At 41.4% G+C, this 202244-nt stretch overlaps 2 protein-coding genes across 6 annotated transcripts; both read right to left on the bottom strand.

The window, feature by feature from the left end:
• Window positions 1-2097: 2097 nt before the first annotated feature.
• On the bottom strand, window positions 2098-152079 carry LOC140479079 (diacylglycerol kinase delta-like). Of its 5 annotated transcripts, XM_072572931.1 has the most exons (31): window positions 151865-152079; window positions 105774-105884; window positions 101788-101868; window positions 68143-68247; window positions 64936-65068; window positions 62247-62353; window positions 58255-58380; window positions 56636-56738; window positions 55666-55828; window positions 54330-54438; window positions 53791-53930; window positions 52652-52736; window positions 52037-52131; window positions 51307-51406; window positions 47871-48135; window positions 47307-47459; window positions 45972-46100; window positions 42392-42491; window positions 39888-39998; window positions 37688-37784; window positions 32897-33004; window positions 32190-32303; window positions 27481-27615; window positions 26552-26706; window positions 24791-24902; window positions 20858-20950; window positions 17828-17947; window positions 13337-13454; window positions 10930-11087; window positions 9639-9688; window positions 7623-7756 (listed from the first exon to the last, which is right to left on the bottom strand). In XM_072572931.1, the coding sequence occupies exons 1-30, from the start codon at window positions 152036-152038 to the stop codon at window positions 9644-9646; spliced, it is 3645 nt and encodes a 1214-aa protein (XP_072429032.1). In that variant the 5' UTR covers window positions 152039-152079; the 3' UTR covers window positions 7623-7756; window positions 9639-9643. The 5 variants fall into 5 exon arrangements, with proteins under 5 accessions (XP_072429030.1, XP_072429031.1, XP_072429033.1 ...); XM_072572929.1 differs by lacking the exon at window positions 9639-9688 and having other exon boundaries at window positions 2098-7756; window positions 151865-152078; XM_072572930.1 differs by lacking the exon at window positions 9639-9688 and having other exon boundaries at window positions 2098-7756; window positions 10930-11060; window positions 151865-152077.
• Window positions 152080-156162: 4083 nt separating this feature from the next.
• On the bottom strand, window positions 156163-172735 carry srprb (SRP receptor subunit beta). Its single transcript, XM_072572927.1, has 7 exons — window positions 172602-172735; window positions 168283-168377; window positions 163911-163988; window positions 161582-161664; window positions 160818-160954; window positions 160123-160177; window positions 156163-156667 (listed from the first exon to the last, which is right to left on the bottom strand). The coding sequence occupies exons 1-7, from the start codon at window positions 172714-172716 to the stop codon at window positions 156451-156453; spliced, it is 780 nt and encodes a 259-aa protein (XP_072429028.1). The 5' UTR covers window positions 172717-172735; the 3' UTR covers window positions 156163-156450.
• Between the last annotated feature and the right edge of the window lie 29509 nt (window positions 172736-202244).

Below are 202244 nucleotides of genomic sequence, written 5' to 3'. Positions count from 1 at the left end.
GGACCTTTCGAAAGGTTAAGATTGATTGAGCTAATATATCAATCTCATTTATTGATCATGTCCAATTTAGTTAAGACAGATCTGAAACACAAGTACATTCAATTCTGTGGCATTGCAATCCTTTGCAGTGTTGTTCACAAAACCTAATATCAAACTCACCAACGAATGATACCACTGGTAACAGTGATGCACTGCATGATAGTCTGATTTAAAGTGACAGGTCAATTAAAGGGAATGTCACAATGGAAGAAGGAAAAAAAAGTTCAAAGCCTTTCCAGTGAGAGAATCTGTAAAGACAGCCGATAGCTCTTGGCTGGAAAATAGCTTCAGGTTTTGTTGCTGTAACTGGTACCACTAGATGGTGTCTCTCTGATTACCTAGATCCATGAAAAGAAACAGGCCCGTGTGGTCATTCCCAGGCTGGCTAGCTGGGACCTGCAGAAGTCATAGAGTCATACAGCACAGAAACACAACCTTCAGTCCAACCAGCCTATGCTAACCACAATCCAAAACTAGTCTCATACGCCTACTCTAGGCCCAAATCCGTGCAAATATTTATTAGTCATGCATTTTTCCAAACATCTTTTAAACGTTGTAACTGTAGCTGCTTTCACCACATCCTCAGGAAGTTCATTCCACACATGAACCACTCCATATGCAAAAAGGTTGCCCCCATGACTTTTTAAAATCTTTAAATTTTAAAATCTATCCACAGATTATTATTTAAAATATCAGGTTTTGCTTTATCTCAAAAGCAAGTATTGCATGATATGCTGTGAGTGGGTTGCACTGAGTAAAATGGGCGAAAGTGGATCCTGCAGATGCTGGAGATTAGAGTAGTGCTGGAAAAGCACAGTAGGTCAGGCAGCATCCGAGCAGCAGGAAAATTGACGTTGCGGGCAAAAGCCCTTCATCAGGAATCCCGAGAGTCTAAATGTCATCAGGCCAGTCAGCCCGTCGATCCTGCTACACCATTAGATATGGTTATCTCATTATGGCTTTTACTCCAATTTCCTGCCTTGTTTCTAATAACTCCCTTGTTGATCAAAGGTCAGTCTAACTAAGTTTGAATATATTCAATGACAACTGCTCTCTGTGGAGTAGCAGTCCAAAGAGTAATAACCCTTTGTGAGAAGATATTCCTCGTCTCTGCCTTAAATTCAGACCCCTTACTTTTAAGCTGTGCCCCTAGATCTAGATTCCCCCAAGTGTAAACATCCTCCATATAATGAGCCTGTCAGGCACCTTCAGAATCAGATGCAAAAAGTTGACTCCACTAAGCACAGACACAACCTGCTCAACTGTTCCTCATATGACAATTTCTTCATCTCAGGAATCAGTCCACTGGACCTTTTTGGCATTGGTTCCAATGCAAGTGTATCCCTAATTAAGTAAGGAAACGAAAACTGCACCTGAAGCATTCTGTACACTCAGTAATGACCTGCAGCAAGGCTTCCTTACAATTATATTCCACCCCCCTTGTAATAAAGACCTTTCATTTGCCTTTCCAACCACTTGCTGTACATGCTGATATTTTGTGATTCACGTACAAGAATGCATACACCCCTCTGTAGTGTCTCTCTATTTAAATATTAACCTTCTCTATTCTTCCTACCAAAGGGGATAATCTAACATTTTCTCATAATTCATCGACCAAAATTTTGCCCACTCACTTAACCTACCTATATCCCTTGGCACATACTGTACTTTTCACACTTGCTTGCCTGCTTGTCTCTGTGTCTTCAGCAAGTTTGGTTACCAATCGTCTTCCCCATCACCAAGTCATAAATATAAACTATCAACAGATAAGGCCCCAGATATGATCCCTGTTGTAATCCACTAGTTACAGCTTTGTAGCCCAAAAATTACCCACTTACGCTCACCACTGTAGCTAATCCTCTATGCGAATAAATCACCCTCAAAACCATACGCTCTTACCCCGTGCAGTACACTCTTAGGTGGCACCTCAGTGAATGCCTGTTGGAAGTTCAAATGTATGACACCAACCTTATTATATTCTTATAGAATTCTAATAAATTTGTTAAATATCAAAAACCAGCACTGAGAGAGAAATAAACATTTCAAAGAGCCACAGAAAACTGAGAAAAAACATTTTACTGGAAGCTTGGATTCAATCCCATTGTATTTACAGGAAATATATACATCAAATGACAATTAATATGTACAAAAATACAGTCACAACCATATTTATATATAAATTAAGAATAAATACAACATGCAGACCTCATGGAGAGGCAGAAGATAGACAGAACCCAGAGAACCTGATCCAATGGGTACTCTCTAAATAAAACAGTGTTCCCGAGAGTGAGGTAAATAACAAGGAATTCTGTCACTTGGCGAGTTAAGGCAGAAGTGCAGTGATACCTGCTATCATCTGTCAAGCCTGGAGTCTCAGGCCAGATCCTTTATTGGTTAACAAAGACACAAAAACATCAACAGTACTGAGCAGCTACCTTCAAACAGGGCAGTGAGCTGCAATCTCCCTTTAAGTAGAACTGTAATCTTCCTTTAAACAGAACTAAAAGCAGAGACACAGTCTCATATTTAAGAGAGTTATGGACTCCTTTCAACAGAAACCCAGTTTCCCTCTGAACGCAAGTGCAGTCTCGATAAATATCAAAGTTATTGTTGATTGAAGTATCAAAAGCTATAAAAGTACTTGAAATCCAAACAGTCCTACTAGAAGAAAGTGTAACCACCCAGACTTCACTGCATCACAACGTAATCTCTCTTAAAACAAAAAGAGCTGTTAATGCAGCATTTCTTGCTGTATGTTAAAGTACCATGTTTCTTCATCAACCCACTTGTTTCTCACTGCTAATGCACTGCTGCTGTATTTAGTTATTTACTGTCTTCTCTCTGGGGTATGGTTTAGGTTGGGCAGGAATCCTGCCTGCCCCTCCAATTTTGGCCTAAATCTAAACCATTTCCTGGTCGACTATCTGATATGTATGGTAGGTTTTTGTTTGAATTCATGTTGCAAGGAAGATAAATGGCAACTGGAACAAATGTAGGGGAGGTTGCTAGAAAGCCTCCTCTTTACTTTGATGGTCTGCAAGGCTATTACCTATGCTTCTTGGGCTTATTATCACCTTTTATATAGCTGAGGTGAGAGAGGCAGACGCCAGGAAAATCATGTGGAATCCTGGTTCCTGTCCTCCCATCCTCATCTGCATAACATTGACAAAATAAAATTGATTAACAGTGGTGCAATGTAAAGGAAATCTAGGCAAAGGCAGTGGGATGATTGTAGGCCAAATTCTTTCCCATTGTGCACTGAGATCCCATCTCATTTCAGCAGGGATAACAGATATTTGATTTGGGATCATGAATGAAAAATCAGCCTCAGTGTCTCCCTTAATACACCATTACCCTCCATTATGATTTTGCCTCTCCATTCATGTACCACGTCACTTTCTCTATTAAGAAACTGCTTCCCCATTAATATAACTTTTCCCTGCTAACACTATATTAATCCCTCAATTTAGGCTTTCTTTCCCCAACACCTACTTTATTCCTGATTCGTGTGATGTTTTCATATTTGCACCAACAATTTTGAGAAGTCTTTTTTTTTGTTAAAAATGATTCCTCAAATGCAAGAAATAATTAATCCTTACATAGCTGTAACATGGCACTTGTTTTTAAACAAGAGGGGAGTCAGGTCATAAAACCATGATATTTGCTTTAAACAGTAATCTGCATTGCCACATAAAGGTTACCTATCTCATGAGAAAAGTGATGAATTTACAATGTGTAGCTGTAATGAGAGTGAAAGCTGACATCTTAACCTTGTCATCCTTACCCCATGTATGTTTTGCTTTCAATTATGGCACCTTCATTTACAGCAGTAGAGATCACTAACTTGGCAGTTCAGTCAAAAACATTTCCAAACAACAGAATGAACAATTTAGATAAATTTGTGGTGAGAAGTTGAATATATATGCATTCCATCCTTACCAGGATGTAGTAAATTTTAGAAAAGTATATGTTAGCAGTAGGAGTTTTGGCCAAATTATGGGCCTGGAACTGAAAAGTACAAATAGTCAACAAAGGTACGTGCCCTAAAGAGAAGTGAATAAGTTACATTGGTAGGAAGGTGAGTAAGGAAGACAGAGTGATATGGCGGTGGTGTTAAGATGAGTGAGATAAAGCATGAAAAGTGGGTCATAAGGGCAGAAACATGGTGAGAAACTGGGAATGTAGTATTGTTGAAAAGGTGGCAACATGGTGCTGTGATAAGGCCGAATGAAAATATGTGGGATTGTGTGTGTAAAACATCTCACACCATTGGGTCTTTGTTCTGATTTTCAATTGTCAGGTACTTTCTGAAACTGGGATTATAACATTAAGATATCTCTCGTTCAGTTTCATTTTTGCAGCTATGATGGCAATTGCAGAACGACTGGACTCATCACTGTAACAAATTTTTCAAAGATCCTTCTTATTCTTATTTCGTGACTAATTTGGAATTATGTTATTATTTAATTTGCTAGTTTATACTTCCCTCTGAATAATCTAATTTTCCTAGTATGATGTCCTCTGCTAGCCGCTGAGATGTGAAACATACATTGTGTGGGTTGTAATCATGGCAGCTAAAACTACAAAAATAATAGGATTCATTGGCCATTGTGTAGAAAAGCTATTCCAGCATTTTCATATGGATGTCATATGCCAGGTTCCCAATAGTGGCTAATTTTTGCTAATTAATGATAGGCCACACTGGGCTAAGCAAAGATTGGATTCAGCTATTCAGCCCCATAGGTTGGAGAGTTTACCCACATTAACGATTCTGGTCATGATTGTGTGGGAAACAGTTGTGGGTTATACTGTGAAAGGCTGACTGGCGATGAAGCTGATAATGTTTCTGCTGTGAGCTAAGTGCATTGCTTGACCTGCAAAGGAATTCAGCACCAAGGCAAACTGCATCAAAACTAGCAAGATCAAGCAGATTAGTGAGAATTAGTTCAACCTGAATAAGTTAAATGGAGTGAAAAACGTGTTTAAGGACAGCTTCTGGGCCAAGGCTGGTGATATGCATGGGGTGTAACAACGTGGGTATGAGAAGTATCTAGGAACAGTATGTAACAATCCAGGGTTGGGGAGTTCCATTGTTTAAATAAAGGGATGCTGAACTTGAGAGCACCAGCCTACAGCTGTATTTAAATCACAGCTCCATGACAGAAAGTACACCAAAAGGTGCTGGAAGAGATGCATGGAAATGAAAAAAAAAATAATTTAAAGGAAAAGTTAATCAAGTAGGGATCAAAAGTTTTATTAGAGAGATAGATGTTAAACAAGCTCTTACAGGAGACAAAGAGACTCCACAGACCTAGAGGCTGAAGGCATGCACATCACAGTGCATGAATGGGGTTGGGGTGAAATAGAAAATAGGAGGACAGGATAATTGGAATGGGGATTATGGTGAAGACTGATATAGGAATAGAGATAGAAAAGCTGATGGAAGAACTTAGATACAAAGATTAGAACAATTGGTTTGGAGATGCCACAACAATATTTAAATTAAGTGACAATATATAGAGATTTTGAGAGGAATTCTCAGCCAGCTCTATTTTTCTCAGCTGAGGGTTGTGCAAAACTGCAGGAAAATTAAACATTAAAAAAGAAATTGGCAAACAAATCTTGAAGGAAGTGCATTGTGCCACAAAATCCTGTGGTCAACGTGTTTCCTCACAAATCCCAATAAGTTCCAGCACTGATATGACAAAAGTATTGCAACCACTGGGTAAAATCAAGGACAACAATCAGCTCATGATGATGGGTACGATGGTGTGCTATGTGCAACAAGATCAGAATACCTGAAAATGTTGGTTACATTTATTTATATTATTCTTCAGACATCCCAAACATTGCAGCACTCATTCTCAAACATCCCAGATTGACAGGGATTCACTCTCACACATTCCAGTTAAACATGAATTCTTGCTCTCTCTGTCACACAGACACACACATCCCAGACACTCTGGGATTCACTCTCATACCTCCCAGTTATACCTGAATTCTCTCACACAGACATCCCAGCTTGAAAGAATTCACTCTCACACATGCCAGTTCAAAGAGGTTGTATCCCAGATATTCTGGCATTCATTCAAACATCTCAGATATGCCAGGATTTACTGTTACACATCCCAAGTACACTGGGACGCCCACTTTCACATCTCAAATACTTCAGGAGTGCTGCATAGTTGTAAGTACCAAATTTTAAATGAGATTTTAAACAAGTCTGCCATATTGGATGGATACAAAAGTTCCCAAAACACTATCTGAGGCAGGGAGCTCCCTTGTCTAGGGCAACACTCATTTGTCAACCAATATTGCTATGAACAGACTGCCTACTCAGTATCACATTACTCTTTGTGGTAATTTGCTGTTTGCATTTCTTAAATTACAACAGTGACTACACTTCAACAGAAAACCTCATTGATTGTAAGGTAAATGTCATGAGGTCATAAAAAGATGATGTAAATATAAAGCTTTCTTAAGACCTGACAGAGACAGACAGACAGACACACACACACACATATTCCAAAACACTACAGAATGGCTGTCATTTATCCCAATTACTTCAGGATTAACTTTCAGACATCACAGACATTCAGACTGACTTCCAGATACCATATATACCCCTGGACTGATTTCCAAATATCCTGAAAACGTCCAAACTTACTCTCATCCAGTCCAAACACTTTAGGACTTATTCTCACATTTCTTTGATTCTCCAAGACTGCATCATATAAGAATACACGAGTACTGCATTACTGTTGAAGAGTGTGACTGAGTTTAGAATATATTAGGAGGCTGTGTGCTGTTCTAAGTGCTGTTATACCTAAGACACATGCATAAGCTTGAGACTGCTTCTTGTCATTCTGGAATACATTGATGTCTCTAAGTTAGTGAGGCAATGAGATACAACACGTTAACACCAAGGATTTTGAGGACAATCAATGCAGGAAGACATTGTAATAGCACTTCCATGTTTTTAAAGTTGGTATTCTGCAAAAGGTGTGTGGATAGCCCTTATGATGAGAGAGGAATGGAGGGCTCCACAATCAAACTCCAACTGTCACTGATCACAATATGAAAGAATTCAGTTAATATCCGTGGATGTGAATTACTACAGGCTCCATCCAAATTACAGTTTCATTAAATCACTGGGTATACATAATAAAGAGATGCTTTATCCCTTTTGCAAAGAGTTTCTGAGATTAAGTCACTGGTGTGCAGTACATTCCTTTGTCGAAGGATCATGCTTCCTCTTCATTGCGATTACTGTTAAATTTTGGGCAGATCGCATTCAGCCTTAGTCCTAGCTGAACTTCAGCATTAAATCCAATCTAACTGGTTGCCAGGGATATTTGCTTGAGGTAACTTGAATTCTGATTTGACAGATTTTTTTACCTTGAATGCAGCATCAGTTTGATTGGTTAAGCCTTGTTCTCACTTTCTACTGGGTGAGAGATTAAGTATCAGATCTCTTATTGTTTTATTAACCGTTGGCTGTTCCAAGGCCAACACTCTCCGATTAGCTGAAGGTGATACGTACAGCCCAAGGTTAGCCTCTCTGGTCCTCTATGCATTGGGCTGGAAGTTTAGGTAGCTCTGTATATGCAGGAGTTGAACACATACATCACACTTCGCTGACAGGAGTATTCCGGCTCAACTCCTTGATCCCATGTAGGATTCGCTTCATGTGGCCCACTCTCGCTATCCCCAAGTCCTGCCAAACACAGGTTAGAGGACAGGTGTTTATTGCCAGTGTGTTAGTTTAGTAAATAATAGAACAATCTGAAACAAAATGTAGGCCAAAGAAATGGAGTAACCTGAAAAGGAAACTGGGTTAAATGGATAAAACAACATCCCAAAAAGGTCGCTGGGAACCGACTATGCATTCCTCCTCGTCCCTGTAACAACAGTTTTGCCACACAGCTCAATAACCAGCTTAAATGTTGTCTTCTCCTAAAATGAAATAAGTCCCTGAATGGGATAGGAATTGGATAAATTAAAGAGAGCAAAAGGGCAGAGCTTTATTCACATCATTGCACAAATACTTATTAGTCATGGCTAAGTTACCCACTTCTGGCCCCATCAAAATCCATTCAGAAAATATTTAAGTACAGATGTAATATTTGAACACAATAAATTCTATTGGTATACAATACACATCATGGTGTTTAAAAAGCCAAATTCTACAGCGCTTACTACTCTAGTACACACTGGATATCCCATTGGGTGCAGTGCCTAACCTACTGGTGCCTAATACAGGTCCTCATTCCACCAACCCCAAGGTCGTCTCATTCTTGTGATTTTATTTGGAGATCTAGATACAGGGCATGGGTTCCAATATAACGTCCCATCAAGCATTCTCAGGTCAGGTACAGAGTAGCCGACAAAGCTCTTTAAACAGCTCTGTCAAGGAGCACAAGAAAAGTGCCAAACTTTAAGTTTAGTTGCCTGACGGGGTTACGTAAAAGAATTTTCCATTTCTCCTGTTAGCCCTCGCCTAAGTGAGATTTCCAATTTGTGCAGAATTAGTTTCCCTTTTGTGCAGTGAGCTGATGCTCTCTAACAATGTCCTCGATTCATTTCACTCAGAAGCATTATAGTACTGTTTGGGCAGTAAGAGAGGCCAGGTCTGAAGGCTCAGATCAATGTGCGTTTCAAGTGTTTGTTGAGGATTTGTGCATATGTGGAGGGTTCATTATGAGAGTGAAATTTTGAGTTGATGTTGAGTTTGAGCATTGACTCCTCACTTTAAACTGTTCTGATGTCTGAAGCAGTGGTTTGCAATTCCTGAGGTGAGAATGTAGGCCTGGCAATGAGGAATAATGTTACAAGCACCTTGGGACTGGGGAGCCAAGGGGGCACACAGAAGTAGAATAAGTCAAAGTACTGTGGATGCTGGAAATCTGAAACAAAGACAGAAACTGCTGGAGAAACTCAGCAGGTCTAGCAGCATCTGCAGGAAGAAAGCAGAGTTAACATGTCAAGTCCTGTGAGTCTCCTCATCAAAACTGACGATGAAGAGTTCTGATGAAGTGTCACCAGATTCGACAAGTTAACTCTGCTTTCTCCCATGGATGCTGCCAGACCTGCTGAGTTTCACCAGCAATTTCTGTTTTTGCACCCAAACATAGATCAGGATGACCCTGAACACTTATCCTGAATCCAGTTCACTTATTCAGGAACAGTATGACTGCAATCTAAACTTCAAATTATTCCTGAGTGATGGTCAACTGGTTGCCAGGATAATGGTTAAAGGATGCCTGCCTTGCCTAGCATTTCGCAGGCACCTGGGAGAGACTCAAAAATTAGATGTTGGAAAGTCGTGAAATCTGAACTATCAAGTTTATAAGCAAAAGGTAAAAACTAAAATCGAAGTTAGTTCTGAGAGACATGATTGAGATACACAATATCATCACTTTGTATTTTGGGACCTGTAATACTCTATATTTTGAGTGCTAGAAGAAGATAGGTTAATAACATTGAAAAATGTTGACACGTCTATATCCAAAATATTGCTCGAAAATCTTCACATAGGATGTAAGGTTAGTTTGAATAGGTAAAGCATGCAATATGCAAGACTCCTAATAAATACATACACACGTCACAGGGTTGTACTTGTATAATGCCATCTGCGAGGATAAAATATCTGAAATGAAAGGGAGCGTTCTTACACGACATTTTGTTCATAAATGTCCAAATATTTGAGATTAAACAATAGCTACCCTGATATGAGTACTAATGGTATAAGCGGTTGAAGGAAAGAAGCAGAATGCAAGATAGTCAGAAAGTCAAGGCAGCAGCTGGCACCACATCAGGTTGCTGGTACAAATCTCAACTTTTAAACTTTTTGTTTCTTCCCCATCCACCCCACTATCCAAAACAATTAAAAAGCCGGTGAGTCCTTGTCCAGGTAATTAGCTTGGCACTGTGTTACAGCTAGTTAGACCACTAATCTCAACACCAACCTACAACAGGCACAGTCAGAGTCAATAGGGGAAATCTCAATTTTAAGGAATAAATGAGCAGTTCATGTCAAAGACAAAGTTGCAATGAATAAGAAACAGGAATGCACCTTGATCCTGCTCACCCCTGGTTTTAGGGTCAGATGTCCAATAGGCTTGTAGAAGACAGCTTGTTATCAATAAGAGTGCTTGCTTTTCTTGTCAAAGTTATTCACTCTTACCCCTGTCTTCCACTACTCATTCCATTTTCCTCAGCCATCATAGTCTCACTGTCTCTTTGAACATATCTGCCTTTGTTGACTTTGGCCTTGTGCAGTCGACTTACCATTGAAAAGGCCTCTAGCTTGTCAATCATGTTGTCTGTGGGCAGAAACATTCCCAAAGCAATTCCGTAGTTAAATTCTGCACGGTACTGGGGAAACCCATTATTTCAGACTTTTCAGCCCTCCAACAGAGAAGATGCCTTCAGATTAAAATCCATGCCAGTGAATCCTCCCCAGTTTGGCACCCAAATACAGATTATGCTTCAATTTACTATTATCTTGGTGTCAGAACTATCTTTATGTCAGCAACAAAAGAGTGAAGTTGCTCTCCAAAGTCATGATATAATGTCCCCAAACAGAACCTACTCTTTACCAGAAATTCTCCTTTCCTTACCCAAATAAATTTTCAATAGCATTTGACATTTTGTCTTGAAAGCTTTTTGGGTGTGTAGCTGCCAGCACACTGGTGATTCGCCTAATCAAGATTATCCTGCCATTGTATAATGCTTCTTTACAAACTCCCTTGGAGCTCAGGGTTCCACTGTACCTTCCAACTGATGTGATCTCAACAAACAGCAAGTTACAGCAGAAAAGACAATACTGATAAGGGCAGGCTGTATTAGTTTGGTATTCATGCATAAGTGAAAATGTCACTCATATACCTTCAGGTCTCGTCTCTCCAGATGCAAGAGCTCTGAACCACGGATGTCATGCCGGATGAAGATGTCTCTGTACTCGAACAGGCTAAGATGCTCTAACCAGGCTGCCACCTCCTCAGTACCCCACTGATGCACTGTGAGAAAGCGAAGAGCAGCGCCACCTTCAGTACCCACAATCCCAAAGGCAAAGAGAAATGCACAACCATCACCCGCTAGCAAAAAAAAGCCCACAGAAATTTCAGAGAATGCAAAGTATACTATCAGCTAATCTTGCAAGTGATATTTCAGGGAGACACTCTAAATCAGTAAGTACACAATCCAATGTGGAGTCCAGTTCAGCTGCTGAAATGAAATATCTGTTTTTGAGTGGAGAGCTCCAGGCTATATGATCAAACATCCACTGGCCTCATCCAATCTCTCTGTCAAACTGTAGTTCATAAACAGCCCTGCTAGTCAATGAAAGGTGAGCTTTCTGACATAGCATTAGTAAATGTTTCCCTGGTCTCGTGCTGAGGCAGCATTTCAAATACCACCTCTAATCTGTTCTCAGTTAGCTAAGTCAACCCTATAAGTAATTTCTGCACCAGAGTGAGATGGAATCAGTGGAAGGAGTTGTTCATAAGTCCTGCTTCATTTACCCTTGTTGCAAATGGATTTTGCGTGAGGAAAGAATTGGGAGTCAGGGTCAAACAGTGCTGATATTCGTTGGCTAAAATCATACGAAGATTGGTCACTTCACATCAATCCCCAATACAGAAAAAATGAACATTATCAACAGAACAAAAACAATGGAATTTAAAACAAAGTTGAGTAAATGCTGAATGAGCTAATATGCCGTCCACCATCTTCTACCTCTGTATTCCACTCATTATGTGTTACTCCCCTTCATTAAATTGTCCCCTGAATTTACTACTTTAAGTTAACTTAAACTTGGTTTGTATTTTTCTGACCAGTAGGAATCAAGATTAAAACTGACAGTTCAAGTATAACATGAGTTAGGAAATATGGAATTATCTGAGTTATCCAGTGCTGGTGCAAACTACAGTTCTGGTATTAAATTAGATTTTGTGCCCAAATGTGCAGCGTCTCCTAATGCAGGTTCTATTTTAAACAGCAGCCTGGAGCCCACCCTCAAATGCCTCTGTAATACATTAATATCACCAAACAGATACAATTTGCTATTTAAAATAATAAACATAGAATGTATTTTGATTTTCTACAATTTATTACTGGTTAAAATAATCAGAGTAAGCATTTTTATACTGGAGGGGAAAATTCTGCAGAAAGATCAGGTGGAAGACAGATTCCATGCAAGGTTCTGGTTTACGAGATTCTGCACAGAGTTCAATTGTTAGAGATTCTGCAAAGGCCTAAGGTATAGTATCAAAGATCTGGCTTAGGAAATTCTACACAGGTTTGGACTGAGGAGAAATTCCCTTTTATCTAAGCTACTATTTATTCTAAAGTCAGAAGTCACACAACACCAGGTTGTAGTCCAACAGCTTTATTTGAAATCACAAGTTTTCAGAGAGCTGCTCATTTGTCATTATTTATTCCAAGCAAGGGTTAACAGGGAGGACTCTACAAATTACTCTGGTTCTACTGTGTCAGCAGTAGTTTTGCTGCAGTATCCAGTCTCTCTCTATTCTCAGTTCTGCACAGTAAATGTTAGCATGGTATTTCACTGTCAGAAGGCTCAGAGTCAGGCTTGATTCTGTTCTTACCACCAAATATTCACCTTCCAGTAGAAATGATGACCTTAGCTAACATCTCATTTGGTTTCTCGGAGATCATTTATTGTACATTTATCAAGATTAGAAAGAATGCAGGAATCTATTGGTATATATGGCTTATACTACAATTCTCAGCATGTCATGCCAAAGAATCATTGGGAAAGTAATGCTTTATCTTCTGGTATGGAAATAACTTCTACCCGCATCCTGCAAACAAATGTCAAAGACCAGCTTTGGAATATCTATCTCCATTGTGCACCCTTCTGAAGCATGTGCCTTCTACAACTTCAGTGGACGATGAATTCAGGGTTAAGATATATGGACCAGTGCATGATTTTATCTGTGTCACAACAGAGGAGCCTGCAGTACCACGATCAGATATGAAATTGTAAAAACAGAGGTGACAATGGGGCTTGCTGATTTCTCTTAGTACAACAATACAAATGCCTCAGCCAAGGAGTTATATTTGCAGTGTAAAAATTCAAAATTCCATCAACATAATGGAACTGGTATAATTGGTAAGATGTAGATGTACATGCGATCATGATTTATGCAATTCTCTCCAAACATGAACAGAATGTACAGCAGCAAATCTAGATGATGACGATGACAATGCAAGTTACAGATACAGGACACATAACACAGAAGTGAAGGAGGGTCAGAGCTCACACACGTACCTGGTAGTCCCATATTCCCCCTGGTTTCCTTGTTCTTGTTGTTCTTTTCTTTTTTTAACTTTGACACAAGACGAAATTTGGCACTGCGAGTGCGCTTAGAATATTCTAATAACTGGCCCTGAGCAATACACAAAGACATTAGAATAGTAAAGAAGTAATAGCAGTGACAGCCATTGACAGAAGTTTTCAAGGCCTCTATGAATACAGTCCTGGGGGACTGGAGGATTGCAAACATGATGTTGTTGTTTAAGAAAGGGGCAAAGGTTAAGCCTGGAAACTACAGGCATGTCAGCTTGATATTAATAGTGGGAAAGCTGATGCAGGCCATAATACTGTATAAGACAAATATATATTTGAAGAAAAAATAGTTTGATCCTCGACAATCACTTCGGTGTTTTCAACAACAGGCCATGTCTAACAAATTTAATTGATGTTTTGACAAGGTGACACAGGCAAGAGATGAGAGTAGTACTGTGAATGTTACGTTTTTGAACTTTCAGAAAGCATCTGATACAATGCCCCATGGCAGGTTGGTTAGCAAATTAGAAATGTTTGGAATTGATGGGTGTTTGGTAGCATGAATGAATAAAACATATGTTGCATACACATGCACATGTAAATTACTAAGACAGATAAATAACTGCCTGGACCCGTCATATACATACAATACTCTTCAGGTATACACAATCACCATATATGCACAATATTGATGCAAGGACTGGGTGGGAGGCAAACCTATTTTTGAGCGATGAGACCCAAGAATTAAAAGAGCTTGTCTCATGCAGAATTGTGCCAACTCCACATCTGGGCACTCTCCTTAGTTGAAATCAGGGGCATCAAGTCCAAGGCTTAGTTATTTTAGAAGAAATCTTTGTGAGAGCTGTAACAAAGCTAATACTTGCATTTATGGAGCACCCTTTACATTCTTAAGGTGTACCAAAATGTTTAATGGTCACCAGATAATATTAGAATTGTTATCCTTGTTGTGGGTAAGTGAGGAACACTATTTGGACCACTACTTATAAATGAATGAGGATAAGATCTATTTTGTGTGGTATTAGCTGAGGGTTAAATGTTAGCCAGGATATAAAAAGAACTTCCCTGTGAAATGTTAAAAGATTAAATTGTACTATCTCTCTGGACATTAATGTTATGTTAAAAGGTTAAACTGTTCTGTCTTTGGGTGGGGGTGACATTCATGCAGGAATATGGATGACTCACTCTTCATTTGGCCAGCCATTTACTACTACTCTCCTGCTATTATCAAATTGAACTCTCATTCAGAAGTGCTTTCATAGCCATCCCCCTAAAGCTAGAACATATCACACCGACATTATTTTGGGGAATCACACAGTCAGGAAGTCGTTTGCATAACGATTCCCCAGGATTAGGGCATTTACATTATCTCTGAGGATGACCTCATCCTCTCATTGTACCTCGGTTAGCATGTGGTTATTGGGGTGGAGGTGGCGGTGGGGAGTGGGCAGAGTACCTGTATGCATTACCAACTGACCTGTGTAAAGGGGATGTGTTTCCTTTGTTTGGGGCCTCTTTTGACTCAACTTTGCTTGCCTGTGAGGACGGTCAAAGGGGGTCAGCTAGCTTGTACAGGCTTTAATAAATTTTACCTGTTGCACAAGTTAGTGTGTGTGAATTGCATCTCGTGTGTGAAACCTTGGAAAAGAACCTAACACCTGTTTCTTGCAAATAGTGTTATTTAATTATTACACCTCATGGAAAGAACAGATATCACCTGCTCAGGAGGCCATTAAAAGACATCTTCTTACGATTATTATGTTTGATGGTCTCCTGACATGCTGAGTGGTGAAAGTGAGGTTTTCTCTGTGAAAAACATTAGTGGGCAGTTGATTATTCCATGGGTCTGGGGCCGATGGTCACAATCTTCCACTTATGGAGTGAACGGCTGCAAAGACAATGTCCTGTCCAGATTAGTTTGAAGGCTGGTCATTGTCTTTGAGGGAGATTGAAGCCTGAGACTCATTGTTGGTACAGCAATGAGAGATTTTAAATAAAGTTTCACGTGGCCCATAATTCCATCCATCTTGACATTGGGTTGCTAGCAGCTACATAAATATTAGCTTTTGTCCCCAGAGTGCAAGTACCTTTTTGACAATGGAGAGTTTAATGTTAGCTCACTAATTCCCATGTCATGCAGCATGATTGCATCAAGGTGAATGACAGGCTGGGTGAGTTAGGAGAGCACCAGTAGACACTTAGTTGAACCAGGACACTGAATACATTTCAGGAGATTATCATCGGATGTTTAATCAGGAACAGGTTAGAACATAGAACATAGAACAATACAGCACAGAACAGGCCCTTCGGCCCACGATGTTGTGCCGAACTTCTAACCTAGATTAAGCACCCATCCAAGTACCTATCCAAATGCTGCTTAAAGGTCGCCAATGATTCTGACTCTACCACTCCCACGGGCAGCGCATTCCATGCCCCCACTACTCTCTGGGTAAAGAACCCACCCCTGACATCTCCCCTATACCTTCCACCCTTCACCTTAAATTTATGTCCCCTTGTAACACTCTGTTGTACCCAGGGAAAAAGTTTCTGACTGTCTACTCTATCTATTCCTCTGATCATCTTATAAACCTCTATCAAGTCACCCCTCATACTTCGCCGTTCCAACGAGAAAAGGCCGAGAACTCTCAACCTATACTTGTACGACCTACTCTCCATTCCAGGCAACATCCTGGTAAATCTTCTCTGCACCCTCTCCAACGCTTCCACATCTTTCCTAAAGTGAGGCGACCAGAACTGCACACAGTACTCCAACTGTGGCCTAACCAAAGTCCTGTACAGCTGCAACATCACTTCACGACTCTTGAATTCAATCCCTCTGCTAATGAACGATAATACTCCATAGGCCTTCTTACAAACTCTATCCACCTGAGTGGCAACCTTCAAAGATCTATGTACATAGACCCCAAGATCCCTCTGTTCCTCCACCTGACTAAGAACCCTACCATTAACCCTGTATTCCGCATTCTTATTTGTCCTTCCAAAATGGACAACCTCACACTTGGCAGGGTTGAACTCCATCTGCCACTCCTCAGCCCAGCTCTGCATCATATCTAAGTCCCTCTGCAGCCGACAACAGCCCTCCTCACTGTCCACAACTCCACCTATCTTCGTATCATCTGCAAATTTACTGACCCATCCTTCGACTCCCTCATCTAAGTCATTAATAAAAATTACAAACAGCAGAGGACCCAGAACTGATCCCTGCGGAACTCCACTTGTAACTGGGCTCCAGGCTGAATATTTACCATCTACCACCACTCTCTGCCTTCGACCGGTTAGCCAGTTTTCTATCCAACTGGCCAAATTTCCCTCTATCCCATGCCTCCTGACTTTCCGCATAAGCCTACCATAGGGAACCTTATCAAATGCCTTACTAAAATCCATGTACACTACATCCACTGCTCTACCCTCATCCACATGCTTGGTCACCTCCTCGAAGAATTCAATAAGACTTGTAAGGCAAGACCTACCCTTCACAAATCCGTGCTGGCTGTCCCTAATCAAGCAGTGTCTTTCCAGATACTCGTAAATCCTATCCCTCAGTACCCTTTCCATTACTTTGCCTACCACAGAAGTAAGACTAACTGGCCTGTAATTCCCAGGGTTATCCCTATTCCCTTTTTTGAACAGGGGCACAACATTCGCTACTCTCCAGTCCCCTGGTACCACCCCCGTTGCCAGTGAAGACGAGAAGATCATTGCCAACGGTACTGCAATTTCCTCTCTTGCTTCCCACATAATCCTAGGATATATCCCGTCAGGCCCAGGGGACTTGTCTATCCTCAAGTTGTTCAAACTGTCCAACACATCTTCCTTCCTAACAGGTATCTCTTCTAGCTTAACAGTCCGTTTCACACTCTCCTCTTCAACAATAAGGCTTATTAGGAAAAAGCAGGAAAGTAGAATTGCAGCCAAGGTGAGACCAGCCCTGATTGTATTAAATGGTGAAATAGACTTAAGGAACTAAATTGCCTACTCCTGCTTCAAATTCTTATGGACTGAAGCATCTGGTCACCATCCATTTGGAGTCAATTTGATTAGATTAGATTAGATTACCTACAGTGCGGAAACAGGCCCTTTGGCCCAACAAGTCCACACCGACCCTCCGAAGAGTAACTCACCCAGACCCATTACCCTACATTCACCCCTGACTAATGTACTACGGGCGGAAACCGGAGCACCTGGAGGAAACCCACGCAGACACGGAGAGAATGTGCAAACTTCACACAGCAAAATCTCAATTAGCAATTTGATAAACTCATTTATTAATGAGTTTTAGATCATTCTGACCAAGGAAGACAAAACTGTATTTCTGGAAAATCAGCACCTTCAAGAGGGAAAGGAAAGAAATGGCAAAAAAGCAGATACCATCTAACATGTGCCAATCTACAAATTGTTCATTTAGTAAAGTCCTTTGTAAGTTTGCAAACTTACCTCGTCATCACTTGGTTCAATGAGCTGACACAGCCAAGGAATCTCTGCTAGTTTCCGAAGTTGCAAGTCCACATTAGCCAGAGCCCCAGTGAGTTCATCCTTCTGAGGGGGATCCAACTGCTGCAGCCAGAAAGGAAAGCATATAGCAGCATGCTTAGCAGTAGTCACATAAAAACAAACTCTAGCATAATACATGCATGTGCAATTTGATGTACTTTCTCTCTTGTGTTTTATGATGTTTAAAGATCAGAAGTGAACGACTCAGCAGTTATGGTCTCTGGGTTTCAGACAGCTAGCGTCTGGGAGTAGTACAGGATACCTAATCTGATGCATGTGAAATTGCCACAAAACCGGGTTTGATTTCACATTCAGTAAGGATTCCAATTTGCTCTGAATCAAAAACGCTTTTCAACCCATCGACATTAGATATTAGTGTTGTATTTTTGTAAGATGAACAAGGGCAAGTCTTACATAGTAAGTGGGAGGACCCTGGGAAGTATTGTAGAATAGAGAGATCTAGAGGTTCAGGTATACATTTCATTGAAAGTCTCATCACAGGTAGACAGAGTGGTAAAAAAGGCATTTTGAATGCTTGCCTTCCTTGCTCAGACCATTGATTTAGGAGTTGGGATGTAATGTTATGGTTGTACTGGATGCTGTTGAGGCCACTTTTGGAGTACTGTGGACAGTTCTGGTTGCCCTGCTATAGGAAGGATATTACTAAATTGGTGAGGGTGCAGAAAAGATTTACAAGGATGTTGCCAGGATTGGAGAGTTTGAGTGAAAGAAGAGGCTGGATAAGCTCGGAACTTTTTTTTACTGGAGCGTAGGAGGCTGAAGGGTGACGTTATCGATGTTTATAAAGTCATGAGCGGCATAGATAAGGTGAATAGCAAAGGTCCTTTCCCTAGGCTGTGGGAGTTCAAAACTAGGGAACATATTTTTAAGGTGAGAGGAGAAAGATTCAAAAGGGACCTAAGGGGCAACGTTTGCATACAGAGGGTGGTTCATATGCGTAATGAACTGCCAGAGGAAGTGGTAGACAGAGGTTTAGTTACAACATTTAAGAGACATTTGGATAGGTACATGAATAGGAAAGATTTAGAAGAATTTGGCCCAAGTGCAAATGAGACTAATTTAGTTTGGGAAACTTGGTCAGCATGAACAGGTTGGACTGAACGGTCTGCTTCTGTGCTGTATGATTTACCTTCTTGAATTGCTGAAAACTATGCGGCACAGGGACACCCACAACTCTGTTTAGAAAAGAATTCTGGATTTTTACCCAGGGACACTGAAGGAAAAGCTATGTAGTTCCATGTCAGGATCGTATTTGGCTTGGAGGGAAATGTGCAAGTAGTGATATACCCCTGTATCTGCAGCCTTGTCTTCCTAGGTGGTAGAGGTTCGAACTTGCAAAGTACTATCTGAGGAGCACTGGGCATTTGCTGCAGTGCATCTTGTAAATGTTGTACACTACTGCCACCAGTCTCTGCATTGGTGGACAAGAAATAGTGGACGGTGTGCCAATCAGGCAAGCTTTGTCCTGAGCTCCTTGAGTGTTGTTGAAGTTGCACTCACCCCAGCAAGCAGAGATTATTGCATCACACTCCTGATTTGTACCTTGTGCTTTGCAGACAGTAAGGGGAATATCAGAAAGTGAGTTATTCATCACTGAATTCACAGTTCTTATCATGCTCTTGTGGCTACAGTATTTATATGGCTCGTCCAGCTCAATTTGGTCAATGGTAATCCTTAGGATTTTGATACTGGGGTGATAGTAATGGCATTGAATGAGAAAGGGAGACTGCTAGACTCTCTCTTATTAGCGATGGTTATTGCCTGGCACACGTGCCATGAACATGACTTGTCACTTATCAGTCCAAGTCTAGTTGTTGTCCAGGTTTTGAGGCTTTTGGACATGCGCTGCTTCTACACTGGAGGAATTACACAAGGTGCTGAAATCCAACAGCGATTTTCCTGGGATTGCGATGATTGAGCTACTTACAACTACAATCATCTTCCTTTCTTCTAGGTGTGATTCTAATTCCCAGTGTGCGCTCAGCCACACAGTCTCATTCAAGGCAGAGGGGAAAGTGATAGATATGGCCTCAGTTCTTTGAAAAAGGGAATGGGGAAATCATGCAGGTTTCCTGCTTCTAACTGCTGTCCAGTTATCACCATTGAAAGATGAAAGCACAGGCATTGTGCATGCAGCTGTGTTCAGTCTTGTTTGAGAGTTTCTGCATGGTCAAATTCCCTGCTGATATCTGAGATTAGCATCACATGTTTAAGGGTGAATAAACCATTTGGGTGAAGCATTGTAAGATTGGCAAGACATTTAGAACTGTTACCCCAGCAAATATTACTGCCTTCAGGAGAGATGCAAACAGCAAATAAAGAAATCATATCACAGAAAGGCATTCACTGGTCAGACGTACAAATCTTCTGTAAAAATCTTCTTTAAGTTTGTATCAGCTAAATAACAAAATCATGTGGTGATTTACTGCTTTATTCCAAAGATTTAGTTCTACCTCTAAATCACAGAATTCACCTGACACTTCAAACCTTAGAATGTTGTAACTGCGTAATGACAAATCTGTTAAATTCCCATTAATGCAGAGTCTAAAACAAATATATAAATCAAATTCTCCAAACCATTCTGGATTTAATTACTCCTAGAATCAACGATTCTACATTTAATCTACCCAAATCCCTCAACTGAATTCTAGCCTGCATCTTATTCCCAGGTATCTGATATGCTGCACGCTGATGATTGGAATACTTTGACTAGATTCCAACCTATAACCCATTTGAATATTTGCTATTCTACATGTAAATTTTTCAGATTGCTCAGTTACTTTCCAGCCTATAATGCACTGTACCTTTGGAACTCTTCAATTTGCCATTAGTAAGCAACTTATTCCATTACAGTACATATAAACTACTGAGACACTTCAAATAGCTGTTAACCTGTGTTATTCTGCATAGCAAATGAGGCTCAGTTTTTTTTTTATTTAGCTCTTTTCTTACCAGAGACATTTTGCCTGCCAGAAGAAGCTCTGTCTCGTTGTGTAAAGCTTTCCCATTGTTGACCATTTCCATCACTAGGCTGCAACTCAGGCCCTTCGGAGAAAATCATAAGATGGGAGTCACTTTAAATCTGCAGCAGGTCTTGGAAGGTTGCTGGACAGTGATGTCATTAATGCCACACATCACTTCACATCAGCTCACAGTGAAACCAAGAAATCACTCAAAAACATACAACAATATCTTGTGCTGATGAACTACCTTCTGCACACTAAACATTTCTAAGGTCCATCACAGAGAAAAAACCAAACATCCATTTGTAATAAAAGTCAGGGGAGGTGATTACTTAGTCAAAGAGAGATTTTGAGGAGACTTTTCAAAAAGAGTAATGCGATAGTAAGACAAAGAGCTTTCAAACAAACCTAAAGGAGCAATGGCTGAAAAAGGTGAAGGCGTTTTTTCTGAGTGGAGAATGCAAAAGAAGCTAAATTTGAAGGCTGGGATTTCAGAGCCAGGACATGAGGCTGGAGAAGGTTCTAACGGTCAGTTTCAATGAGCTGGGGTGTAGGACTCAGGAAGGTTGCAGCGATTAGGTAGGAGAGATGATATAGCATTTTGCAAACATGGGTGAAAACGCTGAATTTAATGCATTAGGTGTGTGGTTCCAATGGAGATTTGTAGGGATGGGCATGATGGATGAGCTAAACTTGATCCAAAGCAGGCCATAATCAGAGCAGCCATGATCCTACTGAATGATGTAACATTTGGTTTGGTGGGCCAAGAGGACTATTTCTGCTCCTATTACTTACATTCTTATACTTTTAATTTTTTTGCAATTGATGTTACATGGAACTTGGGAGACTGGCAACAAGGACAGTGGAGAATTAGGACCTGCCTTTGATATCGAGTCACTCTCTGTATCCCTTGATCCATGCAGAAAGACATATTTTGCGCAGCCTCACTTCCTACTTTTCCCTCAGTTGTTAGGGGACTCACCCCGTTTATTTGACAGAGGTAAGTGCAGCTTTCACATTGAAACGCTTGCAAAACATCAAAGCAGGAACAAGGTAACCAATGTTTGCGATATTCAATTCTTGTTAGCTGGCAGTTTCGGGCATAAGGTTTCTTTGTGCAAATTTGAAAGCAGCAGGGTATTATTATTTTAGACCAGACCTTTGAGATCTGATCAAGTATTTTTTCTGCATTCCTACTGATTTCCTCTGAAAGATCAAGCTCTGGTGCCTCAGTCAACGGGTCATAATGCATTTGTCCATCTAGATACTGCTTGGTTCAAGGATGATCAGCAAGATAGAATACTAAAACTAAATTGGATGCTGTCTTTACTCATCATATCATACAAATATTACCAGCAACATTCATGAGAAAAAAACAATTGATCCCATCAAGAGTCCACTCATTTCTAAATCCAGCCTTCTGTTACCATAATTCACTGAAGCCTATTCCATTCATATTTTAGCTGCCCCGTCAGCAGTCATTTCATTTCTTCATGGCATCATTGAGGTACAATGTCTCTACCTCTATTCTCAATGGGGAGATTATTTTAAGCATTTCCTACTCTTGTGGGCTTTGCTGCTGACATTTATTGCCAAACTCAAATTACCCTGCAGAAAGTGGAGTTGCACTGCTTCCTTGAATTGCTGTAGTCCTTGGGGAGTAAGTGCAATACTGTGTAATCGCAGTGCTGTCAGAAAGGACAGGATGTCCAGGACATCAACCCAGCAACAATAACAAAACAGTGATGTGATTCCAAGTCAGGATGGTGTGCGGCTTAAAGGGCAACATGCAAGCGGTGGTGTTTCTAAGCATCTGCATCTCCTTCCAAGTGGTAAAGATCATGGGCTTCAATCGTGCTGTTGGAGGGGACTTCATGAGGTACTACAGTGTATCATATAGATGATATGATGCATTGTTGTAGATGAATATCGAATGTGGGAGATGGAGTCCCACACAAGTAAGCTACTGAGTCCTGAAATGTGTTGAATATCGTCAGTGTTGTTGGAGTTGCACTCATCCAGGCAAGTGGAGAGTATTCCAATACACGCCTAACTTGTGCCTTGTAGATGGAAAACAGGCATTGCAATAGTAGGACGTGAATTACTCACTGCAGAATTCCAAACCTCTGATTTGCCACTGTGTTTTTATGGTTGGTTCAGATCAGTTTCAGTTTAATGGCAACTATCCAGGACATTGACAGTGATGGGTTCAACAATGGCGAGGGCACTGAATATCAAGGGGCAATTCTTAGATTCAATTTTGGTGGAGATGGTCATTGTCTGTAACCTTGTGGTACAAAAGCTATTTGCCACTTGTCAGCTCAAGCTTGGATTTTGTCCAGATCATGTTACATATGGATACCAACTGCTATAATATCAGAGATATTGTGAATGGTGTTAAATATTCTGCAATTATCAGTGAGCCTTCCCACTTCTGACATAATGATGCAGGGAAGGTGATTGATGAAGCAACTCAAGAGGTCTGTTCAGTTTTCAGTGTACAGATGAGAATTCTGTGAGATTAGCAGCTTCAGTCCAGATTGCGCACCATTCCTGGCTCTGTGATTACGTGGAATGTAAAATCTAGTGGTATCTTCAAATCCATCCTGGACTTGATGTCACCGTGTCTCTGCAATTTCCTCCATTCACTTTTGCCAAGCAGCCCTACTTTCCCTTTAGCAGCATTCACTTCAGTTGCCTCAGGTTTCTGCTTCAATCCCTCTGCTTCTCTCCCTCTTTTGTAAATTATAAAAGGACGCATTAGGAGGTTACTGGATTAGTGGTGCTGGAAGAGCACAGCAGTTCAGGCAGCATCCAACGAGCAGCTCGTTGGATGCTGCCTGAACTGCTGTGCTCTTCCAGCACCACTAATCCAGTATTTGATTTTCAGCATCTGCAGTCATTGTTTTTACCTTTTTGCATTAGGAGGTTAGTTTAAGATAGAGCTTCGTCGTTGGTTAGGCAGCAGAAAACACAGAGTAAGGGTAAAGGGGCGGGGGGGGGGGGGGGCGGGGGGGTGTCTGCTGATTGAAGGAGTCAAGAATTATAGCACACAGACCAGAAAATGAACATAAGACCACAGCCAGTTCAACCATTATCTTGTTGAATGGTGCAGCATATTGAAAGGCCTAAATGACATACTCCCAAGTCCTATTTTCCTGTGATATGAGGAAGTGAGAATCCACCTAGTTTAGATTCAAGTAAAACAAGAGTCTTCATAAGATCTTGTCCGTTTTATTGCAATGAGTTTTGGATACCCCCTTGGAAAATAATATATTGCCTTAATGCAAATTAGAATGGCAGTGCAAATTGTGTCTTGGCTTGATCTGGCTGCGGCTAAGAATACCCATACAGAGTCTAGACCAGTTATAGATGAATTCCTTAAAAACTGAAAGAACTGCAGATGCTGTAAATCAGAGACAAAAATATAAATTGCTGGAAAAGCTCAGCGGATCTGGCAGCATCTATGGAGAGAAATCAGAGTTAATGTTTTGGGTCGAGTGCTGAGGAAGGGTAATTTCTGTCATTCTGATTTCTCTCCTCAGATGCTGCCAGACCTGCTGAGCTTTTCCAGCAATTTCGACTTTTGTCCTTGGAAACGGAGTCTGGCTCAGCTACTGATCTGTATAGGTTAGCACAGTTGGCTGGATTGTGATGCAGAGTAATGCCAACAATATGTGTTCAACTCCTTCCATTGATCATCATGAAAGACTGTACTTCTCAACCTCTCTGCTCATCTGAGCTGTGTTAACACTCAGCTTAAACCCCCAGCAGTCATCAATTTCTAATGTAAGAGCAGCTCTATGGTCTGGGAAGGCTACAGTGACTTGATCTTTCACCTTTCAATCTGTATGGACTATCCAATCTGTCTGTTTGGAGAGTCACATCCCCACTGATCACAGATTTCACCACCATTTCTTACCTCAGTTGTTTTTGACTTTGCGTAAACTTTGTCCATGGATTTGGCACTGGCATTTACTGCATGTGCAAGCTCCTGCTCCATGGTATGATGCAGTTGTGCTGTCTCCCGAATCCTGGATCAAGGGAAGAGGAAAAATTGAAGGAACAAAAAAAAGGGAGAATGTCAGCTAACGGATTAGCAGAATGGAAGTCAGAGATTTTGAGAAGATATTTGGTGTGATGACGCTGCTCCTTTAACAAGGTTATGTTGTCCTTGTTTTTTTTCCAATGCGATTGTAAAGACACAGGTTCTGAGGTGTCTAGGTTTGAAGGGTTTTCGGGCCAATTTGATTATAGTTAACATATGTTGCCTCAGGCAAAACGCCTTCAAGTTTTAAGAACACTTGAACAATGAAAGGGAGTGATCAGTTCTCCCAGCTCAGCTTTTCTCTGGTTTGGTTTGGTTTGGTTTGAGCAAGCAATCAGTTGTGAAAATGCTGGTTCCAAAGAAGCAGGTCCATGCTGATCCTTTTCCCCTGACATTTCTCCTGTAAGAACTTGTATTGGATTTTTCCTTTTTTTTCAAACAGGCGTGTACGGGGATTGTTGCAAGTGTTTGGAATAACATCATTAAGTTGGGATAATCTGTTGGGTTTTCATGTAGGTTAAGTTATTCTACATTCTGTTCTCTTTAGTTTGCGTTTCATTCAGTAATCTTGCAAATAAATGCTGTTTTGTTTAAAATGAAGCGGTTGGGCCAGCTGCATCACTCCTGGAATATTAACTTACACCCGCTTAAAACACCTGGAAAAGTTAGTGTCTGGGCTACTTTCTTGAAATGTTTTAAGGGGGTCTGGCTCAGTCCATAACTTTGGGAAATGTAAAGCAGAGTAATGAATGCAAGGTCGGCCAAAATGGGGTTGCTCCATGGTGAAGACAGTAAAGGGGATAAGCATTTTTCTGGACTGAGAGTTTGCTGCCAAGTCAGCCAAATCCAAAAACTTACCAGAAAATAACAACAAAGCACAAGGTCAGGATCAAAGGAAGAAACCTGGTGCTGATTGACCTATATGACCAGGGGCTTAAATGGGTGCACGCTGGATGGGAGCCACCATTTCCCCATCAACCATACAGCCGTTACCTCTTACCCTGACCTCTATAACTACAGTATTAAAAAAACAGCTTATAACTCTGACTTTATCCGAAGTAACATGATGCCCTTTACAACATTAAATAGACAACTTATAATTCTTAATTGGTTCTCCACAATATATCATGTAACTGACAGGCAGTTCTTCAACTCCCCTTTGTAATGTAAACATTGGCATTGAGTGTCACAGGTATGATTACAGAGTTTTAAAAAATTTATTTGACTGTGGAATGAAAAGTTTATGGCTCTCGTATCCCCAGCTCTATTTCAATTAGCCTATCGTACTGCCCAATGTGGCATAATAAGTCGTGTTTAACTTTAGTTGGAGATTCGTCCCCCACTTTAGTATGTCGATGGTTCAAAATAAACCAACTCTTTCATCATCAGGCAGTGGTCAGTATACGATGTTACACAAGGTCTAGAATTTGAGGCCTTCCCAGACTCTTGCCCCTAAAGCAGAGTCTCAGCGTGAAATGCCAACCCTTGGCTCTCCAGCTTGAAGAAAGACACATGGACTCAATGGATCAAATGACCATCTTCTGTGTCTCTATGATTGTATGATGTTAAAAGTTTTGCCAGATAACAAATCAGATAGATCAGTGTCGGGGATTGGTCTTCTGCTGACTCTCGTACCTGTGGATGAGTGTTCCAGCCGCTCGGCCAAATTGATTGATCTCAGCAGCTTCCTCTTCTGAAACTATCTCAGGTTGCAAGGCATGTTGAGAGGATGGGCGAGGTAGTTCACATTTCTGCTTGTCTTCCCAAGACTTGAGGGTACTCTCAAAAGCCTGTGGCATGAGAATACCCAATCACAATATGTGATTAACATTAAAAGCCATCCTCCCACAAAATCATTTAACCAAATCCAAACTACAATTGCATAAGCATGGTTGGACAATAAGAAATTGCAGCAATCCTTGTAATATTGGTGTGCCTGCAGTTTCTGTCTCCCAATTCATCATGATATTGCAAGTTTTGCATTTTCACCTGGTGTCACAGTTCAAAGTTTAATAAGTGTTTCAGAAAAAAACACCAAGCACCATACCACAAAATAAACTTCAGGAGATAATTGATTGAAAACATCAGATTAAGGCAGATGTTAAAATCTGATTCCATACATAAGATACTTTTCTATGTATCGATGTATTTATTAGATGTTTCTATGCGGTCAGGCAAAAGCTTTGAAGCTAGGATTTTCAATCAACAAACAAAGATATGTGTAATTTTAGTGTGTCATTTCAAATGTGGACTGGAGTGTGCTATGATCACTGATGGGGATCATCTACTCAATACCAATACAGTGATACTTTGGGTCCATGGGCCCTTACTGAACGATTTCCTTTACACCTAAGGAATGGAACATTTTTGATGTACTGGTTAGTTTCTCATTTAAACCTGTTGTAAGTATTAGTCACGCTCCATATTTCGTACTTAAACCCATTGGTTCACCAATGTTCTTTAGGGAAGGAAATTTGTTGTCCTTATCTGGTCTGGTCTACACGTGATTCCAGCATCCACACCCCACGAACTGATAAAAAAAACACATTCGAGCTGATACGTACCCTATCCCTGGTTAGCATCTGTGCACGGTTCTTGTGAATGATTTTGATGTAGCCAGGGGACTGGATCCAGGCTTCTCCATCCACTTGCACCGGTACTCCTTCATCACCGAGGATTGTGATCTTTACGGCACGACACTAGAGGCAGAAGTGGGACAAAAAAAAGTCCTTAGGTAAAGCAGGAGCCTAAATTGCACCAAAGGCTGATTTACAATTTGCCAAGTCTTGCATTCACACTTACATGTGCTCTGTTAAAGAGCACATTAAGCCATTTTACATATTGCTATTACCTAGCAAACAGACGGCTTCACAGCACTTGAGATAAAAAAGCAAAAGTACTGAGGAGATTAATCTGCTTCTGCTGTCGAAATCTATGAATAAACAATCACATTCTCAGCTTTAGCAGCTGCATTCTTTCTTATCTTAGCTTATTTGCTGTCAGGATGTGAGTAACAGTGGGAAAATTAATTATTTCTAACCTCTAGTTACCTTGAGAATTTCCACCCCAATTCAGAGTGCACTGAGTTAACAATGCAATATGGGTCTTAATTTACATGTAGGTAAAAACAATGACTGCAGATGCTGAAAACCAAATACTGGATTAGTGGTGCTGGAAGAGCACAGCAGTTCAGGCAGCATCCAACGAGCAGCGAAATCGACGTTTCGGGCAAAAGCCCTTCATCAGGAATAACTTAATTTACACGTAGGCCACCGGTGAATCAACTGGATTTTACAACTATTCTACAGGTTTAATGTTCACTTTATTTTTTGGGTTCTACTCCACAATTCCAATTCCGATTCCATTTCCTATACCATTGCTCTAACTATACAAGCAGTGGCTTGTGTTTCACAGTTATAGTACAGGTGGCTTTTTACTTAAGCTTTACCCTTCAGTCTGGAGCCTGCTTGCATTGCCAGCTCTGTAACTTGGGGTTTTATTGACAGTATTCTATGTTTTCTTGACAGGTTGTTTGGAATCAGTAACTACTTACATAAGGAACAATCTCTGACTGACTTTTCTTTCTTTAGAAGTTGGCTAGTGTATAAATATAACAGTGAATTTATTGGTGAAAAATGAGTCATGAGAATGGAATGTGAGGTGTAGAGTTTACCCCGATATATAGTGGAGTTTTGAGGTTGTATTGCCCCAACTTATGTTTGTGGGGTTACATAAATAAGATTTTGCAGAATTGCTACAGTACAGGAGGCGGCTATTTGGCCCATTGTGTCAACACCATCTCTCTGAATGAGCATTATAACTTAGTGCCAAATTCTTGCCTTTCCAACTGAACCTGAATAGTGTTTTTATTTAAATAATCATCCAGTGCCCTCTTGAAAGCCTCAAATGAACCTGCCTCCACCACGCATCCAGGTAGCATTTCAGACCCTAAGTACTTGTTGTGTGAAAAAAGATGTTCCTCAATCACATTTGCTTCTTTCGCAAATTACCTTATATTTGAATCCTCTTGTTCATAATCATGCTATAAGATGGAAAAAATTGCTCCCGATTGTGGGCGGCACGGTGGCACAGTGGTTAGCACTGCTGCCTCACAGCGCCAGAGACCCGGGTTCAATTCCCGCCTCAGGCGACTCTCTGTGTGGAGTTTGCACATTCTCCCCGTGTCTGCGTGGGTTTCCTCTGGGTGCTCCGGTTTCCTCCCACAGTCCAAAGATGTGCAAGTCAGGTGAATTGGCCATGCTAAATTGCCCGTAGTGTTAGGTAAGGGGTAGATGTAGATGTAGGGGTATGGGTGGGTTGCGCTTCAGCGGGGCGGTGTGGACTTGTTGGGCCGAAGGGCCTGTTTCCACACTGTAAGTAATCTAATCTAATCCACTTTACCCAGTCTCCTGATGATTTTGAAAACTTCTTTCAAATCTCTTCTCAGCCTTTTTCTCTCCAAGGAAAACAGTCAATTTCTCTAATCTATCTTCATAACTTAAGTTTCTCTGCCTGGAAACATTCTCTTAAATCTATTCTGCATACTCTTCAATGTTTTCACATCCTTCCCAAATATGGTGCCTCCAACTTCATACAATATTCCAGCTGAGCTCTGACTTAGACAAATTCAGCTTAACCTCCTTGGTCTTGCACACTATAGGCTTATTAACACCACAAATATTTTAAGAAAATTCACTCATGGGATGTGCCTGTCACTCGCTGACTATGACTCATCCCTACTTACCCTTGAAAAAGTGATGGTGAGCAGTCTGTGGAATGCTGTTATCATTTGGTGTAGATAGAGCCACAATGTCAAGGCTAACGGTATGCGAGGTGAAGGAATGGTGATATATTACCAAGTTAGCATGATGTAGAGGTGTAGGAGCAGTGCTCCAAAAGCTGGTGTTTTCAGATAAACCTGTTGGACTATAACCTGATATTGTGTGACTTTTGACTACTTCAGCACTGTGAGTAGCTTGAATAGAAAACCGCAAGTAGCAATGTTCCTACATGTCTGCTGCTCTTGTCCTTTTAAATGATAGGAAGGAGTTGTCTAAGGAGCTTTGCTGAATTTTTGCATTGCACGTTATAAACAGAACACACTGCTGCAACTGTGCATCAGTGATGGAGGCAGTGAATGCTTATTCATGTACTGCCAATCAAGCAGCTGCCTTGTCCTGGATTATTGCGAGCTTCTTGAGTATTTTTGGTGTTGCACTCATCCAGACTGGTAGATTCATCCTGTAAGGAGTATTCTATCACATTTCTGACTTGTGACATGTAGATGGTGGACAGGCTTTGGGGAGTCAGGAAATGAGTTATTTGTTGTCGCATTCTTAACTTCTGACCATTGACCTCTTGTATTCACAGTATTTACATGGCTAGTTTGTTCAGTTTCTAGTCAATAGTAACCCCCAGACTGCTGGGGGATTCAGTGATGGTAATGTCATTGACTGTCAAAGGCTGATGATTAAATTCTTGCTGGAGATTGTCATTGCCTGGCATTTGCGTGGCACAAATGTTACTGCCTCTTGTCAGCCCAAGCCTGAACAATGTCCAGATCTTGAGGCAGTTGGGCATGCAGTATCTGAGCAGAACAAATGGGGATGAACATTATGAAATCATCACTGAACATTCCCACTCCTGACCTTGTGATGGAAGGAAAGTTACTGATGAAGCTGCTGAAAATGGTTAGGCCAGATTTGTTCCGGAATTGAGGTGATTGACCTCCAAAAACCACAATCTTCTGCCTTTGTGCCCGGTTTATCTCCAACTAGCAGAGAGATGTCCCCCCAAATTGTCACTGATCCCAGTTCTGCTAAGGCTCCTGGATGCCACACTCAGACCTTGATGTTAAGGGCAGTCACTTTCACCTGACCTCTGGAATTCAGCTCTTCACCCCATGTTTGAATCAAGGCTATCATAAACTAAGGAGCTGAGGCCCTTGCAGAACCCAAACTGAGTCAGTGAGCAGGTTATTGTGAAGCAAGTGTTGCCTGATAGCATTGCTGATGATACCTCCCATCACTTCAGTGATGGAAAGTAGATTGATAAATGGAGTGGTAAATAGAGTGGTAAATGGCCAGGCTGAATTTGCTCTGCTTTGTTTGTACAGAATATTCCCTACCAATTTTTCACATGGTCAGGGAGATGCCAGTGCTTTAGGTGCACTGGACCAGCTTAGATGTGTGACAATTTCCAGAGCACATCTCTTCAGTACCATTGTCCGACCACTGCCATTGTCAATGATCTTTTGCAGTTAATCAGTGTCCTCCTCACCGTTTACAATGCATCTAACTTCTGCATCAACCACAAACTTGGAAATTGCCCCCAGTATACCAAGATTGAAAACATTAACATATATCAGCAAAAGCAGAGGTCCCAGAACTGAACTCTGTGGAACTTCACTACAAACCTTTCTCCAGCCTGAAAAATAAACATAAATCATTACTGGTTGTTTCTCATCCATCAGTCAGTTTTGTATCCATGGTGCTGCTATCTTGATTATTATTTGTTATTCATTGTGTCTAAGAATTGTGTTTCACTTGGGGACCATTAAAGCTATGATCTGTGGTACTTGCAAAATGTGGGATATGGAGGTTTCTGGAATAGTTTTGTGAAGAAAGAATCACAAAATGCTTGGAGAGTAAGTGCCAAACCATAGAACAGGACAGGATTCCATAGTCAAGGCAGTCGCATGAACCTTTGGAGCTACAACCGAGATTCTGAATAATTTACTACTTTCCAAATACAGAGTAGTTGCAAAAGATTTTGTTGAGTAAAAGAATACTGCCAAAAGTCACATTTAATGTTAGAATAAATGATTTTGAAATAAGTGAGATTCTTCAGAGGAAGGTTTGCGCATCAACAGATAGATTGAAGAACAGAACTAACAGGGTATTGATTTTGGGGTTGCCTTCAGTGTTTCAAGTTTCAATGTAGTGAGACTTGAAAGTTAAATTTGTAACTAGAAAGTGGCGCAGAGGAACCTACTGGAATTCACAGAACATTGGGACCAGTTACAAATCCTGACACTTGGGGGTTCAGTACTGAGGTGTACCTACTCTCCACAGAGTGCAATAATTCAAAAAGGAGGCTCACCTTTTCAAACACAGTTAGGGATTGGCATTAAACACTGACTTAGCCAGTGGTAGCCTTCTTGATGGCACAATAAAGTTGTGAGCAAAGGAGTCAAAATATTTGTCAGGATATAAGAGGAAGAAAACATAAGGGAAAGAAAGGAAGCAAATGGGTAAGGGATGTGCTCTCTTACTTGAGCAATTCGATGGTGTTGAAGGTTGATAACTCGTGAGACCGCCATCTGCATACTGCCAAACACAGCAACTACCTCGAGGATCTTATCATCAAAAGAAGGGGCAGTAAAAATCTGCAGAATAAAGAATCAACAAAAGTTAACAATGATGTCAGCATATAAGAAAGAGTGTGCTTCATTACTTTCTGAATACAAATATTCAGCTCTGTAATTTCTATTTCACCCCGCAGCAAAAGGAACACTGTGCCTGTAATCTCATCAAGCTGGGAAGATTGTGGCATAGTTGCAGTGTCACTGGTCTAGTAACCCAGAAGGCCAGGTAAATATTTGGAGGTACTATTTCAAATCTCACCAGGGCAACTGGGGGAATTCAAATTCTATTAATAAAATCTGGATTCGAAAGTTTGTCATCTATAATGATGATCATGAAACTATTATTGATTTTTGCAAAAACACATTGGTTCACTAATGCCCTTTAGGAAATCTGCTATCCCTACATGGACTGGCCTACATGACTCAGGACTCACAGTGATGTGGCTGACTCTTAGCTGCTTTCTGAGATCACCTAACAAACCACTTTGTTCAAGGACAATTAGGAATGGACAATAAATGCTGGTTTTGTCAACGATACCTAAATTCGATTTCAGACGAAAGGAAGCCATTGCACTCATTTTTATTTAATACAAACTCTTTTAAGTTGCACTTACATCATCTTCCTTGGTTCCACCCCAGAAGTTGGTGCCACCTGCATAGCTGGGGATATTTAGTACTGCAATGCCCTGCAGGCTTGGCAAAGGGATGCGCTGTCCATCACACTGCACAACAGGATGAAAGAAACATTAGCACAAGGCAAACAGCAATATGAACACAAAATACTGTCAATAACCCATTATGAAATTATCTGTGTCAGTACGAATAGAACTCCAGCAAAAAGATACAGGAAAGTTGGTGGTATGTCTACCTGCCTGAGCCCAATGCATATAATCACTCAGTGATGGTAATAAGGAAAGACACAGATTAGTGGGCAAACAAACAATGAACAAGTACTAATGGTGAAATATACTGCCAGATGTTTAGAAACAAAAGATGACAGTCCAGTGGGTCAGGCAGGGTACTTTCACACTGGGGATCTGCTCAAGATATTCCTATCATTCAAACAGGCTAATTCTGATTTATATCATTACTCCATTTACCTCCTTTGTTCCATACCCATTGATCCCAAGAAAAAGCTATCAATATCAATGTTGAAAATTTCAGTTGACTCGTATCCAGCTTTTTGGAGAGAGAGTTTTATCACCTCTCACATGGAAAATTTGTTTCCTGATTTCACTTAAATGGCCTAGATCAGATTTTAAGGATAGATTCTCTTAGAGTCATGCAGCAAGCAATCATCGCCCACACCGATCAGACATCCCAATTTTACCTAGCGCCATTTTCTAGCATTTGGCCCTTATCCCCCTAAACCCTTCCTATTCATATACCCATCCAGATACTTTTCAAATATTGTAACTATACCAGCTTTCAACACTTTCTTTGGCAGCTCATTCTACACATACACCGCCCTCTCCATGAGGTGCAGGTCCTTTTTAAGTCTTTCCCCTCTCACCTTAAACCTATGCCCTCTAGTTTTGGACTTCCCAACCGTGGGAAAAAGACCTTGGCTGGTCGGTCCCATCCAAGCCCCTTAAGATTTTATAAACTTCAATAAGATTACCCCTCAGTCTGCAATGCTTCAGGGAAAAAGACTCCAGCCTATTCAGCCTCTCCCTATCTCTCAAACCTTCTAGTCCCAACAACATCCACCAAAGATCTTTTCTGCACCCTCTCAAGTTTAACAATATCCTTCCTATAGAAGTGTGACTAGAATTGTACACAATATTCTAAAAGTGGCCTAACCAATGTCCTGTTTAGTCACAATCTGACCTCCTACTTCCTATACATAATGTTCTGACCAAATAAGGCAAGCATGCCAAATGCCTTTATCATCACCCAATCTACTGCGACTCCACTTTCAAGGAACTATGAACCTGCACTCCAAGGTCTCTTTATTCAGCAACACTCCCCAGGGACCTACCATTAATTATAAAAGTCCTGCCCTGGTTTGCCTTACAAAATACAATACCTCACATTTATCTCAATTAAACTCCATCTACCACTGCAATCATAATTAACAATCTTCCTCATTCTGCAAAACAAGCTACAAGGCAGTCAAAAGCACATAAATTTACATAATCCGATCTTAAAAGTTAAGACATAGTTCCATTCAAATCTATTTTAGATGGAATACACAGCAGAAATAAGTTATTCTGTCCAATCAGTCTACACTGGCCTTTATTCCACTGAAGCTGACTTTAATAACAATGCAATGTCTTTCGTAAGTAAAGTGCACATCATGAATAAACACTGTACTGAGTCAAGCATGTAGAAGTTCATGAAACAACAGCCTCCATTTTGAACGGTACATTACAGGCTCAAAATATCTGTTTCAGAATATCTGCATCTTCAACAGTGACCCAAACCTGCCTGCAATTCCTGTGGCTACCAGTATTTGTTTTGACTCTCTTTCTGCAATCTTTGTATTGAGTTTGGGAGCAATGATCAGTATATCATGCTGAGGGTTGATTAGATTAGACAGTATGGAAACAGGCCCTTCGGTCCAACAAGTCCACACCGACTCTCCGCAGAGTAACCCACCCATTTCCCTCTGCATCTAATGCAGATTAGATTCTGCATTAATGCATCTAACACTATGGGCAATTTAACATGGCCAATTCACCTGACCTGTACATTTTTGGACTGTGGGAGGAAACCCACGCAGACACAGGGAGAACGTGCAAACTCCACACAGACTGTCATCCGAGGTTAGAATCGAACCTGGGACCCTGGTGCTGCAAGGCAGCAGTGTTAACCACTGAGCCACCGTGCCGCAGTATTTTGTTCCAGGTTTGATTCTTAGAGTTAGCTAGTTTCAAAGAACTATCAGTAAGCTCGTATTAGAATCAGCCACGGAGGCCTTGGGTTAGGGAAGGGAACAGTGGTCAGGGTTCCCACTTCGGAGCACTGCACAATGACTCCTGTGGAAAGGTATTGTAATACCAAATGAAGAACAGTTTGAACTCAGGTGTGACTCGTTTGACTTTTAAAGGATTTTAACTGTATTTGTAACAGACACAGCAACTAAAATAATACAGTCCACACAGCCAACCATTAATAATTACAGCAGTGTATTTTAAAACACATGACATAATCTCAAAATGATGATGATGTTGTACACTGTAGTAACTGGATACATGTCAAAGTCCAATTTTCTCTTCTCCTCTTCCAAAGCTGTTTACATTTAAGGCAATTTTGCGTGCATGTTGTTTGCCTCAACTAAATAATAATTCTTCAGGAGCACATGGTTCAGCTATTCAATGCTTTATTCAGCTCAGTCACGAGGCTTTAATAGAAATAAATTAGACTTACTGAAACACTATAAATTCTCAATTATTGCACATTAATGTGTTGTACTTGTGAGTTACAGTGGCAATTCACGTTGCCTTATTTATCATAAATCATGAATGCAGTATCAAAATAATTTGCATACATAACAAATTTATCATTCGCAAAATCCAACTCGAAGTTGTGAAATGGAGCTCGCACTTGAAACATTTTTCTTTATGAGTAACACAAAAATTTTAGTTTGGATATTTAACGGAACTAGTGGAACTAATCTGACCTTTACAAAATCCATCTTACAGCAGTTCAGATATGTGGTTTCATTATCTGAATACAGTCAAGTTAATGTCAATGTACTGTGCCTTACAATGATATTAAATGCAAATTTGAATTGGTTTCTTTTCAAGAAAATGATAGCATATTGTGAAGATGAATGAGATAACCAGGAAACAATCTTAAGATTCAGCCATCAACAATACCGGTGAATCAAGAAAAGTATATGTGAAGAGACATTTGAACAGTCAGCAGAATCATCAATATCCTTCAGGTAGTGAGATGCAAACCGTTCACTACATGTTTGTTTTTGCACCTGACCTAGGAGTCAGGTCCTCCCACTAAAGTAGTTTCCCTGCATTAATGGATTAATTTCTGATTTTTAGCATCCCATTTAGACCACTCCTCATCCATTTAAACTGTGTATGTATCAACCAAATTTATACAACTTGTCCACATAACATAATTTTCTTTTAGCCCTAGTACTGTTTTTATGAATCTTTCCCCCCAACACTGCAGAGCCAAAATATCTTTCCTGAGGTTCAGCACCAAAAGTTGAATGCATTAATCCAAATGGGGTGAGACAGTCAGACTAGGTAACACAAAGTTAGAAAGTGCCTTTTCACACAATGGCACTTTGTAATACAGCAGGCTACATATCAGACTGTCACCACTGGAACTTGAATTCAAATCTAGCCCTGGATTGCTGGTATATCACTCTACATCACAGTACTGTGCTGGAATCCTAGATTTAAAAATCTTTGTGTAATCCACGTTCAGTTAGCGCAAATGTGAGACCGTAGGATAAAGCGTCCCTCAATCCCGCCACAAAGACTCTTCCTCAGCAAGGTAACAAGTAAAGGACAATCACTATAGGCAGTGAAATTCATATGTGTATCATACATACACAGGTGAGATCTGACAAGTATAGATGGACCCTCTCGTTGTGTCTAACTCATGCTCTAACTAATTAGAAGTACATGATAGAACAATGGATAGCGAGTTTTGCTCTCTAATGGTATATCAGATGGCACAGATACCTGACAGTGTTGAAACAGGCCCTTTAGCCCAACAAGTCCACACAGACCCTTCGAAGAGTATCCCACCCAGACTCATTCCCCTATCCTATTACCCCACATTTCTCCTGACTAATGCACCTAATCTACACATCCCTGATCACAATGGACAATTTAGCATGGCCAATTCACCTAACCTGCACATCTTTGAGCTGTGGGAGTAAACCGGAGCACCCGGAGGAAACCCACGCAGACACGGAGAGAATGTGCAAACTCCAGACAGCAAAATCTCAATTAGCAATTTGATAAACTGATTTGTGAATGAGTTTTAGATCATTCTGACCAAGGAAGAAATAGTGCCCAGGCCACAAGAGAACTTCTTCAAATAATGTCAAGAAATCTTTTAGATCCATTTAAGCTGTCAGAAAGGACCTGCATTTAATGTCTCATCTGAAAGATAGCAGCCCTCAGGACTGCACCAAAAACAGCCCAGATTGCGTACTCTAAACCCCAACTCAAACATCAAATCTCTGAATTAGAACTGAGTGTTGTGGCTGGGCAAAACTCATTTAGAGATCCAAAATGGGAAAATGCAGAGTGGGAGCTGGATGATATCTGACTCATGCTGTCCACTAGGCAGAAGTCCTCAGCACAATGTTTAGTCCACCAGCTCTAACATCCCTTATATGAAGATTAATTTGAAATACATTATTCAAGAAGGTCACCAAGGTCAGATGTTCAAGAGTTGGTGAAAGTAAATGAAATGCCCACCTCCAATAGTACTTTCTGCTCGAGGTTTTTGTAGGTTCTATGCAGCAACTCCTTAGTTCCGAGAACCCCATACCACATCATGTTTTTTGTACGACTCCTGAGGAAATACTATAAAAAGTTAAATACAGTTCAAGGAGACACCAAGCATCAAAACCAAATTCCATCACTTCTCACTTGTATAGCCAGTTCATATTGAACCAGTGGTCAATAAAACAAGTTATATTGCTGGGTATGAGCTATCTAGTATGCAGCTATGCCACCCATCAATAATGACCGACTGGTTACTGCTGAAACCCAACATATTGACAGTCAACCCCAAATCCCAGGCATTCTAACAGTCAACCCCAAATCCCAGGCATACTGACAGTTAACACTGAAACCTGGGCATACTGACAGTCAAAGCACATCCCAGACATATTGACAGTCAACACTACATCCCAGGTATACTGACAGTTGACCTGAATCTGTGGCATACTGCTCATCAACACTGCATCTGAAATAACCTGTCTGTCAACATCTGTTCCCCATGCAGACTGCCAGTCAATGCCGGGTGCAAGTAATGCTGCAGTAAATACTGAATATAGAGCTGATCTGTTAGGACAGAAACTGGTGAAGTCTTGGGCAGAATAATTAGCTATAGTATCAAGAATATGGAAATTTGTTGGGGTTTGGTGGATAGATGGAGGCTTGAAGTAGGAGAGGAATTGTGAAGCATAATGAAAGGATAATCTGTTACAGAGTCTGGGTGGAGTTGGACAGAAAAAAAAAAATTGATAAAGGAAGATTTAGAGATGCAGCATAAGTAAGGTGTTCGACAAGGTTCCCCATTGGATACTGATTAGCAAGGTTAGATCTCATGGAATACAGGGAGAACTAGCCATTTGGATACAGAACTGGCTCAAAGGTAGAAGACAGAGGGTGGTGGTGGAGGACTGCTTTTCAGAAGGGAGGCCTGTGACTAGTGGAGTGCCACAGGGATCATTGCTAGGTCCACTACTTTTTGTCATATATATAATGATTTGGATGTAAGCATAAGAGGTACAGTTAGTAAATTTGCAGATGACACCAACATTGGAGGTATAGTGTACACCGAAGAAGGTTATCTCAGATTACAACGGGACTGTATCAGCTGGGCAAATGGACTGAGGAGTGACAGATGGAGTTTAATTTCGATAAACGCAAGGTGCTGCATTTTGGGAAAGCAAATCTTAGCGGGACTTATACACTTATTGGCAAAGTCCTAGGGAGTGTTGCTGAACAAAGAGACCTTGGAGTGCAGGTTCATAGCTCCTTGAAAGTGGAGTTGCAGTTAGATAGGATAGTGAAGAAGGCGTTTGGTATGCTTTCTTTTATTGGTCAGAGTATTGAGTACAGGAGTTGGAAGGTCATGTTGTGGCTGTACAGGACATTGTTGCTGCCACTTTTGGAATACTGCCTGCAATTCTGGTCTCCTTCGTATCGGAAAGATGTTGTGAAACTTGAAAGGATTCAGAAAAAATTTACAAGGAGGTTGCCAGGGTTGAAGGATTTGAGCTGTAGGGAGATGTTGAATAGTCTGGGGCTGTTTTCCCTGGAGCGTCGGAGGCTGAGGAGTGACCTTATAAAGGTTTACAAAATCATGAGGGGCATGGATAGGATAAATAGACCAAGTCTTTTCTCCGGGGTGGGGGAGTCCAAATCGAGAGGCCATATTTTTAGGGTGAGAGCAGAAAGATATAAAAGAGATCTAAGGGGCAACTTTTTCATGCAGAGGGTGGTACATGTATGGAAGGAGCTGCCAGAGGAAGTGGTGGAGGCTGGTACAATTACAACATTTAAAAGGCATCTGGATGGGTATATGAATAGGAAGGGTTTGGAGGGATATGGACAAGGTGGGACTAGATTTGGTTGGGATATCTGGTTGGGATGGACGGGTTGGATGGAAGGGTCTATTCCATGCTGTACATCTCTATGACTCTAAGTGGAACTGGAAATTCTTGGATTTAATCTGATGAGCAATGTAGGAATTTGAAGCACACTTAGCTCGAATGTGTCTGCCAAATTCAGACTTTGGGCTTCTTTTCTGATGTCAATGACCCTCTCTTTGTGCATTTTGAAAGGTGAACTTTGGTGGGAAAGGGTTAAACCAGCAGCTTTTGGAGTAGTGACAAAATGGCCATTTCTTTCAGGACAGCACTCTATTGATTACTGGTTTTCTCACCTGCATTTTTCTGGATGTTCATCCCGTTTGTTGTTGAAATCAAGAGAAATTTTTGCATCCAGTCCAATACCAAAGTAATTGTTCATTACACATTTTTCCGTATACCCATTTCTGAAGAACAAAATAAATTAAACTTAGCCTCTTGCATCGCAGATTCAAACAGAGAAAAGAACCACCATTTCAATTAATTTTACCTTGGAAAGGTATATTCATCAAATCATCACCAGATAATGGCACTATTTACCAGCAAAGTGCACAACAAAGTGACATTTCCAACTAGAAGATGCTATTAGAGAGTTGGATGCACAATACGATAACTTTGAACTGCAAATTGCCTACAACCAGAGATTTGCACTACAACCAGAAGACTCTTCAAGACAGGAAGGCACCTGATCAGGAATCTACTTCAAATAGTCGTCCTCTGACCAGCTGAGTTGTGGTCTCCAAAAATACATCCAGTGTAGAGAAGGATTTCCAATGAGGAAACTGGGTAGTGTTACAGAACAGAGGCCAAGGGGGTTGGGTACATAATTCTTTGAAACTTACATTACAGGTGGACAGGGTGTTTAAGAAGGTGTTTAACAAGCTTGCCTTCATTGCTCAGACCTTCGGAGTACAGGTGTTGAGACGTTCTATGATGAGCTTCTATAGGACATTGGTGAGGCCTCTTCTGGTGTACTTTGTGCAGTTCTGGTCGCCTGCTATAGCAAGGATATTATTAAACTGGAGAGGGTTCAGAAAAGATTTACTATGATGTTTCTGGGAATGGACGGTTTGAGTCAAAAAAGTAGGTTGGGACTTGTTGTACACTGGAGCATAGGAGGTTTATACAATCATGAGGGGCATGGATAAGGTGAATAGCAAGAGTCTTTACACTATGTGGGGAAGTTCAAAACTAGGGGGCATTTTTTTAAGCTGAGAGGCAAAAGATTTAAAAAGGAAATGAGAGGCAACATTTTTACACAGAAAGTGGTTTGTGTGTGGAATGAATTGCCAGAGGAAGTGGTGGATGCAGGTACAGTTACAACATCTAAGAGGTATTTGGATAAGCATGTGATTAGGAAAGGTTTGGAGGGATATGGGCCAAGTGCGGGCAAGTGGACTAGTTAGGCCGAAGAGTCTGTTTCATGTTACATTATTCTATTACCAGAGACTGAGGGCTGCTTTTACAGACTCCAGTTAAGCTGGGTTACAAATGCAATCACAGTAAACAATCTTTGTACTCCAGATCTCTTGATGGATAATGCTCTTTTATAAGGTTTCAAGAAATAGAACTGATACTCTGAGAAATGAGGAGTGATATTGGGAGGGATGCATTGGAACGTAGTTTAGGAATGAGCTTAAAATGAAACATAATAATAAAAACAATCTTACATGGATCAATATCTCAGTTTAACATATTTTGATGGGTTATACAAGTCAAGATACCTGGGGTTTGTTACTTAAGCAGTAGTGACATCTGAAAAGGCTTTGATACATGTTTAACAAATGGATTTTAAAAAGAAAATCTATTTCAACACTTGCCAATGTTTTTGTTGCTTTAAAACGTTTTTCAGAATTTTTTTTTACTTGCATTCCAACAACTGACCTAAAGGGGGAGCTAGTTGCTTACTGACAGTTGCCATTCAACACTCTTGCCACCAAGACCAGTGGGAACCACTCTGGTGAGATTGCCTAGTCCAGCTCCCTCACTGCCCTGATGGTAGATACTCAGCCTATGTCTGCTGCCTGCTTCATGCAGCTCAGATGGAGTACGACCTAAAAAGTGTGATGGCCACATCTCTGGCCTTTCTAATTTAATGAACTGGGAATTAGAAAGGAATTTTGTTCCAGCAAATTTACCTTGCCTTCTTGAAAGTTTTAACTCATCCGAAGTACAGATCCAGTAGCAATAATAGCCCTCGAGTACCCATCTTGCTTGACTATCATTTTCACCTCAAACTTTCAACAACTGGAAGCAAGAACAACTGAGAGGGACATGTGAGTGAGCTTTAGTCTGAATCTAACTAGTACTGATCTGCAGGTGTCTGAATGGACAGGTATAGATGGAGGGTTCTGAAGCGAGGTCCTTGACCTGAAACACGGAATCTGTTTCTTTCTCCACGGAAGCTGCCAGATTTCAGCATTCCTAGCACTTCACTTTTCTCTAATGTCAAGTATCTACAGTATTTTGCTTTTGCTGACGACAAGTAACTTTAATCTGTAATGAACATGTACTATATATGATCCTGAAATATCAGATGGGACAATGTCAAGACAACCTAAATCTTAAGCTAATTAGAGCTTTACTTATCCTGGAACAGCCTGTTCTCGTACACTATAAAGATCACATTTTCTTCGCACTTATTATTTACTTTGATCAGCATTAACAGAAATCACAACAAATAAGATCTAAAATAAACCAAAGGAATGATTTAGAACCAGATTGAAACACCTTGAATAAATGCACAGCAGAAGGATACATTAAGAGGTAAACAAAAACAGTGATTGCTCATGGTACATACAGAATATCAGGTTCCGGGTTCACAGTATCAGCATGGACAAATAACATTTTGCTGATGACAGATCCGCCAGCCAAGGAAGCAGCCAATCCAGCTCTTAAACCTGATGGGAGGTGCAGAGGACAGGGAGTAAGTGGTGAAATCAATATTGTAAGCGCTAGCCAGCGCAAAACAGAATCAACTACACCCCCACCTGAATAAAAGGAAAGTTCCCAAGTTAACATTGCTGAGTCCAGTATGAAAACAGTGTTCAGATCCTCAGCCCCTTTTCCCCACATTTTCTGACACACAGTGTCTCAGATGATGATGTCAGGTGTTGAACTGTGAAAGGCAAGAGTTAAAATAGAAACAGTTTGCAGACTACCACATGAGAAGGAAGGTATCCAAAAAATATGTTCAAGCTTCTCAATAAGTAAATGTTACAACTTTCAAAACATCAGTGTTTCCTACTTTTGCATTATACTTGGGACAGGCCTTGCAGGAATTCTGGCTCATTACTGAAGTGATAATCTCATTCCTGGCTATCTCACTACTCGTTCTACAACTCTGAAACAGTCAATAACCTGTTTCGCTGTTCAACAGTTGCCACCATAAACCATAAAGTGCAATCAATAACTGTAAGGTAAAATTAGTGATTGTAAAGTTCAGTCATTGGCCTAGAAGTTGGGAGTCAGGAGCCCAGAAGATGCAGCCACAAATCATAAGTACAGTCAGTAATGATAAAGGGGCAGTCAATAACTTTAAAGGATAGTCAGTTACAGCATAAGTCTAGACTGTGAATGACAACTGAACATGTGTTTGCTTTTCCTACACCAAAAATACAACCAGACCACTATAGTTCGCAGTAAAGGTTACCAGATTGTTATCAGCTGGAATGTTGTCTTTTTTATTCTGTGAATTTGGTGTTCTCAAATCTCTGGCTAGGATAGGCTAGTCACCTTGAGAAGATGGTGATGAGCTGTATCTTGAACTGCAGCAACCCTGAGTTGTAGGTAGATACACAGTGCTGTTAGGGAGAGTTCCAGGATTTTTGACTCAGTGACAATGAAGGAATGGTTATATAGTACCAAGTCAGGATTGTATGTCATCAGGCCGAACTTCAGTTTTCTGCCTAATTCCCATAACCCTATAACCCGTTACAAACTAAAAATGTCCAAAAAATCCTCCCCAAATTTATTCAGTGTCCCAGTGTATACCACATCCCTGGGTAGTGAATTCCACAGATTCAACACCTTTTGAGAGAAGAAATTCATCCTTATCTGTTTTAAATCTGACACCTGTCAGTTAAAATTATGACCTCTCGACGTGGTTAGATGTGTGATTCTTCTGGGACACTTTGTCTAGGTCCACAGCATTGAGTGCCTTCAGCTACTTCTTGATGTCACATGGAGTGTATGGAGTTGGTTGAAGAACAGCATCTCTGATAATGGGGACATTAGGTGGAGCCTGAGATGGATCATTTCATTCGACAAGCCTGGCTGAAGATGGATGCAAATACTTCAGTTTTATTTTTTGTTCCGATGTGCTGGGCTTCCCCATAATTGAATATGTGAATATCTGTGAAGCCTCCACCTCCTGTTGGTTGTTTAATTGTTCTTACATAACTAGATGTGGCAGTACTGCTGACCTTAGGTCCCATCTGTTTGTTGTGGGAAACTTTAGCTCTGTCACTTGCTGCTTCTATTGTTCAGCATTTGAGTATTCCTGTATTGTGGCATCACCAGATTGACACCTAATTTTGAGGTGTGCCTGGGGCTGCTCTCTACTGGTCATTGAACTAGGGGTTTTCCAAGAGTGGGGGATATGCTGGACAATGAGGTTTTAGATTCTGCTGCTGCTGGATGAACAGCTTTGAGTTCTTCAATGTGTCTGAAAGCTGTTCCATTTAGCACAGCGGCAGGGCCATCATACAATGGAAGATAATGTCAACAGGAAAACAGAACTCTGTTTCTACAGGTACTGTGTGGTGGTTGCTCATACCAGTACTGTCATGGCAGATGCAACTCGACTAGTGAGCATGATGTCAAGTACATTTTTTCCCTTGTTAGTTCCCTCACCACATGCCACATATCCAGCTGATTATCACATTCCATCCCTAATCAGCTGATGAACCAGTACTGATTCATGTTTAGTGTCACATGGAGGAATCACTAAGGGTGGCACGGGCACAGAATTTACTCTGGGTCATGGATTTCAATATCTGTTGGCACAAGTAGCTCAACTGTACCACCACTACTGCCAGAGCTGGTTGAGTCTTAAGGTAGTTAGCAACTGCTACTTTAAGACTCAGCCAACTCTGTCAGCAGCAGTGTTGCTGAGCCACTCGTACTGATAGATATTGAAGTGTGTCACCCAGAGTAAAAACTGCACCCTTGCCACCCTCAGTGATTCCTCCAAGTGACATTAAACATGAACTAGTACTTGCTGATCAGGAGCAGAATGTAATATTCAGCAGGATATTTCCTTGCCTATGTCTAACTTGGTAACATAAAATTTCATGGGATTAAGTAGTAATATTAAGGATTCCCAGGGCAACTCCTCTTGACTGCATACTATTGTGCCACCATCTCTGGTGGATGTATCCAGGCGGAACCGTAGGATGTAACCAGGAATATTAATGATGGTGGCATCTGGGACATTGATTCCAAGGGCATGATTATACCAGGCTGCTGTTTGACTAATCGCTGAGACAGCTATTCTAGTGTTGCAACAAGCACCTAGATGTTGATGAGGAGAATTTTGCAGGGTCGACAGAGTTGTTTTTGCTACTGTTGTTTTGGTCAATTCCATGTGAATTGTTCGATTTCATTCATTTCTAATTTGCCCTCTGTAGCTCAGGGTAAGTCTTGCTCCAGTTGTATTTGAAGTGAGAAGTACAGTGAACAGTAGGGGCTGTGTCACTGCTGATATTGTTTAAGTGCATATGAACAAGGAGCAGGAGTAGGTTATTCAGCCCCTTGAGCCTGCTCCGCCATTCAGTAAGATCCTGGTTGATCTGATTGTTACCATAAGTCTGTATTCGAGCCCACTGCTGATAAACTTCCACCCCCTTCTTTACCAAGAATCTATCCATCTCTGCACTAAAGATATTCAAAGAAACTATTTTCATGGCCTTTCCAGAAAGAGTTGCACAGACACATGACACTCTCAGAAAAACATTGCGGCTTATTTCTTTCAAATAGGCACCCCTTATTTTTGACCAGTGACCCTAAGTTCTAGGTTTTCCCTCCAAAGGAAACATCCTCTCCACATTGTCCCTGTCAAGATCCTTCAGGATTTTATATGTATCAATCAAGTCACCTCTTAATCTTCGAAGTTCCTGTGCACATGTAAGCCTAGCTGTCCAACCTTTCCTCATAAGACAAACTGCTCTTTCTAGTAATTAGACTCGTAAACCTCCTTGAATTGCCTCCAGCACATCTACATCTCTGCTTAAATAAAGTGTCCATGGTCCACTATGCATGGTACTCCACATGTGGTCTCACCAGAGCCCTAAAGAACTGAAGCAGAATCCCTAGTCTTGTATTCAAGTCCTCCTCACAATAAATGATAACATTCTATTAGCTTTCTTAGCATCACTTACTTGGGTAAAGAATCTTGGAGTTAAGCATTGGCAAGTTGTCTCGATTTGCTGTTGGAGTAGGAAGTGAAGATGAGCTGCCGATCGATAAGCTTCCTTTACTGATCCTCCTCTCACAGGGAGACTTTGGCACTGCAATAACAACAGGACAACAGTCTCCAGTTACATTCTGTTGGTTACTATAAACTGAGTTCCTTGTAACCACACTGTAAGACTTATCCACACAACCTAACAATCCTTCACGTGAACAGAAGTGCACTGCAGAAATGTAAAAATTCAGGTGAATCACAATGACTGGAACCATGAAATGATCCAAATAAGAAAGCCTGACTGTTCAGCACAAATAATTGCCACATAAGCCTTAAATGTAAATGCTCCCAGTTTCAACTTGTTGGCAAATTATGTATTTTATCTTTTTGTCAGGTCTTCTAAAAACATTGTCTAAACTAGGGTAGACCAAAAGCCATGAAGAACCAAAGCCAAATACTAGAAGTTGTACTTCCACTTTCTGAGTTAGTCATTTGCTGAATTGACAAATTGTTTCTTTGCCACTATGTATTTTCCTATTCTCTCCCTGAATGGTCCAACATTCTTCAGGTGAAAGGCAGATACATCAAACAAAAATCAATGACATTTCCGCTTGCAGACCCCATTCAGTTCTGCTCCCAAAAAGTTCAATTTTTACCTGCAGATTTTAAGTCAATGCCATTTCAACCTTCAGACATTTATAAATTTAAGTATTACCCTCAGACTTTATTCAGTGTCATTCTCACTCTCAGACCTTGCTCTGCACCACTTCTGTTCTTAGGCCTTGTTCAGTACATTCTCATCCTCAGACCATGTCAGTGCTATTCCTACCTTCAGGAATTGGACAGTGCCATTCCTATCCTAAGACTCATTAAATGCCAATTCTGACTCAGAATTTGCTTGGTGATGTTCCTGCCATATTTCCAATCCCCACATCGCTTTAACGGCATTGTTGCATACAGTTCTCATTTAATGTTGACCAATATCCTACTTCTAAGACACTACTATTAGGTTCTAAGTTTCCTCTCACTAATCTCATGATGTTTCATCTCTTGGTTTCTTTCCATACTCCTCTTTTTTCCCTAATGTTACATTCTCTTCCTTTCCTCCTGTTTCCCCAGTTGTGCTTTTTCACCAAATCTCTTGGAAGTGCTCCATGTTTTCCATGAAAATCTAGAATTCTATCTCTGCAAACTTGTGTGTCTTAGTCCATGTAAGAGCTTTTTTCAAAGATGAAAATCTATAATAACTGTATCACAAATGGTCTTATGCATGTACAGTTCTGTATCAGAGAACTTCAAGGTTCAGTACCTTTCCGGTAGACCCTTCCTTTAATATTGGCACTATACGAGGAATGCAGTGAGATCTTGTCTTCAGTTTGGGATTCTCTCTTTTCTTCCTCTGAACAGAGACCAAAGGTGTAACCTTCCTGATCCTGTGTCTGTGCATTTTGCTCATCCACAGCTAGACAGAACAGTGAGAACAAAGATTATCAATCGTAAGCTATTCAACACGACTAAAGCTGTTTATGACTTTTTTTCCACAATTACTTAATGTGCTGATTACTTGTTAACCATGTCTGTTACTGGTCAAATACACATTGATGCATTTTTAATTTGCCCTTATATGTTTAAAATGTTGAGTTATTTCTGTGAAAAATTCAAACTGGTAAAACCCAGACACCTAAAATGTTTTAGCAGTGAAAAGAGATGTGGACATTGCATTGAACCATCTTTTATCTTGGTTACTGTTAACCTTTAATTCATATAATTAGGGGTCAGGAAGTTTTGTACAGACTGGTTAGGTGCCTGATGCTTGCCTATATCAACATAATAAAGCCACTAACAGTGCAGTGAGCTGCTCGTGATCTCTTACCTTTCTCTGCATGTTCTATAATCTGTCGTATTGCCTTCTTCAAGCTATTTGCTCGCAACATGAGTTGCTCTCTTGGGCGGAATATCTGTGGCCTGGGGGAGCAGGCCGGCCTGTCCTCAGCCAGGTCACACGTGATATTGGTTGTCTCACAATCTTCTTGCTCTTCAGCAATTGTTGGCGGTGGGTTTGGTAAGGATGATGCCGCCTGGGATTCATCACTGAGCGTTTTAAGCAATGAGTCCAGTTTTTCTTTGAGGACAGAACACTATGATAAAATGAAGAATATATCAGAATGGTTAATGAAAATATTGTGGCAATAAAGAGTGCAGAGATAGTAAAGTTATAATATCTTAAGGAATAAAGCAAGTGTTAGTCAATAATTATCAAGGGTAATGGTACAATGAGGTGCATAAGGAATTTGGATAAGGAGATACTTTGTTGATTCTTGGTGGAAAAGCTGTATTATCAATGGCATTACAGAAATCTTGTTCAACAATGGTACTGATTTGCTACATATACAGGAACAAAGATGATTTTGGTAGAAAAGAAAAAGTGGAAGGGATATAATAGAAAAGAACATCTTTGGAACATGTATAAACCTGCCTCGACAAGCTGTGCAAAAGGTGGAAATTGCATGATGGGAAACCTGAAAGGACAGGTACAATCTGTGGATATCGGTTGACAGAGAAACATTGAAAGCAGGAATAGACCATTTGGCCCTTTGAGCAGATGGCTGATCACCTAAGTGAATAGCTAGTTCCTGCTTTACTCCCATATCCTCTTGTCCCTTTAGCCCCAAGTGCCACATCCAACTCCTTCTTGAAATCAATCAATGTCTTGGCCTTGACTGCCTTCTGGTTTCCCACTGTCTGGCTGAAGAGATTTCTCATTATCTAAGTCCTAAATGGTTTACCCTAAACTTCTGGATTGTGACCCTTGGTTCTGGACCTGCGGGGGCATCCTTCCTACACTTACTCTGTCCAGACTGTTCAACTTTTATAGGTTTCTATGAAATTACTCCTCATTCTTCTGAGCTCCCAACCTCGCCTCATTTGTCAGTCGTCATCCAGGAATCAGTTGTTGCACTCTCTGTACCAAGAACATCCTTTGTCAGATAAGGAGACCTGTTGGACACTATCCAGCTAGGAAAACAGAGGATCAGTCATATATTATAGAATCCTTACAGTGTGGAAGAAGGCCGTTTGGCCCATCTAGTTCAAACCAACTTCCACAGAGTATCTCTGCCAGACCCTCCTCCCCACAGCCTATTCCTCCAATTCTGCACTTTCTATGGCTAACTTTCCTAGCCTGCCCATCTCTGGACACTATGGGCAATTTATCATGGCCAGTCCACCTGACCTGCACACCTTTGGACAGTGGGAGGGAACTAGAGCATCCAGAGAAAACCCACGCAGACACAGGGAGAATGTAGAATGTATCCACACAAATTATATTAGAGATTCACTAAGTAAATTCTTGAACTCACGGGGTTACATACTGTATCAATTGCCAGGGATAGACTGAAAAGTATTTGAAGGTGCAAACAGGAGTGAGGCCATGGACCTTGACCTAATAATGCAAGGAACAATTGGTAAATGAACCTGTGACCAGGATGCTATCAGATCTGATCTTAAATATGAGATGCTAGAGCAGATCACAGACAGGAAATACAATAAGATTGTAAAGCAAACCACAGTGTGAGATTACAATATGTTGCCATTTAAATTTAAGCTTATAATAGAAATAGCAATACATACTATAGGGATTTCAAATTTCAGAAGATAAATTGCAAAGATAAACTGGCTAGCATCATTAGAATGGCAAAATAGCTCCTGTTTAGGTATATTCTACAGAACACAAAACAAATGCATGTTACTAAAGAAAGGAGGAAATAATAGAGCAAAAATATGGAAAGTTCAAGAAAAGATTGCTCATAATATAATGTGAGCATGCAATGGTTTACACAAATAAGTATGATTGCAAGGAATGGATGTTATTCGACAATAGCTAAAATGGAAAATGAGGGAAGAATAACCAAATACTAAGACTGAGTCAGAATTTCTAGAATAATAGACAGTGTAAAAAGGGAACACTGGAACCACTAAACGACCTCAAGGATAAAAAGTAAATTAAATGATCAAGGGGCACTGACTATAAGAGAGATCTCTTGTGGATACAGAAGGAATCCTATAAGAGGGGAGAGTGAATTATTGAGGTATGGTACACTAAGAGAAAATCTGTACAAAATAATAAGCCATCTTAGTTAGCAAATTTATAGGGGTTCTTTGCAAAATGACAGAACTCGTTGGTAGTGGAAATACAATGGATGTGATACATTTAGATTTCAGCAAGGGTTTCTATATTGTGTCTCATGGTAAGACTGCAAGGTCGAACTTTAGGCTAGCCAAAGAAACAGGTTGAAAATGAGCTACATGAGTGAAAGCAAATGGGGTATGTGTGTGCGTGTATGTGTGTGCATGCGCGTGTGTGCAGGGGTCAAACAGGAAGTTAGAAACCAGTCAAATATAAAGAGATATTGATTTTAGAATTAGTTCATGAGTGTGGGCTGGCTGGACCAGCATTTATTGCCTGTGCCTAGCTGCTGTTGAGAAGGTGATGGTGAGTTGTCTTCTTGAACTGTTGCAGTCTAAGTATTGTAGAAAGACCAATGTCATTTGTGAGGGAGATCCAGGATTTTGAACCACTCACACTGAAGTAACGGCAATGTTAGGATGGCGAGTGGCTTGGAGAGGATCTTGGAGGTGGCAGAGTTCCAATGTATCTGCTGCCCTTATCCTTCCAGATGGAAGCAATTGTGAGCTTGGATGGTGTCTTGATGAATTTCTGCAGTATCTTGTAGATAGTACACAGTACTGGTACTGAGCTTGGTGGAGGAGAGATTGAATGTCTGTGGATGTGATGTCAAGCAAGTGGGTCACTTTTGTCTGGATAGTGTCAAGGTTCTTGACTGCTGGGTTGAAGTTGCATCATCAAGTGGAGAGTATTCCATCACACTCCTCATTTGTGCTTGTAGATGGTAGACGGCTTTGGGGAGTTTTGATTAGTGGAAAAATCAGTCGGAGCAGTAAACAATACTCTTGCTTTGCTGCATGTGTGGAGCTGCGCAGCTGACTTGAAACAAAGTCATATTGCACTTGAAATACTATCCAGTGGACAAACTGATTACATTTGAAAACAAAATTTTAAAGCGAATACAGGTATCAAGTGACACTGAATACGGCCAAATGCAGACCACTAAGTCTAGAAAAAGAATAAGCCGCCCAGGTAATTAGCACACAGACACTTATTGTCTGATCTCAGTTACTTAGGTGATCTAACAGTACGGATGCCAGTGCCTGTGGAACTTTGAGTCAGTGTCACTAGCAGAGAAAACTGATGGGAAAACGTGGTTGATGGTAAAGCTTGCCCTGCATACCTTTCTCGCCATAGTCTCTGATTCTTCCCAGTTCTCTGCTGTTCTTTCATAAGCCTTCCCGACCCGGGCAACAAAATCTTTCACTGTTTCACAAAGGACTCTGCAACGGGAAAGCAGGTGAACAATGCAAATATCAGCACCTGATATTATTCAGACTGGCTTGTGCCAAATGTAGCCATCCTCTCAATAGCTCTGCTGGTTTTCATCATGAAAAATTTACTTTGACCTAGCTGCCTTTTCTGTCTCTTGATGTGTGAGTGATCAATACTAACCATGTGGCCATCACTGAATTCGAGCAATGGAGGGTTGCATGAGACAACCAGATGCCACACTTCTGACTGCTCCAAGTTAAAACATTCATCAGACTTATTCAAAATCAAATTTTGTATTGTCATTGACGAATCTGAGCTTTTTGTTTTGCTTTTATTGCATTTCATCTGACTTTGCATCGATCAAAAAAATATGGTTGGTCCTGATAACAAAATAACTGCTCACTGTCCATCTACAGATTTCTGCAGTTGTTAATTCAGTACACAGAATGCCTGCTGCTCTAACTGTGGAAAAAAAAACACACAAATTGCACACTTGGTTTATTTTTTAAGTGGCAGATTGGAGGGAAAGGAGCTACAAATGCATGGAATATGGAGAAAAGCAGGAAGGAACAGCTGAAACCACTCAGACTTGTGACGATTTGACTTAGTCCAGATACATTTTGTGGTACAATACTCACTTGGCTGATGATATTACCACTGAATGCTGATCTGATGTCAGGATTTTTGAGAGGTGTGCAGCAACTGAATCCTCATAGAATGAAATCTGCTGTACCTGGCAAATTGAACACAAGTTACATTAGCCACTCTCACAGCCCAGCCCATATAACTGTGCACAAACTAAAAAAGCTACTCTGGAACAAAGAATAGAAGTTAGGAATAACAGTAAGCCACCCAGCTCTTCACGTGATAATACTGATATGTATCTTTTATAACTTTAATCATCGATCAAATCTTCCCTTAACCTTCACAGATTTTCAGAGAACTCCCTTCATCTAATGACATATAAAATATTCTTCAAAGCATTATTATCTATGAGAAAAATGGAACATAAGCTCTACAGTCGAACAAAGACAAAGGTTGGGGCTGAGGAGTAGTGAAGAATTTGCTTGTATCAAAAACGGAATACAGAAATACATTTGCATCCTCACCCCTAGCATTTCATTAAATGATTGATCAACAATGAGAGTTGATTACATTACTACTGAACGTCACGGCCATGCTGTAAGCTTGTATTACTTGACAACTATTTTTGATGCACCGATCGTTGTACCCATATTGTGCAGACTCCTTACCTCCAAATCATCACTGAAATCCTCTATCCCCAGTGAAGATGAGGAATGTCGTGGCACTTTTGTTTCATAAACCATTATACCCCATCTATAAAAATCAACATTATGATTAAACTACTAGCTGTGGGTTTTCCATTTTCTCAGCCACTGCACATGATTCCAGGCCATTATGTTTCTCCCAATTATGTATTGTTACACTAATTCCTTATATCATGCACTATTCTTCTTCTCCCTGCACCATGCACTATTCCTTTTCCATCCACATCATGCATCATTACCATCCCCCATATCATGCACTATCATTCACCCAGTACCATACTGCTTTGATTCCCACTATGCACGATTACTCACCCATCCTTTACAACACAGCATTATTCTATCCCTACTACAATGCAGCCTTACCAAGCTTATAGGAAGGCAACCGTCAACCTTTTCCAACAATGGAAATTAATCTGCGAAGCACTCAGTAAATAGCCTCTCACCTATGCAAGAGAAATGGCCATTACTTGGCCCTTTGCTGCTTCCAGACTGCTGCACCATTGTGTTCTGCCCTATTCCCTGAGCCGATTGGTCCAAGATTATGAACTCAAGGTGCTGGACGGTGTGTCCCAAGGATCCACAATGCTTGCTGTTGTCTTAGCCACATCCACAGTGTGTTACGATGCTTGTTACTGTGCAGTAAACTTTCTTGCATCTTTTCTCAGTTACTGAACATCACTGCTTCTATCACACATGTCTATAAGCTTGGTGCTGAATATCTTATCGTCTCACCTCCTTGTCAGCATTTACCTATCCTCGGATAAAACTTCCGCAAGCATCAACAAATGTGTGAGCCTATAGAGAGTCAGCAGGTTACTTGACAGTGAGAAAACATCACAGTTATGCTCAATTCCGTCCTCACTCAGCATCCTATACACACTTTCCAGCAGAACTGTGATCAGGAGCAGGAACCCTGACTACTTTGCCCCTCTCAGAAACAAAGATAGTGAAAACTTTGTATATCTAAGTGTCAAAGGAAAAACATGGTATTGCACTAAATTGTGCATTAAAGTTAAATGAACTGAATGCAGTGAAACAGGCTTCTCCTCGCACTGACTTAACTAATATAAGAAAACGAGCAAATTTGTTAACAATGTTCTCACCTGTCCAGCATTTTTGTACTTGCTCTTTCCAGTTTCTCCAGGATCTGAGGAAGCTGAGTGTCATCATCACAGGCTGATCCCCATCCAAGCACACGTGCCAGATCATTTCCTGTACCCAAAGGTAAAACTCCCATCTGGCACTGAGAAAGTTTGGCAGTTACTAAAAATCAAGAATCACCAATTTCCTAGAACACCCCACCCTCACCTGCTGGGCTCTGTACCAAACCCATAATCTCAATCTCCCATACGATAGCATTCTCAAAGACGGGAAGTGAAATGATGGATCTGGTGTTCAGAGTAATCAAAAATAAAATGGAGCTGGACTAATTAAAACAATGAAAGAATGAGCAGACTGGCTCTGCAAGGAATAGACTGATGGGCCCAAATATCAAACTTGACTTGGACTGATTTGTAACTTTTCTCTGGATTACTTTGCTGGAGAATTGTGAACACCAACCATTATTTGTTGTTATTGTGTCTCTGGCTCAAATCAAAAAGAGCAAGTATTTGTCTTGTCTACACAAGATTCCACACTATACCTGCTTGTGAAGATTGAGACTATCGATTTCAGACAGCACCCATCCAACGCTGCCATCTCCACCACATACTAGGATTCGAAATGTGTCAAACTTTTGGAATAACCGCAAACTGTAAACAAAAAGACAGTGTGTACAATGACACTGTTGTTTGGTCTGTGCTGCTTGAAAACAAACACAACAAATGGAACAAACCCTAAATAACATTCCCAAAGCTGTTTGACTTCACATCTCAACAGAATATGAATATTACTATAATTCCACTTCTTTGTTATACAATTATTTCCACACTTATATGTTTGCCTTTCCACCCAAAATAGCTAAGTCTCAGAGTACTAGAGTCAAAACAAAACGATTTGTGCCATCGGTTTTCCAGATGCCATTTCATACAAATTCAATTTCCTGCTCAATCATTACCCTGAACAGCCCTCAGCTCATCTTCTGTTTAAATATCTAAGCTTGTAGTGTTGCTAATTCTTGAATTTAAGAAGTCTTTTATTTCTCACTATTATTTGATGTTCTACTCAAGTATTTCTGCTATCAACTTGAAGCAAAATATACTGTGATCACAGTTTTCAAGGGTTTACCTAATTTTATGTCATCTACTTGCCCTGCATAATTTAACCAGATATATGTCAAATACCATGCCCTCTTTGAAGAAGTCACAAAATTACTCCTAAAATCATTGGAAGAAACAGATCTCTGCTCACACATGTAGTTTACCTATTCACATTTGTTTATTTCTTCAAGCACAACATTCTGTGCCATTAACAATTATAATTCATGTAGAAAATACAATTTCTGCAATTATACATTATAAATCTGTAATGAGACCTCAAACGATAATGCCTAAAATTAGACCTCAAATAATAACTCCCATGATCAAACTTCAAACCAAACACTTGCATAAATTCCAAAACTAGAACTCTATCAGTTCACAATGACAACTATGGTGACCCACTCAACTAGAACTCCCACAATTTAAAATCCTTCTAGTTGGTTTGTACAAGCACCTCTGGATGCTCAACGTGGTCGTACATTATTCACAGGATTGGATGGTAAGGACCAGCAAGGTCTTAAGCATGTGGAATGAATCATAGCTAGGCCCATGCTGTTGCTAACTATTCTTGAAAACTTTCCAGCAGTGGCCACTAGCTAGTCACTTGGAGCGGGAACTCTCAAGTCTTTTCCTAACTTTGTGACTGAGGCGATTGCTACACCTGCAATTACTTGCCAACTCCACAAGAGCAGTTTCGATTTTGTCTTAATAAAACCTATAATCTGATAACTCTGAACTGCAAAGTGTGTGTGCTTGAAGGAAATGTGAAGCACCTCCTACCCAAGATGTGGGCCTCCGTTCATCAAGTCAAACACCTGAGCCGGGTTCAGCAACTGCTTGAATCTCCTCAAGAACTTCACCCCCTGGTTATCGCCACTTTTAGAGTTCACAAACACAAGAAGTGGACTGGTACATGATGGTGGGCACGTTGCTTTCCAAAATCCTGAAGAACAGCAGGAATGAGATTAAACATTTTAATTAGTCAGTCTGAATTAGTCAGTCATTGAGAAAAAGCAGTGAGTTCAGTAGTTGACAGTACCTGTCAACCTGAGCGCTGTACCTCTAACAATGCTGATTTATAAGTTTGGGTCATTGTGACTTTTATTGGATATGTCATTTCGGATCTTACCACGGATTAGAGGGCAGCACTACGACTGAGTACGCAACTGGTATTATAGCAGAGCCCTGTGTCTTACTCATTCACAGCATATAGCTGGGCTGCTGTCAGGCTGAAGTTACCATGGGTGATTATAGCACGTTTCAACAAAGTTGTGGACGCATATACAGTCAGCCACTCCATCATATCTTCATTAACTCACTCACAATTGTTGTCTCTTCAAAACTACTCATATTTGTTCAAACTCCCAGACATCAACCCATAGCTGCACCCAAACTGGCATGGGTACTTTCTGACACTCATTCATTCACAAATTATCTTCCACCCATTCACAGTCACTGACATTTTATCACAGGCTGACATCCACTGATACCCTCTCACTGTCACTGTCAACAGTCCTTCACACACACTCTCAAAATCTCCCTGTGACATCTTCTCTTGGTCTGTTTGTGCCATTCTCTCTGGTCCTCAGATCACATACAAACCACTCATTCCTAGACTTGGGACAAATATCTCACCCACTCCTAGCCTTGGGTTAATTCTAATGTCCTTGTTCCCCTCGGTTCAAAAGAGTTTGTGATAAATGCAGGCAAATTGCTCTTAGAACAGGTGAAACAAAGGCACTGAACTCACCATCAGAGTCAATGCTGTTGAGTGCAGTCGGAGGAATAACAGAAACCTTACACTGTCCCAGAGGACATTTAATGGGAAGCATGTCTTTACAGGCTGTGTGCACCTGGAGGAAATAATTATGACACACAAATTAGCATGAAGTGATCCAAACTGGAGGTTAAAATTGATCAAGAGAAGAGCAGAAGATGTGATTAGCAGTGAGGGAGAAAATACGAATTAAGATTTATCTGTTCAAGTTTACAACAGATTGACAGACTCTCATATATTTGGTTGCACGAGTGATGATGTGACTTTTCTAATGGATGCATACAATTTCCTTGCATAAAATTCCAAATTTTGTATGGTATTGATTGAACTCAGTTACTTGGTATGCCTACACAAGCAAAACATGAACTTGGCTTCATCCAGCTAACAATTGCTGTAGCTTCAAACACAACTGCCTGGTTAAATTGTGGCAAATGGTAAAACCTCTTAACCAGCATATGTAATTTCTGTACTTCTAAATATGACCTCCAACGCATAATAATCAAATCAATGTTTTCCTTAAAGGGCACAAAGAGTTTCAGCCTATTTGAACTATGATCTAGTCTCCTGCTGTGACTTGGCACTGTTCCTTCTCTACAGGAGTGGACTCTGTGCAGGGATCTGGCCCACTAAAATATGCAGTCAGATAAAGACTGTTCATAGCACTGGTCTGCAGTGCATTCCATGGAAAGAACTCCATGGGATGACTGGTATTGCTGGAAATGTCTACAACAATTGTGGATAGACAGGACACTGAGATGGGGAATGGGATAAAGTTAGGAAGGGAGAGAAAGGCAGTAATGGGAGAGAGTTTGAAGTTGGGGAAGCAGAATTGAGGGAAGCAATGAGGGAAATGTGAAACAAGAAAAACTGAAAGAACTGCGGATGCTGTAAATCAGAAATAAAAACAGAAGCTACTGAAAAAAGGTTAGCAGGTCAGGCAGCATCAGTGGAGAGAAATCAAAGTTAACATTTCGGGCCCGGTGACTCTTCCTCAGAACTGATATCCTAGTGCAGCAAAAAGGACAATTAGGAAACAAGTGTGGATAAGAAGCAAATAAACAGAAAGTCATGGGCAGGGATGGATGACAGTGAGAAGATTCAGCAGTGAGTAGAGAGAATGAATTGGCAGAGATGTGAAGAGGAGAAGAGATAATAGCATAGTTTGGTAAGAGAAGGGTGGGAAGGGCGAGGTACAGGAGTGTTGCGATGAACTAAGGGAAATAAGGAAAATGAAAGATAAGGATACAGGTAGTCAGGTAAGAGAGGGAGAAAGGGGAATAAGAGAGGTACGGAGTAATGAGGTCAAAAATCATAGTTGATATTTTAACAATCAGCTAACGTTATAGGATCACAAGATCATTAATTTTGCAAAACATATATGCAAAAAGCTTGCAAACTGATTGCTGTAAAGTTGAACAGTCAGCAGCTGAAATTTTTCCCTGATTTAAAATCACATCCATTTGTCAGGCTTAAGGTACTAGTTTATGCCCTGCAGACTGACAAGTCAACAAAAAAAACATTTATTGTCATGATGTGAGGACCATGTCTTGATTAACTAAACAGTCAAAATGCTCTGAACAGCCATGACTTACCATCGCCTTGCACCACAGGCAGCGCCAATCCTGCAGTCTTAGAACACTGCCGCATGTTTTGTCACAGACAGTACATTTTGCACTGACAGGCAGGTTGCCTTCCAACCATTGATGTGGCATTGAGACCTGAATAAGAGAAGTAGAAGAGAAGCACAGTATAACACAGTCATCAGTACTGATAATGAGATGATGTGCATTAGGGAAGAATTAATGTAAATCAAAGTCAACCAGTGAAACTGACACAAAGACAAATGAGAGATTCCATCAAAAGGGGAACCAATTACAGAAAAGTGACCTGCACAAACCCAAGTAAAGATACCAGCACAGGCCCTAGTGTAAGGGTAAGAATGTGTATAGGGTATAAGCAGATTCAGCTGAGTGCAGGCAGGAAAGAGTTACGTTCTGAGTTTTTTGAAACAAGGGCTTCAGCTGAGCATGACTCAGATCAGATAAGAACTTACAGTTAACAATGGGGTGATGGAGGCAAGGGTAATGGGTTAACAAGGTGGAAAAGCAGTCATAATGTAGAGCCATTTAACAAGATGAGGTAGCATTGAGTATATGAGGTCAGTTTAACAAGGTGAAAAGTATTTATTATGTGAAACCAGTTATTCATTGTGTAACAGTAGATGACTTAATTTGTATTATTGGTACCTGTTGATTTAATTGGTCACTCAATTAATATGCATGTTGCCTTATCTGGATGCTCCCTCCCTGTAAAATGACTATATAGGTTCATTGAAAAACTGCTGTCCCAGAGAAGACCGTGGATTCATGTCTCTGTGCACAGGGGTGATTGTTCTCTCTCCCTCCAAGACCCAGAACAGAGAAGGAGGTAAAACTACTGTGTCTCAGTGTTTTGCTTCAACTGAGGGGGGAGAAATGGGATGACAAGGGGACAGCATAAACCCAATGTAAGTGGACATCACAAATTGCAGAACTGATTTATCTGTCTCAAGGCTTCATAACTGATATCCTAATACAGTAAAAAGGACATTATGAAAAGATGTGCAAGGTGAACTGTATATTAGTAAGTCACTGCTATAGCAATGGATGAAACAAGTGACATTCTACAGTTGTCAATATTGGCACACTATATCTGCAAACAAAGGGAGCTGGAAGACATTATTTTAAACATAATGTAGGTTTTCAGTAGTAACTCAGTACTTGCAGGAAAACATCAGTCCTAATAATTGTCAGCCTTGGTTCACATAAGTACCAATGACATAGGCAGGACTGGAAAAACAAAAGAGGTTCTTTTTAGTGAATAGCAGCTGCTAAGGGCTGAATTTAAAAGCAGAACCTTGAGGCTGATAAACTCGAGAATATTATCTTAACCACCAATAAATTGGAATATGTGGACAAATGTAACATTATTCATTTTGTTAGGAAAAACAGAAATACAGAGAATTTCTTAAAACAGTGAGAAATTGCAAAGGGTTGATGCCCAAAGCGGACGAGGAGAAGAAGGGCTGATGCCCGAAACATCGATTCTCCTGTTCCTTTGAAGCTGCCTGACCTGCTGCAATTTTCCAGCAACACATTTTTAAGCATTGATGCCCAAAGCGACTTGGGCCCTTTTGTTTCTAGGTTACTGAAAGCTAACATGCAGGTGCAGCAAGCAATTAGGATGGCAGATGGAAAGTTGGAACATACATATTAATTAGGTGACCAATACAATCAACGGGTACCAATAATAAAGGACTTGAGTACAAGAGTAAGGAGGTCTTGTTGCAGTTGTACAGAGCTTTGTGATGAGACTGCACTTGAAGAATTGTGTGCAAATTTGATATCCTTACCATAGAAGGAAAACAACAAAGATTTGCCAGACTGATTCCTGGATTAGTGGGATTGTTCTACAAGGAGATTGAGAAAACTTGATATATTGTCTGGAGTTTAGAAGAATGAGTCGTGATCTCACTGAAGCATATAAATTGTTTCAGAACCTCACAGGGTAATTGCAGGAAGGATGATTCCTTGGCTGAGGAATGGAATGGGGAGGGATCGAGAATCAAGAGACATAGCCTCAGAATGAGTAAGTCATTTAGGACTGAAATGAGGAAGAACTTCTTCACTTGAGAATTGTAGTAAATCTTTAGAATTCTCTACTCCAGAAGACCATGAGGCTCAGTTGTTGAATTTATTCAAGACAGTGATTGATAAGTTTCTAGATATTAAAGACATCAAGGAATTCAGGGATAATATAGAAAAATGGCGCTGAGTTATAAGATCAGTCACATTCTAGATGATTGAGGAAGCAGGGTCAAGGGGGCAAATGGTCTACTTCAGCCCCCATTTCTTACTTTCTCATGTTCCTGATATCATTCTCAGACTTGAATCAGACTTGTTGGTACAAAGCCAATTTCTTGGATTTGAGGATAATATTTTGGTGATAATACTGAGGGAATTCTGAAACTGATAGACATACCAACCTTTAAATACCAAGCTGAACAGGGAGTACCTCTCTGTTCAGGTGAACATAAAAAAGTCCAAAAACACTATTCACAGAAGTGAATCATATTCCTATCTATTTCTTGTTCATATTTATTTCTCAACCTCTTAAATTGTTAAAAATTTTAATTGCATTTTTGCTTGCGGATATTGTGACTCAAAAATTAGCCACGTTTTTTCTCTTCTATAAAAGTGACTCCACTTCAAACCTCTTTCTTTAGCTGTTAAGTGCCTTGAGGTGTCCTGAAATTATGACAAGCGCTGGTTCTTTCTTTGAAATCAGACGCCAATAAATTGAAATTAAAAACTGCTGCTTTACCACAATCTACCAATAAGGGGAGCTCCGATATTTAAAATACAAAGAGGATTTTCAAAAGGTGCTCAGGTTCCGCAATACGATCCCTTCCATTTATTTGTGCAAATCTTTTTAATCTAAAAATGTCAATTTAAAATGCTTTTATGGTAAAATTTTATGGTAAATAACCAATCCCACTGGCAATTACTTGCTGGTCAGTTCTCTAACCTTCCTGACATCTACTTAGTGGGCGGCACGGTGGCACAGTGGTTAGCACTGCTGCCTCACAGCGCCAGAGACCTGGGTTCAATTCCCGCCTCAGGCGACTGACTGTGTGGAGTTTGCACGTTCTCCCCGTGTCTGCGTGGGTTTCCTCCGGGTGCTCCGGTTTCCTCCCACAATCCAAAGATGTGCAGGTCAGGTGAACTGACCATGCTAAATTGCCCGTAGTGTTAGGTTAGGGGTATGGGTGGGTTGCTCTTCGGCGGGTCGGTGTGGACTTGTTGGACCGAAGGGCCTGTTTCCACACTGTAATGTAATGTAATGTAATCTAATCTAATCAATGCTCAGTACTATATTCATCCTGGTCATTACCCAATGCTATATTTCTTATTGCAATCTCTCACAGCCCAGTTCTATATTCCACCTAGTAAATACTCAATGCTCAGTGTTATACTCCCTCTGTTATGTACTTAATGCCCAGTGCTATATTCTCTGCGATGTCTACTCACTGCCTGGTGCTATATTCCCTCGGGCATTTACTCTTTACCAAGTGCTACATATCCCTGGGATCTACTTATTGCCCAGTGCCATATTCCTTTTATTTATCATTCACTGTCCAGTGCCATGTTTCCTCTAATACGCATTCACTGCCCCATGTCATATTATACCCCTCCAATGCCAAACCAGTGGAGACCACTAGGTGCTCAGTGCCACATCTGACTGGTAAATGATAACTTCTCAGTGCCATCTTCTCCTAGGTTAATATTCATTGCCAAGAGTCATATTCTCGTGATAATTACTTATTTTGCAGTGATAGATGTTCCTGATGGAATGATTTTAGAGTGTTTTGAATTCAACTCTCACTAGCTCCAACTCCAGCTACAAACTAAGGGTAACTCATGCACCAACATACAAGTTGTGATAAATTACACTTTAAAAGCAGTGCCTGGTTAACAGGCTGTAACCAGCACTTGCACTGCTTTCAATTTTTCAACATTCGCTTGTCTCTCCACGTACAGCTTACCCCATCTTCATCTTCAATTATATCTTTAGCAATTGAGGCCAATGTTGTCCACTTGCAGTTGTTGGTTGCTCTCACAGCACAGCGCTTGTGAGCTTTGAACTTGCACACTGTGGATCAGAAAGGAGAAGATACACAAGAGTTTTCAGTAGCTATTGTATACAAAAATATTTCATTTGAGAGGCAGTGGGGTAAGGATAGTTAGACAATCTGGTGCTCAGCTTTGATGAGGACTCCCAAGGTGGACCCTCTTACATGTCTCTCCCCTATGAGGATGTTGTCAGGACGCTCCGTTTCTTCCTGGTCAAAAGGCCTGAACCATCCTTGTCCACCCCTGGTCTCATTTAGAACACCAGAAACATCCACATCTACAGGATTATTAGCCATCATTTCCACCATCTTTTAACAGAATGCTATCACCAGACATATATTCCCCTCCATTCCCTTGTCAGCCTTCTGCAGGAACTGTCCCTTTTGGGATACCTTGGTCCATTCCTCCTCCACTCCCAAAGCATCCCCACACCTCCACCTACCCATGCAATCATAGAATATGCAACTCTGCTCGTATACTTTCTCCCTCCTCACTATCCAAAGCCCCAGACACACCTTCCAGGTGAAGTAGTAATTTAGCTGCACTTCACTCAATCTAGTCTACTGTATTTGTTGCTCACAATGTGGTCTTCTCTACACTGGGGAAATGAAGTACAGACTGGGGAATTACTTTGCAGAACATCTACGGCCTGTCTGCAAAAATGACTGAGTTTTCTGCTGCCAACCACTGCAACACACTACCACATTCCTTGGGCAACATCGCTGTCTCAAGCTTACTCCATTGTTCCAGAAAAGCTCAGTGCAAGCTTGAAGAACAGCACCCCATTTTTTGTTTGGGGATGTTGCAGTCTTTAGGACTCAATATTGAGTTCAATAATTTTAGAGCAAGAGCACCTTCTCTCATGTCCTTACTCAAACCCCCACACACTAGGCCTTGTCATTACTTAGGCTGCTACCACAAACAATCTATTGTCAGTCACCAATGGTCCCAATTCACAGCTACTGATTCTCCCAGACTGACCTCTACCTATTCTTTTGTCTACCCAGTCACTATTTTTTTCTCTCTCTCTCTCTCTCTCTGGGCTCCATCTCCATCTATCATTAATTCCTTCTCCATCCCTCCACCCCATCTGCAGCAACCTTTTCATAGCTGCAATCAATTTTGAAGAAGGGTCATTGGATCTGAAGTGTTAACTCTGCTTTGTGTTCACAGATGCTGACAGACCTGCTGAGTTTTTCTTACAATTTATGTTTTTGTTTGGACCCCATAACTGCCAGCTTATCGATCACCTTTCTTGGTAGATAGTGTACACCCTCCTGAGCATTATTGAATGAGTGGCTGTCATTGGAGTGAAGGCTATCAGAAACTCCAGTGGTGATTGGGAGCCCCTCAGTTTTCAGACTTTGTGCCACTGGGACCTATGCTCTCTTTAATAGGGAACTTATAGGGAAGTTATACTGTATAGCAATTAGGATTCCTTATAAAGTTCTTTATCATGGCTCCCAAACGATCAAAATCCTTTACAGAAACAGAAACATTCTTATCTGTATCTTTTACATACACAGAATTACACTACTGAGGTTTGACCACTTAGATTCTTTGTCAAAGAAGTGAAATCTTAAGATCTCTTATTGTGGAAGACTCATTTTCAGGAAACTTACAGAAGGAACCTCACAAGTCAAAAAATATTCTTTGAATATTCTCTAAAAATGCATTTTTAAGTTCTGTTGATTCTGTTTTCCTCATAATTATTCCTTGTTTACTTGTCAAAGTTGATTACACAATCCAATAAGTTATACTTAGTCAGTGTGGGCAGTACTTAAACAGCTAAACACGAATTCAAATCTAATGTAAGATTTTTTTTTTTTTTAAATTAGATTAGATTACTTACAGTGTGGAAACAGGCCCTTCGGCCCAACAAGTCCACACCGCCCCGCCGAAGCGCAACGCACCCATACCCCTACATCTACCTCTTACCTAAGACTACGGGCAATTTAGCATGGCCAATTCAACTGACCTGCACATCTTTGGACTGTGGGAGGAAACCGGAGCACCCGGAGGAAACCCACGCAGACACGGGGAGAATGTGCAAACTCCACACAGTCAGTCGCCTGAGGCTGGAATTGAACCCAGGTCCCTGGCGCTGTGAGGCAGCAGTGCTAACCACTGTGCCACCGTGATTTTATCTAAAATGTCTCATACCACACTGCCAACGCACTGTCTGATTTGGCAATAAAAAAAAGAATATAAATAGATCAAAATATTCAACACAAAAAGTCAAACTCAACAGGAGTAAACAAAGGAAGAATGTGAAAATGAAGACATTTTTTAAAGTTTATTTTAAAAGGCTCCTGATTCCAGAGAAACAGAAAGAATCCATCCTGCTCTCTGAGGAAAGAACTATCCAGTTTCTGCATCACTCTTTGTGAAGAACAATCCTGTGGGCTATGCATTAATATTATCCCACAGAAACTGATACTTTGTTTATGATGGAAATTACAATTAAAACATCTGTGATAGTCAGACAGGGCAGGGAAAGGACAGGGCCTGGTCAGCTGTTAATCATAAATTCAAGACAAAGGATAAATTCTCAGCTTAAAGGTTTCATGACTGGCTAAGTGAGAGAGCTTTGATTCTTACCTTCACAGGACAATCCATGAGATGTAACCCCTGACAGGGCCTCTCGACACACATTGCAGTATGTTGGCCGTGCGTGTGAGCAGGCATACCAGTTGTGCATCCCTGAGAAATGGTCCATGCTGTACTGGGTTGACTGCATAGGGAAAAGCACGAGGAGAAAGCATAAGAAGTGCTTACCATATACTGTCAGAAAATATATACTACTTGCCAGTTACTCTATTGGATCCAAATCACGGCAACTAGCTTCCAGGATTGCATGATTTTTGTGGGAGTAGCAGGCAAAATAGCGAAGATATGCTCATCTATACAACAACGTGCTTGGAAAAGTTGCAACACATCAGATTGGATTTTTAGAATTCCTACGCCTGGTTGGGCTCCACTCTTTGTGGCTTTACCTGTTGGATGCTGTATTTGTAATGTGAGCATGAAAGCAGACAAATATTCTTAGTTACCATGTTGTTCTTTACTCTAATGCTGTGTATAAGGTCACAAAGGAGAACAAATCCAATATTAGTTCTGAAACAAACTGTTTTAAACAAACATTCACTGCTCAATGTGCATGATCATAGTGCAAAGTGCGTAACTCAATGAGGACAACACTCCTTCCCTTTGTATATCTGTCAGTCACTTGCTCAATTAGTGTGTTGTGATGGATTATAAGATAGGCCAAATTCCACCTTGACTATACTATTACACGGAAGCAATAACAATACATGCTTTATAAGCAAGCTTTTTAAAAATGTTGATTCATCCTCCTTTGAAGGATAAAACAATTTTAAACTATACTGAGGAGGCAGGAAGTAAAAGTAGTCTCCCTTGAGCATACAGGGCATGATGTTTTGTGTCACACATTAGGCCAGTGAGCCAAAAGGTGGTAACCACGAGCACTAACATGGCACAGTGAAGCAAGTGGTTACCGTGAAAATTAATAGTTCTTAGTTCAAGCAAGAAGCACTGCTGCCTCACAGCGCCAGAGACCCAGGTTCAATTCCCGCCTCAGGCGACTGACTGTGTGGAGTTTGCACGTTCTCCCCGTGTCTGCATGGGTTTCCTCCGGGTGCTCCGGTTTCCTCCCACAGTCCAAAGATGTGCAGGTCAGGTGAATTGGCCATGCTAAATTGCCCGTAGTGTTAGGGTAGATGTAGGGGTATGGGTGGGTTACGCTTTGGCGGGGCGGTGTGGACTTGTTGGGCCGAAGGGCCTGTTTCCACACTGTAAGTAATCTAATCTAATCTAATCTAATTGATTATGGGTGACTATTGTTACCGGAATAAACAGACCTTTTATCCCAGTTGTGCTCCGAAGTTTTGAAATGCCACTGTTAGAATATCGCGTGCAATTCTGGTCTGCTTCGATCAGAAAGATGCTGCGAAACTTGAAAGGGTTCAGAAAAGATTTACAACAAAGTTGTCAGGATTAGAGGATTTGAGCTACAGGGAGAGGCTGAACAGGCTGGGGCTGTTTTCCCTGGAGTGTCGGAGACTGAGCGGTGACCTTATAGAAGTTTACAAAATCATGAGGGGCATCGATAGGATAAATAAACAATGTCTTTTCCCTGGGGTCGGGGAGTCCAGAACTAGAGGGCATAGGTTTAGGGTGAGAGGGGAAAGATATAAAAGAAACCTAACGGGCAACTTTTTCATGCAGAGGATGGTACGTGTATAGAATAAGCTGCCAGAGGAAGTGGTGGAGGCTAGTACAATTGCAATGTTTAACAGGCCTTTGGATGGGTATATGAATAGGAAGAATATGGAGGGATATGGTCTGGGTGTTGGGAGGTGGGACTAAATTGGGTTGGGATATCTGGTCGGCATGGATGGGTTGGACCGAAGGGTCTGTTTCCGTGCTATCCATCTCTATGACTCTAAATGTTGTGTCATCTGCAGGAATAAAGAACCTAACAGAATAGGTGAGAAATTCTGAGAAAGATGGAGTGAAAGCTAGAATTCCTGACTTCTATACAAATCAACGATGCATGGAAAAGCAGGCGGGAGTCTTAAAATAGGAGTTTGAGGAATTAGGTGCCAGTAGCAGCCAGGGGACTAGCAGATAAGAAAGCAAAGGTGGAAAAACTAGCCAACTGAGTTATCTTCACACCAATATCAGAAGTGGAACTGGAAGCACAAGAGCAGTGAGAATTAGGAAGAATAAAAGAGAGCTGGCTGTACCCTGGACGCCAGTGGGATCTAAACACAAGAGATTATACAATATTGGATATTGGAAGGCAACAAAAATGGTGGTGATCAAGATGGAAGGGAAGAGTGATTAAACTATTAATAAAATACATAATGACAGTATTACAAAGGGTCTAAATTACTAAGCAGAAACACAATGGGTAGAATTAAAGAGAAAAGTATTGAAAATGCTGGTTTGAGTTTTCATAGATCTGTTTGAGAGGAATGGATGGAACGAAGATTCAGAAAGATTCAGAAGAGTTCTAGGTGGAAGACAGTAGCAATAAATGGAACCCTAAGCTGTGCATCAACAGAAAAAAAAACTAATATTCTGAGAAGGAACTCAGTTGAATTTTCTTTAGCCATCTATATGGTACTTCTTTACCATGTGGAATATGGTTGGATTTAGCTTGATTTAGATGGTCCCTACAATTGAACTTCTGCCAGAACTCTCTTTCCAGCTCCAGATATGGAGGGCGGCTAGCTGGTCAGTAAGGTCGGTGATGGCCTAGTGGTATTATCGCAAGACTGTTAAACCAGAAACCCAGGTGATGTTCTGGGGACCCAAGGATCAAATCCCACTGTAGAATTTGAATTCAATAATAATTGGGAAATAAGAGTTTAAGTATGACCATAAAACCACTGTCATTTCTCAGGAAAAACCCATCTACTTCACTAGTGTTCTTTAGGGAAGGGAATCTGCTGTCCTTACCTGGCCTGGCCTACATGTGACTGTAGACCCACAGCAATGTGGTTGACTCTCAACTGCCCTCTGGGCAATCAGGGATGGACAATAAATTATGGCCTAGCCAGTGACACACTCATTCCATGAATGAATAAAAAACAAATCTGTCACCCTGAAATGCTTCAAAGCCTAGATCCTGATCTTTGCTTCTATCACACTGAATCTGTAAAACCTCACCAGTTTTCCCACCTGCCACAAGTGTCCTTAATGTCATTGCGTAATTTGCAGTCATCAGTTCACATTCACATTCCTGAAGGTGCAGCAATTGCTGCCTTTCAGGCACCTCACCTCAAAGTGATCCCTGTTCTGGATAGTTTTCATTGCTGCAATCCAATCTTCCATCTCCTTGCGGTTTTCAGCACACAAGATCAGCTTTCGAAAAGGGGTAATTATCTGTAAAATCAAGTATATACCGGGCTATGTAAAAACAATTTCTCCACTGACACCGTATCAGTAAAGATCAATAGATCAAACCTAGAAGAACATTCAACATTTTCAAGTTAAATTTGCATTGCAATTGACATTTCACAACTAGCCTCTAAATGCCATCAACAGATTATCTTCATAGAAGGGTTTTCTGTTTGGAAGGCAGTAGGGACTAAGCAATTGAACTTAGTAGTACTGGATCAGCTGGTAAAGATTAGGCAGGATACCTGTTCCAGATGACTAGTGAATCCCACTGAACCTTGAAGTGTGAAGGCATGTGGACAGTCAAGTGACAATGCAAATGGAGTCAGTTATAGTGCTGCTCAAGGCAGAAGTGCCCTTTGATATGTATTGTTGGGTACGTTCATGATGAAATGATCCTTGAGAGATTGGCACGTGAGGAGTTGTTCTCAGGTATCAGCCAAAATGTTCAGGATTGGAGGCAGAGAATCACTGCCAAAGGATTTTTGACATAATTAAAATATATAATAAGAGTAAGGTGCAAAAATGTATCACTCTGAAAATTCCCCCGGGACATTTCACATTAAAAATAAATGGTTTTTGTAAAATAATCTGACAACACTTTCAGACGAATAAGTTGGATTTCTGGTAGACAAAATAGCAGGCAGAGAATTCCATCACCAACAGATCCAACCCTGAAATGAACAAAGTAGATGGGCCCGTTGACTCTCCATTCCCAAAGAGACTGCATGTTGGTTCCTTGTCTCACAATAATGGCACATGCGGGCTATATCCCTTAAACTGTCCATGCCTGTTGGCTCTCTTGCTCAGACTGACGTCTGTTGGCTCTCTTTCACACTGACAGTGTCTGTCGGCTGCCTCTCCTCATAGTGACAATGCCTGTTGGCTATGTCTCTGACATTGACAGTGCATCTTGGCTAACTTCCTGTGACTATCTCCTGCATACTGACAGTGCCTGTTGGCTCTCTCTCCCTGACACTGACAGTGCCCGTTGGCTCTCTCTCCCTGACGCTGACAGTGCATGTTAACACTCTCTCCCTGACGCTGACAGTGCCTGTTAACACTCTCTCCCTGACGCTGACAGTGCATGTTGACTCTCTCTCCCTGATGACGACAGTGCATGTTGACTCTCTCTCCCTGATGATGACAGTGCCTGTTGACTCTCTCTCCCTGCCACTGGCAGTGCCTATTGACTCTCTCTTCCTGAGCTGAGTGACCGTTAACACTCTCTCCCTGACACTGACAGTGTATGTTGACTCTCTCTTCCTGACACTGACAGTGCCTGTTGACTCTCTCTCCCTGACGCTGAGTGCCCGTTAACACTCTCTCCCTGACGCTGATGACAGTGCCCGTTGACTCTCTCTCCCTGACGCAGACAGTGCCTGTTGACTCTCTCTCCCTGATGCTGACAGTGCCTGTTGACTCTCTCTTTCTGATGCTGACAGTGCCTGTTGCCTGTCTCCTCAACATTCTCTCCTTCACACTGACAGTGCCTACTGGCTCTCACTCTGACACTGATAGTGCTTGTTGGCTGCCTCCCTGAAACTGTCTCCCTCTCTCTATCGCTTAGATTGACACTCTACATCGCTTGGATTGGCAGTGTCTACTCTCTCTGTCCCTTAGACAGACAACATCTTTTGCTCTTCTCCTCACATGTACAGTGTTCATTGGTTCATTTCATCACACTGACAGTGCTTGTGGGAGCTTTCCCTCGCACAGAGCCTGCTGGCTTTTTCCATCGTACTAGCAATGCCTGTTGGCCATGGCAATACGAAGGGAGAAATAACTGAACTGCACTAGCTGTGGCTTGGAAAGAAGTCACCTACTATCATCTCATTAAACACCTTGTCCCGTTCCTTTCTGATCTACATCGGCAACTCTTCCAATAACTTTCATGACTGGCTTCATGGCCTCAACGTCTTCTTCCCACGAAGGATTTCCATCCCCTGTACAACTCAATCTAAAATCACAAAGAACTGAGAGCTCTTTAACACTTTTTTGAACACAGGCTCAACCAGACTCCATGCACACATCCTCTGCCTCATGTTGATAAACTTCCCATCTGACTATACTCATTCCTTCAAATAAAAGGCACAGATCCTCCAGCAATGCCAATCTCTTTGTGTGATACAAAGTATCTTCTTTGTTCCTGTCCTACTCATGTCCACTTCCTCACTTCATTTCCGTGCTGGTCTAGTTTGGATCAACAATTTCAGAAACTTCACTTCATATTTAAGCCCTCTTCTTGCTTTCACCTGGTTCATTTCCAAATTCTTCCTTCATTTAATTCTCAGTCATCATTTCTGGGGACAGTCTGATAACCAACATCCCTTAAAGCCCACTAGCTCTGACAGCTACATTGGCTACTTCCTCATAACCTACTTTCTAAAGCAACTCTTGTTGCCTTCTTCAGTTTTCTCAATTCTCTTCTGACATTGTTGCCTCTGTTTTGCCTTCCTTTTCTCTCAACTGAAAATTTCCTTCCACCATGATTGACACACTCCTGTCCATTTCTTACAGTTTTGCCAAACTACAGTAGGGTTCCCAATGTGCTCACCTTCTAGCACTCATATCTTCACATTCACCCACCAGTGTGCTAAACACCTTCCCCTACACTTTAAGGTCATTCCCTCTCGGACACCTGGTTACATTCTTCAATCAGCCCCAGGATTCAATCCCCTACCTATGGCATATCCCTAAACAACACAACAAATACAGCATCTGTCCTATCACAGCATTTATTCCCCTCACTGTCCAGGTAAAACAGTGTTGCACATCTTACTCTTGTAATTTAGTGTACTGTACTGTATCCACTGTTGATAGAAACATAAGCTTTGAGCATCTCCTTCCATCATAAGCGCCCAGGTACTTACCATTGTATTTTTCCATCCCAATTCCACTTTGACTTCTCAATTTCTAAATTTGTTGTAATGAAACAAACAGAAACTTAAAAACTATCACTTCACCTTTTGATGAGGTGCTGTACAGCTTTCTGGACTCAATACTTAAAAGTTTCAAAGATTTCTCACATCCATTCAGACAGGCAATTTACCAAAATTGGCTCTGCTGCTGCTGCTATTTAGAACAACTCTGTATCCTGGCGGTTTCTTTACCATCTGCTTTTGTCCTGCAATATTTTTAATCTCTCCTGTATTCCATCCAATCAGAGATCTTTCATTCTGTCCTTTTCTCTTGCCATTCTTGCTTAAACCTTGTCGTAACATCTTCAGTTCTGATGAAATGTTATCAAACTGAAATGGTAACTCAGTTTCTTTCTCCTGGGAAACTGTCGGACTCACTGAGTGTTTCCAGCAATTTGTTTTTATTTCAGATTTCCAGGATCATCAATAATTTGCTTTTATTATAGATGTAAATTATTCTCCTAGTTCACTGTCATTTACCCACCCCCATTAGATTGAGGAAGTTCTTCAAACCCTGAGTTGTCAGAGTCAAGATAGCATTTCACCCCGCAGTTAATGATAATTTCTTAAGATTGATTACTTTTCTTTTTACGTGGTTGGTGGTTTGTAACACCTTATAACTCATACCATGAAACACAAGTAAGACCTATTCTGCTCAACCAAATGGAAAGGATCATTCTTCACATCGGAACTGAGTCTGATCGCTGACCTAAAGATGATATCAGCACCAACGTTATATTTAGCATGGTGGTGATGAGAGTACGTGTGATTGGCAGCCTTATTTTTGCACCTTCCTTTGCTCATATCCTATAATAAACCACATCAGAAATTAAACCACTCTAACATTTTCCATTCAGATGTTTTTCAAAGAAATCTTTAAAGCTCGATGTGGCCTGACTATCGCTGCAAAACCCAAACTCACAATGACTGGGTGTCCAAATCCGGACAATTACAATACTAACGGTTGGGCTGTTACAGTGTAAATGCTGCAGTGTCCTGTTCCTAATCTAGAACATGACAAAAACCATGCTATAGATGACAGAAAGCAGGAATCTCACGTGAAAATGAAAGTTGTATGAAATGCTTCGAACAGCGGCAGGTTTTCTCAGTCACCTAAATTCAGACATCAGATCAGCTTGAAACGCAAATCTCAAGTTGGCATTTAACCAGGCCTAAATCTGAGCCAGAAGTTAGAACTGAGAACAGCTCAAAAAACTGAATTCCTCAACTAGCTACCTACCATCCAGATACACGTAATGTGAATGTTATGTGACTCGTCTTTCAGAATGTTGCAGCAAAAATAAAAGAAAATCTTAGCATTGATAAGCCTGACATTATGTCTTAGTTTAAATGTTATTGTAAAAGTACCTATTTATTGAAGCCAATTCCTGAGCGTGTGAGGGCAGTAATACAAAACCCCATTTACACGAGCAGCATTTTATTTGCTTGCACCTGTGCTGGTCAAAAGCAGCAGGACAGACGAGAATGCATGGTGGACCTAAACAAAATACACAATTCATAACCACATACTGAAGTAATTTGTTTACCACCCTTTGCTTATTACCACCTCACATGTCATTCTGCACAACAGAGATTGCATACTTCTCATTCCCTTAATTTACAAATAGTCACACTGTCCAGCTTATTATGCGATAGTTTCACTGACAATGCCCAAACAAAATGAGGAGAATGCTGCCTCTTTACTCAATGTTGTGGTTTTATCCATAATTGAGATCTGCATATCCATTCTCACTCTGTTAATCTGTCAGTGACCTCATATAAAGTTCCTACAAAGCTTGTCACAAAATTACTGAACAGCTTTTCATCTTTCTTCTCATTGACAAACCTTTGAGAAGTCAGCATTGTCCAACCCTGAACTCTTAGGCACTCCCCATTTTCTTCACGCCACCATTAACAATGGATTTGCTTCCCACTAAAATCAAAGTGAATCAAGCACAAGAGATGGCATTGCGCCTCACCAGCCTCACTGTGAGGTTTAGCATTCTGACTGAGAAACACATAGTCTATCTATTTCCTTTCTGATTCTGGATTTGTTTGGTGGATTAGTCAAAGCACAATTTTCCAATATAAGGATCAGAAGTAGGTCATTCAGTCCTTTATGCATCCTTTGAACATTTCTGAATCTGTTTCCACTTCCACAGTGAATTCCAGATCACAACAACTCACTGTGAAAAAGAAAAGTATCCACTATTTCTGCTCCATATTCTTTCATACTCTAATCTAATAAAAATCTATCAATCTCAATCTTGACAGCTCCAACAATTCGAGACTCGTGGCACAAGTTAGTTCAAAAGTTCTCATAGTTGAAAAATGTGGTGCTGGAAAATCACAGCAGAACAAGCAGTATCCGAGGAGCAGGAGAATCAACACTTCGGGCATAAGCCCTTCTTCAGGAATGAGGCTGGTGTGCCAAGCAGGCAGAGATAAAAGGTAGGGGGGAGGGAATTTGGGGAAGGGGCACTGGGAATACGATAGGTGGAAGGAGGTGAGGGTGAGGGCTGGAGAGGGGGTGGGGGCGAAGATGTCGGGAAGAAGATTGCAGGTCAAGAGGGCGGTGCTGAATCCGGGGGTTGGGACTGAGATAAGGTGGGGGGGAGGGGAAATGAGGAAGCTGGAGAAATCAACATTCATCCCATGTGGTTGGAGGGTTCCTAGGCGGAAGATGAGGCGCTCTTCCTCCAGGCGTCGTGTGGTCAGGGTCTGGCGATGGAGGAGGCCAAGGACCTGCATGTCCTTGGCAGACTGGGAAGGGGAGTTCAAGCGTTCAGCCACGGGGTGTTGGGTTGGCTGGTGCGGGTGTCCCAGAGGTGTTCCCTGAAACGTTCCGCAAGTAGGCGGCCTGTCTCCCCAATGTAGAGGGGACATCATTGGGTGCAGCGGATGCAGTAAATGATGTGTGGAGGTGCAGGTGAATTTGTGACGGATATGGAAGGATCCATTGGGGCTTTGGAGGGAAGTGAGGGGGGAGGTGTGGGCGCAAGTTATGCACTGCTTGCGGTTGCAGGGGAAGGTGCCGGCACACCAGCCTCATTCCTGAAGAAGGGCTTATGTCCGAAACGTTGATTCTCCTGCTCCTCGGATGCTGCCTGTCCTACTGTACTTTTCCAGCACCACATTTTTCAACTCTGGTCTCCAGCATCTGCAGTCCTCATTTTCTCAAAAGTTCTCATAACCCTTTTTGGTGAAACTGTGCTTCCTAATCTCCCTCCACAACAGCTGAGCTCTAGGTTTAATATTACCGCCCCCTTGTTAGTGATTCCCCACATCCACCACCACCACGTTGTCAATGGAAACAATATCTATCTATCCTATCACATCTCTTTAACATTTTAAATACCTCATAAATACTATCCTTCCATTTGTACTAAATGGATTGCAATTCAAGTTTATAAAACTAGTCCTCACAATTTAATCCTCTAAGTTTGAAAACAGTCTGCATCATATCAACCAAACTGTGATTGTGCTGCAGGCTGCTGCTGCAACAATGCTGAAGTGTGCCTCGAAGAGCCATGTTTCTCCATGCACACGGCTCTGCTGGTAAAGAGAAGCATTTGAATCTGACAATGAAACTGCTACAATATGTTCCGGGTAAAGGCAGTCAAGCAACTCTTTGACATTATTTCCTCCTGTATCCAAAGTCAGTAATTGTTAATTTCTGTGTGGTTCTATAGTGCTGCAAACCCCACCATTTTCATAGCACTTTATGTGTCTGTCTTTTCTAAACTGTTTTGCACGATGTAGTAAGTTATTCAAATGTGGAAATCATTTCAACATCAAACTGGATTCTACACATTCAACTAACGCATGTTCACATTGTCCAGTTATTTATAGTGCTATTTACTCAGATTTGCAAAACAAAATGAGAGTTGAAACACTTTGTCAAACCTTTTGGATCAATCAGGATCGGTGCTGGGTCCACTCCTTTTTGTGATTTATATAAATGATTTGATGTGAACATAGTTAGTAAGTTTGCAGATGACACTAAAATTAGAGGTGAAGCACACAGCAAAGAAAGTTACCTCAAAGTACAATGGGATCTCGATCAAAAGGGCCAATGGGCTGAGGAGTGGCAGATTGAGTTTAATTTAAATAAATTTGCTGCATTTTGCAAAGGCAAATCAGGGCAGCACTTATACAGTTAATGGTAACTCCTGCAGAGCTTTGCTAAACAAAGAGACTCCAGAGTGCAAGTTCATAGTTCCCTGAAAGTGGAATCGCAGGTAGATAGAATAATGAAGGCGGCGTTTGGTATGCCTGCCGTTATTGGTCAGTGTGTTGAGTATAGGAGTTGGGAGGTCATATTGTGGCTGATAGGGACATTGGTTAGGCCACTTTTGGAGTATTCTATGCAATTCTGGTCACTCTGCTACAGCAAAGACTTTGTGAAACTTGAAAGGACTCAGAAAAGATTTACAATGATGGTGCCCCGGGTTGCAGGTTTTGAGCTATAAGAAGAGGCTGAATAGGCTGGGGCTGTTTTCCCTGGAGCATTAGAGGCTGAGGGATGACCTTATAGAGGTTTATAAAATCGTGAGGGGCATGGATAGGGTAAATAGGCAAGGTGTTTGCCCTGAGGTGGGGGAGGCCAAAACTAGATGGCATAGATTTAAGGTAAGAGGTGCAAGATATAAAAGGGACCTAAGGTGCAATTTTTTCACACAGACAATGATACGTGTATGGAATGAGTTGCCAGAGGAAGTGGTGAAGGTTAGTATGATTACAACTTTTCACAGGCATTTGGATGGCTATATGAATGGGAAGGATTTAGAGAGATATGGGCTAAATGTTGGCAAATGGGACTAGATTTATATATGACATTTGGTCGGCATGGACGAGTTGGACCAAAGGGTCTGTTTCCATGTAACTCTATCAACAAGTGTGACCCAACTGTGCAGAATCTACTTTCTTCACCTCATCACTTATACCTTTAATTACCTTGATGACAAAACTGTAATTCTTGCAAAAAGCCTTTTAGTCTCTTCACCTCACCTTCTTTCAGGCACTCCTGCAATGTTTCCCACATTAAAACTGAAGTTCAAAGGGGTGAAATATTTTGTGACATCCTGAGGACACAAACAGCACTATGTAAATGCAAGTCCACCTTCCTTTCCTAAAACCTACCTTATTGACCAAGCTAATAATGACCTTCTGTGGCTGAACACCAAATTTTGTCTGATTACACTTTTGTGAATTGTTTTGGGATATTTTAAATCACTTAAAAGCAATCTGTAAATGTAAGCTGCTTTTGTAGGTAAAATGCAATCATCTTGTCTGAAAAAGGACTTCAATCAGGCTTTAGTTACATTTTCATTTTTAAATCCCAGAAAAACTTCTAGATTAATGCCATAAGGAAGACTGCTTATTCCACCTCTGCCAGATGGATTGATTCTGCCCTTGCCTCAGTTCATTTGTTGCTGATATCTTCATCCGTGTATTTGTCATCTCTCGACTTAACTATTTCAATATCCAGGTTAGCCTCGGACATTCTCTAGATGAATAAATGTTTTCTCCCATTACCTCTCAACCTTCTACCCCTTACCTAAAATCTCTTGTTGTTGAGGCTCTACTGTTTTCCAGAGATTTTTTTTTAGTTCATATTTAGAAATAGCCCTCAGTATGTTCAAATAAAATCCAAAGTCTCTGCGGCCAAATTGTATTTCATATCTTTTAAAATCCAAGCCGTTCTCTTGCAACAGATCACTGACAATAAATGTTCCAAACCAGCGCAGTGACTACATATACAAAACCAGAACGTTAATAATGAAGATATGGACATGTCAATTTTCACAAAGTCTTTATTCAACACCCTTACTGTTGGCTTGTCCCAATAATACATACACCAATACTTTAATTTTATAGCTGCTCATTGACACAATTTAAAGAAGTGGCCATAAATCTCAAGAATCATCAACAGAAAACAGATAATGCTTTCATTAAGCTTTTTCAATGAATCACAAAACAATTTCAGGATCTAGTTGACTGAATTGACCGAAATAAACTATTTTAGAAAAGTGGCAGCAGCTATTGCTAACTTACAACTTAAACCTACAATATCCTGAAAGACTCGGGCAGCATGGTGGCTCAGTGGTTAGCACTGCTGCCTCACAGCACCAGGGTCCCAGGTTCGATTCCAGTCTCGGGTGACTGTCTGCGTGGAGTTTGCACATTCTCCCCGTGTCTGCGTGGGTTTCCTCTGGGTGCTCTGGTTTCCTCCCACAGTCCAAAGATGTGCAGGTCAGGTGAACTGCCCATGCTAAATTGCCCGTAGTGTTAGGTGCATTAGTCAGACGGAAATGTGTCTAGGTGGGTTACTCTTGAGAGAATCAGTATGGACTGTAGGGAATCTAATCTGATCTAGTGAAACTGTAATTGCTAGTAGAATGATAAGTAGCTGAATGATGCTTAGAGATAGAAAAGGCAGTTCTGGCTTGAGAGGCAGAAATGCAAACATCCTGCTACTTTGTCTTTCAAATCAAGAGACAAACCCATACGAATTATGATATTTAGTCTCAAAAGTATGAGTTATTTTTACTCAAACTTAAAACAATACAGACTGGCAATTGGTTTATAAATACTATGACTGGCTTATTTAGTTTCTAACAAGTTACATGAAGCTGGGGTTTACCTGTGATGGTTCACCACCTGTCGGCTCTGTTTAATGAGATGGCAGTCTTATGATCATCTGAACTACAGTGAGTTTATCTTATCTTGTCTGTGATGATAAAAGCAAGCCCATAAGATGGTACTCAATGGTACTCGATCTCCACACACCACTGTCCCAAAGTAAGTGTCATCCTGCTTACATTTCAAACTAAGGCTTATTAATATTCTCATAAGGAAGGAAATTGAGTTTCATGCTTCCATATTTGTTCTTTCTGCACTTTTGATTATTGGAGTGTGAACTTCTTGCTTTTGGTCTTGTGGCTAATATTGCTAAAACTATTTCCCTATCTTGTCAGTTGATTTTGGATAGTTGCTTTTGTGTATTTATAATTCTATTACAGGAACACAATAATAGATCTTACAATTTAAATATAGGAAGCCACGATACAGATGTCACCCTAGAGTAATGAGAACCATAAATGCACCAAATACAAAGGAAGGGTTAGGTATAAATGGAGACCTGATAACGGAGTCAAGAGTCAAGTTAATCTAAAGTTCAGTCGTTACTGAATCTCCTGACTTTGGGTCACATATATGAAAAATGCTAAAATGCTCTTTTCTAGGAACATGCTTTATCCCTACCTCTTTGCTTTATACTGCTATAACAGACCATGCTGCTCAATTACTATGAGTGCATGTGTTCTCCACCTTCCAATAAAGGCAGAACACGCCAAAAATCTTCAAATATCCTGCAATCAGTATCTTTAATGTGACTGAATATTGAATATTTAATATAAAATAAAATGACCAGAGTTAAGTAAACATTTTCTGAGAAGTACCTGAAAACAACTTTTACATATTTGTTCAAGGGCAGATGGTGCTGTCATGGTAATATCACTAGACTATGAATCCAGAGGCCCCAAAGTAATATTCTGGGAAGATGGATTTGAATCCCACCATGGCAGAAAAATGAATTCAATAAAAAATTGAGAATTAACAATCTAACCTAATGGCAATCATGTAATCCTTGTTGATTGCCGTAAAGCCCATCTGGTTCAATTCCATTAGAGGAGGAAATGTGTCATGTTTACTTGGTGTGGACTACATGTTACTCTAAAGTAGAAATGTGGTTGGTTATTAACTGCCCTTGGAAATGATCTAGTCTGTCACTCAGTTCCAGGCATTCAGATTTGAAAACAAATACTGGCCTTGTTAGCTATGCCCACATCCCATGCAAGTATATAAAAAATGTAGGACATGCATTCCGAGGAAGTTGTGAATTTGCAAGAGAGTCTAGATCTTACTGACAAATCAAAAGCTATTTGAGGAAGGGATAGGCACTGAATAGGTGGAAAAACTATATTAGCAGAACACGATCCAATATGATAAAAGACAGTACATGCAGGAATCAACCTAGAATTGCCTTTTTAACTTTTCCTGCTAGATTGGAAGCTAAGGCTTCCTAATCCCACAGGTTTGTGTGTCCTCGTGAACCACTTCCCTCAAAGGGATGTGAATTTGCATATTTTCTAAGTACAGATTTGGCAAGGTCAGTGTTGGTGTACAATTATTACATGCACAGCTAGGCAAATGAACAGTCATTGTAATGAACATCAAAATTTAAGCCAGTGTTCCAAATTTCTATCGTATTTCTGACTAATATGTGGGCGGCACGGTGGCACAGTGGTTAGCACTGCTGCCTCACAGCGCCAGAGACCCGGGTTCAATTCCCGCCTCAGGCGACTGACTGTGTGGAGTTTGCACGTTCTCCCTGTGTCTGCTTGGGTTTCCTCCGGGTGCTCCGGTTTCCTCCCACAGTCCAAAGATGTGCAGGTCAGGTGAATTGGCCATCCTAAATTGCCCGTAGTGTAGGTAAGGGGTAGATGTAGGGGTATGGGTGGGTTGCGCTTCGGCGGGGCGGTGTGGACTTGTTGGGCCGAAGGGCCTGTTTCCACACTGTAAGTAATCTAAAAAAAATACTTTGTTTAAAATAGCTGATTTTGATGAGTACTATAAGTGCTGATTTTAAGAGTGTACAAACACCATTATTTTTGTAGACGATTCCAATAAGGAAAACATTGATATCCAGGTTGCTTTGAGATCCATTACCTGGCACCGAACTGAATCTGAATCCAGGTCAGAGTGATGGCATAGTGTGACTGTTTGCCTAAGGCACATAGGCTAGTAATCAGCAGGATGATGTCTATACATTCCAAGCAGAAAGCGAAACAAATATGGATATGTGAAGCACACCAGTAAATTCAAACATATATATGTCATTATCTTTTAACCTGACTTCAGTTGATTCAGCTCCACATCAGAAATTGTGGGTTTAATAATAGAGAACCTAGACTTTAAATGGAAAATCAAATTAGTGCTGGAGTTACATACATTTAAGTGGTAAAGGTTCATGCCTGATAGTAACTGTGAGGTTTTCATGATTGTATGAACCGCATAATGTTTCCACCATCAATTAAGCCCTCAGTTTCACACTTAAAGTACACAGGACACTGAATGAAGCCCAATTTATATATCTATTAAATAATAATAAAATTACATATGTTACATACCCATACAAATGCTTCACATGCAAATCCCATGTTAAGATATACACATTACATTTCCATGACAGCAGTAGCTGTTACTGGCATGGCACCTTTCAACATTAAATCCTGACTTACCGGTTATACTTGTATCAAGAGTGCCGATTCTGCCTCTAATCGCATTCCAAGCCTCGCTGTTGGCTAGTTTTTAAAATATTTCCGATAAAAGTAACTAATTTTATGTTGTATTCTTGATCATCGCTGTTCACAATACTGAGCTCTGATCTTAGTCTTTTTCCCTTGCTTGATGCTTTTTTTAAAGCATTGGTTTCCTTCTCTATTTTTGATTTGCATTTTCCTGCTCTCGGTACTTTCAGCTTCCTGGTTTATTCAGTGAATTCTGAATGTTCATTATTGTGCCTTCCATATCTATTTGAAGCCCCATTTCCTGGTTCTTATTAAAAATCCTTCCAGTATCACTAAAGTCACAATTTTGTCCCATTTTTTCAGGCCCGATCCTCACTTCTTTTGTGAAGTACCACATTTTACGCCTTTACTTTTTTTCTGGATTTTTCATTAAGCACTGGTTTCAGCCCCCTTTGATGTGGTTTTCTACATCATTTTGAACTTGGTTGCAATGCCCTGTGTTTTTCTTCACCCAATTTTTTTATGACACCCAAACTTCTATTTGAATCCAGTTGCCTGCTATAATTGGTTTTGATCTTGTTCTTTTTTTCTTAAATTGAAATTCCCATTGCTACAGACCTTTAAATTTTAATTCTCCATCCTCATCACATTTTTACATTTTCATGGCTGTTTCTCATTCCTTGCTGGCCTGTTCTCTGCATGGTGGCTAAGTTGACTAAGGTGTTGCGGGGTTTTTTGTGGACCTCAGGGGACTAGTAGTTGTAGGCGCTACTAAAGCATTCCTGTCTTTGCTTGGAGCTACTGCTCTTTCTTTCATGCAACTGCTTCCCAGCATGGGGGAGAATATCTCCACTCATACAGACTCAGAGTTCAACGCAAAGCAGGAGGAGATAGAAGCATCAACGGTAGTGGAGGATTGAGCAAAGTGAAGTTTATCGACATAAGCATGATACAAATAACATATATTTGGTCTTGAGGTGAACACTGTTACCAGTATTAATGCTGGAGCTTTGACTTTAATAGAGGGAGAGCAGAACTTAACTCTCACCATTTTAGGGAAAGCCATCAAGACAAGCCATTAAAGTTGAGTGGGTAAATTTCCTGCGAGATCAATGCTATTTTCTTTTGGGTGGCTAAGGCACCTGCCCAAATTGGTTGAGTGCCTTAAACATCATGCAACTCCACATTCAAAGAATCCAATGACTGTCAATCACTAATTGAAAAAGACATCAGCCCGGTGAAACCCTGTTTGCAGGAAGAGATTTGTTAAAATCATGATTTTAGTACCTGGAGAAGCACCCATGAGAGACTGTCAAAACTACATCCTGCACTTACTTGAGTGTCACTGGATATCTTCAACGAAAACAGATTTTCTACTGCTGGTGACTGCCGCTTTCCGCATGCAACAACAGGCAGCTGGCCAGTGGGGTGTAGAGGAGGTTTAAAAGTTAAAATCAGCTAGGGCTCCTCATCACCCAACCAGTTTCCCTTTGCTTGCCACATACAGGATGTCACATTTTGTAAAAATGCGACACGAACAAGTCATAGTTAAATAATTTTAAGAAACGCATATCAAATTAGAAAGAAAGTTAGTCATTTCCTGCTGGCACTTATGGCCTGAGGTAATTAGGAGGAGCACTAAATAGGTGTCAATCCAAATTGTAAACTTTAAACAGCTATAATTAGCCTCAAACAATTCAGGTGGCTTCCCAATAGGAAATGATCGGGAGCAACTAAATAATTAGCAACTAAACAAAATAGAACTACTTGAATCCCAGGAATACCTGTTAGCAGTACCACAGCAGATTAGCAAAGTTAATTTAAAAAATCCTTTCTTCACCATAGCGGGTTATTATCTGTCAGCTGTTATCTTAACCAGCCAAGTAAAAGGAGTGAGAGGAACTATCAACTTTAACCAAAACATTTGTTTAAAAATTGCAAACGTTAAAAGGTAGCTTTTGATTCAATTTTCAAATAATTCTTACTCTGTGGCAGAGTCTTATTTCTGAAACTTATTGCTAAACAACTATCAATTACTCGCCTTACGGTGCCTGATTGCCTAAATTTAACTTCTCACAACTATTTAATCACTGGCAATGAATGTCCATATTTATCCATTTACTTCACATACAATGTAGCAACTACATTACCCACACTGACAATTAAGGAGCACAAACACCATAACAGTTTGGTGTTGTTGCTTGGCACTAAAACCAGTTCAGATGTCGCCTTGACTTTAACACACTGAATAGACTGAAACAACAAGTCTTGTTTTCAAGTCTGTTTCTCAGCACAATGCAGTTGTGACTTCTTGCTCTCATCCTGACCATCATCAATAGATCAAATGATAGAATACTTCTTTCAGGTGCTCGTGCATACATCTTATGTTAGCATAATCCCATGAGAAAGTGAGGACTGCAGATGCTGGAGATCAGAGCTGAAAAATGTGTTGCTGGACAAAGTTTTCACAAAGGGTCAGTCAGACTCGAAACGTCAGCTCTTTTCTCTCCTTACATATGCTGCCAGACCTGCTGAGATTTTCCAGCATTTTTTCTTTTGGTATAATCCTATGGCTAGTGATGTAATATTCAAATCACAACACACTTATGCAAAACCAATTATTAACTGCAATTGTGACAAACAAACCCACGTTCCTTCCTCTTCAATTTCTAAGACACCTACATGCTTCCTGTGAATTCCTGGTTAGCATTATCAGAGATAACAACCATGTTTTAAACTATGCCACCATGTAATTTGTAGAACAGAAGGTTCATAGAGATAAGAAATTGATGAGGACTATCATTCTATGGAGTATTCAGTAAATGATTCTTTGGGATGTGGCACTGCTGGCAAGTCTGGCGTATATTGTACATCCCTAACTGTCCTTGAGAAAGTGTTTGTGGGCTGGCTTCTTGAACTGACGCAGTTTATATGTTGAAAGCAGTTTATGTAGCTTATGTACTGAAGGTGAAGTTGTTTAGAATTTTGTTATAACGAAGGAATGCCCAAGTCAGGACATGGGCCTTGGAGAGGAACTTGGATGTAATAGAGTTCCCAAATATCTGATACCCTTGGCTTTCTTTATTAAGTTTCGAGGTACTTCTGAAAACAATGCGACAACATACCCTGTAGATAGTACCATGGTAAGTCGATGTGGCTCATTTAACTATGCTAGAAACTACACACAGTTGTACACAGAGATCTATCCTCTGCAGAAAAAAGGAACAGGTAATGCATCACTGAATTAAACAAAATCACAGTGGACAATAATTTGCTGCTGCATTCTCAATAGGAAAATTTCAACCAATCAGAGCAAACTTTACCAATTAGCACCTTATTCTGGTGCAGGATAAATTGTGATTTTTTGAAATTTGACATTCTTGCATTTGACTTGATGAGTGCAAGACAAAGAGAGTTTTGAGAGCATATCTCTCTTTTTCAGCAGTTCTCAAAAATGTAAACACATAGTTCAGTGGTAGAATTCTCAGTTCAGAAGTTAATCAGGTGTGAATTCAAGTTCCATTCCAGAAATTTAATCACAGAGTCAAGATTGATACTCCAGTTCATTACTAAGGGCATACTGCACTGTTCAAAGAATGGTCTTTAAAATGAGCTGTTAAATTGAGTCCCTATCTACCCTCTGAAGTGGACATAAAGGATTCCTTGACACTATTTTGAATAAGCACAGGTAAGTTCCACAGAGTGTCTCGGGAAACATTTATCCATCAATCAAAATCTTTGAAAAAGATTTCCGGTCATTATCACATGCTATTTCTGAACGTTGTATCCCACATTACGACAGTGACTATATTTCAAAAGTACTTCACTGGCTTTGAATTGTTGTGAGATGTCCTCAGGTTATGAAAGACCCTAAAAATACAAACCTTTACTTTTATTAAAACGAAGCTGTGTTTAATACTGTATGGTGTTCTAACTAACAGTCCAGGTTTAAATAAGTGTTGTTGGTTACACTTGCAATAAATATCTATCAATGTTGGCTATTGCATATACTGTAATAAATGATCAATACTATGTGTTACTTTGGGTAACAGTATGTTTAACATTGTGATACTCTGGATTCTTATACATATTTTCATGTCGTCCAACATGTTGGGTGGCATTATGCACTTACTACACTTCAATACTCTAGGTGCTAACAGCCATTTAATTTTTACACTACTGTGTAATTTACAATTTAATTTAGAATTAATGTTGTGCAACAATATGCAGACTAATACATGTTTAATATGGTGTGATACTCCATGTGTGAGAAATTTGATTGAAATATGTATTTTAAGCTGTTCAATACCCTGGGCACTAATACATGTTTAGGCTATGAAATATTTTGATTGACAATCTGTCTGCTCATCCATGTTTATTGTGCGGAAAAGCTTGATGCACCAAAAGAAATATTTAATGTTAAATGATTTGTTGAGTACTGAAATTCAACTGATATTATGTAATACTATGGGTTCTAACACTCACTTTATGCTGTTGAATACTCTGGGCACCAACAACACAATATCTTTAAAGAAAGATAATTTGAACAACTTTACAGAGGAGTAAAAATACAAAAATACACATGCCAAGATAATTAAACAGACATTAGGAGAAGCCTGATCAAAGATTGCAAAGAGGCTTTAATGGAGGAGGAGAGAAGGCATAGGGAATTTGGACAAGATTCCACAGCAGGGGTCCAGAGAACTGAAGACACGGACATCGTTGGTTGGTGAAGTGAGATCAGATTCTGAGATACAGAAATCAAAAACAGTTTCAGGACTCGACGAGATTACAATTGGAAATGGGAAAGACCATAAAGGGATGTGAATACAAGGATAAGAATTTTAAGTTTGAGACATTGAGGAATTGAGAGACACTGTATGATCAACAAGATCATAGATGATAGATGAGCAGCGTAGGAAAGCAGTAGTTTGAATGAGCTGAAATCTATGTAGATAGGAGATAGAAGACATGTGTAGGAGAGGCAAAGTTACAGTGATCATGGGGGATTTCAATATGCGTGTGAACTGGGAAAATTAGGTTGGCAGTGGATTGCAAGAAGAGGAATTTGTGGAATGCCCACGAGATGACTTTCTGGAGCAGCTTCCCAGAAGGGAATAAGCAATACTGGATTTAGTGTTGTACAATGACGCAGACTTGATAAGGGAGCTTAAGATGAAGGAACCCTTAGGAGGCAGTTATCATAATGTTTGAATTTACTCTGCAATTTGAGAAGGAGAAGATAGAAACAGAAGTAATGGTATTACAGCTGAATATAAAACAAGAGAGGCATAAGGGAGGAGCTGGATAGAATTGACTAGGAGTGGAGTCTTGCAGGAAAGGCAGTGGAACAGCAATGGCAGGAGTTTCTGGGAGTAATTCAGGAGACACAGCAGAGATTCATCCCGAGGACAAAGAAGCATGGTACAAGGAGGATGAGGCGACCATGGCTGACTATGGAAGTCAGGGATAGCATAAAAGCAAAACAGAAAGCATATAATGTGGCTAAGGACAGTGGGAAACTAGAGGATTGGGAAGCTTACAAAGACCAACAGCAGGCAATAAATTAAGAAATAAGGAAGAAGACTGTAAGAGTTTGTTCAGTTTCTTTGTGGGCGGCATGGTGGCACAGTGGTTAGCACTGCTGCCTCACAGCGCCAGAGACCCGGGTTCAATTCCCGCCTCAGGCAACTGTCTGTGTGAAGTTTGCACATTCTCCCCGTGTCTATGCCGGTTTTCTCCGGGTGCTCCGGTTTCCTCCCACAGTCCAAAACTGTGCGGGTCAGGTGAATTGGCCAGGCTAAATTGCCTGTAGTGTTACGTGAAGGGATAAATGTAAGTAATCTAATAAAAAGGGCAAAACAGAGGCACAAGCAGACATTGGGCCACTGGAAAATGACGCTGGAGATAGTAGTGGTGAGCTAAGGAAGTGGCTGAGGAACTGAATAATTACTTTGTGTCAATCTCCACAGTGGAAGACAAGAGTAATATCCCAAAAAATCAAGAGTGAGGGGACAGAGTGAAGGATGGTGGCCATCACCAAGGAGAAGGCGCCAGAAGAACTGAATGGCCTGAAGGTGGATAAATCACCTGGACTGTATGGACTACAACCCAGAGTTCTAAGGGGTTCTAGCTGAAGAGGTAGTGGAGGGGTTAGTGGTGATCTTTCAGGAACTTATAGAATCAGGGAGGGTCCCAGAGGACTGGAAAATTGCTAACGTTACACCCGTTTAAAAAAGGAGTAAGGCAAAAGACAGAAAATTACAGACAGATTAGCTTAATGTTGGTCATGGGTAAGATCTTGGAATTCATTGTGGAGGATGAGATTTTTGAATACTTGGAAGTGTATGGTAAAATAGGGCAAAGTCAGTATTGTTTCATCAAAGGGAGGTCATGCCTGATAAATCTGCTAGAATGCTTTGAGGAAATAACGAACAGATTAGACCAAAAAGAACCAATGGATGTTATCGACCTGGACTACAAGAAGGCCTTTGACAAGATGCAGCACAGGATGCTACTGAGTGTCAGATAAGAGCCCATGGTGTTAGAGGCAAGGTGCTAGTACAGATAGAAGCTTGATACAGATACAGAAAACAGAAAGTGGGGATAAAAGGGTTCTTCTAAGGCTGGCAGCTGGTGACAAGTGGTGTTCCACAAGGCTCAGTGTTGGGACCATAACTTTTCATGTTATATATTAATGATCTAGGTGAAGGAACTGAGGCCATTCTGGCTACGTTTGCAGACAATACAAGATAGTTAAAATGACAGGAAGCATTGAGGTGGCGGGGAGGCTGCAGAAGGATTTGGACAGGTTAGGAGAGTGGGCAAAGAAGTGGCAGATGGAGTACAACCTGGGAAAGTGTGGGGTCATGCACTTTGGTAGGAAGAATAGATGCATGGACTATTTTCGAAATGAGGAAAAAAATTCAGAAATCTGAAGTGCAAAGAGATGTGTGTGTTCTTGTCCAGGATTCTCTCGAGGTAAACTTGCAGGTTGAATCTGAAGTTAGGAAGACAAATGCATTGTTGGCATTTATTTTGAGAGGACTTCAATATAAAAGCAAGGATGTACTTCTGAGGCTCAATAAGGCTCTGCTCAGACCACATTTGGAGTATTGTGTGCAGTTTTGGGCCCCATATCTCAGGAAGGATGCACTAGTCCTGGAGCGTGTTCAGAGGAGGTTCACAAGAATATGAGCTGAAAATGTTTTGCTGGAAAAGCGCAGCAGGTCAGGCAGCATCCAAGGAGCAGGAGAATCGACGTTTTGGGCATGAGCCCTTCTTCAGGAATGAGGAGGGTGTGCCAAGCAGGCTAATAGGTAGGGAAGAAGGACGTTGGAAATGTGATAGGTGGAAGGAGGTTAAGGTGAGGGTGATAGGCCGGAGTGGGGGTGGGAGCGGAGAGGTCAGGAAAAAGATTGCAGGTTAGGAAGGTCGTGCTAAGTTCGAGGGTTGGGACTGAGACAAAGTGGGGGGAGGGGAAATGAGGAAACTGGAGAAATCTGAGTTCATCCCTTGTGGTTGGAGGGTTCCTAGGCGGAAGATGAGGCGCTCTTCCTCCAGCTGTCGTGTTGCTATGGTCTGGCGATGGAGGAGTCCAAGGACCTGCATGTCCTTGGTGGAGTGGGAGGGGGAGTTGAAGTGTTGAGCCACGGGGTGGTTGGGTTGGTGGGTCTGGGTGTCCCAGAGGTGTTCTCTGAAACATTCTGCAAGTAGGCGGCCTGATGGAGGAAGAGCGCCTCATCTTCTGCCTAGGAACATGACGGTTGGAGGAAGAGCGCCTCATCTTTCGCCTAGGAACCCTCCAACCACAAGGCCTGTCTCCCCAATATAGAGGAGGCCACATCAGGTGCAGCGGATGCAGTAAATGATGTGTGTGAAGGTGCAGGTGAACTTGTGGTGGATATGGAAGGATCCCTTGGGGCCTTGGAGGGAAGTAAGGGGGGAGGTGTGGGCGCAAGTTTTGCATTTCTTGCAGTTGCAGGGAAAGGTGCCAGGAGTGGAGGTTGGGTTGGTGGGGGGTGTGGAGGGAGTCACGGAGGGAGTGGTCTTTTATGAATGCTGATAGGGGAGGGGAGGGAAACATATCCCTGGTTGTGGGGTCCGTTTCGAGGTGGCGGAAATGACGACGGATGATACGATATATATGGAGGTTGGTGGGGCGGTAGGTGAGGACCAGTGGGGTTCTGTCCTGGTCGCGATTGGAGGGGCAGGGCTCAAGGGAGGAGGAGCGGGAAGTGGAGGAGATGCGGTGGAGAGCATCGTTGATCACATCTGGGGGGAAATTGTGGTCTTTGAAGAAGGAGGTCATCTCGGCTGTTCGGCATTGGAACTGGTCCTCCTGGGAGCAGATGTGGCGGAGATGAAGGAATTGGGAATATGGGATGGCGTTTTTACAGGGGGCAGGGTGGGAGGAGGTGTAGTCTAGGTAGCTGTGGGAGTTGGTCGGTTTATAGTAAATGTCCGTGTTGATTCGGTCGCCCGAGATAGAAATGGAGAGGTCTAGGAAGGGGAGGGAGGAGTCTGAGACGGTCCAGGTAAATTTGAGGTTGGGATGGAAGGTGTTGGTAAAGTGGATGAACTGTTCAACTCCTCGTGGGAGCACGAGGCAGCGCCGATACAGCCATCGATGTAGCGGAGGAAAAGGTGGGGGGTAGTGCCAGTATAGCTGCGGAAGATGGACTGTTCCACATATCCTACGAAGAGGCAGGCATAGCTGGGACCCATGCGGGTGCCCATGGCTACTCCTTTGGTTTGGAGGAAGTGGGAGGATTGAAAAAAGAAGTTGTTCAGAGTGAGGACCAGTTCAGTCAGTCGAAGGAGGGTGTCAGTGGAAGGGTATTGGTTGGTATGGCGGGAAAGGAAGAAGTGGAGGGCTTTGAGTCCTTCGTGATGGGGGATGGAGGTGTACAGGGACTGGATGTCCATGGTGAAGATAAGGCGTTTGTACAGGGACTGGATGTCCATGGTGAACACCTTCCACCCTGACCTCAAATTTACCTGGACCGTCTCAGACTCCTCCTTCCCCTTCCTAGACCTTTCCATTTCTATCTCAGGCGACCGAATCAACACGGACATTTACTATAAACCGACTGACTCCCACAGCTACCTAGACTACACCTCCTCCCACCCTGCCCCCTGTAAAAACGCCATCCCATATTCCCAATTCCTCTGTCTCTGCCGCATTTGCTCCCAGGAGGACCAGTTCCAATACCGAACAACCCAGATGGCCTCCTTCTTCAAAGACTGCAATTTCCCCCCAGACATGATCGATGATGCTCTTCACCGCACCTCCTCCACTTCCCGCTCCTCCTCCCTTGAGCCCCACCCCTCCAATCGCCACCAGGACAGAAGCCCTCTGGTCCTCACCTACCACCCCACCAACCTCCATATACATCGTATCATCCGCCGTCATTTCCGCCACCTCCAAACAGACCCCACCACCAGGGATATATTTCCCTCCCCCCCCCAGCAGCGTTCCAAAAAGACCACTTCCTCCGTTACTCTCTCGTAAGGTCCACACCCCCCACCAACCCAACCTCCACTCCCGGCACCTTCCCCTGCAACTGCAAGAAATGCAAAACTTGCGCCCAAACCTCCCCCCCTTACTTCCCTCCAAGGCCCCAAGGGACCCTTCCATATCCACCATAAATTCACCTGCACCTCCACATACATCACTTACTGCATCCGCTGCACCTGATGTGGCCTCCTCTATACTGGGGAGACAGGCCGCCTACTTGCGGAATGTTTCAGAGAACACCTCTGGGACACCCAGACCCACCAACCCAACCACCCCGTGGCTCAACACTTCAACTCCCCCTCCCACTCCACCAAGGACTCCTCCATCGCCAGACCATAGCAACACGACGGCTGGAGGAAGAGCGCCTCATCTTCCGCCTAGGAACCCTCCAACCACAAGGGATGAACTCAGATTTCTCCAGTTTCCTCATTTCCCCTCCCCCCACTTTGTCTCAGTCCCAACCCTCGAATTTAGCATCACCTTCCTAACCTGCAATCTTCTTCCTGACCTCTCCGCCCCCACCCCCACTCCGGCCCATCACCCTCACCTTAACCTCCTTCCACCTATCGCATTTCCAACGCCCCTCACCCAAGTCCCTCTTCCCTATCTTTTATCTTAGCCTGCTGGGCACATGTTCCTCATTCCTGAAGAAGGGCTCATGCCCAAAACGTTAATTCTCCTGCTCCTTGGATGCTGCCTGACCTGCTGCACTTTTCCAGCAACACATTTTCAGCTGTGATCTCCAGCATCTACAGTCCTCAGTTTCCCCTACAAGATGTTCACAAGAATATCCCAGGAATGAAAACCTTAACAAAAGAGGAACGTTTGAACAATCTAGGCCTATACTCGATGGGAGTTTAGCAAGGATGAGGGGGGATCTAATTGAAACATACAGAACACTGAATGATCTGGATAGAGTAGTGTTGGGAAGATGTTTCCATTGGTAGGAGAGACTACGACCAGAGGGCACAGCCTTAGAGTAAAGGGAAGACCTTACAGAATGGAAATAAGGAGAAACTTCTTCAGCCAGACAGTGGTGAATCTATGGAATTCTTTTTAACAGAAGGGTATGGAGGCCAGGTCATTGAGTACATTTAAGACTAAAGTAGACTGGTTCTTGAGTATCAAGGGGATCAAAGCTTACAGGGAGAAAGCAGGAGAATTGGGTTCAGAAACTTATCAGCCATGGCGGAGCAGTCTTGATGGGCTGAATGGCTTAATTTCTGCTCCTATGTCTTATGGTCTATGATCTTATATAGGGTGATGAATGGGAGACTAATCAGGTGAGGATAAGAATAGTCAAATACCGAGGTGATGTAGGCGTGGATGAGAGTTTCAGCAGATGATTGTCGAAGAAAGTGGTGGAAGTAGACAAGGTTGCAGAAGTGGAATTGGGCAGTCTTTACGATGAAGACGACATACATGGAATCAGAATATCAGGTAAGAGTTGGTTGAATCTAAAACAATGAGCAGAGTAGAATCAATAAAGCAGGTATAGGGTCCATGGTCCTGAAGAAGAGTAATTGGACTCGAAATGTGAACTTGTTCTCATGCCACAGACGCTGCAAGAGTTGCTGAGTTTCTCAAGCACTTTCTTTTCAGTTTAGGGTTCCTGGTGATGTCCTGATGATTTCTGTCTTCCTAAATTCGACTGGAGGAAACTTTGATTCATCCAAAACTACATATTGGTCAAGCAGTCTGACAACACAAAGGCAGTACAAGGATCAAGTGACGTTAGAGAGGTAAAGTTAGGTTTCATCAGCATGCACATGGAAAAGGACTTCACATTCAGCAAAAGCATACAGAACAAGAAAGGCCAAGGAATAATTTCTGGGGCATTAGTGGATAGCGTCCATGAAGAAAATTTATTGCTTGAGAAGCTCTGATCAGATTACTGAGTGAGGACAATCCCAATGAGTTAAAGGCAGTAAGGGCTGTGGAGGGGAATGATGTAGTTTATTATGTCAAAGGTTATAGAGAAATCAAGGACAATCGTATGAGATCAATGTATTCGGATCATAGCCTACATTCTACCAAGTACAAAAGATTCTGTCTCAAGGGATAATGCTGAACCTAAAATATCATGATTTCCTGGCAATGCAAGAAATCTGCTTGGCGTTTTACTGAGTCATGACATTAGGATGTGATATATTAACACAACAATGAAGTTATGTCTACATTCTAATGACTGATCCCAGGATTCTCAAAAATGCCCTCAGACGTCACTGAGATTGAATCTTTTGTTTTTAACGGCAGCATGGAAGTTGTACAATTATAGATGATCAATCTTCTAACACAAAAACACCTTTAACGTTTACCCAATCTTCTACATGACAAAACTCTACACATCAATACTTAACTTGCTGCCTATATATTAGTATCTTCACCCAATAACATAGCATGACAAACAAGTACCTATCAACATTATATCAAGCACTATACTAACAGAATTGCAGTCAGCATTCAGCAGCTCTGTACACAGTATTATACAGCAACAGACTAGTATCTATTAGCACAGAACTTCAGTCTTTGGGTATAAAATACTAATTAGTTTGTAATAGATCTGTACCCATTAGCACTGTGCTTATAGTGTTATAGTGAGTGACCTATACCCATCAAAACTCAACCCCAGTTTATACAGTAATTAATCTAAATCCACCTGCATATTGACAGGCCCAAATGCACCAGCTATTTAGTCAAGTATTATACAGGACTTCATGAGGTGTTATGCAGCTCCACTGGGCTCTTATGACACAGTTCAAATGTGCATGGACAGTATTCTAGAATTGTGCTTCTCAGTGTTTCCACTTTCCTTTTAGAGGACATGAAGCTAAGGTTTTATCGAAAAGAAATAAATTCTTGCAACCGATTGCAAATCCCACATCACGAAAAATTTCCCAACTTTAACTCAAATATCCACCCTCAGAAAAATCTCTTCAGCACATGAACTCTTCAATACAAGATCCAAAATATGAGCTCATTTTAAAATTTTTAAGGGAACTCTCAGCCCATAAAGAACCAGTCTACAGTGAGAGAAAGAGGGAAAGCCGTAACTTACGACTGATGTCTTGCAGGGTGCTCCATCATGGACCGGGTTCACATTGCTTTCTACAATCTGAAAAGTCTTGGCACTCAGGCCTCCTCTCTCTTTTTTTGGACTTCTTCCAAAACTCCCACACCACGTGAAGAAACTCTTTCATGAAATTTTAGGAGTAACCCTTTAACTCTCTAGATAGAGCAGCAGCCCTACTGTGGCACTCCTACAACTGGAACAGTAAGACAGCACAAGGTCCTGGATGACTCTAGGGACACATGTTTTCGACACCCTTCTTAACTGACTGTTGCCCTGGCTGAGTGACTAATGTACACGTCCTGCTGTGGAAAAGTCAAGCCTGGTGCAAGACTATTGCTGTAGAGTTCCAAGATGAGGCACCAAAAGAACTGAGGTACTTCACATTCTTCACTATCTTTAAACCACACCCTTTAAAAGAAACAGAAAGGCTTGTCAGAGACAAACACACCAAAATAGCATCTGAGTCCACAGGGAATGCCTTGCAGCGGAACTGACCCATTCAGAATACCAAGGACAAACTGCTGCTCCAACCTTTTAACACTGTCATTGCTGGAACTGCTGGGAAATTTGCAAATCAGTTTAAACCAACACTGTTGCAAGAAAATGGGATGATTAAATGGCATTCCATTTATTTATTCACTCTAGTTACAGTCTTGCTGATTTTTTTTCTATCTTGCCAACTAATACATTGCTCTAAATTAAACATTTTATCAATTAACAGTCATTAAACCAATGGATCCAGCTACTTATCCTGCAGAGAAAAGAAAATCAACTCTCAATTGCCATAGCTCAAATGTTTGGAAGATGAGAACTCCCAAACATTGAGTTACTTCTACGTTGCACAAAAGCATAGATCAGTGGTGTTGTATTGTCCTCTCTACTTCCTCAATTACAACAACAGCATCGACAGGCAAGACACTTGACTTTGCACTCTACAATATACATCACATAATGGGGTGGCATGCTGGCACAGTGGTTAGCACTGCTGCCTCACAGCGCCAGAGACCTGGGTTCATTTTCCCACCTCAAGCAACTGTGTGGAGTTTGCACATTTTCCCAGTGTCTGCATGGGTTTCCTCCGGGTGTTCCGGTTTCCTCCCACAGTCCAAAAATGTGCAGGTTAGGTGAATTGGCCATGCTAAATTGCCCGTAGTGTTAGGTGAAGGGGTAAATGTAGGGGAATTGGTCTGGGTGGGTTGCTCTTCGCAGGGTCAGTGTGGACTTGTTGGGCCGAAGGGCCTGTTTCCACACTGTAAGTAATCTAATCTAATCTAATTTACTGCCAGTGGTTTAGAATGAATGGAACTATCCTGGCATAGATGCTTTCCAATTATATTCAGGTACCTTCTGAAAAGCATGTCCTGACAAATCTGGGGACCAGTCAATTCAGTTGCAAGTTGCTACAGTGAGATACAGAATGATACCAATGACATGGGTTTGATCTTTGCACGGGACTTTCTCCTCATTTTGCCGTATCCTTGTACATTGATGCCCCTTGAACTACCAGAACTAATTTGCTTTCTCTCTGATGCCTTTGGTCTTGTGTGAAAGTGATTATTGCTATATTTGCTTCTTGAGTACATCCTTTGTCATTGGCACCCCAAGGCAATTTTCATCTAGTTGACATCCTACGCATTACATATTTAGCTTATTTCAATGTCAAGTTGTTATTTTTTAAGTTAGTTATCAAAATGATCAAATAAAACATACATGAGCTGAAGATTTCTTTTGCACAGAATACTGCCCCACTTCACCTAAATAATGGACCCATTTTGCATTGGATTCATACTTCCCTTGGAGGGAAGTTGAAAAATTGCAAAAAGAATTGATAAATAGGATTTGGAACCACGGATCTGTTGAGACTTACATAAGGATACCATATAGTCCGTGATTGCTTGTACTGGCTCTTTCTTACATCAATCCAAAATTTCTACCCAGGTCTCCCTTCCCTCGACAGCTTGTAATCTTCTTCTGTTTCAAATGTTTCTTTGGTTTTTCCATAAATAATGCAATGACCTCTCTCTTAGGTATATACTGCGAGAAATCTCTCCAACTCATTCTGTCAATCTCTTAGTTAAAATTTTTCATTTGTTACTGACTGTGTTGGTCCAGCCTTTTGCTGAGATCATGCAGTAGGTGTTTAAGGAATTTAGGGGACTGACTGAAGAAGAGAACTTCAAGGCTAACAATCTAAGAGCTATTCCTGGTCAGCATAGGGAGAGCAGATATGCAAAGTAAATGTGTAACTGGTGTGAGCATGATATTAGGGATCAGCAGCAATTAGGTTAAACTTTTCATTAAATCTGTTGCCCTCATAAAATGCTCACTCCACTACAGAATACTAATAAACGTGTGTAGTTGGATAAGGATCCTGAGACATACTGCCCCCATTTCTCCGAGTTGTAATTTCTGTATTATGAGATTTGGTCCAAATGTTTTTGTAGTTTATATTTGAGTTAACCTTGCTGATTTAACGTTGATGATACTGTACCTCATGAGTTGCTCAAGTGCGAGACGGAAGTGGTTTGATGACCTTAACAGGGTATCACAGATCTGCATGACCAGGAAAAACAAATGTACATCTCCTTAAAGAAGGATAGTGCAAAAAACAGCTCAAAGACCGAACAAAGTGGATGAATTCAATTTCAAATGAGCTTTAGGGTGATAAATAAAGGAAAAATGGAATAAGATAAAAGAAAAAGAAAAAAAAAATCAGTAAAAAGATACTGAAATTGATTAGACATAACTGGCAATTTTATCTTCTATCTACAGTATAAGTACATGAACTTTATAATATCCAATGCATTTGAACAGAAGCTACATAACAAGATGGCATTTTCATAAACCAATGATGGATCTCAAACAGGAACCTTTGAATTTTCATATCTAATCATGCATCTTTTCTTGCCTGAAATTGCGAGTGATTTTTGCAACACCTAGTGCTTGATATATTAGAAATTTAAACTACAGAATCGGCATACCATGATTAAACAAACTTGCAAAGGAATAATTCCTCCCTACTTGTCCCTACTGAGTTTTAACAATCTCTGTCTGAAGTTGTCAGCCTCTTGTCAGAATCTGCATCCTGATAAAAACTCACAGGATGAAATGAGGAAGTGAGTTTAAGTCCAGTAGGCTGGAACATAAACAGCAGGAAATCCTACTGCTGGAACACTGAAGCTTAACCCTTAAGAGTATGGTTGAGCTAATTTTATACTTACATTCAAACTCTGTTGCAAGTTATCACAGATTTTTATTAAGTTCATTATTGTCCAAAACTCTCCCTAGCTTTGACACAATACCCTTTCTTTTCTAACTACTTTGAGAAGCTACACAAACATGACCTGGGATTTCCCCTGACATTTGCTACCTAACTAATCATATAAATGAGACTAGAAACTTAAATTTGTGCAGAACTTTAGGCGTGAATGAGTATCTAATCATCTTTCAATACCAGAGCAACCATCCTGAGTCAAAGTATGGGCTGATATAAACTAAAGGTCCCTTTACATCGTTCCAAACGAAAGATCAGGAAGACCACAGCATACATACAATGATATTTCCTCTGTATGATTTTATCTGTAAACATACTGCCTCAACTGCAAGAACACAATCAGTTTGCACATAACTGCCACAGACACTCATGCTCTAAGGTTGATTTCACCATTACCAATCTTTGTTTTTGACAGCCTGTCTGTTATTAGTCAGGGAAGAGTTGGAATTTCAGTGCAAAGAATAAAAGACACGCCTTTTGAATTGACCAGGTCTAGCAATCTTAAGCAAAATAGAGAAAAGAATGGAGGATTTTGAATATGATGCTCAAATGTACAAGCAGAAATAGGAGAATTGAGGAACAGGAAAAATTGAGAAAGTGGAAAGTTTCGATTGGTAGGGCTGTCTCACTGGTAGCGAAAGACTTATTGTCAGTCAGATTGATAATGTGCTCCTCCAAAATGCATTCATAGAGGGGTAAAACATCCTACAAAGAAATGTGAAGAAACGAACGTGCTAAAATGAGTCAGAGGAAAGAACAAATCGAGATATCATTGAGTTAATAAAAGATCGATTAGATATATCAGTGGGAGTCCATAAGATGGACAAGAGAAAAAGAAACAGAATGGAAAACTTAACCACTGGGGAGTGCTTTGGATGGAATAACCAACTTGATGGGGCATAAGGTTCGATAGACTGTCAAATGGACAGAATCACTGGAATCTGTCACAGTATGAGAGATGGAAAATATAAAGGGAAATTGTAGACATGTGCAGAAGAGAAAAGAGTGGAGGAACTCAGCAAGAATGGTGTAGAACATCCACTCAAGTATGTTGCAGTTTGGCGGGGGGGGGGGGGGGAGCGGTGTAAGGATTCAGTTGACTGAGCATATAATGGGCAGCTGTGGGAATGCAAGATATTACTATGTGTGCATGCTGCCAGTCTGTCTGTATTTCAAAGAATGAAAGAAATCAAAGCAATATAAGTGCTGGTAGAAAGTGAAAAGTCTTATTGACACTACACAGTACAATGGATAAACAAGTCTTTTTATGACAGTACAACAAGTGTTAGCCTGACTCCTATATCACCTTCATTGGTTCTCCTATTTTAATTTAAACTGTGGATTTACATTTGGCAACTGCCACAACTGGCAAGAGAAGCAATCTCTATGGCATACAATAGTGAACAGGAAAGGAAATCAAGGTGGGCCTCGAGCACACTTGACCAAAAAGAAATAATTTTAGTAAGACAACTAGTCAAATTTATTGAATGAAACAAAAACTATGGATGCTGAAAATCTGAAATTAAAGCAGGAAATGCTGGAGAAACTCGGGAGATCTGGCAGCTTCTGTACAGTGAAAAACAGTTAATCTTTTGAATGCAATGATCCTTTGTCAGAAATTCATTTTTCTTTCTACAGATGCATTTCTCTAGTACTTTCCGTTTTGGTCATATTTATTACTTATCTTTGGATGTTCTAGATGTAGATGTGGACCCTTTTCTTGAACAGCTGCAGTTAGCATTGCTGGCCCCACTATGACAACAGGTCTATGCTTTGGAAAGAATTAGGGAGCGAGTGTTGCTGCTTTTCACTATGATGAAAATTTCATATAAAGTCATTGTGTCATACAGCATGGAAACAGACCCTTCAGTCCAACTCATCCATGTCGACTAAGTTTCCCAAACTAAAGTAATCCCATTTGCCTGCGTTTGGCCCTATCCCTCACTGCTTTCTTATTCATGCACCTGTCCGAATGTCTTTTAAATGTTGTGACTGTACCTATATCTACCACTTCCTCTAGCAGTTCATTCCACACACAAACCACCCTCTGCGTGAAAAGGTTGCCCCTCAGGTCCTTTTGAATTTTTCTACCTTCACCTTAAAAATATGCCCTCTAGTGTTGAACTCCTAGGGAAAAGTATTCTAGGAGATTTTTGCTAGTCATCTTATCCATACCCCTCATGATTTTATAAACTTCTATAAAGTCACACAACTTTCTGCATTCCATGACAAAACTCCCAACTTATCCTGCTTCTTCTTACAACTCAAAACCTCCAATCCTGTATGGGATCTTTTCCACATTTTAGAATGTCAATGGGTTTTGCCATTTACTACACCTTCAGGGGTGAGTTTCAGCTGATGATTCTTGCATAGATTTGAGTCTATTAAATCTTTTCTGCACCCTCCCCAAATTAACTGGCCAATGTACTCTGAAAGTAGTCTCACCTACGTCTGATACAATCACAACATGATGCTCCAACTCCTTGATCTGAGAAATGAAGGCAAGCCTTCTTTACCACCCTGTCTACCTGTCATACAACTTTCAATGAAGTATGCACCTGGACCCCTACGTCTCTATGTTTGACAGCACTACCCAGGGCTCTACTATTACTTGCAAACATTCTGCCCTTGTTTGTCTTACCATAATTCAATACCTCACATTTATCCAAATTAAACTCCCCCACCACACCTCTACCAACTGGCCCTATTGTTCAAGGTCACTTTGTAATCTTAGATAACCATCTTCACTGTACACAAAACCATTAATTTTGGAGCCATCCACAAACGTACTAACCATGCTTCCTAAATTCACATCCAAATCATTTATCCAAATGACAAACAACAGTGGACACAGCACTGATCTCTGTAGAACACTGCTGGTCACTGTTCTGGGTCCACAGTTGCTTGTCATTTATATAAGTGATTTGGAATGAGAATTTAGGAAGCATTGAAAGGACCAATAGGCAGGCTAAAGAAGGATGTTGAGAAAAAATAAATTGCACCAAATGTGTGAAAGCTTCAGGTAGTAAAATCAACTCAATTGGCAGAGTTAATAGACTTGATTCTATACAAGAATCATCAGCCTCAAACCCATCCCTGAAGGTGTAGTGTATGGCAAAACTCATTGACATTCCAAAATGTGGAAAAGATCCCATACACTCAGCCAGCTGTTGACAGACTTCAATACTGTTCTGTACATTTTAATACATTTGAGCATCTTATCCTGCAATGCTTATCTCTGGAAGCAGAGACGACCATTAATATGGATGGAGAGTGGTTCTTACTAAACAGGGTCAGGACAAGCCAGAGTGTACATGCAGTCAAATTCTACCTTTGCAGCCTCAGTATAAACTCCTTATGCACTTGTGGGGAGACACAGACAATATTGTTTGGTCCTGAGGAGTGCCCTCGCTAAAGACTAAGCGGTGGTTTAATCAACTTAAACTGAATTGCTTCACTCCAGCATTGTGTTTCAGATTACTGCTCATGAAATCGTCCTAATAAAGTCAACTAAAGAAATTTTAGAAGTATTTTCTGTGGGAATTAAACATAGTCTATGACGAAGGATGAGTCACATAACCCAGAATAGTCTTTTTTGCAGATTAGAATGTGTTGGCATCTGAATGTCACTTCTCCTTAGTCCAACTTCGACATACAAGAAAATGTATCAACAGAATGTGTGAACTGTAGGTCAGAAACATTTATGCCAGTTTATAGCACAGCTGCAACAAAGCAGGCCATGACCCCAATTAAACTACTTCAGTTATTTCATTAGTCTATTCTCCATCGCTGTAAAGAATTCTTTATTTTGGATAATTTCTGACTCAATTTGCTCTGTGCCCTGAGAATGTAAGTTACCCAGCTTTGCAATTTGGTTCCACTTTGTTTTGTGCCAAATAGTTTCATCAGTTCCTCTGCTTGACTTGCATGACAAGAAAACAAAATAATGTTAATATTATCTTTTAGAAAACCAGTAGTGCGGTATCGGAGCCACTCCTTATTCAATCTTTTAAATATTTGCAAAGTTCAACATTACAAACGTACACATCCTCATTGCATAGTTTTAGTAAGTGTGTTTTAATATGTGCCCAAGGGAATCCCACATTGACACTGCCAGTGCAGAATTAAACTAATTTAATATACAATTAAGAGGATCAATATCAAAGGCTCAGGCTTCCAACACTTTCCTCGTGAAAACCCACATTGGAAAAGATGAAAACCAGGAAATGCCTGAATAGTAAATAATTCCACTACATTTGTGATGAAATTCCAAATAAAATGGGTTTCCTGGAAATTACTGTAGGAACTGGGAGACTTCCTAGGAATTAAAATTAGAGCGGAAATTATGGCTAGATCTGGGTGTAAGAAATACCGAGGAACAGTTTGTCCTTCCTGTTGTTGGTCTATTGTCATATGAAGTTGAAGACACAGTATAACTGCAGAGGGGTATTTAGTAATAACAGAAAGAAGAAACCGGTGTTCAATACTTATATTCAGACCTATTCAAACATTTCTCACACCAGAAAGACTGATGTTAAATTACAATGTTTCCTGTTAAATGTCAGCACTTATGCCTGGTATTGTATTTTCATCTTTTTCTGTTTGAGCAAGCAGATTTAGTGTAAACCTACTCAAACCTGAACTTCAAACCAATGTTCAATCCATCACCAACATCCTAAGGTGAAAACTAGGAATCTTACAAACAGGACCTGAATTTATCTGCCTAAATGTCACTAAAAACATTATAAAAATTTTTGTTACCTGTAGAACCAGTTCTTTCAAATTTACTGGTGTTATTTATTTACAGGTGCAATTCAAAATCTGCAAATTCCTCCAGGATGCCTCTCAACTGGAACTCTGTAATCCCTCTACCCTATGTCTTAGTTTTCTACACATGTCCACTGCAATGCCTCCAACCTTACATTCCAGCTCACTGCTTTCAATTTCTACAATAGGAAAGGGATCTGAGATTTTAAATGATACTCTAAATGAAGAAAAGCTTCAGCTCAATCAGTAGCTGTTCTTGCCAAAGATTATGTCTCAGCTAATATTAATAAAATAGATTACACGATCATTCATCTTTTTAGACGACATAAACAGAATCCACCTTGGCCTATATTATAATTGTGGATGTACTTCAAAAGCTTTTACTTGGCTGTGAAGTGCTTTGGGGTACCCTGGGTTTTGACAGGCACTATACAACGCAAGTTTCCTGTTTAGCATAGAATTCAATTAGGCGATGCAATTTATATATGTTAAACAAAATGCAATGTGTAATTTGCATAACTACTTTACTAATTATCCAACAAACGATCAATTGTCTATGCTACCTGTGTTCATGATTAACATACAATCGTCTCTCAGTGGCATTAATGGGTAGAACAAAATTCTTGTTTAATAGGATTCATGCCAGAGTTACTCACTGTAAAACTGTTGTTAACATTTTTCGTGCTGGATTCTGCAACACTGGCATCTGTTAAATCCACTTCATCAAAGATGATGGACTACAAGAAAAAAGACAACAAAAGACACTCATTGTAAGCACATTATTGTTGATGATACGTTGAGCCAGCAGGGGGAGAACAAAGTTAGTTAAACTATAAAAGTAGCCCCACACCCCAATCCAATGATTTAGGATGATCCTACGCTTCCACTAGGAAAATAAATAGGGTTACTATACCATAGTAACCTTAGTTATTTATCTTAGAGAGATAAGTGGTGGAAGGAGAACAGGGTAAGACCCTAATCCTCCTACAAAGAGAACAGAGGGTTTAATTAAAAAGATTTTAGAGACCTCAATGAAACTTATAAAGTCATAGTAATGTACAGCACGGAAACAGACCCTTCAGTCCAACTAGTCCATGCCGACCAGATATCCCAACCTAATTTAGTCCCATTTGCGAGCACTTAGCCCAAATCCCTCTAAACCCTTCCTATTCACATACCCATCCAGATGCCTTGTAAATGGTGTAATTGTACCAGTCTCCACCACCTCCTCTGGCAGCTCATTCCATACACACACCAACCTCTGCATGAAAAGGTTGCCCTTTAGGTCCCTTTTATGACTTCTCCATCTCACCCTAAACCTATGCCCTCTAGTTCAGGACTTGCCCACCCCAGAGAAAACACTTTGTCTGGAAACTTATTCACATAAAACAAAGATTGTAGCCTTATACTGCAAAGCTCCAAAGATATGGAGATAAAATGCTCTAAGAGCTTATAGACTATCTGACTGTAGAAGAATCCTGCTGCACTAGGTATATTAAAGGGTTGTCATGATAAATAAGGATTGTCTACCATAATAAGGTTATCCTCCTACATCCTCCTGTGCAGGGTATCAGAATAAGAGGGTTTCAGCTGGAACACTCTTCCTCTCAAGCACTTCCTGATTGAGTACACGCATTCTTGTTTGTTTTTAGACAGCTGCCAAGTGACTGAGGTCTTTGGCCCTAGGAGCTAGAAAGTTAAATTTATACCGTGTGAATCTGTGGATGGCACGAAACAGTCAGAAGGGAATTTTCCAGTAAATGTCAGCCTTAAGCATTTCTCATAACTGTAGATTCTACCAATGTGAACAACAGATTCAACAACAGTAGTTCAGAGCAGATGTGTCAAAAAAGGATTTTGAAATGTTGGATTATTTCAATCCATTCAAGATACCAATAAGAATGTATGGGTAAGTACTATAAACAGCTTTATGTTAGAGATTTTAAAAATACTGCACATTGCGCCATATTCGGTTGAGGCGTGACAAATATGCAATACCAATTGAATGTGCTCATTACTTTGGAGCCATGAACCCCATAACGTTGTCAGTTGCTCCATCTCTTCAGCCAAGACATCTAATTGCAACGAGTTTTCACAAAATCAGATTATGATGCACGTCTGTTGGTGAACTTGAAAATAGCACAGCAAAATTTTAACCAAAATGGGCCAAACAAAGGACAGCTAACATAAGATAGAAGACAACAAGGAGTTTTAAGAGATGTGGCCATGAGAAATAAAATGGAACTAAATTTTATCTTCTCAATAAGTCCAAATTCAGCATAAGTAATCCGCTGTATCAAAATAAATGGAATTCAGAACTCTTTAACTCTGGGCAGTCAGCCATTTAACTAAGCTATCCAATCCAGCATGATCCCAGGTTTGCTGAGTTACCTGGTGTCCCTTGGGTCCAGACTTGGGAATATCACTATTGTCCTTTATACTGTTCAGCTCTCTATCCTGCTTTTAGTTATTACCAGTGACCCCTGCTGGAAAATGCCATCTGCTAAAGTCAGGTGAGGACAGGATTAAGCTTGGCTATGATCCATTTCTCAAATCCCACCCTAGAGCGAACAGTTGCCTGCTTACACCCTAGGCTCACATGCAAAATATGGCCAGCTGGCTAAGCAATTGGAGGACAGCAGCCAGCAATGAGTCAGTGCTTTCAGCTTCAGGGAAGAGGGCATCAGGAAAAATACAAATGCACTCAAAACCCAGTCAAGGTGTGATAAACAGAAGGTATGGACGACAGCTGCAGAACAGGGTAAGGAGACAGAACTTTCTTCTCCACATAGTCAGTTGGCATAAGATAGAAATGGAGTCAATCTTTACACAATTTTATATTTACTTACTGAGGTACACATTGCAAATATACACCTCCAAATGCAACAACCGCAGTTCCAGACTATGTCTATTTACTGTGACTCACTGAATTGCCAGTCAACACCCACCACCTGCATATAATTAAACACAATTGGCACAGCGGGTGGAGACAGGGATATAGATTTCAATATTAACTCTCTCATTACTGGATTAGTGGTGCTGGAAGAGCACAGCAGTTCAGGCAGCATCCAACGAGCAGCGAAATCGACGTTTCGGGCAAAAGCCGGACTGTGCAGCATGTCCTCAACCCATCACGTGTATGTCAGTAACATGTGCTCTTTTGGGCTGAACACTGCACAAAAATATTTCAAACAAGTTCCTAAGTGGAACTTTGTGTTAGATTTCAAGGTAATTGCTGCTGGCCAGGTTTCCCAGTGTCTGGACAACACCTGGGGAGCATCACCCCATAGCCTCTTACTTCCTTCTGATTGTTGTTGTTACCTTCCCCTTGGCTGCACCAAGGTTTGACCTCTGGCTTCCTCACAATTGTTCTCCTCTCTCCTAATAAGCCCCAACCTCTTTGTCATTCCCAAATGTCAAATTGATCTTCATCCATCAAGCACTGATCTCTTGCTTTTGGCTAACAGCAAATTTTACAGTGAATCACTGCCCCTCAGCAGCTCAAATTTAGAATTCTAATCCTTGTACTTAAATATCTTCAAGGCCTCTTCACATCTCTCCATTCCTCTGACTCTCATTTCCCGTGCACCCTCTCTTTTCACTTCACTATCAATGGCCATACGTGAAGGCAACACACAGTTAATATCTTCCTATATACATTTCTACCTTCCCAGATCTTATGTTTCCATTAAGACATTCTTTAAAGTGACTACTGATAAAGATGGTGTTCATTTGTACAGCATCTTTTGTTTTTGAGTTTATCTGCACCAAGTACTTATATTCTCTGCATTAAAGAGTGCAAGCTGAACTGGGCCTATTATGTTATCAAAAGCTGCATTAAAGTTAGTCAAAGGTGAACTAATTACTATAATTCCATGATCATGGGCCTGATAAAGTATTTGTTTATATTGTCTCTAATTATTATCTGAGGTCATCTCCTTACTGACAATATGAAACCAACTAATTGATAGCTGCCTGACAAATTTATTCTCTCTCCCTCCCTCCTTTCTCTACCCACCCAGAGCTTTATTTTTAACAAATCTAAATTTGCCACCTCCTACTTGTTTGGTACACTCTACTCTCTCACAAAAAAATGAATGTACATCCCTCTCCACCACTACTTCATTAACAATTTTTAACATTCTGGGCTACAGAACATTTGGGCTTAGAAACCTAATCATTTAATAGCATGATCAACATTTTAAGAACGCATTTTGTTTACGTTGACAGGTATTTACGTGGAGGAAAAAAATGATAGAATGGAACGATAGTTATCAGATATATTTTTTAGATGAGCTGAGTGGATTGCAACAGTTTTTCCCATCCTGTACATTTTTGCATAACCAGTTTTGAACCGTGAAAGACCAGTAGAATGAAAAAGGCCCAATGAGTGGGAGTTTAGCTGGAATCAATAAGGTTAGAAAACAGAAAAAGAACCCAAACTTTCACTGGTCTATTACTGAATTCTAATATAGATGTCATGTGGTTGCACTAGTTGTGCTGACAAAACTGTATTACAGCACTAATGACAGACAGTTTAAAAAAACTGTTAACACAGCTTTGTTATCAGACAAGACCATCTTGTCAACCACACCTCTGAATGCTGTAGCCAATATATTGCATTGAATTTAAAAAAAATCACCTTTGCATTCTTTGCATAATACAATGTCCGTCCCCGGAGCTTAAAGTATCTTTTCTTCCAGCGCTGAAATGAACTTGTCTGCTTCATCAGAAGACCTTCTTTTATAATAGCCTGTAAGGAATGAAACTGTGTTTAGAACTGAAGGCAGAGAAGGAAAGCCACACCTTTTAGATACAGAAACACATGGCATGAAATTGTAATACCAAATATTTGCTCAATTCCCCACCTCCTCCTCCTCCAACCACCACTTAAAAAGTAAGAATATGTGAGCTGGAGTAAGTGCCAAGTAGATTGTAGGCTAAAGTCAGCATTTTTCACCAAACCTTAATCATCTATCTTATCTATCTTAATCATCTATCTTATCACCTTATGTGACAAGGTGTCAAATTTTATCTAACACTCATGTAAAGCACTTTGGGATATTGTTGCATTATAAGAGTGAGAATTTTCCTTTGATTACTTTACAATTGTATAGTATCTTAAGCACAGAAACAAACTATTTACTCAAATGGGTCAAAGACTGCACTTATGCTCCACATGGTTTCTTTTCACCTGTTCTCATGTAACCCCACCAACACTTTCTTCTCTTCTGTGTTTTTCCCACTAAATGCATCCACATTGGAATAATTGAAATAAACAATGTGTTAGCATTTTACACATACTGTACTAACCACTGCTTGGATAAAGAGCTTTGGCCAGAATTTCCTTTGAATTTGTTAGTAACTACCCCTGTGTCTTAATGTCCTCTAGTTTTAGATTCCAGACCATTAAAAACATTTTCTTTACAAGTACTCTATTAAATCCAATGACAAACCTAACCTCTACTGAATTAGAGAATTGCTTTTGGAGCCCAGAACTCAAGATTGTTCAGCCTTTTCCGACAGGTATTTCTCTCTTATTTCAGTATAAACCTTATGAAACTACTGTGAATTCTCTTCAGTGCATCTACACCAGAGATTTGCACAGAAAACCCATGTGGACTAACCAAGGGTCTTAAAAGTGTCACATTAACTTAGGTCTCTTTTATTTCTCTCTCACAAGAAATGAATTTGAGTAATGAAGGCATCATTAAACTTGATTTGAGTTAAGCATTTGAAAAGGAAGCACACAGAAGTTACAATAACAGGTACAGGAAAATAGGATTTGAGTGATGGATACAGTTCAACAGTTTGCATAAAAAAGTGCAATGGGTTCCATATACAGAGGAACCTTGACTATCCAAAGGACACAAGTGGGGAGTATTTCATTCGGTTCACTGGATGCTGGATAACATAGTTTAGCCGAACATTGGACTTGCGACCTTGCCAGATAATCTGATATTGAAATAATCGAATGCCGGATAATCGAGGTTCCTCTGTACTGCTTCTTTCTATGCTTTAAGTTATAATGATGCTGAGAGAAGTTTGCAGTACGAGAGACCTTCGAGCATATGTAATGCAGAAAAGGCCTATGGATTAAAAGCTAATTGATTTCTCAACATGCTATTACACTCCAATGATCATAGAGAACATGATAGGTAAATAAATAACAGTGACTGATAATAACAGTCCGTTGATACAATTGGCCTCAATATTCTAGGACGTGAAGTTTGGGTCACGCAGGGGTGCAATCAGCCAGGATTTATACTCCTCACCATATTTTTGGAAAGAATAAATATGGATCATGGATTGAACAGAAACGGATGCAGTAATTATGCCCCCTGCATGGTCAAGCTCATGGAAGCCACTTGAATGAGATAGTGGAGAGTGGATGGCGATCAGGAAGCAGGAAGCCAGTGAAAGTCTTTGCACTGAAGAGGGAAAGAAAGGCACAAACCTTTACAGGTATGGTCCAAAAGAACATTTAACTTCTCAGCCTTGAGTCACAAATATCCTGAACATCTGTTAACTCTCTTCTTTCAAAGGCTGGAGCGGTTCCTTTGAACCATTATATGCTTCTCTGTCCTATATCTTATGGTCCCTTATTCACTCCTATTTACAATCCTATCTATTCAGTCAAGATTTGAATCCATCTAAGACTGTTAACTCATTTTTTAGATTTGACTCAGTCTAAACATTATGGCACAGACAACAGAACACGGGCTAACACCTTCAACATTTTGTCTGGCCTGACATCAATTGTTACAGTTAACTTGAGAATGTAACTTCAAAAAAAGTTTGTGATTCACACATGAAAGAAGTGAAACTAACACGGTCATTCTAACAGATGAGAGACTTAACAAACAATCAAGATATTTTTCAATTTATAATTTCAGTTACATCACACTGTAAACATTTGCTATAAATTCTGCATCTTACAATTATGTCCTCCACAACCACCTGATGAAGTTGCGGCGCTCCAAAAGCTTGTGCTTCCAATTAAACCTGTTGGACTATAACCTGGTGTTGTGTGATTTTTAAACTTTGTACACTCCAGTCCAACACTGGCATCTCCAAATCACAATTGCCGGCAGCATAACTACAGCTCAATCCTTCAATTATTTAACATTCACACTGGAATTAGATAAATAATTGGAAGGCAAAACATTTGCAGGGTAGTGGGGATGCAACAGTATGCTGGGATCAATTCGATAACTTTAACAAAGATTTTTCTGTGTTAGGTTATTTTACACTTTCACGTGATAATCTTAGGAAGAGATAATCTGCAACATACAATGTTGCTTTTACACATGCAATGAAATCTCTTCTCCACAAAGTTAGACAGCACTCCAATTCTGATGTTGCATTTTAATTTTCTTCAGCTCCATATAAGCAACACCATTGTGCTCCATTCCCAAAGCTCTGCCACGTTGAGATTCATCTTAGCTCTATAGGACTACAGAATTTTATGATTTATCACTTTTGCTCTGCCACTTTGCCAGAGAAATTACAAAGTAAACCCAATCTTAAGATCACTCCACCGATTGCCCTGTGCCTCCCTAGGCTACAAACGTTATTTATCTATTTTTCTGTAGAAGTTGTAGCTGTCTTTGGTTCAGCCACTTTGAATCCATAGTTACAATTGCAAAAGTGAAAAAAAAATTCTCTTCAACCTCTTTCTATGCCCTTTGTAACAGTTTTAAACTAATGACTTTTGTCATTGACAACACCAGCAGAGGAAATATTATTTTCCAATGTATTTTTTATAAAAAGTATTCCATAATCTGAAACAGGTCAATTAAATCTCCTCTTTGACTCTTTATTCTAGCTCAGATAAAGCAATTTTTTTCAACAGCTAACCATCTCCGTTAATGTGCTGGTCAGAAGTGTCTAATGCTCCATGTACAAATTAACCAATGCCCTTTATAAATTTAGCATCACAGCCTCTGATTTAAGCTTTGTTTCTTGCACTATATATCTCAACATTTCATTTGCCTTATTTACAGTTGACATACACTGTTGAGATGGTTCCAAAATCAAATCCACTAATGCCAAAAAATATTTTCCGGCATTATTTTCTATAGATTGCTATTATATGGTGCAGAATTTCAATAACTAGTTCTCCAGCTCATCCACTGAAGCTTTGCAGAACATCTGGAATCTGGAGAAATTGCATTGGATATATAAGGCACTGAATGAAGGAGAAAATGGAAATGGAACATATATTCCATCCTCAATAATGGAACAGCCCAACACATCAGTGCAAAAGATAATGCAATCACAACAATCTTCAGCCAGAACTGCTCATGCTGATCCATCTCTGCTTCCTCCAGTAGTCCCCATCATTACAGATGCCATTCCCAGCCAATTCAGTCCACATGATATCACAGACCAGTTGGAGGCACTGGACACGGCAAAGGCTATGGGCCCTGACAACATTCCGGCAATAGTACTGAAGACGACATGTACTCCAGAACTTGCCACTCCCCTAGCAGTACAGCTACAACACGGGCATCTACCTAAAACATGGGAAAATTCCCAAGGTATGCAGGACAAATCCAAACTGGCCAATTACCACCCCATTAGTCTACTCTCAATCATCAGCAAAATGATAAAAGGTGTCATCAACAGTGCTCTCAGCATCTGTTTAGCAACAATCTACTCACCAGCATCGAGTTTGGGCCTGACTCTCCAATGGTTCAAGTCATACCTGCCACATCGGAAGATGGTTTTGGTTGTGGAGGTCAATCATCTCAACTCTAGGATATTTCTGCAGAAGATACTCAGGGTGGTGTCCTGGGCCCAAATCATCTACAGGTATTTCATGAATGGCTTTCCCTTCATTATAGGGTCAGAAGTGTGGATGTTTGCCAATGATTGCACAACGTTCAGCACCATTTGAAATTCCTGAAGCAGTCCATGGCCAAATGCAACAAGACCTGGAAAATACTCAGGCTTGTGCTGAAAATTGACAAGGAGCATTCAGGAGAAATTGAGGATTGCAGATGCTGGAGATCAGAGTTGAAGAGTGTGGTGTTGGAAAATTACAGCCAGTCAGGCAGCATTCGAGGAGGAGAGTCAAGATGAAGAGTTTATGCCCGAAACATCGACTCTCCTGCTCCTTGAGTAACATTCAGAACACACAAATGCCAGGCAATGACCACCTCAACTAAAAAAACCACCTAACCACCACCCCTTGATATTCAAAGGTGTTATCACCGATGAATTCCTTTCTCTCAACATCATGGGATGACCAAAGACCAGAAACTTAACAGATACAGAAACTTAAACACACATATCAATAAGTTCAAAAACAGCTGCTGCCCTGCAGTTAATAGACTGCTGAATGGATCTCTCTAATTTCAAATCTACTGCTGATCTTGTTTTGTACACCTTCAGCCGTAATCCTGTATGCCTCACTCTACTTTAACACTCTATGATCTGCACGTCCTCCTATGTTATGATCTGCCTGCACTGTACATGAAACACATTTCACTGTGTTAAGATACATGTGATAACAGTAAATCAAATCAAAACTTAACTGATTCGCCATATAAATACAGTGCCCAGGAATTCTGCACAGAGTAACTAACCTTCTGCCTCCCCAAAGCCCATCCACGATCTACATGACTCAAGTCAGGTGTGTGATGGAATACTTCCTACTTGCATGAATTAGCGCAGCCCAACAACACTTAAGAAGCTTGACACCACCAAAAATAATACTGGATTAGTGGTGCTGGAAGAGCACAGCAGTTCAGGCAGCATCCAACGAGCAGCGAAATCGACGTTTCAGGCAAAAGCCCTTCATCAGGAATAAAGGCAGTGAGCCTGAAGCGTGGAGAGATAAGCTAGAGGAGGGTGGGGGTGGGGAGAGAGTAGCATACAGTACAATGGGTGAGTGGGGGAGGAGATGAAGGTGATAGGTCAGGGAGGGGAGGGTGGAGTGGATAGGTGGAAAAGGAGATAGGCAGGTAGGACAAGTCAAGGAGACAGTGCTGAACTGGAAGTTTGAAACTAGGATGAGGTGGGGGAAGGGGAAATGAGGAAGCTGTTGAAGTCCACATTGATGCCCTGGGGTTGAAGTTTCCGAGGCGGAAGATGAGGCGTTCTTCCTCCAGGCGTCTGGTGGAGAGGGAGCGGCGGTGAAGAAGGCCCAGGACCTCCATGTCCTCGGCAGAGTGGGAGGGGGAGTTGAAATGCTGGGCCATGGGGCGGTTTGGTTGATTGGTGTGGGTGTCCCGGAGATGTTCCCTAAAGCGCTCTGCTAGGAGGCGCCCAGTCTCCCCAATGTAGAGGAGACCACATTGGGAGCAACGGATACAATAAATGATATTAGTGGATGAGCAGGTAAAACTTTGATGGATGTGGAAGGCTCCTTTAGGGCCTTGGATAGAGGTGAGGGAGGAGGTGTGGGCACAGGTTTTACAGTTCCTGTGGTGGCAGGGGAAAGTGCCAGAATGGGAGGGTGGGTCGTAGGGGGGTGTGGACCTGACCAGGTAGTCACGGAGGGAACGGTCTTTGCGGAAGGCGGAAAGGGGTGGGGAGGGAAATATATCCCTGGTGGTGGGGTCTTTTTGGAGGTGGCGGAAATGTCGGTGGATGATTTGGTTTATGCGAAGGTTTGTAGGGTGGAAGGTGAGCACCAGGGGTGTTCACCACCAAACATAAAGCAGCCGACTTGACTGGCACCAGCTCGTCAACCTGACGCTCAGCAGCAACAATGTGTACTATCCACAAGATAAACTGCAGAAATTTTACCCAAGAGCATCTAACAGCACCTTCCACAGCCACTTCCATCTTGAAGGACAAGAGCAGCAGAGACATGGGAACACTACCAATGCAAGATTGCCTTCAAGCCACTCACCATTATGACTTGGAAATATATTGCTGTTCCTTCACTGTCGGTGGGTCAAAATCCTGGAATTCCCTCCCTAATAACATTGTGGATATTCCAACAGCAAGTGGACTGCAATGCTTCAAATAAGGCAGCTCAACACCCCTCTCTCAAGCATAACCAGGAATGAGGAGTCAATGCTAGCCACTCAGCGACATCCACGTCTCATGAGTGAATAAAAAAAGTGACTAAGCTTGACACTGTGAGGGAGCTGGGTTAATGTTGGGACATTCAATAATTTGCTGAAAATGTGTTGCTGGAAAAGCGCAGCAGGTCAGGCAGCATCCAAGGAACAGGAGAATCGACGTTTCGGGCATCAGCCCTTCTTCAGGAATGAGGAAAGTGTGTCCAGCAGGCTAAGGTAAAAGGTAGGGAGGAGGGACTTGGGGGAGGGGCGTTGGGAATGCGATAGGTGGAGGGAGGTCAAGGTGAGGGTGATAGGCTGGAGTGGGGTGGTCGCGGAGAGGTCAGGAAGAAGATTGCAGGTTAGGAAGGCGGTGCTGAGTTCGAGGGATTTGACTGAGACAAGGTGGGGGGAGGGGAAATGAGGAAACTGGAGAAATCTGAGTTCATCCCTTGTGGTTGGAGGGTTCCCAGGCGGAAGATGAGGCGCTCTTCCTCCAACTGTCGTGTTGCCATGGTCTGGAGATGGAGGAGTCCAAGGACCTGCATGTCCTTGGTGGAGTGGGAGGGGGAGTTGAAGTGTTGGGCTACGGGGTGGTTGGGTTGGTTGGTCCGGGTGTCCCAGAGGTGTTCTCTGAAACGTTCCGCAAGTAGGTGGCCTGTCTCCCCAATATAGAGGAGGCCACATCGGGTGCAGCGGATGCAATAGATGATGTGTGTGGAGGTGCAGGTGAATTTGTGGCGGATATGGAAGTGTCCCTTGGGGCCTTGGAGGGAGGTAAGGGGGGAGGTGTGGGCGCAAGTTTTGCATTTCTTGCAGTTGCAGGGAAAGGTGCCGGGAGTGGAGGTTGGGTTGGTGGGGGGTGTGGACCTGACGAGGGAGTCACGGAGGGAGTGGTCTTTTCGGAACGCTGATAGGGAAGGGGAGGGAAATATGTCCCTGGTGGTGGGGTCCGTTTGGAGGCGGCGGAAATGACGGCGGATGATACGCTGGACATGGAGGTTGGTGGGGTAGTAGGTGAGGACCAGTGGGGTTCTATCCTGATGGCGGTTGGAGGGGCGGGGCTCAAGGGCAGAGGAGTGGGAAGTGGAAGAGATGCGGTGGAGGGCATCGTCGACTACGTCTGGGGGGAAATTGCAGTCCTTGAAGAAGGAGGCCATCTGGGTGGTACGGTTTTGGAACTGGTCCTCCTGAGAGCAGATGCGGCGGAGACGAAGGAATTGGGAATATGGGATGGCGTTTTTACAGGGGGCAGGGTGGGAGGAGGTGTAGTCTAGGTAGCTGTCGGTCGGTTTATAGTAAATGCCCGTGTCGATACAGTCACCCGAGATGGAAATGGAAAGGTCTCGGAAGGGGAGGGAGGAGTCTGAGACGGTCCAGGTGAATTTGAGGTCGGGGTGGAAAGTGTTGGTAAAGTGGATGAACTGCTCAACCTCCTCATTGGGAGCACGAGGCAGCGCCGATACAGTCATCGATGTAGCGGAGGAAAAGGTGGGAGGTGGGGCCAGTGTAGCTGCGGAAGATGGACTGTTCCACATATCCTACGAAGAGGCAGGCTTAGCTGCTGCTCCTTGGATGCTGCCTGACCTGCTGCGCTTTTCCAGCAACACATTTTCAGCTCTGATCTCCAGCATCTGCAGTCCTCACTTTCTCCTCGAACATTCAATAATTTGGCTACATGGAGATTTGTTTTACCTTAAATCTCAGTGAAATTATCAGGATTTGCTGGCAAGGACTCACAGAACACATGTCCAGTAACACAGAATTTCATAGGTAACAATGATACTTGTTTGCGAGTGATTGCCAATGATGCCAATAACGATAATAAATTATTCACAACGGTTTTACAGATTTAGTATGATCCTCTCCTACATTCCGGAACAGGAGTCCGCATGATACTGTAAAAACTTATGTGGCTAATTATGGATTTGACATAAGATAAGACACCTGACAGTTAAGCAGAGAGCTGAATGCTGACATGCTAGACTAAGTTCGCTTTACGTATAAAGCGCAAGATGACTACAATTAAATTGCCGAGTGAATGTTTCATCAGTTTTGGCAAATAGTCTTATGCTTGCCTGTAATTCACTCCCTGATTCCCAAGTTTCATACTCTTAATGAGATCATTCAGAGATGACTATATAAAGAACTTAAAAAGAAAGAAAAATACCAAATACCTTAATGGTACGCAGACATAACCGTAACAGACGGTTTTAAGGAGAGCTAAGAGGCAGCATTTCTTTAATATTTTCCAAATAACCCATTCAGAGATGTTATGACGCACTTCTGGAACAAGTGGGACTTGAATCCCAGCATCCTGGCTCAGAGGTAGGGACACTACCACTGCACCAGAGATCTCTGACAGTACTCCTTTAAACAGGTTGTTGCAATGAATTCATTGTCTGAGTGATCCTGCTAATTAACAGGTTTATGAATTAGCTGAGCTTTGGACACCAGTTTCCACCAAATTTCCCACTTTTAGTTGTAGGTGGTGGTTGTGGATTGGCCTCTATGAGATTCAGAAACAAGTACTGAACACCTCACATTATTAACTAGTAGCTCACCTTGTAACCCCAAAGATTCATTGCCGTTAGCATTCTTGCTGTCCACCATCCGTTAGAAAATGGTCCTTACTGGATTTTTGCATGTGCAATGAAATGGCTTATCCATCCTCCTAGAAAATTTGACTTTTCAGCTAGGAACTGGTTCTGCCGTTTCCACTCATTCAGAACGTTTTTGCAGCTGAGTTACTGTTGAAGCCCACTTTTTCTAAATTAAGTAAAATACTTAAACTCTTCGGGTCGATGTTTTAATCTATATATAGAGCGCTGATGGGAATATAGAGCTTTAGATGGTAGGAGGGGATTTTTGGTATGTAGTTTTCGCTTGGCTAAGATGGTATCTGATTTGAAGGACACTGAAATATGTATGCAACTGTAATGTGTCAACATCTGTGTGGCCAAATGTGCTTAAATGGAACTATCACAAGAGTAAAACAAGGTGACTCCACCCAATTCATATGCAGGGTCAGTTTAAAGATGAATATGGAAGACTGAGGAAGGGGCTTAGTATTCCTCATTTCTCCTTTACTTTTAACCCATAGTGACTTGGGAGGAGAGCTTGCAGTCAGTACGCAGACATGACTTTTGATCATATCCAGGCCCAGAATGCAATTTTTTTTGGTCTGGTACAACAGTGCATCAGGTATATTCTTTTTAAAAATTACCCATCGTGTTCTTTGAATGATACTGCAGATATAAAAAGAAGCAGGATTCTGCCTTATCTGTGCTCAGCTGGGCTCCATTTGTGCAGATCTGCCAAAATGTTAATTGTAATCTGTCATCCTTTTATTTTATGACAGGTTGAAACTGTACATGCTATTCAACAGAGAGAAACAGAGGGAATTTTAACAGCAGGAAGATTGTTAAGCCCCAAACACTTTATAACAGACCAGGTCCACCTGTCCACTTTCTCAGTGTATTCTATACACAATTTTTATTTCAAAACTAAGTCAAAATTAAACCAATCCATTAGCAGTAATCCGAATGGCTTGAAGCAATTGATCAAAGTTGGGTTTCTTGGCATACTGTCTTTATGTTGGTCTGAGTAACACAAGAAAAACAATGTAAGTGCTCCTTGCATGTACATGTCATGAACCCAAAGCAAAGGTAACAACTCATGGTTTCTTGCATAGGCAACAACTGTGAGAATCAATGACTGTAAGTTTCACACAGTTTTAAATGCACAGTTTGAAGTTGATGCTGACATATTGATCTGACTAAACGAGGATGAGATTTTAGTTGGAAACTGAATCTTACAGATGCTGGAAGTCTGAAATAAAAGTACAAAATGTTGGAAATACTATCTTCTCTTCCATCACAAACCTTTCTTATGTCCTTGTCATACACATTCCTTGGTCAAAACCTATGACATTGCTAAATTTTCTCCGTTCTGATGAAAGGTCGTCAAGATGAAACAGCAACTTTGTCTCTGCACATGTTGCCTGACCTGACGAATAGTTCTAGCAGTTTCTATTTGACCATTAGCTTTTAGTGTTTGGAAAAGAAAATGTTGTCAGCGCAAAATTAGTGCTGGGGAATCTGCCTTTTTCCCTAGTTCGACAGAAGGAAGGCCAGCAAGTTGTAGAGCCAGAGTAAAGTTCCTTTGTCTCTACATTACTATCACTCAGTCCCAAGATTCAGAAGATCACCATCTACTTGTACCAAGTTAAATATCGTATAACAACAGGTTATTGTCCAACAGGTTTCCTGGAAGCACTAGCTTTCAAAGCATCGCTTCTTCATCAGCTGTTGGGGGAGCAGAATCATAAGACACAGAATTTATAACAACAGGATTGCAGTACCTTGGAATGGAATATTAAACAAATTGAGCTTAAGTCTTTCATCTTTTAGAATGATCACATTGGTTTCATATGTAAATCCCAGAACTTTTTTGAAGTTACATTCTCAAGATAGCTTTAACAATAGGTGTCATCTCAGCTCAGATAATGCGTTGAAGGTGTGAGGTTAATGTCGGTCTGTGTCCCAATGACTGTATTTCTAAAATGGGATTTACAGAATCCTGCGAATCCTCTTGCAAGGATGCCTGCCTTGATGAAATAGAATCAGTCAGACCTAACATTAGGACAGAGAAAGACTTTAATCCATTATCAATGCACACCTTCAATGCATTACCTGACCTGAGATGGCACCTATTCTGAAAGCTATCTTGAGAATGTAAGTTTAAAAAAGTTCTGTGATTTACGTATGAATGAACCCAAACTAACATGATCATTCTAAAATATTTGGAGATGCCGGTGTTGGACTGGGGTGTACAAAGTTAAAAATCACACACCAGGTTATAGTCCAACAGGTTTAATTGGAAGCACTAGCTTTCGGAGCGCCGCTCCTTCATCAGGTGGTTGTGGAGGACACAGTTGTAAGACACAGAATTTATAGCACAAGTTTACAGTGTGATGTAACTGAAATTATTGCTATAAATTGTGTGGTCTTATAATTGTATACTCCACAACCACCTGAAGAAGGAGTGGTGATTCGAAAACTAGTGCTTCTAATTAAATCTATTCGACTATATCCTGGTGTTGTGTGATTTTTAACATTCTAAGTGATGAAAGCCCTAAACTAAATTTGTTTAATATTACATTCTATGACACTGCAATCCTGTTGCTACAAATTCTGTGTCTTATGATTCTGCTCCACAACCACCTGAAGAGCAGCACTTCGAAAGCTAGTGCTTCCAAATAAGCCTGTTGGACTTAACAACACCAGCACCTCCAAATCATACTTGCACCAGGGATTTACTTGTTAACTCAGGACTACTTTCTGCTGCATTGTGAAACAAGACTCTCAAGCTTTTTTAAAGCAGACTCTTCAAGCCAGCTGACAAAGATGTTTCAGTCCTAACTTTATGGGTTTATTAAAATCCAGGCTCCAGAAATAAAAGGCTAGTCTCTAATCCACTACACCTCCCAGTACCTTAGGAGAACTGAATTTATTTTGCTTCAGACAATGATTTGCATGGGTCAGTGATGAAGGTTGTACTATAGGACTACCCACCTGTTGGATTACTGTCTGTGCTCACTTTAAAATGTGCATTTTGATGCATTTGTGCCAGTGCTTTTTTTGGAATGCACGTTAAACTGTGCGCCTTCCCCTCTCTATTGAGGTCCCAATGAACAATCTGCACTGCCACTGATTTCTTACGATCAGATACCTATTCATCTTTATCTTTTCTCCTTATGAAGCCCAGCCCTTTCTTGAACCTGCTCTATCCCAATTAGTGTTTGGTACCTAAACTTTGTCATCCCTGCATGTGAATCTCATGCCACGTTTTGCAAAAATCCAAAAAGATGACAGTATCTATAACATTTTATTACCGACACAGGGATTTTCTTGAAAAGTTGATGCACTGATGAAAAATGACCTCTTCTTTCCAAATCTATGCTGCCTCTGTTCAGGCTATGCTTTTGAAATGTTCACTAATTCTGTCCTGTATTTTGAACTTAGTGTTTACATGAAATTGAGATAAGACCTACCAGCCTATAATTTCCTGGTTCATCCTGTTCCCAGTTCTTGGACACACCCTACCTTCCACACTTTCTACTTCCAACAATTTTATGAAAATTACAGCTGGTGCCATCTCTTTGAGCTCTTTCAGTATCTATCCCAATGAGAAGATGGTGAGTGAGCGTGGGAGTGGCAGTGAGTGGATAGGCAGTGGGTGGAGAGTTTGAACGCAGTAAACAGGAGACAGTCAGTGAGCAGGGAGGTTAGCCAGAGATAGGGTCTCGAACAGGAGACAGGATTGATTTGAAGTGGGATCTTCCTGCAACAAAGTACTGGCTTGGGAAGGTGCAAGACCCAAGTGTGGGTCTGCCTAAAAGCTGCAAACAGTAGGGGTTTCATTGGCACTGCCTGTCACATTCTGAACTTGGGGAAGAGGTACTTCTCTCAAACAAGCTGGAAAGCTGTGTCCTATGAACATATAACAGTACAGCACAGGAACAGGAACAGGCCCTTCGGTCCTCTCTGTCTACCATGTTTGGCCAGTTGGGACTGCCTTCAGGTTTTAAATGGCTGGGAGAGTCTTCGCAGATTAATCATTAGCCATCTGCTTTCTGGCCTGGCTTTAGCAATGAATAAGGGACTATCTAGTGTCATAATGAGTGGTTATTACTTTGTTGATATGAGGAGTTACTTTTATGATTTGCTTCCAGAGTGAATCTCATTTTTTTGTGGGGTTAGAACTGGTTAATCACAAGGTGAAGGGTTTATTTGGTGGGTTATGATGCCGTGGTTGGCTTTATTATGGTGGGGGATTAGTCCTGAGGAGAGTAGGGGTCTTCTTGGTGGTTTTACAGCTGTGCTAAGAGGTTGCTGGGGAGAAGCTGCTAATATGGTGGAGGTCCTTAAGAGGGTTTTAGTGTCATGATGTGGTCTTCCTACAGTGGTTTAGTACGGAGGAGTGGGTTTTACCAATAGGGTTAAATCGCTGAGGTGGTGGCCTCATGAGAAAGTTTAATTTTAACTTAACTTGCCCAGATGGAGGCTCTGCTGAATGGGGTTTAGCAGCTCGGTTTGTTTTCACCCAGAAGTGGGAAGTTGGCAGCCATGAGAGTGGTGAGGTCATGTCTACACCTGCAATCTGGGTCCTGCTGGTCGATACCTTTCAACATTACGAAGAGTAAACAGCTAAAGGGGTAAATTCAATACAAAATTTGGAGTATAGTCCCATTAAGTCAGCACCTTCTGGCAACTCTTGCACCCAAAATAAGCAACTTATGCCTTTCCTCTGGATTTAGCCTATGAAGTTGGTAGGCGTGGGGAGGAGGGAGGTTGTACCTCCCAAAATCATCCCTCAACTATAAGATCTAAACAAAAATGTTGACATTTTGGATTTGAAGCACTATGTGTTCGCAACAATGACTTACATTCCATAGCTAATGTATGACATTAGCTTAATGCTGATATTGCACCTCTGAAACAAACACATTAATGAAAAAAAGACTCTATCTGTGAGGATAATTACACCTTCCATTGTCATGGACAGAGTGCTGCAGTGCATTGAGTCACAAGTAGCAACCTCAGAATGCCTCATGTTTCTATTGCTATCATCTGATGGAGGTGGTCAACTTCATGCATACCCGTGCACCAACTCTGTACGCCACAGCCTCAGACAAGCAATATTTTTATAATTCCCTAGGTAGTGTTATGAAGTATTTTCCATATGGTGAGAAGCTCTTCTCTTGGGTAACTTCATAGCATAGATAGGGGCTGACTGTGATTCACAGTCAATATCTGTCAGAGGGTGAGACACAATCAACGATAACGGATAAAACCTTGAGCTTGCCCTGAATGAACTCTGTATCACCAACATTTTCTTTCAGGGCAGACACTGCCACAAGAATCAAGGCATCCTACAAGGTCTGGAGGTTGGCAACAACTAGACCTGGTCAACACAATAAGTCAATTTTCCCAGTGTTCTTGATTAGATTAGATTTACTCCAGTGCAGAAACAGGCCCTTCGGCCCAACAGGTCACACCGACCCTCCGAAGAGTAACCCACCCAGACCCATTCATCCACTCCCTACTAACGCACCTATCACTATAGGCAATTTAGCATGGTCAATTCACCTGACCCACACATCTTTGGATTGTGGGAGGAAACCCATGCAGATACGGGGAGAATGTGCAAACTCCACACAGACAGTCACTCGAGGCTGGAATCGAACCTGGGTCCCTGGTGCTGTGAGGCAGCAGTGCTAACCACTGAGCCACTGTGCCATTCTTCATACCTGCACCTACCACAGCACAGACTGTAACACTCTTTTCAGCAACAGAATAAAGATGCACCCCTCAAATGCTTCACTGTTTCAAATAAAGCAGCCTGCTGTGCAGCAACATCTCGGACACAAGTAATGATGCCAAATAGCAGCACTTAACATAATTGCTAGAACAATTTCTACCCAATTAAGGTCTACCTGGAAGCATTGATGCTACTATTGATAAAGTTTATAAATGACTGAACCCAATCATCGATAAAGCAACAGAAGCATTAACTGGAAAAGGTAAACTTGCAACAAGAGGAGGAGATCATAGACCCTCTTAGCTGGGTGACATTTGGCATTGATGCAAAACACAAAAGCTACAAAATAAACTCAAGAATGAAGGATCTTGTAGCACTGTGGTAAATGTTCCTACCTCTAGGCCAGAAAGCCTAGGTTCAAGTCCCGCTTGGTCCAGAGTTACATCACAACATCCCTGAGCAAGTGATCAGAATTACCTAACAAATGAGGTAAAGCACTGTAAGACCACCTTGCAAAGGATTGGGAGATATTGTGCAAACAGACACTGGATCAACTTACGTGAAGAAATCCAAATAGAACACGACAATTGGAATCCAGTAGCTATATATATTTTATTCATATTTACATATAATCAGAGAGTCATAGAGATGTACAGCATGGGAACAGACCCTTTGGTCCAACTCGTCCATGCCAACCAGATATCCCAACTCAATCTAGTCCCACCTGCCAGCACCTGGCCCATATCCCTCCAAACCCCTCCAGATTCATATACCCATCCAGAAGCCTTTTAAATGTTGCAATTGTACTAGTCTCCACCACTTCCTTTGGCAGCTCATTCCATACACGTACCACCGTCTGCATGAAAAAGTTGCCCTTTAGGTCTCTTTTACATCTTTCCCCTCTCACCATAAACCTATGCCCTCTAGTTCTGGACTCCCCACCTCAAGGTTAACACTTTCGCTATTTATCCTATCCATGCCCCTCAGGATTTTGTAAACCTCTATAAGGTCACCCCTGAGCCTCCAATGCTTCAGGGAAAACAGCCCCAATCTATTCAGCCTCTCCCTATAGCTCAAATCCTCCAACCCTGGCAACATCCTTGTAAATCTTTTCTGAACCCTTTCAAGTTTCACAACATCTTTCCGAGAGGAAGGAAACCAGAATTACACGCAATTGGCCTAACCAATGTCCTGTACAGCCACAACATGACCTCCCAACTCCTGTACTCAATACTCTGACCAATAAAGGAAAGCATACCAAACACCTTCTTCACTAGCTATCTACCCGCAACTCCACCTTCAAGGAGCAATGACCCTGCACTCCAAGGTCTCTTTGTTCAGCAACACTCCTGAGGACCTTACCATTAAGTGCATCAGTCCTAAGATTTCCTTTCCAAAAATGCAGCACCTCACATTTATCTAAATTAAAATCCATCTGCCACCTCTCAGCCCATTGGCCCATCTGATCAAGATCCTGTTGTAATCTGAGGTAACTTTCTTTGCTGTCCACTACACCTCCAATTTTGGTGTCATCTGCAAACTTACCAACTATATCTCTTATGCTCACATCCAAATCATTTATATAAATGATGAAAAGTAGTGGATCCAGCACCCGATGCTTGTGGTACTCCACTAGTCACAGGCCTCCAGTTGAAAAACAACCTTTATCACCACCTTCTGTCTTCTACCTTTGAGCCAGTTCTGTATCCAAATGGCTAGTTCTCCTGTATTCCGTGAGATCTAACCTTGCTCACTAGTCTCCCATGGGGAACCTTGTTGAATGCCTTACTGAAGTCCAAAGAGGTCATGTCCACCGCTCTGCCCTCATCAATCCTCTCTGGCTCACTGGTCTATAGTTCCCTGGCTTGTCCTTACCATCTTTCTTAAACAGCGGAACCATATCAGCCAACCTCCAGTCTTCTGGCACCTCACCTGTGACTATTGATGATACAAATATCTCAGTAATACGCCCAGCAATTACTTCCCTAGCTTCCCACAAAGTTCTAGTGTACACTTGAGCAGGTCCTGGGGATTTATCCACTTTTATGCGTTTCAAGATATCCAGCACCTCCTCTTCTGTAATTTGGACATGTTTCAAGATGGCACAATCTATTTCCCTACATTCTATATCTTCCATGTCCTTTTCCACAGTAAACACTGACGCAAAATACTCATTTAGTATCTCCTCCATCTCCTGCGGCTCCACACAAAGGCTGCCTTGCTGATCTTTGAGGGGCCCTACTCTCCCCAAGTTACGCTTTTGTCCTTAATGCATTTGTAAAAACCCTTTGGATTCTCCTTAACTCTCCCTATTTACCCTTTTGTCTTTAATAATTTATAAAATGCCTTTGAATTCTCCTTAACCCTATTTTCCAAAGTTATACTCATGTCCGCTTTTGGCCTTCCTGATTTCCCTCTTAAGTATACTCCTACTGCCTTTATACTCTTCTAAGGATTCATTTGATCTATCCTGTCTATACCTGATATATGCTTCCTTATTTTTCTTAACCAAAACCTCGATTTCATTGGTCATCCAGCATTCCCTATACCTACCAGCCTTTCTTTTCATGCTAGCAGGGATATACTTTCTCTGGACTTTCATTATCACATTTCTGAAGGCTTCCCATTTTCCAGCCGTCTCTTTACCTGCGAACATCTGCCTCCACTCAGCTTTCAAAAGTTCTTGCCTAATACCGTCAAAATTGGCCTTTCTCCAATTTAGAACTTCAACTTTTAGATCTGGTCTATCCTTTTCCATCACTATTTTAAAAAAAATAGAATTATGGTCACTAGTCCCAAAGTGCTCCCCCACTGACACCCCAGTCACGTGCCCTGCCTCATTTCCCAATAGTAGGTCACGTTTTGCACCTTCTCTAGTAGATACATCCACATACTGAATCAGAAAATTGTCTTGTAAACACTTAATAAATTCCTATCCATCTAAAGCCTTAACATTCTGGCAATCCCAGTCTATGTTTGGAAAGTTTAAATCCTCTACCATAACCACCCTATTATTCTTACAGATAGCTGAGATCTCCTTACAAGTTTGTTTCTCAATTTTCCCCTGACTATTAGGGGGTCTATAATACAATCCCAATAAGGTGATCATCCCTTTCTTATTTCTCAGTTCCACCCAAATAACTTGGGTGAAATTATACACCCTGGATGTATTTCCGGGAATATCCTGTCTCAGTACAGCTGTAATGTTATCCCATATTAAAAATGCCACTCCCCCTCCTCTCTTGCCTCCCTTTCTATCCTTCCTGTAGCATTTGTATCCTGGAACATTAAGCTGCCAGTCCTGTCCATCCCTGAGCCATGTTTTTATAATTGCTCTGATATCTCAGTCCCATGTTTCTAACCATGTCGAGTTCATCTGCCTCCCCTCTTAGGCCTCGTTTATTGAAATAAATGCAGCTTAATTTATCAGTTCTACCTTGTTCTCTGCTTTGTCCCTGCCTGCCCCAACTGTTTGACTCACCTTTGTTCTCAACTGTGCCAGTCACAGATTGAAATCTTTCCTCACTACCTCCCTGGGTCCCATGCCTCCACCTTACTTGTTTAATTCTTCTAATCAGCTCTAGCAAATCTCTCTGCCAGTATATTAGCCCCCTTCCAATTAGGTGCAATCGTTCCTCTTGTACAGGTCACTTCTACCCAAAACAGCTTCCAATTATCCAAAAACGTGAATTCTTCTCCCATACACCAGCTCCTCAGCCATGCATTCATCTGCTCTATCCTCCTATCCCTGCCCTCACTAGCTCGTAGTACCTGGAGTAATCCAGATTAACTACTCTTGATGACCTCCTTTTTAAATTCCTGCCTAACTCTCGGTAATCTCCCTTCAGAATCTCAACCTTTTCCCTTCCTATGTCGTTGGCTCCAATGACCTCCTGCTGGCCCCTCTCCCCCTTGAGGACATTCTGCACTTAGTCTGAGAAATCCTTGATCCTGGCACCAAGGAAGCAACACACCGTTCTGATTTTTTGCTGCTGGACATAGAAACGTCTGTCTGTACTTCAGACTAGACAGTGCCCTAAGCCAATCAATTGCTTCGAACCCAACGTACCTCTCATTACATTAGAGCCTGTCTCAATACCAGAAACTTGACTGTTCGTGCTACGTTCCCCTGAGAATCCATCACCCCCTACATTTTCCAAAACAGCATACTTGTTTGAAATGGGGATAGAAGACTTTCTGCCTACCTCTCTTACCTTTCTTGGAGTTAACACATCTATGTGACTGTATCTGAGACTTCCCCCCTTCCTATAACTGCCATCCAACACATTCCCTTGTTCTTATAAATTCTTCATTGCTTCTAACTGCTTCTCCAAACGATCCATTCAATCTGACAGGATTCGCAATCAATGGCATTTATTGCAGATATAATCCTCAGTAACCCATAAACTCTCGCTAAACTCCCACATCTGACAAGAAGGAAGCCTTCAGAAATGAGATAACGAGAATCCAGTGAAAGTATATTCCTGTGAGGGTGAAAGGAAAGGCTGATAGGTATAGGGAATGCTGGATGACTAAAGAAATTGAGGGTTTGGTTAAGAAAAAGAAGGAAGCATGTGTAAGGTATAGATAGGATAGATCAAGTGAATCGTGAGAAGAGTATAAAGGCAGTAGGAGTATACTTAAGAGGGAAATCAGGAGGGCAAAAAGAGGACATGAGATAGCTTTGGCAAATAGAATTAAGGAGAATCCAAAGGGTTTTAACAAATACATTAAGGACAAAAGCGTAACTAGGGAGAGAATAGGGCCCCTCAAAGATCATGGATTAGTGATGCTGGAAGAGCACAGCAGTTCAGGCAGCATCCAAGTAGCTTCAAAATTGTACCCCTTAAAGATCAGCAAGGCAGCCTTTGTATGGAGCCATAGAAAACGGGGGACATACTAAATAAGTATTTTGCATCAGTATTTACTGTGGAAAGGATATGGAAGATATAGACTGTAGGGAAATAGATGGTGACACCTTGGAAAATGTCCATATTACAAAGGAGGAACTGCTGGGTGTCTTGGAACGCATAAAGGTGGATACATCCCCAGGACCTGATCAGATGTACCCCACAACTCTGTGGGAAGCTAGAGAAGTCATTGCTGGGCCTCTTGCTGAGATATTTGTATCATCGATAGTCATAGGTGATGTGCCAGAAGACTGGAGGTGGTGCCACTGTTTAAGGGCGGTGGTAAGGACAAGCCAGGGAACTAGACCAGTGAGCCTGACGTCGGTGGTAGGCAAGTTGTTGGGAGGGAATCCTGAGGGACAGGATGTACATGTATTTGGAAAAGCAAGGACTGATTAGGGATAGTCAACATGGCTTTGTGCGTGGGAAATCATGTTGCACAAACTTGATTGAGTTTTTTGAAGAAGTAACAAAGAGGATTAATGAGGGCAGAGCGGTAGATGTGATCTATACGGACTTCAAGAAGGCGTTCAACAAGGTTCCCCATGGGAAGATGGTGAGTAAGGTTAGATCTCATGGAATACAGGGAGAACTAGCCATTTGGATACAGAACTGGCTCAAAGGTAGAAGATAGAGAAAGCAAATCTTAGCAGGATTTATACACTTAATGGTAAGGTCCTAGGGAGTGTTGCTATACAAAGAGACCTTGGAGTGCAGGTTCATAGTTCCTTGAAAGTGGAGTCGCAGGTAGATAGAATAGTGAAGAAGGCATTTGGTATGCTTTCCTTTATTGGTCAGAGTATTGAGCACAGGAGTTGGGAGGTCATGTTGCGGCTGTACAGGACATTGGTTTGGCCACTGTTGGAATATTGCGTGCAATTCTGGTCTCCTTCCTATGGGAAAGATGTTGTGAAACTTGAAAGGGTTCAGAAAAGATTTACAAGGATGTTGCCAAGGTTAGAGGATTTGAGCTATAGGGAGAGGCTGAACAAGCTGGGACTGTTTTCCCTGGAGCGTCGAAGGCTGGGGGGTGACCTTATAGAGGTTTACAAAATTATGAGGGGCATGGATAGGGTAAATAGACAAAGTCTTTTCCCTGGGGTTGGGGAGTCCAGAACTAGAGGGCATAGGTTTAGGGTGAAAGGGGAAAGATATAAAAGAGATGTAAGAGGCAACGTTTTCACACAGAGAGTGGTATGTGTATGGAATGAGCTGCCAGAGGAAGTAGTGAAGGCTGGTACAATTGCAACATTTAAGAGGCATTTTGATGGGTATATGAATAGGAAAGGTTTGGAGGGATATTGGCTGGGCGCTGGCAGGTGGGACTAGATTGTGTTGGGATATCTGGTCGGCATGGACAGGTTGGACCGAAGGGTCTGTTTCCATACTGTATATCTCTATGACTCTACGACTCTAAGAGCATATCACTCTACTAAGCCTCTTTCAGTCTACAGACCCAGAAAATATTCCTTTACAACACTGCTCCAGGCTAACTTAATACTTATGGCTTATATTTTTAAGCTTACTCAGGAGACATAGCTCAATAAAACATATAATCAAGAAAGAACCCACTCTACTTACTACTGCATACTTATTTTAAAGTCACACTTAAAACATCCACTTATTTGTTTCTTTGCTGTGACCTCTCCCAACAGGTTTCTTGAAGATCAGTTGTGAATTTCACTGTTTTTTAAAATTTTCCCAGATGCACTCTGATGTCCAGCGATACACGAATTCAACAGCAAAGGCAGTAACTGCTAACTCCGTCAGTTAGCAATGTGGGTTTCTTTCTCTCTCGCTCTCTCCTGCACTGACCTCACTATGTGCTTCATATACATATATATATTAAACATACATCCCAGAAGTCAGCAGATGATGAGGTACTCACTGGCAAGTGTAAACAGATGTCTTGCTAGTTTCAACTCTAGTATAAGCTATAGTCCTGTTTGACGGACATCTTCCAAGTGTGTTTCAATGCTCTCCAAGAATTTTTGTCACAGAGAAGTTAAATGAGGTACACTCATTGTTGGGAATGGCTGTAAAATGCTCAGCAAATGGAAAAACAACCAGCAAGGATAGAATCCTTGAGCCAAACTGAAGTATGGAAAGTGCCATCTTATGGCCGCCTTCTCTGCTGGAAAGCAGGCTCCATTCCACAGGACATATTATGTAAAATGTATCACATTATACAAACTTAAAGGTGACAGGGGTGTCTGCAAAAATTACAGGAGCATCTCATGTCACAGGGAAGGCTTTTGCTTGAGTCATACTTTAAAAACATTTCCATGTACTTGCAACTATATGTACCTGAAAGCACAGTGTAATTTTCATGCAATAGATCGACAGTGAAAATTAACTTCTCCATATACCAGCGAAGAGAAGTCTATGGATAAAGAATATACCCCTTTACTTTACTTCCAAAGATCTCAGAAAACATTCAAAACAATCAACAGAGCAGGACTCTGCAAGATATGGGAGAAAACTAGCTGTCCACCAAAGCTCCTCAGTCTCATCCACTCTTTCCATGACAACATACACTGTATCGTGCAGCTCAATATGCATGTCCGGCAGGTTCAGAGAAAGACTGGAGTGAAACAGGGCTGTATAATATCTCTGATGCATACCTATACCTATCTCTCTAACCTATAACTTGTTCTCATGAGAACTGTCAAGAAAACACTAATCACAGAACAAGGTTTTGCAGGTTCATTCTGATCTCACTAAATAATATCCATGATAAATGGTTAACAATCTGCCCTTTGATGAAAAACTTGACACACAAAGGAAAAGCAGCAGTTACTTTTGACCAACTCTCAAAATGTGCTTGGAAGAACATCATCTGACCCTTAGAGCCAAGCTGATGCTTTATAAGGCTTGATGGTTTATAAGCATTGATGACTTCCAACTGCTAAGAAGGTCATCAATTTCTATCTTTACTGTCGACAGAACATTGAGGTTATATCCTGACTGACAAAATAATCAATACAGCAGAGGAAAAGCTCCTATGTTTGTCTGCAATCGAGGTAGCTTCATTGGCTTGAGCAGCTCCACAAGATGAAACATGGTCATATACTCAAGGACTTTGTGTATGACTTCAGCCAGATGACCAGTGGAATGCCCAAGACTATACTTTATGGCCGCCTATCAATGTGATCTAAACATCAATTATTACACTCTGGAATCAGTAACAGAGGGAAATAGCAATATCCGCCTACAACATAAAAAATCATGACAGCAGCTTAAAAAATGTCATACTGAACTTGAAACATTAACACTGCTTCTCTCTCCACAGATGCGCCCTGACCTGCTGTGATTATCCAGTACTTTCTTGCTTTAGATTTACAGCATCAGTATTATTTTGATTTTAAATACAGTTCATCAGCTGCCTAGATCTTAAGCTCTGAAACATAAGTGTTAAACCTGTCTGCCTCTCTGTCCTCTTTTTAGGATGCGCTTTAAAACCTAACTTCATAAAGAAGCTTTTGCTCAGCTACCCTAAAATCTCCTTGTGTGACTCAGTGGTCAATTCATCTTTTAATAGTGATAAATAGCCTTAGAATAATGCTTTTATTACATTAATGGTAGTAAGCAAATGGCATATTGTTCTTAACAAAAGCTTAGTTTGATTAAAACAAATGAGGTAGAAGGGGACTGTACGAAGCTCCTCTTCTTGTTTCAGGAGCAGCATGCTTCCCTGGATGCCAAATTGAACAATGGAGGTTCTCCAAACAGGATTGCTGGGCGTTGCCAACTACTCCAAGGAATAAGTCAAGAGTGTGATGCTGGAAACGCATAGCAGGTCAGGCAGCATCGGAAGAGCAGGAGAATCGACATCCCTTCATCAGGAATGAGACTTGTGGGACGGGAGGCTTAGACATAAATAGAAGTGGGGGGTGGGGCTGGGGGGGGAGGTAGCTGGGAATGCAATAGGTAGATCAAGGTGGGGGAGAAAGTTATAGGTCGGATAGGAAGGTGGAACAGATAGATGGGAAAGATAATGGACAGGTCAATAGGGCGGTGCCAAGTTGGATGGCTGGGACTGGAATAAGGTGGGGGGAAAGGAAATGAGGAAACTGGTGAAATCCCCATTCATCCTGTGTGGCTGCAATGTCCCAAGATGGAAGATGAGGCGTTCTTCCTCCAGGCGTCGAGTGGTTAGGGTTTGGCAATGGAGGAGGCCCAGGACGTGCATGCTCTTGGCGGAGTGGGAGGGGGGGTTGAAGTGTTCAGCCACAGAGCGGTGGGGTGGTTGGTGCAGGTGTTCCAGAGATGTTCTTTGAAATGTGGGAGGGGAAATTGCGGTCTTTGAAGAAGGAGGCCATCTGGGATTTTCCATTGTAGAACTGGTCATCCTGGGAACAAATACGACAGAGGCGGAGAAATTGGGAATAAGGCATGGTGTTTTTACAGAAGGGGTGAGATGAGGTGTAGTCCAGGTAGCTGTGGGAGTTGGTGGGATTGTAGTAGATGTCCATGGTTAGTCGGTTGCCGGAGATGGAGGTGGAGAGGTCCAGGGAGGGAGGTGTCCGAGATGGTCCAGATGAATTTGAGGTTGGGTTGATAGGTATTAGTAAAGTTGATAAACTGTTCAACCTCCTCGTGGGAGCATGAGGTGGTGCCAATGCAGTCATCAATGTAGCGGGGGGGAAAAGATGAGGGATGATGCCGGTGTAGCTGCAGAAGATGGACTGTTCCACATACCCAATCAAGAGGCAGGCATAGCTGGGTCCTGTGTGGGTGCCAATGACTACCCCTTTGGTTTAGAGGAAGTGGAAGGATTGAACGGAGAAGCTGTTAAGGGGAAGGACCAGTTCAGTCAGGCGAATGAGGATGTCGGTGGAAGGGTACTGGTTGGGACGATGTGAGAGGAAGAAATGGAGCGCTTGGAGGCCTTCATTGTGGCTGACAGATATGTACAGGGACTGTACGTCCATTGTGAAGATGAGGTGTAGCGGGCAAGGGAAACAAAAGTCTTGGAGCAGGTGGTATCCTGAACATAGATAGGGAGTTCCTGGTCTAAGGGGGACAGGACGGTGTCAAGGTATGCAGAGGTGAGTTCAGTGGGAGAGGAGTAAGTTAAGACAACTGGTTAACCAGGGAAGTCAGGTTTGTGAATCTTCAGTAGGAGGGAGAATTGGGCGGTGCGGGGTTCTTGACTATGAAGTTGGAGGCTGTGGATGGGAGATCCCCCGAGGTGATGGGGTTATGGATGGTCTGGGAGATGATGGTTTGGTGATGGGAAGTGAGGTTGTGGTCAAGCGGGCAATACGGGTAGGTGTCTGAGAGTTGGCCCCAGCTTCAACAGTGTAGAGGTCGGTGTGCCAAACTACCACAGTGCCTCCCTTGTCTGCTGGCTTGATATGTGGTGCTGGAAAAGCACAGCAGGTCAGGCAGCATCCGAGGAGTAGGAGAATCGATGTTTTGGGCATAAGCCCTTCAGCAGGAATGAGGAATGCTCCAAGGAGTGGCCAAGAATGTTAAAATGAAAAGATCACCATGTGGGTGGCACATTATCCAGTTACTTTGAACCATAAAGTGAGTACAAGAAAAGACAGGATATTTTTTTGAAAAAAATGTTTTAAAATGCAGAAAACTGCTTTTCACTGAGCCAGGTTAGACAAGGACATTTCAGGAAATGGCTACAGCATGGGAGTACATGCAACTGGAATGATTTGCCTACTGTAGCTTCCTGTGGGCTTGTGATTGACTGTCAAAGAATTATACCACTTCCCACTCCAGTTTGCATTTAACAATCTATACTGATCTATATTTCTGCTGGCATGACCACCTCAACAGATCAAGGAGGGGTTATTTTAAAGCCTTAAACTTTAATACTCAAACAGGCAACTCACACATACCATAGCCACATGTTCATTGCAGTGCTGAAAATCTAGCTGAATCTAGCACAATAGTAAAACAACATGTGCTAGACCCGAGTGGCTGGAGTGGGTGTGCCAAATCTGTATCTGTTAACATTCTGCCCTAATACAGCAGCAGATCTGCACCTATCACTGCACCTATGGGGTGGCACAGTGGCTCAGTGGTTAGCACTATTGCCTCACATTGCCAGGGACCCGGGTTCCATCTTGGGCGACTATCTGTGTGGAGTTTGCACATTCTCCTAGTGTCTGTATGGGTTTCCTCCAGGTGCTCCGGTTTCCTCCCACAATCCAAAGATGTGCAGGTCAGGTGAATTGGCCATGCTAAAATGCCCATAGTGTTAGATGTGTTAGTCTGGGGTAAACATAGGGCAGGGGAATGGGTCTAGGTGTGTTGCTCTTCAGATGGTCGGTATGGATTTGTTGGGCCAAAGGGCCTGTTTCCATACTGTAAGGAATGTAATCTAATCTAAGTATTGCACTGTAGTGTTATACATTGATCAACCTATGTACGAATTCGGAATCATCACATACAGTGATAGACCTGTATTCACAAGTACAGCACTGCAGTGACATGTACAGAGACAGACGGGTATCTACTAGCAAAGCAGAGTATCATACAGTAACAGATTTGTACCTAGTAGTATTGCAGTTATATAGTGAGAGCTCTGTATTTACCAGTACAGCTGCAAATTATTTAGTGACAGATCCATACTGACAAGTACTGCATGATAGTGCGAAATAGAGGTAGACCTGTACCTCCCAATAGGACAACTCAGAATTATAATGACATACTCATGTCTACCAGTACTACACTCATATTACACAGTGACAGGCCTGAATCCACCATTACAGCATTGTACTGTTACATAGTGAAAGACACATTCCCACCAGTATAGCATTGCAGTATTTTACAGTGGCTAACCTGTATCCACCAACACTACTGTTAGACAGTGCCTGATGTGTCCAACAGAACAGGTGTCACAGAGTGATAGACCCATACTGACCAGTACTGCACTGCAGTGTTATATAAAGTAACAAATCTGTACCCACCGCAACACAATGTACTGCAACACAATCCTATATAGTTTAATCCTACAGCTAACAGTACTGCACGTCAGTGTTATACTCACCATAGTGTTATACAGTGAAAAACCTGTATCCATCAACACTGTGATTTACTAATACAAGAGCAACAGACCAATATTCAACTGGTGCTACTTTGTAATTTTAAATGTAAAGTGACCAGCATAGCATTGCAGTGTTATTCAGACAGAGATCTGTACCAGAACTTGATACATTGACTCAGTTATACCATCAGTACTGCACTGTCATCCTAAAACAGAGAAGAACCTAGCCCAACACTGTTCCCAAGGTATATACAGTGACTACCTACGTCCAAAGTTCTCCTTAGTGCTATACAGTGACAGAAAACTTTATCCAGGTAAAAACAAGGACTGCAGATGCTGGAAACCAGAGTCTAGATTAGAGTGGTGCTGGAAAAGCACAGCACGTCAGGCAGCATCCGAGGAGCAGGATGTCTGACCTCCTTTGCTTTTCCAGCACCACTCTAATCCAGAACTTTATCCAGACTATCCTCCAATATTGTGCAGTTACGAATCTAAACCCATACTGTCCCCACAGTATACAGTGACAGATTTGTGCTCATAAGGTCATACAGCAAAACTTGCACCCATTAATATTTCACCCCAGTTCAGAATGCTGCCTTCAGATACCTCAATAATACTGCAGCTTTACTGAAAACCTCACTGTTGTCTTCAATGAAATACTTGCTTGGTATGAATCATTGTTCACCATCTAAATTCCTACTTGAAGTGCACTTTGCTCACAGTATTAACCAAGCTGGAGAAATTCAAGAAAATGGTTCTCTTTCAAAGCCAGTTTGAAAGATGATCAAGGTTGGAACCTGGAAGTTGAAAGGTATTCGGCATATCACAATAACCAAAAGTTAGGAAAGGTGGAGGAGGTGAGGGCAACTCCATTAATTAGGGAGACATTACTTCAGTACAAAAGAGAAATGATTTTAACTGGAAAGACCGAGATGTAGAATCAGCTTGGGTAGAGTAAGAAATAGTGAAGGTAAGAGGTCATTGATAAAAGTTATTTACAGGCCTAATAGCATTTGTATAGTTAGACAGCACATACAGGGAGAAATCAATAGTTATGGGTGACTTTAACTTGCATTACACTTGGGGAATCAGATTTGCAAAAGCAACCTGGAATACTAGTTCATGGAATATTTTTCTTAGATCAGTATGCTCTAGAACCAACCAGGGTACAGGTTATCCTAAAACTGGCAATGTGCAATCTGACAGGATCAATATCCTAAATGGCAAGGCAGACTCGAAGTGATAGAAATCATAACATGATAGAATTTTGTGTTTAGTTTGAAGAGAAGTGTTGGTCCATGGCCAGTGTTTTAAATTTAAGTAAGGGCAGTAAGAGTGTATGCATGAAGACAATTGGCTGAGGTGAACTGAGAAACCATGTTAAAAGCTAAGTCAATAAATTAAGCAACAGGTTATAGGAGATTGGTTATTGCACAACATAACAGGATTAATTATCTCAGAGTTTAGCACCCAAAGTGGTGATCACAATATGATTGAATTTTTACATCCAGTTTGAATGGAAGAAGAATGGATCTAATATTGTTTTTTAAACTTGAATAAGGACAACTATGTGGACATGAGAGTTGAACTAAATTGAAATGAACTGGCATATTAGGGCCCAGGATTGTGGCACATTTAAGGAGATATTTCAGAATGTGTATATTCAGCTAAGTATATTATTGTTATAAAGAAAAATTCTTAAGGGACAACTGATTATTCATGGTTAACTAAAGAATTTAAGGAAATATTAAACTTAGGAAAGAAGCACATAGCTGCACAAAAAGGTGTAGCTGTACAAAGATGATTGATCAGAATATTAAAAAGGCATGGAATGAGTAAAGATTAATCAAGAGGAAGAAATTAAGAATATGAGAGGAAGCTAGTTACAAATGTAAAAAATGGGATAGCGAGCACTTCTGCAGATATCTAAAAAGAAAAAAGGAAAATGAGTATTAGCTCCCTAAAATGAACAAATGTTCTACTTCGCTCTTCACTATATGAGATACAAAATACATTCCAATAAATAGCTGTAGATCAGCAGGTGAAAGGGAGAGAAGAACTTGGTAAAATTAGAATCAAGCATCGACTCCTTCAAGAACCAATGCCCAGGAGCATCAGTGTGTACTATCTACAGGATGCCCTGAAAAATTTCACCCAAGGTTCTTTGACAGTACAACTGAAACCCACAAACACTTCCATCTAGAAGGACAAGGGCAGCAAATACATAGGAACACCACCACCTGCAAGCTACTCACCTTCCTGACTTGGAAATAAATTGCTGTTCCTTTACTGTTGCTAGGTCAAATTAGAACATAGAACATTACAGCGCAGTATAGGCCCTTTGGGCCTCGACGTTGCACCGACCTGAGAAACCAATCTGAAGCCTGTCTAACCTACACTATTTCATTTTAATCATATGTCTATCCAATGACCATTTCAATGCCCTTAAAGTTGGCAAGTCCACTAGTGTTGCAGGCAGGCCATTCCATGCCCCTACATCTGTCCAATATCTATAATCCCTCAGTTTAAAGCTATGTCATCTCGTGCTAGCCATCACCATCTGAGGTAAAAAGCTCTCACTGTCTATCCTATCTAACCCTCTGATTATCTGACATGTCTCAATTAAATCACCTCTCAACCTACTTCTCTCTAACAAAAACAGCCTCAAGTGCTTCAGCCTTTCCTTATAAGATTTTCCCTTCATACCAGGCAACATCCTAATAAATCTCCTCTGAATCCTTTCCAAAGCTTCCACATCCTTCCTATAATGTGGTGATCAGAACTGTACGCAATACTTCAAGTGTGGCTGCACCAGAGTTTTGTACCGCTGCAGCATGACTTCCTGGTTCCAAAACTCAATCCCTCTACCAGTAAAAGCTAACACACCATATGCGTTCTTAACAATCCTATCAACCTGGGTGGCAGCTTTCAGAGATCTATGTACACGGACACCAAGATCTCTCTGCTCATCCACACTACCAAGAAACTTACCATTAGCCCAGTACTCTGTATTCCTATTGCTCCTTCTGAAGTAAATTACCTCATACTTTTCTGCATTAAACTCCATTTGCCACCTCTCAGCCCAACTCTGCAGCTTATCTAAGTCCCTCTCTAGCCCACAACATCCTTTGGCACTATCCACAACTCTACCGACCTTAGTATCATCCACAAATGAACTAACCCATCGTCCTTGGAATTCCTGCCATAAAGGCATTGTGGATCTACTTACAGCACATGGATTATAGCCCAATTAAAATCATAAAAGCAGCCCAGCATCTTCTTAAAGGCAACTAAGGACAGACAATAAATGCTGGCCAAATAGCAATGCCCACATCTCATGATGATAAGTGGATAGGAAGGGGACTTGCAGGTGGTGGTGCACTTTATTACAAGGAGAATTGAACATAAAAGCAAGGATGTTATGCTTCAGTTATACAAAGCATTTGTGAGACCACATCTAGAATTTGAGCTGAAAATGTGTTGCTGGAAAAGCGCAGCAGGTCAGGCAGCATCCAAGGAACAGGAGAATCGACGTTTCGGGCATGAGTTGAACTCAGCACCACCTTCCTAACCTGCAATCTTCTTCCTGACCTCTCCGCCCCCGCCCCCACTCCGGCCTATCACCCTCACCTTAACCTCCTTCCACCTATTGCATTTCCAACGCCCCTCCCCCAAGTCTCTCCTTCCTACCTTTTATCTTAGCCTGGTGGGCACACTTTCCTCATTCCTGAAGAAGGGCTCATGCCCGAAATGTCGATTCTCCTGTTCCTTGGATGCTGCCTGACCTGCTGCGCTTTTCCAGCAACACATTTTCAGCTCTGATCTTCAGCATCTGCAGTCCTCACTTTCTCCCACATCTAGAATTTACCATGTTCAGTTTGGTCTCCTTATTTAAGGAAGGTTTTAAGTATGTTGGAGGTAATTCAGTGGAAGTTTATTAGATTGGCACCATGAATTAGTGGATTGACAAAGGAAAGGTTTGACAGATGGAGTTTGTTTCCACTGGAGTTTAGAAGAGCAATGGGTAACTTGATTGATGTGTCTAACATCCTAAATGGTCTTGAAAAGGTGGACATTGAAATGTCGTTTCCTTTGGTGGTTGAGTCCATAACTGGGGTGCACTGTTCTAAAACTTAACAGTCACCCTTTTAGAGATTGGGATTTTTTTTCTCTCTGTGGGTTGAGAGACTTTGGAAACATAGAATCCAAAATATAAACAGATCATCCATTATATTACTGAATGGCAGAACAGGATCTTGGGCCAAATAGCCTACTTTTGCTCCTATTTCATACTTCTATAATAACTTTAGAATCCCTATATGGAAACAGGCCCTTCGGCCCAACATGTCCACACCGACCCTCCGAACAGTAACCCACTCAGACCCATTCTCCTACCCTATATTTACCCCTGACTAATGAACCTGACACTATGGGCAATTTAGCATGGCCAATTCACTGACCTGCACATCTTTGTGATGTGGGAGGAAACTGGAGCACCCGGAGGAAATCCATGCAGACATGGGGAGAATGTGCAAACTCCACACAGACAGTCGCCTGAGGCAGGAAATGAACCCGGATCCCTGGTGCTGTGAGGCAGCAGTACTAACCACTGAGCTGCTTAGACTCTTAGCAAAAATTTAACCCAGTGAGTAAGAAAGAGTATTTGAGGAGGATTTGTGGCTAAATAAGGAAGATAAGGATAGTATTAAATTGAAAAAAAAAGTTTACAATTCTACAAAGAATAATGGTCAGTCAGGAGAGTGGACAGAATTTAATGAACAGCAAGAAATGATTCAACTTATAATGAGGAGGGAAGTAGAGAATGTGGAACAGCTAGCTATCAATATAAAAACAGATTAGAACAGTTTCTACAAGCATCTACAGTGGCACTGGCATTGGTTCCTGAAGAAATACTTTTGCCTGAAACGTCGATTCTCCTGCACCTTAGAAGCTGCCTGACTGGCTGTGCTTTTCCAGCACCACACTCTCAATTCTAATCTCCAGCACCTGCAGTCCGCACTTACACCTCTAAATAGAAAGTCTGGAAAATTGAAAATGGAAAACAATGAAATGGCAGAGGCTTGGAAGAGTTATTTTGTATCTTAAGATTTAAAGATGATTGAAAATCAAGAGGTGATAGTGAGGGATGAACTTAAAACAGTCACTATTATTTGGAAAAAGGTGCTCAGAAAAATATTGGACCTAAAGGCTGACAAGTCCCCAAGAGGGGCTTACATCCAAGTGCCTTAATAATGTGGCTGCAGAAATAGTAGGGACTTCCAAAAATCCTTCGATATTAGAAACATCCTAGCAGATTGGAAAATAGCAAATATAACTATTCAAGTAAGTAGGGAAACCAATTGCAGGGAAGTACAAGACTGTCAACCTAACATGTCACAGGGAAAGTGCTGGTATCTATTATTAAGGAGGTTATAGCAGGATATTTACAAAACTGTGATATGGTTAGGCATAGCCATAATGGATTTGTGAAAGGGAAACAATAGTTAACTAACCAATTAGTGGGTTTTTTTGACAATGTAATACTATGGACAGAGAGAAACCGGTGGTTGTGGTGCATTTGAATTTCCAAAAGACATTTGATAAGGTGCCACATCAAAGGTTGCTGTATAAGGAGCACACAAGGCCTGGGGTGCCATACTAACCTAGATACTGGATTGGTTAGCTAACTGGAAGCAGAAGGTGAGGATAAATATGCCTTTTTCAGATTGGAATGCTGTAACTAACAAAGCCGCATGGATGCTGGGGCCTCAACAATTTACTGTCTGTATCAATAACTTGAATGGGGAGACTGAATGCATGGTTGCTGAATATGCTGATAATGTCAGTAGAGATTCTGCAAAGGGATACAGACATGATAACTAAATGAGTGAATAAATGAGCGGGCAAAAATTTGGCAGATAGAGTATAACATTGGTAAACATGAACATGTCAATTTTAGCAAGAAGAAATGAAAAGGAGTATATTATTTAAATGGAGAGAGTTTGCAGAACAGTTTTACAGAGGAAACTGGTCACGTCCTAGTACATGAAATAACAAGGCTTGTATGCAGGTACAGCAACTTACTAGGAAGGCAAAAGAAATGTTATCATTTATTGCATGGGAAATGGCATACAGCAGTAAGGAAGTTCTACTGCAGCTGTTCAGGGCATTGGTGAGACTACATCTGCAGCACAGTGTTGTGTTTTAGTTGCATTATTTTTGGGGAAAAAAAGAAGTGTTTTTTGAAACAATTAAGTGAATGTTCACATGATTTATTCCAAGGATACAGCACTTATGAAAAGAGGTTGAACAGGCGGGCCTATACCACTGGAATTTAAGCAATGAAAGGTGATCATATTGAACCATGAAGGGACTCATTAGATGGGTACCTGGACAATGTTTCCTTGTGAAGTAGACTAAACCATGGGACTTAATGTTAGAATAAGAAATGAGAATTTTTTTTCCTCAGAAGGTTATTCAAGGTTAGATCTCTCTTACCCAGAACATTGAAGATGCTGGATCTTTAAATTTATTCAAACTGACTTAGATAGGTATTGTAGGAGGAATTTGAGGCTTATGGGAAACAGACAAGAAAGTGTAGTTGAGAGAATAGCCATATTAGCTACAATGTTATTTGCGAAGCAAGCATGAACAGCAGATTGGTCTATACCTGCTTCAAATACTATATTCCTAGAAACGTTTTCACAAACTGATAACATGAATTAAGGTTTGCAACAACGTGGAGAACTCGGTCTTAGGCAATTAACAGAAATTACCTTAAGGACTAGAAATTGCAACATAGTGAAACACTTGGAGCTTTACCTAGCTCCTTGCTGATTTATAAATACTTGGGAGGAACCAGTTAGTACCTTCCTGTGTCCTGTTGCCAGTTCAGCAGCTCTAATGGCTGCGCAAATACAATGCCACCTCGTGCTTACTGAAAGTGACGAGCCTGAATCTTAGAACCACACAGCATCAAGACCAAGTCATTGTGCGCTTGTGCCTCCATGAAAGTCTCTGACAATTTGTGCCAGTCAGTTCCCTCCCCCATGGCTCTGCGAGGGAATCAGCAGTAGACAAAGCAATAATCCAATGTTTGACCTCAAGGAAGAGAACCTAAATGAAAATAAATACTTTATTATTTTATAAAAAGCTTTTAAGTCAGTGAACTGAACTTTCTGCTGTTAAATATACTGCTGGTTCGTCACTTTGACACTATCTCAAGGAGCATAACCAAAAGAAAGCCATCCAAAAAAGAAATTCCTGTGACATGAGCACTGTACCATCTAATTGGAAACTAAAATCAGCGCAATGTCAAATAATCCTATGGAAGAACCCCCAAATGCCAACAAAAGTGAGACACAAACAAGAGGACTAGACTTGTCCCATTCATTTAGCTCTTCTTTATTGCTCAGCTTAACCAACTTCATCTCCATCCAGTCTTTAGAATAATACCAAGCAATCTGGTATTAACAGAGCATTCAATCGAGTCATTTTCTTTAGTACAGCACCCAGTCAGCATTCCTGACACTAATTAGCTGCTCTTAAATTATACCTAGTATGTTTGTTCTACTGTAAAGTTGCTGGTTGAGTACAAACTCACATATCACCCCTTTAAAACATAAACAATCAAACATATTTCTTGTTTCTCTAAATGACAGGGTTCATCTAAATTCTTCTTACTTGTATGTAGAATAGTAGGGGAATGGATCTGGGTGGGATATTCTTGAGAGGGTCGGAGTGGACTTGTTGGGTTAAATGGCCTGTCACCACACTGTAGGCATTCTATGATATGTTAAACAACTGTCATTCACTTTTCTCAATTAATTTGAGCACCTCCGCTAAGTGCAGTGGATTGCAGTGTACTGATGTTACTGTATTGCACTCAGCCTCAACCCCAAACAAGTGGCCCTCAATATACTGTTCAGGAAGTGGTTCTTTTATTAAAAAAAGTTATTTATTCCATCCCTGGAGACAAAGGTAGAAACAGCATAATTTCCTCACGAGTCATTTGCATCTGTTTGCTATTAGATTTTTAAAAAATTAAATAAAAAACCACACTTTTTAAAATTCAGATTTTGTTGTCTAGATGGTGATGCAATGTCTGGATGATGATGCAGTGCCTTGACATTGCCTGGGGTGACCAGGAGTTGCTCTGGATGGTGATGCAGTGGCTGACACTGACACTGGCCTGAGTAAACAGGAATTGTTCTGCATGGTGAAGCAATGCCCGATACTGACAGGATGTGGAAGTATTCAGCCTGCGTTCATATTTGTCCCATTTCAGTGAACAAGAAATAAATTAGAAACAGAATGGAATAAAACTACAAACAGAAATGTGACTTTACATCAGAAATGCTTTTGAACATTTCCCATTCTTTTTACTGACTGGCAAAGTGATTGAATCGAGTTAGTCCGAATTACAAGTAGAAAGATATTAGAGGCTGCAACTATCTGTCCAGTCCAAGTGTTTATTCAGTACAGGGTATTTTGTACACAGTGAACTCTACAGTCACAGGATTAAGAATGGAGTCCCTCTACAGGCATATTATTTGGAGTAGCTGTACATTCACAAGCTGGGAAGTTGATTTTCAGACATTTTGTCCCCTGTCTAGGTGAGATCTTCTGTGCTTTGGAGCCTCCTGTGAAGCACTTTTGTACTATCTCTTCTAGAAACTTCTTTGGTTCTGTTCCTGCTGTTTCTAGTTGCCAATTCCAGTTGTTAGTTGCAGTGGCCTGTGTATTGGGTCCAAGTCTATTTGCTCATTGATGGAATCCATGGATAAGTGCCATGCTTTGAGAAATTTTCTGGCTGTCCTCTGTTTAACTTGTCCTATTATTGTTGCATTGTCCCAGTCAAGTCTGTGATCCTTGTCATCGGTGTGTATGGATACTAGGGACAGCTGGTCATGGTAGTTCGAGGCTAGCTGGTGTTCGTGGATGCAGATTGCTAGTTGTGTCTGTTTATCCTTTACTGTGTTTCGTAAATCTTCGCATGGAAACTTGTAAATTACTTTTGTCTTACACATGATGGATATAGGGTCTTTTGCCCTGGTGAGTTGTTGTCTGTGCATGGCTGTCGGTTTATGGGCTGTCATGGATCCCAGTGGTCAGAGCAGTCTGGCTGTTAGTTCTGAGACTTTTTTATATATGGTAGCGTGGCTAGTGAGTCAGGTCGTGGTATGTCCTTGTCACATTGTTTGTCTGTTTGGCATCTGCAGATGTAATTGCGGGGATATCCGTTCTTGGCAAAGACTTTGTAGAGGTGTTCTTCTCTTTGCAGGTTGGGAGTGTTGCACTGTGTTGTAGCCCTATCGCAGCTTTTCCCGTGTGTGTTTGGGTGGCTGCTGTTGTAGTTCAGGATCTGGTCCGTGTGTGGCTTTACTGTACACTTCGGTGGTGCATTCACCGTTTTGTGTTCTTTTGACCATCACATCCAGGAATGGGAGCTGATTGTTGGTTGACAAATGACAAAGACCACAAATTCGACTGGGACAACACAATGACAATAGGACAAGCTAAACAGAGGATAGTCAGAGGATTTCTCAAAGCATGGCAATCATCCATGGATTCCATCAACAAACACATTGATCTAGATTCAATATACTGACCACTGAAACAAACGACCGGAACCTGCAGCAGGAAGTAGGAGGAATGGAACCAAATAAATTCCAGAAGACACAGTACGGCAGCACTTAACAGGAGGATCCTAAGCACGGAAGATATCACTGGACAGGGAACGAAATGTCTGCAAAGCAACTTCCCAGCTCTACGAGCATACCCACACCACGGCAACTGGCACCCGAGCTACAAATCTTTACTCAAACTTTGAGTACCATCACAATGTTAAGTGTTATGTCTGTATTCACTCAATGTACCTGAATAATTATAAATTTTAGCACAGAGCCCCAGTCTTTAGAGTCATTGTACCTATATAAGGTAGTTAGCAGAGCATTTTATGTCACAATATTCAGTACAGATTACCTGTACTGTCACAATATTCAGCATAGAACACTTGCACAGGAACGGTATTCAAAGTATCTGTACATTGTATTTAGTACAGGGTAGCTGCGCAATCACAGAATCCTGGACAAGGCAGCTATATTGTCACCATATTCAGCAGTGTACCTGCGTTATCCAAGTATTTCGTTGTGCTATCAGAGGATTCAGTACAGAATACCTGTACAATTATAGTATCCATTGCAGCATTTTGGATATGGAGTACAGGATTTTATGCAGTTTGTACTGTTAATTTGTGAAAATTACTATCTGTACAGTCACAGGATTCAGACTAAAGTTTCTATATTGAGCACAGAATACCTGTATTGGCACAATATCCAGAGTATTTATGTTGTCACAGCATTCATCATGATGTACCATAGTGTACATGCATTTACACTGTATTGAAACAGGGTACTTAGTCATTCACAGTATTCAGCACAGCCCGACCTGTGCAGCCACAGTATTTAGCACAGGATATCTGTACAATCATAGCATTCAGGATGGAGTACTTGCACAGGCATAGCCTAGTCATTGTATATAACACACAGTTACTGTATTCATCATCATGTATGTGTACTATCACAGTATTCATATGGTGTATTTGTACTTTCACAGTATTCAGCATAGGGTACCTGTACACAGAGAACTTGTACAGACACTTTATGCACGACACCTACACAATCAGAGTACCTAGAACAGGGTAATGGTAGTCACATTATTCAGTACAAGTACCTATACTATCACAGTATTCAGCACAGCACACCTGTACAATTATAGTATTCAGGATAGAGTGTTTGCCCAGGCATAATATTCAAAGTACCTGTACATAGCATTTAACCCAGTGTACATGTATTGCCATAGTATTCAGCAGAAAGCATCTGCACTGTCCACAGCGTTCAATACAGAGCACCTGTACTATCACAGCCTTCAGCACAGGCCATCTGTACAGACATACAGTTTTACCACAGGATACCTGCACTGTCAGTGTCCAGACCACTAGTACTATTCAGAGTATCTGGATCTCCACAGTATTCAGAGTATCCAGGTGCACTGTCGTTGTATTCAGAGTATCAACTAGCACTGTCACAGTACTCCATGTTTGTCACTTGTACCGTCACATTATTCAAAAAGTACCTATTCAACTTTACACTGAGACAATAAAGAGCATCCATTTGACCATTTTGCACAGCACTTGTGCTGTCACAGTATACAGCACAGAGAACATGTGCTTCTTAGTATTCCATTGCGAGTACCTGTATAGCCCGGGTTCCACGTTGAGTACCTTTGCCATCATAGTAGTCAACACATCTCATTTGTACCACCACACTAATATACAGGTCAATTATATACAGTGACAATTCTTGTACAGAGCCATTGTACAATGAGCAGTATTTTGCATTGGAACAGCATGTTGGCAAGCATCGATATTTTCTTCAGCACCCGAGTCTTTTGTACAGTCCAAGTGGTATACATATATACACTCAGATCACCATGTTAATATGCGAATAGTATGTTACATGTAAATATATGGATAATAAACCAAAGGTAAATTACAGATAATATCACTAATTTAACAGTAGACACCACATGTCCAAAACAAAAATCCCGCACTCCATATGCAAGATACTGTATATCAGATGCAAATACAGATAAACACATACGTAGAAGATTATGGCATATCTTATGTTAGCAGAGATAGAAAATAACACACTAATGTGCAGATAGCACATTATGCCTGAATATTTTATAGCATGTGTAAAAAGATTAAAAATTATGTGCAAACCTGTGGCTAACACATCATGAGATGGTCAGGAGAACAAGTAACACATAACTGCATCATACATACTATAAAGTTACAGAGAGCATGTCACATCCAAATTAAGACAGTGATGTAGGAACAAATTACTGCAGATGCTGGAATCTATACTGAAAACAAAACATGCTGGAAATCACAGCTGGTCAGGCAGTGTCCATGGAGAGAGAAGAACAAACGCCTCCAGTCTAGGTCTAAACTTGAAACGATAGCTTGCTCTGTCTTCACAGATGCTGCATGACAACTGTGATTTCCAACATTTTTTGTTTTCAGTTATGATAGAGATGCTTGATGCATTTGTTGATGAGGAGAAATTTCTTCACCCAAAGAACAGTGAACCTACAGAATTCTCTGCCACAGAAAGTATATGGAATGTTTTCAGGGAATTAAACGTAGCTCTTTGGACTAAATGGATCAAAGGGTGTGGAGAGAAAGCAGGAACAGGACACTGTGTTGGATGATCAGCCGTGATCATACTGAATGGCACAGCAGGCTTGAAGGCCTGTTCTAATTTTACATATTTCAATACTTCTATTTAATATGTTACGTTGTGTCCAGCACAAAAGCAGCACATCACGTAGAAACAGCAAAATGACAGGTCATGTGGAAAGAGAGATTGCAACATGTAACAAACAGATGGGCACATTGTATGCAATTATACAAGGTAATTCACATGTTAATACACAGGTGGAACATTGGTTAACAAACTGGTGTGCCATATGCAATATAAAGCTAGCTGTCATAGCTACCACACATATCTAAATATTCACTGTTAGCACATCCTGTGTAAATATATTGACAGCTAGCTGAGTATAAACACATTTATAGTACATCTGTGTAAAATACTGAGCTAAGACATCAATGTAAATATATTGATAATAAGTATTGTGTAAATAAAGGGATAGAACATCACACAGACAGCATATCATGTGTAAAGAAAACCATCAGACGCTTAGATACAAGGTGTGAATAAAGACAGCACAATGTGATAATATCAAGCAGAACAACATCTGAATCTATGCAGTTAACACAAGTGATAATGTACAGGCTTCTGCTACATATCACAATGCAGATAGTGGTTTAAAAAAAATTAATATGTTAGGTGAAAATGCAGAGTCAGTATGTGTAATAGCACATCACTTTAACATGGCAAGTCAAGTGCAAATATACAGCTGGGAAATTTAGCACTAATACACAAAAGCACATCCTGTATTAATATAAAGATGGTGGATTCATATTTAAATGGCTGGGACATTATATACAAATATAAAACTGGTATATCACAGCTAACTGTCATGTTTTACTGAGACATCAAGTAAATATATGGATGGCACACCAGTGTTGATATGCAAACAAATTACATAAATATAGAAGTAGAAAATACAATAAGTACATCATATGAAATTGTAGATATACAGCCAGCATGTTGAGTGTGATACAGAGATAATACATTATCATGCAAGCAAACTTTCATATCACATGTTAATATTAAGCTTGTAACTCGTAAATTAATACAAAAACAGGCAATTAGAACTAGTTATTACAGGATGCACGTCTGGGAGAGAATGCACCAATTTGCAATCATAAAACTGGTCTTCAATGAGAATTAAACATAAAAGTTGGAGGTTTTGCTAAAACCATGCAAGACACTAGTCAGATCACAGCTGAATACTGTGAACAGTTTGGGCCTCTTAGTTAAAGAAGGACATATTGGCATTGGAGGCAGTCCAGACAAAGCTCACCAGGCTGATACCAGGTATGGAAGGTATGTCTTATGAGAGGTTGAATATAGAAGAATGAGAGGCAACCTTATAGAAACATACAGGATTCTTGGGGGAATTGACAGGGCACAAAACAGAAAGGTTGCTTTTGTTTGTGGGAGAGTCTAGGACCAGAGGGCAATAATCCATGAATACGGAGATGCACATTTAAGACAAAGATAAGGAGGAATGTCTTTTCTCAGATAGCAGTGAGTCTGTGGAAACCTTTACCACTTAGGGGTGTTGAGTCTGGGTCATTATTACATTCAAAGCTGAGACAGACAGATTTTTAATCAGTAAGGGAATCAAAGGTCATTGAGAAGAGGCAGAAAAGTGGAGTTGAGGATTGTCAGATCAGCCATGATCTCATTGACTGGCAGAGCAGACTTGATGAACTGAATGGCCTACTTAGGGTCCTTTAAGTATATTTAACATAAGGGGAGCAAATTCCTAAAATGAATTGAACACAAGTGAGTATAAAGGGGAAGGTTACCTGGACTTAGCATGGGATGGGCTACGTTCAGCAGAGTTGTGGATGAGTTCAACATTTTTGGAGGGTGTAGAAATTTATGATCAGCCAGAAGAGAATTTGAATTGTCAAGTCTGGAGGTGACAAAGGTAGGAGTGAGAGTTTCAGCAGCAGGTAGGTTAATTCAGGGATTGTTAGGAAAGTAGACATGGTCATTGCATTACAAGATATAAAATTGGAAGCTCAGTTCATTGTCAGTCAGCACACTGAGATTACAAAGGCAAGTTCAGCATCAGACATATCCAGAGAGTGCTAAGTCTGATATAGGGGTTGAAGTCATGGCTTTTCAACTTGCTGGACACCCTGACAAAGATTAAGCTCATTACACTGACCAGCTAAGATCAGATCAGTTTGCTGACTAAATGTCCCCTCCTCAAATTCTAACTTTTGACAAAAAAAGATTAATTGCATTCAGGAACCATATAACATGACCTTACTTAACATATTGATCAGAACAATCATGCTGAAGTATCACATTTTCTATTTCCCTTTGCACAATCTCTCTGTACACGTAGAAATGGCCCCCAACTCCACAACGTTCCCATGAAGTGATCTTCTACAAGTTCCTGTGTCAGCCACATGAAACGCTGCTCTGCGTTTAATGATTTTGTCTACCAGCCTCCTCTAAACCCCTACTCCCACCACCAATGTCCCATTTATCATTTAGCCATCACATTCATACTCCCTGGAATTAGCTCAAAAGCTGTTTTGTCTCGCAATTGCCTCCCCTGACTTCAAAAGCAATCTAAATACTTTTGACCACAACAGCCAGTGCTCAGGTCTCCATTCTCTTTCTCTGGTGCCCTTCAATCATATTAAAACAAGGCACATTTCTGTTTCAGGGGTGATGCAAGGTCGAGGTGCGGTAGTTCCCGTCTCAGGTCCAAACTGTACGGAATCTTTGGAACATGACACACAAGTTAGATTTTTTAAACTGCCAAACAGCCTCCGGGAAAAAAAACAGCAAATTGAGTGTTTTGCTGTTTGTCTGCAAGTCCTGGTGGGCAAATTCCATCTGGTCAGCATCAGTCTGTGAGCTTAGTGAGAACAGACGACTGGAGCTATTTATAGCTGAGTAGCTTCCCTCAAGAGACTAAATATTTTCAGAGAAATACCAGGAAGTAGGGCTCATTTAGATTAAACCACATTGCTCTATATTTCACATAGTCAGTTGAAGCAGAAAGCCAAAATCTTAAATGAACGTAATGAAAAATTATTTTAGTTAAGCTCTATGTTGATAATATTAACCCTTGTGGAGACTAACCTTAATCTTTCACTGTCAAGATGGGAAAAAATACAGAAAGATTTTGCAGTTTTATTATTTTAAACGGTACCAGGATATTAACTCAAAATCAGATCACTGCTGGAGATGCACTGAAGCAGTAACTAACCCAAGTCTCACAGGATGTCCGAAGCTAAATAAAACTGCCATGCAGGCAATTGCTGACACAACTCTTGCACAACAGATCACTTTCTTGTGTAATATAACCAGCTAACTGTGGCAAATCTATAATATACCAACATTACATTCGAGGCATCTAATTTTAGTGTCACCACTCTCTTGGATCTCTCAGTAGTATTTCCGTGCGACACTCCCTGCTTATGGCACACTTTCTCCTGCCAAATATCTCAGCTTTTCCCAGCACCAGATCTGCACACCCACACCTACAGCATCACAAACACATCCCGATGCAAGTTTGCTTCTTGCTAAACCTTCACGAGAAAAGCAAACAGCATACAGATTAAAACAAACTAACAAAATTCTCCATTTCTTCAATGTGTCGAGAAACTTTAGGCAAAATTTCTTAATCTGAATGTTTTGCTCTTTTGAAGTTGAGTTGAAAATCAGAGATTTCTGAGGTTTGGTAAGGACTGAACTGCCTCCATGTCACCTCACAAATATATCTGAAAAATACCTTCCCCAAGAAGGAGAGAAATGGAAGGCTACAAGAGCAGAGGCAGATTTAAGGAAGGTGACTCAAAGCAACATTTTGACCTTTCTTCCTAGCACTTCATGAATAAAAGGTTCCAATACTATTTTTCTTCCTTTCTACTTTGTCAACATTGTTATTAAAGTAAATTTCATGAATTCTGTTAAACATCACACAACACCAGGTTATAGTCCAACAGGTTTAATTGAAAGCACACTAGCTTTCAGAGTGATGCTCCTTCATCAGGTGATCATCATGAATTCTTTGAGAATTCTCCGAGAATAGGTATGATCTCATTTGGTGACCTCTTGGTCTGTGTTAAGGTCATTTTACAACAGCTTTCAAAGACTTTTATAAAACATAAGTTGGTCATTTGACCTATCATGTTGGTGACATCGCTTTGACAGCAATATCCAATTAGACCCATTCCTCTGCTTGTTCCTAGAACTCTGTAATGCTCCCTTTAGTGCCATTCTCATATCTTCATTGGCACTTTCTTTTGCTGTCCTTTTTATGTGTCCTATTGTCTGAATCACGGTTCTTAAACCCAGGACCTGAGTTTGGAAGGTCCAGCCTTTAACTGAAAGTTTCCTTGACATTGTTTTTTGGTGAGTACGTTGCTTGCCTCTCTGATATGAGTAGGGATGTATTATTGGTGCCCTGCCACCATCGCACTATGGAAAATTTGGACTTTTTCCTCACAGTAATGTGAAGGAGAAGCTGTTAAGAGTTTGTGCAGAGTTAATTTTACATGTGTTTAGGACATCCAGCCTAAGCATTTGTAATGTCCTTGTCAGCTTAGAATCGAGGATAAGATTAGATTAGATTCCCTACAGTGTGGAAACTAACCTTTCGAAGAGTAACCCTCCCCAGACCCATTTCCCTCTGACTAATGCACCTAACACTTTGGGCAATTTAGCATGGCCAATTCACCTGACCTGCACATCTTTGGACTGTGAGGAAACCGGAGCACGTGGAGGAAACCCACGCAGACACGGGGAGAATGTGCAACCTCCACACAGAGAGTCACCCGAGGCTGGAATTGAACCCAGGTCCCTGGTGCTGTGAGGCAGTAGTGCTAACCACTGAGCCACCATGATGCCCTAAAGGGCACATCAACTGAGAGGTCCAGTGATTGAAAGAGAAAAGGCAAGTGGTGGGCATATAGTTGGGTTCAGGGGACAGAATTGTTGAATCAGAGGTCCCAATACCTGATAAGCTAAATTCAAGGACTTGGAAACCAAACAGATGGGAACTGACTCGGCGTCAGCCCAAGCTCAGTATCAGGATTAAGCAGCCACCAGCAGGGCAGTCAGCTGCTTGGCTGAGGGTAACCTAAACATCAAAACAAGGGAGCAGGTAACCTCCAAAACTGGGTGCTTTTGAATGGCTGAAAAAACAAAACAGCTTTCAAACCTGAGAGATCCAACTATAGAGTACAGTAGCATCAACTGGGAGTGTTCAGAAGGCTGGAAATGTTTTAAACTGCTGCGATTTGGACTTGCTCTACCATTATCAGGGATGTGATTTATGAGCTGTTCACAACTCTTTCACAGATCTGCTTTTTAAAAAATAAGACATCTCCGCAGGTTTAGCATGAGCATCCACTTCTTTAAGTGGACATTATGACCCCGAGTGGGTAGGCTAAAACCTAATGGAATAACAATGACCAAGGAAACAAGGCTGTAGAATGACCCTCAAACTACACCATCACTATGACAGGTGCAACTGAATAGCAAGGCAAAAACAAAACTGTGGCAATCAAGGGCTAACTTTAATTTATTTCATACCATACATTCCTCTTTGAAAGATTAACTGAGTATATCTTGTATATTGTAACTGAGTTCAGAAACAGCTCTTGACAAGTTAAAGACTAACTCTACTCGTCTGCTCACTATCATGAAGCTTAAAATACAAAGTTCCTTGTTAGCAAGTTACAGTAGTCAAAGAGTCATTCAGCACGGAAACAGACACTTCGGTCCAACTCGTCCATGCTGACCAGACATACCAACCTGACCCAGTCCTATTGGCCAGCATTTTGCCCATCTCCCTCTAAACCCTTCCCATTCATATACCAATCAAGATGCGTTTAAAATATTGTAATTTTACTAGCCTCCATCAATTCCTCTGGCAGCTCATCCCATACACACCATTCTCTGCACGTAAAAGTTACCCCTCAGGTCCTTTTTTAACCTTTCCCCTCTCAGTTTAAATCTAGCTCTCTAGTTATGGACTCCCAACCTCAGAAAAATACCTTGTCTATTCACACCATCCAGGCCTCTCATGGTTTTATAAACCTCTTTTAGGTCACCCCCTCAGCCTCTGACACTCCAGGGAAAATAAAAAATTCCCTATAGCTGAAACCCTCCAGTCCTGGCAACATCTTTGTTGCACCCTTTTAAATTTAACAATGTCTTTCCACAACAGAAGGGCGACCAGAATTATAGGATGCCTTTTTCAGGCAACCTTACCGACTCTACACCCTTGAGATCATACCAACATATAAAGGGACAAGACAGCAAGAGCAGATGCCACTGTGAAATACTATTCGGAACCAATTTGAACTAATTTGGGCCTATATTCCCCCATGCACCTCCCAACATCACTCAATAGCACCTGTCATTCAATTTCCTGTGACAGGAGAGAAAAAAAGTCAGCCAAGGACAAGCAGCTAATTTCAAGGCATAATCTGGAAAAAATAGTCTCCCTCCACCCAAGTAAGCGATCCAGGGGATCACAATATCTGGGAGAAACAACTGTCCACAACCTTTGAGATGCTGTAATAGATGCTGTTATGAAGATGATGAACGATTTGATTTCCCACAATTATATTACCTCAACAACCACTGACTGATACCTGTTGTGTGATCTTTATCTTTGATATTAAGTACATAGCACAGTGCCATTTCCAGAGATTATCCACGTGATGAAACCAGCTCCATAAACAGTTAACTTTGTAACCCCCTCAATACTCATTTCCATTGAGGCTTCGTGTCTTAATAAATTGTGCCGAATTAAACCAGGGGAAAGCCTGTCAGGACTTCCAAAAGAACACTGCGCTGGATAATAAACGGGGATATATTTTCAGATGCATCATCTGGGGACGGGATCCAATGACAGATTATGTTCAGGAGTTGCAGGTTATTCCTGGGAATTAGACATGGGTTCGCAGGTTATTCCCAGGAATCGGACCCGGGGGTTGCACATTATTCTCTGGAATTGGACTCAGGGATTGCAGGGTATTCCCGGGAATTGGAGCCCCCGGGGGGGGGGGGGGGTGCGGGATATTGTCTGGGCTCGGCTGGTTTGTCTCAGCCTGATGCCCGGGCTCCCTGCTCCCTCCTGGCGGTGACAATTCACTGGGATCCCCAGGCTCCCCCTGCGGCCTGCCCCCTCCCCCCAGCCCCCAGCCCCCTCACTCCCCCCCGGGCCTCACCTTGCTGCGGATCTGGCCGGAGGTGGACACTTTGCGGATCAGTTTCTGCGCGGACTCGTGCTCGGCCTCGCTGTCTGACGACTCGTCTCCCGCTGTGCTCCCGCTGGCCAGCCGCTCCCGGGCCCCCAGCTCACAGGCCGAGCCGGCAGCCTGCGCTTCCCGAGCCGCCATCATCACCGCAGCAACCGGGGCCTCGTCTCCCCCCCCCCCGCGCCGCCACAACCAACCGTCTCCCCGCGATACTGCAACCCGCCGCCAGGGGGAGGCCGCGGGACCGCGATACTGTCACCTGCCGCTAGGGGGAGGCCACGGGCCCGCGATACCGCCACCCGCCACCAGGGGGAGGCCACGGGCCCGCGATACCGCCACCCGCCGCCAGGGGGAGGCCACGGGCTCGCGATACCGCCACCAGGGGGAGGCCACGGGCCGCGATACAGATCCTGGCCGCCAGGGGGAGGCCGAGGGCCCGCGATACCGACACTGGACGCCAGGGGGAGGTATAGAGGCCGAGAGCCAGCGATACCGCCCCCCGCCGTCAGAGGGAGGTCGAGGACCCGCACTCCCGCCGCTCGGGGGAGGAAGCGGCCCCGTGGTACCGCTATTCGCCGTAAGGGGGCACTTCTGACACCCAGGACAGAAGTCCCACGTGGCAGTCGGTGAAAAGGTTACAGCAAATACAAAGTGTGAGCTTTAATTGGACTCCAGCGCCACAAGTCTAAAACAAACTGTCTTTCCAAGTTGCTGTGTCGGGACAGAATTACAAAAAAAGAGCGGGAAGCGTAATCTCGCTTTAAAAAAACTAAAGGTGTATTCCATTCAACTTGACCACTTTGGGTTAATTATTTAACAACATGATTTTAATCAGGATGAGCTCTGGCTGTAGTAACCTTGGGGCTGTTTGGAAATATTCCTCATGTGGAGGTGCTGCTGTTGTACTGGGACGGACAGTTAAAAATCACACAACTCAGTAAAAACAATGACTGAAGGTGCTGGAAACCAGATTCTGGATCAGAGTGGTGCTGGTAAAGCACAGCAGGTCAGGCAGCATCTGAGGAGCAGGAAAATCGACGTTTCGGGCAAAAGCCCTTCATCAGGAATTTGGAAGCTTGTGCTAGTGCTTCCAAAAAAGTCTGTTGGATTATAGCCTGGTGTTGGGTGATTTTTAACTTAGAATATTCCCTCAGTGAGGTAAAAACAATAACTGCAGATGCTGGAAAGCAAATACTGGATTAGTGGTGCTGGAAGAGCGCAGCAGTTCAGGCAGCATCCAACGAGCAGCGAAATCGACGTTTCGGGCAAAAGCCCTTCATCAGGAATAGAAGGGCTTTTGCCCAAAATGTCGATTTAGCTGCTCGTTGGATGCTGCCTGAACTGCTGTGCTCTTCCAGCACCACTAATCCAGTATTCCCTCCATGAGTTCATTTCTACCTCCAAATTAACATGAAATTATAATCAGGGTCCTGATCGATTTTCAGTGCAGAATCACAGGCATACACAGGGCAAGGTGTGAAAATTGAAAAATTATTTCTGCAGAACTTCTCATTTATACGGGCTCGTAACAGTCAAAACATATGCTTCCCAGCACCTGTGCCCCCACCCCAGTACAGGTTTCCTGCTTGTCACCAGAGGTTATAACTTAGAGGCACTACTTGGAATCAAGCACAGCTGACCAAGAGCGTCTCCTCCTCTTACTGCCTGCCATTGTGGGAGGATTTACAAGTTTATCAGACTGCTATGAGCTCACCTCCCTTGACCAAGCAAATCCTAAAGAGGGAGTTGAGCATTGCACATCTGATTCAGAGGTAGAGATGCCACCTACTACACTGTAAGGCTTGCTGTATAGGGAGGAAGGCAAGAGAGGTAATTCCCAGCCCCCACCCCACCCCACCCCACAGAAGGGAGGACTTACTGTCATAACTCAGAGTGAAGCTTATCAGCACGTCAACTGAAACCTATTAGAAACAGCATGCATCTTCTTATGCTGAGCAGAATATCCCATCCAAATATCTATTGTCCGGTTAAAAAAAAAAGTGGTGAGCAGACCATTACACCAAAATACTCAGCAGATCCATTACTTTATTTGACGAGCTCACACAGTTGTTCATGTCTAGGTAAAGGTTCAGAATAGATTCTTGAAAACAAAAGTCTTGTGGACATCTCTGGAGGCTAATTTAGAAAATTAGGATCTCTTGTGCCATATCAATGTTACTTAATAAATTCTTTTCTTAGCGGGTTTTGAAAAGATTTGTAGCTCAGGTTGAGGTTCTGGGTGTAAGTTTGCTCGCTAAGCTGGAAGGTTCTTTTTCAGATGTTTCATCACCAAACTAGGTAACATCACCAGTGAGCCTCCAGATGAAGCGCTGGTGGAATGGCCCACTTTCTATTTGTGTGTTTAGGTCTCCTTGGGTTGGTGACATCATTTCCTGTTTGCTTTCTCAGGGGTGGTAAATGGGATCCAAGTCAATGTGTTTTGCTGATAGAGTTCTGGTTGGAATGCCATGCTTCTAGGAATTCTCATGCGTGTCTCAGTTCGGCTTGTCCTAAGATGGATGTATTGTCCCAGTTGAAGTGGTGTCCTTCCTCATCTATATGTAAGGATACTAGTGAGAGTAGGTCATGTCAACACCTGCAAGCGAAACTGCATTAGAACATTATTTTAACGAGCTACCACACACTGCAGCAAAGAGGAGAGGAAAATCACCTATACAGTGTATTCAAAAAGAATGGGCACCCAAGGAACACAATCCACCGATTTCTCAGCAACAAACCCCAACAAACAAACAAAATACATCGAGAAACACTAGTCACTGTACCCTACAAAGACATCTCAGAAATGACTGCCAAGCTACTCAGACCTCTTGGCATCATGGTAGCCCACAAACCCACCAACACACTAAAACAGCAGCTAATGAACTTGAAAGACCCTATACTGACAACAAGCAAAACTAATGTTATTTACAAATTACCTTGCAAGAACTGTAACTACATTGGACAAACAGGCAGACAACTAGCCACCAGGATACATGAACATCAACCAGCCACAAAGACATGACCCACTATCACTAGTATCCTTACATACAGATGAGGAAGGACACCACTTTGACTGGGACAACACATCCATCCTAGGATGAGAATTACTAGAAGCATGATCTTCCAACAGGAATTCTATCTACAAACATGTTGACTTGGATCCCATCCCTGAGAAAAAGAACAGGAAATGATGTCACCACAGGAAATGACATCACCAACCCAGGGAAACCTAAACACATAAATAGAAAGCTGCTTCATCCGGAGGCTCAGTGATGAAGTTACCTAGTATGGTAACGCAATGTCTGAATACAAACCCTCCAGCTCAGCGAGCAAACCTACATCCATATTCTTTTCTGATCAGTTTACTGCACAATACAACATATCTGTACGTGAAATGTATTTTACCGTAAAATTCCATCATCTACACAATCTACAAACATATTATGGTGCAATGCTAATTACTACAAATTATTTGCATCCACAGGATGAGCATCATTCCATCCACAGGATGAGAGTGGGCCAGCACCAAGTTTCCATCTCGAGTTGATTTGAGAAGATGGTGGTGATGTTTTCTTGAACTGCTGCAATCCATATGGTGTAGGTAGACTGACAATCTTGTTAGGGTGAGAATTCCAGGACTTTGACTGTGACACTGAAAGAATGGTGATGTATTTCCAAGTCAGGATGGAGTGGTTTGGAATAAAATTGCAGGTGGTGGTGTTCCCACGTACTTCCTTGGAGGGGACGCTGAGACAAGCTATTGATACTTTGTCTAATTAGAGATGGACACGTATATGGCACCAGCTTGTAATGTTATCCAGATTCATCATCAGAGGGGTTGCGAATGGAACTGAACAATTGTGGAATCATTAGCAACAAATTCAATAATGCCAATGAGTAGATCACTGGTGAAGTAGCATGAAGATGGCTGGACTGAGGAAGCAGTCTAGAAGATCTCCTGCAATGTTGATCTGATGGAGGTGCCTCAAACTGCCACTAGCATCTCTTCTGCGTCAGGCATGGCTGAGACTGCACTAATCAGGTGACGATCAGAGACAAGTTTAAATTATTTTGTTTTGAAATTAAACAAAATATCCACAATTCCTACCTCAAGAATTAGTTTTGGATATACAATACAGCAGCACACTGAACGGAAAGTCTGGGGTGTATTTTAAATAAATGCCTGCCACTCTACTTACGTTCTAGAAATTTAAATGAATTACCACAAAAATGTACAACTCCAAAGAATGACAGCACAGCAGTAAAGGTTGGGTTAGATCCATTATTTTATTTGCAGATTAACAGACAAGAATGTGCTGCCATTTCAGCAACACAAATGACATGGAAAACACTGACATCACTGTCCTACCAGACACTTAAATATAGGAAGTATCAAGCTGGCTCAGTTCAACATAGTTACAGCAAACATTATTCAGCTGGAGTTCTGCATTAAAAACATGACTATTGGATCTTTGGTCACAGTCTCACTATTGTTGCACACGTCAGAATCGTAATGGCAGCATGCCACAATGTCTGTTTTTAGACTGTCTCATTGTTCATGCCACTTTGGAAAGCCATGCCTCTACACTTCCAAGGTCAGCCTCACCTCTGTCCCCTTTGTTCCCTTGTGCACTGCACTCCACAAACTCAACCTTCATCGGAGCCTGGAAAAAATCAAACTCCTTTCCCTTCTTTCCTAAAGGCAGCGCACCCCCAGTGCTGGATCCATCCAGAGATTTCGGTGCACCAGAACGAATCATCCTCAGGGTGTTGCTGAAGACAAGAGAAAATAAAATATGGGTTAAATCCAAAGTGGCAAGTGGAAAATGCCAAACACAAACAAAGCGAACAGTTCACTTGGAGGGTACTGGCATTCTTAAACAGACATGTTCAAGTGGCATCACGGCCAGATATTTTATAAACACTGGAAAAGTTCAGACAAACTACATGTATATAGTTTTAAAAATACAAAGCAATAAGGCTTTAATGATGGTGACGGATGGTTCAGTGGTTAGCACTACTGCCTCACAGCACCAGGGACCCGTGTTCGATTCCACCCTCAGGCAACTGTCTGTGTGGAGTTTGCACATTCTTCCCGTGTCTGTGTGGGTTTCCTCTGGGTGCTCCAGTTTCTTCCCACAGTCTAAAGCTGTGCAGGTTAGGTCCCTAGGATGTGCAAGCTGGGTGGGTTAGTCATGGGAAATGCAGGGTTACAGGGAGCAGACTTGGGAGTAGGATACTCTTTGCAGGGTCAGTGTGGACTTGATGGGCCAAATGGCCAGCTTCCCCACTGAAGGGATTTTATGATTCTAGGTGAAGATGATGTACGTTGATGTAGGCAAGTTCTAAAATTGCACTTTATCATCCAATAGTGAGGGAATCAATTTTTTCAGAAGCTGCCCATACTCCACTTTGAATATTGTACAGTGTTAAGATTTTATAAATTTAACCATAGTCAGCAACTTATACATTATTGCAAATGAGAAAGCTTAGAGATTAAAGAGAGATTAATATGTTTGTGCGGAATCTCTCTGCTGTTGCAGAGATGCATGATGTTCAAACAGGACAATACCATTACTGACACACACACGCACTTTTATGAATCCCAACCACTTATAAAAAGTTGCAAGGGGCAGCACAGTAGTTAACACTGCTGCCTCACAGCACCAGGGACTTCGGTTCAATTCCAGCCTTGGGTGATTGTCTGTGTGGAGTTTGCACGTTCTCCCTGTGTCTGTGTGGGTTTCCTCCAGGTGCTCAGTTTTCCTCCCACACTCCAAAGATGTGCAGTTCGGGTGAATTGGCCATGCTAAATTGTCTGTAGTGTTCAGGGACGTGTAGGCTCAGTGATTAGCCATGGGAAATTCAGGGTTATGAGCATAGTGCATGGGTTGGGTCTGGGTGGGATGCTCTTCGGAGGGTCAGTGTGGACTCGATGGGCTGAATAGTCTGCTTCCACACTGTAGGGATTCTGTGAAATCTTCTGCGGAAAGCCAGGATTCATTGGAAAAAACTGGGATTTATCCTTTCCAAAAAAAATGTTGTGGTAAAGGCCAACACTTTTTATATATAATTAAGCTTGCACTGTTAAAATTGACAGTGGATACAATTTGTGATGCACAAATTGTGAAGCAAGCTACAAATTAGGAACAGGAATAGGCCATTCAACCCCCTGAGCCTAGTCTGCTATTCAAAAGATCGTGGCTTTATGTTCCAACCTACCCACTGTAACCTTTCACCCCTTTGCCAAGCAAGGAACTACCTCTGCCCTAACTGTGTTCAAAAACTCTGCTTCCACTACACTTTCAGGACAAAGGTTCCAAAGATTCATGACCCCCCCCCCACCCAGAGAAAAAAATTCTGTCTTAAATGGACAAACTCTTATTCTTTTTTTAAAAAAACAGCACCCCCTAGTTCGAGATTCTCCCACAGAAGGTGGCACCCTTTCTATAGCCATCGTGTGAAAGTCCCACTGATTCCTACAAGTTACAATCAAGACACTTCTTACTCTTCAACATGGCGTGAATACCCACCTGAAATTGTTTAACTTTCTCTCATAAGTAAACTACCCTTTCCATCTAACAATCTGGTAAACTTTCTCTTGATTGCATCTAATACAGCCTTCCTTAAATAAAGTGACCAACACTTTGCACGGCACTCTGGGTGCGGTCTCACCATGCTCTGTATAACTGAGGTTTAACCTCTCAAGCCTTGTATTCAATTCCCTTCTCGATAAACAATATTCTATTCACTTTCCTAATTACTTGTTTCCAGCATTTAATTCTGGGAAACTCAATTATATTGAATATTCAACAGATATTTACAAGGATGTAAAGACAATTGGCCTTTGAGATGATGAATAAATGTTCATTGCAATTTGTGCAATGATATACAGTTGTTCTCTTTGCAGGTTGAGGCAATATTATTAAGATATTTCTTCATTTGAAAAGGGAGAAGGTAGAACTTGATTCGAAACAGTTTTGAATTACGGAAGAACATCATTTTTCTTCATCAACTACCACTGAGGATTTCTTTCGCAAACATCAGATTGTTCTTTCCGTACAATTATGTTAATTACCACTGATGCAAAGGGTTGCATTTTGGACTGACACTGCAGTTCCATAGCAGACTTGCTTGAAGTGGTGGTGGCTCGCACGATTAGATTTACCACGTTGCTGCAGAAATATTAACCAAGAACACACAGGATATAGGCTGCATGTGAAGAATGAGGGGCACGTTCACGAACACATACAAGATTCTGAAGGGATAGGGGTTGTTTTCACTGGTTGGAATATTGAAAACAGATTGCAGAATCCCAGGACAAGGGGCCAATCATTTAGCACTGAGAAGACAAAAAACTTCAGGGTTGTGATATTTTGGAATTCTCTGCCCTACAGACTTATGGATGGTGTGTCATTGAATATACTTAAGGCTAGAATAGAGCTGTTGATTCCTGAGGGAATCAAATGATACGAAGAATAGGCAGGATAACTGCAATTGAAGCCCATCATCATTGTGTTTGTACTGAATGGAGCAGCAGGCTCAATGAGCCATTTGGTGTACTCCTGAACCTATTTGAAATCAGATGGAAATCCCTTTACCATTCCGGCTGGATCTTCTATGGAGTTACGTTAAGACCCACCCTGTAGATTTGCAATCACACAGTCACCACTTCAAAGGTTGAATGACTTGCAGTTCTGTGAAGCTGTAAAGGACTTACAAAGGGCATTAATGATTCTTGACTATTAATTCTCTTATTAATATCAAGTTGGCTCGAATGGGTTTTTTTTTTGGACAAAGCTCACACTGCAGCTTCCACAAGAAAATAAGCATTAGACATTACAAACTTCTAGAAAATTGCACACAGCAACTTAAAACATCTCAGTGTTTCCCAAGTTGTCGAATAAAGAACTATTATAACTTAATCAGGACACACTGTGCCTCTAAAAGCATATAGCAAATGCTGCCGAGTTAATGCTGCCTTTTAAGGTGCTGTATCTCCCACAAATATCTTGCTGATTTTGGTTGATTTTCTCTTGCAAACTAGCCACTGAAGTGCAGAGAATATTCTAAATCTGTTCCCCAAAGAGAGGACTCCTTACAGATCCAATGTTTGTCTCTCAAACGGAGCAACAGAAAGTCTGTAGTAATAAAACTCCTAATCAGAAAGTCCTTGCTCAGTTATTTTGCATTCCAACAGCCACAGGGTGCAATAATCTGACACTTACAGTTCCTTTTCCAATTGTTGTTGAATTAATTTCGCAGATTTGGCCATGGTGACATCTGAAATTAAACAGTAAACTGAATTAACAAGTTGTTGTGGAACAAACCAACAACTTCATGAACGCTTGAGCCAAAATATATAAAGTGCTACATCTCAGAAACAACCACAACTCGATTACACTTTGTTGAAAGTCTGAACTTGATGTGCTCTGTAACAATTGTCCATCAGGGTAAGTGTTCTAACCCGATATCATTTATTACTCTGTGATTTTAAGCAGGTTCTTTAAAAGCTTAAAACATCAGTACAGATGGTAAGCAAAAAGCCTGACCTTAACCATCAGCATCTACATCTACAACACTGACATATCCAAAGGCATAAATCCTGAGGATAAAGTTTCTGAGAGAGAACTACCAATTTCTGACTTGCTATGATATACAGCGGAGATGAAACGCTTTCAATATGCACAGATGAAGTATCCCTATTACCACCGCAAAGTACAGAATCTTGACTCTTCCCAACCACAAACTCGGGATAAAATGAACAACCCCTCATGTTACATTAATAACTTGGAACAGACAAGCTACAAACAATCTAGAACATTCTCAGCCAACTTCCTAGTAGGATAACTACTAGATTGTTAGCCTCCATCAAACTACAACTGCATCACCAGGCATATAAGCAAGACAACCTTCGACTTACCTTGCTTGTTACAGGCTATTAGGAGGGGAGGTGCATTCTTCACAATCACAGCATCAGTGAGCAACGTGTAAAGAAACTCAGCCACATCCTTCACTTCTTTTTGAAACAACACACTGTCCACTACAAAGATAATGGCTCTGTGTGAAAACAAAACTGAAATTGGTCCATGCTCACCATAAATTCTCAGCATTTCATTTAACATCTCTGCTCCTTATCCTAAGGTACGATCAAAGTGTGGATATAATTTCACATTTGTGGTTTGTAATATCAAGATCACACATGGTATGAACAAGCTGTAGCAATCCAAACAAAAGCTTTGCTTACCCTTAACAAATCAATTGGCAGAGAGGCAGGTAAAACTGGTGGCCTGTCATAAACAGTGCTGCTCGAGATTAAAATTCTAAAACAAATATCCTGTGGAAATGGAAGTTTTTTGTGGTTTGCAGCAGCCATGAAAACTGTTACTTCAGATCTCAGCATTAACCATAATCTCTCATCATGAAGTTCAGATATCTTAAAGCATAAAATACATTTTGTGGATTCACTAAAATGTTTGAGTGAAAAATCTGAAGTCAATAAGATTTATAGAGTCATAGATTTATAACAATTAGCACAGCATGCCTCCTTAAAAAAATTGTTACCTTACAGCTCACTGCAGCTTAAAGTTACTTAATTCACTTCTTCATAGATGGTAAAGAAGTTTCTCAGTGTTCACCTAAATCCACCGTGTACGATATAAAGCATGGTATGGCTCTGTATATCACCTGGCATCAGCTTTGTGCTTCTCCAAATACTGAAGACGTAGACTTTCATGACCAGGGAGGTCATATAAAACAACAGCAGGACCCTGTCAGAAAAAAATATCAGAACAACAACTGTCTTGACAAACTAGATTTTTTTGAGCAAAGCAAATTCTTTGGCATTTACTTGATTAATTCTTGCGACAAACTTCACTATGGATCAAAAGCAGTTGGATATTTCTCGATTCTTAATATTTGGACCGGTATCATTCCAAGAGCTTGCATGGGGAAAGGAATAAAAATCCTCAGAAGTAAAATTACTTTGAGAGTTGGAATCCAACAAAGGTACTGAAGATATATAATCAACCATACATTGTTAGATTATGGGGATCTCTCATTTTAAGCCCAAAGTTGGTTTAATGACATATTCAACAGGAGTTTATGATACATATGAATTTTCTCCCTCTTAATTACACAAAAGAGTCAGCCTATTTGATATTATCATGTATGGAGTGAGGTCTAAACCAACATCTGACTGAGAGGTGAAAGCATCATCAGTTGACTCAAACAAATATTTATCCAAGTCAACAACAATGGAGGGAGTCAGAGGTGTATGCACCCATAGATAAAATATTTAACTGTTCATTCACCTGTCCAGATAGCATTGTTGGAACTAAAGCAGGAAACTCTGCTTGTGTGTAAATTCTTATCTGATCCAATATCAAGAACAGACTACCTGGACATACTCCTCATTTCTATTTGAGATACCCAGTGGTAAGAAAAATAGCTGTTGCCTTTGCCCAGGTCTGAATAGTGACTATACCTCGAAGGGACTAATTTCCTGCTCAGTGCTTTGGTTGCATCTGACAAACAGGAAAAGGTTCTATAGAAATGCTAGAATTTGAAATAAAATAAAGTCAAACAATTGCCTCTATTTGCTCCAAAAATAAACTTATAGAGATAAAGCAAAATATACCTTAGAATGAGACAAGAACTTGAAGTTTCAGAAAAGATAGATAACGTAATGGATCTATGAAGATGTTGGAGTACTGGGGAGCCATGGTGACTAATCACATCACAGAGCTCCAGCAGCCTCACGGAGAGAAGGAGAAACAGCTCCCCCTACTGAGGGGGAAAAGAACAACAAGGCCCCTTCTGGGGAGGGGAAAATGGGGCTGAGGTATGCACTTGCTAAGTTACCGCACGTTGGACGACTTGATAAGGACAAAGTCAGCCTATCTTCAGGAAGGGGAAATCAGGCCTGGCAAATTGACTGGAACTCTTTGAGGATAGATAAAAGGGGAACAAGAGGAGGGTAATCTATTTAGATTTTCAGAAGGCATTCAATAACGTAGTACATACTCAGAGTTCATACAGAGGATAGATAAAATGGTAGTAGTGAAGGTAGTCTATTGAGATTTTCATAAAATTTCATGAGATTTGATAAGATACCTCACATTCAGAGTTAACAAGGGAGACAGATGAGGGGGAGACAGTAGAAGTAATCCATTTCTATTTTCAGAAAGTGCTTGATCAGGTCCCACACGTCAGGCATCGTAACAATAACAGTACAAAAAAGATTTACAAGGATATTAATGGGCTGGATGGTTTGAGATATAAAAAAAGGTTGGATAGGCTGGGACTTTTATCACTGGAGCAGAGGAAGTTAAGGGGCGACCTTGTAGAGGTTTACAAAACCATGAGGGATACAGATAAGGTGAATAGCAAAGGGCTTTCCCTAGGGTCGGGGAGTGCAAAACTAGATAGCATAGGTTTAACGTTAGGAGGGAAAGATTTAAAAAGGGACATGAGAGGCAACCTTTACACAAAGAAGGTGGTTCATATGTGGAATGAACTGCCAGAGGAAGTGATAGATGCAGGTACAGTTACAACATTTAAAAAACATTTGGATGGGTTAATGAATAGGAAAGCAGCGAGGGACATGGGCCAAACACAGACAAACGGGACTGTGTAGTTTGGGAAGCCTGGTTGGCACGGACGAGTTGGACCAAGGCATCTGTTTCGGTACTGTATGACTATCTTTTTTTACCTCCAAGTTTCTAAATGTCTGAAGTGGGGTGTAATAGTTAAGGTGAGCATGTCAGGTGAATGTAGTCAAAAGGCATCAATTATGAAGGTATTCATCCAATTGAAAAGGTAGCACTGCTTATAAAGTTCAAATATCACGATCATTCTTTCCTGGACATTATCCGACACTGTAGATGTCAAGGGTCAAGAGAGGGGGATGACTTTGCTTCCATTCCTCCCTGCTGTTTGAACCAAGTGTTGTTTCAACAACCAGCTCTACCAATGGTTTGCGTATTTAGACATAGGCTTATTAGTACACACCTACCTTGTCGCTCCTAACCCTGTACAATGCAGAGTTACTGGTTATGGATGTGTGTGTAATCTTAAACTTCCCAGACAATAACTGAAATGAGAAAGAAGAGCTGTCAGTTGAGTTGTGGTTTTGTGCATTCCGAATTTCTTTTTTCTACAAAAATAAAAATGCTGTATTGCAATTGGAATCAGACAATTATAGACAACAAAATGTATCTTCATTCCAGAATTTCTAGCGCCTCCCTTAACTGACATTCCCACAGGAAACGGCCCTTCAGCCTGAAAAGCCATTAACCTGAATGAAATCATTGGTCTATTTCAAACCTTCAGGAGGGTCATGGCTTCACCTTTTTACGAAATTCTGGACTGCTTTCATTATTACCAAAATTACCACATTAGGCCCACTGATGGAAACAATGTGGATAGAATCCTGGTTAAACCCCAGTCTATAGACTCCTCTTCTTGCTTAGCAAACAGTCCTCGCCTAGTGCGGCAGTCAATATTACCGTGTGCTTTATCCTTAGCCAAATCTTTCCAAGGAGATCAGAGAGGACAAGTGTACAGGATAAAAAGAGTTCTCACTGCCCCAGCCTTAAAAGATACCAGCCACCTTCCAATTCACTTACTATTAGATCTCACCCAGCCCCTCATTCACAATATTCACATTTCCACTGACAGTACACCACATCCCCTCCTCTGATTGTGACTACAATGTTGGGGTACCAGCTTTCAGTTAAGTTGATAAAGTGAGGGCCCAAATGCCTGCTCAGAGGCTTGTAAAATATCTTATGGCACAATTTCAAAGAACTGTAAGGGAGCAATCCTCAGTGAACTGGCTAATATTTATCCTTCGATCAACATTCACCAATTCATGTCAGAAAGGCAAGGTTACATTGATCATGGGTGACTTCAATATGCAGGTGGACTGGGTAAATAATGTTGCTAGTGGATCTAAAGAAAGGGAATTCATGGAATGCTTACAGGATGGCTTTTTGGAACAGCTAGTCATGGAGCCCACAAGAGAGCAGGCTATTCTGGACCTAGTGCTTTGCAATGAACCAGACTCTATAAAAGATCTTAAAGTAAGGGAACCCTTAGGAAGTAGCGACCATAATATGGTAGAGTTCAGTCTGGAGTTTGAAAGGGAGAAGGCGAAATCTGATGTAATGGTGTTACAGTTGAATAAAGGTAATTATGAGGGCATGAGAGAGGAACTGACTAAAATAGACTGGAAGCAGAGGCTAACCGGGAAGACACTAGAGCAAAAATGGCAGGAGTTTGTAGGTATAATTGAGGACACTGTACAGAGGTTCATTCCCAAGAAAAGAAAGATTAACCGGGGAGGGATTAGACAACCTTGGCTGACAAAGGAAGTCAGGAAATGTATTAAAGAAAAAGAGAGATCCTATAAAGTGGCTAAGAACAGTGGGAAATCAGAAGATTGGGAAGGATACAAAAGCAAACAGAGGATAACAAAGAGTGTAATAAGAAATGAGAGGATCAAATATGAAGGTAGGCTAGCCAGTAATATTAGAAATAATAGTAAAAGTTTCTTTCAGTACATAAGAAACAAACGACAGGCAAAAGTAGACATTGGGCCACTTCAAACTGATGCAGGGAGCCTAGTGATGGGAGATAAGGAAATAGCAGGAGAACTTAACAAGTACTTTGCGTCAGTTTTCACAGTGGAAGACAGGAGTAATATCCCAAAAATTAAAGGGTGTCACGGGGCTGAGTTGAGTATGGTTGCCATTACGAAAGAGATAGTGCTAGAAAAGTTAAAAAGTCTTAAAATTGATAAATCTCCTGGCCCCGATGGGATACACCCTAGAGTTCTGAGAGAGGTTGCTGAGGAAATAGCAGAGGCATTGGTTGAGATCTTTCAAGAGTCACTGGAGTCAGGAAAGGTCCCGGACGATTGGAAGATGGCTGTAGTAACCCCCTTGTTCAAGAAAGGATCAAGGCAAAAGATGGAAAATTATAGGCCAATCAGCTTAACCTCGGTTGTTGGTAAAATTCTAGAATCCATCATTAAGGATGAGGTTTCTAAATTCTTGGAAGAGCAGAGTCTGATTAGAACAAGTCAACATGGATTTAGTAAAGGGAGGTCATGCCTGACAAACCTGTTGGAATTTTTTGAAGAGGTAACAAGTAGGTTAGACCAGGGGAACCCAGTGGATGTGGTCTATCTGGACTTTCAAAAGGCCTTTGATAAGGTGCCACACGGGAGACTGCTGAGCAAGGTGAGGGCCCATGGTGTTCGAGGTGAGCTGCTGGGATGGATTGAGGATTGGCTATCTAACAGAAGGCAGAGAGTTGGGATAAAAGGTTCTTTTTCAGAATGGCAGCCGGTGACGAGCGGTGTCCCGCAGGGTTCGGTGCTGGGGCCACAGCTGTTCGCATTATATATTAATGATTTGGATGAGGGAACCGGGGGCATTCTAGCGAAGTTTGCCGATGATACAAAGTTAGGTAGACAGGCAGGTAGTACTGAGGAAGTGGGGAGGCTACAGAAGGATCTAGACAGGTTGGGAGAGTGGTCCAGGAAATGGCTGATGGAATTTAACGTGAGCAAGTGCGAGGTCTTGCACTTTGGCAAAAAGAATATAGGAATGGACTACTTTCTAAATGGTGAGAAACTTAATAAAGCCAAAGCACAAAGGGATCTGGGAGTGCTAGTCGAGGATTCTCTAAAGGTAAACATGCAGGTTGAGTCTGTGATTAAGAAAGCGAATGCAATGTTGTCTCTTATCTCAAGAGGGTTGGAATATAAAAGCAGAGATGTACTACTAAGACTTTATAAAGCTCTGGTTAGGCCCCATTTGGAGTACTGTGTCCAGTTTTGGTCCCCACACCTCAGGAAGGACATACTGGCACTGGAACGTGTCCAGCGGAGATTCACACGGATGATCCCTGGAATGACAGGTCTAGCATATGAGGAACGGCTGAGGATACTGGGATTGTATTCGTTGGAGTTTAGAAGATTGAGGGGAGATCTAATAGAGACGTACAAAATAATACATGGCTTTGAAAAGGTGGATGCTAGAAAATTGTTTCTGTTAGGCGAGGAGACTAGGACCCGTGGACACAGCCTTAGAATTAGAGGGGGTCATTTCAGAACGGAAATGCGGAGACATTTCTTCAGCCAGAGAGTGGTGGGCCTGTGGAATTCATTGCCACGGAGTGCAGTGGAAGCCGGGACGCTAAATGTCTTCAAGGCCGAGATTGATAGGTTCTTGTTGTCTAGAGGAATTAAGGGCTACGGGGAGAACGCTGGCAAGTGGAGCTGAAATGCGCATCAGCCATGATTGAATGGCGGGGTGGACTCGATGGGCCGAATGGCCTTACTTCCACTCCTATGTCTTATGGTCTTATGGTCTTATTCCAGATTATTTGATGTGGACACATTGCTGTTTATGGGATTTTGTTGAAGACAAATTAGCTGCCACTTTCACTACATTAGAACAGTGATTACACTTCCTGATGTACAGAAAAGCAAAAACAGTGCAGATACTGCAAATCTGAAATAAAAACAGAAAATGCCGACGAATTGCAACAGGTTATTCAGGATCTGCATTAAGAGAAACAGAGTTAATGTTGTGAATCCACCTGACTCTTCGTCAGAGCTGAATGGTGTTCTGAAAATACTGTTTCATAAAGTACTTAGAATGCTTTCAGATGTGTGATAGTTGCGGACAAGAACCATATAAATGTAAATAGTTTTTTCCCTTTATATAAAAAATCCCTGTGGAATAAGATAGTATACTCTCCTTTACAGCATCCCTTTAGACACCTGGCTGTGAAGTCAGCCCAGTCCATCGAGACTTCATGAAGTTAGAAAATCTGCCACTTCACGCCATTGACCAGTCTAAGATCTGGGAAGAGGCATGAATACAGCACTTGATTCCCCACCTTCCCTGTGCTGCAGACAAAGCTAATGGAATAATTAGAAAACACTTCCTTTAACAGAAGCAATATCCCTTACCTCCACCACTACAAAATACAGCCCACAGCAAGACACACAAAGCACTATGTAACCACATGTACTTCACAGCCGTGTATAGAACAGGATCATTTGTACTGTCAAGAGTCTGCTTCAATGTGTCTATACAGAAAGGGAAATCATAGCAGCGGCAAGCAAGACCATATGCAGATCCTCATTTATGATTCCTGAAGGGGAACGTTTCGAGAAAGCATAAAGAACTGCTAAATAAAAAGAAAGCAATTACACAGAATTCTAGGCAGGCAGTTTACCAGATCAGCATCCACAGGCAAGAGTGATTAGGAACGTTTATTTAGGAATAACATGTCATGCAGGGAAACACTTTAAGCAGTCAAGGTGCTGGATTCCACAGGAATAATGTTTGAGTCTGAAAGAGTCTTACCCTACAGCAAAGTAAAGTCTTCCCAGAATCACACAAACCAGCCAGAAGCACCGCACTCCGACTGCTTTTTCTGTTCCTCAATAGGATAAAAAACACTGTAGACCAAAACATAAAACATTCATCAAATTAAAGGAACAAGAGTGTGGACAATTAAACATGAGCTTATTCTGTCATTTAAAGAAATTATGGCTAATCTAAATCTAGTTCAATAGACCCCTTTTTTTTCTCCTATCCCTTAATAATTTTATTTACAAAAGCTTTAGATTTAAAACTTAAAACTAACCCAGCATTAACCATGATAATTAAGGTAGGAGAAAGTGAGGACTGTAGATGCTGGAGATCAGAGCTGAAAAACGTGTTGCTGGAAAAGCGCAGCAGGTCAGGCAGCATCCAAGGAGGAGAATCGATGTTTCGGGCATGAGCCCTTCTTCAGGAATGAGGAAGGTGTGCCAAGCAGGCTAAGATAAAAGGTAGGGAGGTGGGACTTGGGGGAGGGGCATTGGGAATGTGGTAGGTGGAAAGAGGTTAAGGTGAGGGTGATAGGCCGGAGAGAGGGTGGGGGCAGAGAGGTTGGGAAGAAGATTGCAGGTCAAGAAGGCTGAGTCCGAGGGTTGGGACTGAGACAAGGTGGGGGAGGGGAAATGAGGAAGCTGGAGAAATCTGCATTCATCCCTTGTGGTTGGAGGGTTCCTAAGCGGAAGATGAGGTGCTCTTCATCCAGGCGTCGTGTTGCCAGGGTCTGGCTATGGAGGAGGCCAAGGACCTGCATGTCCTTGGCGGAGTGGGAGGGGGAGTTAAAGCGTTCAGCCACAGGACGGTTGGGTTGGTTGGAGCGGGTGTCCCAGAGGTGTTCTCTGAAATGTTCCGCAAGTAGGCGGCCTGTCTCCCCAATGTAGAGGAGGCCACATCGGATGCAGTAAATGGTGTGTGGAGGTGCAGGTGAATTTGTGACGGATGTGGAAGGATCCCTTGGGGCCTTGAAGGGAAGTAAGGGGGGGAGGTGTGGGCACAAGTTTTGCATTTCTTGCGGTTGCAGGAGAAGGTGCCAGGAGTGGAGGTTGGGTTGGGGGGGAGTGTGGACCTGACGAGGGAGTCAGGGAGGGAGTGGTCTTTCCAGAACGCTGATAGGGGAGGGGAGGGAAGGTCCACACCCCTCACCAACCCAACGTCCACTCCCAGCACCTTCCCCTGCAACCACAAGAAATGCAAAACTTGCGCCCACATCTCCCCCCCTCACTTCCCTCCAAGGCCCCAAGGGATCCTTCTATATCCGTCACACATTCACCTGCACCGCCACATACATCATTTACTGCATCCACTGCACCCGATGTGGCCTCCTCTATATTGGGGAGACTGGGCACCTACTTGCGGAACGTTTCAGAGAACACCTCTGGGGCACTCACACCAACCAACCCAACTGCCCCGTGGCTGAACACTTTAACTCCCCCTCCCACTCCGCCAAGGACATGCAGGTCCTTGGCCTCCTCCATCGCCAGACCATGGCAACACGACGCCTGGAGGAAGATCACCTCATCTTCCACCTAGGAAGCCTCCAATGGCAAGGGATGAACTCAGATTTCTCCTGTTTCCTCATTTCCCCTCCCCCACCTTATCTCAGTGCCAACCCTCGGACTCAGCACTGCCTTCTTGACCTGCAATCTTCTTCCCAACCTCTCTGCCCCCACCATCTCTCCGGCCTATCACCCTCACCTTATCCTCCTTCCACCTATCGCATTCCCAACACCCCTCCCTCAAGTCCCTCCTCCCTACCTTTTATCTTAGCCTGCTTGGCACACCTTCCTCATTCCTGAAGAAGGGCTTATTCCCGAAACGTCGATTCTCCTGCTCCTTGGATGCTGCCTGAGCTGCTGCGTTTTTCCAGCAGCACATTTTTCAGTTATGATAATTAAGGTGTTTGGTACGCTTGCTTTGTTGGTCAGTGCATTGAGTTTAGGAGTTGGGAGGTCGTGTTGCAGCTGTACAAGACACTGGTTCCACTTTTGGAATGCAGCATTCAGTTCTGGTCTCCCTGCTATAGAAAGGCTGTTGTGAAACTTGGAAGGTTCAGAAAAGATTAACAAGGATGTTTCCACAGATGGAGGGTTTGAGCAACAAGGAGAAGTTGAATAGACTGGAGCTATTTTCCCTGGAGCATCGGCAGCTGAGGGGTGACCTTACAGATATTTATAAAATCATGAGGGGAATAGACAGGGTGAATAGACTCCAGGGTAGCGGAGTCCAATACTAGAGGGCATAGATTTAGGTGAGAGGGGAAAGATTTAAAATGTATTTAAGACGCAATGTTTCACACACAGTATGGTGCATATATGAAATGAGCTACTAAAGAAAGTAGTCGAGGCTGGTACAATTTCAACATTTAAAAGGCATCTGGATGGGTATATGAATAGGAAGAGAGTAGAGGGAAATGGGCCAAATGGGACTAGATTAATTTAGGGCATCTTGTTGGCATGCAAGAGTTGGACCCAAGGATTCTTTTCCATGCTGTATGACTTTATTAGTTAACAGTGCTCCAAATTTCTACTCTGTTTCTGGCAGTGAATCCTTACTGAACACTAGGTACCAAGGCCAGCGTTTGAATAGCCTTTTGATTATTTTCAGTACATATCCATGATTCTTTGTGTTATGTCTTTGAATCGCAATGGCTTTCAGCTTTATGAAATTTCAAAATTAATCAGTTCTATCCTTTCAAGTCCAATGTGGATGGCCAATACTCAACTGCATTCAATTTATTTAATACAGTAACGTGTGTGTAATATAATGATTCCATCTACACCGTCTACAATTTCACCATCCTTGGTGTCATCAGCTCATTTCAATATGTGGTGTTCTATCCTATCAGCAAAGTACAGTGAATAGTTGAGGCACCTGCACCAGATTATGCCACCAATCCACAATTTTTGGCCTTAAACTATGTCCTCTTCATTGGATTCCCAACTTTTAAAGTTTACAGTTCAGAGCACTTAATCCATTTGCTGCTTCTTCAGTTTCTTCAAACTCTGAATTAGAAAGCAGAAGTCAAAGGATAATGCCCTGCCCCAGCATTTTACCCACTCAAGTTGCAACAGCCCTCATCAACTTCAACAAGTGCAGGATTCCAACAGGGCAGCCTATCATTCATGACTTCGTAGAAGTGAAATAAACATACAGATAAGCAGTTCCTTCATGTGTATACACATTATTGGAAGAATGAACATTGACCAGGATACTTGAAAATCGGTTTTCCCTTAAATATTTTGCACAGGCTGTCACTTTTGCCCAAGTCAGCACAAAGGAGTCATTTAAAACCTCAAGAAGACAATCAAAGTTCCAATTCAGTACAGAACTGAGGGGCTGCTACACCATCTCCTGGGCTTTGCCTGAGGCCCACTGAAGATGTTACCTAGAAGGGTGATGAAATGTCTGCTCAGTGAGCAAACCTACATCCAGAACCTCAGCTTGAGCTACAAATCTTCTCAAAACTTGCTAACACCATCCCCTGGTCAGGGTTGCTGCCTGCCATCTTGGGGGAATTAAAGATGCCCTAGAACAGAGCTTTCCTGGCCAATATTTATCACTTCACCCGAAACCTACAGAACTCTCCCACACACACACAGGTCTGTGGTGTGAATGTGCATTTGCAGATGTATTCGATGTTGTTCAAAAACACACACAATCCAGGTGCAGTCAGTCCATGTGACATTTTATAAATTCCTACTTTGGAAACAGAACTGGCCTGGCTCAAGGTTGGGATAGAGACAGACTCGAACTTCACACCTTGAAGGCATCATCTTGAGCTGAGATGTCACTTTTTTTTTTGGTAAAACCTTAAGTTATCTCCGGAATAGGATTTGAAAGAAGTTCTGGGATTTGCATGTTAATTAACTGAAACCCGCAACCCTTTCTAAAAGATGAAAGACTTAACAACAATCTAAGTTGGTTCAATTCACCACATCAGTGGTATGACACTATGATATTTTACAATAAATTCTGCGTCCAATGATCCTGCCCTGTTAGCTACCTGATGAAGGAGCAGCGCTCAGAAAGCTTATACTTTCAAATAAAGCTGCTGGACTATAACCTGGTGTGTGATTTTTAACTACAAAATAGCATTGACTTCCTTGTCGCTTGATGCATATAAAGTGGCAGCTGTGTGTCCCACCACCACGAGAAGATAAACCCTTTGGGATAATCCACGATGTCTGGACTAATGCAGGTTTCTTTCTGCCTCAGGGAAAGGACGGGCCCGGATGACCCTCCACCCCCCGGGGATAGGGGATAGTCAGGGCCAAATCTCGGCTTCTTCTTCTACTCCTCCTTACCGATGGTGAGCAGCACCGCGGCCAGCGCCACAACCACCCCGAGCACATTCGGATCCTGCTGCTCCAGCTCCCGGCGGATCGACTCCAAGTAAAGCTGTAGCGTGGCGGCCGCCATGTTCGAGCGCCCGAGGCACCACGGGAAGTGTACCAGGCACCGCACTGCACTGTGGGAGGTGTACGCGGCCCCGCTCTGCGCTGCACCACGGGAGATGTAGTTTAATCACTTGTTCCAAGCACATTCAGATTCTCGGGATAAAGCCATCCTCTTTTGGAAATATGTCAACTTTTCAATGACAGATGCAAAGAATCATAAAATATTTCATACTTTAAGATTCTTGCTGTGATAATTGAAATCAACATTGACTTAACCTTACTTGGCAGCAAATGTACTAAACTATTGAAAATATATGTTCTGTACATTGAGGAACTGGATGTGAATGTAAAAGGTACAATTCATAAGTTTGCAGATGTCACAAAAATCGGTGGAGTTGTTGATAGTGAGGAGGATGGTCTCAGGCTACAGTCTGATATTGATCAACTGGTAAATTGGGCAGAGCAATGGCAGATGGAATTTAATTCTGATAAGCGTGAGGTGATGTATTTTGAGAGGTCTAATAAGGGAGGAACATACATAATGAATGGTATCCCCTAGGGAGTACTGAAGAACAAAGGGACGTTGGTGTACGGATATTGGGGCAGTGCGTGATTAGCATTGTTGCCTCACAGTGCCAGCACCGGGTTTGATTCCAGCCTCGGGCAACTGTCTGTGTGGAGTTTGCACAATGTCCCTGTGTCATAGAACACAGAAGTACAGCACAGAACAGGCCCTTTGGTCCACGATGTTGTGCTGAGATTTAATCCTAATGTAAAATATAGTAACTTAACCTACGCACCCCTCAACTCACTGCTATCCATGTGCATGTCCAGCAGTCACTTAAATGTCCCCAATGACTCTGCTACCACCACCACAGCTGGAAATGCATTCCATGCATTCACAACTTTCTGCGTAAAGAACTACCTCTAATGTCTCCTTTATACCTTCCTCCTAATATCTTCAAACTATGACTTCTCGTACCAGTCAATCCTGCCCTGGGGAAAAGTCTCTGGCTATTGACTCTGTCTATCCCTCTCATTATTTTGTACACCTCAGTCAGGTCTCCTCTCTTCCTCCTTCTCTCCAAAGAGAAAAGTCCGAGCTTATTCAATCTTTCTTCATAAGACAAGCCCTCCAGTTTAGGGAGCATCCTGGTAAACCTTCTTTGCACCCTCTCCAAAGCCTCTGTATCTTTCCTATAGTAGGGCGACCAGAACTTAACATAATATTCCAAGTGTGGTCTCACCAGGGACTTGTACAGCTGCAGCAAAATCTCGCGGCTCTTGAACTCGATCCCCCGTTAATGAAAGCCAAAACACCATATGCTTTCTTAACAACCCTATCCACTTGGTTGGCAACTTTGAAGGATCTATGTACTTGCGCACCCAGATCCCTCTGTTCCTCCACACTGCCAAGAATCCTATCTTTAATCCTATATTCAGCATTCGAGTTCAACCTTCCAAAATGCATCACTTTGCATTTATCTAGGTTGAACTCCACCTGACACTTCTCAGCCCAGCTCTGTCTGCATGGGTTTCCTCCGGGTGCTCCGGTTTCCTCCCACATCATAAAGATGTGCAGGCCAGATGAGTTGGTCATGCTGAATTGCCCATAGTGTTAGGTGCATTAGTCAGAGGGAAATGGGTCTGGGTATGTTTCTCTTCAGAGAGTCAGTGTGGACTTGTTGGGCCAAAAGCCTGTTTCTACACTGTAGGATTGTCAGCACAGTGAGACAAGGTGGTGAGGAATGCTTTTGGAATGCTTGCTTTCATATGCTGGGTGTAGAATACAGGAGCAAGGAAGTTTTGTTACAATTTTATAATACATTTGTTAAGCCACAGAGTGTGTTTTTCTGGATGCCACTATCTTTGGAAGGACATGATTGCACTGGAGAGAGTGGAGAGGAGATTCACCAGGATGTCCTTTGGGATGAAATGTCTCAGTTCTGAGGAGAGACTAGACAGGGTGTGTTTGTTTTTCCTGGAGCAGAGGAGGCTGAGTGGGAATCTGATTGAGGTATATAATGCGAGGCATTGTCAGGGTAGATCATGAGAATCGTTTCCCTATGGCAGACATATTTGAAGACCACAGGGAACAGGTTTAAGGTGAGAAGTAAATAGTTGAGAGGAGATCTGAGGAAATTATTTTTCACCCAGAACATGGTAGAAATCTGGAATGTGCTGCCTGGGAGGACAGTGGAGGCAGGTACTCTCCCAACATTTAGGAAACATCTGGATGAGCACTTAAAATGCCTCCTTTTATGATGGAGAACATAACCTGTTGTGTAAATCAAGAACTGTCATTCACTGGAAAGTGTTTGGTCTCTTCAAAAGAGCAAGAATTTTATTTTTTAAACCACTAACTCTGTTATGTTTTAGTTTGGCTGACCTTGGTTTCAATAATACTGTGTGGCATTATTCAGCTTGGAGATTGGCCAAATGATTAACATATATGGCACACAAGCAGATCATTTGGCCCAATCAGTCCATGCTGGTGTTAAGGCTCCAGTCAAGTCTCTTCTTACCTTTTCTCATCAAAATCTGCCATTGTTACTATACCTTCTCCCTCAGTGACTTGCTACATGCAGAGAGCAAGATAAGAGAAGGACTCATCAAAGACTGTTGAACTTTTGTCTTAATTTCTCTACTTACTGGTTTAAATTATGAAAGACTTTTATGTTAGCTATTACCTAATTTCTTTACTTTTCTGCTCATTCTATGAAGGGAATGCTTAACGTTTTAACTCTATTTCTCTTACTACTTTGAACCTAAGATGGTGCCGTATGTGACAACATTATACTTATTTCACTATGCTCCCGTACTTATGTACTTGAGTACATGTGACAATAAAATCTAAATCTAAAGTCTATTTACTAAAACATTCATGGTGGTGATGACTTCCGCATTCTGAACAATGTGATACTGTTCCTGTGAAGTGCAGCACAAGCTAATCTTTCAATTAGATACTCCTCACTAAGCTCAAAAAGTTCAGATTAATTTCTTACTCTCATCTCAAAAACTTCTTTGTTTTGTTTTTTTCTCTTAATTTTCAATTCAATTAGCAGCTCATCTACTCGAAAGCACTCCTTTTATTACTTTTCTTGCCCCATCATTATTCCCTTCGACCCTCGAGGTCAAACTCTTCTGTCAGTCAATCTCTCTTGCCTTCCAGCCAATCAAAAACCTTCCTCATTTTTGTCTTAATCAGTCCTTGCTTAAAGCCTATTGCCCCTCAATAGGGTTTTCTGATGAAAAGTTATAGATCCAAAACTTTAAATCTGCTCTTGTCTCCACAGAAGCTGCCCAAACTCTTGAATGTTTCCAAGAATTTTCTGTTTTTATTTCACATTTCTCGCATTGTGCTATTCTGATTATTCACATTCCCACAGATCATTGAGTGAAGGCATGAGCTGATGAAGGGCTTATGCCCGAAATGTCGATTCTCCTGCTCCTTGAATGTTGCCTGAACAGCTGTGCTTTTCCAGCACCACACTCTTCAATTTTTGTAGAGTAATGATTGAGTACAAACAGATATGAAGTTCCTAGTTCCTCATGAGGGTTTGAGTCCTGAAGGCTAATCCAAAATAAGAGCCAGCAAGAAAGGTTGTTAAAAATCTCTGAATACTTTGCTGTCCCCCTACAACAGCTCTGCCCATCCATCATTCCACACTTATCCTACCCCACCTCCATGGTGTCAAAGCATTTTTCAAACCTGGAAATGGAGTCAGAGTGGGATAAAGTATGGGAAGCATTGATTCATAGAATTTCAATAACTTCTGTTTGCATACACAGCGACAGTAACAATCTCTGACAGTGACCCCAATTTGCCACTAGGTTGCAGTAGAGGAAGATCTTGATTGTGGCGAGAGAAACAGAGTTAATGTTTTCCTCTCCAGTGACCCTTCTTCAGAACTCTTCTGTAAGAAGTGTCACCGGACTTGGAACACTGACTGTTTTCTCTGCATACTTGCAGCCAGACCTGCTGTGTGTCCTCAGCAAATTGTGCTTTTGTTTGTTTCAGATCTCCAGCCGTTGGTTGTTTTTTTAAAAAATAAAGATGCTGATTGTGTTCTGTGATATTATATCATTTCTTATGATGACACATACTGTGTCTTATTTATATATTACACAGAAACCCTTCATTCTGCATCAATCAGTACAATTTCAAGATTTCACTGAGAAGTTATCTGCATAATTACAAATATAATATCTTGCTTGACCCAGCACTATCGGGCAGATAAACCAAACATAGCCTGCCATTTGTAAATCTCCTGATTTAAAATAATTGAAACTGACTTTAAAATGAAACTGCTCTGAACCCATTCACCAGTTTTTACACAGTTTCTTAGTAGATTAATTTTTTTTAAATATGAGAAACTGGCTAAGTAGAAGATATGCAACAAAGCTAGTGGATATTGTGGATGTGAGTTTGCTCGCTGAGCTGGAAGGTTCACTTTCAGACGTTTTGTCACTATACTAGGTAACATCATCAGTGAGCCACTGGTATTATGTCCCACTTACTATTTATGTGTTTAGGTTTGTTTGGGTGTTTGATGATGTCATTTCCAGTTCTTTTTCTCAGAGGGATGGTAGATGGGGTCCAAATCAATGTGTTTGCTAACAGAGTTCCAGTTGGAATGCCATGCTTCCAAGAATTCTCCTGCATGTTTCTGCTTGGCTTGTCCTAGGATGGATGTGTTATCCCAGTCAAAGTGGTGTCCTTCCTCGTCTGTATGTAAGGATACTAGTGATAATAGGTCATGTCTTTTTGTGACTAGTTGATGTTCATGTATCCTGGTGGCTAGTGTTCTGCCTGTTTGTCTAATGTAATGTATGTTACAGCTCTTGCAAGGTATTTTGTAAATGATGTTCATTTTGCTTGTTGTCTGTATGGGTTTTTTTAAAAGTTCATTAGCTGTTGTTTAAATGTGCTGGTGGGTTTGTGGGCTATCATGATGGCAAGAGGTCTGAGTAGTCTGGCAGTCATTTCAGAGATGTCTTTGATGAGAGGAGATGGAGGTTTCCTCTGGAGAGCAGAAAGACACTTTACTCACTAGCCAGCAGATGGCATGCAAGATCAATACATCAAGTGCTTGCCATCTAACATCCTGGGAAAGGAACTCTGGAATTGAGTAGCTGCAACTTGCAGAAACTGGGACAGCACTGCTGGAACAGTTTCACTTGGTTGAAAAATAGTATCACCATGGATAAAACAAAACCCCATGGAACAACAATAAAATGTTTTTTTGGCAATTAGCTTTTCATTAACCCTGACCACTTTGAAGTTAGGGATTTAAGTTTAAAGGGCAAAGGCTTAACACATTGCTGTGCAGTATAACAGTTCAATATAACACAACAATATCACTGTGTTATACTCTGATAGTCCACCACAAAGCACAGATAGGGACCCAATGTTGTACCAACATATAGATGGAAGGAAGGAAGGATGAAGTCCAGGTTTGAGGTATCGGGAGAGGTTGAATAGACTGTGTCAGATGCTGAGGGGTGACCTTACAGAGGTTTATAAAATCATGAGGGGCACAGACGAGGTGAATAGCTGAGGTCTTTTCCCCAGTATAGGGGAGTCCAAAACTAGAGAGCACAGATTAAAGGTGAGAAGGGAAAGATTTAACAGGGACCTGAGGGGCAGGTTTTTTGCACAGAGGGTGGTGTGTGTATGGAATGAGCTGCCGGAGGAAGTGGTGGAGGCTGATACAATTACAGCATTTAGAAGACATCTGGATGGGTATGTGAATAGGAAGGATTTAGAGGGATATGGGCCAAATGCTGGTAAATGAGACTAGATCAATCATGGAAACTGAAAGAACTGCGAATGCTGTAAATCGGAAACAAAAACAGAAATTGCTGGAAAAGCTCAGCAAGTCTGGCAGCATCTGTGAAGAGAAATTAAAGTTGACAATTTGGGTCCTATGACCCTTCCACAGAAACCGTTCTGAAGAAGGGTCACTGCACTGAAACGTTAACTTTAATTTCTCTTCATAGATGCTTCCAGATTTAGAGTCATACTCATAGAAAGTACAGCACAGAAACAGAGTCTTCGGTCCAACCCATCCATGCCGACCGAATATCTTAACCTAATCTAGTCCCATTTGCCAGCACCTGGCCCATATCCCTCCAAACCCTTCCTATTCATTAAACTCCATCTGCCGCTTCTCAGCCCATTGGCCCATTTAATCAAGATCCCGATGTAATCTGAAGTAATCTTTTTCGCTATCCACTACACCCCAATTTTGGTATCATCTGCAAACGTACTAACTATATCTCTTATGTTCACATCCAAATTATTTATATAAATGATGATAAGTAGAGGGCCCAGCACCGATCCTTGTGGCACTCCACCGGTCACAGGCCTCCAGTCTGAAATGCAACCCTCCACCACTACCCTCTGTCTTCTACCTTCAAGCCATTCTTATATCCAAATGTCTAGTTCTCTCTGTATTCCATGAGATCTAACCTTGCTAACCAGTATCCCATGAAGAACCTTGATTTGCTGAGCTTTTCCAGCAACTTCTGTTTTCATTTTAGATTGATCATGGACAAGTTAGACCGAAGTGCCTGGTTTTGTGCTGTACACTCTATGACTCTATGCACCTTTAGAGATACATTTCATAAGCTACTACTAACTATTATGTACCTCAGCAGTATATAACACTTTAGTCCTATGATGTGTTAGTCAGACTGAAGAAGCAATGATACATGTACGATATATTAGGTATTACTATATATCCATATGTATTATTCTGTCTCCCAATGAGTATTACCGATAATCTTATCTTCAAATAAAGACATTATTGTTTTGTCCATCCTAGCATGTGATTAGCATGTTTACCCCAAAGAAGGACAACATAACATGGTGGCATTTGGAGGTTTCTGAAGAATTTTACTATTAAAGTGCACCATCTGTGTCAATGTATCATTGATGATTTGACTGTAAAATATGTGAGGCTCAATCCTTCACATCTGGCAGAAGGGTTGGTGTGAAAGTGAAATGGCCCCCAAGCCTCACCATATCTGAGTAATTCTGTAGCTTTGCAGGGCTTTTACATACTGTCCCCTCATTCTGGGATCACACCTCAATCTAGCCAATAGAATTATGCAAATTTGCATGAGTTGTAAAGCCTAACAATAGCAAAGTTTAAGCAAACGCAGAATTTGAACAACAGACTGCAGGTCTGGTCACACTGCACATAGGACTACATAGATAGGGAAAAATCCAGATACTGCTGAAGTTAAATGCTGCAGAATATCCTGGGAAGAAGAATCCAGGCAGTAACAGATGGGAGAAACCTTTAAAAAATAAACTCTGTTTATTGTTTGCTGAGGATATTAGAAGCATCAAAGCAGAAAGTAAAGGCCAGAACAAATTGTACATGTCACAAGAAGCCACAGATAGAAGCCAGGCATATATAGCACTCTAAACAAACAAGAATGCACACCAAATAGCGCCCAGGTTCAAGAAATGTCTAGCCACATTACACAGTCAGGTTATGGGAATGAACCGGATCATCTTGTTATGGACCATACCAGACTCCCTCAAAATATATTAAGAAGGTAGCATAGAACCTAATATTTTCTTATTTTAATAGGTACATGTGAGGTGCTGTGATCTAGATGTAATTTGATTGGTCAAACCACTTAACATTAAGCAAAACACAATTCATTCAACACTGTAGTTAAAATACAACAAGACAAAGAGAACTTATGATCACTTAACCCTATTTGAAAATTTAACAAAATAATTGATTATTTTATGACTCAACAATAACAGTTCCAATATAGTAACATCTGACGAACAGACCTTTGAGAAAATGCAAATTCAGAACACAGATTGTCTCACATACAATTCCAATAGCAGGCAGAGACCTCCTCCCCAACCCCACCACCCCCTCCAGCTTTTGGCTATAATTGAGAGAGGAAAAATATCTCTAGCTTCCATTTCTTCAAGACCCCAAAAGCAACTACTGAAAGCTAAACCTAAAATTCCTGGTTCTGTGTGTAGGAGCTTGACCACACCCACTCAGGCTGCTTCTATTGTTCCAACTTCTGCAAAAAACACTCAAGGCCTCACAAATTGTTTAGCAACTGCTCGGCTCCTGTTCCCCAATTTTTCTCTTAAAGAACCAATGATAAAACACAACACTTAAAGCCACAGTTTCATTCGCACGCAGTGAGCAAGCAATCAGTGTGGTGAACGTTAGAGAATGTATTGGCACAATGCTGTCAACCATCCAGATTATATGGCCACAGTCATGGGGTGAGAATATTCCATTACCCAAACATGAACCCCAGTGCAGGTACAAACATTTTTCCACTCCAAGCACTGAAATGTATACACACACAGCAGCAGCAAGCACTGATTCAATGAATTTATTTAATTGGGGAGGGGAATTACAATGATATTAGGCAGGTACTGAAGCACCTAATTTGGGAAGAGATGTTCTCAGGGAAATGCACAGTAGAAATGTGGAGGTTGTTTAAGGAAGTGCTTGCTGATAGTGCTGGACAAGTTTGTCCCACTGAGGCAAGGAAGGGATGGTAAGTTGAAACAGCCTTGGGTGACAAGGGAAGTGGAACATATAGTCAAGAGGAAGAAGAAAGCTTACTTAAGGTTGAGGAGGCAAGTGTCAGATAGGGCTCTAGAGGGTTACAAGGTGACCAGGAAGGAATTTTAGAGTGGACTCAGGAGAGCTAGAAGGGGGCATGAAAAAGCTTTAGCGGGTAGGATTAAGGAAAACCCTAAAATATCTACACTTATGTGAGGAATAAGAGGATGGCCAGATGCAGGGTAGGGCCCATTAGGAATAGTGAAGGGAACGCAGATAGGGGTGGGGATGTGGTGGTGGTGTCTGTTTGTAGGTGGCGGAAATGGCAGAGGATGATGCATTGTATCAGGAGGTTGGTAGGGTGGAAGATAGTGGAGGCAGCATCCGAGGAACAGCAGAATCAACATTTCGAGCATAAGCTCTTCATCGGGATAGTCCACAGCACACTCTTTGAGGGGACATATCTTTAAATTGGGGGGGGTAATAGATATAGGACAGAGGTAGTTTCTTTACTCAGAGTAGTGGAGGTGTGGAATGCCCTGCCTGCAACTGTAGTAGACTAGCCAACTTTAAGGGCATTTGAATGGTCATTGGATAAACATGTGGATGAAAATGGAATAGTTTAGGATAAGTAGGCTTCAGATTGGTTCCATAGGTCAGCACAACTTTGCAATTTGTTTCAGTTAAGTGTACAGTGAAAATTACCCGGAGTGAGGTGGCTAGGTTCACTACTAGATTTTAAAACAGACAGAGTTATACGATGAAACACAAACAATAGAATAAGGAACCCCTCCCAAACTCAGTCTATCCAATCTAGACTTAATTATGCTGTTCCGAATATACACAACAGCCCCAATATGCAAACCCACTTAGAAACCAGTATAAATGAATAGAACAAATGCTTACAGGTTGAAGTTAGAAGAGCAGAGAACAGAGAGAGTTTGTTTCCACGCAGCTCACTGTTAAACTCCCAACTAGTTCTGGACTGAACTAAACTGCTCAGCTAGAGAACTGACCACTCCCCTTTCATTATACAGGTCACTTCTAAGACACTTTGTACTGCAGTCTCATCTGTTTACATATAAACAAAAAGGCCTCTTAATACCCTTTAATCTCTGTACCAAACAAACTAATCAGTACCAATAGTGGTTTATTACCCCTCTGAAAAAAACCAAGGACACAGTATCCTTGAGAAAAGGAACAGCTTTTAGAAAAAAGAAACCAGCTTTGTGACAGTCTGTACTGCACTGTAATGTTCTATGTTCTATGTTCTTTGACTCACAAATGTTTATGTCTGCTCCAACCAACAAAAATTGTCATTTTGCTTCTCTTTGTTTTTGTTATCCAGAATAAGAGAGAGTTTCACCAGGTTTCTTCGATAGACTGAAAATCATTATAATCAAACTTATTTTTACAATAAGTGACAACACTGGTTCTCAACTAAGCAACTACACAGAATCAACAACACCCCTTTATCCCAAACACACGAATACAATCACACAGCAGACAAGACAATATGATACAACTCTGTAGAGATGATATGGGCTTTGAAAACAAAGACAGATAGGAAAATACTTAATTGGTCCAGCGATCCAAACTCAAGCATAAAACAAATGGAAGACCTCTCACAGTCCAATTGACTTCCTGACATCAAGATCAAAATGTTGTCAGCTGTCGAATCAATTAGACTTTTAATTCAGATTTCGCTTCAGAAAAGATTCTGTTAGAAATCTTGATAGTTGACTTTATCAGATTCTTCCACTGGATTCTGTTTTGCAGATGATTTTATTTTTGGAGCTGATATTGCTTCAAAGTTTTCTGCTACTTTTCAGAAGAGTTAGAATATGGCGTTTCCAGTCTGGAGTTATTTCTTCAACTGGGTGGCCAAGGGAGTGCTGCGAAACACAGTAACTACAATTCAGAGGTTGTTGCTAGGCATCCTTCATTACTGCAATTAAGCAAAAACCCCATTTCTTATCTCTTCTTAGAAGTGTTCCTTCTACAAAGTTACATAGCATTTTATAAATAGCCAATGAACCATAACCAACTTAAATTTTTAATTCTTCATCAAAAACTACTGAAAACAATGCACAGAAATCATGTGGTACAAACTTTTAAAATCAGAATGCCCAAATATTTCTATATTCCAGCTCCTTAAATATAAAACTGTATTCTCAGCATTGTATATAGTCCTGACTTTAAATAAAGGATCCATATTATGGTTTCACCAATCCTTGTGTTTGATTGGTCCATCTACATCAAAGAAGATATACACAAGCATTGGACTGCAGCAGAAGATAAAATTAGGTTGTGACAGCTATGCTATCGACGTTCAGAAAAAAAAAACAGAAACAAAGATTCACCATGGTCTTTTAACAAAGGGAAATAATAATTTTGTAAACATTCCACCAAATCTCACGCTAACTCCTTTTGCAGACATGATACAGCTGGTAACAAAATATGAATCAAACATACAGTATCTGCATGAAACACGGAATGGAATGTATCTTGATGTATTGAAAACCTTATCAGTTTTACTTTGTTGAAAGATCGATAGATTTAGAAACAGATTGTGCCATATACACCCAACTGTCAGGGAGAACCCAATGTAACCATGGCAACTGCATATATATAACTGCTGCCAAACAGACTGTGTTTCTGTTACCCAAAACAAAACCTGCACGGCAGCTATCATTACTTGTCATGTGACATAACGCACAACGTAGGCCATGAGATTAATAAAATCAATATAGCCCTTCAACTAAGGGCACATTTTTTTGCCTATTTTGAAATCGTAACAAAAAACTAATCACCTTTCCTTGAAGCACAGTGACTTGCACATTCCTTCACTAAATCCTCATGATCATGTTCAGAATAAAGACACGCTCCATTATTCTATTTTTGTCGAATGCCAAACTCTCCTTCTGTGAGCCATCTGAAAAGCCTTAGGAATGATTTTCTAGTTGTATGGTTACTTCAATTAAAGAGTTTTGAGGAGTCAGTGGCTAGGACATAAAGGCTGAAGTTACCTTTGTTGATTTGAAAGTTTCTGCATTCATCAGCAGTTTTAGCATGGGAGAGTGAGGACAAGTCAACTTCAATGCATTTGGGTGGGATCTGCCTGTAGGTGGCTTATATAATTATTGTATCCCTCAGACTTTGGGATCTCTCAGGGAAGGGGTGGAGGAAGTAAGTGATCCTTCTGTAATCACTTGAAAATCAATGGATTATCATTGGCAAACATTCTAGGTCATTTTATATTTATGTTATCAGCTCAGTGCAAACCAAGCCCCAGCATGTGAAACAAATCCTCTTCTCAGAAGATCTTCCTTAAAAATCATTAAAATACACAATTAGAAAAAAATAGTGTTAAATAAAATACTTATTCTGAGAGATGGAACTGCGTCTGACCAATGGCACTGATTGATTCCTTGAGAAAGCAGCCAATGTTAAACACAACAACCATCCCAGCAATATCTTGTGTATGCTGGACCTAAAGGACACCATTGAAGTTGAAGAATCTAGCACAGAGCATAATGATAAATCGAGAATAGTGATGACCTGACATGTGAAGGCAGTGGTAGTGGTGAGATGTATGCACGAATAAACCTGGCCTTGTGGGGTAACTACTGAAAATATCTCAGTCGGAAAACATACGGAATTCAATCAATTTGTTCGGAATTTTGCTCATGATTCCTGTGGCCAAAACATACAGGATTAAATCGAAGGTCGTTGGCCTAGTGGTTGGGCCCCTATCTTTAGGTCAGGTGGCTTGGTTCAATTTCCGTCTTCTCCAGAGGCGTCTCATAATACATCTGATCAGGAGTTAAAATAAAGGATAAATGTCTACAGTATATCTGCAGTGTTAGGTAGCTTGGCTGTGTTGAAGGCAAGCCTTAATTAACTGGCCTGTAAAACATTGAACATTTCCACTTGCAAAACTAACCTGTGTATTCTGCCAGTCTCTGCAACTGATAATCATCTATTTACTCACATGTACATACACAGCACTTGTTAATCAAATGCTGGTATCCTTGTAAACTTTGTTCTTTCACCAGACAGAGAGAGATAGAATGCTATGATTGTCTTGGAACTGTTCTTGCATTTGAGAAGTTTGATGCCCGTGCCAATTGTAGCTGAAGCACTTAAGAGCAGCTTTAGTCCATGATCTTCCAACTAATTAATCAACGAGGATGGTCAGTGGCAGGAAAAAAAATGTATTGGAGTTAAGATTGGCAGTATTTAGAGACATAGAGATGTACAGCATGGAAACAGACCCTTTGGTCCAACTAATCCATGCCCTATTCAGCCTCTCCCTACAGCTCAAATCCTCCAACCCTGGCAAGCCTTCTCAGAACTTCGCCCAGTAGAAATGAAGTGAGGAAAATCAATGCCTGAAATAAGCCAATCATTATTCACATGGCTTGTCTAACAAGTACATTACATTGTAACTAAATCACTTTGAGAGTTTTTATTATCATTGATAGAATTTATATGATCTCAGACAGCAGGTTATCTCAGAAAGTATACAGCATAAGGCTAGGTGTTATAGGAAATAATATTTTACTACCAACATTTTGTAACCTTGATAGAGTTTGATATGATCATTATAATATTTAAAAAATATGTAACTGTAGACTAATCTACACTATTAAGTTTATTTGAACGGAAAGTAATGAATGGTTTTATCTTAACTATGTTAGCAAATGTTCATCACACTAGCCAATCACACAAAAGAAATGTTCTGAGACCATCCTTTGAGTCTCCATACAGTTCTTCTGTCCAGCTTGAATTCAAACCTCAGGTTATGAATGTTACCTTTTTCCAATGTCATGATCTTTGCTCATTTTCTCTCAAATGCCACCAATTCATGTGCCTCAAGGTTTGACTACTAAAAATGCCCTTTGGATTGACCACTTCAGGTCCTTCTTCAGTGACCTACGTTTCAGCCACTCACCCTTTCAAAGATTCACTGGCTCCTGCTTCTGCCTTCTGATAACAAAGTTCTCTTCTTTGTTTTTCAACTTTCTGCTTCACATCCTAACGATAGTCTCTCCCTCATTAACACTGGATACTGCTCACTCCACCTGCACACCCCATTGATGGCTGTTCATTCTGCCCCTACTCGGCCAACCTAAGGAAATCTCTAATTCTTTGGTCCAGCTACATGGCAGCATAGGAAAAAGGATAGGCCATGCAGCCTCTTGAACTTGTTCTCTCATGCAATTAGATCACAGTTGATTTGTTTTGTAACTTTGTGCAATAATTTGGTTTTGTTGTTGCCTTTAATACCCTTGCCTAACAAACATTGACAAATCATTGTTTTGAAATTCTCCATTGACTCCTGAATGCAACAACATTTTTTTAAGGGGAGTGGGAATTCCAGATTATCACCATCCTTTGAGTAAAATATTTTTTTCTGATATCATCCCTAAATGGCCTTGCTTCAATTATAAGGTTAAATTCTCATCTCCTAGACTTCACTGGCACAAGGAATAGTTCACCTCCATTGGTTCAATTAAGTCCTTTGGTTATCTTAAACCCCTCAATGACAACATCCCATAATCTTCTATATCTAAGGAAATGCAACCTTACCCTACATTAGCAGTGGTCATAATTGAACTCTGTTAGCCTTGATCTCATTCCATTGTTTCTGCATGTCAAGATGTTTTCTGAGATGCAGTGCCTGCAGTATTTCTGACGGAGGCGAACATAATTGTCCAACAGGTTTATTTGAAATCATAAACGTTCACATGAAGAAGGAGCAGCACTCCAAAAACTTGTGATTTCAAATAAACCTGTTGCACTATAACCTGGTGCCATGTGCCTTCTAACTTTGCCCACCCCAGTCCAACACTGGCACCTCCACATCATGTCATACAGAGGTAGATGGGATGGTGACAGCTGGATGAAGGTTGGAGGTAAAACGTTACACAGACTAACAGCATCTCTAAGCGAAAAAAATTCTCCTTGGCAGACGTGCACCCATAGATGATCCACCATATGAGTTACCTCCTCAAAAAAATTCAATTACACTCATTATACATGATTTTCCCTTTTGCAAATCCATGCTGGCTCTCCCTGATAAACTCACATTTGTCCAGAGAAGGAACACTCCTAATTTCAAAATGCTTATTGAGATTCACCTATTGCCACTGATTTATCGTCTTTGCCGTCAAATACACCACAGTTATTAAGTAGCAGTTTGGATTAGTTGGCTGGACTTTCATCTGAGAATTGTCTGTACAAGCTCCCATGATGACTTGAAGCCGATAACATGGGTGAAATAAGTCCACGAAGACCGATATTCACCCTTTATTAATATGTGCAAGGCACATGACACTGACCCAGCATGCTCACAGACAGTCCCTAGGGAAAACAGAAACCATGACACTCCTGTTTGTATCTGTCAGCCAGGACTCCCCAACTAGACCAGGTTAACAGCTATGAAGTCCACCTGGCTGACCTCATGCCAATCGCTACAATGGGTAAACACTGTCTGAGTGCAGTACAACAGGAGTGCTGCACTATTGGAAATTCAGGTGAGTGTGGGAGATCCTGTGACACTATTTGAAGATGTAGTACACAGTAGAACAGGAAACATCTCTCCATCTCTTTCTTCTTTTAAGATGGTGCTTGAACCCCATCGCTTTATAGGAGCTTTCAGTCTCTTAATCTAATATCTCCTCTGGCGTGCTGTCAGTTTTATTGTTTGATAATTCTCAGGTGAAATGCCTGGGAAGTTTAACTATGTTAATAGCACTTTATGACAATAAGTTATTATTTTATGCTGAAAAAATTTAAATGTTGATAAAGTAAACTCTTTACCATAGATACAAAATCTGCGAAAGAAGGAAAGGCAGGAGCAGAGGATTAACTGTTTTGAAGCCTTTCTTTGGGAGGAAATGTCAATGCATCACATCACTTTGAGAACCAACAAGCTACCAGATTTTACGATGTGTGCTTACACCAGAGGTAACCTGCCATGCCTAGAGCATGTCAGGCAGCATCCAAGAAGCAGGAGAGTTGGCATTTTGGGCATGAACTCTTCATCACAAATGAAGTGTTGCCCAAGGGGGCTGAGAGATAAATGGGGTGGGGGGATTCTGGAGGAAGGCGGCTGGGAATGCAATAGGTAGTTGGAGGTAGGAGGTGATGGTGTAGGGGGTGATGGTGATAGGTCTGAGAGGAGGGTGAAGCAGATAGGTGGAAAGGAAGATGAATCGGTTCAATAGGGTAGTGTCAAGTTGGAAGTTTAGGGATAAGGTGGGGGGAGGGGAAATAAGGAAATTGGTGAAATCAACATTGATCCAGTGTGGTTGGAAGGTCCCAAGGTGGAAGATGAGGCATTCTTCTTCCAGGTGTCAGATGGAGAGAGTTTGGCGGTGGAGGAGGCCCAGGACTTGCACATCTTTGGCAGAGTGAGAGGGGGAGTTAAAGTGTTCATCCATAGAGCAGCAGTTTAGTTTAGTGCATGTGTCTCAGAGATGTTCTCTGAAATATTCCGCAAGTTGGTGTCTTGTGTCCCCAATGTAGAGGAGACCACATCGGGAGCAACAGACACAGTAAATGACGTGTGTGGAAGCTCAGGTAAATCTCTATCAAATGTGAAAGGATCCTTTGGGATCTTGGATGGAGGTGAGGGGGGAGGTGTGAGCACGGGTTTTACACTTCTTGTGGTGGCAGTGAAAGGTGCCATCAGGAGAGATGGGTTGGTGGGGGAGGGGGGCGTGGACCTAACAAGGGAGTCGTGGAGGGAATGGTCTCTGTGGAATGCAGATAGGGATGGGGAGGGAAATATATATTTGGTGGTGGGGTCTGGTTGTAGGTGGCAGTGCGGTATTGTGGGGAGCATTTAACATTGAATGATGGGAAAACAATTGGCCAACATTCGGATTATAGATCTACAAGTCAAAAAAGACTGTAGCAAAAGGTCGGAAACAGTAAACATGACACAAGTTGCATTCTTAGCCTTGGAATGGCTCCTTGTATATTTCGAAGTGCAGATTTTAGCAAACAAAATGTCCATATAACAGAAACAGATTATGAAATGACGCAAGTGATTAATTCTTTTTAGACTAAGCTTTAATGTTACAGGTGATGCATATTTCATGATAATCTGTAATTGCTCAGCATATTTTAAAGTAAGTAATGTATTCTTTTCTTTTGTAAAGGCATGAAACTTGAAAGGGAAACAGGGAACGATCTGGATCCCTCTTCTTGCCAAGCTTCAGCCAAACTGTGGCAGCATTTACAATAAAGGCTGATCATTGTCAATTCAATTGATTTTTTTCGAGTGTTGATTTCTTTTGCTCTCACAGGTCAATGCTAATTCAGTTCCATTTCAACAGCGGAAATGGTGGAGGATGTTGCATTTTATCCAGAGGTTGGTAGGGTGGAAGGTGAGGACCTGGGGAAATTCTGTCCTTGTTGTGTAGGGCAGAGGTGCGGGAAGTGGAGGAGATGCACTGGAGGGCATCATCAACCACATGGGATGGGAAATTGTGGTCCTTGAAGAAGGAGGCCATCTGGGATATTTTATGGTGGAATTGGTCCTCCTGGGAGCAGATGCAGCGGAGGTGGAGGAATTGGGAGTAAGACTTACAGTTTTGGGGAGAGCAGATTGAAGAAAGAAACCTGACATTATTCTGGAACATTCCACCATTTCCATTCAACATCAGCTGGAAGTGATCTTACTGCTTTGTCTGCAGTGACATGTCTGTGCACTGAAAGGAATAATTTAGAATATGAAATAATAGGCAACTTAGAACTATCAAAAGTGAACAGTTTAACTTAAAATGTGCATCATAATCAGTGTCTCAGTGTTTTAGTGTTGTGGAGCATGTATTTTATGCATCAAATGCTGACTTCTCAATCCTAATCTCACTGCCAACGGGAAGAACAGAGATGGGAATAATTGGAGAGACATAATGTCAGCTAATGGGTTGCCAACACTTTGGCTTATAATGGGTTTTCAGAAGCCTAAAAGTTATTCGCTCTTCCCTGTATACTTTGTTGTGTGGGGAATGCTTAAAGTTCAACATTCAGATTAAAAGAAACAAATTGCATATGTATGGCACTTTACACTGGCTAAGGATGTAGATATTGTAACAAGGCCAGCCAGGCGGATCTCATAGACTATAGATTCCCTGATTAGGGCTGTTAATCCAGTCCAATCAGGGAGCTTTGGCTGACAGACATAAATAGGAGTGTCAGCCATCCTTTTCATTCTGGGAGCTAAGTCTGAGGGAGCTGGATCAATGTCAGGGACTCCTTATGTTTAAGTAGAATGTGACTTAGTGACCAGCCTCTGTGGAGTTATTTCGAAGGGTGGTTCTAATGCTTCATATGCAAACAGATACTTATGTGGTATGGCATTGGCTGTAATATAGAAAACACTGCACCACAGCAGTGAGAGAATGAGCACTGAGTTAAACATTCAGTGTTTAATGAATGCTGGTTGAAAGTTTAATGTTGGACAAGGCACCAGGGAGAGTTTCCCTGCTTTTCTTCAACATAATGTCATGGGATATCTTTTATCCATCTGAAACACGAGACGGAACCTTGGTTTTAAAATGTCATCAAAAAGGACCCCTCAAATATCAGCACATACAGAAAAGTTTAAATATTGTATTTTGATGTCATGCAGGTTCCAGAAAATTTATCACTGCTTTGGGTTGTGCATTTTATGTCTCCATCTGTTTTCTTTACAAAAGCTAAAATCCAATTTCATTGCTGTTATTGCATGATTGAACTACTATTCCCAATGTTCAGGGCTATTGGTTTAGACTGACTGAAGTCAAATACCAAACTTCTTATGTGGGATTCTAGGAGTTTTAATCAGTGTTCTGGGGATATAAAAATGCTTCCATCTGTTTCTATGAAAACTGAAAGGCAGGGTTTGTGTTATCAGAGCAGTAAACTGATACAATGTGTCTATTTGTTGCTGTTAGGATTATTGTTTCGATTAACACAATTAAATTTTCACGCTTTGTGTTCACACTTGTTTGCAGTAGTCATATAAGTACTGCAATTTGATTAAAATTTTGCCTTTATGTTTACATGTTTCTGACTTGAGTTCAACACTCCTTTCCCAACAGCCTCTTACTTTCTAAATGCCTACAACATATGCTGTTAGGCTAAGTAGTATTGTGTGCATTTCTGGTCCTCAATACACAAGGCAGCTCTGGAAATGGTACCGAAAAAGAGTCATGAGCTTGCAAACAGGTGAGAGAGGTGGCAGGAAACCCTGGCAAAATTTGATAACTGCAATCTCAAGAGAAACCAGCTGAACAGCACCTTAGAAGAAGTCTATCAAACACAGACTCATGTAGAGTATATAGATCTGGAAAGCTGGTCAAATTAAAGTGAGGGACTGGATAGGTGATGGAGGCTTAGGTTGAGAAGGGTTAGACGTAAAGCCTTCCACATCCATCAAAATTTCACCTGCACTTCCACACATGTCATTTACTGTATCTGTTGCTCCTGATGCGGTCTCCTCCACGTTGGGGAGACAGGATGCCTTCTCGCAGAGCACTTCAGAGAACATCTCCGGAACACCTGCACCAATCAATCCCACCACCCCGTGGCTGAACACTTTAACTCCCCCTCCCACTCTGCTGAGGACATGCAGGTCCTGGGCCTCCTCCATCGCCACCCCCTTACCACCCTAACTCCATGGCATCAATGTGGATTTCACCAGTTTCCTCATCTCCTCTCCCCCCACCTGACCCCAGTTTTAACCTTGCAGCTCAGCACTGTCCTCACAACCTGCCCCATTGTCCATCTTCCTTCCCATCTATCCGCTCCACCCTCCCCTCCAACCTATCATCTTAACCCCACCTCCATCCACCTATTGCATTCTCGGCTACCTTCCCACCCAGACCCACCCCCCTCCCATTTATCTCTCCACCCCCCGAGGGTCCTAGCCTCATTCCTGATGAAGGGCATTTGCCTGAAATGTCGATTTTCATGCTTCTTGGATGCTGCCTGACCTGCTGTGCTTTTCCAGCACCATACTCTTGACTCTAATCTCCAGCATCTGCAGTTCTCACTATCACCCTGAGAAGGGTTAAAACCGAGGGATGGTGTCTGGAGGCTCTTCTTCTCTGAACAACATATTAAATGATCTTCTGGGTAAGTATGTGGAAGTAGAAAAATTGGCAGGGTTGTTGCTCTGATGGGGGAGCTCTAGGTAAATTTTGTCATACAACTGAACGGCCTTCCTCATCTGTATATGTCTTAGAACATTGTAAGAGATTTTTAGGCTTGGTTGGAAAGGTCATCTTTGGTCTACCTTCATTTGATGCCTTGTTTGTAATAAATCAATATCTTAATGACAGGTCACACTGTATTTATGATGTCAAAGTCAAAATAGGAGAGATTATATAAGTCCATATTGTCACTACACTTTTATGAGTGGGGAATGCCTGTTGACAAAGAAAGAAGATATTCAGTAGATCCTGAGAGCCAACAAACTGTACACCCAAATATATCAACTGATTAAGCAACTGAATCATAACAAAATACAGCATTATTGAATGGACTTTGTGATCAGCAGTGAGGCAATGACACTTGCTGCTGTCCTCAAAGAAAGTTGTCAACAGGATTTCATAATCTTTGTGGCATTATTTTCCCCTTTCCCAACATTACTTTGATTCCAATGCCAAGACACTAAATCTCCAGATTCCAACAACTGTTATTCACCATGCTAGGTAGCCAATTGCATGGAAAAAATTCTCACAGATCGCAATCTAGAATGTAAAAATAATTGATTATTCTTCACTTTTATCAATTTATGGACAACAAAATAAATATTGAGTCATACATCCAAGATTAAGGTACTTGCTGAAACATCATAAATGATCTTTTCAGAAAAGTAATTATTACGTCACTACAGGCACTATGGCACACTACAGATTTGAAGAAAGTGGCTCTCATTCTTCCCATGTCAGTGATATCCATGTCCAATGACTGAATGAATAAAGAACCTGTGCTGGCTTCATTTCCTTAGTTATGGCAGGAAGGAAAAAACTGAAGTTTTTCTAAACAGATTTTGTTTAGCAACAGTGGACTACAAACTATGGTGTTGCAAACACCTCCAGCCCCAGGCTGAAAGGAACCAGATGCAAAAAAAAAGGTTATAGTCATGGTCACCGTCAGAGTTTCTGACAGTGCAGTCTGTCCTACATGGAGTTTGAAGCCATGACTTCAGCAGTTGGCAGATTTGGGTGATATACTGTGGTTTGTGAAGAAAATTGCTCCCAGAACTCCTTGGGCCAACATTACCTCCTCTCAGGGGCTGTTTTCTCTCTTCTCTTTCTCTCTTTCAGCAGCTGGTTCATTCTCCCATTTATGCTGTGTTCTGAGAGGCAGGCATATAACTCATATCTGGGAAGAACTTAATGCAAGAACTTTGAGGTCAGCAACATGCAGATAGAAGCCAATCTGCATATTGGGTCTGCAAGGACCCTATCCCGATTATCATAATTAGCCCATCTAGCCTGCATATCCCTGGACACGATGGGTAATTTAGCATGGCCAATCCCCCTAACCTGCACATCTTTGGACTGTGGGTGAAAATGGAGCACCTGGTGGAAACCCCTGTATTACCTGGCAGAATATGCAAACACAGACAGTCACCCGAGGCTGTAATCAAACCCGGGTCCCTGGTGCTGCAAGGCTGTAGTGCTAACTGCTGAGCTTACCGTGCCACCCTTCAAGTGTCCTTCAGCACTTGCCACACCAGTACTGTAGTTTTCCAGACTTTACATAAACAATTATGGGAAGCATCAAAAATTATGTGGAATTGGAGCAACAAAATCAAACAGCAATTAATTCAGCTTGGAGTCTGGTTGCTAGTGGTGTGCCACAAGGATCTGTTTTGCAACCACTGCTGTTTGTCGTTTTTATAAATGACTTAGACGCAGGCATAGGTGGATGGATTAGTAAATTTGCAGACGACACTAAAGTTGGTGGAGTAGTGGACAGTGTGGAAGAATGTTACAGGTTGCAGGGGGACTTGGATAAACTGCAGAATTGGGCTGAGAGGTGGCAAATGGAGTTCAATGCAACTAAATATGAGGTGATGCACTTTGGGAAGAATAACATGAAGGCAGAGTACTGGGTCGATGGAAAGATTCTTGGTAGTGTGGATGTGCACAGGGATCTTGGAGCCCATGTACATAGATCCCTGAATTTTGCCACCCAGGTGGATAATGCAGTTAAGAAGGTATACGGTGTGTTAGGTTTCATTCGTAGAGGGATTGAGTTCCGGAGCCGCAATATCATGTTGCAACTATACAAAATGCTGCTGCGGCCACACTTGGAATATTGTGTACAGTTCTGGTCCCCATATTTCGGGAAGGATGTGGAAGCATTGGAAAAGGTGCAAAGGAGACTTACCAGGATGTTGCCTGGTCTGGAAGGAAGGACTTATGAGGAAAGACTAAGAGACTTGAACCTGTTCTCATTGGCAAGAAGAAGGCTAAGAGGGGATTTGATAGAGACATACAAGATGATCAGAGGATTAGATCGGGTAGACAGTGAAAGTCTTTTTCCTAGGATGATGACGTCAGCTTGTACAAGGGGGCATAACTACAAATTGAGGGGTGATAGATTTAAGGCAGATGTCAGAAGCATGTTCTCTACACAGAGAGTGATAAGGGCGTGGAATGCCCTACCTGCTAATGTAGTCAACTCAGCCACATTAGGTAGATTTAAACAATCCTTAGATAAGCACATGGATGATTTTGGATAGTGTAGGGTGACGAGCTGAGAATAGTACACAGGTCGGCGCAACATTGAGGGCCGAAGGGCCTGTTCTGCGCTGTATTGTTCTATGTTCGATGTTCTATTAATTGTTGGTCGGTAACATTTCACCTTGATAATGCTGATGAGGTCCTTCATACTGCTTCAAATGATGTTCAATGTTGTGACATTAGGGGGGAGCATCAACTGGAATGTGGACCTGAAAAATTGTTTTAGTGGTGCCAAGTCAAATGCAATCTCTTTCATTAAGATTACAACTGGTGATGTATGCCAGCACAAAGGGGTATGGATACCATTTCACCTTCTGTCACAAGGATTCAAATTCATGGCACCAGAGCATTAACCTGGGTCCCTAGATTACTGGCTCAGTGACAATAGCACTTAGTTGCCACCTGCATTAGCAACCAGTGAATCGCAGACTGACCTCACTCTGTCAATGTAACACACTCAGGGAAGAACAGACTGACCCCACTCTGTCAGCGTAACATACCCAGGGAAGAGCAGACTGACCCCACTCTACAATGGCAGATGGTCAAATTTGAATTCAATAAAACAAAATATCTGGAACTAAAAAGCTGCCCCTAATAGTATTCGTGTAGCCACAATCAATTGTTACTAAATAGAAAACAAATGGTTCACTCATGTCCTCAGGGAAGAAAATCTGCCATCGTTACCTGGTCGAGGATGGGGAATAAATGCCAACAATGTCCTCAACAGAGGAATAAATAAGAAAAATTGCCAAGGATTGACAAATGAAGCCATGATTCAATCTGTTAGCTGAAGTATTACCAATGAAACAATGTTCTCACTGAAAATCTTCCAGTGAAATAAAAGCCAGCAAATGTATTTTTGAACAATAAAGTTGTTTTCCATGTCCAGTGTTAACATTATTTCTTTAATGAAATAATGAAAAAGGCCCCTGCAAGGATATCAGCAGGCATTGGAGCCAGTCTATTGGCACTTGCCACTTCCACATTAAATGCACATGGAGCCTGGCAAAACCTATTTGCCAATCGTTAGAAAATTGACTCCAATTGCTTGGGACCAGCAGAGCTTAGCTATTTGCAATATGGAAACTAGCAGCCAACCTCTAACATGCAATTATAGAATCATAGAGTCATAGAGATGTACAGCACGGAAACAGACCCTTCGGTCCAACCCGTCCATGCCGACCAGACATCCCAACCCAATCTAGTCCCACTTGCCAGCACCTGGCCCATATCCCTCCAAATCTTCGTATTCATATACCCTTCCAAATGCCTTTTAAATGTTGCAATTGTACCAGTCTCCACCACTTCCTCTGGCAGCTCATTCCATACACGTACCACCCTCTGTGTGAAAAAGTTGTCCCGTAGGTCTCTTTTATATCTTTCCCCTCTCACCCTAAACCTATGCCCTCTAGTTCTGGACTCCCCGACCCCAGGGAAAAGACTTTGTCTATTTATCCTATCCATGCCCCTCATAATTTTGTAAACCTCTATAAGATCACCCCTCATCCTCCGATGCTTCAGGGAGCAAAGCCCCAGCCTGTTCAGCCTCTCCCTGTAGCTCAGATCCTCCAACCCTGGCAACATCCTTGTCAATCTTTTCTGAACCCTTTCAAGTTTCACAACAGAATTGCATGCAATATTCCAACAGTGGCCCAACCAATGTCCTGTACAGCCGCAACATGACCCCCCCAACTCCTGTACTCAATACAATTCTTTGGGAATTTAAGATTGTCACTGTCCTGAACTGTTGTACTTCCAAATTATTATTCAGTATTATTCTTGCAGCAGACTATAGACACATCAAATCAATAGCTGATAGTTGGTAGTAAGAGGGGTGGGGTTTGGGGATGTGGTAATTTGTGCATTCATGCATCTTTCTGATTAAACAGCATTAGACCTTAACACCAGAAGATATAGGAGCAGAAGTAAACCATTCAGCCCTTCGAAATTGTTCTGCCATTCAATGAGATCACAATTAATCCTCAACTCCAATTTCCTATTTTTTCCCAAAACCCCTGATTCCCTTACTGAATAAAAATCTGTCTGTCTGTGTCTGGAAATGACTTAATGACCGAGCCATGTCAGCCCTCGGTGATAAAGAATTCTACAAATTAACTACCCTCTGAGGGAAGAAATTCCTCCTCCCCTCTGCCTTAAGTGGACAAGTCGTTACTCTGAGATTATGTTCTCTATTCCTAGACTTTCCCACAAGAGTAAACAATTTCTCTCCTGTCGAGTTGCCTCAAAATCTTACATCATAAAAATCTTTTACATTTATCTAAATTCCAATGACCATGGGTCTAACCTACTCAACTTCTTATAAGACAGTTTCTGTACACTTAGTATCAATCTAGTGAACCTTTTTCTTTGAACTGCTTTTGCTTCCATATGTTTCCTTATATAAGGGCATGAAATTAATCACAGTATTCCAATAGTGGTCTGAGTAGTGTTTTGTGTAAATTTAGCAAAATTTCCTTATTTTTAGAATTAATTCCCTTTAAAATAAAGGCCAATATGCATTTGCCTTCCTCTTATCTGTCGCACTTGGATGGTAGCTTTTATTAATTATTGCACGAAGCATGCCAAATCCCTCTTTGCTGCAGCTTTCCCCGATGAAGTAAAAAGATAGGTAACTTCTTGTTTAGTAAGGGGATTGAAGGTGATGGGGAGAAGAATGGGGTGAGAAACATATCCGCCATGATCAAATGGTGAGCAGACTCAATGGCCTGAATGACTTAATTCTGTTCCTATAGGTTACGATCTTATGGAGAGCTTCCGGGATGCCTCAAATTGTAATGTAAGATTGTGTAACTCAACAATAGGAAAACAGTTTAAAAATGATCAAAATTCAGTGGTGAGCTAAGTCACTAAATAAAAACAATTGCTTCAAACAAAATAAATTTTCTAAAATTTGGAGTATAAAAGGAAGGGAGCTGGTCAAAAACATTTCATGATTTAATGAAATGATATGTGTAAGGATAGGCTTTTGGAATCAGTTTTGTATGGCCCTCTGAATCCATTATATCAAAAGACACCAAACATTGATCATGCTGAGTGGATGAAATACTTTAGGGAAATATCAGACTGGATATCTTTGGTTACTTCTGATGGTATTATGATCACTCTTATAACAAGGCAGTGGGCTGCACACTCAATTAAGAAATAGGAATAAAACCAGATGGATATCCAGTATTGACCTAGACATTATAAACAACAAAGGAACACCTTGCCCAGTCAACCCTGCAATGTCCCCCAGGATGTAATGGCCCATATCCTCAGGAAACCTGCATTTATGGTGGATGCACAAGCTATGGTTTTGCAATATTTCAACATTCCCTACATTTGGATGGCACCGTAGATGAGAAGTTAGTAGGTATAATGTATATTCAAAAAGGGGAGAAAGAGAATATGGGGAAGATCAGGCCAGTAACCCTGACCACAGTCACAAACAAGGTGCTGGAATCTATTATTAAGGCAGTGAAAGTGATGCTTGATATGTGGTTAATACACAAGGTAAGGGCCAGTGAGTTGTGGATGTTATTTTAGCATGGAGGAAGGGATTTATGAACAGAGGAAACAGAAAGTAGGAATAAATGGGGCATTTACAAGTTGGTAGATCATTTTGAGGGAAATATTGTGAGAACTGTGTTGGGCTCAGTTATTTAAACTCTACACTGATGACTTAGATGGTATTCATGATTTGGAGACGCCGGTGTTGGACTGGGGTGTACAAAGTTAAAAATCACACAACACCAGGTTATAGTTCAACCTGTTGGACTGTAGCCTGGTGTTGTGTGATTTTTAACTTATATGGTATTAGATTGGTTGCAGGACAGAATTAATTTGGCTAGAATTAAGGAACAAGAAGGATACAAATCATTTGTTTGGTGCAATCTATTGATAACCAACAAATGGAAAGGATATAGAGGAATAAAGTGACAAGGATACTTCAGAAAAATGTGAGCATCATTGTGTAGCTATAACTAGGACTTTGAATATACATATATAGATTGAAATGATGATAGTGTAAGGCGCAGTGAGAATATTCAGGAGAATATCCGACGGCAACTGGTGTCAAGTCCAACAAGAAAGGAGGTGCTGCTAGACCTGTTTCTTGGGAATGAAGTGGGCTCAGTACATCAAATGACAGTGTGGAAACATTTAGAGGACAGTAATTATTATATTCTAATGCTTAAGGTGATGATGGAAAATGACATTAGTCAATACTCAATAAGAACATTCAAAGGCAGAGAATAGATTGCAATGGGACAAGAAAAGAGCTGGGCTGGGAAGAGCAGAACCAAAGTTGATGGGGGAAAAAGTAGCTGAATAATAGACTACCTTTAAAGAGGAGATGGTCCAGGCACAGTCAAGGGATATTCCCTTAAAAGGGAAATGTAGGACAAACAAATCCACAGCTCCCTGTACGACAAAGGAGATAAAAAATAAGTTAAAGGAGAAGCGGTGTGCTTATGACGGGTGCCAAGTACAAAATATAATTGAGAACCAAACTAAATGCAGACGATTCAGTGGTGAGGTGAAAAGGCAAATACAGCAAAGGGGAAAGATTGGCAACCAAACACAAAGGGAAATCCCAAAGTCTTCTATCAGCACATCAATGGTAAAAACAAAAGTGGTTAAAAAAAGGTGGCAATAGGAGGATTTGGTGAGAAACACAGAGAAGCAATAGGCATGGCTGAGGTGTTAAATAAATATTTTGCATTTGTATTTATTTATGAGGCAGAAGTTGTAAAGTTGTGGTGACAGAAGAGGAAAATCAGTAACTAGATGAGTTTAAAATTGCTACAATTAATTCTGTGCCCTTCCCCCCCCCCCCCACCAACTTAATTTGACAAAGGAACAGTGCTCCAAAAGCTTATCATTTCAAGTAAACCTGGCATTGTATGACTTCTGACTTTTTCCATCCCAATCTAACACCAGCATCTCCACATCAGTATTAAAGTTAATGATGCACCAGGACCATATGCATCCAAGGATATTGAAGAAAGGGAGAATGGAAATTATAGAGTCACTAGCAATAACCCTTCAAATTTCCTTGGAATTGTGAGTGGTATTGGAGGGCTGGGGCATTGCATGCATTATGTCTTTGTTCAGAAAAAATATATAGTAAAGGTTGGACTAGCAATTATACTTTGACTTTTGGTAGTAGGGAAACATCTAGAAATTATTATTCGGAATAGAATTAAGATCCACATGGAAAAATGGCTGTTGATTTGGAAGAGTCAGCATAGAATTGTTAAGTAAAAACCATATATAACTAACTTACTGGAAGTTTGTGAAGAGATAACAGAAATAATTAATGAGGGCAATGCAGTTTATATGATGGACTTTGAAAAGGCCATTGGTACAATACTATATAACAGACTTCTGTGGAAAGTTACAGTTAATGATATAAAAGGGACAGCATCAATGCAGATTTAAAATTGGTTGAAGGATTGGAAATAGAATAATGATGAATGTGCATTTTTCAGGCTGGAAGAAAGCTTGTAGTTAGATTTCCCCAGGGGTTGTCTTTGTGATATTTGCACATATTGGCTAGTGCATTATTGCTGGGCTGTTAATCTAGAGACCTAGATAATGTCTTGGGGTCCTGGATTCAAAAACCACCACAGCAAGTGGCGGAATTTGAATTCAATTTTTTTTAAAATTTGGAATTAAGAATTTAATGATGACCATGAATCCATTGTTGCTTGTTGGCGAAAAACCCACCTGGGTGTCTCATGTTCTTTAGAGCAGGAAACTACCATCCTTACCTGGTCTTGCTATGCAGGGGACAATTTCAAACTTTGTGGGTGAGAAAAAGTACGTGGAAGAAATGTATTTATTAAATTAACCTCTTCAGACACCTCTGCAGCAGATGGGGCAGGAACGCAGGCCTCCTGGCTCAGAGATAGGGACACTATCACGGCACCACCAGGCAAGAAAAAATTGTCCGGATGACAGTGTAGATCTTCAAAAGACCATTGACAAGTCGGTGGAGTGAACAGACAGGTGGCAGATGAAGTTCGATTTTGAGAAGTGTGAGGTAATAGATTTTGGTACAAAACAATGTAGAGAGGTTGTGTAAATTAAAGGGTACTATTCTAAATGTTGTTTAGGAGTAGAGAAACCAGGTCGTACATGTGCATAAGTTATTAAAAATGGCAGGACATGTAGAGAGAGAGGGTATAATTCGTATTCATTAATAGGAGCTGAGAATACAAGAATAGGTAAATTCTGATGACCTTAAAAAGGACATGAACATTCTCAGCTGGACTATTGTGTGCAAAATGCAGAACAGATTCACAAGAATGTTCCTAGAATAAGACACTTCAGTTATATGAAAGAATGGAGATGTTGGAACTGTTTTCCTTACAGAGCAGATGGCTCAAAGGAGATTTGGTAGATGGATCCAAAATCATGAGAGGTCAATAGATTGGGAGAAACTACTCCTGCTTATGACAGAATCAAAAACCAGAGGGCACAGTTTTAGCATTTTAGAAAAGAAGCAAACTCAAGGGAACTTAAAACCTTTTCAAGAAATGAGTAGTTAGGGTTTGGAATGGACTGCCTGGAAAAAAATTCCATTAAAACAGTCGTAAGGGCACTATTTAAATAGAAGAAATGTGCAGGGTTGCAGGGAAAAGGTAGGAGATTGGCACTGAGCTAAAATGCAGAAAGAGCCAGTGCAGCTACAATGGACCAAATGGCTTCCTTCTGTACCATAACATTGTGAAACTTGTTAATGCGATGTTCAGAGAGATTTTGATTTATTCGTAGAAGGAATACATAAAAGTTAGTATGCAGATCCCATTAATCAACCAAAAGGAGCAAATTGCATGCTGCCCTTTATTGCAAAGGGATTGAAGTAAAAGAATAAAGAAATATTCTGACAATGTACAGAGCTTTTCTGAGTCCATGTCTGGAAGACAATGCTTGTGGAGAAGATAGTGTAGTGAAAATCTGGTTCCTGAAAGAAGTGGGTTGTCTTATGATGAGAGACTGAGTAAGTTGAACCTATATTTTCTGGAGTTTAGATGAATGAGTGGTAATTTCAGTTAAACATTGAAGATTATGAAGGGGATAGATGGGTAGATGCTAAGAGATTGTTCTCACTGGCTGATGAATACAGAACACGAGGGCACACTATAATGAGATGATCACTAAGGACTGAGATATGGAGAAATATTTTTGACAAAAGGCTTATGAATCTTTGGAATTGTCCC

The sequence above is a fragment of the Chiloscyllium punctatum genome, chromosome 6, assembly GCF_047496795.1.
Source record: "Chiloscyllium punctatum isolate Juve2018m chromosome 6, sChiPun1.3, whole genome shotgun sequence".
In the NCBI taxonomy this organism is placed as follows: Eukaryota; Metazoa; Chordata; class Chondrichthyes; order Orectolobiformes; family Hemiscylliidae; genus Chiloscyllium; species Chiloscyllium punctatum.
The sequence above is the reverse complement of the archived record's forward strand: the minus strand, read 5'-3'. Positions and strand labels throughout refer to the sequence as shown.

Bases quoted from the DNA above. Each gene is read 5' to 3' on its own strand.
- LOC140479079 (XM_072572929.1), bottom strand. From the start codon at position 152,038: ATGATGGCGGCTCGGGAAGCGCAGGCTGCCGGCTCGGCCTGTGAGCTG. The intron at 62,354-64,935 runs GTAAGAATCAAA...TCTGATCCACAG, and splicing joins TCATGGATTGTCCTGTGAAG to TGTGCAAGTTCAAAGCTCAC. The intron at 7,757-10,929 runs GTATATGAGTGA...TGTGTTTGGCAG, and splicing joins TGGAGAGACGAGACCTGAAG to GACTTGGGGATAGCGAGAGT.
- srprb (XM_072572927.1), bottom strand. From the start codon at position 172,716: ATGGCGGCCGCCACGCTACAGCTTTACTTGGAGTCGATCCGCCGGGAG. The intron at 168,378-172,601 runs GTAAGGAGGAGT...TTTGGTCTACAG, and splicing joins CGCGGTGCTGCTCACCATCG to TGTTTTTTATCCTATTGAGG. The intron at 156,668-160,122 runs GTAAGTGTCAGA...TCTTGTCTTCAG, and splicing joins CAACAATTGGAAAAGGAACT to CAACACCCTGAGGATGATTC.